The 245,795-nt window shown below is 31.6% G+C and overlaps 40 protein-coding genes, 2 long non-coding RNA genes, 1 other non-coding gene and 1 pseudogene across 57 annotated transcripts; 21 read left to right on the plus strand and 23 right to left on the minus strand.

Moving 5' to 3' along the window:
- Positions 1-18,281: 18,281 nt before the first annotated feature.
- On the minus strand, positions 18,282-20,614 carry LOC128397733 (uncharacterized). The gene is made up of 2 exons (XM_053358480.1): positions 19,134-20,614; positions 18,282-19,067 (listed from the first exon to the last, which is right to left on the minus strand). Exons 1-2 carry the CDS (start codon positions 20,315-20,317, stop codon positions 18,377-18,379), a joined length of 1,875 nt encoding a protein of 624 aa, XP_053214455.1. The 5' UTR covers positions 20,318-20,614; the 3' UTR covers positions 18,282-18,376.
- A 167-nt stretch (positions 20,615-20,781) lies between these two features.
- On the minus strand, positions 20,782-26,321 carry LOC128397859 (uncharacterized). The gene is made up of 3 exons (XM_053358623.1): positions 24,492-26,321; positions 21,908-24,426; positions 20,782-21,832 (listed from the first exon to the last, which is right to left on the minus strand). The coding sequence occupies exons 2-3, from the start codon at positions 23,389-23,391 to the stop codon at positions 21,076-21,078; spliced, it is 2,241 nt and encodes a 746-aa protein (XP_053214598.1). The 5' UTR covers positions 23,392-24,426; positions 24,492-26,321; the 3' UTR covers positions 20,782-21,075.
- Positions 26,322-26,474: 153 nt separating this feature from the next.
- LOC128397863 (DDB1- and CUL4-associated factor 10-like) lies at positions 26,475-30,923 on the minus strand. The gene is made up of 4 exons (XM_053358628.1): positions 30,769-30,923; positions 29,343-29,829; positions 28,146-28,769; positions 26,475-28,050 (listed from the first exon to the last, which is right to left on the minus strand). Exons 2-4 carry the CDS (start codon positions 29,827-29,829, stop codon positions 27,287-27,289), a joined length of 1,875 nt encoding a protein of 624 aa, XP_053214603.1. The 5' UTR covers positions 30,769-30,923; the 3' UTR covers positions 26,475-27,286.
- Positions 30,924-31,126: 203 nt separating this feature from the next.
- Positions 31,127-32,436, plus strand: LOC128397868 (uncharacterized). Its single transcript, XR_008327016.1, has 2 exons — positions 31,127-31,460; positions 31,557-32,436. It is a non-coding gene; the product is annotated as an uncharacterized LOC128397868 (long non-coding RNA).
- Positions 32,437-32,911: 475 nt separating this feature from the next.
- LOC128397862 (peroxisomal carnitine O-octanoyltransferase-like) lies at positions 32,912-37,724 on the plus strand. Of its 2 annotated transcripts, XM_053358627.1 has the most exons (8): positions 32,912-33,310; positions 34,183-34,508; positions 34,749-34,927; positions 34,996-35,120; positions 35,581-35,909; positions 35,980-36,081; positions 36,154-36,600; positions 37,015-37,724. In XM_053358627.1, exons 2-8 carry the CDS (start codon positions 34,263-34,265, stop codon positions 37,426-37,428), a joined length of 1,842 nt encoding a protein of 613 aa, XP_053214602.1. In that variant the 5' UTR covers positions 32,912-33,310; positions 34,183-34,262; the 3' UTR covers positions 37,429-37,724. The 2 variants fall into 2 exon arrangements, with proteins under 2 accessions (XP_053214602.1, XP_053214601.1); XM_053358626.1 differs by lacking the exon at positions 32,912-33,310 and having other exon boundaries at positions 33,632-34,508.
- Positions 37,624-38,854, minus strand: LOC128397867 (negative elongation factor E-like). The gene is made up of 3 exons (XM_053358633.1): positions 38,543-38,854; positions 38,384-38,459; positions 37,624-38,304 (listed from the first exon to the last, which is right to left on the minus strand). Exons 1-3 carry the CDS (start codon positions 38,621-38,623, stop codon positions 37,874-37,876), a joined length of 588 nt encoding a protein of 195 aa, XP_053214608.1. The 5' UTR covers positions 38,624-38,854; the 3' UTR covers positions 37,624-37,873.
- A 299-nt stretch (positions 38,855-39,153) lies between these two features.
- On the minus strand, positions 39,154-41,449 carry LOC128397866 (protein spaetzle-like). 3 transcript variants are annotated; one of them, XM_053358631.1, is made up of 5 exons: positions 41,049-41,449; positions 40,886-40,954; positions 40,386-40,788; positions 39,929-40,168; positions 39,154-39,431 (listed from the first exon to the last, which is right to left on the minus strand). In XM_053358631.1, exons 3-5 carry the CDS (start codon positions 40,748-40,750, stop codon positions 39,224-39,226), a joined length of 813 nt encoding a protein of 270 aa, XP_053214606.1. In that variant the 5' UTR covers positions 40,751-40,788; positions 40,886-40,954; positions 41,049-41,449; the 3' UTR covers positions 39,154-39,223. The 3 variants fall into 3 exon arrangements, with proteins under 3 accessions (XP_053214606.1, XP_053214607.1, XP_053214605.1); XM_053358632.1 differs by lacking the exon at positions 40,886-40,954; XM_053358630.1 differs by having other exon boundaries at positions 40,386-40,954.
- Positions 41,450-42,418: 969 nt separating this feature from the next.
- LOC128397864 (DNA repair protein RAD51 homolog 4-like) lies at positions 42,419-44,187 on the plus strand. Its single transcript, XM_053358629.1, has 2 exons — positions 42,419-42,623; positions 42,833-44,187. Exons 1-2 carry the CDS (start codon positions 42,480-42,482, stop codon positions 43,673-43,675), a joined length of 987 nt encoding a protein of 328 aa, XP_053214604.1. The 5' UTR covers positions 42,419-42,479; the 3' UTR covers positions 43,676-44,187.
- Positions 44,173-49,859, minus strand: LOC128397861 (polypeptide N-acetylgalactosaminyltransferase 1-like). The gene is made up of 7 exons (XM_053358625.1): positions 49,073-49,859; positions 48,205-48,373; positions 47,876-48,042; positions 47,079-47,286; positions 46,732-46,902; positions 46,355-46,472; positions 44,173-46,038 (listed from the first exon to the last, which is right to left on the minus strand). Exons 1-7 carry the CDS (start codon positions 49,539-49,541, stop codon positions 45,277-45,279), a joined length of 2,064 nt encoding a protein of 687 aa, XP_053214600.1. The 5' UTR covers positions 49,542-49,859; the 3' UTR covers positions 44,173-45,276.
- Positions 49,860-49,979: 120 nt separating this feature from the next.
- On the plus strand, positions 49,980-57,436 carry LOC128397860 (polypeptide N-acetylgalactosaminyltransferase 13-like). The gene is made up of 8 exons (XM_053358624.1): positions 49,980-50,108; positions 53,442-54,039; positions 54,432-54,600; positions 54,733-54,899; positions 55,511-55,718; positions 55,931-56,101; positions 56,180-56,297; positions 56,486-57,436. The coding sequence occupies exons 2-8, from the start codon at positions 53,571-53,573 to the stop codon at positions 57,248-57,250; spliced, it is 2,067 nt and encodes a 688-aa protein (XP_053214599.1). The 5' UTR covers positions 49,980-50,108; positions 53,442-53,570; the 3' UTR covers positions 57,251-57,436.
- Positions 57,437-61,099: 3,663 nt separating this feature from the next.
- LOC128397888 (xylosyl- and glucuronyltransferase LARGE2s-like) lies at positions 61,100-64,881 on the plus strand. Its single transcript, XM_053358663.1, has 8 exons — positions 61,100-61,407; positions 61,563-61,803; positions 61,861-61,972; positions 62,034-62,563; positions 62,662-63,014; positions 63,096-64,018; positions 64,092-64,316; positions 64,388-64,881. The coding sequence occupies exons 2-8, from the start codon at positions 61,641-61,643 to the stop codon at positions 64,485-64,487; spliced, it is 2,406 nt and encodes an 801-aa protein (XP_053214638.1). The 5' UTR covers positions 61,100-61,407; positions 61,563-61,640; the 3' UTR covers positions 64,488-64,881.
- Positions 64,882-65,170: 289 nt separating this feature from the next.
- On the plus strand, positions 65,171-68,236 carry LOC128397891 (LIM and senescent cell antigen-like-containing domain protein 1). The gene is made up of 6 exons (XM_053358665.1): positions 65,171-65,526; positions 65,710-65,871; positions 65,945-66,046; positions 66,132-66,244; positions 66,814-67,068; positions 67,158-68,236. Exons 1-6 carry the CDS (start codon positions 65,451-65,453, stop codon positions 67,443-67,445), a joined length of 996 nt encoding a protein of 331 aa, XP_053214640.1. The 5' UTR covers positions 65,171-65,450; the 3' UTR covers positions 67,446-68,236.
- A 1,096-nt stretch (positions 68,237-69,332) lies between these two features.
- Positions 69,333-70,264, plus strand: LOC128397895 (uncharacterized). Its single transcript, XM_053358670.1, has one exon. The coding sequence runs from the start codon at positions 69,511-69,513 to the stop codon at positions 70,183-70,185; it is 675 nt and encodes a 224-aa protein (XP_053214645.1). The 5' UTR covers positions 69,333-69,510; the 3' UTR covers positions 70,186-70,264.
- On the minus strand, positions 70,206-72,141 carry LOC128397893 (electron transfer flavoprotein subunit beta-like). Its single transcript, XM_053358668.1, has 3 exons — positions 71,902-72,141; positions 70,811-71,350; positions 70,206-70,726 (listed from the first exon to the last, which is right to left on the minus strand). Exons 1-3 carry the CDS (start codon positions 71,953-71,955, stop codon positions 70,556-70,558), a joined length of 765 nt encoding a protein of 254 aa, XP_053214643.1. The 5' UTR covers positions 71,956-72,141; the 3' UTR covers positions 70,206-70,555.
- Positions 72,142-72,426: 285 nt separating this feature from the next.
- LOC128397894 (prolow-density lipoprotein receptor-related protein 1-like) lies at positions 72,427-73,703 on the plus strand. The gene is made up of 2 exons (XM_053358669.1): positions 72,427-72,984; positions 73,041-73,703. Exons 1-2 carry the CDS (start codon positions 72,591-72,593, stop codon positions 73,337-73,339), a joined length of 693 nt encoding a protein of 230 aa, XP_053214644.1. The 5' UTR covers positions 72,427-72,590; the 3' UTR covers positions 73,340-73,703.
- A 59-nt stretch (positions 73,704-73,762) lies between these two features.
- On the minus strand, positions 73,763-86,062 carry LOC128397887 (nose resistant to fluoxetine protein 6-like). Its single transcript, XM_053358662.1, has 14 exons — positions 84,808-86,062; positions 80,439-80,677; positions 80,226-80,331; positions 80,049-80,136; positions 79,854-79,954; positions 79,473-79,658; positions 79,269-79,362; positions 79,116-79,208; positions 78,156-78,321; positions 77,979-78,058; positions 77,055-77,180; positions 76,015-76,132; positions 74,674-75,003; positions 73,763-74,590 (listed from the first exon to the last, which is right to left on the minus strand). The coding sequence occupies exons 1-14, from the start codon at positions 85,562-85,564 to the stop codon at positions 74,354-74,356; spliced, it is 2,721 nt and encodes a 906-aa protein (XP_053214637.1). The 5' UTR covers positions 85,565-86,062; the 3' UTR covers positions 73,763-74,353.
- Positions 80,689-85,020, plus strand: LOC128397896 (uncharacterized). Of its 5 annotated transcripts, none has more exons than XR_008327022.1 (5): positions 80,689-81,622; positions 81,763-81,869; positions 81,968-82,111; positions 82,196-83,199; positions 84,603-85,020. It is a non-coding gene; the product is annotated as an uncharacterized LOC128397896 (long non-coding RNA). The 5 variants fall into 5 exon arrangements; XR_008327025.1 differs by having other exon boundaries at positions 82,196-83,098; XR_008327023.1 differs by lacking the exon at positions 84,603-85,020 and having other exon boundaries at positions 82,196-82,746; positions 83,035-84,369.
- Positions 86,063-86,244: 182 nt separating the features above from the next.
- Positions 86,245-88,701, minus strand: LOC128397892 (RING finger protein nenya-like). The gene is made up of 7 exons (XM_053358666.1): positions 88,023-88,701; positions 87,727-87,908; positions 87,560-87,642; positions 87,379-87,483; positions 87,135-87,305; positions 86,903-87,049; positions 86,245-86,780 (listed from the first exon to the last, which is right to left on the minus strand). Exons 1-7 carry the CDS (start codon positions 88,126-88,128, stop codon positions 86,648-86,650), a joined length of 927 nt encoding a protein of 308 aa, XP_053214641.1. The 5' UTR covers positions 88,129-88,701; the 3' UTR covers positions 86,245-86,647.
- Positions 88,702-88,822: 121 nt separating this feature from the next.
- On the minus strand, positions 88,823-92,697 carry LOC128397890 (polypeptide N-acetylgalactosaminyltransferase 13-like). Its single transcript, XM_053358664.1, has 4 exons — positions 92,027-92,697; positions 91,672-91,821; positions 91,430-91,610; positions 88,823-90,794 (listed from the first exon to the last, which is right to left on the minus strand). Exons 1-4 carry the CDS (start codon positions 92,151-92,153, stop codon positions 89,312-89,314), a joined length of 1,941 nt encoding a protein of 646 aa, XP_053214639.1. The 5' UTR covers positions 92,154-92,697; the 3' UTR covers positions 88,823-89,311.
- A 1,392-nt stretch (positions 92,698-94,089) lies between these two features.
- Positions 94,090-98,364, plus strand: LOC128397837 (docking protein 5-like). 2 transcript variants are annotated; one of them, XM_053358599.1, is made up of 4 exons: positions 94,090-94,480; positions 95,179-96,041; positions 96,451-96,757; positions 96,864-98,364. In XM_053358599.1, the coding sequence occupies exons 2-4, from the start codon at positions 95,699-95,701 to the stop codon at positions 97,030-97,032; spliced, it is 819 nt and encodes a 272-aa protein (XP_053214574.1). In that variant the 5' UTR covers positions 94,090-94,480; positions 95,179-95,698; the 3' UTR covers positions 97,033-98,364. The 2 variants fall into 2 exon arrangements, with proteins under 2 accessions (XP_053214574.1, XP_053214573.1); XM_053358598.1 differs by having other exon boundaries at positions 94,090-96,041.
- Positions 98,365-98,576: 212 nt separating this feature from the next.
- On the plus strand, positions 98,577-100,883 carry LOC128397836 (basigin-like). The gene is made up of 4 exons (XM_053358597.1): positions 98,577-98,741; positions 99,151-99,247; positions 99,322-99,497; positions 99,568-100,883. The coding sequence occupies exons 1-4, from the start codon at positions 98,699-98,701 to the stop codon at positions 100,068-100,070; spliced, it is 819 nt and encodes a 272-aa protein (XP_053214572.1). The 5' UTR covers positions 98,577-98,698; the 3' UTR covers positions 100,071-100,883.
- A 575-nt stretch (positions 100,884-101,458) lies between these two features.
- On the plus strand, positions 101,459-103,190 carry LOC128397833 (NDP-glycosyltransferase YjiC-like; annotated as a pseudogene).
- Positions 103,191-103,611: 421 nt separating this feature from the next.
- Positions 103,612-105,250, plus strand: LOC128397832 (NDP-glycosyltransferase YjiC-like). Its single transcript, XM_053358595.1, has 2 exons — positions 103,612-103,788; positions 103,865-105,250. Exons 1-2 carry the CDS (start codon positions 103,760-103,762, stop codon positions 105,120-105,122), a joined length of 1,287 nt encoding a protein of 428 aa, XP_053214570.1. The 5' UTR covers positions 103,612-103,759; the 3' UTR covers positions 105,123-105,250.
- Positions 105,251-105,346: 96 nt separating this feature from the next.
- On the plus strand, positions 105,347-113,381 carry LOC128397830 (uncharacterized). 4 transcript variants are annotated; one of them, XM_053358591.1, is made up of 4 exons: positions 105,347-105,522; positions 105,871-106,120; positions 106,261-108,516; positions 112,760-113,381. In XM_053358591.1, coding segments are annotated over exons 1-4 (2,508 nt in total). In that variant the 5' UTR covers positions 105,347-105,521; the 3' UTR covers positions 112,761-113,381. The 4 variants fall into 4 exon arrangements, with proteins under 4 accessions (XP_053214566.1, XP_053214568.1, XP_053214567.1 ...); XM_053358593.1 differs by lacking the exon at positions 112,760-113,381 and adding an exon at positions 110,012-112,716; XM_053358592.1 differs by lacking the exon at positions 112,760-113,381 and adding an exon at positions 109,322-109,653.
- LOC128397834 (mothers against decapentaplegic homolog 2-like) lies at positions 113,382-117,298 on the minus strand. The gene is made up of 5 exons (XM_053358596.1): positions 117,100-117,298; positions 116,457-116,697; positions 115,955-116,226; positions 115,537-115,674; positions 113,382-114,352 (listed from the first exon to the last, which is right to left on the minus strand). Coding segments are annotated over exons 1-5 (921 nt in total). The 5' UTR covers positions 117,101-117,298; the 3' UTR covers positions 113,382-114,083.
- Positions 117,299-118,479: 1,181 nt separating this feature from the next.
- LOC128397831 (uncharacterized UDP-glucosyltransferase YojK-like) lies at positions 118,480-120,094 on the minus strand. The gene is made up of 2 exons (XM_053358594.1): positions 119,883-120,094; positions 118,480-119,807 (listed from the first exon to the last, which is right to left on the minus strand). The coding sequence occupies exons 1-2, from the start codon at positions 119,909-119,911 to the stop codon at positions 118,550-118,552; spliced, it is 1,287 nt and encodes a 428-aa protein (XP_053214569.1). The 5' UTR covers positions 119,912-120,094; the 3' UTR covers positions 118,480-118,549.
- Positions 120,095-120,694: 600 nt separating this feature from the next.
- LOC128397829 (bifunctional heparan sulfate N-deacetylase/N-sulfotransferase-like) lies at positions 120,695-125,439 on the plus strand. Its single transcript, XM_053358588.1, has 4 exons — positions 120,695-122,992; positions 123,067-123,474; positions 123,642-123,812; positions 123,904-125,439. Exons 1-4 carry the CDS (start codon positions 121,052-121,054, stop codon positions 124,231-124,233), a joined length of 2,850 nt encoding a protein of 949 aa, XP_053214563.1. The 5' UTR covers positions 120,695-121,051; the 3' UTR covers positions 124,234-125,439.
- A 3,624-nt stretch (positions 125,440-129,063) lies between these two features.
- LOC128397767 (uncharacterized) lies at positions 129,064-131,232 on the plus strand. Its single transcript, XM_053358515.1, has 2 exons — positions 129,064-130,678; positions 130,743-131,232. The coding sequence occupies exon 1, from the start codon at positions 129,482-129,484 to the stop codon at positions 130,580-130,582; it is 1,101 nt and encodes a 366-aa protein (XP_053214490.1). The 5' UTR covers positions 129,064-129,481; the 3' UTR covers positions 130,583-130,678; positions 130,743-131,232.
- Positions 131,233-142,712: 11,480 nt separating this feature from the next.
- LOC128397771 (protein trapped in endoderm-1-like) lies at positions 142,713-147,808 on the minus strand. The gene has a single exon (XM_053358521.1). The coding sequence runs from the start codon at positions 145,326-145,328 to the stop codon at positions 143,757-143,759; it is 1,572 nt and encodes a 523-aa protein (XP_053214496.1). The 5' UTR covers positions 145,329-147,808; the 3' UTR covers positions 142,713-143,756.
- A 6,528-nt stretch (positions 147,809-154,336) lies between these two features.
- Positions 154,337-154,455, minus strand: LOC128398015 (5S ribosomal RNA). The gene has a single exon (XR_008327030.1). It is a non-coding gene; the product is annotated as a 5S ribosomal RNA (ribosomal RNA).
- A 3,690-nt stretch (positions 154,456-158,145) lies between these two features.
- Positions 158,146-160,179, minus strand: LOC128397804 (uncharacterized). The gene is made up of 2 exons (XM_053358554.1): positions 159,916-160,179; positions 158,146-159,468 (listed from the first exon to the last, which is right to left on the minus strand). The coding sequence occupies exons 1-2, from the start codon at positions 160,073-160,075 to the stop codon at positions 158,198-158,200; spliced, it is 1,431 nt and encodes a 476-aa protein (XP_053214529.1). The 5' UTR covers positions 160,076-160,179; the 3' UTR covers positions 158,146-158,197.
- An 18,254-nt stretch (positions 160,180-178,433) lies between these two features.
- Positions 178,434-180,765, minus strand: LOC128397800 (uncharacterized). Its single transcript, XM_053358551.1, has 2 exons — positions 179,372-180,765; positions 178,434-178,963 (listed from the first exon to the last, which is right to left on the minus strand). The coding sequence occupies exons 1-2, from the start codon at positions 179,838-179,840 to the stop codon at positions 178,620-178,622; spliced, it is 813 nt and encodes a 270-aa protein (XP_053214526.1). The 5' UTR covers positions 179,841-180,765; the 3' UTR covers positions 178,434-178,619.
- Positions 180,766-180,913: 148 nt separating this feature from the next.
- On the minus strand, positions 180,914-181,965 carry LOC128397802 (apolipoprotein D-like). The gene is made up of 5 exons (XM_053358552.1): positions 181,747-181,965; positions 181,541-181,677; positions 181,408-181,481; positions 181,209-181,322; positions 180,914-181,117 (listed from the first exon to the last, which is right to left on the minus strand). Exons 1-5 carry the CDS (start codon positions 181,861-181,863, stop codon positions 180,978-180,980), a joined length of 582 nt encoding a protein of 193 aa, XP_053214527.1. The 5' UTR covers positions 181,864-181,965; the 3' UTR covers positions 180,914-180,977.
- Positions 181,966-182,386: 421 nt separating this feature from the next.
- Positions 182,387-183,408, plus strand: LOC128397803 (apolipoprotein D-like). Its single transcript, XM_053358553.1, has 5 exons — positions 182,387-182,635; positions 182,710-182,840; positions 182,920-182,996; positions 183,057-183,152; positions 183,215-183,408. The coding sequence occupies exons 1-5, from the start codon at positions 182,513-182,515 to the stop codon at positions 183,358-183,360; spliced, it is 573 nt and encodes a 190-aa protein (XP_053214528.1). The 5' UTR covers positions 182,387-182,512; the 3' UTR covers positions 183,361-183,408.
- Positions 183,409-185,088: 1,680 nt separating this feature from the next.
- LOC128397777 (macrolide glycosyltransferase-like) lies at positions 185,089-187,038 on the plus strand. Its single transcript, XM_053358529.1, has 2 exons — positions 185,089-185,392; positions 185,471-187,038. Exons 1-2 carry the CDS (start codon positions 185,349-185,351, stop codon positions 186,870-186,872), a joined length of 1,446 nt encoding a protein of 481 aa, XP_053214504.1. The 5' UTR covers positions 185,089-185,348; the 3' UTR covers positions 186,873-187,038.
- A 118-nt stretch (positions 187,039-187,156) lies between these two features.
- LOC128397778 (NDP-glycosyltransferase YjiC-like) lies at positions 187,157-188,931 on the plus strand. The gene is made up of 2 exons (XM_053358530.1): positions 187,157-187,377; positions 187,463-188,931. Exons 1-2 carry the CDS (start codon positions 187,340-187,342, stop codon positions 188,787-188,789), a joined length of 1,365 nt encoding a protein of 454 aa, XP_053214505.1. The 5' UTR covers positions 187,157-187,339; the 3' UTR covers positions 188,790-188,931.
- LOC128397774 (uncharacterized) lies at positions 188,818-196,108 on the minus strand. Its single transcript, XM_053358523.1, has 2 exons — positions 195,550-196,108; positions 188,818-195,232 (listed from the first exon to the last, which is right to left on the minus strand). Exon 2 carries the CDS (start codon positions 195,026-195,028, stop codon positions 189,197-189,199), a length of 5,832 nt encoding a protein of 1,943 aa, XP_053214498.1. The 5' UTR covers positions 195,029-195,232; positions 195,550-196,108; the 3' UTR covers positions 188,818-189,196.
- Positions 196,109-199,405: 3,297 nt separating this feature from the next.
- Positions 199,406-201,556, plus strand: LOC128397779 (meiosis regulator and mRNA stability factor 1-like). 2 transcript variants are annotated; one of them, XM_053358531.1, is made up of 2 exons: positions 199,406-199,546; positions 199,834-201,556. In XM_053358531.1, exon 2 carries the CDS (start codon positions 199,980-199,982, stop codon positions 201,177-201,179), a length of 1,200 nt encoding a protein of 399 aa, XP_053214506.1. In that variant the 5' UTR covers positions 199,406-199,546; positions 199,834-199,979; the 3' UTR covers positions 201,180-201,556. The 2 variants fall into 2 exon arrangements, with proteins under 2 accessions (XP_053214506.1, XP_053214507.1); XM_053358532.1 differs by having other exon boundaries at positions 199,434-199,559.
- A 4,645-nt stretch (positions 201,557-206,201) lies between these two features.
- On the minus strand, positions 206,202-212,478 carry LOC128397886 (uncharacterized). The gene is made up of 6 exons (XM_053358661.1): positions 212,473-212,478; positions 211,504-211,526; positions 211,171-211,369; positions 210,603-210,944; positions 210,125-210,239; positions 206,202-208,500 (listed from the first exon to the last, which is right to left on the minus strand). The coding sequence occupies exons 1-6, from the start codon at positions 212,476-212,478 to the stop codon at positions 208,355-208,357; spliced, it is 831 nt and encodes a 276-aa protein (XP_053214636.1). The 3' UTR covers positions 206,202-208,354.
- Positions 212,479-214,126: 1,648 nt separating this feature from the next.
- LOC128397776 (ectonucleoside triphosphate diphosphohydrolase 7-like) lies at positions 214,127-217,495 on the plus strand. 3 transcript variants are annotated; one of them, XM_053358528.1, is made up of 3 exons: positions 214,127-214,751; positions 215,232-215,378; positions 215,455-217,495. In XM_053358528.1, the coding sequence occupies exons 1-3, from the start codon at positions 214,733-214,735 to the stop codon at positions 217,272-217,274; spliced, it is 1,986 nt and encodes a 661-aa protein (XP_053214503.1). In that variant the 5' UTR covers positions 214,127-214,732; the 3' UTR covers positions 217,275-217,495. The 3 variants fall into 3 exon arrangements, with proteins under 3 accessions (XP_053214503.1, XP_053214501.1, XP_053214502.1); XM_053358526.1 differs by lacking the exon at positions 214,127-214,751 and adding an exon at positions 214,811-215,076; XM_053358527.1 differs by lacking the exon at positions 214,127-214,751 and adding an exon at positions 214,811-215,070.
- Positions 217,496-218,306: 811 nt separating this feature from the next.
- LOC128397775 (broad-complex core protein-like) lies at positions 218,307-222,169 on the minus strand. The gene is made up of 2 exons (XM_053358524.1): positions 221,963-222,169; positions 218,307-221,253 (listed from the first exon to the last, which is right to left on the minus strand). The coding sequence occupies exon 2, from the start codon at positions 221,127-221,129 to the stop codon at positions 218,940-218,942; it is 2,190 nt and encodes a 729-aa protein (XP_053214499.1). The 5' UTR covers positions 221,130-221,253; positions 221,963-222,169; the 3' UTR covers positions 218,307-218,939.
- A 3,314-nt stretch (positions 222,170-225,483) lies between these two features.
- Positions 225,484-227,668, minus strand: LOC128397780 (potential E3 ubiquitin-protein ligase ariadne-2-like). Its single transcript, XM_053358533.1, has 2 exons — positions 227,278-227,668; positions 225,484-227,185 (listed from the first exon to the last, which is right to left on the minus strand). Exons 1-2 carry the CDS (start codon positions 227,539-227,541, stop codon positions 225,932-225,934), a joined length of 1,518 nt encoding a protein of 505 aa, XP_053214508.1. The 5' UTR covers positions 227,542-227,668; the 3' UTR covers positions 225,484-225,931.
- Positions 227,669-227,917: 249 nt separating this feature from the next.
- On the minus strand, positions 227,918-229,316 carry LOC128397783 (epimerase family protein SDR39U1-like). Its single transcript, XM_053358535.1, has 3 exons — positions 229,084-229,316; positions 228,897-229,003; positions 227,918-228,816 (listed from the first exon to the last, which is right to left on the minus strand). The coding sequence occupies exons 1-3, from the start codon at positions 229,109-229,111 to the stop codon at positions 228,052-228,054; spliced, it is 900 nt and encodes a 299-aa protein (XP_053214510.1). The 5' UTR covers positions 229,112-229,316; the 3' UTR covers positions 227,918-228,051.
- A 377-nt stretch (positions 229,317-229,693) lies between these two features.
- Positions 229,694-232,273, minus strand: LOC128397782 (actin-related protein 3-like). Its single transcript, XM_053358534.1, is given in 4 exon segments — positions 229,694-230,411; positions 230,788-230,861; positions 230,864-231,788; positions 232,116-232,273. Coding segments are annotated over 3 exon segments (1,251 nt in total). The 5' UTR covers positions 231,735-231,788; positions 232,116-232,273; the 3' UTR covers positions 229,694-230,105.
- Between the last annotated feature and the right edge of the window lie 13,522 nt (positions 232,274-245,795).

Below are 245,795 nucleotides of genomic sequence, written 5' to 3' on the forward strand. Positions count from 1 at the left end.
AATTGAGTATAATCTACATTTGACGAAAGAACAAGGAAAACAAATCCTGGAGTCAAATCGAGTGCGAATGGGACAAAATCAATTATTCGATTCCAATCACCATAAAGAATATTCTCTAATACAATTCCGTTACGATTCCAATCTCGCATCATTATTGAAATCGAGGTTCGATTTGAAATGATACATGGTAATAATCGATTACGAAAACGAAATTCTGGCCATAAAAGCCTAGAGAATCGACAAAATTCCGCTGAGATTTCACCGAAATGATAATAAGCAATTAGATTGATTGTAACATTTAGGTGATAGAAAAATTAATTAGTTAATTTAATTGTTAACAATCAAATTAAGATTACGTTATTGTTTTCTTTCAAAAGTTTTCTTCAAAAATAATTGTCTTTTTTTTATCATTCAAAAATCTTTAATCCAAAAATTTGATTCATGGATTATAAGATAAGTATTAACACCAACTATCGATGAGAGTAATATACTAATTGCGAATAAACTTGCCCTTACGCAAAGTCCAAATTAAGTGCCGATAAACAAGAAGAAACCTTATCGTCTCATGTAAATGATGCTCCATATGTTACACCAGCGAAGAGAAGAAAGGAACAAAAGTTTAGTGCTTATCCAAATTCATCTACAGCAAAAATAGAAACGCCGATAGTTGACAAGACTTTTTTGCTCGTTATTTTACTTTTTATCGTTGACACTGAGAAAAAAACTCTGAATCAAACTGTTCTAATTAGTAAAAATAAAACAAAGTGATTTCATTTCTGATCCTGATATGAATCTTTTTTGTTTTTTAAAAACGTGTAACATTTAGAGTGATCGTTATAGTGATTCAATTTCTTGTTTGTGTTAACTTTGGATGAAGACTTTTCAGAAAATGGCCTCAATGGACTTTTACCTTAGCCACTTTCTTTGTTTTGAACTCTGGGTTGGTACAAACTCTTTTGCACTCCTGAAACATCGATCGTAGAGTTAGCTGGAGTAAAACTTGGCCTAATAAGAGGCAGATCTTCAATGGAAATCAAAAGCGGGTCTTTAATTACTTGGATTTTGTTTTAGGAGACTCATTTCTCATTCTTTTTGTCTGTTTGGGTGTTGCGGTGATCTCGGATTTTGGATGGTCGCTCTTGGGAACTTCCGGATCAACTGATTTGCTTTTTGTGTCAATCAATACTTTTATTTTAAGGAGCGATTTTTGAAAGATTTTCCATCAACATTTGATAATTTTCTTGACCAGATCTCCAATGGAAATAAAATGGACCTTTTATCGTTTAGCTTTTGATTGATTTCTCGTTCTTTTTGTCTGTTTGGGTGTTGCAATGGTCTTGGTTTTTGAAGGGTTTTGCTTGGGGACGTTTGAATCAATTGATTTGCTTTTTTCGCTGACCAATTCACGGGAACGCACTTTCAAAAATGGTACTGATTTAGATTTGAGATGGACTGTTGGAATTACTACTGATTTAGATTTAAGATCTAACGACGATTTATGTTTGCTCCTTATGTCAGGTAGCGAGCCTTTGGGCGGAGGATTTTTTATCTTGTCCAATGTGTCCGGAAGTTTTCTGGCCACAGTACGACGAGTATAAAATACAACGGGTGCAATCATAGAGATGATAAAGGCGATAACTAGTAATATTATCAACAGGCTGTAAGAAGATTCAGGGGGAGGAGAAGGAGGAGGAGGTGGTGGTGGTGATGAACTGATGGTAAAAGGATCACTATAAGTGATCAAGTTGTCCATGTCTAGTGTTTCAAATGGACCTTGTCGTCTAAGCATAAGAATTGATAATCGATATTGACCAGAATTCACCTGATTGCAGTTTAGGAAAATCTTTGTTTGGTTATAACTTAGAGCAGTACAGTTTTCAATAAAAGAAAATGTTAAATTGTGGACTAAAGTAATAGTCAAAGGAAAAATATGTGCATATCTTGAATGGAAACCAAGGAGATCGAAGTCCAGATTGAAGGTCGGTGCATCCGGACTGTAGCTCACTTGAATGCTTGTTGGATTGAAACATGGATTTACTATGTGATGTGTGGATCTAGAATCTCTGACACTTCGGCTGAAGATATGAGATTTCATCAGGGTAAAATCCTAAATTTTTAAGGTGGTTGATCAGTCCGGCTCCTACAATAGCCTTACAAGTAACTAAATACTTGAGGACTTGATCTTTAGCGGAATCCAAATTCTTCGCGAATTTGATATCGTCTCGAGTCAAACCATGAAACTTAGTGTCCATCATTGAAATGTTTGAATGTTTCACAAAAGTTTCGTAAACAACCTCGAGGTTGGCATCGATTATAACAATCCAACAGGCTCTATGGATAAATTTACCACCACCATCATCAAGTCGTACACAAGCGACATGAAGTCCGTAAATTTTATCCTTATCAGGCAATTCCACAGAATTTTCTTTGATTAGTTCGGCAATTTCAGGTTTCAAGACCTCAAGATTTGGCTTAGGTCGATTAATGAAAGCATCATAAAGCTTTCGCCTTTTATTAGCTCGAACTGTTTGGTTATGAAAACTTGATGATGAGCTTGGTTCCTTTTTAACCTCCTTGAGATTTGGGTTAATAACCATAATGGAAGGAAAAGTTTTCAGAATTTCCAGAATCACATCTTTGTATTCTGGCTCATACATTCGTGAGAAAGGATCAATCCTTACGAATGGAGATTCAGGGTCATTCGAACTCACAGTTGAAAGACTGAACGTTGAACGAGTTCGATTCAGTCTTGAGACTTCCATTGATTTTCTTAACCAAGCTTCAGATGAGCGAATCAAATAATCTGGTACTCGAGACCAGGTAATCGTGGGGAAACGTGTCTTGACTTCAGGTCCAGGGATACTTCCAATGATTGGCTCGAACCCAATATCCTGGATGAACTTTTCTCCCTCATAAATTGGAGCTCCAGGGTCATCAAGACGTTTCCAATTAGTCCAATGATTCAAACTCAAGTTTGTAAAACGACGTATTTTTCGTGGACCAAGAAGTGGATCTTCGGGGTGTTGGTCCCTTTGATGTAACAAACAGGCCCATAGCTCAAAATTTTGCTTCCAATGAAGCTCGTGGCTTTTATCAGCTTGAGTTGATTTAACACGTAAATGAGCAGGGACAACCGAAGCAAATGATTTCGGTTTCTTCATAACTTCTCGAGAAGTTGGGCCAATCAAAAATGATGAGTTTATTTCAGGATCGAAATCAGTATCCAATAAACCCTTTCGACAGTTTGCCTCATGTTTCAAAAATTCCAAAGGTTTCACTTGAGTGAGACAATGAGTACGGCGACACAAAAATGAAGCTTCCAAGTAAGACTCATACACTTTTTCATTGTCAAGAGTTTTGAAACAAGAATATTTATCACGAAGATAAACAGAAATAACACATTTATTGGTTACACAGAGAAAGTCTTGAGGCTTCTGAATTGGAGTGAACGAAACTTCACTAATCAGGTTTTGTAACCAATTCGCACAAAGTTGACAGTACCAAGATTCACACTCTGAACAGGCAACAGGATCTATGGAAATTTGTCCACATAGACAACAGGTAATCACTTTAACAATTTCCAATAGATTTGGGTGGTGAATATACGAAGACTTGAGTCCTCTTGGCACTTCAGAAAAATCAATCAGTTCCAAGACTGAGATTGAGGCAATAACGTTTAGTTGAAGTTTCTCTTTGATCATTTTTATGAACAATTCATTTAGTTCTTGTTTATTTTTGGCTTGAGCCAACACATTTTTCTTCGCCTCATTGAACGACTTGACTGAAAGATATTCAGGCAATTCAGCCGTTGGTAATGGTGCTGGATAAACACCATCAGGATAAAGTACAGGCGAGGGATAAACTTCAACAATTTCTTCACACTCAGGAATAGTTTCCATGTTGAGCAAGTTCACAAAGTTTAAAGACTTTTCACTCGAGTGACAATTAAAATCAAACAGTAACAACGAAGGAAAATTTTTAACTGACCTTAGTCCCTCGAATTGTCCATGTTTATATGGAAACACTTTCGAAGGTGTCACATGATCTCTAATTATCATAAAATTAAGAGGAAATAAGCTTTTCGTTGACACGTCACAATCGAAGCGTTTTTCAGCTTTAATTGTTGGCTTAAAGTCTTGAAACTTAATAGCTTTTAAAATCATAAAGTTAACAATCAATGATTCATCTAATTGTTTTCTCATTCCTCTCGTTACTCGTCTATCAATTTCTGGACAAATGATTTTATCTGTTTGATCAACGATTAACTTATCAGCAGTTAAATTTTTTCTTTGCTCTTTAGATAGAACTGTTTGATTTTCAATAAGATTCGAGTCTTGATTGTTTGAATTTTCATTATCAATATAATCAATTTTTTCATTGATAATCTCATCAGGACTCATTTCAGTTTCAGAGACTGAAACCTCTTCAACATTTTGATCAGGACTTGGCTCTGAAAGCCAATCCAAACTTTCAGAACTGAAAAACTTTTCAACAACTTTCTGAACTTTTTCAGGTAAAGGTCCATAGAAAATTTTAGTTTCACTAATATTCACAATTGAAAGTTCGAAATCTTCAGGATTTAAAACAGTCACACTTCCCTTCGAACATCCAACGACAATGAATGGTCCGCGATATCGAGGAAGTAATTTTTTACTGTCTTCAGTTTTACCATAGCGCTTTCTAATTAGAATCGCATCACCAATCAAATACCCGTGGCTCATTCCGAGAGGGCATTTAGAATTCACATAGTATTGTTGTTGAGCCATGAGGCGAGCATGAGCAATTTTTCGAGCCTCAATGACTGAGAATTCTGAAAATTCAATGTCCAGTTCATTATCGATTGGTTTCCTTGGATGTATTCCAAACATCAAAAAGAAAGGGCTGAACTTTGTTATTTTATGCCTCGAGGCATTGATGGCAAAAATCGAATCATTTAAAATTTCTTCTAAATTTGAAGCATCACCTTGAATAAGTTGTGTTCTTAATCTTTCACAGATTGTTCGGTTGTTTCTCTCTACTACACCCTGAGATTGAGGGTGATAGGCGCTTGAAATCGCATGTCGAATGTTTAGAGACTTCAAATAATCTTCAACTTCATGGCTAAGAAAGTTCGTTCCACGATCCGATTGAATCACTTTAGGTAATCCGAATATTTTGAAATATTCCTTGAGGAATCGGATTACATTCGGAGCCTTTTGATTAGGGTACATTTTAGCAAAAACGAATCTAGTCGTAGTATCCACAAGAACCAAAATTATTTTACTTTTCTGTCCTCCGAGGGACATTGGACCAGCAGCATCCAATTCCAATCTCTCAATTGGATTTACAGGAATCGGTTTCAAACAAGCATCTAAGTAAATAGTACTTGCTGGTTTTGCCAATTGACACGGTTCACACTCACGACAAAGTCTCTTTACTTCATCCAATAAATAAGGCATCCAATATTTTCTTGCCATTTCGAAGTAACTTTTTTCAGAACCAAAATGTCCTCCAAGGGATGAATTATGTTCTTCATTGAACAATTTTTTCAACAATTCCAAGTTGATTACAATCCTTGGAGCTTCTTTGATGTCAGTTGATCGTCGATACAAAATCCCATCACGAAGATGAAACTTACGATATTTTGGCGAATTAGGTTCAACAGCTAAAGCTTCAATAGCTTCTTTGCAAAAACGATCATTTCGTTGAAATGATTCAATCTCTTCACGATATTGAATCTTTGGTTTGGTGTACAAAATTATCTCTGGTTTCCTTTGAGATATAATAGTCTTTTCTAGACCCAAATTCACTAAGTTAACACCGAGTTCATACACTTGATCGATCATTTCATTTTGATTTTCAATCTCGAGATTGAAATGGAGTAAATCTTCAATATAATCCTTTTCTGGATCGATTATTTTTCGATGAGTCCACTCACTTTGTTGTCGTGAAAAACAATCTGACGGGTGTAACTTGCCTTCTTTGTAAAGGACTTTATAACTGAATCCACCGAGAATTATTGACCATCTCTGTAGTCGTGCGTTTTTGAAATTGACCCTCGGAAGTTGGCACAATGCATGGTGGTCAGTCTCCACCAAAAACTCTTTAACTTCAAGAAAGTGACGAAACTTTCGAACGGCAACCAAAACAGCCAACAACTCTTTCTCTGAGGTAGAATAAGGGACTTGATGTTTTAACAGTTTCTGCGAAAAGAAACTAATCGGTTTCCAAAATTTGACTTTATCAATTGGAACATCAGAATTTTTCTCAAATCCTTTTGGTACGGGATAGTCCAAATCTTCCTGAAGAAGTATCCCACCGACGGCTTTATCTGATGCGTCTACTGAAATTTTCTTTCGTAGATAAGGATCAAAGTGTACAAGTTCAGTTGTAGCAATTAATGATTCACGAAGAATATCCAAGTTTTTCTTATCCTCAGGAGTTAATTTAAATCTTCTCTCCTTGTTAATCAAATGGTAAAGGGGACAAGCCAATTGCGAGTAATTGAGGATATAGCGCGAAAAGTAATTAAAACATCCCAATTGACTCTGAAGTTCTTTTAAACTTTTGGGATACGGTAAATTTTTCAAGGCTTGAACCTTATCAGGATCTGGTCTTATTCCAGTTCCACTTACTATGTGACCTAATAGTAACAATTCTGTGTACCCAAATCGGCATTTTTCCATTCTAACCTTGAGGTTGTAATTTCTTAATCGTTTCAGAACCAATTCAGTATTTACCATGAGTTCTTCCCAAGTTTTTCCCAAAACTGGTACATCGTCAAAGTACCCAAGACATTGACGGTATTGTAGTCCTTCAAGCACCTTATTAACTAATCTCTGAAAGATGAAAGGTGCTCCTTTCAAACCCATAGGTAATCGCAGGTACTCGTATTTTCCATCAGGTGTACAAAAGACAGTTTTATGTCTCTCTTCAGGAGGAATTTCGATTTGATGGTACCCCTGACACAGATCGAACATATTGAAATATTCTGATCCTCTGACTGCTTCGAGGCAGTCGTCAATTCTGGGCATCGGGTAATCAGGAACTCGAGTTATATGATTAAGGCTACGAAAGTCACATACAAGTCGATAACTTTTACCATTTTTACCTTCTTTTTCAACTAATAGTGCAGGGCTACCTCCATCAGCTTCCGATTCTTGAACAATTCCAGCCTCAATTAGTGCACCAATCAAATCTAAGAAGATTTTTCTCTTCTCTGGAGAACACGGATAAGGTTTCTGTGAAGGAACAGCATGATCACCAATATCGATCTTCACTTTACACACTTCATATGGTACACATCCAAGATCATGACGATGCTTAGCGAAAACATCCTCATATCTTGAAAGAAGTTCCTTGATCTCATCTTTCTTTTCTTGATTCAAATCAGGATTAATTACTTTATCAATTTCCTTTTGAAAATCATAATCACGAGGTTCAGTTTTGAAACTGGCAACGAGGGGAACATTCAATTCTTTTTCGGTGAGAAGTTCATCTTCTTTTGGAACAATGCAAACTTTGCAAATACGTTCAACTTCCTTTGGTCTCTCGACGATGTCGTAATCAGGAGTTGTAACAGCATCTTCTGGATGATTAACAATAACCTGAGTCTCATCTTTTCTGCAACATCGTATATCAAATTCAGCACCAAACAACAATCCATTAGGTTCATAACGTACGAGAACTTCATAATTATCTCCATCAGACTCGAGTCTCATATAAAACAAATGCATGAAGATATTACTCAGCAATAAAACTGGAGCAAAATCTTTTACGAGTAAAACTCTACAAGCTCGAGCATCAGAAATTCTCGGATGTTTGATCACTAAATAAGTATACCCACAAGCTTTGAGGTACGATTCAGACACAATTCCTTGTAGAATTAGATCAGTACTGATTACATCAGCTCCCATTTTTTCAGCAAGAGCGTAATCCATCACACAAACTGCAGCTCCTGTGTCTAAGAGCACAGATCCATCGATCACAATTTGTTTGTTAAGGTTTCGAAGCCTTATCGGGACTAACGGCATATCTTCCATTTTCTTTGAATTGAGATAAGTGATCGAAGGTTTCGAAACCTCATTCAGTGAATACAGGGCAATTCAGCTAACTTGTTGGTTTTCTTTTCACTATTACTCCAAAACTACTTGGCCGATAGGGTCCACATTTCGTTTACGGAAGTTTGACCGATACTCAATTGTCATATTTCAAGGTCAAGGTCATAAAGGTTATTCATGAAAGAACGTACTTGAAGGTCATTTGAAGAACTTTTTTAAAACTAGAAATTTTTTTCAGCCTACATGTGATGTTTTATCCTTCCTTTACTTACAGGGTCTGATTCAATTTACTTTCTGTAAAAAGTTATCTAAAGTAACTGATTTTGTTTTAGCGCAATACCAACGTTGCTTTGTGATATTTTTATTTTTTGACTTCATAACCAGACTTAAAAAAATTTCTAGTTTTCAAAAAGTTCTTCAAATGACCTTCAAGTACGTTCTTTCATGAATAACCTTTATGACCTTGACCTTGAAATATGACAATTGAGTATCGGTCAAACTTCCGTAAACGAAATGTGGACCCTATCGGCCAAGTAGTTTTGGAGTAATAGTGAAAAGAAAACCAACAAGTTAGCTGAATTGCCCTGTATAACAATCGTACAGTCTTTGTGCTTTTTTCAGCATCTTTATTTTCACTTGGTTTCTTTTCTTCCTTTGAGGGAGGTTTACCTTTCCCTTTATTCGGACAGTCACGGGAATAATGGCCTTGACCAAAACATTCCCAACACTTTATTTGAGAGTTCGGTTTCCAATCTGATCTTCCATGAGATCGTCTCTCATTTCCATCTCTTCTTGCACTAGGATAACCACTATCCTTTCGGTCTCCACCTCTATTTCTAAAGTTTTGAGACTTTTCCAATTCACGATTTTTACTTTCAAAGTAATACAAGTTCAACAAGTCTAAGAAATCATTCATTGATTTGTTAGCACGTTGGTGAAACACATCACGTTTCACATAAGCAGGTATCCTTTCCAATAGGATAACAATCAAAGTTTCATCCGAAACTTTCCCCTGACTCTTGTAAATCAAATCTTTAAGATTCTCGATAAACTCAGCAGGCGGACATTTGAAATCATATTTCAAATTCATCAGCTCATGAAGAGCAGCAGATTTAGTAGCAGGTCCCATCAACTTCTCAAACAACTTCTTGAGATACTCTTGATATTCAGTTACCTCTACTCCAATCGAATCAGCAATATGCAATAAACCATGGGAAAATCCTTTTTTCAGGCAACGAAGCCTAGTGTCATCATCAACACGCTCCAGAGCTAGGCGTCTCTCGGCCCGCTTCACCCACTCGTATGGGTCTTCACCCTTCTCGAACTCCTTAATCTTTGGATCAGGGACATAAGCAGGTACGAAACTAGAATTTCTATTCCTAACCTCAGGAACAACAGGTTCAACGGGTTGCCTCTCAACAGCAGGTCTTACGATACGTTCCGAACCAAACACCTCACTAGTTTCATCACCTTTCAGCTCATCAATGATCTTCACCAACAGATTTCTTGTTCCAATACCCAGTGGTAAGCTTTGAAGCTCTTCAGGAGTAACAGCCACAAAGGACTCAACAGATCGACCAACGATCTTTATTATTTGTTGGATCTCACTTTCGCTAAATAAAGCTAATCTTAATTTTCGCAACCATTCTGGTGATTCAAATCGTCTCACTTCTTCATGAAGTAAATCCTTTACCTCTCTCTCAGAGAACTCAAAGTTTTGTAACAGAAAATTAGTCTTCACGACTTCCAATAATCGACGTGTTACTAAACTTCTAATAGGCATTGGCACGCTCCAACCCACCAATAACTCTACAGCTTCGTCCTCTGAAAGGTCTTTAATTTTTCTATCAGCCATAACTGATTCACCAAGTTGAATATCACTCACAGAATTAGCACTTCTCGAAAGATTTCTAACAGATCTTGGGTTACCTCTAATTGAATTAGAATCCAAGGTCATCACACAAACTATGAAAGTTTTAATCTAAGGTACCACAAATAAGAAATCACGTCCGGGTCACCATATGAAGGGATTAGATTTAACAATCTCTTCGTTTTATTAGCACGAAGATAAACTCTGAAGGTTTGATTGCCCTTCTCGTCAATCTCGTGTTCAAAGTGATTTCAGATTTGTAGATTATTAGATTTACCACAAGTTTTGAAACTTGATTCTTTTATTAAAAACTTTCAAATTAAACATAAATATTAATTAAACACAATCGAAAATTAAGATAAATTAGCTTGAAGCTAAAACACAAGAAAAGATCTTAACAGTTTTTGGGACTATCGTTAATCTCCAACTTAACGTAATCTAATCTCTCTTAAGATAAATGATTAATATATAAAGAAACATTGATAAGGGGAAAAAGGGGAAAATCTTCATCATCTTGAAGATGATACATCAAAGGTTATAATAGGTAGACTTGAGTCTCAATCAAATTAATAATAGTTTAAGCTTTTTCTAACTTAACGGATACAAAAGATACAAAACTTTATAAAGACAAAAATATGATTAATAGGCTTAATTTAGCCAAACGATTATTGAATCAAATTAGAAATTAATGATTAAGAAAATCAAATCAAAATTTGAGGAACCACTTTCTAAACCCTTCAATGATAGATTAGAATTAATTTAGAGTTATTTGATGTTTTTAGTAAGAGAAGAGACTAATTCAATTATTATTACCTTGAATCAGAAGAATTTGAAACACCGATTGAACATTCACCCAATGCTAGTGAATTTCCTCGTCTCCATTGACAATATCGAAGAAAATTACCAGTTTCATCATAAATTCTGGTTGTAAAACAGTCAATACACGAATTATTCAAAAATGGACACAAAATGATTGGTTCATAGTATGAATAGTGATCGAGTGTAATTATGGCTCGTGGATGAGTAAAACCGTAGTAATAAATTTGTGATATTGCTCGAAATACATTAATGATATTACGATGAGCAAACGTCCTTTCGTATGGGTGGGTAAAGACAGAGTAATTTCCATCGACAAAGTGGATTGAATATCGATATCTGGTATAATTACTGTCAGAGGAAAGAACAAGGAAAACATAACCAGGAGTCGCATCGAGAGCCAATGGAATGAAATCAATTATTCGAGTCCAGTTTTCTGTTAGAATGTCATTACCTGTAAGATAATGACCTTCAAAATCTCTTCGTAACATAGAAAATTGTCTGCTGAAGTTTTGCGGAGTTACATAACACTCTGGACCAGATTCGTTGAAAATATCAGCCTTCCAAAAAGTTGTCGTATTTTCACAATCGTTAGTTGACCTTTCAAAGTCATCGATTATCGAATTGAATGGAAACACTGCAATATGATCTCTTTGGGTGTGAGAATAAGATACTACAAGAAAAGAGAATGAAGATCCATCGCTAGTGTTAGAAAAAGAATCAACAAATCGAACTTTGTCAACAGAACCATAACGTTCATTAAATGATATCGAATACAGTCCCTTATAGTTATACCTCAGAACATCAGGCATTTCGTTAACATTAATATCTGATATCTGAGAGATAAAGTAAACTGGCCTTAAGAGATCAATTGTTAGTTGGCCGAACGAGTAAATATTTCCTCTAAACTTGAAACTCTGAAAAGTTTCAAACGAGTCAACTGTGGATTCTACGGGAGAATGATAATTTTCCAAATAAGTACTAGTGTAATTGACATGGAATCGCACAAGAGTGAATATGAGTACAGAGGTGTTATTTATATTGTATCCTGAGTTCACTCCAATTTCATACATTGAGTCATTGAAGGAAAGCAAACGCGGCATGCGAATGATCCGAACACCACGAATGTGATCGACAAGTACAAAACCATTTTGAGTCAAGTTATAATGCGCGAAATTTGAATCGAGTCTGTTCCAGCTCAACAGGTAGTGGTTGGGTCTCCGAGAATAAGCTGGATAAAAAAATGTAGAACTATCGCGTAAGCCAACTACGTTCGGTTCCGTGTTGAGAGTTTGATTCGAATAATTAGTCGTGTAAAATTTGTCATCAGCGAAAAAGAAATAAGGCTGTTCTAAATTTAATAAGAAAATTGGAATCCAAACATTTGATTCGTGGATCAGGAGATGACAATTAACACCAACTATCGATGAGAGAAATATACAAATTAAAGAAAAACTTGTCAATGAAAATAAATGAAACATTTTGTTCCAGAGACGGAAATATAAATATTCAACTTTTCATTGTTTCATTTGGATGTCTCAATTGTGTTTTGAAGCAATTGTGGAAGCACAATAAGGATAACACAAGGATTATATTCATTGGATAATTATCGAGATTTATACTCATCCTCTAATCAAAATGTTCATAATTTCTTAATGACAATTAGATAGTTTTATTTAAGGCTAAATGAATTTATTTGAACTTTTATCGGATCAATTTTCGATATTCAGAATGTAGACTAATAATAAGCTTGAATTCAAAATTTCTTTAAAAATTGTTTCAAAAACTTTCAATCGAAAGACATAATTAATGTCCATTCTATCGGACATTTCTCAAACTTTCCGAAAAAGTGACTTATTATTATTCACACGTGAATCTCTGGCCTGTAAACACGGAATTCAACGAAAGAAAGCTCGGCGTTTTAACTCTTTTCTTTAATTCGCTTGTTGAAATCTAAACAGTGAAAGTGAAAAATCTCAGAAATAAATAGAGAAAAGAAAACATGAACTGTTCGTTTTGAAGTTCGAAATGTTTCCATTCGCATGATCGATAAATATTGTTCTGTGAAGTTCAAAATTTCATAATCTCCATCTATGGGACAATTAAGTATTTATCTTTAATTACTGAATATATTTTAGAAAAAATCAAAAGATTGTTTTACTTTTGATATTTAGTTGAGATTTTAAATCAGAATTTGATTTTGATTTGATTTTTTGGGACAAAGATGATGCGGAAGAGATTTTCTTGTTTCCGGTTACTTCGGGTTTAGAATTTTTAGAAATAACTTCAAGAGACTTTGCTTTCGGTGTTAATTTCTCTTTCGATTCAACCGAACCAGCCAAAATCTCTTGGCCATTAACCACCTCCTTTTGTTTTGAATTCCAGGTTGATACCTTTTCTTGAGATCTTTTAGAAAAGATAATACAAGCTACAAGGATAACGATAATCACGATGCTTGTCACAATTAATGGTAACAAATAGTCTGATCTCTCGCTCGACGTTGATAGTAATATAGCTGAAACATCAATCGTAGCATTTGCCGAAACAATGATTGGACTAACAAGAGCCAAATCTTCAATGGAAAGCACTACCAATCGATAGGCTCCATATTTTATGTTATCACAGACAATTGTGAATGAATTGGAGATGATTGATTGTACCAAACAAGGATAAAGGTCTGTATTATTGAACAGACTAATTTGTAATTGCGATTCATCATAAAGATCACTATGATAACCTGAGATACTAAAATTAGCGATTAACTGAAGACTTGAAGGGAAATAAGTTATGACAATCACCAAGAATTGCAAACATGGGTCATCACGAAACGATGGACCTAAACTGACAATCAAAGGACTAGAAAATTTGATTAGAATCATGAGATTAGTAATTCGATTATGAAAATGAAGAGTTAATTTCTTTCAATTACCTTTCGAAATTAGTAAAACTATCGGGTCTCTGCTCAATTGAACAAACTCCTGAACCGATGTTCGATCCCAAAGACCAAGAACAATACTTGACGAATTTCTCATTTTTATCATAGACTTTAGTGGTTAAACAATCGAGACAAGAATTGTTCAGAAATGGACATAAAACAACCGGTTCGGAGTAGTGAGCTTCGTTTATTGTGATGAGTACTTTGGGAATGTCATGGAATGAGAAGTAGATCTTAGATAGATCATTATATGGAGACGCGATGTTGAATATTCGTTCGTAGGGATGAACTGAAGTTGGTTTAAACTCATCGAGATAATGAATCGAATATCGGAATTGAGTATAATCTATATTTGACGAAAGAACAAGGAAAACAAATCCTGGAGTCAAATCGAGTGCGAATGGGACAAAATCAATTATTCGATTCCAATCACCATAAAGAATATTCTCTAATACAATTCCGTTACGATTCCAATCTCGCATCATTATTGAAATCGAGGTTCGATTTGAAATGATACATGGTAATATTCGACTACGAAAACGAAATTCTGGCCATAAAAGCCTAGAGAATCGACAAAATTCCGCCGAGATTTCATCGAAATAAGTTTTAAGGTCATCAAAAGAATAGACAACAATCGAATCTTTTTCATCTCTACCTCGATAACTTATGCAAAGTAACTGTCCAAATGTCGTATCACTTTGCATGATAAGTTGAGAATCAGCAAACTGAACTTTTCCAACATCACCATAAGTTTCATGAAACTCGATGGAATAAAGTTCTTTGTAAATATATCGAGGTGTTTGATCAGAAATTCGAACATCGAAATTAACATAAAGCTGTGCGAATGTATAAACAATCGTTTCGTTGGTTAATTCCTGTGAACAAAACCAATAAGTTTTATCGGAGTCTCTAAAGCCATGAATAGTTTTCAGAGTTATAACTGAAGAGTGGATCCGATCAACATGAACGAATTGATTACTCATGATCTGAGGATATTCTTCAATGAACTTGAACCCCTGCCGATGGTCACCACGATGAGAGAAAATCACTTGTCGATATAAACTAATAGAAGCCTCATAGAGAGCGCTAATGCCCATAGTTACTAAACGGGTTCTATTTAGCAGAATTGGCCAATCATTTTGCGAATTTGGTTCTATCTGAGAAAATGAATTGAACATATTGAAAGCAATCGATTCAGTTGAATATTCGTAATACAAACGAACTGAGTCAGGAGTCTCATATCGCGTGTATGCCTTTCGAAAACGATAATTAAATTCGTCCAATCCAATTCTATCTGTGTCATTGTTCAATTCTCGAGATGAATAATTAGTCTCATAAAATCCTGAGTCCGGATGGTACATGAAATAAGGCTGTTCGAGGAAGGAATAGAAAAGTGGAATCCAAACACTTGAATCGTGTAAACCGATAAAACAATCAACACTAATTGTCGACTTATCAAATAAGTTCAGTGTTAATATGAAACAACTAAGAAAAAGATACATATTGTCACCCAATTTAAGCATTTTCTCAATCACGAAATGTCAACAATCAAATCAAATTTAACTTGATACCAATAATGATTTGTGTTAATTGAAACGTGAAAGGATAATAAGCAATTGTAACATTTAGATGATAGGAAAATTAATTAGTTAATTTAATTGTTAACAATCAAATTTGATTGTTAATTATTTCTAAAAAATTAAGATTATGTTATTGTTTTCTTTCAAAAGTTTTCTTCGAAAATAATTGTCTTTTTTTGATCTTTCAAAAATCTTTATGCTTAATTGTTATATTAATAGATCACTTTTATTTGCGTTACTTTTGCTTTATGATTTTTGATTTTGATTTGGAACTTTTTATCATCAACTTTTTCATCAACTTTGTCATCGACTTTGTTTGCGATGTATTTTTGTACATTGACAAGCCAACCTTGAGATTGACATTTTTCTGAGATGACGAACGAATCAGCTCTTTGACCTTATCCATTTTATCGGACTTTCGGTTTTTTAAACTGTCTGAAAAAAGTGACTTATTATCTACAAGCGAATCTTTGGCTTTTTTCGAGACCACACAAAATCCGATGAAAGCCACAACTGCGATTAATGTTGCGGCCACTTGGAAAAAGATCAGCTGATTGGTCAGGGCTGTAATTGGTTCTAAATCAATTCTAAATACTGGACTGAATGTCCTAAACTCAGAGGCTATCGTTTCGGCTGCAACATTCCGTCTAATCGAGATGAGCAATCGAAACTCACCACTGAAAATATCGGTACAATTGATTGATACTAATGAACGAGAAACCTGGATAATGTAACAAGGAACAGCATATAAAATGGTCGAATTGCTAACTATTTCGATTGATAGAGTAATTGAATTCGAAAGATTTTCATCATAACCATGCAAAGTGAAATCGATATAGAGAACATTTTTATCAGGTGATAAATTGAGCGAAGAAATTTGTGACACATTGAGACAAGGATTCTCGGGAAAGTTGGGAATCCTGGTAAACTAGTGAATAGAAAGGAAAAGTTTGATTTTGATTAGAACTACGATTCTTAGGTCTCGAAATTGTAAATCGAAATGTAAAAACAATCACCTTGGAAAGGTTATATTTGAACCTTCAATTGAACATATTCCCGATTGGCTTGAATCTCCTGGTGTCCAAGAACAGAATTGGACAAACTGGTCATTTTGGTCATAAATTTTGGTCGTCAAACAATCAAGACACGAGTCAGTTAGAAATGGACACAAGACAATCGGTTCAGTGTAATGATAATGATTAAGGGCAATTAGTACTCTTGGGTTTGAGTGATCGAAATAGTAAATTTTGGTTAAACTATTTGGACGAAAAGAGTATTCGAATATCCTTTCATAAGGATGAGTCAAAACTGTCTCATAATCACGAATAAAATGAATTGAATATCGATATCTGGTAAAATTTCTGTCAGAGGAAAGAACGAGAAAAATATAACCGGGAGTCGAATCGAGTGCCAATGGAACGAAATCAACGATACGAGTCCAATTTTCATTAACAATGTCTCCCAAAATGTAACTTTCAATTCTCCATTCGCTCATGAGTAATGTGAGATTACCTCGGTTGGCACGAAAACATTCTGGTTTGATTAGGTCGAAACGGGATCCAGGCCATAAATTAGCAGTTCGCTGACAAAAGTTCACCGCAAGATCACTGTAGTAATTTAAAATGGTCTGGAATGGGAACAGAATCAACTTATATTCTCCCTCGTGATTGCTTAATATTGCAAGAAATTTGGAAAATGATAGAGTACCAATTTTATCGATCAAATCAGACGAAACAAATTTGGCCTCAACAATCGTTCCATAAGTTTCATCAAAGTTGATAGAATACAATTCTTTATACTCAAAATTGAATTGGGTGTTTTCTTCATCATTGGTTGTAACATTCGGATAAGTCTCAATCTGCGAAATATAATAAACGATTCTATAGCGTCCAATCGCATTGGATTCCCGACCGATCCGGTAAACTTTTCCACCGAACATGAAGCTAAAAAGAGTTTCAAAAGAAAGCAAAAATGGTTCAATCTGATCACCAGAACTAACAGTTATAAAACGAGTATGAAAACCATTTTCTGGCACCATCCTGAAGAATAGATCAATTCCATCCGTGTAATTAGTCGTAGCGATAAATCGGGTTATCCGATTGAATGTAATCGCCTTGGGCGTTTGATGATCGGCGGGAATCCAACGAACTGAACCTCTCAACCAATATGAAGGTGGATCGATATCAAGCCTTATTAAATAGGCTCTGGAATGCAAAAGGTTAAAAATACCGAACTGATCAGAGTTACTTGAATATAAACGGCTAGAAGTTTCGTTTAAGTAGTAAGAATAACTTGGAGAAAAAGGAAACCTAAACTGTTCATTTTGAATGTACGAAAAGTTTTTATTCAACATAACCGATGAAAAAACTGTTCTGTAAAATTTATTATTTAGAAAAAAGAAATACGGTTCTGTAATATTGTTCTGAAATATTGGAATCCAGACACTTGATTCGTGAATTTTAAGGTAACAATTAATACTAATCATCGACGTTGCAAATATTATACAAATTAAAGAAAAACTTGTCAATGAAACCAAATGAAACATTTTGATCGAGAGACGAAAATACAAAAATTTAACTGATCATTGCATTAATTGGATATCTAAACTTTTGTTTGTTCTAATTGTGGAAACACAATTAGGATTATATATTTATTGGATAATTATCAACATTTATATTCGTCCTCTAATCCCAATGTTCATAACCTCTTGATATCAATTAGATGTTTATAAGTCTTATTTAAATATTAGTCTTTATTTTTGATACTTCGTTGGTTCTGGGGACAGTCTTTAAAGAAAACGATCCAATCTCCGTTTAGAACTCGAAAAAGCTGCTAATTAGTCTATTCGATATATCAATTTCTCTGCTAAACTCAAAATCTTCAATGTTTTATGGATAATCACCTATGCAATTAGTTGATTAAATCATCAACCAACTGATGTGACAGAGGAAAAAGGTAATTGTCCGTCAAGATGAAGACAAGTTTAAGTTTTCTGTTTCTTATATTTACTAATTATTCATGTAGTTTATAAAATAAATTTCTTAATGTGAGTAAGACCTCGTGCTTTTTTTGGTTAATTGTATTAATTGTTTATTGTTTCTTCCGGGTTTTAGTATAATCATCAACAACGGATCTTTTATCGTTTAGGTTTTGTTTTGATAGACTCATCTCTTATTCTTGTTTTTATCTTGGGTTTGAAATACTTGACGGGAACTTGATCAAAAGAATCGTTTTTGCTGGTGTTCAATTCAAGGGAATAAGTTGTTGTATCGGGTGATGATTTAGATCTGGAAGTTAACAATGATTTATATTTGGCCGAGAGCCAACTTTTGGCTGAAAGATTTCTTGTCTTGTCCAAAGTGTTCCACGCTTTTTTGGCCACAATAATAAATACAACGAGCGTAATCATAGAAACAATAAAGGCGGAAACTTGTAAAATTATCAACTGATCATCAGACGGGTTCGGTTTTGACGAGCTGATCGTGAAAGATTCACTATAAGTGATCAAGTTATCATCATTTCTTATATTATAAGGACCTCGTCGTCGTATCATGACGATAGATAATCGATAATGACCAGAATGTACTTGACTGCAGTTCAGGGAAATCATTGACTGGTTATACTTGATAACAGAACAATTTTCAACAACGGAATATGTTGTATTGTCGACAAGCGTAAAGGTCAAGGGGAAAATGTATGCATACGTTGAATGGAAACCAAGGAGATCGAGGTCCATACGAAAGTTCTGTGCATCGGGATCGTTGTTTATCAAAACATTAGTGACATGGAAACATGGATTTTCTGTGTGACCCGTGGGTCTAATTACTCTGTTGAAATGAATATAAATTAGAATTGAATAAACAGGTAAAAGCAGAGAATATTTTTGTTATTACCTTGAATTGGGGGAATTTTGATCAACGGTTGAACATTGACCCGATAAAAAGGATCTTCCTGGAGTCCATTGACAATATCGAAATGAATCACTATTTTGATGATAAATTCTGGTTGTAAAACAATCGATACACGAATCATTTAGAAATGGACATAGAATAATTGATTCGGTGTAAGTATACCGATTAAGTGTAATTATAACTCGTGGATGAGTAAAACCGTAGTAATAAATTTGTGATAACTGAAGATTTATTCGTGATCGTAGATTGAACGTCCTTTCATAGGTATGGGTCGAGACAGAATAATTTTCATCGACAAAGTGGATTGAATATCGATATCTTGTTGAACGATTGCCAGCGGAAAGAACGAGGAAAACATAACCAGGAGTCGCATCGAGAGCCAATGGAATGAAATCCAAAATTCGAGTCCAGTATCGCGTAATAATATTTTCAAGATAAAGTCCTACAAAATCATAACGTAGCATAGATATTTCAATTTCGGGTCTTAGACTCACGTTGAAACAATCAGGATAAGATGCATTGAAAACAAGAGCCGTCCAAAAATTTCGCGTAGTATAACAATCGTAAATTGGCCTTTGAAAGGTATCGATTATCCGATTAAATGGAATCAGAAAGATGCGAGTTTCAGCTTCATCGACAGCATGCAAAGAGATAGCAAGAAAAGAATAAGAATTTTCGTTTCTCATGAGCGAAAAAGAATTTGCAAATCGAACTTTATCAACTCGATCATAACGGCCAGAAAAATAAATCGAATGCAGTTCTTCGTATTTATAATAAGAAACTCCATTCTCGACCCGAATACGTGATACCCGAGAGATAAAGTAAACCGACATTCGATTTGTAAATGTTATTGAGCCGAACGAGTAAATATATTCTCGAAACCTGAAACTATGAATAACATGAAACGAGTGAACGGTGGGTTCGAGTGGAGAAAAAGTACCATAAACATATGTAATAGGCTCAGAAAATGTCACAAAATAAAATAACTCGACAAATCTTGTTGGAACACTCGGCAAATTGACTCCAAGTCTAAATGCAACTGCAGTCAATGAAATATTGTCAGAAATGGGAGCCCAACGATGCGAACCAGGAATCATGTGCCTCATGACTTCACCTCTTAGTTCAAAAAAAGAAGGCCTGAAGGTATTAATATATTGCACGTACATTTCATTGGCGTTCTTCAGGTGCAACAGATAATGATTCAATCTATGAGAATAAAAATAAGCTGGAGTAAAATCATTCACGCTGATTCTTTGACCAACTGCGTTAGGGTCCGTGTTGAGAACTTGACTCGAATAATTAGATGTTATAAATCTATTATCAATGAAAAAGAAATAAGGAGCTCGTAAATTGTTGTTAAAAACTGGAATCCAAACATTTGATTCGTGGATTGTAAGATGACAATTAACACTAACTATCGATGAGAGAAATATACAAATTAAGGTAAAACTTGTCAATGAAAGTAAATGAAACATTTTGATCGAGAGACGAAAATACCAACAATTAACTATTCATTGAATCAACTGGATATCTAAACTTTTGCTTGTTCTAATTGTGAAAACATAATTAGGATTATATATTCATTGGATAATTATTGACATTTATATTCGTCCTCGAATCCCAATGTTCATAATTTCTCGATTTCAATATTAAATTCAAAGTCTAAATTAAATCATTCTTTAGTTTTAGCGTTTTGATGGTTGAGGGATCAGTTTTTTTTTCGAAAACGATACATTTGGCATTTAGAGCTCGAAAAAGAATCTATTGATCTATTTATCTGCTAAATTCATCATCGAAAGGGTCAAGATTTCTTCTTGTTCATGTAAATTGTATAATTTAATTTCTAAATTTGAGTAAATTGTTGTACTTTTTGGTTAATTGTTTATTGTCTCTTCTATTGTTTTTATAATCAACCGCGAATCTTTTATCGTTTAGATTTTGTATCAAGAGACGAATTTCTTATTCTTTTTTTCTGTTTAAATGTTGAGATGGTCTTGGATATGGAATGGTCGCTCGTGGTAACTTTTGGCTCAATTGGATTGCTTTCTCTAAAGAGCGATTCACGAGAATACACCATTGGTATGAATGCTGATTTAGATTTGGAAGTTAGTGATGATTTATATCGAATTCTTTTCGCCGACAATGAACTTTTGGATGAAAGATTCTTTGTACTGTTCATTGTTTCCTTTGCTTTTTTGGTTACAATGTAAAATACAGCGAGCAAAATCACGCAAATAATAAAAGCACAAACTTGTAATATCAACAGGTTGTAAGAAGATGAAGATTCAGGAGTCGAAGGAGTCGAAGGGGTTGAAGTAATAGGTGTTGAAATGATGGCGAAAGGTTCACTATAAGTGACCAAGCTGTCATTTCTTGCTAAATAATGTGGAACTCTTCGTGCAAGCATAAAGATAGATAACCGATATTGACCAGAATGAACTTGACTGCAGTCCAGGGAAATCCTTTGCTGATCATAACTTGTAATAAAACAATTTTCAATATTAGAATATGTTGTATTGTCTACTAAAGTAAAGTGCAAGGGGAAAATAGATAAATATGCTGGATTGAAACCAAGGAGATCGAAGTCTATACGAAAGTTCTGTGCATCGGGATCGTTGTTTATCGAAACATTAGAGATATGATAACATGGATTTACTGTGTAACCCATGGGTCCAATTACTCTGTTGAAATAAAGATAAAGCAAAATTATTATTATTTGAATAACAGATAATAGAATTAACTAATTTTATTATTACCTCGAATCAGGGATCTCTCGACTACCCATTGAACATTCACCCGATGTTAGTGAGTTTCCTCGTCTCCATTGACAATAACGCAAAAACCTACTATTTTGATCGTAAATTTTAGTTGTAAAACAATCCATACATGAATTATGCAGAAATGGACATAGAACAATTGATTCGGTGTAAGTATACTGATTAAATGTAATTAAAACTCGTGGATGAGTAAAAGCGTAGTAATAAATTTGTGATATACTTAGATCCAGGATAAATTGTAGATTGAATATCCTTTCGAATGGATGTTTTATAAGAGTCCGATTTTCTCTAAGAAAGTGAACTGAATATCGAAATCTGATCAAACTTGTGTCAGAGGAAAGAACGAGGAAAACATAACCAGGAGTCGCATCGAGTGCCAATGGAACGAAATCCATCATTTGACTCCAGGTTTCCGTTAGAATATTTTCAAGAATAAAACCGTCAAAATCTTCACGTATCATAAATATTTCTGTTTCGACTCTTTGTTGGACATTATAACACTTTGGACTAGATTCGTTGAGAATATCAGCATTCCAAAAAGTTGCCGTAGAATGACAATCAATCTGTTCAAAGTTGTTGTTTATCGGTGCCAATGGAAACACTGCAACTCGACTTGTACTATTAAAGAGAGTATAAGAGACGACAATCAAGGAAGAGAACGATTCATTGACCATGGGAGACGACGAATATACAAATCGAACTTTATCAACTGAACCATAAAGTTGACGAAATGAAGTCGAATGCAGTTCTTTGTATACATAATGAGGAACTTCTCCTGCAACCCGAATGTTTGATATCCGAGAAATGAAGTAAACTTGAACATTGACTTGGTAGGAAAATGTTAGAAGGCCGAAAGAGTAAATATATTCACGAAATTTGAAACTTTGAATAATTCGAACGTGGCCAACGGCAGGTTCGATTGAAAAAAAAGTACCATTTGTGTACCTAAAAGGATAATTTTCAAATATCGCAAAATAAAATAACGTTAAAGTGTCATGACTTGTGGGAGAAAGCGTTAAATCGAGTTCAAAAATAAAACTCATCCCAAGGTGAGAGTTACGAGTTAAGGGAATCCAAGGATGAGTAAAATAAATACCATGGGATGAAAATTGGGCAAAATTAAAATGAGGATAAACGTAGACATAATTTGCGAAATACTGATCACCGTGCTTCCGGTGCAACATAAATACACCATCAGAATTATAAAAATAAGCTGAAGTAAAATTATTCACGCTACTTGGAGTACCAACGGATAATAAGTTCGTGTTGAGATCATTACTCGAGAAATTAGATGTTATAAATCCATTATCAATGTAAAAGAAAAAGGGAAATCGTAAATTGTTGTTAAAAATTGGAACCCAAACATTTGATTCGTGGATTATAAGATGACAATTAACACTAATTATCGATGAGAGAGATATGAAAATTAATGTAAAACTTGTCAATGAAATTAAATGAAACATTTTGATCGAGAGACAAAAATACAATTAACTATTCATTGAATCAACTGGATATCTAAACTTTTGCTTGTTCTAATTGTGAAAACATAATTAGGATTATATATTTATTGGATAATTATCGGCATTTATATTCGTCCTCTATATTAATTAACATCATCAATGTTAAGCAATACGATTGAAAACTTTACCAAGAGAATTAGTTAATGTTTGGAGAGAAAAGGTGATCACTTCGCCTTCGACCTTTAATTTCACCTTCATCGGAATCACATCATCTTTATCTCCACATTGACCATTATCATCATTTAAGGTAAGATTAAATTTCTTTTATCCAATCTTCATATGGAACTTTTTAAACTACAAACCCTTTAGTATAATCATCAACAACGAATCTTTGATCGTTTAGGTTTTGTTTTGAGAGACTCATCTCTTATTCTTGTTTTTAGCTTGGGAGTGAAATACTTGATGGGAACTTGATCAAAAGAATCGTTTTTGCTGGTGTTCAATTCAAGGGAATAAGTTGTTGGTATGAGTGATGATTTAGATCTGAAAGTTAAAGGTGTCTTTTTCAAAGTGTTCCACGCTTTTTTGGCCACAATAATAAATACAACGAGCGTAATCATAGAAACAATAAAGGCGGAAACTTGTAAAATTATCAACTGATCATCAGACGGGTTCGGTTTTGACGAGCTGATCGTGAAAGGTTCACTATAAGTGATCAAGTTATCATCATTTCTTATATTATAAGGACCTCGTCGTCGTATCATGACGATGGATAATCGATATTGACCAGAATGTACTTGACTGCAGTTCAGGGAAATCATTGACTGGTTATACTTGATAACAGAACAATTTCCAACAACGGAATATATTGTATTGTCGACAAGCGTAAAGGTCAAGGGGAAAATGTATGCATACGTTGAATGGAAACCAAGGAGATAGAGGTCCATACGAAAGTTCTGTGCATCGGGATCGTTGTTTATCAAAACATTAGTGACATGGAAACATGGATTTTCTGTGTGACCCGTGGGTCTAATTACTCTGTTGAAATGAATATAAATCAGAATTGAGTAAACAGGTAAAACAGAGATTATTTTTGTTATTACCTTGAATTGGGGGAATTTTGATCAACGGTTGAACATTGACCCGATGAAAAGGATCTTCCTGGATTCCAATGACAATATCGAAATGAATCACTATTTTGATGATAAATTCTAGTTGTAAAACAATCGATACACGAATCATGCAGAAATGGGCATAGAATAATTGATTCGGTGTATGTATACTGATTAAGTGTAATTATAACTCGTGGATGACTGAAAGCGTAGTAATAAATTTGTGATAACTGAAGATTTATTCGTGCCCGTAGATTGAAGATCCTCTCGTAGGACTGGGTCACGACATGATAACTTTCATCGACAAAGTGGATTGAATATCGATATCTGGTAAAGCGAATGTCCGTGGAAAGAACGAGAAAAACATAGCCAGGAGTCGCATCGAGAGCCAACGGAACGAAATCAATTATTTGAGTCCAGTATTGCGTTAGAATATTTTCAAGATAAAATCCTGTAAAATCATATCTTAGCATAGATATTTCTAGTTGGGGTCTTAGGCTCACGTTAAAACAATCAGGATAATTTCTATCGAAAATAAGAGCAGTCCAAAAAGTTCGCGTAGGATAACAATCGTAAAGTCGCCTTTGAAAGGTATCGATTATCCGATTAAATGGAATCAAAAAGATGCGAGCTTCAGTTTCATGGGCAACATACAAAGAGAGAGCAAGAAAAGAGTAAGAATTTTCGTCTCTCATGAGCGAAAAAGAATTTGCAAATCGAACTTTATCAACTCGATTATAATGTTCAGAAAAATAGATCGAACTCAGTTGTTCGTATTTATAATAAGAAACTCCATTCTCAATCCGAATACGTGATATCCGAGAGATAAAGTAAACCGGCCTTTGGTTTAAAAATGTTATTAAGCCGAACGAGTAAATATATCCACGAAACTTGAAAGTATGAATAACATGAAACGAGTCAACGGTGGGTTCGAGGGGAAAAAAAGTAACATAAATGTATGTAATAGGCTCAGAAAATGTCACAAAATAAAATAACGGAGAATTCGGCACATTGACTCCAAGTCTAAATGCAATTGCAGTCAATGAAATATCGTAAGAAATATCGTGAGAAATGGAAGTCAAACGATGCGAATTATTAATCGGGTGCCTCGTGACTTCACCACTTAGTTCAAAAATAGAAGGCCTGAAGATATATTCCACGTACAAGTCATTGCCGTTCTTCACGTGCAAAAGATAATGATTCAATCTATGAGAATAAAAATAAGCTGGAGAGAAACCATTCACGCTAATTCTTTGACCAACTGCGTAAGGGTCCGTGTTGAGAACTTGACTCGAATGACTAGATGATATAAATCTATTATCAATGAAAAAGAAAAAAGGAGCTCGTAAACTGTTGTTAAAAATTGGAACCCAAACATTTGATTCGTGGATTATAAGATGACAATTAACACTAATTATCGATGAAAGAAGTATGAAAATTAAAGAAAAATTTGGCAATGAAATTAAATGAAACATTTTGATCGAGAGACAAAAATACAATTAACTATTCATTGAATCAACTGGATATCTAAACTTTTGCTTGTTCTAATTGTGAAAACATAATTAGGATTATATATTTATTGGATAATTATCGACATTTATATTCGTCCTCGAATCCCAATGTTCATAACGTCTTAATGACAATTAAATGGTAATATTTAAGTTGTAATTAAATTAGCCTTTACTCTTGGTGATTCGTTGACTCTGTGGACAGACTTTGCAGAAAATATCTCGATTCAGATTTTTAGAACTCGAAAAAGTTAATTAACCTATTCGATTGATCAATTTCTCGGTTAAATTGAAATTCTTAAATAATCAATGGTTCATCTGGATTATTGGACTGTTCGATCTTTGATTGAATTACTTTCTCTGCCAACACATGATCGTTAATTTGATCTTCTATTTTGTTTTGTATCCGATTTGAGTAACAATCTGTTAATTTAAACACTTTAAATTAAAAGAAAATCATAATTAATTATCATTGGAAACATTTTAATTCACTTACGTGCTTTTGTTTTGTTAAATATTAATATTACAATAGTTTTTTTTTTCGTATGTTAAACATTGACAGGATTAGATTAATGTAAGAAAATTATGATACATTTAAATTACAATTTTCTTGACACCTTTGATTGTAATTCAGTTGATTGTATTAATTTGTCTTCAAATTGACTGAATCAATGAAAGGAGATTGTTGAACTTTTTGTTTTTGTTTCATCAAGGTGACATTAAATTTGAAAACAATTTGATTGTGAAAACAGTTAGACAATCAACTGTTATGATAATCTTTGTATATATAATATAATATTTATACATTTATCATGTTAATTAGAGCTAATTAATTAGCTTGATTAAACATTTTAGATACAAAGAGTTGACTGAGTTTAATGCCTGATTGGTTATGTGTATTAAATTAATTAATCGTCTTATATTTTTGTCATCGTTATTTGTTATGTTGACTTTGTTAATCTTGGAGAAAAGGTTTTAATTGCAATTAGCTTTTGCCATCGAAATGTGATTGTTTTAAACAAACAGGGAATAAATTGTCGTGTTGAAATTGCGATTGAATGTTAATTCCATTTACCATAGAGTTGTTGGAGAATTTAAATTGCAATTATAATCATAATTTCCTTTTGACAAATTTAGTTGTCGTTCATTAATTAATTACAATATAGAGATCGGGTATTTACCAATTCAATTAGTAAAGAAATTAATTGAATTATAATATGTCCATTTGTTGAATTTGTATCAAAATTTCACCTCCCGTTGATTTAACAAATTCAATTGTTACAAAGCAGGTTGATAAAAGTTGACCTTGCCCTCGAGGCATCCAGAGGCTAACATAAAGTTGTTTGGTGAAAATTTTGTTGTCACCACGAGATTTGAGTGATGTGAGATAGTCTTAAGCTCGTGTAATGGCTGAGGTATATCACTGGTCGCCGATGACATTTCACTACAATTGGAATTAAATGAGAGAAAACGGATTCCACATTCGTATGGGGAACAGATTATTCGTCCATCGGGTGAGAAGCACAATTCCTTTATGAAACCTGGTCCAACATTCAGTTCTTCACAGTAATGTGTTAATCTATCAAGATTACGATAGATTCTGGGTGGATCTTGAGTACCGGGTTCAATTTGTCGGTAACTAGCATTTGGTGCTAATATGGTTGCATGAGCTCGACGGTTTAATGTTCTTGCACTGATTATCACCACAGGACTAACGTGAAGATCGGGTACCGAGTTGGAAGAAGATGATGATGTAGAAGTTGTTGTTGTTGTTGTTGTTGTGAGAGTTATTGGTGCTGTTGAAGAGGAAGACGCTGCTGTTGATACAGAACTTGAGTCTTGGGTTGACGATAATGTTGATGACTGATTGGAGAGGCGACTATTTAATGCTTGAGCAATGTTTCTTGTACCACTGGATCCGGATTCTGTCACGTCTGAAGATAAATTGGTGGACATGATTGTGACTCGAGTACTTGGATGGCTAACAAATATACCTTGTTTAGGTACATCGATAGGAACAGTTTGATAAGGCCATTTATCACCTAATCAATATACGAAAGAAAAACAAGTTAATTAATATTTTTAAAGCAAATGTATTGATGAAAGGAAAGAATAATATTAGAAAATGAAATATTACCTTGAATGTCATGGACACAAGTCCATTCAGAGTTTTCATCCCTACTTATATTACGAGATATGATTGACCAGTTATGTGGGTGGACATCAAGTGAAAAAATAGAATGCGATTCATTCTTGGGCGGAAAATCTGAAATCAACTCAATTCTGTTACGTCGAGTAGTAAAAAGTGGATTAAACCAGGAGCCAAAGTCAAATCCACATGAATGTCGCTTTTGCATGAGCCGATAGAGATCAGATTGGAAACCAGCTAAATCTTTTTCCAATTTTTCTAATCTTAAATCATGAATAATCATAATGTATCCCTCTGAGGTGCAGATTATCATTTTTGAGCTATCATGGGTTAATCTCATTCTCATTAGGCAGGAAAGAAATAGAGGCTTTGTAAAATGGATTGGATTCCCGTTTGGATGATCAAATGATGTTGCATCATATTTGTTGATATCCCACATGTAGATACAACCATCATATCCAGAGCTAAGTAAGGTTCGAGTTCGTGTATCATATTCAACATTCTTAACCCAATACGAGTGTCCCCTCAATGTCCGTAATTTAGATGACAGATTCCTGAGATCCCATAAGGCAATAGTACAATCATCTGAACAAGTTGCGAAAAGTCGATCATCTAAAGTAAAAAAAGAGTAATAAGTAAAAAGCAATTATGAATTAGAATGGATTGAATATTGAAAGTGGAAAAGTGGAGAGAGAGAGAAACAAAAAATGAGTGAAGGTGAGCAGGAAAAACAAAATAATTCGAGAAGTGAAGTAATTTACTTCATGTTGATATAATGTGAAAATTGTTTGAGTTGAAATGTTTAATTGTGGTTTTCACTATTAAGGAAGCTTATTGGAACCAAGGTCAAGTTAGGAGGAAGGAGAAGGTGAACCAGGAGAGGAGAAGAAGAAAAAAAAGTGAGAGAGAGAAAGAGAAAGGTAGGTTGAAGAAATAGTGAAAATGCTGATAAAAGATAGAGTGAGAGAGAGAGAGAGAGAGAGAGAGAGAGAGAAGGAGAAGGAGAGAGGAAAAAAATGAAGGATGAAGAAAAAGCAGGAAAGAAACACAAGGAGAGACATAGAAAGATAAAGAGAGTAATGGAAGAGAAAAAGAAGATGGAAGGTTAAAGAGAGACAAGGAAGGAAATTAGATTCAATGTCATCGGCCATGACAGTGATTAGAAAATGATTGAGATTAAGATACCTAAAAATTTGATGTAATTGAGAGCAGCATCATGGGCATCGGGAACTGTTTTAACCAATTGGTGTGTATATGGATCGTAAGCAAGTATCGCTTTTCCCTCGGTCGCTGCTAATAATAAAGATCCATCGGGAGTGAAACTTAGGTTGAATATTCCACCATGGGAATGTGATGAGGTGGATGATGAAGATGAAGATAATGTTTCTGTGGTATCAGAGAAAGAGGATGAGGTTGATAAAGATGAGCTAGAGTTTGTTGATGAGAATGATGAAAAGGGCGATGAGTTATTAGAGAAAAGACCTCGTTTAGATCTTCTTCCAGAATCGATTGATTTTGATTCTGATCGAGATCGTTTAATTGTTGAATAAAGTCGTCGATAAAGAGTATCATTCCAGCCAAGTTGATTGTTTGGATAATTTATCTCATTTGAAGCTTGCCATAAGCACCAGAACTTATTACCATGAGACCTTTTCATTGATTCTTTTTCCATCTATTGGTGAGAGAGCGATTTTGAATATGTTGATATTATTATTATTATTATTATGTTGTTGTTGTTGTTGTTGTTGGAGTTGGTAAGGTAGAAAAAGAAAACAGAATTAGAATTTGTTGTTTAGGTGAAAGTAATCGGAATTGGTTGAATAGAAATGAATAGAACAATTAATTGTTAACAAGAGGGGAACAGACAAAAAAAACTACAATAAATTAAGGATTAGAAGAAGAAACCAAAAAGCTTAATGGAAAAGGAAAGAGAAACAAAGCTAAATGGTGTAAATGAAGATGTTATTGATGTTTTTGTTACTGTTGATGACGACGATGATGATGATGATGAGAAGGATGATAATTGTGATGATGGACAATAGGTTAACATAGAAATGGAACAAGCAAATGAAACAACAGAGAGACTACAAGAAGAGTTGATACATTGTTATTATTCTGGTTGTTATATGGAAAGAAGAAGAAGGAGATGAGTTGATGATGAGAGAGGAGAAGAAGAAGATGACGAAGAGAAAAAGTAATAAGCGAAAGAGAAGAAAAAAAAGAAACAAATTGTAGAAAAAAAAATTGGAATGAAGGTGGAACAATATTTATAATAAAATGATGATAACAACCAAACAAAAAGGGTAAACTAATTATAAGTCATTTTATCATCTTCTCTTCTTCTCTTACAAGTGAGTTGGTTAGGGAAGATGAAGATGATGATGATGATTATGATTATGGAAGAGAAGCTAGTGAAGAAAAAGAAAAAACCAAAAAGACAATCAGACACAATCACAGGGAAAAAAAGGAAAGAGAAGATGAGAGAGAAAAAAACAAACTCCAAGAGATGATGAAGAGCAAGATGATGATAATGATAGGTGATGATGAGAATGATGAAAATGATGAAAAGGGAGAGAAAGCAAATGAAAAATATAAACAAAGATTCACTCACATTCACTGGTTAGAGTAAAGTGGAAATAAACATTAGATTTCACGTTGAGCCATTTTCTTTTCACCTTCACTTTTCAGCGAATAGAAAAGATTAAATTCAAGTTGATAAAAGAAAATCTCAGTCATCACATGATGATAACGAAAGAGAATTAACGGAAATGAGTGACTAATTAACAAGAAAAAATAACAATCACTCGACAATAATTAAAATAATTTCGCTTTTAAAATTCCAACAAATTAAGAGAAAAAATTTTCTAAAAAGAATAACATCAAATCGACTCATCGAGTCGAGAACATTTTCGGCTTCAAGAGAACAGCTGAAAATCGATGCAGCTGATTTTCTGGTGGTTTCCATGGTTACGCTTAGTAAACAGTTTCTTTCATATTTTTTTCATCACAATTAATTTTGATTGTCAATTTTAATGTTAATTAATTTGACCATTTTTGTCATTTCTTTTTTTTTAATTGTTCAACTTGATCGCTTTGTCAATGTCTCTTCACTTTTGCTTGACTAAAATGTTTCCATTTAGACTCAATTGGAAATCATTTTATTTTCATTTTCAACATTTCACTTGATTTGTTTTTCTTTTGATTTTGATTGTGATAATTTAAGTAATTTTTTATTGTATTTTCTTGGATGGATCAAATTTCCTGTTTTTAATTATGTTTATTTTAATAGTATGGCAATTTCTGGTAAGTTTGATTTATTCTATTCTGTTAATTGTTGTTATTATAAGTGAGTTGCTTCAATTCAATTTATCTAATTTGTTTCTCTCTTTTTTCAATTAGTTCCTATAAATTGGTTACAATTGATTGGTTGGCTATTATTTAACACCAAGAACGATATGAAATTAAGTTAACAGCATCTCAACAAAAGAAATGATAATCAAATGAAATCCAATTGAGGATTGGGAGGAAAAAAGTTAACGGATTAACTATTGACAATACAATTTGATTAGCTGATTGGTGATTATTGTTATTTTCATAATGATTAAGTGGATTCTGTAAAACCGATTAGCTGTTATGTTCAAAATTTAATCTCCTTCCAAAAAATGAGACCAATAATTGTTACGAAACAAATGAAAACGTCCAATTGTGATCAAAGTGAATTGATTGCTTGATTTGATGTCGATTTCATTAAATCAAATGAACAATTTCCTGATAATCAAAAACTTTCCAACCAAAAGAAGTCATTTCCCATCAATTTACCAACACCATACATCGTTAATTAGTTGATCATTAAACAATAATTTCATCCGATTCAACAATTAACTCAACGTGGAAACAAAAATGGAAATTAATCCGATTGCTGAACAAAATCAAATTAATCAATGAAACAATTTACCATCTTAACCCTGTTAATATTTGCTAATCCCAATGAATCAGAATAAGAAAGCTGAACAATAAGGATCAAAAGATTAACCAACAATTAACTTCCGATCGATCCATCACCAGTAGGATATCAATCAACAATTAAGAGTTGATTAAAAATTAACTATTTGGTTAACCATTACTTGGATCTTAACACAATCAAAAGTAAACAGTTGAATCAATAGAAAGATAATTAACTGTAAACAAGTGAATTTTAATTTAATTGTAAAAGTCAATTGATTCTAATAGACTTTAAATTGTATCCTTGATTGTTAATTGATGATGATGATGATTAGAAGGTAAAATGAAAAAAAAATGATAAACAAATTAAATTAAATAATCAACAACAAGAAGATAAAAATATAAGGTTACAGTTATGATTTTAATTGTAAGAATTAAATAATTAAACTTAAAATGTCATGTAACTGGTCAAGTGAATAAATTGTTAATCAAAATGAAAACGAAAAACAATTTATCAGCAATTAAACTGATAGAAAATAAATTTGAACAATTTAATCGAGGTAAAGGTAAACGAAAGTCAAGGTATACGAATTTTTTTTAATTTCTTTCGCTATTGGTGAACGTGTTTAAGATCCTTGATTGTTGTACAATTAAATCTCGTTAATTGTGATTAAGTTAATTTTCTCTTAATCATGATAATCTAAAGTGAAAGAAGAAGATGATGAAACCGGTTTACTACTGGAAGAGAAAACCAATTGAATTGAAATTTTCATCTTCTTTTTTCTTGCCATGTCAAAGGGAATCATATGTTTGCACCATTCAGAATAATCAGAATTTTCTTCAATCAAATTTTCACCAATTTTCTTTCTCAAATGTCAATTAACTAATCCACTTGATTAAGGAAAATAATCTAATCATTTACTAAAGTGAAAACTGACCATCTATTGAGATAAAGGTTAACATTGAAATCTAAATAATTACAAGGATATTTATTGGATTATCTGATTTACCTTAAATTGTGTTAACATAAATTTGATATTTTGTTTGTTTGGTGATTTAATTAATTGTCCTTGTATATATATATAATTGACCATCAGTAAAGATATGTCATCTGTTTGATTACCTTGACATTTTCCAGAATCAAACTAATCAATCAACTTATCACATTGGCAAATCACTTACAATTTATAAATTGTATTTCCAATCTAAAGGTATGACTATTGATTGATTTTAATTTTCCTCCTCTCTCTTATTTAACAGACACTAATAATTAACTAATAAGCTACTATCTTTTTAACCAATCAACCATCGCAATTATCTTGGTAATCGGTAAATTTCAATAATGAACATTAGGTTGACAATTACGATTGAATATCTTGGGTGAAAATATTAGATTGTTAATTGTATCTCTTTTCAATTGAAAGAGGAGGAGGAAGAGAAAGTGAAAATGGCGGAATCTCCTCCTTCCTCATTGATGGTGATTAGTTTCTTGTCTCCTGGTCTCTTAATTGCGTGCTTAATGCTATTAACATGATCGCCACAATTAACAGTTGCCGAGCATTTTATTGGAAAAGATGAGAATTGAAATTAGTGAGTTTCAAGTGAGAAAACTGAATGAATATCAAGTATCCTGAAAATTTTCCCTTTTCTTTTCATTCTGAACTTTATTTTGCTTTTCTATTCATTCAGTTGTGTTTGTAATTCTGTCATGTAAATAATCATTTCTCCCTCATCCAATTCATTCATTCACTAGCTCACTTACTCACTTGCTCTCTCTCCATCTCTCTCCATCTCTTAAACACAATCAGATGATCAACTCAATTACATGAAAATCATTCTCCCGATTATCCGAATCTTAATCATCTCTATGCTTAATGGTGATCGTTTCTCATTAATCTGTTAGATTTTCATCTAATTTTCTGTAAATATTGAGGATCATTTATCGCTTTACTCTAACTAATTTCAACAATTAACTCAATTCATTGATTTGTGTTGTTTTCCTTTTCCTATTCACTTGTTGTGTGTTTCTAACCTTTTGTTTTGATTTGGTTTTGTTGTGTGTTTCTCATCATCATGTCATCAGAATCATCGTCATCGTCGTCAACATCGTCAACGAACTCGATAGTTGCTCAGATTACCGATAGACTTGCAAGTTTAGGACCAATGAGTGTTCGTGATCAACTTTATCGTTCAACTACAAACAAAACCTTTGAAAATGAAGCTGATTTACCAAGTCTACCGGTTCCTTCATTACAATCAACTCTTGACCTTTACCTGGACACAGTGAAAGCAGTGACCAATCAAGAGGAATATGAAAACACCAAGAAAATTGTTGGACAATTTATTTCCACCGATGGACCAAAGATTCAAAATTTACTCATTGAACGGTCACAAAAATCACGAAATTGGGTAATTATTTTTTATCAAAATTTCCTCTAATCATTTAAATCCAATTGATAATCAATACATTTTCCTCTCAATTAACCTACAAATAGATTATAACCTACTAAAAATCAATTGATTGTTAATTGACTCGATTTCTTTTATCCTTATATGATTATCAAAATGAAACAATAACATTATTGAGATTAGTTGATTACATTACAACTCATAATCACCTTTTGGTTAATCTTTTAATCCATTAATCAGCTTGAAGATTGGTGGCTTAATTATGCTTACCTGCAACAACGATCTCCATTGATTCCTTACTGTAACATGGCGGCTCCATACCCGATCCACGAATATTGGCCTCCCCAACGAGGAAGTCGAGTCAATCGGATATCGTTATCGTTAGCATATGAATTAGAATTTTGGAAAATGCTTCGAAGGTAATTAAGAATCAATTTATCTGATCAATGATTAGAATCGTAATTGTCTTGACATGTCATCAATTTAGTCAAATCATGAGACCAATGGTTCATCGGGGTGTCCCCTGGGCGATGGACCAATTTAAACGGCTATTCAATACCTGTCGTATTCCTGGTGAAGAGCGAGATTCCCTTAATTGTTGGTTTATCACAGGTAAATCATTTCCAAACAATTACTCTTGTAATACTTTAACCAATACAATTAGTGTGATTGAAAATTTTCTTTCCCAAAAAGTTAATTGTTGTTATAATATTTTCGTATACTGAAAACACGTTAACAAAAAATTAGTTGAAAATGATAGTTAATTGTTGTTAACTTGATTTTGATTGTTAATTTTTGTCTTGTTTCTGGTTTGGCGGGTTTCAAGTTGTTTATTTTAATCATCATCTTGAAAATGATTAACAATCAATTAATCAATTGTGATGATACTTTTACTAGTTTCCTCTTTTTATTAATTGTTCATATCAAGATGAACGTAAATTGCTCGGGAATTAAACTCAATCAAATCAGAGTCGCAATCAGTTAATCGTCAAGATAAATAATCTTTTCTTTTTATCTGATTATTATTATTATTTTTTTTTTGTTTTTTCTCCTCGAAATTCAAACTGTACAGAAGACGAAGGTCCACCAGCACCGACCAATATTATCGTTCTTTATCGTGGTTACATATTCAGTTTCGAAGCCGTTGATCCACAATTGGAAGAACCGTTGACACCTCAAGAAATTGCGTTCCAATTGTTTTACATTGAGAAATGGTGCCAATCACAAGCAACCGATGGCCCAGGAGTCGGTGCCTTGACGGTAACAGATCGAAGTCAATGGGCCAAAAATCGCGATTATCTTATCAAATTGAATACTCGAAACAAGAAAACCATCGACAGAATTGAACAATCCTTATTTGTAATAGTTTTCGATGATTCTGAGCCAACAACTCAAAGTCAGGTAATTGAATATTTTGACCAATCAACTTATTGTCACAATCAATTAATTTCCATTGTATCTTACTTTTCAGCTCTTACGTGAGGCGATGTGTGGGGACTGTAAAAATCGTTGGGCAGATAAGTCCATGTCAACGATTGTTTTCAATAACGGACTCATGGGAGCTTCTGGTGATGTAATTATCAATCAAATCAATTTAAATTGTTCTTAATTGTGTTGTTATCATTTTCTCATTTCATACAATTAGCATACTCCATTTGATGGCTTGTGTACAGCGATTTTAAGTCATTACATTATGATTTCATTGGATGAAAGTAAAGGCGTTTGGAAAGGAAGCCAAAAGTTCAGGGAAATGCCCAAAGCGGAGCGATTAGAATTCATTTTGGACGATTATTTGATTAAAGAAATTGATTGTTCAGTGTCAACATACAATCAAAATTGTTCCGATATTCAAATTTGCCACGAAACATTCAAAGGTTTCGGTAAAGCGGCTCTCAGGGACCACAAATTTCACCCTGAGGCCTTTACTCAGGTAGCACTTCAATTGGCCTATTATCGTATGCACGGTAAACCCGCACCGACCTATTGTACTGCGAGCACCCGACAATATTATCATGGACGAACCGAAACATGTCGATCATGTTTCCCTGAAAGTGTTGAATTCTGTAAATCTGTGATTGAATCAAAAAAATCGGTAAGTTAATCAGCTAATTGGAAATGAAATGAGAAACAATTTAAAATTTTCAACGAAAAAAAAACTTCAAATGATTATCGATTTAATTTTCTTAATCATCATTCAGTGTCAAGGATAAAATGATCTGAAGAAAGATAAATTAACAATTTAACTAACGTGATAATTTTCGTTTCACAAGTTAAACAATTTAATAATCGATAATCATCTCAATGTCACAAACAATCAAGTTAATCATCTTCCCTCTCGATATGATTGTTAATCAAAAACAAAAAATGTTCATCAGTGTTAAGGTTGATTGATTTAATGGTAACACTTGATGCTGATCACAACCTAATTTTAACTTTGATTTGGTACTTAAATTGTTGCTTAACTTTTGTCGATAATTACAATTAACTTTTTCTCTCTATTTACCAGCCTGGAGAATTGTATAATCAGCTAAGTGAGGCTGTCTCCAAATTCACTAAATTAATGGGCGAAGCGATGAAAGGTTTCGGCTGTGATCGTCATCTAATGGGCCTTTACCTGACCTGTTTGGAGGAGGGACTCGAACTGCCCGATCTGTTTACCGACCCGTCGTTCATTGCGTCCGGTGGGGGTGGAAATTACATCCTATCGACCTCTTGCTCGGGTTATTGGCACATTTGTGGCGGTGTCCCACCGATGCGAGATGATGGTTATGGTGCTTTCTATGGTATCGAGGACAATCAGATCACTTTTTGTATAACCGCTTACAAGAAATGCTCAGAAACTGATCCGAAAGCCTTTTTTGATAACGTTGCTAAATCGTTGATGGAAATGCAACAAATTTGTATCTCGTCTAAATTGTGATTTGATTACATCAATTAAATTTACATTCCTATTCGATTCAGATTTTCTTAATTATCTCCAAACTTGTAAGTCGATCTCTTTTCCCTCTACAATTGATTTAATTAATCTTCTCCTTTTCTTTTGTCTTTTTTTTGTCAATTCCTTTAAATTGTCAACTGAATGTTTATCAACTACCAATATCAAATTCTTTCATCATTTATCTGCACAATTGTTATGTTAATTATCTTTATATATACAATATTTGTTTGATTGACAATCAAACAGTTATCGTAACAATAAAAAACTATTTCTTTAAATTGTTGTTCATTTGTACGAGTTTTATGTCATTGTGATTGTTTCATCACTCGGAATTTTTAGTTGATTTGTATTAATGATGAGAAAACATCATTAGAGTGAAAAAAATAGTTTCTAAATTTGTCATTGATTAGGTGGATTAAGAATTGAATCATAGATCATCGTAACTGAGGATTTCTCGTTGATCAGATCCATCGGTTGGCTGTTCTCCTCTTCTATTGTAACTTGCGGCAATTACACCCCAAGAATTGGATGGACCTCCCTGTCCACCCCCTGATCCTCCTCCTGATCCACTGGAACCACCGGAAGAAGCTGATGAAGATGAATTTCCAAAGCTTGAGTTGCCTGATTTTGGAGCGATTGAAAATCCGGTACTTGGAAGAGCTTCTCTTTCTGGATCGGGTTGGAAAGGCTTAAATCCGGCTGGTTTATCGGCACCGATTCGTTTTCGAGCTAATGATTTAGATCGTTTAAAACCTTGACCTTCTCTTTCCTTATCCGGTGGTTTGGCGACTTTAATTGCTCCTGATTTGAGTAACCTCTTTGCAACCTCTTTGGCATCTTGTTTAGATGATTCAGCGGCTATAAGATGATCAATAAAATAAGAGAAAATTAATTACTATGACTAACAATCAATCTAATTTAAGTGGCAATTTCTTACCTCTTTTAAGAACAGTTTGAGCGGTTACTTCAGGTTTTTCTACTTTGGGAGTTTTATGTTGAATCAATAGCTTCTTCTGTAAATACAGATAAACTCACAAATTAATTTAATTTTACCTTCCAACTCACCGGACAATTGACTTGATTTGATTCATCTTACTTTTCGCTTTAATTTAGCGTATTTTTGTTGTAATGATTTCTCCTCATCACTAAATTGTGAAGGTATTTGAATGAAGACCATGATTTTCTACAGTTAATTTAATATATTCACAAGAAAAATTTCCACAGACAATTAAGCCGCCAGTTAACATTGAGAGCTCAAAAAAAAATGAGTCAACCAGGAAAACTATTGCTATTAATTGATTCAACCAAAGAGACTTAACAGATAGAAACTTAATTAAAGTTGAACACAAATCAATTAGAATATGAAAGGCAATGGTAATAAGTAAATTAACACACAATTAAAATAATTTGATAATTTAAAAGCAAATTGAAAAACATAACATGTTTTCTCAATCAAAATCAAAATCAAAGAGAATACAATTGTAATTCAAATTGATTTCGATTAATTAATCAACAATAGAAATAGAAAATTGTAAAATGTCAAAATTGGAAATTAAATTGATCAAAATTAACTAATTATCGGAAGATAATGAACCACAAGTGACAATTAGAAAATCAAATGTTCCAATGGTGAAAAGTAAGAGAAAAGAATGTAAACAAACATCGATACTCAAATTCTACCAATCGATATATCGAACATAAAGAAAATTTTTGGTGCAAATTGTTTTTTAATAGAATTTAAATTATTAAATATATTTAATTGATAATAGAATTTTTGTTACTGTCTAAATTTACCCCTATCGTTGTAAGGATTTTTAATGTAACACGCACAGCAAGAAGGAAATTCAAAGTATTCGGGGTAAGTCCTTTGTTCCGTCGGGTGTAAGGCCATAAGACGGGCTCGAGCGTATTTTTGTCGACATTGTGACGATAAACCAGCGGGAAGATTATCATCTTCAAGGTACGCACAAGGTTTACCGGGTCTCCTAATTGTCGAGAAGGATGATGATGATGATGATGATGATCGAGTGAAATCCAAAAATAGATGATCAAGAGGAAGGAAAAGAAAAAAGGAAATTAGTTAAACGTGATAAAAGAATCAAATTTTTGGAGGTAACAGAAAATAATCTCAATCAAATTGTTTCTCATTAAATTGATTAAATGATTTTTTGTTGTCAACAATTACGATTAATAATAGAGATGATGAAGAACTGACTATTTAAACATGTTAATAGTCACATAACTATTCAATCAATCATTTGAATGACAATTGATTTTTTTTTGTTGAGAATCAAAGTTTTGACATTTCTGATTTTATATTGACATTGAAATTAACAAATTGAGATAAATTAATAGAGAATTAATCATATTTGATTATATCAATTTTGTTTTCTTTTTTGTCTTAATGTGAACGAAGATTTTTGTTGTTGTTGTTGTGTTGATTTCTTTTGATTGACTTGTGTTGATTAAATCGGAAACTTACGAGCAAATTTCGGTTACAACTGATTGTCGGAAATTTTCATCATCGTTGACAATATAAACCCAACGTTTCGATTGGGTTTTGGCCATTTTTGGGAAGACAATTTTCCGTGGGCCACCACATATTCTTTCATCAGCTGAATCATCATCGAAATAAGATTTACGAGCATCGATTTCCTTGACTTCTCCGAAAATATCTCTAAATTCATCTAAATTAAGTCCAAAATCTGATCGTAGGTCAACTCTGTTAGTTGGATAAAAAATATGAGAGGAAAAAAAAAGGTTGATATAACAATTAGATAATTGACAAAATGACGTTTGCTAAAAAGCCATTTACACAATAGGTAAATTAACGTAATTGAAAACAATTTGATTTGTGTTTTGTTTTCACTTGTCTTGATTGTCTCCTTTCCAATTTTAAACAAGTTTTTCCACTAACAATCAAGGACATTATACTTTACCTGGGATAGTTATCAACTTGTTCACAGAAAGTATCATCAGGTTGTTTGACACACTTTGGGACACCGTTTTCATTTAGATCTGGTAGCAACACTTTTGGCCGAGCTTGAGGTTGATGGTCAAAGGCTGGAAGCGGAGATGATGTTGGAAAAACGATCGGCTTTGAACTTGAATTCATTAAGAACCTTGAATTTGTCTGGTAAACTTCTGACCGGTTGTCACTCGTAACAGTTAAATCATAAACATCAAGTCGACCACGGAAACTTTTATGAAACAATGATAGTCCAGGTTCAACGATTAACATGATAAATGTTAACAATTTAACCAAATTAACTAATGATGATGATTGTGAACATGTTGATGTCATGATGATTAGTATGGATAAGAAAACAAAAAGTGTCAATTCTATGAAACAATAAGAGAGAGAAAAAAAAATCAAAAAAGTCACTTTGATTGTGAGAAGTAAAAAAAATTACGAGTTTTTCTCAATGATTTGATTTACTTTTGGGAGTTTGTTTTTCTTTTGCTTCTCAATTTAAAATGTTAACTGTTTTGAAGATAAACAAACAACCTGAAGAAAAAAAGAAACAAATTAAAAGAAACTTTCATAATAATCAAGGACAGGGAATTAATTGTTTACCTTCTTAGCTTTTAAATCAACTAACCTGATCAAATATAATTAATAAATGAATTCCGCTGATTTATGGTTCCCTCTAGTGGTTCAATCATCCACTCGGATGGGAGCAACAGTTAATTGGATTTGGGTTATTGGGTTTAATTTGGATGGTTTAATTTATTGTAAAGGTGATTCCAGGGTAACTGGGGCTTAATTATAATCAATTATAATTAACCTTAAACGGCCAATTTATCCTTGGATATCCAATATTCAATCAAAAGTTGTATCGGCTTTTTGTTTTGTTTACTTGGTGACATCTAGTGGTTGGTTAATTTGATTGGTACATTTTTCACATTTAATTAAAAATTGTAATTAGAATCAATTGTTGATTTTTCAAGGTTTTTTTTTTCTTCTTCTTTTTCCACTTTATCCAAGGTAATTGGTAGATTAATATGATATTGGGCTGAGAATTGTATCATTATGGATAATTAGTGTTCGTATTGACCAGACAATTAGGTTTCCAATGAAAAGTTTCAAGTAAATCAATGGTTTTGATATTTTACCATGTGAAGATATTGAACAGCATTTGATTAAACTTGCAAATAAATTGATTTCCAATAATAAATCAATTAAATTTTGATGCTCTGAAGGCCATAAAGTAACAGGTAATTTATATAATTTACAAAATGAGGTTATCACTAAAGAAGATAGGAAATGTTTACCATTGGACATTGAAGTTTCCCTTGTAAACATTAAGTAAATTGTGATGAAAAATAAACCATTTGATATGACTGATTTAAAGAAAATATCATAGAAAATTGATTCAAATTGATGATGTTGAGTAATTTTCTGATTACAAGCTGATGACCAATCTTTAAATGTTTCACAAAAACAATAGACAATAAATAATTTAACTGGTAAAAATTTAGGTGGTTGACAATTGTGAATTATGTGTCGGAAGAAGGTTGTTTTAATTAATATCGCATCGAGAAGAAGTAAACAATTATCCATTTGTAGGTAGAAATCAACAGGTTGACTACAATTTAAACAATCGGCTAATTTTAAATTAAATGGATTAATACATTTCCGAGATTGTTGATTTGGTTCATCATCACCAACAGAATCACAATCATCAAGTAAATTTTTATAAACCTTAACAAGACTTGGATTTGATTGATAACCACAATTAACACAAACAACAGGTTTCCTATTGTGGGAGAAAAACATTACGATTAAAGAACAAGACAATTAAGGAAATAAAATCAAAAGAAGAACAAAATTAATACAAGTCAACAATTAGAAACACAATTTAATTCACTTGGAATCTTAAAAAAAAACATTTTCTCTAATCAGGTGAATGAAAAAAAGAAAAGAAAATAGAATTTAGTTTCAATTTCGATCACTAGATGGCGACAAACCCCGATGTTTATGTTTACATTTTTGTTTTTGTTTTCTAAATTGTTTAATTGTTGATTAGAAAATGACTTTACTCCGATTTAATCAGATTACTAATTTCACTGAAAGTGAATTGGATGCACTAATTGTTTCTGGTATCTCGACCATTCAGACATTCCTGTTTAAAGAAGCTTCATCAATATCTAAATCAACTTCAATTGATATAAAGGTTTGTCTTTATGGTTCATCAGTTTTCCCATTTTCTTACCTTTCCAATTTTCTTAATTGTATTTATATTAATTGCTTATTCTTTATTTAATATCATTCTTTTTTTTTCATTCTCTTCTCTTCTACTATTCATCTACTTCTTCCCTTAATCACTTGTTCTTTCTTTCACCTTTTCTCTCTCCCTTGTTTTCTCTTGTTCTTTAACCACAGAAAATCAAAGCCAATCAAGCTAAACTATATGAATACTATTCCACTCCAGCGGTTAATTTCTCAATTTTCTGGCAAGAATTAACTACAAAACGATGTACTTATTCAACTGGTTGTAACAAATTAGATGAGATGATTGATGGAGGTATTTACAGTGGTGAAATCACCTCAATAATGGGCGATTCATGTTCCGGTAAAACTCAATTTGTCCATCATATGGCCGTACAAATGGCGACCCAAGAAAAAGATGTCATTTATATTGACACCGATGGATCATTTTCGGCTGAACGATTAAGCCAAATGTACGATGAAACATATTCCTTGATGGACAAAGAAACTATCCTCGAAAAGATTCACGTAACACAAATTTTTGGCCTTTATAATTTGTTATCTGTTTTGGATAAATTAACGGAAGAATTGAAGAGTAAACCTGATGGATCTTATAACGAAGTTAAATTAATTATCCTCGACTCATATTCAAATCCGTTTGTAGACGTGTTAGACTATCATAGTAACAATCAACGTGGTTGGAATCATGCGAAAAAACAATCCTTGTTAAGTATCATTAGCGCTTATAATCGCGCTCTCAGGACCATTGTAATGAACCGTCCAGATATCGCCTTGATAACGACCAATCTTGACCTTAAATTTGCCGAAAGACTTTGGCATAATAACTGTGGCCTAATAGTAAACATAGAGAAAATTGATTCGGATATTAGGGAAATCTCTTGTGTTCAAAGTGAAAGAGTTAATCAATTAAATTGTTGTCGAGTTAAAATTGACAAATCAGGTTTCACTGATCATATCGAACTCAATCAACCCGATATTGGACCAAATGAAATTTGAACGTTTCAAACCAAATTGGAAAAAAGATCATTTATTTTTGCAGATTAATGCGTCGATGTAAATATATGTACAGAATTGGATAAAAAATAAGTGACATTTATGTACAAAGTTTGAGTTTTGCTCACTCTTGAAGAGGGAGAATCCCAATAATGACAAACATAAAAAAAGAGAGAGAGCGAGAGAGAAACAATCAAGGGAGTTAAGAAACATTAAAATGGAACATTAATTTTACATAAAGAAGGAAAATTAAACGAACAATTAATTGTCCAATTTATGGAGAAATTAAAACGAAAAAAGTACAAAATGAGAGAGTACAAATGTTTGTTATTGGAAAGAAAAGAAAACAAAATGTTGTAAAATAGATACAAATTGACTTTGATTGTGATTAAAGTTAATTTAGTTTCTTTTGCTATTATTGTTACACCTTGAAGTTCAAATACAATCAAACCTGAAATTGTTAATCTCAATATCTTTTTGATTAAAAGTAAATAAATCACATGAAATCAATCAAATTGTTTTACATAAAACTTTCTATTGGTTTAACTCAATCAAAATTGTGAAACTTTAATCATGTTGATCAATCAAAAATTTGATTAATTAGAAGGAACTAAAAAAGGTTTCATTTGATTGGTAATTAGGAAAACATAAACTATTCTTAGCTAATAATAATAAGTTGATTTCTAACAATTAAATTGAAAGAAAATTAATATCAAGAGATTTTCTTTTCTCTAACTATTAATGTAATTTGATCAGACATGATTAAGTTAACGAAGAGCAATTTGATTTTGAGTGAAACCATAAATATATTGATGATTATAAATGTATATCAATTAATTAATCAGGTAGATTAAGTAGCAATTTGTTAGATGAATCAAAATGGTTAATTATGAAGTTATTAATAAAAATGGAGAACCAATAATTGTTGTTGTTGTTGTGGTTGATTAGTTGAATTGTGGTGCGTTAATCTATTAAAAGGCACAATTGATTACGAATTAAATTAATGATGAAATTGAAACAATCGTTCATGCGAGATGGACAAAAAAAAACAAGAATAAGAAGACGAAGATGATGAGAGAGATGATGAGAAAGATGATGATAATTGCTGAGATTCAATGTTGGATGGTTGAAGGAATGTTGAACATTTAATTGGAATTAGTTGAATCCTTTTCTTGTGTCTTTCCAACATTTAATCTTGATCAAAATCTTAATCACAATTAGCCCGTTTGGTTACGATAATAATCAAAGGTAATTAATACTTTGATCATCGTTTAAATTACACTTGATGACTTGAAGTTACAGTTTCCTTTCTTGTATTAATAATATTATATGTAAGTAAACAATTAAATGATGTTGGTTGTTGTTATTGTTATTGTTGAAGATGAGCAAGTTAATCAGCTGCAGTTAATTATTATATTAACCACAATTTAGATAATTTTTGGAAGAGAAAACTTAATAAGTTTAATGTTTAACTTAATTGTTAAACATGATCGTGAATGGTGAGCACAATAGATTGTTGAGTTTCCATTAGGTAAACACTTTTGCATCTCGAGAAAATTAATTAATTAGAACAATTTTGTCGATTCTGTTAATCAGGTAGATTATTATTCATTGGCACCACCAAGTTCATGATGCTTTTCACCATTATTGGTATTATTGTGATCCGTTGCTTGCCATTTGAAATTTGAATTCATTACCCATTGTTGGGATTTTCGTCCATCACATTCAATTAATTGCGGTAACGTTGAGTCTTTGGCCTGATCAAATTTATCTAAACAAAGGCCAGTGTTGACGTGAACAATTGTCCGATCTTTCGTATTATAGTCCCACATTTGATTACCTCCCATTCCATGACAACGGATCAATTTAACGGGCTCTTTACCATTAGAAGCATCGAGACAATTATCATCCGACATTATTTGTTTTCTTTTGGTATAAGCGAACACTTGATTACCCCCCATCCCATGGCACTGACTCATTGCTGCGTTTTCCCCGCTCTTGCGTCCAAAAGTATCAAGACAATGATTTATGGCAACATTACGAATCTCACCCAACGAATAATAATCCAATGGCATTTGAGATTCAGGGTAAACATTTTCAAGGTACCAACGGAAACTTTTACACTTTAACCTTTCCCTCAATTCTTTACGATCACTGGTGTCACCTTTATTTACTTTTTTCGCCGCCGGGTTAATTGCGTAATAAAAATCTTTCCACTCGTCAAGCCAAACATCGGCCAACCGAGCGTTATTGTGGTTAACTATTTTTGTCGTTCCACCGGGGAAAGTATAAGGTGTCGATTTACGGAAGACATGACCAACATGGGAACAAGTTGCAATCTCCAATGTGCCCCCACACATCCAAATCTAATTGTCACACGAATGTGAATATATAAATTCATTCAATGATAATATAATTATTGTCATGGTGTTAATGATCATTATAATGACAGGGAAATGTATAGTCGGACCATCAAAAATTGTTTCATTCAGTTGATGATGAGTTGGCGTTAATGTTTCAACATGATGATGATGATGATGATTACATTTAAATTCATTAATCAAGTCCGTTAAGTGAAATGAGTCATTTTAAATAACATGTAAAAGAAAATGATAAGAAAAATTAGTAAATTGATAATATTTTGAGGTCACAATCATTAATTTGATAGAATAAAAGTTTTACCCTGAAAGATAATTCAAGATTTTCTCCACCCCATATCTCCATACCCTCATCGTATTTACCAAGATATTCAAAGTAATCACGATCAATTGAGAACAATCCTCCAGCCATAGTTGGTGTTCTGTAGATAATCAATTGTTTTAATTAAATTAAGAGAGAAAGAAACAAAAAATTAGAAATAAGAGAAGAGAATTAGCTAAACTTGTTTTTCTGTGTCATGTTGACTAAACATTATTATGAATGAGAATCGTGATAAACATTGAAAAAAAAAAGGTTAAGTATAAGTAAGAAGAAGAGAAAAAGTAGTAAATGATCAGGAGAAAAAACTAATAAGACTGAAAGTGAACAATTAAAATAATTATTTATAGTTTGATTCTTACCTTACTGGTTCACTTCGATCACCATTTCGACGATCAATCTCTCGTTGAGGTACTCGATACCATCTAAAATTAAGTCTCCAATTAAATCCACCCCAAGTCATATCAGATGCAGGAATATATTCAAAGTTATCATCACTTATCACATCAATGATTGGACAAACTACTCGACTCCTGTAATCGTAATTATAATAATAATAATAATCGTCATCAAAATAATAATTATAAATTCTAATCAGTAAATCACCTTCATATTCATCATATTAATCATACTCCTCATACTCATCATATTCATTATATTCATCCTCATCTTCATCTTCATCCTAATATCTTATTATTATTAAACTTACCGGTCCTCTCGAATTCGTGATAATAAAGGTTCTAACCATCCCTTTGAACATTCACAATGAGCATCGAGAAAAGTAATCACTTGACCTTTCACATGAGATGCCCCCAAAAGACGAGCTCTTATTAGTCCCGATCTATTCCCAGTTCGTAAAACATGAACTGGAACATTGAGAGTTGCAACATAATCCTCAAGTTTTTTACCCAAATGATCTGATATAGCAAAGAGAAATTAATTAATTAATTAATTAACCAACTGATAAATATATTCATCTTCTAATGGAATATTAAATTGACATAGAAAATTTATTAAACAAAGTAAATAATAAATTAGGATAAAAGATCAAATCTCAATGCAATTCTATCATTTCAATGATTCTTTCCTTGGTCAATCAGATTAATTTCAAAGAAAATAATAGTAAGAATAATGTCAATCTCATTCTTTCATCCAAATAATAATAGAATATTAATAACTCATGATGAAAATGATTCAACTATATTTTTCTACTTCTAATCTCTTGAGACAGTTTCAATCTCCTCTGTTAAGTTATAATCACAATAAGGATTGGTAAACTAAGAAGAAATCATTTTCTACCCAATATAAGAAATGGAATAAGAATATTCAAGGATTAAGTGGGTTAAGTATAAAGGTGATATTATGTTTATAATGAATATAAATTGCGAAACACTCGAAATCAGAGAGAGAGAGAGAGAGAGAGAGAGAGAGATTACATTTCACTAGATTTACTCAGAGAAAAGTAGATCATGTTTATGTATCAGTGGATTAATTATGTTTACTTACCACTTTCAGATGCATCATCGACCAGAATTATCTCCTCGAGAAGAGTTCGAGGTGAAGTTCGTATTATACTATGAACTGTTCTTAAAAGGGTTGACCAAGCCTCGTTATGGAAAACGATTACAATACTTGTCGTCGGTAATTCGCTTGGATAACGTTTCTTTTTACATCTACAATTAAATCATCACAATTAACAAAAATATTCATTAGTAACTAATCATCAACATTCTCACCACAATTTCAATCCAAATCACAATCATAATCACAATCATAACTATAATCATAATCATAATCATAACCACAACTGTCACTTGATTGATTTGATTACTTACAGATCCATTCGGACATCAGGAAGTGATCTATTTAAAGCAATCCTATCACTCGCCAATAAATTAAATTGATTTAGTTTAAATTTCTCATTTTTCAGAGACTCCTCTTCCTTGGGTATGCTAACGGGTTTACCTTTTTCCCCTGGCCATGAACTTGGATTATTAATTGTAACTGTAAATTATCATCACAATAGAAAGAAAAAAAAATTAGTTCAATAACTATAAAAACACATAATACAAATGTTGTACAAATGCAAATAAATCAGATCGAATTCAATTCTTGGTGTAAATTAAATATCCACAGGAAACCTTCATTTTAATAAGTATCTCAGTGGGAATCTAATCAACATCTATATTAACATCACCATTCAACAATTAAAATAAATTGTTAACACTTTCTATGGAAAGATCAATGTGATTAAACATATTTGAATTTAGTTGGATCATTGTTTATGTTTTTCTTGAGTTAATTTTTTTTTCTCTAGACTGAGAAATAAATCTTTCCAACTGGTAATTAAATTAACGTAATCCTAAAGTGATTGAGAGAAGAGAATTAATCTAATCAACTATTAATGCTACCGGATTAATCACAATAAACGGAAATACAAGATTAAAATCAATCAATAAAATCTCACATCAAATGTTTGGTATTGGGAAGTTTTTTTAGGTTATATTGTTAATCTGGTGGTGTAAAAATTTCGTAATCTTAATTGTGACGATTTAATAACAACCTTTTATAGGGAAGATTGATTTTCATCGGGTTATTAAATCTATTGATTTAAAAATGTCAAAGTTAATGGATAAAGACAATGTTTCATTAATAAGGGTCATTGGAATATGTATCAATTAATATTAATTAGATTATAATTACCTGGGGGTTTCCAGCGTCTCAATTGTTGTAATTTATATGGAGGTAGAACTGAATTATGTTCAATTAATGTTTCTAATGAATTATCACTTTCAAAATTTATTAAATCACTATTATCACTTTGAATACCAATCAGGTTTTTCATTTGTTGTTGTTGTTGTTGTTGTTCATTAGATGATGATGAGTCTCCGAGATTATTAGAGTTGTAATTAGAATTGGAATTAATTAAATTATTATTATTATTATTAACATTATCAAATAGTTTACGTTGTTTACCACCTATACAATTAGTCCCAGAATCGCCAAGACAATCCATATAATATACAAGAACACTGAATCCAATTAGAATCCAAATGAATGAAGATAAAACAATTAACCGATAATTTGACCATCTATTGAATAGACGGAATCGGATTAACATTCTGTACAAAGTTTGATGACAGGATAAATTATCACCTAATTGTAGTAACATTACTCTCAATTACAATTGTAATTAACAAATTAATTAATTCACTAAATCACTAATTCACTTGTGTATTAATTATATTATATTATTTATTATTTTCTCTTGCTGGTTGGTTGGTTACTGGAAATTGATTTGATCATGAAAATTAATTGTAACAAAAAACACACAACCCCAACAACAATGTTAATTGTTGCCGTTGATTTCAGGTGAACAATAGAGACTAATTGTTTTAGAAATTAATTCTAATCATCATTCAAATTAAGATAATCACTAATTTAATAGAAAACAATTAACATCACAATTCATTTCTATTTGTTGGCAAACTGAAGCCTCATCAAAATCATCAGCTGACATGGTGACTACTCTTTTCTCTTCTGCGCATGCGCGAAACAGCGACATCTTTAGTTTTCCATTAAAACTGATTGGAGTTTTAACTTCGACACAATTGATTTGAACAACAATTAAGTTCCAACAGTTAACTAATCATTATTTTGATTAACTAAATTAGTTTAAATTGTCTGTGAAAATGGTGATACCGATTAGCCATAAAAGTGTATTGATCAAAAATCTAAGGTAAGAAACAAGCTAAGTTTTCTATTCATTGATACTCATTGTGGTTGTGACAATTAACATTTAATTAAATTTTACAGTTTTCAGTTTGATTGTTAAGTATTTTTTGAAATTAATCATGTTTAATTTAAGTGATTAGAAAAGTTAAGAGATGAGAAATTAACCAGCAAATCCAGATTGAAAATCTAATCGAGTTTACTAATTGTTGTTATTATTACAAAATCAATGATCAACTCAATTAAGTGACAATTAATGTTGTTGGTTAATATTTAGTTGACAATTAAATCATTTCACCATTTGTTTAACAATTAAAGGTTGCCAATCAATCAATCAGTTATATAAAAATGATGTTACCATGTTATTATTATCATTTAATTATAACAATTAGACTTCCAAATGTTAAGTTACAATTTGATTTGATGAAAACAATTAAATGGTAACTCAGTTGTTTATAAAGTAACAATAATAATAACAATTAAATTAGATTGTACCCTGATGATTTAACAGAACAGCAAATTAAAATACAACAATTAACAATCGATTGTATAACTAAATCAGATCAGAAGTAAAAAAAAAAGTGATAATAAATGTTTCTAGTTGAATCCAATCAAATAAATTGTTATTAATTTGTTTTCTCAACCATTTAGTTGATCATTTGATTGTTACATTTACTTAATGATATTCATCTTAACCATTTTTCATCTTCATCCTCATCCTCATCCTCATCCCTGATCATCCTCATCATCTGTAAGGTAACCTTGTTATTATTTACTTAATTTGATTGCTGATAAACATGTTAACTTGATTATCTGCCCATAACAATTTGATAAATTGTTGGTTAACCAACAACAACAAAAGTGTATTAGTTGACATTTATCATTATTATTATTATTTCAATGGATGAGGATGTTGATTATTTGTCAATTGGTGATGATTATTTTGATTGCTAACCAAAAAGTGATGTCGAGAAAAAAAAAATTCATTTATAAAAACCAAACTGGTGACAATTATTATGGACATATGAAGATGATGATGAAGATAACAATTTAATCACAATGGTGACAACAATTTATTTTCATCATAATCATACTCATCATTTGTATGATAGTTTTTCATCATCATTTCAATTGATGTTGATAACCTTTTACCAAACAATCATAATAATAATGGTGATGATGACAACCACCAGAATTATCATCATAAAAAAAGATGATGATGATGATGATGATGATGATTATGATGATGATAGCCATTAAGACTTTGTATTATCATCAATCTAAATTGTTTATGGTTATGGTTAAATCTATTGTCAGTGAAGCTTCAAACAATCAAAGTTTACTCAATGTAACAAATAAAAAATCAACTTATCATTTTCAAATAATTATCATGATTATGATTATGATTATGATAATGGTAATGATAATTATCATCTTAATCTTCCTGCTTCTGAATTTTTTTTTTCATTTCATGTGAAAACTGATGAAGAAAATGTTATTATCAAGAGTAATCATTAATTTCCCTGAAACAAGTTACCTGAGACTTTGAATTTCAATCTTACATTTTTTTTATCTTCATCGTATTTACAACAATCAGTTAATTCAGTTTTCTCAATTTATCCTTTTGTTGTTAATTGTGTGTTCCCAGGTTCACTTTTTTTTTGATTATAATCAACTGATTGTTGTTGAATTATTCAAGATTCATCTTCATCTTGATTGTTGTTTTTGTCCTCATGTTGATTTTTGTTTTGTTGTTAATTGTTGTCCGTTGATTGTAAACAATTATGATCATAATAATAAGATTTTGTTGATAATCATTTTGATGGTGAAAATTTTTCTATTCAATTTAATTTACTCAATTTTATTTCATCTTCCGTCTTAATTATTATTCACTGATTACAATTTACTTTGTTTGATTGTTACTCTTATTTTTAGTTAATTATTAGGAAATTGGTTTATTATTAATCCAGTTGATTGTTTAATTTAACTATTTTTTACTTTCTGTCTTTACGTTGATTAGACTTTAATTGTCGTTCTCGTAATAGTTGATTGATGTTCATTTTAATTGTTTCCAATCAGATTTGTCTGTTCTCTTACTATTAATTATAATTTAATTTGTTCGGTTATTCAAATTGTTGGACTAATTGTTTCAAGTTGTTCATTTTCAATTGTCTTGATTGCTTTTTCATTCACTTATGATGATCAGTCTTAATTGTTTCCAACTAGATTAATGAAAATACAACTTTTTGTTTACATCAACATCATCAATCAAGCTTGTTGATTGTTGACCAATCCATTAATTTAGTTGATCAACAATCATATTATTTTGTCATCATGTTGTTGATTGTAAATCAAGTAGTCAAAGTCATGGTTTGATTGACAAATGAAACGTTAACTTCAAGTTAATTCAGTTAATTGGGTTAATTGAATTCAGAGAAAGTTGATTTGATTGTTATTACCCAGTTTCACTTTGATTTAATCAAGTTAATTCAGTTTGTAAGATCATCTTCAACTATCATCAACAAATAACAATATGAGAAAGTTAATCATCATTATCATCATGGTTAAAAGTAAAATTAATCAACAACAATCAACTTTAATGAATCAAATCAAACTCATAAAACAAGAGAAACAATTAAATTTTATTATCGTAATGATGATTAACCTTGATTGGTTATTGATTACTGGTTTACTTTTAATTGTTGACCAACAAAATGATTATTATCCGGATTTCCTTTGACTGTGAATAATTTTTTTTTTGATAAATTGTAACAATTAACAATTGATTAAGTTTCCTTTGCGGTGACTTCCAGGAACCGGAAAATAAATTATCATCATTTAATTATTAGCAATTAGTTAAGGCCGTTGACTGATTACGATTAAATTGTTCACACTTTCATCAAGAAACATCTTGATGATTAGTTAATTGTATCACTTGAATCAAGGTTTTCAATACAATTACCTTGGTTAGTTATTAAATAATCATAATTAATGAACTAATTTTACCAATTAAACTAGATGGTCAACCGATAATTGTTTCCAATATAATAAACAATTAATCTAGTGATTTACTGATTATGATTGTAAACACACAATTAATTTGATGATAAATTAATTACCTCTGTAGTTATAATTATAATCAAATAAAAGTAATGATAAAAAAACGACAACATTAACTGTCAACAACCAAATGATTAATGTTAATTGTTAATTTTTCTGTTGATTAAATGTTCATCATCGTTGTTAATATTAATGACAATTAATTTCTCAGACGGTTAATATCATTTGTTAACCTCAAATCACAACAATTAACTCATTTTTTCATTCATTTAATTTTCAGGATCAAATCAATTTCCAGTAACCAACCAACCAGCAAGAGAAAATAATAAATATAATATAATTAATACACAAGTGAATTAGTGATTTAGTGAATTAATTAATTTGTTAATTACAATTGTAATTGAGAGTAATGTTACTACAATTAGGTGATAATTTATCCTGTCATCAAACTTTGTACAGAATGTTAATCCGATTCCGTCTATTCAATAGATGGTCAAATTATCGGTTAATTGTTTTATCTTCATTCATTTGGATTCTAATTGGATTCAGTGTTCTTGTATATTATATGGATTGTCTTGGCGATTCTGGGACTAATTGTATAGGTGGTAAACAACGTAAACTATTTGATAATGTTAATAATAATAATAATAATTTAATTAATTCCAATTCTAATTACAACTCTAATAATCTCGGAGACTCATCATCATCTAATCAACAACAACAACAACAACAACAAATGAAAAACCTGATTGGTATTCAAAGTGATAATAGTGATTTAATAAATTTTGAAAGTGATAATTCATTAGAAACATTAATTGAACATAATTCAGTTCTACCTCCATATAAATTACAACAATTAAGAAGATGGAAATCACCAGGTAAATATTAATCTCTTCAATTTCAACTCTAAGTTAATCGTAATCAGAGTTTTATTAATGTTCAATTGTGATTAAGTTAACGGTTTCAATTGCTATTGGTTAATTCAATTGTTCGCAAATCAGGAAGGATTAAATTGTTTATTCTATTGGTTAATCAATTGATTTAATTGCTGCATTTGTTGATTATGGTAATCAAATGATTACTGGTTTCTTAATCCTCATTACCATTTGAAACACTTTCATTTTGAAATTATTTCACTCACAATAGTTAATTGTGTCAATGGAAAGTTACATCAAAAATTCAATTGTATCTGATTGATTAACTTTTTTATTTAATTTTCATTGTTTATTAACTAATTTTTTTTTCTTTCTATTGTGATGATAATTTACAGTTACAATTAATAATCCAAGTTCATGGCCAGGGGAAAAAGGTAAACCCGTTAGCATACCCAAGGAAGAGGAGTCTCTGAAAAATGAGAAATTTAAACTAAATCAATTTAATTTATTGGCGAGTGATAGGATTGCTTTAAATAGATCACTTCCTGATGTCCGAATGGATCTGTAAGTAATCAAATCAATCGAGTGACAGTTGTGATCATGATTGTGATTGTGATTTGGATTGAAATTGTGGTGAGGATGTTGATGATTGGTTACTAATGAATATTTTTGTTAATTGTGATGATTTAATTGTAGATGTAAAAAGAAACGTTATCCAAGCGAATTACCGACGACAAGTATTGTAATCGTTTTCCATAACGAGGCTTGGTCAACCCTTTTAAGAACAGTTCATAGTATAATACGAACTTCACCTCGAACTCTTCTCGAGGAGATAATTCTGGTCGATGATGCATCTGAAAGTGGTAAGTGGTCAGTTGTGTCCATTGCTCCTTCTTATCTAAAGCTTTACTGATCTTTTCTCCAGAGAGAAACGGTCAATATTTTAATGATCAAGAATCAAGTTTGACATTGATAAGAAGTAATTATTTTCCATCCTCATGTTACTTTCAAGATTGAAAATGTTGTAATAATATTTTCTCCTCCCTGGGAATTTGAATCAGAAATTCATCCATTTCTCTAGTCTCTTGTAATTTATTACATTACTTTCGGTGATTACTCAATGTCTTTGCTTTAATTTAATTACTTTTTCTGTTAATTAACTTGGATTGTATAAGATTATTTGGGTAAAAAAAACTTCAGGGTTTCATCATGAGTTATTAATATTCTATTATTATTTGGATGAAAGAATGAGATTGACATTATTCTTACTATTATTTTCTTTGAAATTAATCTGATTGACCAAGGAAAGAATCATTGAAATGATAGAATTGCATTGAGATTTGATCTTTTATCCTAATTTATTATTTACTTTGTTTAATAAATTTTCTATGTCAATTTAATATTCCATTAGAAGATGAATATATTTATCAGTTGGTTAATTAATTAATTAATTAATTTCTCTTTGCTATATCAGATCATTTGGGTAAAAAACTTGAGGATTATGTTGCAACTCTCAATGTTCCAGTTCATGTTTTACGAACTGGGAATAGATCGGGACTAATAAGAGCTCGTCTTTTGGGGGCATCTCATGTGAAAGGTCAAGTGATTACTTTTCTCGATGCTCATTGTGAATGTTCAAAGGGATGGTTAGAACCTTTATTATCACGAATTCGAGAGGACCGGTAAGTTTAATAATAATAAGATATTAGGATGAAGATGAAGATGAAGATGAAGATGAGGATGAGGATGAGGATGAATATAATGAATATGATGAGTATGATTAACATGATGAATATGATGAATATGATGAATATGAAGGTGATTTACTGATTAGAATTTATAATTATTATTTTGATGATGATTATTATTATTATTATTATAATTACGATTACAGGAGTCGAGTAGTTTGTCCAATCATTGATGTGATAAGTGATGATAACTTTGAATATATTCCTGCATCTGATATGACTTGGGGTGGATTTAATTGGAGACTTAATTTTAGATGGTATCGAGTACCTCAACGAGAGATTGATCGTCGAAATGGTGATCGAAGTGAACCAGTAAGGTAATTAGAATGATCCTAATCTTATTCTCTATTATATTGATTTTCTAATCGGTTCTATTTCTATCATTAATCAAAAAGATCACCAACTATGGCTGGAGGATTGTTCTCAATTGATCGTGATTACTTTGAATATCTTGGTAAATACGATGAAGGGATGGAGATATGGGGAGGTGAAAATCTCGAATTATCATTCAGGGTAATTAATTTAATTGTTACTCTTTTTAATTTGAAAAAAATAACAATCGATACGAACCTCATTTCTTTTTCTCCGTGTTACTTGTTTCCAATTGATCGATTGTCATCATGGTGATTGGAACATGGAAACAATTAACATTCACTATTTTCCATTGACAAAATGATTAATCATCATTCTAATCTAATTAGATTTGGATGTGCGGTGGGACACTCGAAATTGCGACCTGTTCTCATGTTGGTCATGTTTTCCGTAAATCGACACCTTATACCTTCCCTGGTGGAACTTCAAAGATCGTTAATCGTAACAACGCTCGTTTAGCTGATGTTTGGCTCGACGAGTGGAAAGATTTTTACTTCGCCATCAATGCCGCCGCTGCAAATGTGGACAAAGGTGACACCAGTGACCGTAAAGAATTGAGGGAAAGGTTAAAGTGTAAAAGTTTCCGTTGGTACCTTGAAAATGTTTACCCTGAATCTCAAATGCCATTGGATTATTATTCGTTGGGTGAGATTCGTAATGTGGCCCTTGACCATTGTCTCGATTCTTTCGGACGTAAGAGCGGGGAAAATGCGGCGATGAGTCAATGCCATGGACTGGGGGGTAATCAGGTGTTCGCTTACACCAAAAGAAAACAAATAATGTCGGATGATAATTGTCTCGATGGCTCGAGTTCCAAAGAGCCCGTTAAGTTAATTCGTTGCCATGGACTTGGAGGTAATCAAATGTGGACTTATTTTGATAACAATCAAACGATCGTTCATTCAAATACTGGCCTTTGTTTGGATACATTTGACTCTTCCATTGATCCAACTGATTCATTACAATTAGCTAATTGTTTGGGAATCAACTCACAACGATGGATTTTAACTTCCAACTTTAAATGGCAAACATTTGATCATCTCAATCAAACTAATCACAATCAAAATTTACTGATTAATTCATATTCCGGTTAAATTATTAATAATGTTATTTTTAAATGTCAAAATCTTAATCATCAAAAATACTTCTTATTACAATCAATTGTTTCTAATACGTTTTGATTGACTGCCATTAATATGATATCATTTTCTTACAATTAAATTAAACATCATTTAAATTGATTCTCGTGAAATTGGGTTAATTGTATCATTTGATTTCTATTATTGTGATCATTTTATTGTGCCTTTATCTTCAAACTAAATGTTTCTTTTGAAAATATCAAATATCATGAAAACAGAGAATTAAATTTACAATTAATGTTAATTGTTGATCATCATAAAAGTCTCTTATCCATTTAATTCACAATTAAGAGACAATTGAAAGGTATTAATACATATAAGTAATGTAAAAGTAAAAGTTTCGATATTTTTGACCATATCGATCTATCGAGTTTCCTTTAGTGGACTTAGACCTTTCTTTGGACATTTCTGGTTCCATATGCCACCTTTGTTAGTCGATGACCACTGGTCAGCTTTGAATTTACAAACAAAGGGTTAAACAATTTGAGGTCAGAAACTTATCAATAAAACGTCTTAACTTTTTTTTATTTCTAAACTTTAATTAGTGAAGCTAAATTGTTTCATCGTTTATCATTAATTAAAAGAGTTCACTAGTGATTCAATTAACCAAAATTAACATTTCGTTTTTTAATATTAATAGTAAAAGTTTTCTTTACTTTTTTCAACATCACCTTTACACCTTCTTTGTGACACTTTCTCTCTGGACTATTGGGTCAATTGAGTTACAATCAAATCAAATCGATTGACCTTTTTGAATCAGTTTCTTATCGTAATTTCATTCATTTATCATTCACTTGCTGTCACTTTGAACTCTAAAATTTGACCATTCGAGCCATGGGCACATCAATAATTGACAATTATCAACAATCAACCAAAGTTATTAATAGTATTGTCGCTGATAAAAATAATTCTTGTGCCGTTTATTGGGATGTTGATAGTGTTTATCCTCAATGTCACCAATCAGCCGATCAACTAATCACCTTAATTAGAAACAAAGTGATTAAATCTCGAGGATTAACAGAATTGGAATTTGTTTTCGTTTATAAAAGTCTCTGGTGTGGAAAAGGATTCAATTTGATTTACGATAAAATTAAATCATTTAACATCTCAATCGATTTACCTTCATCTTATCAATTAAAATCCAATGGTTCAAGAATAATTGCTTTAATTGCTCAATTCTTAGAGACCTATGGACCAGGAAGTACAATCATCTTAATTAGCTGTGATCCCATTTTCTTGGAAACTTTAATCAGATGTAAAATTGATTATAATGTGACAATTTACCTTATCCATTTAAAGGTTGATTGTAATGATTATCTGGATGCAATTGCTGATGAATTGTACTTGTTTACTGACAATCAGTTGGAGTTAATGACCAAAGCTTGTGATATTGCAGTGGTCAAGGTAACAAAACTCCCGAAAACGATTAGTCAAGTTACAATCATGGAAGATTTAATCACTATGTTTGATTGTCCTGTTGAAATTAAGAATCCAATTTTTTTTGGTTATCATGGTGATGAATTTTGTATTTGGATTCGGTTTGAAAGTAAAGAATTGGCTAAATTACAAGCGATTGCGAAGAACAACAAACTTTACTACAATTTCCGTCTAAAGGTTGAATATATTCAATATCCACCCGATTATCTGATCAATCAGTTAATCTTGGACGAATTCAACTCAGTTCGTGAGAGGACATTAGACACACTTCGACTTTTACCACCGATAATATCTTCATTTCCCCGGCCACTATTTTCACCACCATCACAATCACAACTACCGTCACAATCAACCTCACCTTCACCATTACCCTCGCAATCACAATCAAAATCAGCATCACAATCACCTTCACCATCGCCCTCGCCCTCGCCCTCGCCCTCGCCCTCGTCCTCGTCCTCGCCATCGCCTTCACCTTCACCTTCACCTTCACCATCGCCCTCGCAATCACAATCACCGCCGTCATCAGCATTAACATCAGCTGATAGCCCAGTTGAACCTCCATTACAAGAATCTGTATTAGAAAATCAAGAAGATCAACAACAATCAAAGGTAATCAATTTTCCCAAAGTAGCTGAAAATTCATGTGCAATTTTTTGGGACATTGAAAATCAACCTTGTAATTATAGACGAAGTGAACTTATCATAAATCTGATTCGTGAACAAGTGATACATCCAAGTCAGTTAAGAGAGATCGAATTCAATTGTGTTTGTAGTGATAAATTCACAATCAGTTTAGATAAATGGCGACTATTTACACCATTAGAAATTAAAGTTCATCGTGTTCCATTTGACCGAAATGCCGCTGATCTCAAGATAATTGAACTAATGAAAGAGTTCGTGAAAAAATATGGACCAGGAAGTACAATCATCTTGATTAGCAATGATTCCGATTTCGCCAAACCTTTAATCCGATGTAAAACTAAATACAATGCTTTGGTTTACTATATCCAACTCACTTACCATCCCAATATTTATCTCGACGCGATCGCCGATAAAATTTATGTGATTTCAGATGGAAATAGAGTCCAATTATTCATGAGAATCCATAATAGTAGTATCTCCGTAATCAGGGTATCAGGATCTAAGCCATTCGACAATTTTATTTTGAACGAAATGAAAACTCAATTTGAATATCATGGAGCTTTGATGTACTCGTTTTATTATGATCGATTGAAAAACGATCTATGGGTCGGGTTTCCAATTTACGAAGCCACTAAATTAGCTGCGAATCAAAATCACCAGCAATCATTTGGTGACAATATGATTCGTATTGAATATGTTTGCTTTCCACCCAAACACATAGTTGAAAATCTTCTTGGCCGAAAAATTGGTTCCTTTCGAGAAGAAACTTTGAATAGCCTTCGATTTTTAGCTCCAAGATCATTCTCATCATCTCAAGATTCATTGGCCTCGAATTTATCATTACCTATTAGACGACAATCACATGCTTACTTAATTGTCTCTGGTTTTCCGTCGGAATTTGACCTTCAACAACGGAATCAATATCTGACCCAAATCTTGAAATTACCAATTGGGGCAATTTCATGTTATCAAGATTTCGCTTGGATTAAAGTGTGTGATTTAAATGATTACCGACATTTCACTTGTTTAATAGAAGCCGCTAATTGTAATTCACAAATTCAATTGACCACTTCCGTTACCAAACAATGTCCAGGTTCAATGGTCAGTAACGAGGAAAAAGCTGACCAACAACCTGAGACAAATTGTGTTGATCAACTCGAACCAACTTCTCATGGTAATTGTGATGATTTGGAGGCTCCGTTGACTGAAAGTCGACAAAATTTAGTTGAAAGTGCAATTAACTCTCGACACGTACCATGTACCAAGATATTAATCAGTCTACTACTCGTTGGAGTATTAATCATCTTAATCATCATTGGCCTGATGATATTTTTTCATCAATCATTGACCACGAAACTGATCTGGTCAACAAAGGATTAGAACTGCTTTATAATCATTCACCACGAAATAATCTTGAAATAATCAAACACGAGGATTGATTGCAAATGGAAAATTTTAATTGTGCAATTTAATGTGCAAATATTTTCTCACTTTTATAAAAAAGTTAAATACAATTGTAATCAAATTTAATTTCAAACTTCTCGAATAAGTGAATTAAAAACATCGATTTTCTTTCTGAATTGATTGGTAATTTTGATGATCGATTTTTTTCTCTCTCTAAAATTCACTTTCTTTTCTCTGAGTCTCTCTTTTCTTCTCTGTCTTTTTTCCCATTCGAATGAAGAATCGATTTTTTTTTCAGATGATCGAAAAATCGGTCTGGTTGTTTAAATGTTGTCAAAATTATTACCGCTTTTGTTTTGACAATTTGAGAAAATTAATTGATTGTTTAATAGAATTGTGATTTAATTTATTATCTTTGGATTGATCAGTTTAAGTGTTCTATTCTACATCTTTATGATTAATTGGAAGCAAAAGTAAAAAAGCATTTCCAAGTTGAAAGAAATTGTTGTTTATCTTTTCATCTTCTTCCTGTTCCTTGAAGATGTAACATCTTCCGTTTCTATTGTTTATCTTAATTTTCAGCCGATGTGGCCTAGGATATTGAAAGAATGAGAAAACCATCCGTCAAGGTAAGAAAATTAACCAATAATTTGATTATTTCTCTTGATTTCCAACGTTAATTTCAATTCTTTCCCTTCCATCTTTCACCAAACGATCCATTGGTTTTCTCTCTAATGTAAATATTGATTGTTTTCTTTTCTTTTTTTTCTTTGTTCTCTAATAGGGAGTTAATATTCATGCAACTTATAAAACGCTGATCTCATTTATCTTCGGTGTTTATGTAAATTTGACTTAACTCAACATGATAAGTATAAGATATTCATCTGGACGTAAAGGGGCAAAGGTTAAAATCAATGGAATCAGCATAAGAGTGTGGACTTTATGTCTTCTCTTTTTCTGTGCAATTCCTGCAGGATTTATAATCTACTATCATCATTTTCTCAACAGTTTCATTCATCAAAGAGGTAAATTGATATAATCTAAAGATGAGTTAACCTGATAGAATTTTTCTTTTCTTTCAGATGTACTTCGTTCGAGCTCAAATTTCCTTGGATTCAATGACAGGGAAGCAAAACTCGCAGAGAGAGTAAGAGAAGTCGAAGAACAGAATCAACTTTTACGAAGACAATTAACGTAAATATCAAGACGAATGTTATCTAGTCTATCAATCTAATAATTTCCTATTCTGTTTTAGATTATCAAGGAATAAGCTGATAAACATTGCCCAACATGATGCTCACCAACAAAGACAATTAAGTCAACTTAAACACCAGAAACAATTGAAAGCTAAAAGTGAAAGCGTTGAAACCAATGATACTCAAATAGATTACCACAAGAAAGGATTTAATAATGATGGAAATGAGATGAGGACGGACGATGGAGGCCAGAAATGTTCACAATCATCGTCCTCCGAATCACCAATCTCAAAGTGTGAAGTGATTAATATTGTAATCGTTTGTGCTGGTTACAATTCAAGTCGCTCAGTTGTCACTCTAATCAAATCAATATTATTTTATCGTAAAAATCCTCTTCACTTTCATTTTATCGCCGATTCAACTGCAAGGCTAATTTTACAGAATCTATTCCGTACATGGGCTGTACCAGGAATCGAAGTTGATTTCTATCTAACTGATAATCTACAGAAAGATGTAACCTGGATTCCAAATAAACATTATTCTGGAATCTATGGATTAATGAAATTAGTTCTTCCCAAAGCCTTACCTGGTAAATAATTTAAATCACTAAAATCAGATGATGGATTGATCATCAGGATAATTAATCCAAATTGATTTTCTTTTGTTTCAACTCAACTTTTCTATTAGATACTCTTGACAAAGTTATAGTTCTCGATACTGATGTGACATTTGCGACCAACATTGTTGAACTATGGAGATTATTTTCACAGATGAAGGATAAACCTCTCGGTTTGGTTGAGAATCAAAGTGATTGGTATCTTGGTAAAATATGGAAAGGTCACCGGACATGGCCAGCATTGGGTCGAGGTTTTAACACCGGTGTCATCCTAATGAGCTTAAATAAATTACGAGATTTTGGTTGGTCACAAATATGGAAAATGATTGCAGAGAAAGAATTACTTTCAATGTTATCCACCTCATTAGCCGATCAAGATATTTTCAATGCTGTCATCAAACATCATCCATTTCTTGTTCATAAGGTAAATTACAATTAACTCAACATTTTGTGTTACATTTTTCCCCATTAATTTGACATTTTTACTTTCCGTCTTTTCCAATAGTTACCATGCCAGTGGAATGTTCAATTAAGTGACAATAGTTTATCCGATCGACTTTGTTACACTGAAGCTCAAGATCTCAAAGTGATTCATTGGAATTCACCTAAAAAATTAAAGGTGAAAAATAAGCATCTCGAGTTTTTCCGAAATCTTTACTTAACTTTCCTCGAGTATGACGGTAATTTACTTCGACGTGAACTGTTTGGCTGTGCCAATGTAACTGGAACATCTACTCGATCCAAAGTAATAAATAACAATAAGAATCAACTTACCATTGACTCTCTCGATGAAGATGATGCTTGTTACGAATTCAGAAGAGCCACAATTACCGAGTATCGAACTCACCTTTATTATATTGAATACGATTATGAGGCGAATCCTGAAGGAAATGATGTAACTCTTGTCGCACAATTGTCCATGGACAGATTACAAATGGTCGAATCGCTTTGTAAACATTGGGAAGGTCCGATTAGTTTATCACTTTACATGTCAGATTCTGAAGCTCATCAATTTTTCGGCTACATTATGGACTCACCGGTTCTACGTGATCGTCGTAATATTGGTTATCATATTGTTTATAAAGAGGGCGATTTCTATCCAATTAATCATCTTCGTAATATCGCTTTAGGCCAAGTAAAAACGCCTTTCGTTTTCTTGACCGATGTTGATTTCCTACCAATGTTTGGACTTTACGAGTACCTTAAACGATCGGTTTCCGCTCTTTCCCTCGAATCTAGTGATAAAAAAGCTCTAGTTGTTCCTGCCTTTGAGACGCAAAGATATCGAATTTCATTTCCTCGAACCAAAGCTGATTTACTTAATATGCTTGACCTTGGAACTTTATTCACATTTCGATATCACGTTTGGACTCAAGGACATGCATCGACTGACTATCAAAAATGGCGCACAGCTACGAGGCCTTATAAGTAATCAAATGGACGATCGGTTTAATTTGTCAACATTTTTACTAATTGTAAAAATTTATTTCTCTTTATTCAGGATATCATGGGAACAAGACTTCGAACCATATATCGTAGTTAAAAGAGATGTCGTTAAATATGATTCTCGATTTGTTGGTTTCGGTTGGAACAAAGTTTCTCATATTATGCATTTACACGCGATCGGTTATCAGTTTATCGTTTTACCGAATGCGTTTATTATTCACATGCCTCATGCTCCAAGTTTTGATATTGCCAAATTTAGATCCAGTTCGATCTATCGAAAGTAAGTTACAATTCCAAACGCCCGTTAAAGTTGATTAACTGATTGTTTTTTACGTTCTTATTATCCCTTAGGTGTCTCAATATCATGAAAAGTGAATTTGTCTCTGAATTGTCCCGTAAATTTGGTAAACAATTTGAAATAACCATTTCAAATGATTTAATGAAGCAATAAGCTATTGGTAACGATAAGAAAGCTGGATCATAATGGATCAACTAAAGTTGGATGATTAATTTAATTGTCCCGATGATGGTTCAAGTGTAAAAGAAAACAGAATTGAGTAAATTATTATAAAGTGATATGAATTGGCAAGAAAATCATCACAATCAATGAATTGTAATTAACCGATATTTATACTTTATTTGTAACTCTGTCCAATTACAATATTTCCTGTTTGCAATAATTTATTGGTAATTGTAATTAATACTAATTGTAACTTACACGAACGATGAATGATTTGATTATGTAATTGAAAATGCCTGTAAAATGTAAACATTAGATTGGGATAATTAATTGATCAACTCACATGGGTGTTGCTCTCAAATAATAGTTTCCACTAATTGTTAAATTCTTTCAACAATTAGTAAACGGAAAGCGTGAGCGTTGATTAAACTGTGTAGGCAATCAAATTGATTGCGAAAACTGGTTATCATAATCATCGATTCTGTTGTGGGTTGAATTTGATTGTTACCGAATGTTGATTAACTACAACGCTCAATTTTCGTTGATTGCGCACAAACTGTTAATTTCTAAACAAGACCATTTATGGTTCGCCGAATGATGAACATGGAAGATGAAGAAGATGATAAAGATGATGAAGAAGATGAAGAAGATGAAGACATTTAATTGGCACAAACTCTCAAAAGACATTGAAGGTTTTCTGTTCACTTGTTTTTCTTCATCTTCACTTGGGTGTTGTCATTTTTTTCCATTTGTTTTTCTCTTCTCGTTTTCTTTTTTTTTGTCGAATACAATTAGTTAATTGTAGAAAATAGTGATCCCCATCTGTGGATTAATTGTACCAACTGATTAGCTTAATTATCTGTCATCAATTGGAGTTGAATAGAAAGAATCATTTTTATATTTCCATTGGAAAAATTTTTTTCTCTTATGTTATAATTTCTACTCTATGACCCAATGTCTTCACCGAACACTATGTTTTGTAGCCGATGTGGCCTAGGATTTGAAGAGAATGAGAAAATTGTTAATTCAGGTAAGACAATTAATCTACAATTTAACTGGACATTTGATTATTTCTCTTGTCTTTGGATTCTAATTGGGTTTCCCTTGACCATATGGATTAGTCTATATTCTTATTTTGGTTCTCAGTCCTGTGAATGTTGATTTTTTTTTCTGATTTGTTGTTGATTTAATTTCGTTGATCAATTTTCTTTAGGAGGTGAAGTTTGGCATCAATCGTGCTTCGTTTGTGCCCAATGTTTCCGTCCGTTTAGTAAAGATGCCATTTTCTATGAATTTGAAGGTCGAAAATACTGTGAACATGATTTTCACGTTCTCTATGCTCCTTGTTGTGGAAAATGTGGACATTTTATCATAGGTGAGTTTCCATTTTCTTTTTTTTTCCCCGAATTCTATTCTAAAATTTTATTTGCAAATTCTATCACCTTTAGGCCGAGTAATTAAAGCTTTAAACAATAACTGGCATCCCGATTGTTTCAACTGTCAAATTTGTCAGATTCCATTAGCTGACCAAGGATTCATTAAAAACGCCGGTAAACATGATAGGCCAATTGTGCTTTGTTTTGGTTTCATTTTGTCGGTTAATTGTTGTTAATTGTGTGTTGTTAATTGTTCCAGGTCGTGCCTTGTGTCATGAATGTAATGCTCGGGAAAAAGCAGCAGCCATTGGGAAATATATTTGCCACAAATGTCATGCTATTATTGATGAAGGAGCTCCGCTTAAGTATAAGGTTGGTGTTGATACTTTGTGATAACCCGAAAGGATTTACTAAATTTACCCAACAATCAACGGATTATCTAATCATTATTATCTTCGTAAAGTGTTTGACCATCATCGCCCAAGTTTTAATTGATCCTTTTGGTAGTGATAAAAGTAACTTTTCCACTCGTTTTAATGGTTTTGCTCATTTATTTTTCTTGTTTCCACTCATCTTGGCAGGAAGTCATTGCCGCCTACATGATTTAATCCCATTCCTGATAATAGTTAAGGTTAAAAATATAAAAGGAGTCTCAGTTTATTTTGGTTCTTTTCTCATTTTTAAGTGGAACAAAAAAAAGCATCTAAATCAAATTAAATGAGTCACTAATTGTGTGAAAATCTCATCATTTCCACTCTATGAGATATTGTATTTATGAGTTAGAAAATGTTACTTTTTGATAATCATTTGATTCTTGGGATTGTTACTTGATGATCGTTGCTGATTTTTGACCTTCAATTTGTTGAATACAATTATGATTGAAATTTAGAATTGATTGTTTACTAATTTTCCATTTTCCATTTTCCATTGTTTCCTTTTAGAGTGAACCTTATCATCCATACCATTTCAATTGTTTCTCTTGTGGTGTCGAGCTTGATTCTAATGCCAGAGAGGTTAAAGGTGAACTTTACTGCTTAAGATGTCACGATAAAATGGGAATACCTATCTGTGGATCTTGTCATAGACCCATTGAAGAAAGAATCGTAACCGCCTTGGGGAAAAATTGGCACGTTGAACATTTCGTATGTGCTAAATGCGAAAAACCTTTCCTAGGTCATAGACATTACGAGAAAAAGGTAAACAAACGATCAACTTTCTACCAAATTGTATCGAATTCATTTTAATGATTAATGATTAATTTTCTTTATTTATATTCACTCTACAGGGATTGGCCTATTGTGAGACTCATTACCATCAATTGTTTGGTAATTTGTGTTTCGTTTGCAATCAAGTGATAAGCGGCGACGTGTTCACGGCTCTAAACAAGGCTTGGTGTGTTGACCATTTCAGCTGTTCCTTTTGCGATGTCAAATTAACACAGAAGAGCAAATTTTACGACGTTGACCTTAAGCCATGTTGTAAACGATGTTTCGAAAAGTTTCCCTCCGAATTAAGGAAAAGATTGAAGAAACATTATTCAGAAAAAGCCACCGGAAGTAAAAGCATTTTATAAACTCGAAACAATCGCACTTATAATAATATTAATCGATCACCGAGAACATCGCATTTCTATCATCATCTTTACTACTGCCCTGTTTGTGATCTTTGACCTGAATCCATCCATTGGAAAACCATTAGAATGGCCCAGGAATAATTAACTATTTTAACAATTTACCTTTTAAATTGTTTCACAATTTATGCAATTATTTGGTTTGCATAGAGAAAATTTTATCAACTCTTCTTTGACATGCCTTTCAATTAGTGCCAATAACATACTACACAATTGATCTGGAATTAATTAATTACTTCATCAATGGAGCTTTTAATTATACAGTCGATTATTAACTTAAATGATTTTTACAATTAATCAATTTTATCGTTATTTGGTTATCATTATTATGATTATTCCGAGGCTATTGACTTTTTCTGATTCTCTTACCTTAACTTTTGGACAATCGAGTTTAATTATCATTAAGTTTTTAAATAATCTCTTCAATCTTAATTATATCACAACGAACGGACAAAACGGAGATTAACCCAATCAAAGCTCCAATGGAAATTAATTAATACGAAAACAATCAAATTGAATCACTTTTTCGGGTCCAGATAAATTGTTGGTCATAATTAGCAGTTCGATATCTCGAATGTCCAGTTAATTTTTCTTTTCTTTCTTTCTGTTAATTATTGTTAATTAACTTTCTCAAACAAATTGTGTTCACATCTAATTGGAAACCCAACGTTATCCATAATATTTTAATTCTTGACAATTATTCTCATAAATAACATTTCCTTTTAAATCACTGAGATTTTACTGGTTAACAATTAATCATCACAATCAATTGATTAACAAAAAAAAATCGGCCAAGGTTTTTGATGAAACTTAATCTTCAAATGATTAACACACTTTAATTATCAATCAACCAGGAATTTAGTTCAAATCATAAACACTATTGGATTTAATCCAACAATTTGACTGATGATCACAATTCACAATTAACTTGATTGATACAAAATGTTACTAGAAAATTAAAAACTTTGCTTACATAATTTAGACATTTAAATGACAAGCAATTTACTATTTCTTATATTAAATTAAATTGTTAAACTCAACCAACTGATTATCTACTTTTAATGAGTAAAAGTAAACAGTTTTAAATTGTTAATTGTTTGAAGACAATTGATCAACAATTAAAACAATCAATGGCATAGGTTAGGTCGATTGGTTAATTGCTTAAGTGGAGAGACCTGAGAGAAAGGGTCAAAATTATTTAATCATCGTTGATTGTGAATTAAAATGAATCTAAATAATAGCGTGATTAACAATTAGATTGTTAAACCTTCCTTAATTGTTGAAAGGATGACTTAAGTGATTTAATCAAGACCGATATAATCATTGAATCATAATATACTTTCAACCTGATTGTTAATTGTAAAGAAACATTGAATTTAATTTTCCGGTGAAACCTTGATTATCCGTTTAATCAACAATTTAAGTCAACAAAGTTAACAAAACAATTTACCAACCATGACAATTAACTGATGATTAAAACAAAATGATTTTTCAAACCATAAACAAAACAACAACATCATCTAATTAGATGATAACAAATATAATTAACTGAGAATTAATTGTTTAACAGTAAATTGTTGCTTTAAATTTTTTTCTCATCTTAATTAATTGTTGAACAAACTTGATTACTCCTCCTTCTGTGTACCTTTGTATAAGATTGATCATTTAATGATGATAACAATTAACCAGGTTGATTGGATCAATGGATTCCCTTTGTTGAATAAATAATTAAATTAATTGTAATCAAATTGAAGGAGGGGTTAATCAAATTTTTCAAAATACTATAAGAACAGTTAAATTTTGATTAAATTGATCACTTGGGATCTGAAGTTGATCCTGAACATTAATTAACAATTTCAACAGTTAACTAACTAGTAAAAGTATTTCAATTATAAGTGAAAGTTTTAAACCTTAACTTGGATTAACAATTGACAATTTAACTCTGCCGTTGATTGATTTATAACAAATTTAACACGCGTTTGGAAGTGATTACAATTAACCATCGACCATGTTGATTACAATTTGTTTCCTTGTTTGTTTCATTTTGTCAACATTAGTTTCTTATGTTGATCCCACCGGTGGCACTTCTGATGTTTACCATAAGCAAGACGGTAACGGCGGATATGCTTTCGGGTACGATATAAATGACCCTTGGGGTGCAACCAATTTCCGTGAGGAATCAGGTCAGTTTGATGCTTGGGGCGGTGGGACAGTTATTGGTTCCTATGGATTAGCCGATGTTGACGGGCGAAAACGAGTAGTCCAATATTCAGCTGATAAAAATGGTTTCGTCGCTTTCATCAAGACCAATGAAAAGGGTACAAGTGATGAGGATGCTGCCGATGCTTATTACAATGGGGTCGACAAGAGTCACGGTAAATGGTTGTACGATTTTTCAATCAAACACGACAAGGGCTGGGGTGGGGATTCTTGGGATCCTTGGGGTAAATCCGATAAGGGTAAGAAAAAGGATGTCGGCTGGGGGGCATCAGAGCGACACGAGATTCGGCTTCCACAAAAGGGTGACCCTGGACAATTGTACGAAGATCCTGATACCAATGTTATTTATAAAGCGATTGATGATCAACATGTTGTACCTTTTGGCCGAAGGTATCAAGTTAATTCAGTTACAACAGTTAAGCCCAAAATTTTAAATTCTAATGCTGTTAATCATAAACGATAATAAGAGCTAGTCTCTGTTGATTACATTTATATAATATTATCGATATTTATTTATATAAAAACTAATTTATTTCTAATTACCTAATGGTTTCATCAATTTTTTCATTCCACGAATTAAATTGTTCACAATTAAGGTAATTAGATTCATCTATCTTTGTTGATTACATTCGATTTGAAAATAATTTCATTTGAAGTTGTTGATTCTTCGGGTTAGTAATTGTATATAAATTGTTGATTAACTGTCAAACATTTCTCTGGATTGAAGTTAATTGTTGGTAATAATTTCATCTTCTTTTGTATTATAAATTTGTTTTGAACGTTTGGTCCGAATTGAGCAGTTGATTTTTAATTCTCTTTAAATTGTCAACAAATTAGATTCGTCCAAGCTCCTTTAATTTTCCTAATAATTCATCGACATCTTTGACTTTTGACCCTGCTTCACGAACTGGAGGCTCTTCAACGGACAAAACTTCAATTCGAGGTGAAATATCGACTCCTAAATCAGCTGGTGTTTTCTTTTCAATTGGTTTCTTTTTAGCTTTCTATTAGAGGAAAATAGTTACAATTAATTGATAGATTAATAGATGAAAGATTAGATAGAAATTGCAAGATAACAATTAACTCACCATGATGTTAGGTAATGTAGCGTATCTTGGCTCATTTAGCCTTAAATCGACGCTTAGTACCGTCGGTAATTTAACTTTAATTGTCTCTAGACCTCCGTCGATTTCACGAACGACTTTTAAACTGCCATTTTCACTTTCAACTTTAGATGCAAATGTGGCCTGAGGCCAGTTTAACATGGCAGCGGTCATTTGTGCTGTTTGATTGGCATCATCGTCGATCGCTTGTTTTCCCAAAATAATGATGTCAATCTTTTCATCGGTGGCCAATTTTGCGAGGATCTTTGAGACATGAATCGGTTGAAGATTAGCATAAGAAGTGGCATCAACGTCAACATGAATCGCTCTGTCAACACCCATAGCAAGAGCAGTTCGTAAGGTTTCCTGGCTTATCTGTGGTCCACATGATACTGCGATAACCTCGGACACTAATTTGGCCTCTTTCATGCGAACTGCCTCTTCAACGGCAATTTCATCAAACGGATTTAAACTGTGCTTTACTCCATCGGTAACGACTCCAGTTTTGTCAGGTTTAACTCTGATCTGTTAAGAGATAGATAATCAAATCAAATAGATTAGATATCACTAAACTTGTTAACTAAGATAAATCGAAATGGAGTTTGTATCTTATAGATTAATTGTTGAAAGAGAAAAACAAATTAAGTCAGAAATCAAATTCAATGACAAAAGGTGCCCAAAGAGAGAGAGAGAGAGAGAGAGAGAGAGAGAGAGAGAGAGAGAGAGAGAGAGATAAAAGATAATGAAATGTAACTTTCCAAGACTCAGGTTAGAAAATATCTAAATCAGAAAAGATTAGATTAATCTCTGGACACTATTAATCATTACAAATCACTAGCAATTAACCCAATCGACCTTGAGTTTTCTGAGTTTTCTACATTTGAAAAAAATTGACAAAACAAGAAAAACATTAAACAATCAAAACCATTTTCCGAGTCATTGTTAATACAACTTGAAGGCCATAAAATAATTCAATATCTATCAACCTATAAGGACCTAAATTTCACTCAAAATCAGACAGAATTAGTATTAGCAAATTAATTAAAAGGTTAAATTGTCAACAATTAAGAACTTACCTTGACAGCATAGTCAATAACACGTTTACAACCAACAAGAATCCTTAGTGACATTATTTAAATTATAATCCAATTTACAAAGAGAGAAACAAATTAAACAGTAAAGCCAATCAACTAAAAGACTCTCCAACTAATCAATCAATTGGGAAACAGTTAACTTAATCTGAATGCGATTAGATTATCACAATTAATCACTAAAATCAAACACTTGATTAGTAGAAATCAAAAAGTTTCCTTTTTGATGTTTACTGTTGTTTATCAATAAAAGAAAAGAAGAAAATTCGAAGGCGCGAACATTTGAATTACTAAAAGAAAAGAAAAAAAATTAATTCAATTCAAATTAGAATTTTTTTCTTCTACAAGTAATTAAGAGAATATGATGAACAATCAAGTGATTATCTGGATGATTTAAATTGATTAGAAAAGGGAAATGAACATTAGACTAATCATTATTGATCTTTTAAAATGTTTCTCTCTAATCAAAGCTACCAAATTCAAGAGGAAATTAATTGTGATTAAGAATCAATTGATTATCAACTAATCACTATTCGTAATCATCACAAGATCATTTGATTACCTTTAAAGGTGAATACCAATCATTTTTTAATTGCTTAGTAAAAAAATCAAATCATCTTCTAGTCTTTCATTGATTTTCAACCTTGTGCTAATTGTTTGTTAATTTAACCATCATGAAATTTAATTTTCTGATCATCTTTATTTTCATCATCAAAAATCATGTTGATTGTGATATTAATGATACTTGTGACTCTGGGCAGTTTAAATGTTTGAATGGTCAGTGTATTGATAGTAAATTAATTTGTAACAATTGGCCTGATTGTTATGACTTTTCCGATGAGCTTAATGTGACAGGTTGTAAAAGCAAATACAGACGAGGATTAAACTTAATTGTTCAACCATTAATTGTTGTCGATGAAGGTAACAAGCTATTGAATGATAGAGCAGTCATGCCGCCCGGTTGTCCATCTGATCTCCGTTCGTGCATTGGAACCGGATGTGGACCTGATTTTGTCTATTGTGAAGTCCATCGGCTCTGTGACTGGAGGAACGGGAAATTTAATTGTAGTAAGTAAATTAATCACCTTGGTTTAATCTCGTAATTAACTCTTGTTTCACCTCAGGTAAACAATGTTCACCTGATCAGTTCAGATGCTCATCACATTACTGCATAAATCAAACAAAAGTCTGCGATGGAAGATTTAATTGTTTCAATCATATGGACGAATTTAATTGTCGCGATAGAACTTCAATTATTAATATAACTGAAATTGACGCTCGAATGGCCTCCAGGCATAAACACTTTGTCCAAATCAACACTCGTTCACAACAATCAAATACTAATAGTTTTTGGGATGAAGCTGCGATTTCAAAGTCAATCTGGAGTTTTGTTCATCAACAATTAAATATCCCAATTCCTTAAGGAAATTAATCAATTTAACTTGAAGTAATTATCAAATTATCATTTTTGTTTCTATTTGTTTATTGTGTGTAAAGTAAATCAAAAAGTTGATCATTTAATTACTAAGATGATTCTAAATAACATAATTTAGTAATTAAATGATGATCATGTATAATTTTTTTGTTTGTTTGATGAAAAGTGGTTATATTTAGTGAGAAAAAGGGAAGATTACAATTTAATTTATATTATTAATATTATATTAATTGTTGTGGTCACTTTTTCCGAGATCGGCAATTGCAGCTCGACAATTAATAGGTTTAATTACTATTATTATGTAATTAAGTTGAAATATGTAAACAAATAAAATGCCAATTGAAAAATGTAACATTAATTATCTTGAATGAATGATGAATTTCAACTTAATGAAACAGAATTTTATCAAATTAATTGATTGCAATCTAATAATTTAGGTAAAATTTGTGCGTTTTTTATATCAATCAATTGAAGTTTCCTTTTGCCATATTAAGATATAAACCTTCCGGTTAATATGGCTTCCGGTGTTGGGAAGGTGATGATGATAACGATGATGAAGATGATGATGATGATGATAATGTACATAATGAAAATCCAATCGGATAAAAACTTGAAGATAATTGTTGTTGTTTTTTTAGATATTTGGACCCAGAAAATGATTAAATTATTTCCTTAATTGGAAAAAATAATATTAATTGTTTGCTTTCACCAAAAAAAAACAACTTAACAATAAATGGATCTATTAAATAATAATAATTAATAGATTGATTAATATGATGATATTGAGACTGGTGATTATTTTGATAATTAAATGTTAATCAAAATGTTTTGTGTCCAGTTTAATCAATTGGAAGCCAATTGTTAGGAATTCGGTTAAAGTTGTGTACTAATTAAAATCCAATTAATTGAAACTTTGTTAAGCTTTTTGTGATTTATATCGAGTTCTGGATGTTAATTGTTATGAACAATCAATGATGAGAATAGGTGATTTCTCTTTTGTCTTTATACAGAATCGGATGTCACTTTCTTAGAGCTGGTCAAGTGGGGGATGTTTTTACCGACAATGGCGAAAACTGGGCCAATAGCGTTGGCACGATATTCAGATACTGTTTCCGGTCTATTTTTTGGTTTCTTGTGGAAAATGTATTTTTCCAAAGCAGCAAAGGGAAGCTCAACTGTCACATAGAGTATGTAGGCTAAGAAAAACGCCATCACTGTTCGAGCAAGGAAGATGTTAAACTATAAGTTGGAAAAAAAGAAAAAGAGATAAATAATTGTTATGAATTGTTATGAATTCTGAAATTTTTCTTTTCGTCAATTACCAATTCGTAGTGACCAAAGTAAACCCTTTCTCGAGTTCTTCCTGTATGGAAAAGCATAAGCAGAGGGTGGACAAGGTAAGCGAGGTAACTGAGGTTACTCAGTGGACCAAAGGCATTCCAAGAGAGGAGAGAGTTGATGAAACCGCCTCGTTCAGTTGAACAGGCGAAAATGAGCCACCCAAGGGCGATCGCCCAAGCTGTACGGTGGACACTCAGGTAGACAGCAGCTTCTGTGAGGCTTGGCATGGTTCCGGCAAATGCTGAATGAGGTGCGAAGATAATTAAACTCATCATTGAAAGCGATCCAATCCATGCAATGGTTTGGGTTTTCTGTAATTAAAAAAAAAGGACAATGATTAACTCTCACAATCAACATTTCAATTTTCAAAGGAAATCAAGTTAATCAAGTTGACCATTTAAGAGATTCATCTTTCCTCTTTAAAACTAAGCTTAATTTTGAATTTTGTCAATAACTTGTGATTATGACAGTTTATTGTTAATTCAATTAAAAATCAATGTTGATTCAATTCATTAATATGTTTAACTTGATGTTAAATCTTGACAGTTTAGTAAATTGTTTTGGGAAACAAAAAGATGATGAGTAACGTTGAATTGTAATTAAATCAACAATTAGTTGCCATAAGCTTGATCTATTGAATGCTTCTTAAATTGTATCAATTATTTAATCCAATTATCATCCTTAATCCTCATAGCATATTAGTAAAATTAGTGCTATCCCTTTTCAATTGGTTACAATTTATTGACCTAATTGTAAAAGATACGAAATAATCAAATTGATTAACTATAAATTGAAGGATCAATTAACCTGATCACAATTTGATTGTCAAAATAAAAGTTAGTTAACTTTTGTTATTGTTTTTGCTTCTAATCATTTAGTCACTCAACTAATCAACATCAACAATACAGTTTGGAATAGACATTTTGAACAATTTAAATTGTTGATAAACCATTTTGATTCATTAATCGTTGCTACTCAGTTGTTGGCCTGACCCGGAAGATTAGTAATGACCTTCAACTTGTAGTCATTGATAATAATTACCTCAAGTAGTTAACAATCATTAACTAACCAACTGTGATAAAGTATTTAACTAATTTTTACAATCAATTAATTTGATTATACTATTAAGATTGTAAATTAATTGTTTTATATTTTTAAAAAAGGTAAACTGAGCAACGCAATTAATTCAGTTTACTTGATTAGTTGTATTTCTTGAAAACTCATTGAACCTCAACAAATCAGTTGTGAAAAGGATTGCAAATGAAAAAAAAACGTTTATCAACAATTGAAAGTTAATTGTTACAATCTATTTAATTACTTACCGTTGAGATCATTGAATTCTTATATTTAACTAGATAATAACCTCCAACAATGCCCACTAAATAAGATCCTAGATGATTGTAAGGCATAATGTACAAAGTTAATATACGCTGAGTGTAACTGTAATTAAGAGAGATAATTAAAAGATAATTATTAGCAATTAGTGAGAAACAATGAACAATTAGAAGGATAAAAATAAGTAAATTTTCAACATAATCAAAATTCATAATTATTCAAAGATTAGAATCAAATCAATCAAATAACATGTCGATTAAATTTGATTAACCTAAATTCATTTCAATTATTCAAATTCAATGTAATTGGAAAGTTAATCTTGTTTACAATTAACTTCTCATGAAATTTTGTTCAATGAATCTGATTAATTAAAAAAAAAGACTGTAAATTGTTACTTTAAACTTAATCTTTTTTGTTAATAGATGATCATTTTTAAAGAAAAGGTAACAATTAGGCAATTGAATCAATTTTATGTTCCTTGTTCCTTATGATTAACTTGTAACTAATATAATGATAATCAAGTTAATCATTAAATATATTGTAACGTTAGGCCAAGTTAATGATTTAAACAAAAAGTAATTAACGTTGAGAAGGTAATGGTAAATAAAAAAGAGTTAATCGATTAGTGGAAAATTAAGTTAATCAAAAAATAGCTGTTAAAATATAAAAGGAAGAAAATGAGAATAATTAAATTAAATCAATTTAACTATCGAAAAATTTTTCGTAGTGTTTTCCTTCCTTATAAAATGTTACTCTATTCGCGATCAATTATATCGCCTCGAGTGTAAATTGTTAAGAATTAACTTAATTGTAACACTATTAGTTTGATTAATCCAAATTATTTGTTTTCTTCCTTTCCAGAATTTTTTTTTCGTTGTCTGTTGATTAAGGAAAAGTAAACAAATTAAGGACCACTAATTAGCATCATCGCATCAGCTAAAAACATTGATTGATTTGATTCTAACTGGGAATTGTGAACTCAATGAAGATATTTTGATTTATCAAAGTGATGATAATCAACTCTTACTCGGTGAAAACAGCGTCAGCAATTACGGTTGGCCATCTTAAATTGTTGATTATTGTGTAAATGTAAACACCAATTCCAGAAAGAATGGTAAAGAATGAGAGTAACAAAATGGTCAATTTGGGAAATCTGTAAGAGAAAAAAATAGAGAAATTAGTCAATCATTAATTAATTGTATTTCCATTCATAAAATGTTAGTGCCAATTAAACTGTCATTGACTGGGTCAATTTACTAATTGCGACCTGAACTTTAATTAGTATTTATCTATAAATAGATAATAATTATGGATTTAAATATTTCAACAGGTTAACAGTAATATTAAGTTCAAGGAGAGGTGAAAATAGGGAGTAATCATTTTAATTTAGATGCTAACAATTTACTAATTATTTGGGAGATCGGCAAAAATCACCAGCTAATTGTGAAAACAATTAGTTGTGGTTTTAATTTTTGCAACACTTTTGATTAGGTAAACTTAGTGTTGTTTACACTTTTTGACAGATAATCACAAAAAAAGGTGATAATTTTCACTTAAATTAATAATTTTTCAACAATTAAACATTTGTTGATAATTATTAAAACTGGTGAAGTTTATAAAGTTAAAGGTAAATTTGATGTGACAATATTTTGACAAATTGTTGAGCCGGAAACAGATTAACGTAATCAAAATGATGAAGTAAATGTTTGTTTAACTAAAAACAAAAAGAATTATAAAAAAAAAACAATTTGATTTTAAAAAAATTGATAAATTATGATATCGATTTGTAAACAATGAAACAATTAACTATCATTCTAAGCAAGACAATAACTTGTATTTCATCATTTGGCCTGAATCGTTTTTCTAAACATTGATAGGAAGATTAATCCACTAATCAAGGTTGATCAGGGAAAGTTTGACAATTAGATTGATTGTGATAATTTAACATTACCTGTAAAGAATATACAAAATGATGGCTGAGAATAAATGAAATTGCATATGAGCTGCAAGGAACCAGGTATGAAGAAGACACTGTGATTAAGAATGAGAAAGATAAACAATCAATTAGTAATTAATTTTTTCTCCATGATTAACAATAATGATAATCTATTAATTGTGGTAATCTAACCAATTGATCTGGTGCGAGGAAATTATTCAAGAAGAGAATGTTGGTCCACCAGTTTTTCCTGCAAAGCTGAGCCGTATTTTCAACAGCCTGAGGCCACAATGGACCGGAACCGATAAGTGGCATGATCATGACAAGTCCAATGGTAGCCAAATATGGAGGCCAAATTCTGGTAAATAAGATAATAAATATAATGATTAATATGAAGAATTATTATCAAAAAAAATCAAACAACAATAAGTTGATTCTCCAAGGGTTAGGTTAAGATATTGGGAGGGAAAAAAATTAGTATCGAAGCTTTGATTAACATGGATAATTAAAAGACACAATTAAAACAAAGGTCAAGCGGATAAATTGTGATTATCGTCGGTATTGTAACAATATACTAATTTATTATTGTTGGTGTCAATTGGTGTTAATCTGTTGATTGATTTGCTTTTTTTTGCTCTTAATACAATACTGATCAATTAGATTGTTATTGTTGTTGTTGTGTGACTTTTTCCCTCCTTTACCTTTCAACGCAATCAAATAACAATAGAAAACCTCATTCTGTATATTGATTGATGATCGTTAATGGAAAGATTAAGAATTAGATTCAGTTCCACCATCAAACAATATTCTCATGTTGATTATAACTAATATGTAAAGTTGATTAAACCAAATGAAGACAAACAGAAAAACTATCAAAACAACAAGAAACTATATTGGCTTTTCAGTTGAATGTAATTGGAGATTAAGAACAAAAATTTGTAACAATTTATTCAAAAAAAAAAGATGAAACTGTTCACATTAATTAGAATTAACCAAATTGTAGTAAACAATTTATGTCACTGATGTAATAAAGTAAAGGTCAATGAAAGATTGTTACAAATTAAACGAAAATGTCCAAAACAATTTAGATTGGAAAAGCAAATCAATTGATATTAGCAAAAGGAAAAAGAAAATAAAATTATAAACACTCACCTCCATACTTTATGGATAAAGAAATCAGTTATACTGATTTTACCTTCGGAGACAGTTAATTTCTTCCAATTAGCATAGACAACCAATAGTCCACTGGAAAGAATAACAATGAGATTAGATTAACAGAATTAAAATCAATTGTAAACAATTTACCTGATGAAGAAAAAAGTGTTAACAGAAAGAGTAAAATTAGCGATGGGCATGAATATAAAATCATCATCAATCTCTTGGATATGTTTAAGTCGACCTATTGTTGAGAAAGAAAAACATTGTTACATTAATTATCTTCTGTTCTTTCTTTTAATCAGCCGATTAGACTAATTACTGGTCGTTAATCGTCTTGGTAAATCTACTCACGGTAATGGTGGTAATGGACAAAATCGGTATAGAAATAGGTGTGGCCCATTATGATCCATAGGACGGAAAAGAATCGGATCCCATCAAGATGTCGCAAAGGTGAAGAATAAGGTTTCTTACCAGCGTCGAGAAGTTTCTTTGTGTTTCGTTTCAAGGAGAAGGCGAGAATAAAATGTTTCCATGATCCTGTTGAAGAAAAGAAAAAAAAATAAATTAAATTAAACAGAAATTAAACAGAAATTAAAATGAGATGAAATTGAAATGAGAGATTAAAAGAGAGACAAAGGATTAGAGACAAAAGAGAAAAAAGAACAAAAATTAAATTCTTTTTTAGTCTCTTTCTTTTTCCCTTTCATTTTGATGTGAATTCCTTTTTCTTACTTTCATCTCCAATAAATAATTTCTTTTCACTTTTATGTGATAGAATTAATTCTGTTATTGTTCCAATTATAACCATTATCATGATTGCCGATAAAATTGATCTGTTACATGGAGAAAGATTTACAAAGGAGATTAAAAAAAGCGTTGGATTAGTGAGTAATCATTTTCTGTTTGGATTAACAAAATTTTACTTACATTATTGTTATTTGTGTTTTATCAATTTTCCAACCTTTTTTGGTTTGACAGTAATTAACATTAACTTCCATACCTGTTGGTTCAGCGACTGTTAATTATTACAACATGATGATCAGTTGATTAGTTTAATTAATTAACATTGTTTAAACAAATGATTATCAATCTGTTTACACTTACGGTAATTGGCAAGCTCGGTGATCTCTTCTCGGTGACAAGCTGATGGTATACAAAGACCATAACGGAAGGATAAAAGACTATTACGTGACCAGAATTCCCTAAGTGCCTGTGGTGAGATTAACAAATTACAATTACCATAAATTTTTCTACAATTTAATTTACGTTCAACAATTAGCTGTTAATTGTCCAATAATCTAATGTGTGTTCTCTTACCCTATTCCAAACAACTGAGTCTTCTGGTATGTTACTTGGTCTTCTGGCTACATCAACGTTTTCCTCAAGAGCGGCTTTAATGTCCATTACACAGTATCGACCTTCAAGATAATCTCTTTCACCGGGTGCCGATGGATCATTTGATGGAACCCTCAAGTCGATACATTGCTCGAAAGAACCAAAATCAGTTAGAGTTCCTTCCAATATTCCGCTTGGAGGTTTACCGGAAGAATCCAACACTATTAATGAAAGAAAAAAGAAGGAAAATTTTTTATTAATATTCCATTTAAATTGGAGTTTTTTGATAATTTTGCTAAGTTATGTTTTCTCCATCTTTATATTTATATTGTGATATCAATTGGAATCATTCAAGTATCAGCCAACAATCAAAAATATCTTTTAAATGGTCAAAAGGAATATAAGAGAAAAACAAAATTAATGATGGAATCGTCGTATAATATCAACACCAAACAAGAGCCACAAGGAGAGAAGACGAAAGAGAAAGAAAAGAGAACAGTGTCAATAAGAAATTAGCGGAGACTCTAATTATTGGTGATGTTAATTAACAACAATCTATCTGAATGATGAGGCTCCAAGTTCTCATTTGATTAGAATTTCTTTAAGGCAAATTGTAATTCGTTTGAATATCTTGGGTTTGCTGGTTCAACGTTCGCCGTCAATGTTATTGGTGATTGGAAATGGATAATGATGATGAAAAGCATGAAGAAAATGGGAAAGAACGAGGAAAGTGAAAGTAAACTTAATCACGGAAGAATTAACCTGATGAGATTTGGTATCTTTCAATTTTGACCGGAAGTTGTTGCCCAAATCGACAAGAAAAAAAAGAACTAATTTGTTGTGAAAAGTTTTTTTTCTTTCTTCGATTTTTATATCTCAAAACTCATCATTACAATTAATTTGATTGTGAATTGATTGTTTTCCTCTACTAATATTTTATTTTCTCTTTTTTTAGTTTTCGTTCAATTTGATGTCCTCTCTCACTCCCTTTTAATAATGTAACTTTTTTTTGCTAACTCGATAATCGGGAAGTAATCAAAACGATTATCATCAACACCATCATTATCATGATCATCTTTAACCTCACTTTATAATCATGATAATCAACCAGATTAACAACTAACGACAAATTAATACAATAATAATAATCAACATCCAACTAAAAGGTAAGTGATTCAATCGGAAAATGATTAACAATTGAATTAGGCAAATCTGTCTTATGAACGTAACCCTTAATGATTAACTTAAATGTTTTTCGAATTATTTTTATCAATGAATTATGTTTATTAATGATTACCTTTATTAGTTACCAGGAAGCTGTTGTTAATTAGATAATCACAATCAAGGAATCAACCACAACTTCAATTAATCTTTAATCTTTAATCTTTAATCAATGGATCAACTTATTGAAAGGTTAGTTTTTAACTAAATTTTTCATTTCAATTTCTACGATAATTAGATGATTTTTTTTATACTGGTTAATTGTTGTCAATCAATTGTCTCCCTTGTAGCTTATTAATTATCTCAATTTTTGATGATTTGATTAATCAGGACAATACAGATAAGATGTACAGGTAACTCTTATTTCAAATAAAAACAAAAGCAAATGAAAATGGAGACAAGATGATTAAGGAAACTTGATAATCAGGAACTAGGTAAATATTAAATAATGTTAATCACAATTAACGAAAATCTTAATCGATGTTTTCTCTCAAAAATTAATTCTTGTTTCTTTTCAGTTCAAATGCTCTAAATGGATTTTGAATACAGAACGAAGTGTCGAACCATCGAATTGATACTCTACAGGATTAATTTCGAGAAATGGAAATCAGATTGGTGACAATTAATTAGATGATCAAAGTCGACAATCAGTCAAGTTAATCTGTTAAATGATAAAAAGTCCAGACGGAAGCAAATTAACCAATATAAGTCAATCAACCTTATCAGAATTTTGTTAATTTTAATTGTTGATTAATTTTACCATCAACTAAATCATCCTAAATTGAAATAATTAATATTACGATGATTATGATTGTAAAATTGATGTCGATCTTTAAAAGTTGATCAAAATTTTGATACTATTTAACCTTACAATTAACATATTGAACAATCAACTCTACTTAACATGTTATATGAAGTGAGAATGATTAATTTAATTATTATGATTGTTAACTAATAATTGTTTTCTCGTCAACAACTTGATATTGAACTCGTACAATTAACAATCATCAAGTGAAAACTGTCGACCTTCAATTGTTGTATAATATTGATTGTTATTAGTTGATTAGTGGTTAGTAAATTGATCAAAAATATAAAGGATAAAAAATTAATCATCCAAACTAATCAACTTAACTCAAGTTGATTAACGATGAAAAATTAATCAAGACAAAAGTGACAATTGATTTGCAAATGAAAAAAATACTTTCTCACTCAAATCCATCACTATTAATTGTCGATAATTAATCAAATCGTCTCATCACGTAGTTAAACTGAACAATAGTTAATTTTTTCTCTAATTATCTTAATCAACCAAATTAACTTTCAACTAATCAAATTATTTTATTGTCTTTTTTTTCAGTTATCAACCAATCGGAGGTAATAAGGATGAGGAGGCCAAAGGTCAAGCATTTACCTGTCAATAAGTTATAAATGTTTCATACTTGACATTATGGCCTAGAAGTTAATTAACTACGAAAATTAAATTGTAGTTAATCCTTTTCCATGTCTCATCTGTAATTTATGTGTAAATTTAATTTCTCATCTCACTACCAATTGTTGACTTGATTGTACACTAATTATTTAGATTACAATCAGATCTAATGTTAATACAATAATTAACGATCTATTGTACTGATTAGATCTGATTGTTAACATTTAATAATTTGCCGTTTATCTTCATCATCTTTAATCAAATCATAACAACAATTACATAATATACTGATATTATCTGTAATCACAACCCATCGTTAATTGTTTACAATTAACAATAACTTAGCATTTGATTTGTTTCTGTCAAAACAATTTTTTTTCCTATTATTATTAACTAACAAATTTACCTCCCAAAATTAACTGTTCACAATCATAATTGTTATCCATTCAGTTTAATTTGATTATAATTTAAATAATTCACAGTTTGTACTTGATGATAACTGAAAGAAGTGTTAAATTATAATAGTTAACAATAATTCATTTAGTTGATTCAATTCAGACAGGAAGTTGATTAATATATAAATATTATTGTTTATTAAATTACTTTTGGATGAATGAAGATAATTTGAAAATTGAATAATGTTAATTAACTTATGACCTCAAATTTGTTACAAAATCAAATTGAATGAGTAGTGATTGTGATTTGTAATAGTTAATCAACCCTATGGTTAATTACCATCAATGGAAATACAAAAAAAAAATTAAGTCTCTTGCTCATTCAAATTGATAATTGAACAATCAATAATAGCAATTAAGATTAATGTAATCCATTGAATGATTAACAATTAACGATTCAAGAGGCTTTTTAACAAAGTTGTTTAATCAAAAAAGGATCAAAACTGGTCAATGATTTAAGTCAAAGGATTCAATTGTATTCCTATGGGACTGTTAACAATTAAGGAAGTGAATGAAGCAAAGACAATCAAGTAACAATTAAAGTGAACTATTAACTTAATAAATTATTTGTAGTAAAATAAATCACGAAGAAAACCGGTAAACAAATCAGGTTCGAGGTCAGATTTAAGTGATGATTTACAAGAGAGAGAAAGTGAAATGAGAGAGAAAGAGCCTTAATTTGATTTGGAAATTAAGAACTGAATTCAGGATAAATCAGAAAAAAATGATGAAGATAAGAAAGAGAAAAGAAAGAGACCGGAAGAGCAAATTTCTTCCTCACAAACACGACTGACTCTCTCTCTCTCTCTCTCTCTCTCTCTTCTTTCTTTCTTTCTTTTTGTAACAGTTTACTTTATGATTCGCTAATTGTGGCCATGATTAACTGCAATATTCGCGGTTAATTATCTGATAGAAACCATCAAATGACCACCACTAACTTTTTCTCTTTCGATCTTCTCGATTCATCAACTAACATGATTTTCTTTCTCTTGTTTTTTTTTCTTAATTCTAAACTGGAATTATCTTCCGCACTAAGAGTAGGACGCTCACATTATCCATCAATTAGAAAGAGATTTAAACATTGACTTTGCAACTTTAAACTCTGGGTGACCTTAAACTCGATCGTTAAGACGGATTATGGCGATTAGGGAATGAGATTAAAAAACAAGGAGATTAGTTAACTGATCTAATCACAAGATCATGAATGGAGTAATAAAAATGCCGATAATCGTAACGGTGAACTTACTTCTGAAAGCCCAGTCTTTTCCTTGTTGAAGTCCACTGGTCAGCACCATGAAACTATTGGCACACTGAGCGGATACATTGGCCTCCATGCCGCTTTGAACTATCGTTGGTAGAGCGGCTTTTAACATTTTACCGACGGAATCTTTGAGGAAATTGAGGAGCATTTCCAGAGCTTCCGATTCGGTGGATGATTTAACTGACGGAGAGGACGAAGATGGTGCCGATAGTTGGGCTGATGACGAAGATAATGATGAGGAAGATGACGAATCGTTGTAATCGTTTTCATCGTTACCTGATTCGTTTGTTGGGTCGGAATTACCTGTGACTTGGGAACCATTGGTGGTAACGATTGAGTCTAAAGTTGATAAATCGGATGAATTAAATTCATCATCTGAATCAATTTTCCTAATTGAACCTGTTTCAATTGCGGTCATTGATGATCGACTTGCATCTTCACCTATTTCATAATCAACAGCTGATGTATCGATTATGAAACTGTCATTGGAAGGTAAATTATTACCACTATTGATTTCGGTTAAATTAACTAATCTGGTTAAATCATCGATGTTTTCATTTTTAGTCCGTTGGTCTTTTTGAGATGTTAAAAGTTGACCTGATTCATTGGACTCACTCTCATCGGTTGGACTCAATGTTTGATTATTGCTATCGGTTGATGATGAATTCAATGAATCCACTACGAGACAACAACAAAGCCCCAAGGCCAAAAGGATGGCGACATTTGTTTTAATTGGTTTCATTACACGAACACAAAAGTTACGCTGATGATGATTCGCAATTGTTGTTGGTCAAAATTTCACGAGAAAAAACTTATCGAACGTATTTATCGTTACAACGAAAAATAAACAACAAACAAAAGTTTAGACCTTAATTGCTGGTCTGATTATGTTGACGATTAAATAGATTTTCAAATCAATATGATTGTATTTTGTTAACTGTGATGATTTTAAATTGTAAAGTAAAACAAGAGGAAAAAAATGTAAGGAAAAGTCAATTGATTAGAAAATTGGAGAAATTAGAAGAAACTTTTTACCGTTAATTGTGTTTATTATTGTAAAAACTTTCGCTATTCAATCAGACCCGTTTAAGGCCTGTTTTGAACGTTCGTTAATGAGTGAATGAAAGTTAATCAAAAAGCGATTTGATAAGATGGCGACTCCTTGATTCGATTTACTCAATATTATGTCACTTTCTCTCTCATTCTCTTTCTCACTCGATTACTTTCTCTCTCTCTCTCTCTCTCTCTCTTTCTCCTCCTTTCTCCCTCTCCCTTTTTTTCGTGAATACGAATTTATAATTTGTAACCTGTCTTTTGGCTTTCTCGTTGTTTCAAGTGTGCGATGCTTGATCTTAACCTAATTGAGTGAGAGAAAGAGACTCAAATGAGCGCGTTTACATTAATCAAGTAAAAGATTGAACATAATGGAGAATATTCAATCAAATGTTATTTTCGTTTTCAGATTTGATTGTTTTCTATTAAAGTCTGTGTTTACATATCGGATTTGAGTTGATCTCACAATTCTCAATGAAAATTAATAAAGATTAGATACTTTTTTTCTCCTACTGAATATGTGGTGGTTTATGTTGAATTAGAGTTTGTCTATTGTTTCATGTAATGTAAAGAAATACGAATGTAATATAATGAATGGATAATGAAAATGATAAGCAATTTTTGGCTCAGCCAACGGAAGTGAAAAAATGAACTAATATAAATCTTGAAAATTAATCTTTTTGGTTGGGCTATAAGTATCTTCTTTTAAAGTCGCACTGGAGATTTTGGCTTTGAACATCTAGAAGATTGGTCAGTATGACGAACACTTTTACTAGAAATCGTTGTATTGTCTGTTTAAAGATTTCGCGTCGATCGAACGAGTGGTCAGAACTGTGTTTGGATAATTTCCTGATCCAACGGGAACGATTGGTTGGCTATTCAATGGGAAATGATGAGATTTAACACTTTTGATTGAAGAAGAGAAAAAAAGAAAAGAAAATTTGTAAAAAATTTCCAACAAAATTAAGATGTCAGGAAGGGATTGACAGGATTGAGATTTCAGATCACAATGAGACAATTTAATTACCTGTCGATGAAGTTATTTCCGCGCGACAAAAATTGATCAATTGTTGATTGACGAGTTGCCGGGATGGTTTGAGGATAATTCCATGGTTTTACATTCTCAATTTTGACTCGGTCTTGATCAATTCTTGGTTTGTTAACCTGAGCCAAACTGTTGAAAAATGAGAAAAAGAATCAAGTTTTTTAGTTGATTAAGTTGAAAAGTTATTTTTTTCTACTTCAGTGTGAGTACTTACTTGTGTGAGACATTGATTCCCATCTTTCTCATCTCTGAGGTGAGTCCATTTTCATTTACTTCAGGAAAATTTTTCACTTGAGGAATGAAATTTTTATTGTTCACATATTGTCGAGTTTTCTTTTCATACTCATCGACATCCAAATCGTCACTCCAATCGACATTAGCAAGACTATGTAAAGAAACAACACAAAAAGGTAAATTAGCATTGGAAAATTAGTCAAGTTATGAAATGAGAAATTTACTCTTCATCTTTTATTCCAACGTCATGAGAATCTGGTTTTCCTTTTACAGGGAATTCGTGGTAATCATCGTCAATTGGCTCCTGTTTTATGGTCGCGTACATTTGCCTGAAATTAAGGATAAATTGAAAGAAGATTTTAATCAACAGTAAAATATAAGAATAAGTCTATGTTGACAATTTACCTGGTGACATTAGTTGAACAGTTTTTCTCAAGAAATTTTCCTCGCTTCTTTAAACAGGAAACCAATCGCTTAAGACGCTCGTTCTAAATTGTGAATTTGGAAAAAATTATTGTTAATTTTGTCTGCGAATGGAAAAAGAATCAAAGTTTAGAGTGAAAACTCTTTACCTCTTTGAATAGATGTTGAATTAAATATTCACTTTGATCACTTTGGAATCGAATTACTTTGGTGAAACTCATGAGGTTCCTTTTCAAATCCTTGAACAGCATTTGCGTTGATTCGGGCATATGCTTGGTGATGTTCATTTTTGAGAACTTTCGTTTACATATCTTACAATTATCTCGGTTGCCTAATAATAAGGAGAAAAAGGAGAAAAACAAAAGAGAAGAAAAAAATTGCAGAAAACAATTAATTCGGGTAAATTAAATGAACTAAAATTAAGACAGAAAAAAGTGACACTTACCATGAGGAAGACAATTTGAACAATAAACATGGCCGCAGCTCGTTAATGAAAACATTCTGTCCTTATTGAAGAAAGTGTAACAACCATTACAAAAGATTCGGTACATTGTTGAAAATCAAAAATCAACCGAAACAAAAAACAATATATTTAAACAATCAACAATTTGACTAATTAAAGGTGAATAATTGATGATAGAAAAAAAAATCAAATTATTCCAATTGAATGACTGTCAAAACGCCAAAATTTTTCTTTTCTTTTCGTTTTTACACAAAAAGCTATTGGAGGTAAAGCTTTTTATCGCACTCCCGATGATGGAATTAAATATCTCAGGTAATTTAATTCACTTAAATTTTGATTAATTGAGAACAATTGATTCCGTTGATTGACACAAATGTTGATTTTAAACTAAATTAAGATTAGTTAATGTTGAGATTATAGATAAAACTGTCAATAAACAATTGACCAAAAAGAGAACAAAAAAAAACCTCAACCTCAACAGTGGAAATTATTTAATTAAAACTGTGATTACGTTTAACTGTCGATAATTAAACTGATTGTATATTGATTGATGGTTTGTTAATCAACCAGAATTAGAATGAAAAACGAAAATCTACAACAATTAAGGTGATTGATTTGATTAGAAAATAGATAAGAATCAAAATTGAACTAATTCAACAGAGGAACAATTAATCACTAACAGAGAGAAAGAAAAAAAGGAAGAGTTAAATTCGTCGAATGTGCTGCCATCTCTTGGTGGAAAAAGAAAATAATTTTAATTCTCTTCTCAATTAACTGATTAATTGTTTCGTTAACTTGATGTTTGAATAATTGAATAGAAAATTGATTAGTTTTAAAATTACAATTGCGAATTTTTTATCGAATAATTTACAATTAGATTTGAGTGTCATATTGTTGGTATCACAATTTTCCTTGTTAATTGATACAAAATTTTGGTGAATTTTTAATTTCTCCTTAATTGTTAATCTAATCAACTTTTTGGTGGTTCCATTGATGAATGTGACCTCTTATCATGTAGGTACAATTAAGAAAAGGCAAGTTATCTTTCACTGGGAGAATGTCAATTGTTTTAAAGTCGGTGAAAAAAAAGTACTAATCACAATTTGTATTTACAATCAGGTCGCTAATTAAGCTTTAAATAAAGTTGATTAACCAAATTTGGCAACAATTAGAGTAAAACTTTAAATGGAAAAGATTTTTTTGTCTACTCTTGATTCCAATGAGAAGAATTTGGAAAAAAATTTACTGTTTTTCTCTTTCGATCTTTTTTTTTAGGTTGATTGTTTTGACCAATCGATTGCCATCATGTCCCATTGTTGACTTTTAACGGGTGAACATTTATTCAGCGTTAATTTCCTTCGATTAATTCGATCCAGGTCAAGACAAAGGCCACTTTTAACATGAAGAATACGTTTATCATCATGTGAGAATCTCCATTTTTGTCTAGTAGATTGAGAACAGGCAAGAAGTAAAACCGACGGATCGGTGTCCGTGTTAATCGCATCCAAACAGATCGATTCGTCCGTTAAAATGGTTCCTTGTTTAGTGTAAACGAAACATTGAGGTGAATAAGTTTCGATTGCACATCGATCTAAATCAACTTGGCCAACCCCGTTACTCGACGAAGGTCCACCATCGGCATTTGGTCTCTGAAGACATTCACCAAGACCAATGTTACGAATTTTACCAAACCATCTATCATGAGTCGGGAAAAAGTGTTCAGGCCAAACGTTATCCAAAAACCATGAGAAACTTTTACAAGATAAACGTTTCTTAAGCTCTAATCGTTGGGTTAAATTGTTTAATTTATCGGGTATTTGACTTAGATCTTGATTTGATGCAGATGAACCTTCACCGTAAATTGTTTTCATCATGATTGGATTAATTTTGTAAAAGAAATTGAGATAATCAGGATCCATCCAAACATGTAAAACTCGAGCCAAATTTGTGTATAAAACACCAGTAACTCCATCGGGCCTTGGGAAGGTGTATGGTGACGATTTTCGGAATAAATGAGCGACATGGGAACAGGGAACAATTTCCATGGTTCCACCACATTGCCAAACTCTCAGGGAAAGTTCAATATTCTCACCACCCCAAATATCCATCTGATCATCATAAGAACCAATGGAGTAGAAATATGATCGATCAATGGCAAATAAGCCACCAGCCATGATGGGAGTTCGAAATGGTTGACTAGCTTCGGAAGAATCGGGTTTTTTAATTCGAGATAATTCAGCTTGACCAATGGGATACCAGCGGAAATGAAGGTTCCAATTGATTCCACCCCAATGTAGCTCAAAACTTCTTGCAAAAGCAAAAGTTTCCTCATGGATAATATCGATGACCGGACAAACGACCCGTTTAGGATCGGATGCAATTCGATCGAGAAGAGGTTCTAACCAACCAGTTGTAGCCTCGCAATGAGCATCAAGAAAAGTTAACACTTGACCGGTCGCTTTTTCCGCTCCAATCAGACGAGCTTTAATCAATCCAATTCTCTGAGTGGAACGAATGATCTTAATTGGAATTGAAGATGATAAAGTTAAATTGTTCATATAATGATCTAGTTCGATTCCAAGAAAAGTTCGAGTACTCGCATCATCGACCATAATTATCTCTTCCAAAATGGATTTCGGTGAAGTTTTAATGACCGAATGAACAGTTCGAACCAAAGTTGACCAAGCTTCGTTGTGAAAGACAATGATGATACTCGATTTACCTAAAGGTCTATCGTAAATCCTTTCTTTACAACTACAGGAGAATCAGATTTGTAGAAGAGGAGAAAAAGCAAAAATATTAAGTTAGAATTTTCTTTTTTTTCTAAATAACCTCAGGTGAGCTAAGTGGGCGTTGTGAGAAGAAGATGAAGATGATGATGGATATGAAGATATAAAGATAGAGCTTCAATGAGAGCGGTTGAGTGATCTCTCACAAGAGAGAGAGCCTACAATGAATTCTCAGGCTAATCAGCAGAACACAGGTAACCATTTTTTTCACTTCAAATTCCCTCTGAGAAATTAATCTCTCCTAAACATTTCTCCTCAAGATTAACATCATGATGTGTAAAGAAAACATAAAGTATCAAATAGAGAAGCGAGAAAAAAAAACTCGCCACAAAGTTTGATTTCTACCTTGAGGTCAATGTTACCTTAGAATCAATTGAAATGATTGTTCTCAGCAATGGTTAATCTTCCAGTGATTAACTCATCATGATATTCATTGAGTTAGTTTATCATGAAAGAGAAAACCATTTCAACCCCTCATCGTAATATCTGAATTTTTCACCTTTTTTTTCATGATATTAACGCTCAACAAACGGTGGGAATCATGAATTCTGGTGATAATTAAGGTGACAACAAAGAGAAAAGGTAATTTTTAACTATTACCTTTGTTTCCGGGGGTCAGGAAGTGACCGGTCAACTGAAATTCTGTCTGAAGCAACGATATTGAACTTGTTTATATGATACAAAATTTTCACCTTCTGTTGTTCATGTTGAGATATATAAACAGGGGATCCATGTTCACCAGCCCTTGGAATTGGATTATAATTGTTGCTATTAAGAATTTCTAAGGGAAAAAAGGTCAATTGATTAGTTTGATTATTGACTCAACAATCAATTAAATTTACCTTGCGACAGATTGGCCGATCCTAACCAAGGTAAACTTTTACCATTATATTGACCAACGATAACATGGATTCCCTTTTTATCAATGAACTCTTTTTGTAATTTAGATTCACTTAGCATAATCATAACATTAGGATCTTCATCAATTGAGTCTAAATTGAGAAAAACAAAGCAAAATGAACAATTAATTAGCAGATCGATTGATTGGATTTCCAATGGAAAAAGTTTGCTAATATCGTTAGCGAGTTAAAAGAGATTGAGAATAGATTTGTCAATAGATGGACTATTAATTGGTGGACTTTATTAGTTTTCTAGTATTGAAAGACTAGTTTAATTGTTCAATCAATTGATTCTTACCTTGATTACTTTGATTTACATGGACTAATGAATAGAGTATAGATGAAACAATAGCGATACAAATGATTACTAGAAATGGATAAAAAATTCGCCTTCTACCCAGAAGCCGTCGGAATAATCGAGTCATCGTTAAGTTGAACAATTGACGACAATTTTACGACTAATTGTGGTTAAAGAAAATACACTAATTTAGAAGTAATTAAATCTAATGACAGGGAAAATGGAAACATATGATTTAGATGAATGGACACCAATAGATGAGAGAGACATTTGTTTACTTCAATTAGAAAAACAAATCAACACTAAGAAAAGAAGATGATGATAACAATAGATGAAGAAAACGAAATTAATTTGATTGTGGTTGATATTTTATCCATCACTTGATTAGAATCAGTTAATTAGGAACATAATATTTAGAGTGAAAGAAAACATCAACAAATAACAAGAGGAAAACATGGAAAACACCAAACGGGTCAATCTTTTAATAGACACAATCAAACAATGGAAATTTATGGATAATCGTTGATTCCATTGCAATTATCTGATAGAATTAGGGACAACAATTAAGAAGAAGGAGAAGAACAATTAATAACAATTAAGAGAAGAGTAAAACGATTGAAGAGAAGAAGAGTCAAAATGAAAACATGAAGGAAAATGTTGATCTCGGTAAATTGGCGAAAACCAGTTTACCAAAAAAGAGAAAAGAATAAAAAAAAACTCTTTACCTGTGATTCTATTAACGCCATCTAATGTTTTATTCCGCCATTTCTTATGGTCACTTGCCGGTCACTAGACGATTAACACGATTGTCGAATAGCTCGTTACATTAGATTGATTTCGTTGAGTCGTTTACAATTTTCATTCTTGGTTCGTGATCAATTCAAAGTTTCCAAGTTCTTAAAACTTTTTCCTTTTCCTTTGTTGGTCATCACGATCAATGGCTTAGAGTTTGATATTCGTGAAAAACGTTACAGAAAAAAGAGTTGGATAAGTTTATTATTGTTCGGCTTTTTCGATTAGCTAAATAGAGTATTGTCACTTTAGCTGAATAGAAATGGTCAAAAAACTGGATTCTCGTCGATTCGTCATACTTGTAGGTTCATTTTTCGAAATAAATTCGAGATTATTATTTATACAAAGAAAGAGATGATATTTTTCGAAGTCGAAGCTCTTCGAACGAAATTCCAAGTCAACGGGAGAAAATTGTGAATATCGAAATTCGTGTAGATGATTCAAATCGAATTTATCTTAGATATTTTAAGACTTCGATGAATTCGTAAGTATTACAACTTTAATCGATTGACTTTTCTCTGATTAAGTTTTATTGTTTCTCTTTTTTTCTCTCTTGTCGTGATCATGTTAATTCGCGTATTGGATTAACTCGAATCTTTATTGGTTTTGGTCATCGAATTGTCTATGACCAATTGAACAATATAAGTTCGAGATATTTGATGGTCTAATGGGATTGAAAGGTAAAATCTATTACAAGAACGAAGGGAACAATTGCGAAAATTTAGAATTTTAATATTAAAATTGATTGAAAGAAAATTTCGTTTATTTGTTAGAAAAAACTGTTAAGATGAAGAGAAAAAGTTTAAGAAGTTAAAAGATGATGATGGGAGAAGAAGAAGAAGAAGATGATGATGATGAGAAAAGAAGGCCCGGAGTCTCTCTTACCTTTTCTTTCTTACTTGACCTTCTCTTTCTTTCTTTCTCTTTACCAGTTTTTTTTCTCTCTCTTCTCTTTATTGGGTAAGAAGAAAAAGATGAAGTTCGGGTGTGCACTAACTTTTCTTTTCTCCCTCATCTCATCTTCTCTCTCAACGATAGTTGCCCCTGAGGCCATTAAATTACATCAAACCATCAATAGTTGTTTCAATGGCGGACTTTAAGATGATGAAGAAGAGTAGAAAAAAATCTAAAAGAAGAAAATTCTACAACAACCTAAAGAAAGAGAAAAAATGAGCAGTAGTAAGAAAGAAGATGATCCAATGAGAGAGAGAGAGAGAGAGAGAGAGAGAGAGAGAGAGATGAAGATGAAGATGAGGTAGAAAATTGAAGCACCAGAAGAGGAAAGGAAACTATTTTAAAAACTCGGCCATTACAAAGAAGAAGTTTTTCTTTTTACCTGAAGAGTGACCACTCAGATTTTATTGAGAATTTTGTTAGAGAATAACAATCGTCACCTAATCCCGATTATCTACCAAAGGATTAAAAGGATTTTCCAAGTTCGTTGGATTTACCGAATTTGCCCAATCTTGTGATTTGTTTTTCTCTCAACTTTTTATCTCTCATCATTCTCATGGTTCTTCATCTTTTATCATCTTAACCATCATCAGCATCATCATCTTATTGTGTCTTATCTTCATCTCTTTTCTCCCTGTGTGTGAACGCAACGGTTATTTGGTTTATCTCAATTTCTACATTATCAACAAAGGAACAACATGTTGATAGGTTAACCTTGGATGACTTTTCTCTCTCTCTCTCTCTCTTTTAGTGTCTCTTTTGTTGGACGATAATGTCACTTGCGTTAGAAAATATTTCGACTTTTTGACCGCTTCTCTTGGATTTGCTTTCTCTCTCATTTTCTGTGTGTGTTCAAGACGAAAAGAGAGAAAAATAAAGAGAGAGAGAGAGAGAGAAAAAAAGAAAAAAACTATTTTTTTGTCCTCCCTGTTTTCTTCATCATCATCGTTTCAACTTCTTTCCAGATCTTCTTGTCTTCTTCATCTTCACCATCATCATCATCTCTCTCTAGTGTCTCTCTCCCTTTCTCCCTTATCGTCCCTCCTCTTTCTTCCCGTCACCCGTGATGCCTTGTCAACTATCGGGCTAACATTTTCCAACTTTGTTAGCTTAGTCCCTTGACTCCACCCAAACTTTTTCTTTCTTTTTTTCTTTTTCATCTCATCCTTACCTCTCTCTCTCTCTCTTTTTCTGTGTTGTGATTAACCACATTGCAATCAACTTCTTTAGGTTTAATAATAATTACATGTCATTAATATCTCATTATATTGTTTACTTCTTATCCCTTTTCAATTTCATCTTTTTCCATCAATTTGTATCATCAACGTTTTTTTTTCTTCATCTTTTTTTTTCTTCGCCTTCAAATTAACCTCATCTCTCTCTCTTACCTTTGGATGTTAAAACAGTGAAAGATAAACAGAAAGCCAACACCAAAGAAAATGAGAATAATCTTTTCTCCTCAATGTCAACGATCATCATCACAATTTAATTTCATCTTATTACCAGAAGAAAACAATTATCTCCCAATGGTAATCATGGACTGTGATTAATTCAACAACATTTCAAATCAAATCAACAAACAAAACAAAACAAAACAAAACAAACCTCATCTCTCTCCATCTTCATCTTCATCATCATCATCTCTCAAATCAGAGTAACAAAACAAGATCAACAACAATCTACCAATTGGATAGTGTTATTATTATTTAATCATCATCTCTAATAATACAATTTCTGTGCCTTCAAATTACTTTGATTAAAATCGTTTTCTCATTAATCTCTTTGTGAAACCTTCACAACAACAACAACAACAACATTTTCCTCCATCATCAATACTGTTCACCTTTTTGTTTATTATTTTGTTTCTCATGTTTTCTGGTTAATTTGTTTTTCTTTTCTTGCTTCCATTTTTTTAATTGTTAACCAATGAACTTACCACCACCTCGATCATTACAATCAACTCGACTGCCATTAACTGCCATGGCCACAGATACAAGTGATATAATCAAACAAGGATACCTCAAGTTAAAGTCTAAAACTGTTGGTGTTTGGCAGAAACGTTGGATTATCTTGAGACGAGCTTCAAGCAAAGGTCCTTGTCGAATTGATAAATTTCTTGATGAAAAATCAGCTCGAACCAATTGCTCATGTAAAACAATCATATTAACCAATGTATCAAATGTTTCTCGTCTCTCAATAACCCACCGGAAGCATTCATTTGCTATTAGTTTCAATCCAATTAATTGTAAATTGTTTGCTTGTGAATCAGGTTGGTTTTTCTATCAATAATAATTATTCCGTTTCTCTAAATGTTATTAGTTTTCCTTCATCATCATCATCATCATCTTGACCATTCAACTTTATAATGATGTTAACCTCCGGCTCTTCAAACACTTGATTACCTTTCTACCAACCTCATCATCTTTTTATCTTCTTCATGTTCGCATCTTTTTTTAATCGGTTGATGATTGTTGATAATGATGATGATGATGATGATGATGAAGATAATATCGTTTGATAATATAACAATATTATTACAACAAAATGATCATCAATTGATTAGTTTTTACGATTTTCTTTCTCTCTCTCTCTCTCTCACCTTCTTAAATTAGATTAATGTTATCGGTGAATTGAAATGATTATCTTATTAATTGTTGTTTATCTTTCTCTTTATTAAGATCTTGAAGCTGATACTTGGGTTAAATTGTTAACACAGGAATGTTTAGTGCCACAACCGGGATTAGCGACCGGTGAACCCGATATTCTGAGTCCTGGAATACAAAAAGAGCTACAAGAACAGTTTCATGTTTATCTTATGCCAACACCCAAATTAGATGCTTTCGGTGAATGTTTACTTCAAGTAACCCATGAACATATTTATCTATGGGATGTGATCAATTCAAAGATTAAATTAGCTGCTTGGCCATTAACGGCACTTCGTCGATATGGAAGTGATCCAACTAAATTTACTTTCGAAGCTGGAAGGTAATATGATCTCAATTGATTCTCAATCAATATTTTCCCTCTATTTGTTAATATTCTATTCTAATTTGATTGTTAATTGTTCACTTTTACTGGTATATATTTATAGACATTGTGCCACTGGTGAAGGAATGTTCGTCTTTCATACCCTCGAGGGTGAAAAAATTTACCGTAAAGTCCATCAAGCAACTCTTGCAATCGCCGAAGCTCATTACAAGACAAGTCGATCAACGAAAGAATGTTCAACTTCAAGCCGATTCGTCCAACATTGCCTTTAGAAGAATTCATATTATTATTATTATTATCGTTCTTATATAAAATGTTCGGAAAACAAAGAGGAAAAAGAAGATGAAATTTGAACATTTTGTACATAAGAGAAGACGAAAGATGATTTTTATCAATCAATTTTTCTCCCCTGAAAGTTTTTTACTTCTCAAGAAGAATTGGATTGATACAATTGGAATCATTTAGATTAACGATCAGATGAAGAACTTTTTTTCTTTGGATTTCAACGATTAAACATTTTCTCTTCAATTCGAGAATAATAATGATACAGTAAATGGACAAAGTAAATGGTCAAGAAGGAGGAGAAGGAGAGTCAGAGATAATGAAGAGAACAATATTTTCTCCGAGTAAATGAATTGGATTTGGGCGAACCATTTAAAAGTCTTTTGCCTTATAATCTAATCGTTGATTATCATCATTATGGAAAGAATAATAATAATAATAGTAGAAAAGAGCAGAAAAGAATCAAGGAGCAATTAAAGAAGGAGAATAAATTATATTCATACCAATGACCATCATCATCAACATTTTTCTTCCATCATCATCATTATCGTTGTTTCTCTTTCCATTAACATAATTGTCATCATCATGATCCATGGTAGAGAATCAACAATCTTCCTCTCTTCCCACTCCCTCAATTTAAATGTAATGATTGTTACATTTGATTCCATCTCTTCATCATGATCATCATCTAATCTTCTGATTGCCATTTCCTTTTTTTTTCTTAAATTCTATCCTGCTCTTCATCATCAACTAATCACCAAATTGATGAGTCAATTTTCATCCTCATCCTGAGATTATTTAATCTCTTGAACATTTAAACTCCATCATAATTTAAACTAAATCATAGATACAAACGGAGACCATTAACTTAATTATCCATCGACAGATCAAACTGAAACTCTAATGATAAAATGATCAATTGTCAACTTTTTCTATCTTATTGACAATTATCTTCTCTTTCTCTATCAATTTCTCCATCATCCTCATCATCCTCATCTTCACTCTTTGTTATGTGCACACAACAATCTGTTCAAAACTTTAAACGAAATCCCTTCGATCGTAACAATCGAACCGCCATCACGACAACTACACTTTCGATGTAGTAAAAGTTTTTAGATACTTTTTTTCGTCTTCTTACCTCATTGACCTGGAAGAGAAGTTTAAATCTTCCAAATTGAATATTATGTAATAATATTATTTTCCTGCCCCACCAATTAAATGAACAATCAATTCTGTAAAAACAAAAACAATCAAATTGGTCACAACAATTGAATTTACAAATAAATCAATGGGAACAAATTTTCTTACCACAATTAAGACAATTATTTGTTTCTCAATTTCGGTTCAAAAAGATTGAGCCGAGAGAAGAGGTCAAGTCCATTCCAACTACGACTAGATGATGACAAGTTTGGAGGAAAAAAGAAAATCTAAAAAAATGAGAGAAAGTGAACCGACTGAGCCATAGAAAAATTCTCAAAGGCTTAGCCGGAATTTTCGACTCGCTCACTAATTCGGCTAACTGGGAACTCTATTCATTTGTTTCTCTCTTTCAACTCTCATCGGTTAATTTGTTTTTCTTTAATTTTTTGTTTACAATTAAATTTCTCCAATTAAATCGCAATAAATTCACAAGTTAAAGCCTTAAACTAAATTAACATGTTAAAGTTATTACCATACCTCTTGTTTATCCATATTGCAGGTAAGTTAATCTCTTATTTACTAATCCCAATTATCCTATTCCTTTGTTGAAATTGTATTTCTATTTCATTTCTGTTCATCTAATTATCCTTGTAAGGTTACTGTCGACCTTATTATCTATACTAATCTCTTGTAATTTGGATCAGATTCAAGAAATGATTTATTCGAGGGGCAATTAAACCCTATAACCATTATCACTGCTAATTGTGTCCCATTTAAAGAAAATACAATTTCAATCAAATGGATTTACATTTTTCATCTTACACTTTTTTCTGTTGGTGTTTCTATGGGTTAAAATTGAGGTTATCAATTATCATCAATAACCTATTTACAAATTGAATCTTTTTATTTACATGATTTACATGATCTCATTGAATTTTACTCTTTCCTTTTTTTTTTCATTCATTCAGAATCTGTAACTATGCAAAGATTAGCTCCACTTATTGATCTCGAAATTGGTGGTTCTGTGCAATTAGATTGTGAACTTCGTGGAAATGAAATAAGATGGTAACTTTTTCTTAATCATGGATTACAATTAGCTGTTATTAATCAATGGGGTTTTTTTTCTTTATCTTAATCAGGTACAAATTAGTCGAACTTGATAAACCTCAGCTAATACGAGGTGATGAATACAATAGATACAAATTATCTGCCAATAATCGTACCCTGACTATTGAAGATCCGAGGAAAAATTCTGACGAAGGGGATTACTCTTGTTCAACAAGCTCTACAAACACTCAGAGTTTCAGAGTTAGAGGTAAGTTAATCTGTCAACAATAATCTAATCCCAGTTAAATTGATAAAATTAATTTTACGTTCTCTTCTAGGAAAACCTGAATTCGCAACGTTCAAAGCCGCTGATCATATCAAAGACATGGACTCATTCAATGTCATTCAAGATGATGATTTGCATCTAGTTTGTGAAGTTTTACTTCGAGCAGCATTTAAAGACGACGAAATTAACTTTGCTTGGTATCGTAAATTTCCTAATGGAGATGAAGAAATGTTAACAAATCTAAATATTACCAATGGTGAAGATTCAAGTGTATCATATGTAAGCAGAAAGTCAATCATTTCTTTGGAGGATCTTAAATTTACCGATCGAGCTCAATACATTTGCGAAGCATCGAATGGTCAAATTAAAGCAAACAGTACAGTTAATGTACGAGTAAAGGATAAATTAGCCGCTTTATGGCCATTCCTGGGAATTGTGGCCGAAGTTGTTATTCTATGTTCAGTCATTTGTATCTACGAAAAGAGAAGGGGAAAAGCTGAGTTCGAGGAAGCTGTTGGTAAAAGTGTACTCAAAAGTCCTGCGCATTCAAAATGACGATAATATTGTTAACTTGGATTACCATTAATCAAAAGAAAAGGATCAACAAGATCAACTCATCTTATCTTATGCTTACCTTTAAATTAGATTATGACCTTAAACACAGTGATCAAAATTTTACGCTTTTACTTTAAATGGACATTGGAAAGGGGGACACACAAACAACTACGAAACTACAACAACTAAGGCGATGAGAAAAAAAAGTTATCAAAATTATTGGAAATGAGAATCAATTTCCAATGAGTTACGTCTGATGGATATGTATAAATGGTCAATTGTTATCAAATTGTCGACATAATTGATGGTCAGGTTAATGAAGATAATATATCGAAGTTGATGATCGTTTAAATGATCAAAGTCTCTATTTCTCAAATGTTTTTTTTTTCTAAAAGAAAAATATTCTTTACCATCTATTGATTAGTAAAAAAAAAGTAATTAACACCGAGAAATTTGACAATATCGAACGAGAAAAACATGATTAGTTTAATTTTAATTGTTATTATACTTTTATCCTTTTAATTCACCGATTCAACTCTTTCTGGTTCCTCTTTCTCACTGCCTATCTTGATAATCTGAATCTCTTGGAATCCATGATTCTTAATTGTTGCCATTTATCGTTCTATAAATACATGAATATCATAAATATCAGTTGTAACAACTTGTAACTCACAGAATTCAATATGTAATAACTATTTTCCTGCCCCTGCAACCATTAAATGAACAACTCAACAGGAATTCATGTGTAATATTGGTAAGAACAATTCTATTTAAAATAAACTAAAATCGAACCTCGATTAACAATTAATAATATATTCCTCTCGTTGATTGAACAATTGATTAGATTGCCACCATTATCACAGTAACAACTTTATTATCGTGCAATATAAATGACTAATTAAGTTATCTTAAGCTACAGATCATAAGAAATATAATTATCTCTGACAATTAAGAGGACTAGTTGATTAATCAAGAAGTAATAATAGTCTTCCCTTGGAAAGATTAATTGTTGTTAATCAATTTCTCTCATTTTAGAATTTCGTTTCTTTCATTTAACTAAATTAACTTTAATTCTTGTTTTTAATTACTTTCCATTTTCCATCGATCTGATTGACTTTGATTGATTTTCTTTTTCTTCGCTAATCTAATATTATAATACTCTTCTTGATTATTTCACCAGAGAAAAGTTATCACAATCAACTGATTGTTGTTCTTAAACTTTCGATGAGAACTGTAAAGTACCTGATGGTTTTTTCTTGAGTAGTATTATAATTATCTCTTATAGTATAATTATCTCTTGAGCAATAGTTAATCAGATGATTGAACTTATGGTACGATTTGAAGGCGTTTTCATCTTGGTAATCATTGGAAGAGTAAACTAATAACTGTCGAATTGTAAATTGCCAGAGAAATTAAGATGAATAAAATGTTCTCTTGGAAAAATTCAGTGACAATAACGTTAATTGTCTTGAATTATCCTTGTTAATATTAGACTTTTACTTGTCAGTGAGAAATAAAATTCATTGATATTTATCACCATGAAGATTTTTTTCCTTCCAATGGATGCGTGAGTATTATAACTTTGATGAATTGAATTTTTCGCACTGAATTTGACCGAATCTCTTTTTTTTCAAGTCATGGTCACGTTAATTCGTGTATTGGATTAGCTCGAATGCTTCAAGATTTTGGTCATCAAATTGTTTTGGTGTTCCTAAGCGATGGTCTCCATCAATCGAGAAATACAAATTCGATATCGAAATACTTGATGACCCATCGGTACCTGAAGATCAAGATCTTCAAGAAAAGTGGGGATCGTTCATAGGAGAGCACGCTGATTCGCTTAGTAAGGGACCAAAAGATCAATTAAGTGCATTTATTAAGCCTGTTACTCGAGCTTTTATCGAGTGTGTAAAGATAATCGATGATCAGCTGGCCAGTGTTTTCGAGAAATCAAATCCTGACCTAATCATATTGGACTTTATGGTTACAGTCCCTGCTGTAGTTAAATCGGGCCGACCTTGGATGTTACTATTCTCGTGTAATCCTCTTCGACTTTACGAAGGTCCAAAGACACCGATGGCTGGATTAGGTCTAAGTGTGGACACTGATCCCTCTGTGACCATGCAAATGCAAATGCTTATGATGAATGCTATGAAAGAGGTTAAGTCTGATTTCGATAAATGGTTAATTTCAAAGGAGGTTGAGCCCGATCTATTTACCATATTGAGATTATCACCTTTTCTTAACTTGTATTCATTTCCATCGGATCTTGATTATTTCGAGTTTGGTTCAGTTCCTGATAAATGTTTTCGTCTTGATCATATGGTTCGTAAAGTTGAGGAAGGTCCACTTGGATTCGATGAATCGTTTTTCGATCGACCAGGAAAGAAAGTTTTTCTTTCATTAGGATCAATGGGATCGGTTGATGTTCAATTAATGAAAAGACTTGTATCCATTTGTAGTAAAAGTAAACATCAATTCATCATCTCGAAAGGACTTTATCATGATAAATATGAATTAGCTGAGAATATGGTTGGTGGAAAATATGTCAACCAAATGGCAATTTTACCCAAAGTAGATTTAGTTATTCACCATGGAGGAAACAATTCTTTTGTTGAGACGATCTACTTTGGTAAACCTTGTATTGTATTGCCTTTATTCAACGATCAACATGATAATGGACGAAGAGTCGAAGATCTAAAGATTGGAAGGTCATTCAGACCTCATTGGGTCACAGAAGAAGAGCTCTTAACTGCAATAGATGAATTGATTGAAGATAAACAATTAGCCGAAAAACTATCGAAAATCGGGGAAAAAGTTCGCAACTCGAAGAGTATCAACGATTTGAACAAGAAAATTGAAGAAATTGTTTCATCAAATAAACCACAATAACTCCTAGACAACAACAAAACAATCGACTTTTCTAGTGCAACTTTTGATTATGAATATGCATCAACTAGACTCTATTGATCATCTTGTGGCTATCAACAAATCATGAATCGATTGTCTTCTCTCTCAATGTTAACTTTTAAACTGTTATTTATCTATGAAATTCAGGAAGTTTGCTTCGGAATGAAAAATAAAATGCCCGAAAATTTGATTATTAGTTTCATTTAAGAACGATTTTTGCCTCAGATCAAATTCGTTATCACATCACAGAACCCAAAAACTTTAAATGAACTTATTTTTTATGCTGCTGAATTGGCAGATAAAGTTCTTGCTCTAGAGTCTTATTCTTGCTGTCGGATGGCGACAGCTAAGAGATGATTTCGAAAAGCTATCATGACTCCTTTATGAGGAACTGTACAGGGTGATAAGTTCGTGTGAAAGTAAAAGGGACGAGGTCCAGAGCAGTTTGATACAATTTCGATGTTAGTGAAATTCGTTTCGACCCTCGTTCCCTCGCATATCTTTTCTTATATTAGTTTAGCAGCGTTTAAATCGTTGCGCCAATAGTGCTTCACGACACTTGAGTGTTGCATTAAGTATAATTATCTTATGATTATTTAACTTTGATTATTAAACGATAGTAAATCATCCGATTGATTAGACAGTTGAGAAGTGTTTGTTTTGAAAAGTAAATCAAATTAGCAGAGAGATGATTTTGAGTAAAGACTGTACTTGCAAAATTCATTAATAACTTAAGATCATTGATTATTTTAATTAATAATATAATCTGATTTGAGATCATGAAAGTTTTTTTCCTTCCAATGGACGGGTGAGTATTGCAATTCTGATGAATTGAATTTCTCTAATTAATCTTGATTGATTTTCTTTTCTGTTTTTTTTTCAAGTCATGGTCACGTTAATTCGTGTATTGGATTAGCTCGAATGCTTCAAGATTTTGGTCATCAAATTGTCTTTGGTGTTCCTAAGCGATGGTCTCCATCAATCGAGAAATATAAATTCGATATCGAAATACTTGATGACCCATCGGTACCTGAAGATCAAGATCTTCAAGAAAAGTGGGGATCGTTCATGGGACAACATGCTGATGCTTTTGGCAAAGAACCGAAAGATCAATTAAAAACACTGATCGAACCTGCTACTCGAGCTTTTATCGAGTATGTAATGATAATCGATGATCAGCTGGCCAGTGTCTTCGAGAAATCAAATCCTGACCTAATCATCTTGGACTTTTATGTAACAGTTCCTGCAGTAATTAAATCCGGTCGACCTTGGCTGCTATTATCGTCGTGTAATCCTCTTCGACTTTATGAAGGTCCAAATATACCAATTGCTCGATTAGGACTTAGTCCCGACACTGACCCTGGTTTGAACACAGAGATGAAAATACTTATGATGGATGTGATGAAAGATACAAAGTCCGATTTCGATAAATGGTTAATTTCAAAGGAAGTTAAGCCCGATCCGTTTAAAATGGTCAGATTATCACCTTATCTTAATTTGTATTCATTTCCATCGGATCTTGATTATTTCGAGTTTGGTTCAGTTCCTGATAAATGTTTTCGTCTTGATCATATGGTTCGTAAAGTTGAGGAAGGTCCACTTGGATTCGATGAATCGTTTTTCGATCGACCAGGAAAGAAAGTTTTTCTTTCATTGGGATCAATGGGATCGGTTGATGTTCAATTGATGAAAAGACTTGTATCCATTTGTAGTAAAAGTAAACATCAATTCATCATCTCGAAAGGACTTTATCATGATAAATATGAATTAGCTGAGAATATGGTTGGTGGAAAATATGTCAACCAAATGGCAATTTTACCCAAAGTAGATTTAGTTATTCACCATGGAGGAAACAATTCTTTCGTTGAGACGATCTACTTTGGTAAACCTTGTATTGTATTACCTTTGTTTGGAGATCAACATGATAATGGACGAAGAGTCGAGGATCTAAAGATTGGAAGGTCATTCAGACCTCATTGGGTCACAGAAGAAGAGCTTTTAACTGCAATAGATGAATTGATTGAAGATAAACAATTAGCCGAAAAACTATCGAAAATCGGGGAAAAAGTTCGCAACTCGAAGAGTATCAACGATTTGAACAAGAAAATTGAAGAAATTGTTTCATCAAATAAACAACAATAACCATAATAGCCAATTCTCTTCTATGATTCCTCAGTTAAATTAATTAAAATTCACATGTACCACAATTATTTTATCATATTTTCTTTGTAAACCATAAAAATAATAAAAATTTTCTGATCTATTAAAACGATTCACGACTTGGAACTTTAGTGGATTTGAAAGAAGCGCCATTCGAATCTCTCCCCTAGCCAAATGATTTCATTCATAAGGAGACAGAAAATGTTTAGTAACAAACTAATTCAAGTTCCAGATTTTTGTTTATATTAATTTACCTTTACAATTACGATTGTTTTAATCGTTGTATTTTTTGAATAATTTAATGATTGACACTCGTAATTGAGTCTAATTTGGGTTCTCATTCTGGTTCATCAATTTACTTTATCATCAAATTAGAAAACAAGTAAGTGTCTCTTTCTCTCTCATCTCGTTACAATGATTCTCTTTTTCTGATTTTTTTCTTCCGAAAAATTTATTTTCTATTCCTTTTGATGTTTTCTTTTAATTTAATTAAACAATTAACTATCTCTCTCATTTCTTTCACCTTTGGTTGATTTTTTTGTGAAAAAAGAAAACAACTGACAAATTTATCGGTGACTTATTAACTTGTTCATGTTACTCCTTTTTGTTATCTTATATTTTCTATTCTCAAAACAACAAATATACTCAATGTTGTTTTCTTTTCTATACTGAACAATTTTCTCTTTTCTAATTTATTGGCATACTTTTTTTTATCTTTTCTTTCAATCAGTGAGTGGGACATCATATTCTGAGGAGCACATGATTGGTATCGATGATAAAGATGATCCATATGATTTAAGCCTGACTTTGGAAGACACAGAAGATGATTTCAATATTGAAGATATTACTGAAGATCAAGTGAAAGAGTTATTAGCTGATGAAGAAAATAGATTCTTATTGGATGAAGATGAACCAACTGAATCAACCAGTTCTCAGATAAACATTATTGATAGACGTGTCAATAATAATGACAAATCTAGGTAATAATTATAGATTTATGATCTTAACCATGTTATTCAATTGAATTCTTAATGTGTCTCTTTGAATGTGGTTCTTTTCACTTTCCATACTTAAAAATTGTGTACTAATCGTTTGTTGTTAATTTTTTTTCTTTTTCCAGTGTTAAGGGTAAAACTAATGACTCAAAGTCGTACCGAAATACTGGTAATTTAATTACGATTGACTGTGATGATGAAGACGACGAAGAGGAAAGTGAACTTGATGATCGAAGGCATTCAAAGTTTAAAAGTGAAAGAGTAATTAGAAATGTGGATAAAAAATTGGAGGAAAAAGATATTCCAGAAACATTGGAAGCCGTTGTTTTGGATTCAAAGGATCCATCTAATGGTACCAATAAACAACCAGTGAGAGGAAATGTTGCTAATAATAATAATTATCATTCTCAAAGAGGAAAGGGTAGAAATTTTATGGTTCCAAATGCTCGACCTTTCATTGGAAATAATAGTATATCGTCCATGGGACTTTTACCGACTCCTCTTCAATCGTTTAATAGAATCCATGTTAATCCCAATTTCAAGCATCTTGCGGCACAAGGTCAACGTTTAGGTAATCCAATGGAGGCAAACAATTTCCGACATATTCGGCCTCGTGGTGGTGGTGGAGGAGGAGGGTTACATCCACCTAGACTTATGGGGTTACCAAGACAATTTGGTCCTCGTCATGTTTCAACTTTTGAGGATATGCATTCATCGGGATTTCATGTTAATCAAATGATGTCCAATGATCAGATTGAAGCTCTCATAGCTTCCCAATCTTTAGATTATGAAGTAGAAGATCAGCCTTCAAATCATCGATTTATACCAAATAATCACAATAATCCTCGACCTCCACTTTTTAACGAACCTTTTGTCGATAACTGGTCACCTAACCAAAGTGGTATTCCAAATCATGGACCTTGGATGCAACATCCTAATCGAGCATCATCTTCGATGGGAAATTTTCAACGTATTCCTGGTATTTTTAATTCCGAATCTAATCTCAGAGCTCCTTTATTAGGCTCTTTTCAACGTGGAATGCAAATGAATAACTCATTATTTGGTAATCCACCGAGGCATCCACATAACATGCACAATCGTCTACCGCATTTAACTTTCTTCAATCAACCTAATTTTCCATTCATCCGACAACCTATGGATATTCCTAGAGGACGAGCGCCTCCTCGACTTGAATCAACACCCCATCCTGTCCCTCATAATGTTCAAAGGCATCAAATACAAATGCCTCTCAGATATCCCATGAACGCACCAATTGGAGTTAGCCAGGGTCAAAAACGGCCCCAATCTAATACTCGATTATCAACTCATCAAGATAGTAAAAGACAGAACAACCTTAATCCGGTTGCTTCCACTTCAACCCACAAACAAAACCTTGGACACTCTTCAAGAAACACCAACCAGTTTAAAGGACCAGATTCGACTTCATCACCACAATCGATTAATAAAGTTACCTCTTCACCTGGTCAACGAGCTCCTCGACCTTCAACATCCAATGTTAACCTTAAAAACATTCGTCCCATTAAAACGGTTCCCTCAAATACACCGTCAACTATACCATCAACAGCGACCATGACGGAAGCAAGAAAAGCGGCCCTTCTCAAAATGAAAGCAGCTCGTCGACTTTTACAAAAAGAAAATATGAAAGCACGAAATGCAACAAGTTCAGTTAAACAAGTTGAGGTTGTCGATTTAATCACTTCTACAACACCAGATCAACAATCGGAAGACACAAATGAGCAAAACAAAGATGAACACCAACCAATGGCTTTAGATTTAGATATTGATGATGAATATAAAAAGAAACTCGAAGAACAGAAAAGACTTCGTGAAGAAATAATTCGAAAAAAGGAAGAAAGAAGGAAACAAATGGTAGCCGATAAAATGAGGCAAACATCAACCACAACGTCGACAACAATTTCATCATCTACACCAACATCAACACAATCAACGAATTCAACCCTAACAACCGGCCAACAACTTCGACGGACAACATTAGCAACTACTTTAATTGAACGAGCATCTCCTTCTCGTGATATCCAAACAATGAATGAAAAAAGGTTGACACAATCACCTTTAAAAAGGAAAACGGAAGAATCAGTTACAACAATCGAAACCAAATCACAATTACCTTCAGATGTTAGAAAAGTGGAAATCAAAGGATTAGCTCAAACCACAACGAAAGCCACTCTAACGAAACTGTGCACCTCCGTGGGTCCAATTGAAAATTGTGTCATCGATGTTACAAATGCAGAGAAAAAGGCAATTGTCACCTTCAAATCATCTCAACATGCACGGCAATTTCAATCACGATACCAGAGACATTTAGTAGATCTTTGTGTCATTCAGGTTTCTCTCTTATGGTAATCATACTAGTCTCTTATTCATTTTTTTTTTCTTTCTAAAATCATTTCTAGTCAATTTATTCTCGACTATTATGCCCGAAGCAATTTATCCCCAAATGTCCCACTTCCCTAATTGTGGGACAACTTTCCATTACTACCTCTTACACCACCTACAACAAATACTATTATTATCCTTATCATCTCTCTCACACACACACCTCTTTCTCTATTTACCTCGATTCTTAAATTTAGATCATCTTCTTTTACCTCTAAAATCTCATACAGTATCTTGCACAAAAAGTGACAGTAAATAAGATCAATATTATGAGTCGAAGACTGAACTTGGAACTTTAATTTAACTGATCGGCGATTTTTTTCACATTTTTGGTCACATTTCGAAGCATGAAACTAACTTGTTGTCTTTTCTGAGCGAACGATGACATGATTGAACTGATTGAAAGCTAATTACTACTGAAAATGGGTTAATTTTCTCTGATTTTTTGATATATATTCAATTTCTATGGTATTTTATCTTATCTCTAAAAATTCCAAATCATTTCCGTTAATAATTGACCGGAAATCCCAATGCAAAGTTAGCAAAGTTTACTGTCACTTTTTGTGCAAGATACTGTACATATAAGAAATGAAGATAAATCAATGTGTCAAACACAATCTTCATCTTTATCCTTCTCTTATTCACTCATCATATCTCTCTTTCTACCTGTCTTCCATTCATAACTATTGTTATTACTGATTTTCTATTACCTGACTGTGATATTTTTATAATCCTCTTTCTTTTTCTATCTTTTTCTATCTTTATAAGACAAAAGTATCATGGAGGTGATATCAAGTTGTAAATATTTACTATCAGGACAAGACTCCAATGTGAAAAAAAAAGATGAATTCTCACTCGATTATTTTTTCATCTTCACTTTACACTCAAGTGCCAATCAACTTAACGTTATTTATTTTCATAATCTTAATTTTTTTTTTCCTACAGTTTCTATATTAACTATAATTATCTACTAACTAATCAAATTAATCACAGTCTAGTCACATAAATATATCTTGTAAATTTATCGCAATAGACTAAATGTAAACACACACACTATCCTAATAGCGAAGAGAAAATTTTTTTACTTCTTTTCTCATTAATTAGCTAATTTTGATTCTTGTTCATTAACAGTTATCTTAATTTACCTTTCACATTGGAGTTTGTAACCTTATGGTAAAAAACAAAAGATTAACCTTTTCCTTTTTATCATCTTCATCTTACTCTTCATCCTCTTTAGAAGTTAATAATCTCTCTTTTATTTTTTGGCAAAAAAACATTCGATTTTATTATTAGGCCTTTCTCTCTCTCTCTCTCTCTCTCTCTCTCTCTCTCTCCGATCATCATCTTCCTCTTCATCCGTATCTTCCTGCCTTCTCTGGGATCATCTTCCAATTTCATCTGATGCTGAAAAAACTCATAAATCTTTTTCAATGTTTTTATTTTTTATTTTTCTTTCAGACATTTATCTCATTTCATCTTCTTTTTTGTCTGTCTTCCTCATCTTTTATCATCATCACCACCTTCATCTCTCCATCTCTCCATCTCTCCATCTCTCCATCTCTCCATCTCTCTCTCTCTCTTTCTAGTACAAATTGGACAATATGAGATAATTGTTTATTCAATTTAGTGTTCAGTTCAATTTTATGTGATCTGCTTGATTGTTATCAATTGACTTGAAACAATTTGCTTGATTGTATCAATTTTAAATTAGTTCATCTAATTTTGTGCCCTTATAGATTTTAATCTCATTGATCTCATTTAAATCGTAATTTTGATTGTTATATTTGTTTTCTAATTACAATTAGATTTACTAATTACCAATACTTGAAATTATAATTACACTAATTGTAATCATAATATCAATTACTTGTTGCTTAGTAATTTAATTCATGGCCATTAGATTTGCTCGATTATCAGGTTACTTTGTTATTTATTTATATTACAATTAAGGTTGTTGATCTTGAAATTGTCGTTATTACCCATTAACTTATTATTTATTATGATTAATACTTAATCATCAATATTATTTTTTCTTACTATTACTATAATTATCACTATTTTGTTACTTTATTTTATCATTAACCAAGAAATCAAGTTAATTATTTTCCCATTGACGTTAAATCTAATTTCTAACTCGTAAAAGTTGATTCAAGCAATCAATATTGCCTCAATTTACCTGTTTAACTATAAACATTGTTTTCATATATTCACACTTTGAAAACACAACAATTAAAAAATTTTCTCTCTATTCTAATCAATAGATTAATTAATTAACTTGATCAGCATAAAATGAGGTGAATTAACAGTTAGCTACTTGAACAACAATAATCTGTAAGATCAACTCATTGGTTAATCGTCAATATTTGATAGATTATGTTTAACTTTATTAATCCATTTGCTTTTCTCACAATAGTTTAATTTATATTAATATTTAACTTTTGATTGTTTCCTCCTCTTCCTCCATCACCCTGATCAAATTACCGTAACTTTAAGTAATTTATTTTTTTTCATCTGTTAGTTAAACTGAATCAATATGAATGATAATTGTGAATCAACAATTAATTGCTGATCAACAAAGTAAGCACATTTACCATTGATGTTAATCTCGATCTCTGGCCAGACTAAGTAAACATGTTGAGTAACAATTATCAAAATCCTCAATCAAAAGTAAAGTGAAAATGTGTTAGTTTTCATCTGTCTCTCTACCTCATCATCCTCATCCTCATCCTCATCTTCATCTTCATCCTCATCATCTTTCATCTTTCCAGACAAAACAAGGTAAAGACAAAGATCAATTCAAAAATCTAACACTTGAATGTTATGTTAGCATCAATGATGAACAATCTCTTCATCTCTCTCTCTCTCTCTCCCTAATGGTATTAATGATGATGAAGAGGAGGATTTATGGATGAGGATGAGAATCCATCATCCCTTTTACCTGTAAATACAAATTCTGATAAGCAGATATAATACCTTAACTATGCCTGAAGAAAAAAACTTTTTTTTTTGACAGAAAAAAAGAAACAAAAACTTTTTTTCCAACCTTAATTGTTGTTAATCATTTCTTTTGATTACCAATCAATTCAAGTTTGCCTTTTCTTTACAATTTAATCAACGTCCTTGAGAATTTAATTGTAAATCCTAGTGCGTAAACCTATTTACCTTTAAATAATTAACATGAATCACTAATCACTTTACATTTAGACTCTCATATTAATATCATCATCAACATCATTTTGTACTTTGAATATTATATTTTTTAATTTCTATTAATTAATCACAATCAATTAATCATAATTAATTGAATTTTTACCCACTGGTCATCTATTTGTCCTTCACATTATCATTTAACTAATCATGTTAATTAAGTTGATTAACTTGATTTAAATAATTTCCCTTAATGTGTCTTTGTCCAGTTTAAACTTTTAATTAACTTTGATTTGAAACAAAAAACAATTTTCTCACAATTTAAAATCAATTTTAATTCATCTTCTCAATCAACTTGATTTTGTTGCCTTTAAATAGAAACAATTAATTAATTGTGTCTTGCTATTTTTATCATCTTACTATTATCATTACAACCATAATCAATATAATTGTTATTCTAGTAATTAGTTAATCACCAAGCAATCAAAAGCTCAACAGTTTGTTTTCCTATTAATAGTAAACAAACAAACAATAAGATGATAAAAATAATTAGCACAACTTTTATAATCAACAATTAACTGATTACTCATAATTTACCCCGTTCATTACAATTTTCAATCAATCAATGAATTTATATCTTTCTGTAAATTGTAAACAATTTGTATTCTTGTTAAATTGTAAATGAAAAAAAAAAGATATTTAAAATTACGGTAAATTGTTATCATGTCACTTCCGCCTTGCCACCCACTCATGCATCAACCCCTGACCTCTCCCAGTGTCCAGTTATTGTCCAGTTATGAAAAGAAACAAAATGATATTGTCATTAATCATCATAATGATTAACTGTTAATTACAATTATCTAAACTCCTATCAACTCATTCCCTTGATTTGTTTATGTTATTTCAATTTAAATCTCAATTGATTGAATATGTGATATCAAATTTGCTTTTTAATTACGATTAACCTTTTCTACCTCTTCACCTCAACAATCAATCAATTAACTGTTACTTTTCAATTGTCACCTTAATTTTATTATTATTATATTCATTTTATTCCAGAAAACTTCAATTTCAGGGAAATTAAATCAACAATTATTTTTTCAAAGCTGATAATCAACTTGGAGTTTATCAGCTTTTGAGAAACAAGAGTTTTGTTAATTGCTGGTATCAAAACTAATTAATCAAGCGAAATATTATTTAATTGTAATCAACATCATCTTAATCAACAAAGATATCAATGGATTATCATTATCATAATCTGTTCATCATTAACATCTTTCCATCACCTTAATCATTGTAATTGGAATCAACTGAAACTGGATTAACTTCAACTCTTCACTCTTGTGTTTAATTAACCAGCTCTGAAATTTAATTAATCATTAAGTCAACTCTTTTTTTTTGTCAATTCTCTCCTTTTATTTTAAATTGTATTATCATCACCATTACAAACTTGTCATCATCGTAATAATTATTGTATTAAAAGACCATCAATCATCCTCTCTCTAACAATTAACATGATTGTCAACAAATTGTCGGCGAAAATATTTACAAATCTGCTAATCAATGAATCAAAATGAACAACAATAATATTTAGAATAACAAAAAAAAAACTTATTCATGATCAAAGTTGTAAAAAAAACAGAAATAAAATTGTCATGAAATTATTGATAATCAGTTGGAATTAATTTTATGTTCATTTTATTTTTAACTGTGGTTTGTTTTTTGTTGTTTTTAATTAGTTTTTAACGATTGGTATATATATAAGTGTGTGTTGGTGTATATATATAACATCGATGGGACAAAAAATGAATTAACTAAATTAATCAATGATGAGAACCATAGGTTGATGGATTGAAGAGAAATGGATTTACCATCATTTGTTTCACAATTGGTATTTTTTGATTGGGCTGTCATTCCACTTGCGTCAAAGTATATATTCAATATTATGTATACTCGATATTAATTTTTGTGTAGTTGTTGTTTCATGTGTGTTTGTGTAATTTTTGTAAGAGAGAAGGAGGGAGAGAGAGAGAGGAAGGAAGAAGGAGAGAGAGAGAGAGAGGGGAGTATGTGAGAGAGAAACCAAATATTATCATCGAAGGAGAAGATGCAAAGAAAAAATAGACAAATTAGATAAGATGAAGGGATTGAAGACATAACAGAGATGTAATAGAACGAAAGGGGAGAGAGGGTGAAATAGAATAAAAGTGAATGTGAGTGAGATTAGAAAAGAGAGAAAAAGGGAGAAAGAAAGTAAAACATAGAGTAGTAGATTGATGCGAAAAGTAGAGAGCAAGGAGTGGGAGAAAGAGGTAGAAGAAGAAGAAGAAGAAGAAAAAATATTAAGGGAGATGAAAGAGAGAAAAGGAAAGAAAGTAAATGCTCAAGACATTGAACTGCATGGAACTCGAGGTGCACCCATTTGCATTAGAACTCGGTCCAACCATTGTAATGGTCCATTTAAATGTAATTCTATCCAACAGGGTGTACAGGTCACTGTTTGCCGTCTATACTCTGCACCCCAGCCTTTAACAAAACTTATACGAATGGTACACATCCTGGTGAGTGCGAAAACAGCCTCGAAACCTTGGGTTGCCGATTGAGAGACTAAATCAGCAAAATCTGAGTTTTTGAAAATTTTTAAATTGCAACCTGAATGAAATGGATAAAAATCAAAAAGATGAATAAGTTGAGATAAAATGATAACAGTTTGAGAGCATCAGAATGTGTAAATGACATGAGTATGTGGTATGAAATTCAGAGATTAATTATTATTTGCCAAACTTTGGAGAAAATTTTTCTTCTCTTTTAATGAAATAGAAGAGGACATGCTTCTTTCTTCTTCTTCTTCTTCTTCTTCTCTTCTCTTCCTTTATCATCATCATCTCTGGGATGCATTGACATTGATGCTTGTTGCTGTGCCTATCATCATAAATCCCTTTCACACTCCTCACTCAAATTTCTCTCTCTCTCTCTCCTCTCCTCTCCTCTTCCCTTATGCTTCATGCCTCTCATCAAATAATTATTGTTCTCATTCAATAGAACGAAAAACAAGTAAAAATCTAACAGACAGGCAATAATCACACGAAAGTTAATTTTATATTGAGAAGGAGCCTCATATATGTACGTCAATGAGATGAAAACAAAAAAAAACAACAAAAACAAAAAACATACACATTCACACTCACACACATTCAAAAACGCCAACAATGATTCAATTATCAAATGCCAAAGATGTAGACAGAATAATAAAATTGAAAAGAAGAGGCTAAAATGCTTGGTATGATTTATCGAAGAGAGAGAGAGAGAGAAAGATAGAGAGAGAGAGAGAGTGAGAAATTATTAAAGGAATTAATTGAGAAGAAGAAAAAGTTCCAGAAAACACTGAAACAATGTATAAGAAATTGCAAATCCTACGTAGGCTCATAATTATCATCCTTTTTTCTTTGCTTCTCAACAATCAAAGTCGTCATCGGGTGTTATTAGTAAAAATACTATCATCATTAAGATTATGACGAAAGAAAATGTTTTATCTAAATATCAATGAACTGATCAGATGAATTGGAAATAATATTATTTGTAAGAAAAAGAAAGAGGAAGATAATAGTGTAGGAAGAAAAAAAAAGCCGGTAAAATAGTAAAAACTAATTCTAATAAACTAATAAAAGTAAAAGTTGTTTTTTTGTTTCAATTTTATAGTATTTAAGATAATATCAATGTTAATCACCCCCTTTAGAGAGAGAGAGAGAGAGAGAGAGAGAGAGAGAGATTAAGGTTGTAATCCTTTCATGAGAAATTTATGATGACAAATGCAATTAGTTAATTGATAAACTTACGAGGAGGTATTTTGCAAACCGTAGCCGGATGCCAGCCGTACATACGATTGCAATCGGGACTTTGGACGAAAATGCTGCATTCACTCAAACACTCGGCATAAACGTCACCTCCAATATAATACAATCTGACGCCCCGGCCTGTAATTAGAGAGCAATAATAGGAAGAGAAGAAAAAAAAAGAAATTACAATAACAATAAGAGAGAGAGAGAGAGAAAAGAGAAACAAAATAGTAATCAGAATAAAAGGGATGATGACAGTGATGACAGTAAATGTCAGAACGTGAATCAATATAAGATAACCCTTTTACGCACACATATATGTATATGTATAAAATAATATATTAGATAGATATAAATGTTGGTAAAGTTGATAGAGTTTTAAGAGGAAAGAGTTATTTTGTCTCTTTCTACTACTTACCAATATGTCTTCGAGTTTGCTCAACTAAAGCAGTTCGATTAACATTTGAAAGTAGACCTAAACAAAATCTCTCCGAACTTGATGGATCAGTAAATCCATCTACCGTTAACGAGGGTTGAGATGCGTGAAATGTTTCGCCAACCCTATTCTTCAATTCATAATATGCAACTGAACACCAAAATTCGGGCTCAGGGTATGCTGTTGGTCGAATATCAATCAATGGACTTGGAGGACCAATCTCTGTATTGATGTCATTGGATTTACCTTTACCACTTTAATGATTGGTTTATATTCACAGATAGAGAAAGAGAGAGAGAATGAGAGAGAATGAGAGAGAGAGAGAGAAAACACAGTTAATGAAACATGAAGAATGCTAAAAGAAACCAGACACTACTGATTATACAAAAAGAACATGTAAACATTTCCAGTGCAAATGAACGGAAAGTTAAGAATAAGTTACTATGTATCAATGAAAAGGGTTAGATTTAAATGTCAATTATACCTAATTTTGTCGTTGACACGTCTGTCAATTATGTTTATCTGGGAGCTTGTTGATTCGATTGGTTCATCTTCTAACAAAAATCTATTACCATCAGTTAGTATATCTTTGACTTGATCTTTCGAAATATCTTCAATATTGTAATCATCTTCAGTGTCTTCCAAAGTCAGGCTTAAATCATATGGGTCATCTTTATTATCATCGGTGTCAATAATGTGATCATCATTATAAAGAGCTCCACTCACTGTAAATAAAAAAAAGAGATAAACATTTATTAGAATTGAATTACAACTAATGAACGAAACTGGATGTGGATTAATTGAACAAAAGCTAAAGGAAAAGAGTAACAACAGTATAGAAAAGCAAATGAAGAAAACAACATTAGAATATATTTTGTTGTTCTGAGAATAGAAAATGATAACAAAAAGGAGTAACATGGAGAAATTAATAAGTCACCGATGAATTTGTCAGTTATTTTCTTTTTACCGCAAGAAAATCAATCAAAGGCGAAAGAAAGACGAGAGAAAGTTAATTAGATTAAAAGAAAACATCAACAGGATTAGAAAATAAATTATTCGGAAGAGAATAAAATTATGAGAGAAAAAGAAAATCATTGTAACGAGATGAGAGAGAAAGAGACACTTACTTTTTTTTCTAATTTGATGATAAAGTAAATTGATGAACCAGAATGAGAACCCAAATTAGATTCAATTACGAGTGTCAATCATTAAACTACACAAAAAAAATACCAACGATTAAAACAATCGTAATTGTAAAGGTAAATTAATCTAAACAAAAATCAGAGGAACAAAATTAATTCACTTTAACTGAATGAGAGAGAATCAAAAATAATAATAAATCTAGAGACCGTCGCTTAGCCGAAAAAGTAAATCAGTCGACCGAAAATCGGCTCAGAATAGAATTTGAATTTCTCTTTCTTTCTCTCTTTCGAATTTAATTCTCTTTCTCTTTTTTTTGCTTTCTCTTACATCAACTTTATCGATTTAAATGTTAGTCGCTGAGATAAAGATGCGACTATCAGCTGATTATTCGGCTAACGATGATTATTAATCAGCCCCTTTTGGCTAAGAAAAGACAGAGAAAATCTAAGAGACAAATGCCGACAGAGAATTGGATGAGAAAAGAAAGACACTTTTGTAGTGACATCTATCGGCGTAAATGTTGAACTTTCTTCAAAACAGATCTTTATGTTTTCCCCCAATAGATGGCGTGAATGAAACGAAATGAAAAGTTACAAGTTTATTGTAATATTTGGTTACGAATTATAAAAATGAATTCGAGATCAAATTGCGATCACAAACTGACAGCGAGCGAAGAGGAAAATAGTAGGGGATGTGAGACGATATGTGGTGTCTAACTGAGGCTAAATACTGAAAGACAAAAGAAAAATTATTCGAAAAAAAGTTCGAGTAAACTTTGATGAACCATTTTTCTTTGAGTAAAAGTTATCGTTGATTCCCTCTAATAGATTTCAAACTTTCATCACTTTCAAATAAGTTTTAACACTTAATTCCAAAATTACGTGTACTCATGTCAATCATTTAACCAGCTACTCGCCTCGAAATAAGTCGAGAGAGCTCACGACTAACTGGGCTGATCCCCTTTTGAGTGCTGACCTTTTGGTGTGTGAAAGTTTTTCGTTCAATGTGAATGTGCAACAACAATACGATTTTGTTGACTTTGGTTGATCGAAATTGGATGAAAAATTTTACCAAATTGAATTCAACTTAAAAGATCTATGGCCTGATACTCAGCGAAAACTCAGGCTGGTGTCGTGAAAGTGCTCATAGACCTTTGGATTGTTCACGAGAATTTAAAGTTACTATTTTTAGTTTTATAAAGAAATGGGAAATTCCGTAAAGACTATTTTCAGAATTTTACCTTAATAAAGATATAAATCACATGGAAAATCATTAATAAATTAATTTGTTGCAATTAGTGAGATTCTCAGGAAAGAGATCGACACAAACTAAACGAACGAAGGTTGAGTCACGTGAGGGAAAAGTTGATTGTTGCAATTTAGATTTTATTGAGTTACATTATCAGTGAGAATTTGCTTTACAATTTAAATGGAATTATTGTTGATCATTTGATGAAACAATTTCTTCAATTTTCTTGTTCAAATCGTTGATACTCTTTGAGTTGCGAACTTTTTCCCCGATTTTCGATAGTTTTTCGGCTAATTGTTTATCTTCAATCAATTCATCTATTGCAGTTAAAAGCTCTTCTTCTGTGACCCAATGAGGTCTGAATGACCTTCCAATCTTTAGATCCTCGACTCTTCGTCCATTATCATGTTGATCTCCAAACAAAGGTAATACAATACAAGGTTTACCAAAGTAGATCGTCTCAACAAAAGAATTGTTTCCTCCATGGTGAATAACTAAATCTACTTTGGGTAAAATTGCCATTTGGTTGACATATTTTCCACCAACCATATTCTCAGCTAGTTCATATTTATCATGATAAAGTCCTTTCGAAATGATGAATTGATGTTTACTTTTACTACAAATGGATACAAGTCTTTTCATCAATTGAACATCAACCGATCCCATTGATCCTAATGAAAGAAACACTTTCTTTCCTGGTCGATCGAAAAACGATTCATCGAATCCAAGTGGACCTTCCTCAACTTTACGAACCATATGATCAAGACGAAAACATTTATCAGGAACTGAACCAAACTCGAAATAATCAAGATCAGATGGAAATGAATACAAATTAAGAAAAGGTGATAATCTCATTATGGTAAATAGATCAGGCTCAACCTCTTTTGAAATTAACCATTTATCGAAATCAGACTTGACCTCTTTCATCACATCCATCATAAGCATTTGCATTTGCATGGTCACAGAGGGATCAGTGTCCACACTTAGACCTAATCCAGCCATCGGTGTCTTTGGACCTTCGTAAAGTCGAAGAGGATTACACGAGAATAGTAACATCCAAGGTCGGCCCGATTTAACTACCGCAGGAACTGTTACATAAAAGTCCAAGATGATTAGGTCAGGATTTGATTTCTCGAAAACACTGGCCAGCTGATCATCGATTATCTTTACATACTCGATAAAAGCTCGAGTAGCAGGTTCGATCAGTGCTTTTAATTGATCTTTCGGTTCTTTGCCAAAAGCATCAGCATGTTGTCCCATGAACGATCCCCACTTTTCTTGAAGATCTTGATCTTCAGGTACCGATGGGTCATCAAGTATTTCGATATCGAATTTGTATTTCTCGATTGATGGAGACCATCGCTTAGGAACACCAAAGACAATTTGATGACCAAAATCTTGAAGCATTCGAGCTAATCCAATACACGAATTAACGTGACCATGACTAGAAGAAAAAAAACAGAAAAGAAAATCAAGATTAATTAGAGAAAATTGAATGGATCAAATTTATAACACTTACGCGTCCATTGGAAGGAAAAAAATCTTCATGTTGATTAATTAGATTTAATTGTTACCAGAAACAAACACAAGTCTAAACAAAACTAATACTAATTAATCCAAGACAATTAACTTTACTGTCACAAATATCGAGGGTGAATGTTACTAAATGTACTCAAACGAAGGTTACAATTAACTTCATCTCTCTGATTTTCTAGTCATTTGTTTACCTTTCCAATAATTATCCAAATGAAAACGCCTCTAGATCGTCCCATCAGTTCAATTGACTGATTTGCTATCGCTTAATTGTCAGAGATAATTATATTTAATACCACTTAAGAAAAACCCATCAACTGTTTATGCAGATCTTCAAATAAGACTTAATTTGATTGTTGTTTTCCTTCACGTTTACCTTGATCAATATAAAAGTTAAATCAATTACATTCAAATCTAGTAAATTGTTTCACAATCAACTATCAACAATTACTTTTCTCCATTGAAATGCTCACCTGATTCGTTCAACATCACATCAAAGTTGACAATTACAATCCGTCAACTATTTAACTTGTCAATCAGTAATGATTAACATCAACTGATTAAAATCGTTAATACAATCAAATTATTTTAGATTTCCAGTCAATTAGAACTCTAATTGTTTTTCTAAAGGTATCAATACCTTTACAACCTATTAGATTTGATTATATTAAATCGTACATCGTACATCGAGTAGAAAAGTCTAATTTCATAGGAAAAAGTCTAATTTAATTAGATTTAAATCTCAATTGTAATTAAATCGTTGGGGTTTTCAGTTGTATGTCCATTGACCGCCAGGCGGCGCTTCCGTCGAAAAAAAAATTTGCTTTTGTTTTGAAAACAAAAAGTAAACAAAATGATTTGATTTAATTGTTTTAATTATCATATTAATGTTTCATTAACAATTACCGGTGAGGCATTTCGACGGTGTGAATGTTAATTAGTGACCTGTAACTTAGCGGCTTCTTTGTTTTGTCTGGAGAACGGAGAAAATAATGGATTTGAATCTATTTTGGTGAAGCTTTTCAATTGTATTTCTTTCACTCTCATTTTCAGTTATGTTGTTGTTTCTTTGGTTAATTTGATTTTTATTTCTCTTTTTCTTCTTCCTTTCAATTAATTGTTACCTTTATTTTATCATTCTGGGTAATCTAATTAATGACTTTCTTGACAAGTCCATTGATTCATCCAGCAAGTACCCTTGGAGCTTCTGTAAGGCGTAAATTACCTTTAAGACGATCATGGATTCAAAAGACAATCTTCATCCGCCATGGATTTTTCATCTTCATTTCATTTACTCTCCTTATTATTCTTATTCTCAGTTATTATCTATCTTTTGGTAAATCTTCCTACAATTTAATTCGTTTTCCACCACAAGTTACCTTCCGGTGCCATTCCAACAATTATGGATCACAAAGAAAATCTTCTATATCTCAACTGTTATCACCATCATCTTTATCCTCCTCATCATCATCTCTCACATCTCAATCTCCATTCAATGATATTTATAATCATCATATGAAACTTCATCTTGACTCTAAGGTTTTACTATTTGTGGAAAGTCAATATTCTCATCTTGGTAAATTGCTGATTGAAACACTCGAGGCGACTCGAATTAAATTTAAATTCGAAACTCTTGGTAAAAGTTTACCAGTTTTAACGAATCTTGATAAGGGTAAATTCGCTGTGATCATTTTTGAGAATATCGAGAAATATTTCCACATGAACAAATGGAATCGTGAATTATTGGATAAATATTGTCGTGAATATGGAGTTGGAATAGTTGGTTTCATGCCGATGAAAGAGGAAACAATTATCAATCTGGAGATTCCCGGTTTTCCATTGATGGTTGATTACAATGTTCTGGTTCGAGACTACAAAGTTGATGAAGAATCGCCTTTATTAAGGATAACCAAACCTGGTTATCTTCATTTAGGTCCAATGTTAACTCACAAATATAATGTTTTCCATTCAAATCATTCCAGTTATCAACCGGTAACCAAAGCATATCTTTATCAACCCGATCTCAATGAGACTTTGCAAAGTGACCAAACAAAATATTTAGTCACCTCTCAAGAGGAATCGATGACCACTGAAAGTGAAGAGAAAGACATTTTCTCGATTCTCGGTGAGACAGTTTCTACTGTTCTTCAAGATAATGGTCATTATGATGGAATTCAAAGAGTCATCTTTTCTTCTGGTTTCGATGATTGGATTAACCGTCTTCTCTTTATCGATTCATTATCTTACTTATCCCATGGAAAACTTTCCCGTCCACTTGAACGTTACATTCTAATCGATATTGACGATATATTTGTTGGTGAAGTTGGAACAAGAATGAAACCGGAAGATGTTCAAGCTCTAATAGAAGCACAATCAAGATTAAGATCAATAATTCCTGGTTTTCGATTCAACCTTGGATTCTCTGGGAAATATTATCATCGAGGTAATCCAGAGGAAGATGAAGGTGATGATATGATAATAGCAAATGCTCATGAATTCTGGTGGTTTTGTCACATGTGGGGACATTCACAGCCTCATTTAACGGAAAACATCACAGCTCTTGAGATACGAATGAGAATGAACAAAGATTTCGCTCGAGAAAATAATATTCCAATTGATTCCGGCTATTCGGTTGCTCCCCATCACTCTGGTGTTTATCCAGTCCACGAACCCTTGTACGAAGCTTGGAAAAGAGTTTGGAATGTTCGAGCTACTTCAACCGAGGAATATCCTCATCTAAGACCCGCTCAATTGAGACGAGGGTTCATTCACCGTGGTATCATGGTACTACCTCGACAAACCTGTGGTCTTTATACTCACACAATTTTCATCGATAAATATCCAGGGGGACGAGTAAAATTGGACAATTCCATATTCGGTGGTGAACTATTTTACCTTTTCATTTACAATCCAATTAACGTATTCATGACCCATATGTCCAATTACGGTAATGATCGTCTTGCATTGTACACATTTGAATCTGTCATTAATTTTGTTAAATGTTGGACGAATATACAATTAACTACAATCCCACCCGTTGATATGGCCAATAAATATTTCCAAATGCATCCAGGAGAATCTGATCCCATTTGGATGGTAAGTTAATAGTATTGATTACATTGAGAAAAACAATAATTAACTGTAATAATATCTCATTCTCATATTTTCAGAATCCATGTAAAGATAAGCGTCACTTTTCACTTTGGTCTTCTAACAAATCGTGCTCCCAATTACCCGATTTCCTAATCATTGGACCTCAGAAAACGGGCACTACCGCTTTGTACACCTTCCTAACGATGCATCCCTCCATTAAAAGTAGTAACCCAAGTCCGGAAACATTTGAAGAGGTTCAATTTTTCAATGGGAAAAACTATTACAAAGGATTAGATTGGTATATGAATTTTTATCCACCTCCATCCATTGAAAATTCAACCACCACCAAATTATATCTTTTCGAGAAGAGTGCAACCTATTTCGATGGTGATCTGGTACCAATGAGAGTTCATTCACTTTTACCTGATGCCAAAATTGTCACCATATTAATCAGTCCAGTTAGACGAGCATATTCATGGTATCAGGTAAGAATTAAATCAACTAATCTCCATTGAATATTCAGTTAATACCTTTGCAGAAATTTTTATCCTTCAAATTATCAATTATTAATCTCGATTCTCTCTTTTCTCTTTTCTTTTATCATATTATCATTTCTATTCTCATTACCATTAACCACGATATTTACATCTAGCATGCTCGTTCTCATCATGATCCAACTGCTCTTAATTATTCATTTTATGAAGTAATCACTGCAGATGAAAAAGCTCCCAAACATTTACGTGATCTTAGAAATCGATGTCTTAATCCAGGTTGCTATGCGACTCACCTCGAAAAATGGATCAATTTTTACTCTCCTCGAAAGGTAACTATAATGAAACTTTTGATTATCTACACTTTAAATTATTTCTGATAGAATCTAATTGTTGACTAATCTTTGTTTTACTCTCTTATAGTTATTTATAATAGACGGAGAAGAGTTAAAATTAGATCCAATTTCCGTTATTGGTCGTCTTCAGAATTTCCTTGAAATTGAACCATTTTTCGATTACAAAGATCATCTTCGATTCGATCCTAAGAAAGGTTACTTTTGTCAGGTAATCAACAATAACGAGACTAAGTGCCTTGGTCGGGGTAAAGGACGAATCTACCCGCCGATGGACATTAAATCGGAAAAATTTTTACGATCTTATTATCTTCCTCATAATGTTGCTCTGTCCAAACTCTTGAATCGTATCCATCAGAATTTACCTCAATGGTTGGAAGATGAGTTAACAACTAGTTGAACAATTTAATTAATAGACTAATTGTTTCAATCTAATTGCCTATCAATGTAAAACATTTAATCATAATAATTTACGAGCATATCTTTTAACAGTAGAAATAAGTGATTTCCATCGACATAAACAACGAATTAGCAATATACAGAAACATTTCAGAAGATAATCAACCATAACTACTCAATTTGCTGTTAATTGTGATGATATTTAGAGGATTAACAATCGCAATGAGGAAAAAAAAGACAATCTAATTGGCAAAAGTTCTGATCGTTTATCATGAATCAGACCAATTTGTTCAATTGGCAAATCGAATCTTTTTTTTTAATTTCTACTAATGTTTATCTTCATTCATATCAAACAAAAAGCAATCAACTTATCAACCAAGAGGAGAAGAAGAGAAAATTTTAACAACGATTAACTAACCAAGTTAATTAGCCTTTAGCAATAAATTGCTTCTTCGTCTTTTTGTATTTCATCAAATCAATCAAATTGTTCAATCATTGTAAACATAATCACTTGCCATGTGCCACAATTACATTAACTAAATGATTAACTTGCAATCAGAAGCAATCGTCACCAATTTTAGACCTACAATTGTTATCCAAAGCAAATAACTGAATCAAGGAATCAATCATAATCATGAGCAGCTAAAAGTTAATCAATTTGTTTAATCAACAATAATATCTCATTTGTTTCAATTTGACTTGAAATTATCAACACTCAAATTAATCACAATTAACAAATGTAAAAATATCATCAAACTTAAACAGTCCAAATCCAAACTGCTACCATAACTTTCTAATTTTGTGTTCAATCCTTAATTGTGAATTGAGTTACTCGCCTGATTTGATAGTCTCTATTTAAATCACAACAATTAACAAATTAATAATGATAAATAATCTTGTCCAAATTTTGTCAATTTAAAAAGTCCAATTGTCCAACAATTTAATCTCCGGGACTTTATTAATAATAACAAATAAAAATAACAATCATTTGAAATCATCAAATGAGTAACAATTTACTTTGATCATCAAACAATCAAACAAAACAACAAATGCAAACAATTAAGGTAATAAAATTATTAATTGAGCAAATTAACATGTCTATTCAAATAGAAAGCGTTAATTGCTTTCTATTGGGAATCAATTCACCTCCAGATAATTATCACAATATCAACAAACATTATCATGATTAATAAATTATTAATAACAATGTTTAATATCATCTCAAGTTATTGTAATTTAATAATAGGAAATGTTAATAATAGTAAATTGTTGCAGTTGCTCAAAGGGAAATAATTAACTAGCAAACTTTGCTGAAGATGATAATTTGTTTCCTTTGTGTATATTATATGATATTAATCATGATTAATAACATTTAACAATCAAATCAACGGTTTATTTATTCAAGTATAATTTATATGAAACTTGAAAGTGAATTAATAACTTGAGATATTGATTAAATTAAGTACAATTTGGTGAATATATTTTTACCGTTAAAGAGTTGAAGGTGAAACAAGTTAATTGAAATTGTTAATTGTTACAATTTAGACTAGTTTAAATTATCTATTCACCAATGGATATAACAAAATTAACGATTGGAAAAAAGTTTTTTTCTCTTACAAAGTTCATCGTAACGGTTAATCTTGAAAATTGTCAAGACGATTAAATCTATAGACATGATTGATTATTTCTAATCATTATTATCTTTTCATGACAATCAGAGTAAGAAACTATTAAGTTTCATCATAAATCTAATCATGATGGAACTTTTTTTTTCTCCTCCACTAATTTAAATCTATTGGTAGACATTAGTAAGAGTTTTGGGAAGGTGGAGAAGGAAAAAAAAATAGAATCGAGGACAATTGATAATCACTCGAAAAAGGTTAACGATAATGAAGAGTAGAAAATGAATCAAGTATATAAATATGAGAATAATAATATCATGGTAATAATAGGGAAGTGAATTTGAATTTTGTCGACACATGAAATTGATTGTAAGTAGAGAAAAAGAAACAAATTGATATAATATTAATAGTAATAGTAATTTCTAAGAAATCATTTAAATATCGTAATAGTAATGATGATAAACATCATCATCATCACTTGGGAAGATGAAATGATGCAGGAGGAGTTGAGGAAAATAAAAGAAAAGGATAAAAAAAGATGAAGAAAATCAATAAAATCACTCCAATCATGTTTACCAATAATCTTCTGTGTTTATGCATATTAAACATGATCATATTAACGATGTAATAACTTAAGGGATCATCATAATCATCACAATTCATTTGATTAACCTCTTGAGATGAACTTTAGTAAGATCGTGAAACTCAAGATAAACATTGGATATTATTAAAAAAAGAGTGGATAATAATGATTACTATTATATAATAATCGTAAATTGTGATCTTCATATTAATATCTGAATTAATACCATGGTTTATATTGGTATCAATAGAGATCAACAGAGTTGAAATAACAACAATCAACTCCTTATAATATAAGTGAATTGTGTGTGTTGATAAGAGAGTAAAGTTGATTAATGAAAAGACAATAATCAATCATTATCGATCAATGGATCATTGAGTTTAAGCAAAACAAATAGAGTGAATTGAGTTTGTATGAATTCACTGTTATTATGGAATAAACATTTTCACTGATTAGTGAATGAAGGGAAAAAGAAACCAATCAAGAAGAATGATGATCAATCCAATGAGATTGTAGTTCGATAATGAATGAATCCTTATATTACATGATGAAGGAGAAAAAATTAGAAAATTAAAGAAAAAAAATTAACCAAATCAATCACAATTAAAGTTATTCAATTTGAAATAATAGAAAACAAAATGTCAACATAAAAAGATTCACTAATTGGGAAGTAAGTATTATATTAATTAGGAAAAATATTCTCTCGATTTTTTTTTCTGTTTTCATCTCGCTCATTCTGGGTCACCGTATTTACCATAATCATCTTAATCATATTGATCATTAACTTGTCATTTTCTAATCAAGCAAGATTGATCTTCCTTTTGTCTTCCCATTGCATTTTCCTCATCACCGATTTTCAACTTTCTATCAATACTTTTTTTTCTTGCTTGTTAACTCAACATGTTACATATTTTGTACCTATCAGAGTGATGATGATGATGTTCATCTCGATCATCTTTAATTCATTGATTAGAATCTAAAATAAAGTCACTTATTTAATTCTCTTCCTTTTTCATCATTGATTATCTCTGGAACAACGAGTTTTTAAAACGTTAAACTTTTCGATTCCACGATGATAACCCTTTACCCTTGACTTTAACCCTTTGGCTGAGGATCTTTTTGTCTTAATACTCTTAGACTTTTAGGATCAGTACGAGGAAGATTCATCAGAATACCCATGGCAAAATCTACTCATTTGTGACGAAGGCCACATAATTAAAACCCGGAATATCGATTCTCAGTATATTTTTAACTCTCAATCGAAGTAAAGGATATTTAACCATTTCATTTTCCGATAGATCACTTTCAAGATATTCGGTCATAATCCATAGCTAAAGAACTATTAGTTAAACAACTAAGTAATGGCCAAAATTTTTTCAAGCTTACATTTCGCTTGATTGTTAAAAAACTTTAGATTTTTGATAAATAAATTTAGTATAATTAGAGAGGTTAGATAATAAGCTTTAACATGATACATAAATGATCATTTTATGATGATTAGTTTAATTACAATTAAAAAGATCAAATTCAAATTTTATTTAAATTTAATTAAAAGATCATTTAGCATTGATTTTCCATAAAGAGCCAATTTCCATGTAAAAATCTCCATAGACAATGTCTCTTCAATGGTAAATGATTCGAATTCGTAAAATCTGCAGCAATTTGGGCATTGTTCGATGTTTGTGTTGTTACCAACTGGATAAACGCTTCTGCCAATCTAAATTCGCCAATCTTTTTCCTCTAGAACAAAGCTTTTGCATTGCTGTTATCGGTCATTTGTCCTTCAAATGACCTCTAGATAGTTTTATCGTGAAATGACCTCAATGACCTTGAAACTGTGGTGAAAACTTCTGGACTCCACATCTCGTGCGAAGTTTTTACGATATCACAGCTTTAACTTACATAGAATGTATCAGGGAGAATGGATTGAACCCTAACCTAACCTAACCTAAATCCACCTAGGACTTCAAACCAGCAAACCTGAAGAGGAAACGGAACCGGAAATATTTTACAGTTCTTTATTTTAAATATAAATAAAGTTGAATATATACCTGTATAGTAAATAATATTTAGATTTAAATTAAATTACGCAATTTAATTAATAAAATATCGTACATGTAATTACATAGGCCATAAAAGGTTCTCTTTCGTCTTTGTACAAATTTCCCTGTTAATCGATTCTCTTGGTTACATCTCGTTACCAAATCTAAATCAAATTGATGTAGACAAATATTGTGGTGATTAAGATGATAATCTCGGTGATAGCGATGGTGATGATGATATATCAATGCTGGTTGAATTACTTCGAAAGGAAAAAAAAGAAACAAAAATGTTATCATGTTAATAGATTCATAGAAGTTGATTGTTGCATAGTTACAGCCTTAACATTCGTCCTTTTCAAGTGTAACTGTTGTTGTAAAAATCAGATTATTTTAACATTTGTAGACACAATTAATCAATAAATTATCATCAATTATCATTAATTATCTAATAATTTAATTAATTCTCACAAAACAAAAGAGAAAAGAATAGAACAATTAATTTCTGCGTCTTAACTATTCATAATCAAATTCTTATTACGACAAAATTTCGAAGATTTCGAAATGATTAAATGAATATGACGATAGCCAACAAGATTAGAGCATTTAATTTGCATAAAATAGACAAGAAGTAAAATGTATTCATTATAGAATTAAGTTTAGACAATTATTCTCTATTGGAAAATCTAAGAAAATCAACTCAAAATTTCAGTTCCCTTGGCTAAATCTCTTGAACCATTAGGGCTTATTAGGGGCTATCAATCAATCTCATTGATACAATTGAATCATCAAAAACATTAAGAGTTCCCTGGGATCATTAACTTAATTACCTTGAATGACAAATCAATGATCAATAATCAATTTGTATTAAAATTTAGCAACAATAAGAAATCAAATATTGTCATAATAAATCATGATTTAATGTTTTATCAAAGTTTAATTCCTCGATTTCTTTATCATTCACATTACATCTAAGACTCATGAAATTATTCCTATTCCATTATCATGAATTTCAATTATTTGAGAAGATTGAAATGTTACCTGGTGACCTTTTACCTTTACATCAAATCTTTTTTCAATCCACCAGAAAATGTGACTGATGAGACAATCAAATTGCTCGATCAACTTGACTGGTTTTCATTTGTATTTCTTAGTTCTCGACGAGGATTCTCACAGAAACTTGACCAACCGATTTCATTTAGAACTCAATTTGCTCACAATTTATTTCGAATTACTTATTGTATCGTTTTATTGAGAATCGTTAGCTTAATATTCATCAAAAATCATTTCTATCGGATGATTGCTGGCGATCTGAATATTGAAAATCACGATTATGTTTTGTTTTTCTTGGCACTTTGGTTGGCAATCTTACTTGTTTTACGCGAATACGTACTTCACCTCGAAGAGAGAGGAGTTTTTATCGTACTTAAGAAATACATTCGCATGCAGATCAATGGATTTTCAGCTGATACTTTGAACTCTAGTGAATCGCGAGTTAGAACATACAAAGTTCGATTCTATTTTGTATTAAGAATTTACTTTGTTTTCATAATAGTCGCACTCACGGTCATCCCTGCGATTATTGTTATGGTTCGAATCACTGATCCAGCAACGTTTTCGACTCTCTCTTGGATTATTTCATCTTTCTTTTGGGGTACGATGGAAATACTATCAATATGTACAGTTGCATGTGCATTATCAACGAACGGGATAAGTTTGATAATCATCATTTTAACTAATTACTTTCAACTATCAAGCTTAAATAGATTGTGTTCATCGTGTGCTAAACATGGGGGACATTTAAATCGCGATTTCATGATGAAAACTTTAACTCATCGAGCGATCAAATTTTCTAACGAGTTTATCGAGCTTAATAATGACCTTAAATATTGCACTTTGTTGTTTATGATTTTTTGCTCATTTCTTGCGGATTTATTCATGATTTTAAGTTTAATCATTCCAGTGATTTCAGATTCGTTCTCATATTACCTGACAACCAGTGGAGTGATTACGATAATCAATGTAGCTGTGATAATGTTTTTAGCTGCTGATTTTCATTCAATGGTAAACTCAATAAATAACCAAAGGACAAATGATATTCAATAACTGAATTTTGATTGTCTAATTTAGGCCCAAAATCTTCATTTCGCTTTGACCAAACTTTTGATTCGTTCAAAAACTCGTATTGGAACGAGTTTCAAGGTAAGAAGATTCAGTTAATTAAGATTCATTTTGTTTACTTATTATTATCCATTGAATTAATTAGACGATGGTGCTACTTGATCGTCTCATGTACCCTGATATTTGTGTTGTTGTTGGTGATTGGTTCATATTTGAAAAACAAACCACAATTTTTGTGAGTAAATCAAAAGTTAATTTTCGCTTAACAATTAACTCACATGAGATTACGTTTTAACTCGTTTCAGTTTATCCTCGAAAACATAAGTATTGTTATGCTTCTCACTGTAAATCTCAATTCAGTTATGAGATATTAACGATCTGTATCTGTATTTAAGCTAATTTATATATAAAGTTATGTGTTTGGTTTTTATTTATCTCATGAAATGTCGCACGAAAAATATTCAGGCCCAGTGATGAAGATATCGACTTTTGGCTGCTCTTTCGCAATTCAATCTCAATCGCGATGGAATCAATAATAAATTAAGAAAATCATTGATTCTACAAAATTCGTGAATAAAATGAAAAAAAATAAAAATTTCACGATTGATAAATAATAAATAAATTTTATTTGGTCGTAAAAGTGTACACAGGGATCATCCGATTATCATATGCTATTATACCGATCGCCATTGTACTCACACGAATCAAAGATCTTTCAGCATTATCATCCTGGTGCTCATTAATTGTAACTCTTTTTTAGTGTTTGATGGAGATTATAACGGTAATTATCATTTGTGTGGATTATTGTTATCTGTCGTTTATTTAGAGATTAATTATCTCAAAGTACTACTTTCTCTTTACGTACATGTTTGAGCACGTGTAATACACGTGCTCAAACGTTCCGGCCTTTTGAGAAGGCCCTTTTCTATTTGAGCGCCAACAAAAAGTCAGCTGATTTGAAGAATTTTTTTCTTTTCTTTTTGTCAACTAATCTCTGCTTTTGACACAATATCCCAGGTCTTTAATTGCTATTTTCTCTTTCTCTCCAACTAATTGGGATAATTAATTTTTCGAATTAATATTTTATGTCTCACTGAATATTTTCCATTAAGAATTAATCTTCTTCACCTTCTACATGTCAGGTTCTCTTTTTCTTTTTCGTTTGTTTTTGTTTTTTTTCGTTGATGATTATTGGTCATGGTTTTGTCTTCCATTTGGCCGGAAGTTTTTTTTGTTTCTATCGTCATATTGATTTTATTTCATCATGAATATAATTCAATTCGTTGTGTGAATGTATCTCTCCCTCCCTCTCTCTAAATGGTAGGTAAATAATCAATTTCATGCTTCTATTTTTAGATTGAAAATAACAAACGATTACCTGATGTTTACAATTCGTTGTCAACACTTAGATTGATATTGTTTTAATCCTCAATTTTTTTCATTATTTGTATACAAATGATTGAGTAGAATAGGAACAAATTCCAATTACCAATAGACAAACTAATTGAGTTTCACCTCATTAAAGTTGAAAATTTTAAGAGAGAAATTAATTACCTGATAAATGTCATTAATATCATTGAAAAGAGCTCATGGAAATTGAAATGTGAGTTGATATATGAGTTTAGAAGCAAATTGTTGATCTATTTGAATAGTTGCAAAAATTGTTGATTATGATCAGCTAATCATTATGCCGATACCTTTAACTTTCATTGTAGGAATATTACCTTTAAGACCTTACCTGTTTGCCAATGACGATGGCCGATTGGACGGCATTTCCGCTCCTTATATTATGGCTCAATATTATTTCTTGTCTCAAAAATTCAATCTTACTTTTTTATCCATTAGTGGTAATGATTCACATTCTTGTGACGAAAGTGGATCTTGTACTGGTTCTCTATTCTATCTACAGTCAGGTCGAACCGATTCCACTTTGCTGATAACACAAGATCAATTTCCGACATTGCCTGTTAACATAACCCTTGGATCGGTCGCAATTGAAGATAATTGTTATCTAGTTAATACTCCCGACGTTAAGTTCGCTATTCGATCTGATGATTTTCTCGATCTCGATGAGCGGTTCGACTTACCAGTATTTGTCCTAACGACCATGTTTTGTTTGGGACTAATATTGATTACGATTGTGACCAATCGCTACTTACGTTATTTGTCCAATCGAGTTACAGTTTGGGATCTGTTTGGAATCTCATTTAACTCGGACTTTTTACCGCTACTCAATGTCACATCTCTACACGGACTAAACTTCTCATTGTTTGCATTTTTCATGGCGAGTTTATTTATGGCCTCACTACAAACGGGACTAATAAGGTCGACACTCTTCAAGATATTTTACTCTATAATTTGAAACCGACAACACTGAGCTCTCTTTATTGCCGATATACGATTGAAAAGTCAAAAGCGGAATCTTTATCTAAAATCAAATCAAAGTTAGAAATTCTGGAATCGACTGATCCATATTCTGTATTCAAAGTCATTCGTGATAGTCGAAGAGTTTTAATTGCGACGAAATATAATGCTTTTCGATTAAAAGGTGGAATGTGTCATTATCAAAGCTCAAAAAGTTCTACACACATTTCGAAGACTTCAATTTCTAAATTACTTTTCATGTTTGTTGTTGGAAAGTCTACTGAATCCGAAACACGAGAAATCGCTATATCAAATGCTAATCGTGCTTTCGAAGCGTCAAATTATATCAATCATTTTACCGGTAGAATCGACTTCAAATGTTTGGGTCTTGATAGTTACTACAGTGAATGTAGTCAATTCGAATTTAAGGACGAAGATATTATTCTAAATCCATTAAAATTAGAATATTTTTCGCGAACTTCAATATTATCATATTTCGGTGTTCTTATTGCATCAATTGTGTTCATGGTCGAACTCATATTCCCGCCCGAGTAAATCAACAAATGAGACTGATAAAAAGTCAAATGGAACTCCATAAACTTGGAGCAATTAGCTAATCACTTACAAAATTTAGATTATTTGCAACAATTATCTTACAATTATAACATAATGAATTTGATTGTGATCCTCAATTCCACTTTCCAACTGAAATGATTACCTTGATTGTTGATATAATATTCGAGTAAATAAATTTAGTTTCGTGACAAACTGTTAACAATTTACTAAATTTTTTGTGCTGTTATTGAACAATAAACTGATAATGATGATTTATATTTAAACTATTGATGATTCAGTTGATGACAATAATACAAAGTTACCAATTAATTTAGATTTTCAGTTAAACTTAATATCCATTGATCACGAAACCATGTCTATGGTAAATTTGTACTTTTTTTTTGTATCTTTACGAGTTGCGAATTTAAATTTACTGAGTTAATTAAATAATCAATTAAATTTACAAACAAAATTTAAAATCAATCAATAAATATAACGATTAACTTTTCAAACTTCTCATTTGTAAGTTGGGATCGTTTTCACTCTGGACAATTAAGTTAGTGATTAATGTTAACGAGTCAATAGCATCCAACATTTGATGAGTTCTGTTGTTGACAATTTCGTTTCAATTGATTGAATGATTTAAATCTTAATCGAGTTTCGACTCATCAACTTTTTTCATTTCAATTTTCGTGTGTTTATCAATTAAGTTCAGAAAACTTTTCTATTCGAAATAAATGTGATCAGTTCTGAACATACTACAGGTTCGACTTTTCGATTCCTGTTTGATGGCGAAATTTGAATGAAATGTAACATTTGACATTCACGACATTTATATGGTTAAAATCAAATCGAAAAGCCAAAAGTTACTATCGAGACTCAACCAGTTGAATTTTCACCAAACCAATGAAACTATTGATATCATTACTTTGATTCGCTGATTGTCCATTAATAAGATTGATAGTAGTATTAAATTATGACTGTCAACAAGAACGAAAAATTCAAATTACACTAATTGAGTTTCATTTCATTAAGTTTTCCAAAATTCAGGGTAAATCATTAGTCGTAAGTTGAATCAATATCAATGAAATTTGATGATAGAAAAAAAAAGTTAATGGAAATTCGAGTAAACATTTCAAATCAAATTGTAATTGTTACTCTTTTTTATATTTCGATTTACTTTTGATACTTGAAAAGTTGATTGAAGGTCTTGAAAAATTTGGCAACAATTATGCAATCGAAATTTACTGATCCTAATATTGGACCATGAAGTTGCTTGGTGTACCTTTCATCGTTGGCTCGATAACTCGTGAGCCTTATTTGGCTGTGGACGGAGATGGTCGATTGAGTGGTGCTTCTGCTCCTTATATTTTGGCCCAATACTATTTCTTGTCTCGAAAATTTAATCTTACTTTTCTCTCCGTCAGCCATGAGGAATCTAATTCTTGCGACGATAACGGTTATTGTACTGGCTCTTTATTAGACCTACAATCAGGTCGAATCGATTCCGTGAGGTTGATAACATTAGACCAATTTCCAACTTTACCAGTGAACATAACTCTTGGGTCGTTAGCTTATGAGGATAATTGTCATCTGATAAATAATCCCGACATAAATGTCGCTATTCGATCTGATGATTTTCTCGATTTCGAAGAGCGGTTCGACTTACCAGTCTTGGTTCTAATGATCTCATTTTGTTTGGGACTAATATTAATTACGATTGTAACCAATCGCTACTTACGTTATTTGTCCAATCGAGTTACAGTTTGGGATCTGTTTGGAATCTCATTCAACTCGGACTTTTTACCTTTACTCAATGTCACATCTCTACACGGACTAAACTTCTCGATGTTTGCATTTTTCATGACAAGTTTATTCATGGCCTCACTACAAACGGGACTAATAAGATCGACAATCTACAAAAGGGTCGACACTCTTCAAGATATTTTACTCTATAATTTGACACCGACGGCATTCAGTACACTTTACTGTCGATATACGATTGAAAAGTCAAAGGTTGAATCTTTATCAAAGATCAAGGCAAAGTTAGAGATCATGGAAAAAACCGATCCAGCCTCAGTCTTTGAAGTTCTTGGTGACAATCAAAAAGTTTTGATTGCGTCAAAAAAGACCGGATTTCGAGTGAAAGGTGGAATGTGCAATTTCCAAGGTTCAAGTTCGAAAAGCTGGACTCATGTTTCGAAGACTTCAATTTCTAAATTACTTTTCTTTTTTGTGGTTGGCTCATCTACTGAATCGAAAATACGAAAAGTTGCTATTAAAAATGCTAATCGAGCTTTCGAATCGTCAAATTTTGATAACTATATTGTTCAAAAAATCGACTTCAACTGTTACAGCTTCGCCAATTACTACAGTCCGTGCATTCAGTCAACAATCAGTGACGAAAAAGTTATTCTAAATCCATTGAAATTAGAATATTTCGATTCAACTTTAATCGCGTCATTTTCCATGTCACTAACGGGATTTATTGTATTTCTATTTGAGGCTTTATTTCCACCTATTAATATTCCTAAGCGAAAGAAATGAACTCAATTCCACCAATGTATCCGAACGATAATTCGAGGTTTTTTTTAATGATTTAGTAAAGAATTGATTTTTCTATCGATGTTAAATGATTCGAGGCAAATGACTTGTCAATGTGATGTTGGTTCGAGTTCTGGTCCATTAGTGTTCGAATCCCATTGATATCTAAATAAGTCTAAATTTGACTTCGACTCACAATCTACATAAAGTTTGATCAACATTCACACCTACCTTTGTATTAATAACATAAAAATGATCTAAAGTTCTTGAGTCTTGGCTAAGATGCGGTGATTTGATATTCATTTGCATAAAGTATGAATTTACCCCTGAGGTTCGGTGTCACTTCTCATGAACAACATTTATCTGTAGACGAAAATGGTCAATTGGCCGGTACTTTTGTAGCTTTTTTTGTGGCTAAATATTACTTTTTATTTCGACAGTTCAACGTAACTCTTGTTAATTTAGGTAAAAATGATGCTAATTCTTGTTTCGATGATGGTAATTGTTCTGGCTCATTGTCTTACATACAATCAGGTAAAGTTGATTTTATCGAATTAATTACACAAGAACAATTCCCGACATTCCCCGTAAATATGAGCCTTACAACGACTTTTTTGGAACATAGATGTCACCTGATAAATAATCCCGATATTAATGTCGCTATTCGATCTGATGATTTTCTTGATCCCGACGAGCGGTTCGACTTACCAGTTTTTGTCCTAGCGATCTCATTTTGTTTGGGACTAATATTAATTACGATTGTAACCAATTGCTACTTACGTTATTTGTCCAATCGAGTTACAGTTTGGGATCTGTTTGGAATCTCATTCAACTCGGACTTTTTACCTTTACTCAATGTCACATCTCTACACGGACTAAACTTCTCGATATTTGCATTTTTTATGACAAGTTTATTCATGGCCTCTCTACAAACGGGACTTATAAGGTTCACGACATATAACAAAATCGAGTCGCTGCAAGACATTTTGACTTACAATCTGACGCCTGTCACTTTGCCTGCACTTTTCTGTAAGTACCTAATCGAAAAGTCAAAAGTCCCGATAATGAGTAAGATTCGAGCAAAACTGGACCTTGGAATCGAAGGCTTTAACCCCATATCGGTAATTCAAGCCATCGACGATAAGAATCATGTCTTTATCCTGGCGAAAGATTCTTGTAATCGCTTAAAAGGTGCTATTTGCAAGATCGAAGGTTCAAAGAAAAGTGAAACATACATTTCACGAAAATCAGTGTTTAAGTTACACTTTCTATTCGCCTTGAGTATATCAACTCCGATTGAATTACGTAAAGCTATCACCAAGTATGCATTTCGAGCTTTCGAATCTTCAAATCTTGATAATTATGTAGTCCGACGAATCGACTTCAAGTGTTTCAACCTCGATAATTTCTATGGGGAGTGTATTCAATCAGAGATCAATCAAGAAAACATTATTCTCAATCCATTGAAAGGTAAATATTTTGATGGAGTTTTAGTTTTATCATATTTCCTATCAATAATTGCATCGATTGTATTTCTACTTGAGGCCATGTTCCCGTTCATGTCCAACTATGAAAATTAAATCAATAAAAGCAAACTTATTACATGATCGAGTTCATCAGTTTATTCATTAATATTATTTAGAAATTTTTAACGACATTAAGATTTCGAGGTCACTTTATGATTTATTTTGATATTTTTATGAAATTAATGAGGAGAAACAAATTAATTCTCAACAATAAACATCAATAAATCAACAATTTATACTTTAGTTGTAATAATTGAGTTTCGACTCATTAATTTTCGTAACTCTTGAGACATTTAATTATCTACAAGTGAAATATGATCAATAATAAGGTTCAGTTAAATTTCGAGTTAAATTTTGAGATATTAACTGAGACGATCTCGAATATTAAATATTCGAAATCGGTATTTTTTTCTTTTTTTTGCCTCAAAAAGAATAGAAGATGAAATTACCTTTGAATTTCGGTGTGACCTCTCGTGCCCCATATCTTTATGTCGAGTCGAATGGCCAGTTATCTGGTATTCTTAAGCCCTATCTTTTTACTCAGTTTTATTTCTTATTCCGTAAGTTCAATGTAACTTTCATTTCTTTGGGCAGATCTCGTTCCAGCTCTTGTAATGACGACGGTCTTTGTACCGGGTCACTTGCAAATCTACAAACGGGTACAGTTGATTTCGTTGATCAAATATCGAAAGGTCAATTTGCAACCTTACCAGTGAACATTACCCTTGGTCCAGTAATAATGGAAGACAAGTGTCACCTGATAAACACTCCCGATATTAAAGTTGCCATTCGATCTGAACATTTCCTTGATCCCGATGAACGAATCGATTATCCCGTTGCAACTACTACAGTTCTATTCTGTTTGGGATTAATTTTAATCCTAATTTCCGCTAATCGTTACTTGATTGATACACCTAATCGACTGACAGTTTGGAACCTATTTGGAATTGCATTTAATTCCGACTTTATACCCTTAATCAATTCCACCTCTTTGTATGGTCTTAATTTCTCGCTGTTTTGGTTTATCATATCCACTCTATTCATCACATCGCTACAAACGGGTCTGATCAGATCAAGCGATTTTGAACCCATTGAAACACTTCAAGAAATTCTGATCCACAAGTATATTCCAACAACTTTTGGTACCTTACATTGTCGATATTCAATTGAACAGTCAAATGCTACATTTCTTAAAAAGATTCGTGCGAAACTGGATGTCATTGAAAGGCTAAGTCCAGGATCGATCATCAAAGCTCTTTCCGATAACCATAGAGTTATAATCGCATCTAAACATACTGGCCTTCTATTGAAAGGATTACTATGTACAGTATCTGATTCGGAGGTAATTTATATTTCGCAGGCTTCAATGTTTCATTTACTTTTCTTATTTGCGACCGGTTCGTCAACCAAACTCGAAATAAGCGAAACGGCAGCTAAACTTGCATATCGAGCATTTGAATCATCAAATTACGATAATCATGTAACTCGACGGATCGACTTTGAATGTCTTGGATTCACAAGTTACTACAGTCAATGTATTCAATCAGAGATTAATGTTGAAAATATTATCATAACTCCATTGACATTTGAATATTTTGATGAATTGTTGATTGTCGTCTTTTTATTTGCAATCCTAGCATCAATTGTATTTCTACTTGAGGCCATTTTCCCACCAAAATATATTGAATATTGACAAAGAAAAGAAAATTCAATTTTCTAAAATGATAAGTTCTGAACAATTATCCAGACTTTAGATGGATTTTGTTTAAATTTTCCGAATCCTAATCACGATAATCACAATATAGTTCAAAATTTTATTCTATTACGAAATTGGTAATTTATTATTTTCTTTTTCTGTTCTAATGTGGATTAGTTTGGATTAAAGATTTCTCGTCGATTGTTATCATCCGTCCAGTCGAGTTACAATTTGATCGAATCGATGACGAAATAAGTTGTGACAAAATCTTTGAATTAGACAATTTGATAAATTGAACGATCAGTTTTCAATCGAAAAAGTCAAAGGTTCGAATAGACTTTAAATAGGATTGGAAATTATACTTAATGATTACAGGAAAAGTTAATTTCCACCAATCGAGCCATTAAAAGTTCTCATAACGTGTTGATCTTTTTAAAAAATTCTTTCGAACATTAGAACTTGATATTTACACGTTCGAAGATTGTAAACAAAGAACTGTTATTAAAAAAGTTTTTCTCTATTTTCCCTCGGGGGATATTCTCACCGGTGAAGAAAATCAAACAAAAATCAGCAAGAAAATATCGATAAATACATTAACTAGATTGATGATGAATCTTATTTTGGAATAAAAAATTCCTAAACTAACTTTAATTTCCGATTGCCTCTTGATACAAGTGCATTTAAGTTAATCATCATTCTCATTTATCCACCTTAATCATAATTGTTACCATCAAAACCATTACCAACACTAGAAAATAATCAATTTGCCTCCGGGGAAAATATCATCAAATTGGAGGAAGAAAATTCATCTTCAAAAATGAGTTTTCTATTGGATCGATAATAATAAAAATGAAAGTTTGAAAATTAATCGATTTTATTTTACTTGATTAACTTTCGACAATCAATTAACAACCTTTTTCCTGTTTCATTTTAAATTGTAAACAATTAATTACAATCAATCAAAGGTTTTCCAAGCTTCCTTCAAGTTAAACTGAATGTTGATGTTGATCATTAACAATTTATTAATTGTTGAAATATTTGGACATTTATTTTTTAATATCCCATTAAACTCACAATTAACTTGATTATTTGAATGAGTGATAATCAAGATAATGGATTGAAATCAAAATGATTAAGAAAATGCAAAAAGTTAATTAAATTATAAGTTGAAAGTCAGGTAACATCATTGAAGCATGTGAATAATTTACATTGAAACTATTAAATTATTAATGAAACAAGTAAATTAATCAACAAACAAACTGAATAATTAACTAGTCTGTTTGGTTAAAACTTACGATTTAACATTGATCATGATTAAGACAATTAATAAATAGGATGATCACCGTTGATAGGGAAACAAGAATAGAGATGAAAAAAAAAGGTTATATTGTCATTGAATTTCGAGTGTGTAAAAAATAAAGTAATCAACTAATTCAGTTGTAATTCATGGTAACAATTTATCACCAATAATCATTTTCCTCACCAAAATGTTCAATAAGTGAAAAGTTACCAACCTTTTGACAAGAAGAAGAAGAAGAAGAAAAAAACATGAACATGAACATGAACATGAATTCAGTTGGAATCAGAATGAATCAAGAGATGGAAAAATAATATCATGTTCTTCCTGTTGGATGAGGTTATTTCTTATATTAGATAATAAGTAAGATGATTCTCAAGGTAAAAGAATCATGAGAATCCATGAACCCAGAACTGATTAATCTGACATCAACTGGAAAAACTTAATGGGTACTCATAACATGGAGGAAAAACAGATTCACCGAGTAAATAAATCATCTTATTGTGATTCTGGTTCTCATTCTGATCATGAATTGAATTTAAGATTGAATTACATGAGAATAGCATTAAAATGATGACAATAGATTGAAATTATTTCTTATTTAAACAAATTATATTCCAATTGATTGGTTGGTTGTTGCTGACAATTTACTGATTGTCTTCATTGTACATGATCAATTTACTCTCTATTCTGTATTTAAACATTCAATTATTAAGGATAATTGATTGGTGATTGAAAATTATTCATCGACTTGATTGATTAAACTTTCAATTGATTGTTGATTGATTGAGTTTAGTGTATTCATCAGTTAGGTTGATCAGTTGATTATTGATTGTTTATTGTTGTTGCTTGTTAATATTTACCAATAAATTATTACCTTAACCTTTAATTAGTTTCATGATATATTCTTGCCAATTTAAATTAGACAGTTAAATTGTCACGTTAAATGGTTTTCATAGACTATGTTTAATCATTGGATTAGATTATCGATCTTAGTAATCATTAAATTGTTATGTGTTTACCGATATAATTTTCAATATTTTCGTTTCAAATCAAATTATATATTTAATATCATAATGATTGTCATTAATAATCAATAATGATGATTATCATTTGGAGGCAAAAAATTAACTTGAAATTTATCATCGATTCGTAATTTGATTTGTTGATTATCTTTAATGATCATTATTGACTTTCTCAACGATTTTCTTGCAAATTCAGCTGATTAACTTGATCCGATTGAATTATCATTAGGTGATTATGATCATGTTTCTGATTAACAGAACAAAATTAAGCTTGAATCAGCTAATTATCATTCCAATCAAATCCAATCAATGATAAACCAATTTTCGTTTATTTGTATTAATCAAATTATTATCTGTTGATTCCATTGACAATAAATATCACAATTTAGGTTAACAATTAATTACAATTCAATGGACTGATTTCCCCCCCTGATTATTGGATTAATTGTTATTTAGGGACAACAAAAAACTGTCCGATAATCCAAATTAACTAATTGTAATCATTTAGTTTTATCAAAGGGCAAAGAGATACATTAATTAACATGTACAATGAGTTAATTTAATCCATTTAAATGGACAATTAGATTGTATATTCTAAAAAACTAAGTTAATTAAATTGTAAAAGTTTCGCTCTCAATTTACTTAATCATTTAAATTGATTGTTTCTCTTCATTTGTTACTTGAATCTTTGGAGAGAGAGAGAGAGAGAGAGAGAGAGAGAGACAATTAAGTTAATAAAGATTTATATTGGTATGGAAATAGAAAATAAATCAAAGTTAAATTGTTGGAATAATTGTTAATATTAATTGATATTAATACTTTTAGGTAATATTATGTTAATGGAGTAAAAGTGAAACATTTAATGAGAAAAGGATATAACATATAATACGTTAAGTGTTGACAGTAGAAAAGAAAGACAATTGATAGAAGAGTAAATTAAATTATACAGAGAATATGTTGATTAGTATGGAGAGAATATTATATTATATTATATTATTATTATTATATTATTGTAATAATAGTTTTTCGATCTGGAATAAAATAATAGACAGAGAAAATTGGACGAAAAAGAAGAAGAAGAAAAATAAAGCAAACAATGTAAACTCGATACTCGAGGTTCCACCTAAAATAATGGCTCCTTTTACTTTAGTATTCATATATTATTGTTATCATAATATTATCATAGTACTTATCATCTTACAATGTTTAATATTATTCTATGAATATGGTCCACAATTAATTAGCAGGTTAATCAATGAAGTTAATCAATGGAGAGGATAATTGAAGTTGATGAAAATTGTTTCCAAGTAACAATGTAAATGTAATGTAAACAAAGGTGATGATGAGCAAATGGAGATTGGTTTTGGTTGATCATCTCGTTTAACTTTAATCCTTTTCTCATTTTTAATTGTTTACCTTTTTTTCCCCTTTAATTGTGTCAGGTAAATATGGTAATTGACGATTAACAGAATAAAATTTAATGATGGTTAATATAAAATAGAAAATGGAAAAAGTTATAATCATCACAAAGAAGGAATTAAATTGTGACAGTTTTTCTTGTTGTTGGAGGACAGAAAAAATCAGGTAAACAAAGTTGTGACTCTTTGGTATTTAATATAACACTAAATTTGTTGGTTCCTTGAGGCTTTAAAATTCTGGGCCAATTCTGGAGGAAATTAATTGCTAGGATTTAGTTAATTAGTGTTTAATTAACAACAACAGGAGAAATATTATAACAACAGTCAAGGAGAAACAAAAATAATCCATTAAATTGGTTAACAAGGAACAGAAAATAAAATGGAATCCAAGTTAATTGATTGAGAGAATTTTGGTTGAAAGGAAATAATTATATTCTAATTATGAGAATGATTTAGTAAATTGTCACAATTTAATAATAGAAAACAAAATGAAAACAATTAAGAGGAGAGGAAAAATTTTTTTACGGAGAAAAATAAATTTACTTTAAAAAGGGTCAAGTTGGTCAAAGAGTTTCAATGTCATCTAATGGATAATTTTGATCTAATCAAGAGTTCGGACCAATCACTTTTTTTCATTTGTTTTCTTATTGAGTTTTAATTAGTTTAGTTTTTTTCTTTTTCTTTTTTGGCTTATAAATAATTTAATGGTCAAGTTATTAGTTAGTGTTATTAATTTAAAGATCACCCGTTGTCCTGTAAGCTCTGGCCGATTGGAATGATCTGGCAAAAGGTCCACTGGTACAAGAGGAACCACCGATTGAATGACCGAACCCACTACCACCTCCGCCACCACTTCCACTTCCATGGCCTCCAAATGAGAAACCACCTCCTGAATGATGGCCAAGTGAACTACCACCTCCCATTGATCCTCCACCTCCACTTGAAGTTAATCTTGTTGAAAAGCTTGTTGATCCACCACCAACAGCAGATCCACCTGATGAACCGCCTTCTCGCCTTTGTGAGCACATGTTAAGACCTGGAATTATATGAACTCTCAGTCCCATTGGATCGTAACTTGGACCACGACGAGGACCACACCCTTTCCGTGCCCAATTTACATGAGATTTACAGCAACAATAATAGAAGAGTTTGAAAAAAGCTTCAGCAAAGTCACGATTTGTTGCTGCGTAAAGAAAACTGTAAACACATGAATGGCTTAAGGCCAAATACCAGGTTGAATTGAGCCATTCCTGAGCCACTGGTGAGTAAATATTAACAATTGAGGTGATAATCAATGGTGTCCACATGCAAAATGATGATATATAAACGCAAATGTTTGATTTGAGCAAACTTTCATCAGTTAACATGTAAGCCCAAGGATCTTCCGTTGGATTGATTTCTAACTGTGAACGTAACCATTTGGTGATGAAAAAACACCGAGTAAAACACAACAAAGTGACCAACGTTGGAAATATAAAAAGACAAATGGACACAATAAGATGATAAGTTGGATCAATGGTTGAATAGGAAATACGATCACCGGAACAAACTGAAGGTCCAAAAGAGTTGACATGTTGAGTTAATGGTAACGCAAGGCCGAAAAGCCAGATTATAATCACAATTAACACTATTCGCAATTTGGTACAACACTTTTCATATGAAAGAACGGCGGTTAATCCTTTCAAATTTTCCACCGACATGAACATGAAGGAAATTATTGAGATCGTTAAAGTTGAAAGGGTGACCAACCATTGAAAGTGACAAATGGATGGGTCATCGGGTATATTGGCCATAATTGCGACACAAGAAGCAGGAATGACCAAAATGGTGACCAACAGATGACTCAATGATAAGCTTACCAGGTAAACGTTACCTCGAACCTGGAAAGTGTCAATGACAACAATTGCCGAGATGACGAAAATACCTCCCATTGAGCCTAAAGTGGACACAAGGGAAAGTCCAATCAATTGAAATAGTCCATCCCAATTGGCATTATCGTCCGGTAAAACTGGTCCACTTCCATAGGGATTACGTGTTTTCGGATTAATGTCAAAACTGTTTAATGAAGATGCTAAATGTGAATAATGATTATTGGACAGATTTTGTATTGATGATGATGAAGATGGAGAAAGGGAGTTGTAAGTTATATTATTTGTTTCACTTGAGTTGATTGATGAAGATGTTATTGTTTGGTTAACGATTGACCACAACTGATCTTGAGTATCAGCGGATGGATTACCAATGGGATTTCCGGAAATTCCGGTGGACAGGTTGACCAGGGCAGTTGTAAGTCGATGTGATAACATTTTACCCTCACCTCGAACTTAGATTTCTCTTAGTACAATTTGGATCTTTTTCTTGTTTTCCTCCCTCTCTCTCCCTCTTTCTTTCTCTCTCTCTCTTTAAGCAAATCAAAATTTCTTTTTTACTCAGAATCGACTTGCGATTCAATATTCGTAGTGATCTTTTCGATTGGAGATATTGCTTCGTTTCAAGCGATAGCTGAGCAGGGAGTTGGTAAGTTACGATGATTAAGATTAGGGTTAAGAGAAAGAGAGAGAGAGGGAGAAATGTAGTGAGAGAGAGAGAAACTTATCTTCGAAAAGATTTGTTCTAATATCTTATAAGACTTTTTCGAAACTACTGACAGAGAAAAAGTTCCCTGAAGACCTGAGCCTTTGTGTGTCCTTCTAACCTCTTTCTTCTCACTTGTTCACTATCTTACCCTCTTCCTTTTCTCTCTCTCTCTCTCACTCTTTCTCCCTCCCTCAATTGTTGTCTTCTTTTCTTCTTCTTCCTTTTTACTCCCTTCTCTTTTTTGCCTTTTCAAGTTAATCTTTTCTTCTCTCTCTTTCGTGATCGTTTTTTTACCTTTGTTTGTCTTCTTCGTCTTCTTCTCCCACTACTAAAGCTAATACTTGTTTCTGATGAGATGAAACTTCTTTCTCTTGAAACCATACGATAAAATTTATTATTCTGGAGGGACTTATTTTCCTGGTAAATTGGAAGATGATAATGATTGAAACAACAAGGAGTTAACAGGGAGTTAAATTTAAAGGTAACGAGCCCTTTGTTTCTGACATTTTCATGGTAAACAAATTAATTCTGATTTAATTCTCATTCCAGGTTAATATATATTCAATAAGAGTTATAATGTAACATTAACACTGGAACAACAATCAGAGGAGATAAACAGGAAGCCAGGAAATGGTGATGGGAGTGAATCAAAGGGATTGACCAGAAGCTCAATGATCTGTAATCACTTATGTTTTTATGACAAGGATGAGGAAAAAGAAATAAAGTAAACGCCTTCCAAAAGGAGATAATGATGATGACCAAGGAAGAAGAAGAAGAAGAAGATGGAATGACAAAGAAGATGACAAAATAAGATGAGGAATTATTGTGAGAACGGACAGAAAATTGATTGGGATTTAGTGGAAATACAGGAAGAGAGGAAAGAAAATCTCACTCTTTTCTCCACCTTCGACTTTAAGTCTAATATTCTATTGATTTATTTCAATTTTGGATCAGATCGTCAAAGAAACTGCATCAAAATGACATTTAAGTTATCGTAGTTGATGAAGATGGAGATAAAAAAAAATGATGACAAAACAAAGACACAAAAGGATAACTTGGATATTAGATGATAGATGAGATGAAAGTGGTTTCGAGTAAAATATCAATAATAATAGTTGAACCCATCAAAGTTTCTGAGATAAATGTTGAAAGAAATTGATTGTTTTCAGCTATTAATCATAAATTGTTATCATTTTTTACCTTCCATCAGCAGATTAAATTTAATTCAGTTTGTTTTCATCAGCTATTGTTCAATGTGATTCTTTTTATTTCTCCCAAGGAAAAAGTAATCAGATTGATTTTTCTTCTGAATCTTCAGATTCTTATTGTTTCCTTTTCTTATTGTTTATATTGATTTGAGATTACGATTTAATATTATCACAATTAAGGCTTAATTATTGTTAAATTGTTGTTTGTTATACTGTTTGGCTGTTGAAAGGCTGATGGTTGAAAGATATCAAGACGGATTGTTGATCAGATGATTTTTATTTTTACGATTTACTATGATTATTATTATTGTTATATTATCGTAATAATAACTCACCGTCACCTTATTGACTTAATTTTGTGATGATTAATATTCACAATTAACTGGATTTAGAGATGTAAACAATTGATGATAAACAATATAATGTTATTATCACAATTGATTAAAAGTTTCACAAGCAATTGCAAACAGATGATTATGTTTATCTTGATTGTTGATGTTGTCTAAATGATTCAGTTTTATGCTTTAAATATTGAATGAAAGTAATTTATTTCACACTGATTGTTGTATCTTGATGAAGATAAACACTCCATGATAATTTAATCATGATGATGTTGATAATGATGAAGATGTTGATAAGAATAGCAAGAAAAAACCATCAAATGTAAATCCAACAAGTTGATTTTCTGTTAAACTGTTGATTGTTGAAGATGCTCAGTGTTAATGGATAATCACAATTAACTTGACACAGATAAATATTTATATTGATAAAATAGATTGTTGTTGTTAATTGTTTGATATTATTGTCACTGTTAATTAATGTCTGCCAAGGAAATTATTATTCTAATGATGTTGATGAAAAAGTCACTCATTTGTTGATGTTGTTTCTAGGAGTTGGTGTTTATATGTTTACTATGTTGATCCAACTAGATGATTATTGTTACTCCATCAACACTGAACAATTAACGATTCTCATTCTCATTTCAACTGAGTAAAAGATGGTGACTACGCTTTAATTTTCTTATAATCTTCATCTCACTCATCATCCTCATCATCATCTCTCTCTCTCATTGTTTAGTCAATTTTTTCTCTCACTTTTCCTTTCCTTTTCTGTCTTCATTTGTCTTCTTTTTTTTCTCCTCCTTCTTTTCGTCATCATCATTTTCCTCTTCTTGTCTTCCACCTCCTCCTACACACACATACTCTCTCTCTCTCTCTCTTCCTTTCAATCTCTCTCGTTAACCTAATATTTTATCGACTCCCTTTTTCTACCTCCCTGTTATGTCATATCTTCTTGTTTCTCCATTATCATCATCTTCTTCATCTTCTTCGTCTTCCTTATCTTCTCTACCTTCCCTTTCTCTTCCTCCCTCTAGGTATTTATGGAAACCTGAATTGAGTTTCATAACATTTGGCTCGCTGTTCATGTGCTGTGTTATCTCACTGATTCTCATTTCTATGGTAATTCAATCTCTTCGCGGATTAGAAATAGAATCAATTGAGTAATTTCATGATGAAAGACATGAATTACTCTCGAATCATCATCCTTATCATCATTCATTATCATCATTTTCTCTCATTTTCTCTATTTTTTAATCGACGACCTGTTAGAAGTCAATCTTGAAGCGCATGAGTTTGTTTTGCATCTAATGGAATCAACTTGTTTATCTTAACTTATATCTTTTAATAACATTTCCAAATGATTCTGTCAATTTAATCTGCTTCATGGCTCCATCTTCAGATTTCAGATAATAGTTGAATCGTTGATGATTTGGAAACACATTAAATTGACACAATCAAATGAAACAATCAGAATAAATATCCAGTAATGATTTTTATTGTAATGTCCAGGTCATGATTAGAAATCAATCATTTCTGCTTCATTATTTCAATCACATAACTGATAATGTTTCTCATCTATTTTTGGATTTGGATTACGAACACAACCAGGAAGAATTAACATCGACAGTCAATTCTTATTGTTAATTATCAGACCCTTTTACTACTCTCATGACGATGATTATGCTACACCAAAGTTAATTATTCTAATCTAGGATCTGATTGCTGTTTTGATAAACATAATAATCAAGTTGACAATCGATTCCTTGGTCTTATTGCTTCAATTGGAATATCAATCAATCCATTTAGAGATTGGTGAACTTTGTTAACTATTAATATTATCGAGGAAAATTCATTAATCAGAGAAAACGGTTTACTTTTCATGGACTTTGATTAAATCATTTGCATGAGCAATTAAGAGTAAGTTTCATCAATTAACTGGTTCATATCATATTTGATAGTAAACTAAGTCTCCCTCTTTGAAATGATTTACTAATTTAATCCACATGAATTCTGATTTTCATCAATATCGTGAACATAAAGTCTCATGTAGTAAGAACTTTTTTCATGTCATTTTCTTAATTATCTACTTACTCTTGATTGGAATTGTCTATGTTTTCATCATCACGAACCGGAAGATTAGTTCATCATGAACGATTAATCAATTGAATTGTTTCCTCATTTTCGTCTGCACGATTTCTCGTAATATTCAATCAAAAATTCAAATTCTATGCAAATCTTTATGTCGATTAGTTTAATTGTTTGTTTTTCAAGGTTAAATTTTAAAAAATCTTGGTTAAAATCACTATGATGAAAATAATTATGAGAATGAAGCAAATAAACTTGAAAAAGCAACAACAGCAGCAATTATCATGACGCGAATGAGTCTCAACAGGCTTAACAGTCGGTCTCATGAAATAATACGTTGGCTCGACGAAAATTGTGTCTTGTGATTGTGGTGCTAATTTCACGGGTCGTTGGGGTGGTTTTCTTGTTACAGTTGGCACAGTTGTTACAGTTGTTTGTTCCGGTAGTTCTTTGCTAATGGTCGCCGACAATTTAAGTCCATTGTGATTAGAATTGTTGATTTTATCGGTGAAATGTTTCGCCTGGTAAGCGTGATGAACTTCCAATGAGACATAATCTCCAGCCGACGAAAATGATCTGTATGATTTACCAAGTATTGCGCTCAAATGATGACGACGTTGTAATTGGGAGTAACTATTAGGAAACCCGGTGAAAATTAAGTAAGCGATTGATTTTGATTTAAACGGTAATGATAAGGTCGAAATGATTGAGGAGCGTCGAGCCAATGAAAATGAATTCGGGGTTAGAACTTTAAGTACATCTAATGTCTCTTGTCGAACTGTACTAACATTGTGTTTCTTCAGTTTATTCATGATAAAACTTGGAGGATATTGAACATATCTAACATCCAGAGGTAATTTGTGATACGGTTGATTCGATTTGTCACGAGCAACGTGTTTAGCTAATTCTTTGCTGGGAAATCCAATCCAAACGCCGATTCCAGGACACTTAGGGTCATTTTCATCCAGATAGATACAATCCTTAATTGCTCCTTGATGTTCAAACATTGACTTTAAATCACTTTCAATTGTTGATACATAATTGACTTCGGGTGATAAGGTTACTTTGATTACGGCAAAGTCACAAGATTCAGTTACTAATCGTAAGTGTCCATCATTAAGCAAGTAAAGCTCATCAGCACTTACATCGAGTAAATCACTTCGTTGATTCTTACAATGAATTAGATAAATTTTAATTTTATAATGGATCCGGAATCGGAGTAGAGCTTTAACAAAATCTGTATCACCACTAATCAAGATTATATTACAACCAAATCCATGAAGTTTAACAAATTGTCTGATGTATTGAATTAACCTTAAATCAGCAGCATTTTTATGATCATTAACATAATAGATCTTAACTCCCGAAGATTTAATTTGACGCTCGATGGGTTCGGTCACTCTACCACGTACATAAGCACAGATAAATTCAATCTCTTTTAATCCTTTCTGCCGAATCAATTTGTCTCTAATCAATTTGATAAACTGATCAGCTGATTGACCACATTGGACACTAACATTTTCAATATCCCAATAAACACCACAATTAATGTTGATACTTGATGAAATGTTGATTACAGTTGATTGTTGTTTAAATTTAGATCGAGCTCGAGAACGAGATCGAGAACGAGATCGAGATCTAGATGATCTTGTCATGGTTGTTAAACTTAATTGAATGATCACAAAATTTACAAATTTAATTAGCTTTTGGGCAAAAATAAGTTAACTGTTATTTGAGTCATCAATTAAATTCAATTGTCAAGTCAAATGGGTTCAAATAGTGTTATTTTTAAGGCGGTAAATTGAAGTGTCGTACTTTATGTTATTAATTTTGTTTATTTAAGTGTTGATCTAATTATAATTAATGAAATCTATGAAATGGCTACTTGAGGTAACGTCAACATGTAATTAGATGCATACTGCTGAGACTGCAGAATATGATTGATACATTAACCATTAAATATATTGTTGAGTTGATTACGATTGTGAGGGTTGTGGTTAAACCAAGGTGGGTGTTTGCAAGCCACAATCAAAGCTCGGTAACGGCAACTCTGATTCTTTAATTAAAATGATTGTTTTCTAATCGTTGGTTAGAAACACTTGACAGTTGCCCATAAAGTTGCCAATTCATGGGTAAAACAATGAGACCCAATTGATTTACTTTTAATGCAATCTAAAAGTAAATCTTATTGTTTTACCCATGAATTGGCATTTAGCAATCAATTGGTATTGTTCATTTCATGAAGAACAAGTTTTCCTGAGTAAATAAGTTAACTGTTTTTTAATCATCAAATGAGATAATTTTGTGCCGGCAAATTTAAATATCGCAAACTTTTGATATTAACTTCGGGTTGAATGTTATTGTAATCATAATCAGTTGAGTTTTAGAAATTTCACTTCAAAATTTACAAAATTTGTTTCCATTTTATTGATAATTTGGCAATATTAACATTCAATTTTCATTCGAGAGAAAATTCTGGAAACAATTCGGTAGCTATCAGGTTATCTCCTTGAGTTGATTACGATTGCGGGCGTTTTGGTTTCGTCAAAGTAGGAGTTTAACTATTAGATGCCCGTTTTAGTTCAGTGCAATGTCACTTCGATTCTTTAATTAGAAAGATTGTTAAAAAGGTTTAATTCTTTTCTAATCATTGCATAGAAACAATTGAATCATTAAAGTAAACAATTAATTTTCTGTATCAATGATTAACCTGTAAATAATCTGAGCAAACGCCCATCAACAATTGATAATAAAATATCATTAATTAATTTGATTCCATAATAAAAAGTCATTATAACTTTTTAAGAGTCAATTTATTGAAAATTTAATTCAGCTATGATTTGGAATCAGGCCGAGAAATGATTTTATAATGAAAAGCGAATAAAATGATCTAATTAATCAATATGCATTCTAACTCTATTAAAAAATCGCTCATGAATTATTAATATTCTGAATGAAAGAAATTGTATTTAGAACTATTTCAGATATGTTAATTATAAAATCTTTAATGTTTTTTTGCCTCTCTCTTCAACATTGTTATCGTTCATACTATTTCCGTCTAATTAGTAGACACCTCTTAGAATATCCCATAAAGTCTTATTCATAATTTCAGACCTTTCTTCAGGCATTTTACTGAGGATGGAAAACAAAGTTGCCCTTGATTTTGTTTGGACAGTTGATCTGTTAAAGGTTTCAATGATCTTAATAACCTCGTGATCATCGTCATCTCTGCGGAAAGCAACTGAATTGTTGTCGTGCCAAATTAGTCGAACTGAAATGTTCCATTGACTTTTAAAATAATTCTCCATTAGATCGAAATCAAAGCGGCCTGGAATACCAGAGACCAACACACACCTTATCATTTTACCTTTCTTAAAAGATAATATTGAATTCTTTGCCACTTTCCACGATTGTTCATATTCATAATTAATAGCCGTGCGAATAATGTCCATTTTTCTCTTTCGAACTGATTCTTCCACATCGAGCTCTAATAATCTTTTAACTACATCTTCTGGTGGGTCTTTATATATATACTTAATCACGATCGATACATTAAAAAGTCCAAGATTATTTTTTGTTTTCACGACTAATCGAGCCATCTCTACGCATTCAAAGTTAATCCAATAGCAATTTCTATCACAATCAAAGTAAATCGCTTCTCTTGATCCTCCGATGTGACCAAAAGTTTCACCCAAAGTAGCTCTAACCACATTCTCATCTAAATTATTAGGTATTCCGGTGATCTTAACAGCGACTACGTTCACACGATCAGTTATCGATACCAATCCGTCGGATGTGGTCATGAAGGTTTCATCAGCAATCGCGTCAAGTAAACAGGAAAATGAATCTTCCCTACGAACCGTATAAACAGTTATTTTATGGTCATTTTTGTGTTTAAATAGTCGCTTGATGAAATCACCATCACCAGTAATTAACACGATGACACTTTTATCTTTGTAAATTGAAACGAATTCATCAATCAACTCAATCAATTTAAGATCCGCTGCATCATCACCTTTTTTAACAAATTTAACACGTTCAATATGAATTGAGTTCTTGACCAGAACAGAAGTTTGTCTTTCACCAATGTCTTTAGCAAAAATACAATTAAATTTCACTTCATTTAGCTTTTTAGAGTTAATCAAATCACTTCTAACGAAATCTATTAGTTTTTGTACTTTTGCTGGACTTTTACTATATTTGGTATCTTTAATACCTTTAACATTTTCAATATCCCAAAAAATAGCAGTTGGTTTTTCAACACAGGATTCATCCAACTCACAAATAGACATTATTTTTGAAACAAATAATAACTCATTAATACAAAAGTAACAAATTTCATCAAATATATGATTACTGACTAATTATTGATAATATTTCTGAATCGGTGTTTTTTTTATCATAATCAACAGGAGTCTCTACTGCAAACACCCATTCTTTACATTTTTCTGTAATGCATGAGTTTATTGAGTCTAAAATTACCTTTCAATCAGAGCTATTAAATCCTCACAACTAATCTAAAAAAAAGGTTGGAGTGGCAAATTTAAATCGCGTAATTCTTGTTACGAGCGCTGATCCAATAGATTGATTCAATGAAATGACTGAAATATAACATAAAAGAAGCAAAATTTATTCTTCACTTGCAAAACAAGGAAATCCAAACATTCTACGATTGTACGAACGATAGTTATAAATATGAGTACAAATATAAGATAGAAACTAAAATCACACAAAATTCAGGTCACTGATGTGCCGTCAATTACACGGCAGTTGTATTAAAGAGTAGCGAAAATTGTTTCTAGTTAGTTGCAATAAATATTTACATACGCGAAATAACTGGCACTCAGAGAGTCCGTGACACAAATAAATTGTATTCTTGTTCTCGGCGATGTTTCAATGGTTTTTGATTATAACGTTAATTTTATTCGTTTCGAATTTGTTTTCTCTTGATAACGCCCAATAAGATTAAAATAGTTGGATACGAGTTTTCAGTCTAAGCAACTTTCGACAATCAATGAAATTATTTATTTGGTCCTTACGACTAACAGGATAGAAACATGAATATATAATAATATTTATGAGTAGAAAAATGAAATCAAAAAGTGTCTACAACACCGGGGGTTCCCAAGTGGTCTGCCTCCCAAGTACTAACCCGGCCCGAAGCTGCTTAACTTCGGAGATCGGACGGGATCCAGTGCTTTCAGCTTGGTATGGTCGTAGACAAAAGGTCAGTTGATAAAACTCATTATAAAGCTGAGTTTGGTTAGGTTTCCGATCCGACAAATTTAATGGTGAAAATAACCCTTCTACTTGTGTCATTCTTTATCCATTCATTAATATATTTTGAAGACTTTACGATAAAATTTTAATTATGATCCATATGATGACAATTATTATAAAAATTACTATGAGAATTAAACAGATCAACTTGAAAATACGACGACGCGAGCAAGTGTCTTTATCAAAATGAGTTTCCATGATATCGTCCGATAATTGTATCTCAAAAACACCTCCTTGTATAGTAATATTAGGTTGTACAATAATATCAGCTCGTTTTGGAAGCTCTTTGCTTATAGATGTTGACAATTTAAGTTTATTGTCGTTCTTGATTTTATCAATGAAACGTTTAGCATGGCTCAGTTTAGAGACTTTCAATGCGACAAAATCTCTGTTCGACCTGAATGAATGTGAGAAAATAGATTTCTTAGCAAGTTTCCTGAACAAGTGAAGACGACGTTGGAAGTTTGTATAATTATTAGGAAACCCAGTAATGATTAAGTAAGCAGATTTCTGCGCTTTGAAAGGTAACGATAAGGTCGAGGTGACTGAGAAGCTTCGAGGCAATGAAAATGAATTCGGAATTAAAACTCGAAGTAAGCTCCATGTTTCAGTGCGAATTGTACTAACATTGTACTTCTTAAATTCATTAATGATATGACTGGGAGGGTATTGAACATATTTTACATCCAAAGGGTGATTGTGATAAGATTTATTCATTTTGGCATTAGCGACCAGTTTAGCTGATTCCTTGCTCGAGAAGCCAATCCAAATGCACTTTGTGTCGTTTTCATCGAGGTAGATACAATCCTTAATTGCTCCTTGATGTTCAAACATTGACTTTAAATCACTTTCAATTGTTGATACATAATTAACCTCGGGTGATAGGGTTACTTTGATTACGGCAAAGTCACAAGATTCAGTTACTAATCGTAAGTGTCCATCATTAAGCAAGTAAAGCTCATCAGCAATTACATCAAGAAAATCGTTATTGTGATTTTCACAATGGATTAAGTAAATTTTAGCTCCATACTTAATTTTACAACGAATTAAAGTTTTAACAAAATCTGAATCACCACTAATCAAGATGATGTTACACCCATCTCCATAAGATTTAATAAATTGCCTGATAGATTGAACCAAACAATAATCAGCAGCGTTAGGGGCATTTTCTACTGCTCTAATAGTAACTCCTGAAGATTTAATTTGATCCTCAATGGTTTCGGTCACTCTACCACGTACATATGTACAGATAAATTCCCTCTCTTTTAATCCTTTCGGCCGAATCAATTTGTCTCTAATCAATTTGATAAACTGATCAGCTGATTGACCACTTTGGACACTCACATTTTCAATGTCCCAATAAACACCACAATTAATGTTGATACTTGATGAAACATTGATTACAGTTGATTCAAATAGGATGAGACTTGTCATAGTAAATTTGTATAATTTATTTATTCACGCTATTCTAATTATAATTAATGGAAATTTCGTTCATTTAGTGAATTCAATTCTCATTTGATTGTGAATCTTGGAAAAAACAACCAATGCGATAACTATCAGATTATTTTAGCAAGTTGGTTACGCCAAAGTAGGTGTTTACTTAGGTACCCATTGATGATTCAGTGCAATTCCATTTCGATTCTTTAATTGGAAATATTGTTAAAAAGATTTTAATTATTTTCTTATACTTTGACAGAAACAATTAACCATTTCCCATAAAGTTACCAATGATATTTGACCGAATGCAAATTAGTGATTGTCTTTTATGTAGCTGTTAAAGTCACGAAGCTACTCTTTTTCTCAAGACTTTATCTGGAATACCCTGTACAATGAGACTTATCAAGACAAATATTGAGTATCGATTATCTAATCAACCACTGGTTGATTGATTTACCAGAAGATAATTTGAGCAACCCAATTATCAGCTAATAACAACTGATTATAAACAATAATATCATTTATACTGATACATTTATTATTGCATTAACTGTTGCAGATAAACAAATATTGAGAGAAATATTGATGTAGAAATTTTATCATTTGAAAATTCAGTTCAATTAATTTGTTATTGCTTCAGTCAATAAGCAACTCCGATAGAAATTTTTTCTCGATTATATAATAATCATAATCTTCGTGGCTCCTAATATTTTGTTCTTATCGCATTTGATAAGATTTGGATAATTTCTGCGAAAAAACTTTCATCTAATTGAATTGGAATCTTTTCCGGGATAGAAAATAATGTGGCTTTAAATTTAATCTCAGGGTGAATGTTTGATCGATTGAATGTCTCAATGATTTTTATCATTTCGTCGTCATCGTCGATTATATCGAAAGCAACTGAATCGTTATTTTGCCACATTATTCTAACTGATATACCCAAATATTTTTTGAAACAATTCTCGATCCCCGATCTTTCAAAACGATAACGAATACCAGAGACCAATACACAAGGCTTCATATTATCACATTTAAATGAAAATATTGGAATCTTTTCGACTCTCCATCCTTTTATATCACGTTCATGATCAATCGCCGACCGAATAATGTTCATCTTTCTGTTTCGAACTGATTTTTCCGCATCAAGTTCTGATAGTCTTTTAATTACATCTTCAGGTGGATTTTTATCATACTCAATCACGATCTTACCATTAAAAAGCTTAAGATTATTTTTGGTCTTCACGACTAATCGAGCCATCTCTTCACACTCAAAGTTAATCCAGTAGCAATTTCTATCACAATCAAAGTAAATCGCTTCTCTTGATCCTCCGACGTAACCAAAAGTTTCACCCAAAGTAGCTCTAACCATATTCTCATCTAAGTTATCAGGTATTCCGGTGATCTTAACAGCGACTACGTTCACACGATCAGTTATCGATACCAATCCATTTGGTGTAATCCTGTAAGTTTCATCAGCAATCGCGTCAAGTAAACAGGAAAATGAATCTTCCCTATGAACAGTATAAACTGTTATTTTATGTTCATCTTTATGTTTAACTAATCGTTTGATGAAATCGCCATCACCAGTAATTATCACGATGACACTTTTATCTTTGTAAATTGAAACGAACTCATCAATAAACTCAATCAATTTAAGATCCGCTGCATCACCACCTTTTTCAACACGTTCAATATCAATTGAGTTATCGACCAGAACGAAATTTTTTTCATCACCAATTGTACCTTTAGCAAAAACACAAGTAAACTTCACTTCACTCAACTGTTTAAAGTTAATTAAATCACGTCGAATGGAATCTATGAGTCTTTGTACTCCTTTTGGACCTTTAGCGTCGATATTTTCAATATCCCAGAAAATGGCAGTTGGTTTTTCGGCAAAAGGTTTTACCAATAAATCACTTTCCATGGTGATATTAGAAATAAATTACTTGTAAAAAACAATTGAAATGTAATCAACTCATACACAGCAATAATCTTTGAGACAGTTATCAATAACTTACTGATAGTTGCTCACTAATTCAATGATGAGTATTATCATGATTTACGGAAACTTTCATAAATCCAATTATCACATTATCTCTACTGTAGTCACAACCTTTCGTTGGATATCGGTAAAGTTTTTCTTAGTCAATTAAAACTTCAAAAACCAAATTCTATGCAAATCTTTATGTCGATTAATTAATAACGTTTATCATTAGTTTAATTGTTTGTTTTTAAGGTTAAATTTTAAAAAATCTTAATCAAAAGTCTTATGATGAAAATAATTAGGAGAATGAAGCAAATTAACTTGAAATAATGACAACAGTGGCAATTATCATGATCTAAATGAGTCGCAACAGGCTCAACGGTCGGTCTCCTGAAATAATACGTTGGCTCGGTGACAATTGTGTCTCGTGATTTTGGTGCTGATTTCACTGGTCGTTGAGGTGGTTTTCTTGTCACAGTTGTTGCAGTTGTTATAGTTGTTTGTTTCGGTAGTTCTTTGCTAATAGTCACCGACAATTTAAGTCCATTGTGATTAGAGTTGTTGATTTTATCGGTGAAATGCTTCGCCTGGTAAGCGTGATGAACTTCTAATGAGACATAATCTCCAGCCGACGAAAATGATCTGTATGATTTACCAAGTATTGCACTCAAGTGATGACGACGTTGTAATTGAGAGTAGCTATTAGGGAACCCGGTGACAATTAAGTAAGCGATTGATTTTGATTTAAAAGGTAATGATAAGGTCGAGATGATTGAGGAGCTTCGAGCCAATGAAAATGAATTCGGGGTTAGAATTCGAAGTATATTAAATGTCTCCTCTCGAACTGTACTAACATTATATTTCTGCAGTTTATTAATAATAAAACTCGGAGGATATTGAACATATCTAACATCCAAAGGGTGATTGTGATAAGGTTGATTCGATTTGTCATGAGCAACGTTTTTAGCTAATTCTTTGCTGGGAAATCCAATCCAAACGCCGATTCCAGGGCACTTAGGGTCATTTTCATCCAGATAGATACAATCCTTAATTGCTCCTTGATGTTCAAACATTGACTTTAAATCACTTTCAATTGTTGACACATAATTAACTTCGGGTGATAAGGTTACTTTGATTACGGCAAAGTCACAAGATCCAGTTACTAATCGTAAGTGTCCATCGTTGATTAAGTAAAGCTCATCAGCAATTACATCAAGTAAATCACTTCGTTGATTCTTACAATGAATTAGATAAATTTTGATTTTATAATGGATCTGGAATCGGACCAGAGTTTTAACAAAATCTGTATCACCACTAATCAAGATGATGTTACAACCAAATCCATGAAGTTTAACAAATCGTCTGATGTATTGAATTAACCTTAAATCAGCAGCATTTGGATGATCATTAACATAATCAATTGTAACTCCCAAAGATTTAATTTGACCCTCAATGGTTTCGGTCACTCTACCACGTACATAAGCACAGATAAATTCAATCTCTTTTAATCCTTTCGGCCGAATCACTTTGTCTCTAATCAAGGACCGTGGTAAAAGACAAAAAGACGAAAAGAAGCAAAAAAAGGCAAAAAAGAGCAAAAAAGGGCCAAAATTCTCCACAATCAAGTAGAATTGAAGTGAAAGGGCCTCAGGACATTTTATTCTGAATTTTTGACGAAATATTGACAATAATAACACTTAAACAAAACAATAATCACCAAAATCTCAAAATAATTCAATTTTTCTGATTTTTGATGCGCGAAGTTTGAACGTCAATTTATGAATACTTTTTTATTCAATTTCAACTAAAAATCTAATTTTTTATCGATAATTTGACCACATATACTGACCTGAGTTCATCTTTAAATCGTAAAAATTAAATATAAGTAAAAAGAATTGAATTTAAAAAGTGTTTTTGTCTTTTAGCTCTTTTTTGCTTCTTTTTGCCTTTTTGCCTTTTTTTGCCTTTTACTACGGTCCTCTAATCAATTTGATAAACTGATCAGCTGATTGACCACATTGGACACTCACATTTTCAATATCCCAATAAACACCACAATTAATGTTGATACTTGATGAAATGTTGATTAAAGTTGATTGTTGATCGAGTGGAGATCTAAATCCCGATGATCTTGTCATGGTTGTTAAACTTAATTAAAACTAATTGAACGATCACAAAATTTAACTTTTAATTAGTTTTCGGACAAAAATAAGTTAACTGTCATTTGAGTCAATCAATCAAATTCAAATGTTTTTAAAAAGTGTTATTTTTAAGGCGGTCAATTTAAATATCTTACTTTTTGTTATTATTAGGGCGGTTAAACATGGCCGCGTTTCAATGGATTGTGGTCACTTCGGAAACTTAATTTCCATTGCAAACGAATCAGCTCACTTACTAGAAAATGAAGTTTGAACAAAATCCAATATGGCGGTCAATTTTGAGACCAAAAAAGTCAATTATTACCCTTTTTCTTAATGGAAATTTACCATGGAAACCATCTTGGATCATCTTCCATTAATCAAGACTTTGAAATGGCTACTTGAGGTAATGTTAACATGTAATTATATTACTGAGGCTGCAGAATATGATTGATACATTAACCATTAAATATCTTGTTGTGGTTATCCCAAGATGGGTGTTTGCAAACCACAATTACAGTGCGATACCGGCAACTCTGATTCTTTAATTAAAATGATTGTTGAAAGGAGTTTAATTGTTTTCTAATCGTTGGTTAGAAACACTTGACAATTCCCTATAGCGTCGCCCATTGATCTACTTTTAGATTGCATTAAAAGTAAATCAATTGGGTCTCATTATTTTACCCATGAATTGGCATTTAGTTAGAAATTGGTATTGTTCATTTCATGAAGAACAAGTTTTGCTGAGTAAATGTTTTTTCAATCATCAATAGAATTGAATTTACCAAATCCAAGTGAAAAGTCAAAAGCGATAATTTTGTGCCGCCAAATTTATCTATCGCAAACTTTTATTAACTTTGAGTTGAATGTTATTGTAATCATAATCAGTTGATTTTATGAAGTTTCTCTTCGAAATTTAGAGAATTTTAATTTAGGCAATGTTAACATTAAACGGTTAATTTTTAGTCGAGAGAAAATTCTGGGAAGAACAATCAATTCGATAACTACCAGATTATCTCATTGAGTTGATTATGATTGCAGAGGTTTTAGTTATGCAAAAGTAGGTATTTACCTAGATACCAATTGATAATTCAGTGCAATTTCACTGCGATCCTTTAATTAGCAAGATTGTTAAAAGGGGTTCAACTCTTTTCTAATTATTGAATAGAAACAATTAACCATTGTCCATAAAGCTACCAACTCTTTGATATAACAATGATAGTTACTCACTTGAGTTCGTCGTTTCCGTCTTCACTTCATTCATCTATTTATAAATGAAGTTTTGGTTTATCTCGAACCTTAATAGTATGTACTTTCTTGAGTGGGATTTGTTGAATGAACTGAAATTTACTTTCAAGCTGAATGCAAAATTTTAAAGAAAAAAAGCAAATTTCAGATGATCAAAATAATTTTACTAACCATTTGGTGGAATTATCGTTAATGTAATTACATAACTGAACAATCCAATTGTTAACAGATATTAATCAGGAAAAGATATTTCATTTTAATTTTGTGGTTTAAATTTGATGAGAAAAACTTCAAATAGAAATAAGATAATTGCAAGAATACAAAGTGATAGGTAAAGATACATTAGATCAGTGAAATTAGAAAAAGTGATTGGACTGTATGACCCTTCAGGTTGAGCACCTAATTCCTCATAACGCCAACACATTGGAAAGAGAATTCTCTCTCTTCTTGCAGCGTCTTGAGTTTCGAACATTTTTTCAAAACCAACGGTCCAAAGCTTTTGTTCAAAACCAGAATAAGAAGCTCTGATAATCTTTCGTTTCTTGTTACCATCGATATTTTTATGGAAAAATAATGCAGCTAATCTTTCAAAATATCGACCCGAACCAACATGATATAAAAAATTACTTTTTTGATTTTTCGGGAGATTATAAGTAATAATAAAATGCAGTTTACAATAAAATCTCAACAGATTCACAACGTTAACGTCTTTTTGAAAGGACGAAACAATTGACTTATTGAACGTTTCATAGGTATATTCATCGAGTGCTTGAAAGCTTATGGGATATAGTGGGGCTTTTAAGCCAACAGATTCGTTTACAAAGCGATAACAACTCTCTTTGTGTGCTGAACAATTAATGTCTTTTCGAGAAGTTAAATCAGACCACGTATTCAATGGTGCTGGACGTGAAGCTATCGAATACTGTGTAGTAAACGATGCAGAAAATAAATGTAATATGTAATGAACTGAGAAAGAGAAGGTTAGAAATATGAATAAGCCAAATTTACCTTTGATGTTTGCCAAAAGAAACTTTATGATCGAAGGTCGATAAATGGTAGACTCATCACTTCCGATATCTGATCGAGCAAAATATATTATCAAAGCGAACACCGTTAAAAGGGTGGTGAAGATGCAAACGGAATAATCGACTATCTCAAGTGAAGATAATATTCCTTTGTTAATTACATCAGTTGACGAGTTTGGGTATATATTCCAAAAGATACAACTGACTCCTCCAACTATTGGCCCGACGGATACATTGACTTCTGTGCCATCCAGAAAAGATAAAGATCCATCCGGAAAAATCATATCCACTTTACCTGATTTGAGGAGCGAAATATCATCGTGCTCATCATCTGAGTTAACAAATAGCTTGGGAATATTATCTATATGTAGTATATTTTTGACGATAAATTCCTGAAGGTTGGGCGAAAACGTTGATAGAACTTTCAAAATACTTTGAGAATTATTCATTACGTATCACAATAAGAAAAAATCAACTAAAATTTCATATCAAGAATTTTAACTAAGTACGTCGAGTATAAAAAAACAACCGATTTTAAGTTTATCATCTAAATCGATATTCCGAATCGACCAGCTATTAATCTTTATGACTTTTTGGTGCCAATATAATAATATAACCATCAAATCTTGACGCTTCCTTTATATTAATAGAAAATGAAACAAAGTTATTAAATTAAGAGTTTAGTAAAAAGATTCAATATGAAAATGACATCAAGAATAGATTAGAATAGTAAAGCCAATAGACACAAAACACGAAATGACTTTTTCTTCAATAACCATTATTATCCACTAAGAATAATCAAATTATTTAATTTTTTTGATAGAATATTAGTTGGAATTGGTTGTGAAAAATTGATCGACTTGGAACTATCGATCTCCAATCGAGCTTAAATTTCTCATAGACATTGAAAATTCAAAGATAATAAGTCCAGATAATTGGTAGGGTATTGAACATTTTATACGCGTGTAGTGCATAATCGTGTACTAAATAAAATTTTAAGGGGAAATTGAAATGGTCGGCTTTTCGTACTTGAGGTCAGTTTATACATCGTACATTAGAATATAAAAATTTTCATGTTAATTGTTCAATGTTAATTGTCGTGTTAAGAAAAGATGGAAAGTGAAACCGTTTAGCAGTTGATTGTTTTGATGTTTTTCGAGTAAATTGATTAGTGATCAACTTTGAGCACAACCTTCATTATTTGAACTCGAACCGGCAACTCGACTTGAGTTCATTGAGCTTCGCGGAAAATCGTCATCTGAGTCCGTCGAATTGGCGACTTTTTGTTTATCCATAATTAAAGTTCCGTGTAACGTTTTGATTAGTTTTTGTTTACTTACAGTGTTTCCCGATTGAAGAAACCAAACTTTCAAATGAAGAAACCAAAATGATTTTTATTGATATTTAATTGTGATTAATTAATTAATTTCGATTCAAAATTGAATTTAAATCAAATCTACAATCACAATTAATGTGAAACTCAATTTTTAGACCGATTTTCGACAAAAATTAATTAATGAAAAATGAAGGTCCAAAATCTCAACCAATTGGTATACGAGTAAAAGCATTGGGGTTTCTTCAAATGAAAAAAAGGTTTACTCATTTGAAAGTTTGGTTTCTTCAATCGGGAAACACTGTAATTTTGCGCAAACAATTAAATTGATTACTTCAGGCGGAGGTTTCTCGATACTTGTACTGATCTCAAATGGAAAGAAATTGTAAATGTAAAGTCCTTCAAGATTAAGCGCGAATCTGGCATCGGAAATCTCATCAAATAAAGACCAAATTTTACCGTTTGAAATGATCGCATATGAACATCGATAATAAGCTAGATCATTTCGAACTACTGATACCTTGGGCGGAAAATTAATGGAACAAGTTATTTTAGGAAGATTTTACTTTAATTCCAGGAAAAAGCGCTCAGAACTTTGAGCACAGGCCAAACTCGAACTTGAACTCAAGTTGCAGTTGAAGATCCATTCGAGTCTTGACTCGGCGCTAAAGCTGAATAAACAGCGCTTATATGATTCGACCAAAGTATTTATACGAAACAGATTCGGTGAACTTAATCGAACCATCATCTCCATAGATCTCATCAAGTGAATCTCGTTTCATGAGAAACACGATCAACAATTTCCTTGATTCTCTCACTTAAACGATCATTATAACGAATAAGATGTATTTAGTTCTCCGATTTATTTTAACCGTTCTCAATGTATTCGCAAGACTATCGAGCCAATAAGATTATCGTAGATCCATAAGGTTGACTATTGAAACTTTCGATTCGCTGTCGCATCAGTGAGTCCAAATTCACCTCTGGTCCAACATCTTGGAATCGAGCACCTTGTGATATGAGTTGATCAATATTCCTCTTTGATAGATTATAAGAACCGATAACATGAAAATCTTTGATACAAAGATCATATTTATCGATTATATTTGATCGTATTCAGTGAAAACAGAATCAGCTGATGATCCCTCGGAACGAAAACATTTTGAATATCCCAAAGAGACCACAAGGATTGGACATAATTAACGACCAGAATAAGACACAATCAAAGGCAAACAATTAACTACCTGATGAGAAAATACTAACAGTAAATTACCCAAGCAGCTCTGGTGTTAGTTTATTCAATGGAAGAGGGAAAATTAAACAATTAATCATCTTCTCAAAGCCAATCAATTAACACCGAAAAAAAAAATTTCTCGATCTTCAATCAATTATCTTAATTTTCTGTTCGTATCATTATGAAATCTAATTTTCCATTTCATTCACAATAAAATCTCAATTTACAAACGCAAGTTAGTCATCAGGTTGTACTATAATTAATTAATAAAATAATGTTTCCATTTTAATTTAGGCAATGTTAACGTTGAACTTTTATTAACTTTTTAAAGTTCAACGGCTATTTTTAATCGAGAGAAAATTCTGGAAATAACAATCAATTCGATAACTATCAGATTATCTCATTGAGTTGATTATGATTGTGGAGGTTTTGGTTATGCCAAAGTAGGTGTTTACTTAGATACCCATTGATAATTCAGTGCAATTTCACTTCAACTCTTTAATTAGCAAGATTGTTAAAAGGGGTAAAATTCATTTCTGCTCATTGAATAAAAACAATTAACTATTGTCCATAAAGTTACCAACTCATTGATATAACAATGAAACCCAATGATAGTTACTCACTTGAGTTGGTCCTTTCCGTTTTCATTTCATTCATCTATTTATAAATGAAGTTTTGGTTCATCTCGAATCTTGATAGTTACTGAGGATTCGTGATTGAATGTGAGCAAACCAACAATCTGATGTCTATCCATTGTATAGCAATTGGTTCAATTTGGTTACTACGTATCTTAGGTCTGAAATCTCTGGAATTATTCTGAACAAACTGGCCTTTAATTCAATTGTTTCATCATCTTCCGATCTATTGATATCCTCAATAATTCGAGCGGTCGATTGAAGTGTATATGGTCGGTAAAAAGCGATAACATCTTCGTTCTGCCAAAAAATTTCGATCTCAATTTGGAAATGTTTCTTGATAAATTTACTATTTTGTCTTTTGCTATTTCCCGATTTTAAACCGATAACGAGGATACAAGGAAGCATTGAGATCCATTTTAAACAGCTAATTGGACTGTTCGATGGCCACCATGAACTCGTGCGTTCACGTTCTAATGAGACTTCGATGATAAACAATTTCTTTAGAAATGTACTATGGAAATTGAGATCAAATAGTTTTTCAATCACATAATCTGGAGGCTCTCGAACATGCTGTGCAATTATCGAATGTCCAAAAAATTTGTTTCTCACATCAACTGCTAATTTGGCCATATCTTCACACTCGAAGTTTACCCAACAACAGGAATGAGAAAGGTCCAAGAAAATGGCGTCTTTTAGACCTCCGATAAAACAGAAAAGTTCTTGTATGATTCTCAACTTTTCTTCTTGAATGATACTCTTATTGCTTATCAAAGGTCCAGTTAATTTAACCGCAACTATGTCCAAACGTTCAACTATTGATCTCAGTCCATTATCGGTAATCAGAAAAGTTTCATCAGCAACTGCATCCAGCAAATGGGAATATGAATGATCAAGATGAACTGTAATTATATCAATGTCATAGTCTCTTTTTAATTGGTCTAAACATTTTATGTAATCTGAATCACCACTAATTAGTACAACTGTTGATTTTTTATTGAAAACATCAACAAAATCATTGATTAAATCAATAATCTTCAAATCAGCTGAGTTCAAGCCTTTAGGAACTTTTTTCACCTTCACTTTATTATGAGCAAGTTCAAAAATTGTATCTTCACTTAAATTTTTAGCAAATACACAAGTAAATTGTATTTCATTTAATTTTTTGGGAGCAATTATTTCACAACGAATTGAATTAACTAAATTGTTCACATTATTTGTTGGTATGTTTTCAATATCCCAGAAAATCGCAGTGGGTTTTAAGACACAAAATTCACTCATAAACATGATGAAAGTTGAGAATCGTTGGAAACAATTAAATCATTAAGGTAAACCATTGGTTTTTCAAAATAACGATTTAATCAACGATTACCTAGAAATAATCTGAGCAAACGCCCATCAAAAATTGATAATAAAAATAATATCAATTAATTTGATTCCATAAGAGAAATTTTTATAATATTGTATTATATTCTCAAGAAATTTTATTCATTACAATTAAGTACCTTTACTCGATCACACTTTTATTTTTAGGTCGGATTTTCGTGCAAAACTTTCTGATCTACCTAATACATTGATCATTGAATAACAAATCGTCTGATGTATTGAATTAACCTTAAATCAAATCAAATTATTTTATTCATTTAATTTTCCACCTTAACTGTAACAATATTTTCATTCAATTAATTCAATTCAGAGCTGACGAAAATGTATCAATGAATAACTATTAACGTGATAGCTATCAGATTATCTTATCTGCTTTCTCGCTTAAGATTTATTGAATAAACTAAAATTATCTTTCAAGCTGAATACAAAATTTAAAAAGAAATGGAAAAAGAGAATTGATCAATTGATTGGAAGTGATAGAAACTCAATGAGAAAGGTGTTTTTTATACCTGTCACATACAACTATTATCTATTCAAATAATTAATTGCTAAGCAACTAATTCTCATTGGAAAATTCAGATAAAGCGGTAATCCAAGATGGCGTCCAATTTTGGCGCTATTTTATATAAAATAGGTCAAATTTTCGTATATCTCGATTTAAATCTGAAAAATAGCAAAAATTTCTGTTTGAAATTTGAAATTTTTTCTTCTGTGCTATTATCAACTCCATGAAAGTCTCATGTAAAAAAATCTGATTCCAATCTCAATCGAATGAAATTTTATAACAATTTTAATCGAAAGGGGGAAGAGTTTTAATCAGATTGAAATCATGCTTTTTGTTGAACCCATGTTAAATTTCCGTAAAGAGAAAGGGTAAAAATTGACCTTTTTAGTCTCAAAATTTATCACCATATTGGATTTTGTCCAAACTTCATTTTCGTGATAAGTAAGTGAGCTGATTCGTTTGCAATAGAAATTATTAATAAGTTACTGAAGTGACCGCAATCGATTGAGACCCGGTCATGTTTGAAAGCCCTATTACCACAGTACGTAGATCAAGATCAGGTAGGTCAAGATTATGTTTAGGATAAGTTGAAAGTCCAGAATGGCTACAGTTTCAACTGAATTAACTCTTTGATTTCTGATTTATTCTTTTCTAAAAATAATTCTTCAGTCACTTCAATTGGTAATTTAGACTTTATTTTGTTAAAGCTGTTATTATCGATTAAATCAATTGATTAGTTGGCATAAATTAACATTTAAATCACCTATGAGAATTAGTCACAAACAAACAGACACAATGTTACCTTTATTTTTGATTAATTTGCATTTGGTTTATACATAAAATTCATTTGAATAAATGGTTTATCGTTTATTAGTATCTCTTACACGAGTTTTAATGACACGAGTACTGTAATTAATAAGTGATTGGACTAAATGACCCATCAGCTCTGATAATCATACGTTTCTTATCACTGTTAGGATCTAGAAGATTCTAATGTAACGTCAACCCTAAGTACATCGTTAGAATCAATTAGTTGATTCCCCTCTTTGTCGTCAAGGTGAATTTACCTATGTCACCTTGACAAAGGTAACCTTTTGTATATAAAGTCTGTGTAGACAATGTACAAAAAACTCACTTAACAAGTTCACTCTCTGTATCAAAGTTAACCCTCACCCTTTATATTACCTTTGTACCGTTTGCTACCATTTATACACATCTATTAATAATAAAGTTACTTTCTAATTTTAAAGTAATAAGTAATAGTTTTAATTATTTAGTAAGATCCGTTCTAAACTGAAACAGTCACCATCGATATTTTTATGGAAAAATAATGCACCTAGTCTTTCAAAATAATGACCCGAACCAACATGATATAAAAAATTACTTTTTTGAGCGGGTTAGAAATATGAATAAGCCAAATTTACCTTTGATGTTTGCCAATAATATCATGCCACTTACAATAAAATTTAAATATAGCTATAACGTTAACGCCTTTTTGAAAGGATGAAACAATTGACTTATTAACCGTTTCATAGATATATTCATCGAGTGCTTGAAAGCTTATGGGATAGAATGGGTTTTTCAAGCTCAAAGATTCTTTCTCAGAAGTTAAATCAGACCACGTATTCAATGGTGCTGGACGTGAAGCTATCGAATACTGTTTAGTAAACGATGCAGAAAATGAATGTAATATGTAATGAACTAAGAAAGAGCATGTTAGAAATACTAATAACCCAAATTTACCTTTGATATTTGCGAAGAGATACTTTATGATAGAAGGTGGATAAAGAGTAGAAACATCACTTCCGATATCTGATCGATCAAAATAAACTAGACAGGTAACATAATCGTTTCTCTCCGGTGTAATTCAGTTGCAAACAATTAAACAAAAGGATTCTAAAATTTGATATTTTTATGCTCCTTCTGTATTGTAACGACTAGTTTGAACGAAATTCGCAGTTATGAAGACTAAATTTGTTTATGATAATACTGTTTGAGATTGTTTGGTATAAATTAACAAGTTAATCATCTGTGAGAATTAGTCACAAACAAATAGACACAATGTTTTTAGTACCTTTATTTTTGATTAATTTACATTTTGTTTACATTTGAAACTCATTTGTATAAATAGTGTATCGTTTATAAGTATCTCTCACTTGAGTTATAATGACACGAGTACTGTAATTAGATAATTAACCCGTTCGAGGGTTAAATGAAATTAATCACGGAAAGATATTGTATATACTCTCAACTTATCCTAAACAGAAACTTGGATCTCAACAATATTATCATAAATAAACCAAGTTTTCATAGTTGCGAGTTTCGTTCAAACTAGTCGTTACACTACAGAAGGAGCATAAAAATGACAGTTTTTAGGATCCTTTGTTTTAATTGTTTGCAACTAAATCAAACCGAAGAGAAAGGATTAAGTTACCTGTCTAGTTAGTTTTGGCGAAAATTAGATCAAAAATTAAGTTACAACGGTTTGGTTGCATGCTCGAGACTTGGTTTGGAACAAACTACTGAGTGACAATCAATTAAAGTTGATTTAGTAATAATCTGAGCGAATCGAAGATTTCATTTCGAAAAATCGAAATTTGCTGGAACGTTAATCTTGGTCCGATTTTCACCAAATTTTGGTCTCTTTCTTTCAGTCTTTGGTCTATCTTTCTTACGATCTCTTTCTTTTAGTCTCTTTCTCTTTTTTCATCCTTTCCTCTCTTTCTCTCAGTTGCTCTCTCCTTTTTGTGTCTTTTCTCTTTCTTTCTTGCAGTTTTTTCTCTTTCTCTCAGTCTCTTTTTCCAGCATACACGAGCTCAGGTGTCACTGTCGCTACAGTTTACCTAGTATAATAATGACTTATTTAATGACGCAAAAACAATGTATGAGTTGTTGCTTAGCAATTAATGTTAATTATTTGAATAGACAATAGTTGTATGTGATAGGTATAAAAAGGAACCGTTCTCATTGAGTTTTTATCACTTTCAATCAATTGATCAATTCATCAACAAGTTCTCAAAAACTTTATTATTTTTCGTGTTCAAGTAAACCTTTTCATTCATCATGAATTTCAATATCTTCCAAGTCATCATGGTTCTCGTTGCCTTAATCGGAGCTTTTTCGGTCGGTGTTCAGAGTTCCTTTATTTCTGGTCCTTCAAGAACAGTGCGAAGTGCTGTCTATCGTAATGATAAATCCGCTACATTATCTAAAAGGGTTGCTGGCGAAGACCGCATCCTTGGTTAAACGAAACAGTCCGAAATTTACAACCACAAAATTCAACCAACACAACTACTATTCTGACTTCCTCGATGAGGAAGATGATATACATGGGTTTCATTCTTAATGTCTTTGTAATGTGACTACTGAAGAAATGAACAATAAAATTACCTTAATTAACTGAAATTCGTTTTTTTTTATTTTATGTTAAATTCTGTATTAAGATTGAAAGTAATTCAAGTTCATTCAACAAATCCTACGCGAAAAAAGTAAATAAGATAATCTGATAGCTATTACATTGATAGTTATTCACCTGTGAAAATTAGTCACAAACAAATAGACACAATGTTATTAGTACCTTTATTTTTGATTTATTTTTGTGACATTTTTTTACATTTGAAACTCATTTGTATAAATAGTGTATCGTTTATAAGTATCTCAAATCTTTCTCGGGTGTTCATGACGAGAATACTCATACATCTGGACCACATTCAGATTTTCAATATCCCAATAAACACCACAATCGATGTTGCTATTTGCTGAAATGTTTTTTTAAAACAAATCGGAATGGAGTGTATTTATAATAATAGTTGAACTGAATTCATCTTATTGATTTTATTTTCCACCATAACAATGGCAATATTTTCATACAATTAATTCAATTCAAATCTGACAGAAAACCTTGTGAACAACTATCAATGTGATAGCTATCAGATTATCTTATCTATTATTAATAGTTTATTGTATTGTATGAAAATATTGCCACAGTTAAGGTGGAAAATGAAATGAATAAAATAATTTGATTTTATTTAAGGTTAATTCAATACATCAGACGGTTTTTTAAATCTCACGGATTTGGTTGTAACATAATCTTTGTTTCTCAACATCGTTTGCATCTTCACCGCCCTGTTAACAGTTCTCGCTTTGATAATATATTTTGCTCGATCAGATATCGGAAGTGCTGATTCTACCCATAGAGAGTTGTTATCTGTTTGTATTAATAAACAAATCTATGAGCTTAGAAACCCTACTCTATTCCATAAACCTTCTGACATTCAGCAAATAAGGTATGAGTGGTAATGTTTGGCAGTAAATTTTTCAAATCGAAATTGCGACAAAAAGACTTGACCTGTGGCACCAAAATTAGGTTATTCTAACGAAAATTTAACGGGCATTATTTTGGTACTAAATTAAAGTTAATTGAAAATCAGTTGTTTTTCAAAATGGTTCCTAATAGAGGTCACGTCCAAGCTCTCATAATAATTTTTCCTAGTCGCCATCCTGAATTAAGTTTATATCAATAAGCCGATAGACTGCAAAGTTCTGAGACACCTCTGAGGTCAGTCTATAGAGTTGTGCCAAAAGTCAGGAATGAAAAAATTTCATTTATTACCCTGATTGCGGCCAAAAACTGACGAAAACGACGGCGCAAAATTTAAACCAATTTACACGACTAGCCGATTGGACTGATTCGCAACGGGAATTGGCCACTAAATTTAATATTTGTGTCACTTACTAGTCGAGAGCTTATATCTTATTAATCTTTACCTATGACTTTGCATTCTTGCAATTATCTTGTTTCAATTTGAGGATTTTTTCTCAAATTTAAATCACAAAATTAATATTAAATATCTTTCCGTGATTAATCTCTGTTAACCTTTGAACGGGTTAATTATCTAATTACAGTACTCGTGTCATTATAACTCAAGTAAGAGATAATTATAAACGATACACTATTTATTCAAATGAATTTTATGTATTAACCAAATGCAAATTAAACAAAAATAAAGGTAACCTTTTGTATATTTGTTTGTGACTAATTCTCACAGGTGATTAAATTGTTATTTTATACCAATTAATCAATAGATTTAATCGACAATAACAACTTTAACGAAAATAAAGTCTAAATTACCAATTGAAGACTTATTTTTGAAAAAGAATAAGGCAGAAATAAAACTAAAATTCAGTAGCTTTTCAGTTCGGAACTGTAGCTATTCTGGACTCTCAACTTATCCTAAACAGAAACTTGAATCTCAACAATATTATCATAAATAAACCAAGTTTTCATAGTTGCGAGTTTCGTTCAAACTAGTCGTTACACTACAGAAGGAGCATAAAAATGACAGTTCTTAGAATCCTTTGGTTTAATTGTTTTCAACTAAATTACACCGAAGAGAAAGGATTAAGTTACCTGTCTAGTTAGTTTTGGCGACAATTAGATCAAAAATTAAGTTATAACGGTTTGGTTGCATGCTCGAGACTTGGTTTGGAACAAACTATCGAAAAATTTGAAAATCAAAATTCTCTGGAACGTTAATTTTGATCTCTTTCTTTCAGTCTTTGCTTTTATCAAAGTTGATATTGTTGATTAAATCTATTGATTAATTGGTATAAATTAACAATTTAATCACCTGTGAGAATTAGTAACAAACAAATAGACACAATGTTTTTAGTACCTTCATTTTTGATTAATTTACATTTTGTTTACATTTGAAACTCATTTGAATAAATAGTGTATCGTTTATAATCATCTCTTACTTGAGTTATAATGACACGAGTACTGTAATTAGATAATTAACCCGTTCAAAGGTTAACAGAGATTAATCAAGGAAAGATATTTAATATTAATTTTGTGACCCAATCAACAGAAGAAATTTAAATCGATTTAAATTTGATGAGAAAAATTTCGAATAGAAATAAGATAATTGCAAGAATACAAAGTGATAGGTAAAGATACATTAGATCAGTGAAATTAGAATAAGTGATTGGACTAAATGACCCTTCAGGTTGAGCACCTAATTCCTCATAACGCCAACACATTGGAAAGAGAATTCTCTCAATTTTCGGAGTATCATGAGTTTGGAGCATCTTTTAAAACCCACGGTCCAAAGCTTTTGTTCAAAACCAGAATAAGAAGCTCTGATAATCATACGTTTCTTGTCACCATCGATATTTTTATGGTAAAATAATGAAGCTAATCTTTCAAAATATTGACTCGAACCAACATGATATAAAAAATTACTTTTTTGATTTTTAGGGAGATTATAAGTCATAATATAGTGCTGTTTACAATAAAATCTCAGCATAGCTATAACGTTAACGTCTTTTTGAAAGGATGAAACAATGGACTTATTAAACGTTTCATAGATATATTTATCGAACGCCATAAGGCTCACAGGATAGAATGGGTTTTTTAAGCCGATTGATTCATTTACAAAGCGATAACAACTCTCTTTGTGTGCTGAACAATTGATTTCTTTCCGAGAAGTTAAATCAGACCACGTATTCAATGGTGCTGGACGTGAAGCTATCGAATACTGTGTAGTAAACGATGTGGAAAATAAATGTAATATGTAATGAACTGAGAAAGAGCAGGTTAGAAATATGAATAACCCAAATTTACCTTTGATGTTTGCCAAGAGATACTTTATGATCGAAGGTGGATAAAGGGTAGAAACATCACTTCCGATATCTGATTGAACAAAATATATTATCAAAGCGAGAACTGTTAACAGGGTGATGAAGATGCAAACTGAATAGTTGATTATCTCAAGTGAAGATAATATTCCTTTGTTAATTACATCAGTTGACGAGTTTGGGTATATGTTTAAAAAGACACAACTGACACCTCCGACTACCGGTCCGACTGATATATTGATTTCTGTGCCATCCAGAAAAGATAAAGATCCATCCGGAAAAATCATATCCACTTTACCTGATTTGAGGAGCGAAATATCATCGTACTCACCATCTGAGTTGTTAACAAATAGTTTGGGAACATTATTTATATGTAGTATATTTTTGACGATAAAATCTTGAAAGTGAGGTGGAAAAGTTGATAGAACTTTCAAAATATTTTGAGAATTATTCATTTCGTATCACAATAAGAAAATATCATCAGAAATTCATAACATCAAGAATTTTAACTGAGTGCGTCGAGTAGAAAACAACAACTGATCAAATAATTTTGACGATTTTAAGTTTATCATCTAAACCGATATTCCGAATTGTCCAGCTATTATTTTTTATGATTTTTTGGCGCCAAAGTAATGATATAATCATTAAATTTTGACGATTTCTTTATATTTGTATAAAATGAAACAAAGTTATTAAATTAACAGTTTTTAAAAAGATTCAATATTAAAATTACATCAAAAAAAGATTAGAATAGTAAAGCCAATAGACATAAAACACGAAATGACTTTTTCTTCAATAACCATTATTATCCACTAAGAATAATCAAATTATTTAATTTTTTTGATAGAATATTAGGTGAAATCGATTGTGAAGAATTGATCGACTTTGGAACGATGTCCTGCAGAACTTAAATTTCTGATAGAAATTGAAGATTCAAAGATATCAATAATAAGTACAGACAAATTTGATGGATTAATACAAGTTTCCTCACGAACGGGATGAATTTCTTTAACAATGAACTTTCCAATAACATAATTGGGTGAATAACTAACATATCCAACTTATTGCACTTAAACATTACTTATGATTTCGCAGCTAAGTTATTAGGTATTCCAAGGATCTTAAAAGCGGTTAAGTTCACACGATCAGCTATTGATACCAATCCATTTGGTGTAATCATGTGAGTTTCATCAGCAATTGCGTCAAGTAAACAGGAAAATGAATCTTCCCTATGACTCCCTAATTAACACGAAGACACTTTGATCTTTGAAAATTGAAACGAATTCATCAATAAACTCAATCAATTTGAGATCCGAGGTGTCACCGCCTTTTCAAAACTTTATATATCAATTGAGTTATCGACCAGAACGAAATTTTTTTCATCACCAATTGTACCTTCAGCAAAAACAAAAGTAAACTTCACTTCATTCAACTTTTCAACAAACTCATGCATAGCAACAATCTTTGAAACTGCTATCAATAACTTATTGATTACTCACCTGTGAGAATTAGTCACAAACAAACAGACACAATGTTACCTTTATTTTTGATTAATTTGAATTTGGTTTATACAAAAAATTCATTTGAATAAATGCTGTATCGTTTATTAATATCTCTTACACGAGTTTCAATGACACGAGTACTGTAATTATATAATTGATCTGTTCAAGGGTTAACAGAGATTAATCACGGAAAGATATTTAATATTAATTTTGTGATTTAAATTTGATGAGAAAAACTTCGAATTGAAACAAGATCTCTTTATACATGTATTAGGTTGACTAAGAATTAGTGCCGGTTTTTTGATTATCGAATCTTTAATTGTAATTATCTCATTGATTATAAAGGATTTTAATTTGATTGTTTCGACTAAATAATTAATTAGACTATCAACAATGATTAGCGCGATAATTAAAAGTTTCTAAATCAGTTAATTAATTATCTTAATTGTTGACCATTTTCGACGTAAATCGAACATTTTTTATAATTTGGCCTTAAAATCGACCTGACTGACCTAAAGTGACGCAAAATATTAGGTAACCACTAAAGTTTTTTCCCTTTTTTGATTCTTAATGTTTGCAGATTGATAATTAGAAAATTAGACTTTTGTTGATTATGAAATTAAGTCTATTTTAAAGCTTAAATTCTAAGCTTTCGAATGATACTAATTTTATCAATTTTAAAAAAATAAAAAAATTATCATTAAAAATTTAAGAATAGGCCATTTCTCTGGTTTTTGGCGCTTCACTCGCCAGGTCACTTTTTTAGGCTTCGAAATGACCTGAAAATTTTTTTGATAAAATAAAATTATTATTTAATTATTGAACTTATTTGATTCGAAATTTGGTGAATTTTGATAATCAAATAGAGGAGAAATTATTACCTGAACAAAAAATGATTTAACATTAAATCTCCATAGAGAAGCATTTTGCACATTTTTCATAAAAACCGGTAAATTTTACCATTGCGTAGCATTGGCGAAAATTGGTGTTAATTTGATTCTAAATGGCAATTTTCCTCTTTTTGATTATTAAAATTCACCAAATTTTGAATGAAATAAGTTTAATAATCAAATGATTTAATTTAATCAAAAAATTTTCAGGTCATTTTGAAGCCTAAAAGTGACCTAGGAGTGAAGCGCCAAAACCAGAGAAATGGCTCATTTTAAATTTTAATGATAATTTTTATTTTTTTAAAATTGATAAAATTCTTGTCATTCGAAAGCCTAGAATCTAAGCATTAAAATGGACTTAATTTCATAATTAACAAAAATCTTATTTTCTAATGATCAATCTGCAAACATTAAGAATAAAAAACGGGAAAAAATTTTAGTGGTTATCATACATGAAATAATAATGAAATTTTATCATCTAACCAATGCGGAAGTTAATTTTCATTAAAAAATTTTGAGAAAGAAATTGCAAGGCCGTTTCCGGAATGGGTCGGAAAATCAGAAAATGGCCTGAAATTCCGTTAAAATAGAAGTAATCTTCACTAATATTTATCATAAAGGTAGCATTTAAGAGTGAATATTTTGTCCAGGTTAATATTATATTCTGAAAGATCATGATGAGAGAATTCCCAATATACATGCTCTTTGATTTTTATTCTATGACCTTTGCTTGACGCTGTAAAATGGCTTTGAACTTTTTGTCAGTTTTTCGCGATTAACTTCAGTTTTAACGCAAACTATTGAACTCAGTTTTTTATTCTCTATCTAAAAAAGTCTTCAAAATTTATTTTCATCGATAGACAAAAATCAGCCTTAAATGCAGGTTCTCGTGGGTATCTCTTGATTATCTTATCATTGATAAATTGTTTTTATCACTCTTTCTGCGCAAATAATTTAAACCATTGTCAAACTCATTTTCTCCGACTGTATAATGTTGCTACTAATCAATTAGAGTTATTATTACATGAATATATTCCTTTTTATGATGTTCTAAGCTGTGATGATTGTTGAAAAGTTAATCCTTTTCTTTTAAGCCCTGGGCGAATATGTGATCTATTTAATGTTTCATTGATTTTGATCATCTCATGGTCTTCATGCACTTTATGCGATGCAACAGACCGATCGTTCTGCCAAATCAGCTCAACTGAAATATTGAACTGAGTTTTGAAATGATCTATCCCACCAGTACCAGAGACCACTACACAACGAGCCATATGACGACTTTTAAACGATAATATTGATTTGCTTGCATCACTATACGATTTGTAGTATTCGTCTTCGATTGCCATAGGAATAATGTTCATTTTTCTCTTTCGAACTGATTTTCCACATCAAGTTCTAATAATATTTTGCTTACATATTCAGGCGGATTTTTATCATACTCACTCACGATCGATACATTAAAAAGTCCAAGATTATTTTTGGTTTCCACGACTAATCGAGCCATCTCTACGCATTCAAAGTTAATCCAACAGCAATGCTATCACAATCAAAGTAAATCGCTTCTCTTGATCCTCCAATGTAACCAAAAGTTTCACCAAAAGTAGCTCTAACCATATTCTCATGTAAGTTATCAGGTATTCCGGTGATCTTAACAGCGACTACGTTCACACGACAAGTTATCGATACCAATCCATTTGGTGTAATCCTGTAAGTTTCATCAGCAATCGCGTCAAGTAAACAGGAAAATGAATCTTCCCTATGACTCCCTCCCCCTATCAACACGATGACACTTTGATCTTTGAAAATTGAAACGAATTCATCAATAAACTCAATCAATTTGAGATCCGATACCTCTAACAAAAACAGAAGTAAACTTCACTTCATTCAACTTTTCAACCAACTCATGCATAGCAACAATCTTTGAAACTGCTATCAATAACTTATTGATTACTCACCTGTGAGAATTAGTCACAAACAAATAGACACAATGTTACCTTTATTTTTGATTAATTTGCATTTGGTTTATACATAAAATTCATTTGAATAAATGCTGTTTCGTTTATAATTATCTCTCACACGAGTACTGTAATTACATAATTAAACAACCCAATGGTTAACAGAGATTAATCACGGAAAGATATTTAATATTAATTTTGTGATTTAAATTTGATGAGAAAAACTTCGAGTAGAAATAAGATAATTGCAAGAAAAGAAAGTGATAGGTATAGATACATTAGATCAGTGAAATTAGAATAAGTGATTGGACTGTATGACCCTTCAGGTTGAGCACCTAATTCCTCATAACGCCAACACATTGGAAAGAGAAGTCTTTCAATTTTTGCATCGTCTCGAGTTTCGAGCATTTTTTCAGAACCGACGGTCCAAAGCTTTTGTTCAAGACCAGAATAAGAAGCTCTGATAATCCTACGTTTCTTGTCACCATCGATATTTTTATGGTAAAATAATGCAGCTAATCTTTCAAAATATTGACCTGAACCAATATGATATAAAAAATTACTTTTTTGATTTTTAGGGAGATTATAATTAATCATGTTATGCACTTTACAATAATATTTCAGCAGATATACAACGTTAACGTCTTTTTGAAAGAATGAAACAATTGACTTATTAAACGTTTCATAGATATATGTTTTGAATGCCATAAGGCTCACAGGATAGAATGGGTTTTTTAAGCCCATGGATTCGTTTACAAACCGATAACAACTCTCTTTGTGTGCTGAACAATTGATTTCTTTTCGAGAAGTTAAATCAGACCACGTATTCAATGGTGCTGGACGTGAAGCTATCGAATACTGTGTAGTAAACGATGCAGAAAATAAATGTAATATGTAATGAACTGAGAAAGAGCAGGTTAGAAATATGAATAACCCAAATTTACCTTTGATGTTTGCCAAGAGATACTTTATGATCGAAGGTGGATAAAGGGTAGAAACATCACTTCCGATATCTGATTGAACAAAATATATTATCAAAGCGAGAACTGTTAACAGGACAGCGAAGATGAAAACGGAATGGTTAACTATCTCAAGTGAAGATAATATTCCTTTGTTAATTACATCAGTTGACGAGTTTGGGTAGATATTCCAAAAGACACAACTGACACCTCCAACTACTGGCCCGACTGATATATTGACCTCTGTACCATCCAGAAAAGATAAAGATCCATCCGGAAAAATCATATCCACTTTACCTGATTTGAGGAGCGAAATATCATCGTACTCACCATCTGAGTTGTTAACAAATAGTCTGGGAACATTATTTATATGTAGTATATTTTTGACGATAAAATCCTGAAAGTGGGGCTGATAAGTTGATAGAACTTTCAAAATATTTTGAGAATTATTCATTATGTATCACAAAAAGAAAATATCAACAGAAATTCATAACATCAAGAATTTTAACTGAGTACGTCGAGTAGAAAACAGCAACCGATCTAATAATTATTAAAATTTTGAGTTTATAATCTGAATCGATATTCCGAATTGACCAGCTATTTATCTTTTCTGACTTTTCGGTGCCAATATAATAATAATCATTAATCTTTACGCTTCCTTTAATAGAAAATGAAACAAAGTTATTCAATTAAGAGTTTAGTAAAAAGATTCAATATGATGAAAATTACATCAAAAATAGATTAGAATAGTAAAGCCAAGAGACACAAAGCATGAAATGACTTTTTCTACAATAACCATTATTATCCACTAAGAATAATCAAATTATTTAATTTTTTTGATAGAATATTAGTTGGAATTGATTGTGAAAAATTGATCGACTTTAGAACGATCGATCTCCAATAGAACTTAAATTTCTCATAGAAATTGAAAATTCAAAGATAATAAGTAAAGAAAAAATTGATGGATTAATACAAGTTTCCTCGCGAACGGAATGAATCTATTATTAACAATGATATTTAACAATGAACTTTCCAACAACATGACCGGGTGGATTACTAACAGATTCCACTTAGAGTGTATTTGCACTAAAACGTTACTTATGATTTCGACTCGAAGCTAATTCTTTACTTTCAAATCGAATCCAGGTACAGAATTCATCATATTGATAACTAACGTTAGATGAAGGTAGATTGATTGAGATGCTAAATGATTTAATTTTATCGTGATTTAATTCAAATTGAGTCCTTTTACACACCAGAGATAATAGTTTGTAACTAAGAACTAATTCTATTAATCCTCGATATTTAATCACTTTGTTTCTATTAAGGTGATTAGTTAATCGGCTAGTTGGTGAAATTGGTCAAAATGCAGAGTCAAAGTAACAGCAAGTCAATATAGATGAAAATTATGATAGAAAACTGATTTAAAATGGTTAACACTTATAACAATCAACTTGATTTAGTTGCTATTCGATTCACCTACATGTCCAGAGAGCAAATCTCAAAAGAAGGTGTCATCTTGAACAGTCGAGTGTAAATTCAGTAACAATTTAATTTTTGTATTTTTTACAATTTAAGTAATTTTTTATCGCTAATAATTAGCTGGACAATTAACGGTACTTGGGAAGATTAATTTACTTTTACCAACTCCACCTGAAGTCAAGGTTTTAATCAATTGAGCTTGAAGAGCATGATCGATTGTTGGAGTTCGAGAAAGGATCCAAGCAACACCTAAGCCATTACAATTAGAATTAGTTTTAGTACCTAACAATTTACTAAGTTTCACACACAATTAGTGTTCTTTCAACAATTGTATACTCACGAACTCTGACCAAAAGGAAAGGGAACCAATAGCCCAATGGAGGGAAAAGGCCACAGCCAAGGACAACGGCGTAATTATCGTAATCGGTATCAAGAATGTTGAAACCATAGGGATCTTTTCAAACGATTGAAGTGAATCACAATTAATTGAATTATCAAAATAGTCTAAGGTCAACTTGTCATATTATCAAAATACTTACATTCTCCATACTCTAAGAGGAAATTATCATCCCAAGTTTCAAGATTTCCAATGTAAACGTATTCCAATTTACCACTTGAAAGAAAATTAAATTAATCAACGAAAAATTTAATAACAATCAAGTTTAAACTTACGTTTTATCGTAACCAGTTTGGGTCACTGGATGTCCAGATAAATAGGAGGTTTGAGATGAGATGTTGAAAGTTACACATGTTTCGCCAGCGACGACACCGTTTTCAACTCTTGCGATTTCGTACCATTTACCATAAAACTGTGGACATTTAGATTAATTAATCGACCAAATTTGGATGATTTAATCAAGTAAGAAAAAAATTCTAACCTTATCCATTTGAAATTGAGCTGGACTCTGGTCAAGTGGACATGTACCAATATCGTAGATTTGACATGAGGCCAAACCAACAAGTGAGATGAAAGCGATCACAATTTTGCAAATCATTTTGATTTTCTGTTTAACTGTAACAATCAACTAGGCTTACAATTAAATAAGTTACTCAGATTTGACTGTTTGTTAAAGTGTAACAATTTATAATTGAAATAGAGATTGAAAAGTTAATCAACTGAATTGACAATTTATCAATCATTGATCATGTGGTGATTACTGAGTCCGACATCAGTTCAATTCAAGTCATTTATATTAATTGTTAAGTTATTAAAACAATTAAATCAATCAACGAGATTAAGTTTCATATGAGTGTTGGTAGAAATTAATTGTTGGAAATGATTATCATTGATTAACAAAGCAAATTAATAAAACAAAGTAATAAGATAATCAATTGATTATCAATGATTCCCAACTGAATAATTACAATTTTCAAAGCTGGTTAATCAATCTGATCACTTGACAATTAACTTGATTATCAGGCTCAAAATATAAATCTACCATTGTGATTACTTTTCATCACAATTATAAGACAATGTAAATGATTAATTTAATTGTGATTAACTGGTAATAAACTAACTTCGTACTCGTTTTAATCAAACCTTTGATTATTGAGGCAAAAAACCCAATCATAAATAGTAATTAAAACATCAAATAATATTTGTTGAAACAATCAAGTTGATTTAACTACAATTTAGAAATTAAAATGATTGGTAAAACTTTAATTGCTCTGTTGATTGTTACCATAATTGGTTCAGTCCACTCAGATATCCTTTTATCTGGACCATGTCCATCAGTTCCGGTTCCTGATGACTTTTCATGGGATAAGGTAAGAAACTATATAAGATTAGTTAATTGTTTCATCTAACTAATCATCTATGTATTGTATTAAAATTGTAATAGATTCAAGGATCTTGGTACGTAATTAAATCAACCACAGACTCTAAAGGTGAATACGACTACTGTCCAGTTGATAAATATCGAGTATTGGACAATAATACAATTACTTATACAAATCAATTTAGTTTAGAAGGGTAAGTGATTAGTTAATTGTGAATGAAAGTGACATAATTAATTGTTCCCTATTATTATTTGAATTGGATAATTGGATAGTTACTTACGTGGTCAAGGTGGACCTGGTTTAGTTGACCCTTCACAAAAAAATAAGATTTCAATCAGATTCAGACCAAGTGAGTTTTCATTTAGATAATTATTAAATATAATTAACTAATTGTTGTCAAATTCTGTAGAGGCTTCAAGTTTTGATCGTTACATTGCCGCCACTGATTACAAGACTTATATTGCTGTTTTTGGCTGTAAACCAAAGGGATCTAAACAACATGAAGGTAAATTGTCACAATTAAATTTGAGTATTCACAGACTAATCTAATTGTTGATTTAATTATAGTATATGGACGAATCTTATCCAAAGAGCTAAATGCTCCAGCCGAATCTAAATTAGCCGCTTATTTGGCCCTTCAAAATTTGGGAATTCCAGCTACAACTCTGATAAATGCTGACCAAGACTGTGAATTTAATCCTTCGATATTGTGAAAAAATATGTTATCGTGATTACAATAAACTGATTTTCAATACTCATAATTTCAAGTGATTTTTTGTCTAAAGTTTCGATTGTCTTGATATTTACCAATCGAAAGGTGATTTATTGGATTAATGGTGAAAAAAGTCCATCAGATTTTCCATTCGGTTGAACCGTTGTAACATTTGACGAAACGATCATAGAAACTTCAAAACTTGGCATAAACATTTTCAATCAACCATTTAGATTGTTAGGGTTATTATTGATCTGCAATTTATTAGATTAATTCAGTTTTATCGAGTCATTAAAAACTAATAACATTCTCATTTCGTTCCGCAAAACTTTTTGTTGCTTTCGAATAGTTCGAGACATGAACGGAGAGAAAGAAAGAAAGAAAAGAGACAGAAAGAAATTGATTCAACATTCGACATTCTTCTCTCTTTTCTCTCATTTTCTTACTCACGCACTTCATATAAGCTCCTGAGCACTTTCACTGATCCATTTTATTCGTTCATCAGAAAATCTGATAAACTGATTCTCAGATCACATTCGCACTATTCTTGCGCGTTGTAGTATTTTCGCTCAATTTTTCGATACTAAAATGATTGAAAATCAAATGGAGATATGGTCATATGGATTTTGTCAATATTCATTATCTAATGATCAAAGGACCTGATCCATTTCTGCCCCCAACTCAGATTTTCGATTTAATTTGTACATTTAATTTGTAAGTAAGCTCAACACAGTCGATAGACATTTGGCTGCTCTACAGTTTATCGCAAAAATAACCGCTGATTTTGACATACTTTTTGCAGCTCAAAAAATTGGCGAAAACTAAGGTTATTTTTGTTAACCTTTTTAACCGGAATTATATCGGGAAAGCTTTCAAATATCATGTACGCGAAAAATTTTGATTCTATCTTTTATCATCAGGCTGTAAAAGGCCTTTTCCCGCTCCGTCAATAGTTTTATTTGAATATCTCGAAAACGCAGTTCGATAGGTAAACTTTTTATTTCGATTTACGGTAGAGAATTTAAATGTCTATCGAATGTGTTTAGTTTCAGTTTTCCGTTTTCATTAATAAACGAAAAGGTCACTTTTTAAGGTCTATTTCCGTTTAAGCGGCTACAACCAAAAGATTTAAGATTTAAAAAGTAGATATTAATAAAGATCATAAAATTGTCTATTGAATGGTGTTATTAAATTTTTTCTATGTATGATAGTTTGGCCACAAAATCACTTCAAAGTTTCCGTCGAAAAACCCGTTTTACGCGAAAAGTATAAGTCCTAGAGATCTTTATTTGAAACAAAAGGTCAATAATTTGTGACGTGTCTAAAAAACTCATTTCCAAAACTATTCATGAGGGGGCAAAATCCCTATGGAAGATGATCATGTCCTTTATCTTCATTTTCAGGTAAAATTGAGCTACATTATGAGCTCCCATTTTCTTCAATTGCTATTCTTTAGAATCCTCGTAGTTTTGGCTCAACCTTTTTCTGAAAATTTCGTTTATCTTCAATGTAGATGACATTTGAAAAGATTAAAATCTTAATCTGTGATTAACAATCAATTTAATCCAATTGGGTTTGGAAGTAATGGAAATTAGATTAATAAGTTTATGCGCACTGATTTAATCAATGCAAACTTAATGAGTGGATGTTTGATTAACATGATAACTTATAACAATAAGAATTAAATTGTTCGGGTACTTTGGACATTGATAAAAGCTAATTAACAAAAGTCTTCATTCAACTGCCTAAATTTTTTCCTTGATTGTCTTTTCACTCTCTCTTCCTCTCTTTAATCAGTTAATTGTTAGTTCCATCCATACATTGTCAATGTGATTTTAATCAATTAAATACCATAAAACATTGACAATTTATCTCATTTTGATTATTCATCACTATTCAGAAAAAACAACTAATAATTGTTTAAGTTTCGTCTTCAAATAATTAGTTAATAATATTCATTTAAGTGATTAATTTTCAAAGTTAATTGTGATGGCTGAGAAGAAATTAAAAATCCTTTGCTCGGCAATGGACAGGTAAGTGTTTTTGATTCCCAATCAATGGATTTAATTAGATTAACTAACAATTAACTGACATGAAATTACTTCAATTAGCCAAGGGCATGTGAACGCAATCCTTGGGATGGCAAAGATTTTGGAGTCGAGAGGTCATCAAGTTATAATGACCCTTGCCCCTGGATGGGAATCTTTGATTAAGAAACATAACTTTGAATTCATCCCTCTTGATTTAAAGGAAACTACAGCAATTAATAAATCATCAACAACTAATGGTGATAAAGTTGATGATTGTAAAGGTGATGAATCAAAAGAAAGCAAAGTTAATGGTGATGAGAAAGCAAAATCAACCGATGAAGCACCGAATGCAAAATTAATTGGAATAATTAACGATGGATTAAAGCAATTGAGATTATCTCCCATGGATTCAGTTCGTAATCCAGATCCAGGAGCGGTTGATCGGTTCATTGATTGGTACTCTAAACAATTTGCGTTCGACGAAGCACTTAAACAAGTAATGAATCAAATTAAACCCGACATGATAGTTTTGGACTTTATGATGAGACTTCCATGTTTAGAGGAATCGACGATTCCATGGGCACAATTGTGGTCATGTAACCCAATCATGTTGTACCATGGACACTGTCCACCAGCAACCACAGGATTTGCAACTGACAGTCCTCGTGAACTTTGGGACGAGTTCAAAAAACTCCAAGATGCCAACAATAAGCCGATCATTGATCACATCAACTCCTGGTTCATAAGTAAAGGTTCAAAACCTTACGGACCAGATGAGCCGATTCCGATCGGAGCTTCACCTTATATGAACATTTACACTTATCCCGGTTTTCTTGACTATAACGATATCGCCCCTCGACCCGCCAAATGGTTCAGAATGGACGCTTCGATCAGGGAACCAGACGATTCCACTCCCTTTGTGATACCAGAGAAATTAATCAACAAACAAGGTAAATTAATCTACTTTTCCCTTGGTTCAATGGGCTCAGTTGATTTGGAGTTAATGAGACGAGTGATTAGTGTATTAGCTAAATCACCTCATCGATTTATCATCTCCAAAGGTCCTTATCATGATCAAATTGATTTACCAGATAATTGTTGGGGTGAAAAGTATGTTAATCAAATTGCGATTTTACCTCATTGTGATCTGGTTATCACCCACGGCGGGAACAACACCCTCACCGAGAGTCTTTACTTTGGTAAACCGATAATTGTGATGCCATTATTTTTCGATCAACTTGACAATGCTCAAAGAATCAAGGAGAAAGGTGTTGGCCTGCGAATCGACACTTACCACTTCGAGGAGTCTGAACTTCTTGAGGCTATCGAAAAGCTTTTAGTTGATCAACCGTTGAAAACTAAATTAGCGTTAATTGCTGCCACTTTAAAAGCTTCAACCACAACTGAAACTGTCTGTCAGTTGATTGAAAAAACTGTAGCCACCGGTAAATCACCATTCGGTGATGATCAGTTTGATAATTAATCCAATACCAGATTGTACATCAATTTGATTATCAGTGAAAATTATTTTCCATTACAAGATTGTAACAATTAAATTGTCATTGAACTAATTAACTGGTTCAAACTGAACCTCAACTGTGATTCTGTGATTAAATTAAATCTAATCGTTAACTACTGATCACAATTTACTCACCTGATATTGATTTTATAATAAATTGATTATTTACAATTGTATCTTAATTATATTAAAATAATACAAAGTTAATTTTGAGAATTAGGAAAATATCAATCAAAATCTATTGTTTAATTGTTATCATTATATTGATAACAATTGTTGGTTCTTAACATTGAACTTTGATATCTAATTGAAGTGCAATTTATATGTTAATAGATCACAATTAAGTTGATATTTGAGTATAAAAAGCCAAAAGACAAAATTAAAGTTAATTGTTGTTAGAAAAGTGATTGAAAACTAAATTAAATCAAATCATGGGAAAGTTAAAGATCCTATTGTTTGCTATGGACGGGTAAGTTTAATTGTTTCTAATTGTGATCATCTCATTGAGTTTGATTTTCTTTGATTTTCTTTCCTTTAATTGTGACAATTAAAAGTCAGGGTCATGTTAATGCGATTCTTGGATTAGCTGGAATCTTATCAAAAGCTGGACATGAGATAGTCATCACTTTATCCAAAGGTTGGGAGCCATTGATTAGTTCAAAAGGATTTCAATTTGTACCTTTGGACATGGAACCTGTTGGTGGTCAAGCACCGGAAGAGGAAACAGCGGAAAAGGGCCAAGATGGGAAGGAAAAGAAATCACATTCGGTGAAAACTTTTTTATTCATTGAGAAAATGCTGAAATCTTTTCGACATGATCCAATCGAGGCTTTGGAAAACTTTGAAAGTGAAAACAAGCAAATTTATCTCGATTGGTCAGACACAATGTTGGCCTTTGATCAACCCCTTGAGCGAGTAATTAACGATCTTAAACCTGATATAATTATCGTTGATTTTCTCATTAGACTTTCGTGCTTATTGAAAGGATCAATTCCTTGGGTGTCCCTATGGTCGTGTAGCCCAGTAGCACTTTACAGAGGATTCTGTCCACCTGAAGGGACAGGATTCGCACTGGACAGTCCACGAGAGCTATGGAATAAGTTTTACTCGTTATTCGCCGAAAAACTTAAACCAATTCGCGACAAAGTGAACAACAAATTAATCGAAGCAGGAGTTGAACCTTACACCGAATATGAGTCGCTCTATTTGTTCAAATCTCCGTATCTTAATGTCTATGTTTATCCCGAATCTCTTGATTACACCGATATCGCTCCACGTCCAGATAAGTGTTTCCGTATGGACGCTGTAATCCGAGAACCCGATGATGCGACTCCTTTTACGTTACCCGATAATCTGGTTGATAAACCGGGTGCCTTGATTTACTTTTCCCTTGGTTCAATGGGTTCAGTTGATTTGGAGTTAATGAGACGAGTGATTAGTGTATTAGCTAAATCACCTCATCGATTTATCATCTCCAAAGGTCCTTATCATGATCAAATTGATTTACCAGATAATTGTTGGGGTGAAAAGTATGTTAATCAGATTGCGATCTTACCTCATTGTGATCTGGTTATCACCCACGGCGGGAACAACACCCTCACCGAGAGTCTTTACTTTGGTAAGCCGCTAATTGTGATGCCACTTTTTTATGATCAACTTGATAATGCTCAGCGAATCGTTGATAAACAATTAGGAGTCCGTTTAGATACCTACAGATTCACTGATGATCAATTGTTAACTGCAATTGAAAAACTGGTTCATGATGAAAAATTGTATTCAGAATTGGAAAAAATTTCCTTCGCAATCAAAAATACAAAATCAAGGGAACAAATTGTTGAATTAATTGAACAAACAGCAATTACTAAGAAAAGTCCAGAGTAATTAAATTATTACCATGATTCTGATCAAGTTTATACAAAAATTTATCACAATCTTTAATCACAATTGATTTTGATTCTATTGCTTTTGTCTCTTCACAATTTATTATCAAATTTATCATAAAAATAAACATCGTTTTAATTTATGTTATTGTATCAATACCTAATCAACATTATCTTTTCAACAATTAGCTGATTAGCCTGTTAATAGTTACGATGAATAAGTTTCATATTGGTTAAGTTAATTATGATAACATATTATATACCAAAAAATAGTTGAAAATTTAACTGAAAATTACGCTTTCTCACAATTAAATCAGCGATAATTAGTCTGGATTAAATTCTCGCTATCCTAACATTTAATCAGGAAATTGAAAGACAATTAATCAAAAGGTGGATTAAAACAACGAATTAACTTAGAGAACAGTTTGCTGGTTTACTTTTTTTGGTTGACTTTTTGGCGAAACTCGAATCATTCAATCCACCGTTCGAGGTGTTTGGCTCAGTTGAATCATTGTTCACGGGTCTGGATTGACCTCCAGGCGGTTGATAATATGAATAGTTTGTAGTAGATGAAGTTGGCAAATAAGTTTGATAGCTGAATGATGTTGGTGATGGTCTTGGTCGTGCTTGTGGTTGTGGTTGATTGTTTGGAACGTAAGAAGGTGATAATGGGTGAGATGCTGTTGATGACTTTTCGGAGTAAATTGATGAAAGTTGAGCGGATGATAAAGTTAAGTCGCTGGTCTTCAAAGCCGATAAAAGGTTCAATGGAGGTTTATAAACGAATCGTGTTAAAAACGTGTAATTATGACCAAAAGGGTCCGTGTAATTGGAGCCATCGATTTCCACTTGAGCGCTGTTACGTTTCTCTGAATTAGCGAAACCTGAGCAAATACAATCAGGCAATTTGGTGACAAATAAACATCCATGTTTCACCAATTTACTTTTAATAACATCAACAGCTTCTTTGGTCATTACCGCTACTGGATAAGCCGTTACAATTAGATATGAAGTCGATGAGCTTTGTAGTATTGTTGATATTATGTTTGCTTGGTTATTGGTTGAATCATTTGAATCATTTGAATCATTTGATTTTGCACTTGAGGTAATTGTACTTTTTGGTGTAATAGTTGTGGTGGTTGCGGTGGGGGAAAATGGTACATCACTTGGCGATGGATTAGATGAATTCGTAGGCTTAATTGATAATGAGCCAGTTTCAATTCTAGAGGTTGATGAGGACGATGATGATGTAGATGGTGAAGGCTTCGGATATTTTGGAGACTCCGATGACATGAATGTGAACGGGACAATTTCGCTCGGAGTTGGACTTTTTCCATTCGCAAAAACAAGAACGGGAGAGTTGAAAGGTTTGACTCGCTCCGTTGATAGTTTTGGCGATTTTTTTATCTCGATCATATTAATTTCTGGTGTTTTTGAAGTGGAAACCGATGGAGCAAAAGTATAAGCTGGTTGTACTTTTAATGTTGCAATTTGAATTTCTTTTGGCTGATTAGTTGTTTTTTGCTCAATTTTTGTTGGTATTGTTGTTGTTGAACTTGTGGGTTCATTTGTACTGTTTGGTTTAATTTCACCTCGAATTATTTTCCAAAAATCTCGAGGTAGTTTTTTATCAATTGTAACTGTTAGATTATCATTGAGACAATTTTGCTCTTTGAAAGCAACAATTGCTGCTTCAGCTTGTTCATGATTACCAATACCAATCCATAGAGAGTCTTCAAAATGGCGGATGAAGTAAACATAAAACGGTTGAAGTGCTGCTAACACTGTGTTATTCAAAGATCGACTATCTTTTTTTGCGACTGGTGAGATGATAATATAAGTTATATGTCTCTTTGGAGGGACGGGTGGTGTCCGAGGAACACTGTAGTAGTATTTTTGCTTAACTGACCAACAGGCAGGGACATCGTAACTAATGGTGCCATTGAACTGGAAATGATCTTCAAAGAGTTTTGTCTCGATGAATTTTTTAGCTCTTTCAGCTTCCTCCAAGGTATTGTAATGAAAATGGACAACTGAATTGTCCAGACAAGCTGCTCTCGGTGGTATATCGATAAAGTCAACTAAAGTTTGGACAATTTGTTTTTTCCACATCAATCGACTTCTTGGTAGCTGGAAAATATCACCAACGGCTAAGAAAACTCCTTGACCACCATTTAGAAAAGGGGAAACCTTATTATCCATGTAAGTGGTTGTTGGGTAAAATGGATAACCACCATCCCCATCACTTGAACATGGTTGTTGATAAGGATATCGATCAGTATTCAAGTGGTCACTAAGCACCGAATTAGAGTCAGTGTCACTTTCAATACTCATCGAAGTTGTGATAAAACCAACTGACGGAGCCAAGTCACTTTTATCACTACATTGAGATGAATAACTGGAGAGTGCATTTCGCTTTTCAAACCATTGACGTGATAAACTTAATGCATCTCCAAGTAAATCAGAAGTTCCAATCGATTCCAGTAAATTTATCGGAATGAAAAGTGTTGCAGTCGATTGCATCTGATCTGATTTAGATATAAATGCATTAAGTGTCTTTTTAGCGTTCTCGCAGGTCCTTGTACTTGGGAATCCAGCCCAAATGGTTCCCTCGAAAAACTTGACAAATATACATTTATATTGATTGGATATTGACTTGACTATATCTAATAGGCTTCGAGCTGATGAATTGTCACCAATTTGATTAGATGATTTAAGATAACTTAGTCCTAAATGGCGATTAAAACACCAAGGACTATCAGGGTGGTAGCTCGAAATTGTAGCCAATAACTTTTTGGAAGGCGAGATCGATTTTTTCATTCTGAATGATTTGCAAAAATTTGCATCTTCGTTTATCATCTTGATTGCCTTTCGACAATGATGATCTTTCTCAAAATATAACCAAAAATCACCCTCTTCCATGATCACCTTGTAGATTTGATTGTCTATCGTTTTGGCGACAATATTATACATCAATGACCAGTAAGTTGCCATCTCTGCATTCGTTGTACCATTTAAACAGATAAATTGATTACGAATGTTAGCAAATTGAATCTCTTTCGGGGTCAGTACCCTAGATGCTTTTATTGTGATTGATCTGACGTTAGGTCGGCCATTACTATTCGCAGTAGATGTTGACTCACTAGACGATTTTCCTCGACCACGACGTCTTCTCACTCTTCGAGGTGATCGAGAAACATTATCACTCGATGACAGAGTAGCTACTTTAGGAGCAGTAGTTTGATTATCAAATTGTGCTCCTCCAGTTGAACGAGCAGATTTCGCTTCTGGTGTTGATGGAGTTGATATTGTCGATGTTGTTGATAGTGATGATGTGGATGATGAGATTGTGATTGTTGAGTTTAATATTGCTGTTTGTTGTTTATTGATAGACACCCAAAGTTGGGCTAATTTAAGCGCCTCGCCAACTAGATCTTGGATTTGGATGCCTTGTAACAAAGGGATTGGAGCTTGTTTGGTGTGGGTAAGGTCAACTCTAATCTTCCAAGTATTACTCTTATGAACTGATACAATGGCTCTGTCACAAGTTCGTCCACTTGGAAAACCAGCCCAAATAGCGTTATCTTGATCGGCCTTAACGAAAATACATGAACTCGAAGTTGCTAGAATTTTCTTAGTATCTTTTACCATGTTCTCGATAGTTGTTAAATTAGCGATTGGGTCCAACGATACAAGCTTGAAATACTGTAATCGTAACTCAGCAGTGATACAATAAGGATTACAGGGGGAATATGAAGAAACTCGAGTGGATGTATTTGCATGCTTTTTTGGTGCTGTCGATGAATGAATTAAAGGTAAAAGATTAAGTTGACCCGAGTTCAGTTTGACGAGCACATTTTCCCGGTCCGTTTCATTATCAAATTGACACCAGAATATCTGATTAAAAAAAATGACCTTTTTCAAGCCCATTGTCTTCAGTTTGCTTACAACGTTGATGAATAAAGACCAAGGAGTTGGAAAAGCAGCATTCGTAGAGCCCATCAGACAGATAAAAGTATCGATAAGTTCAGTTGGTGATGAAACAATTTCTACTTCATCCTTTGCTCCTTGAGCAAAACAAAGTTGCCCCTGAATTTCAGCTTCTAGTTCTTCATATTTCTCTCCTTGCAATTCCCAAAGTGTACTTGGTGTTTTAACTTCACTCTCTTCAAATGAAGAGTCGATAATATCAATAGTAGATGATTCAATTGCGATTGACTCCATTTGACCTTCCAACGTTTCTAAATCAGGATCAATATTGTTATCTATTGGTTTAGCCAGAATTTCGGCAAGTTGTTTAGCATCTCCGACAAGATCTTCCAGTGAGATCGATTGTAACAATTCAAGTGGCGAAGAATTAGTCCATGTTAATTTAACGCTCGAATTGATTTGTTGATGAGCTCCAATCAAAGATTCGGCATCCAGGCAACACATCCCATCAGGAAATGCGGCCCAAATCGACTCTCCCTTTGTTTTGATAAAAATACAATTGAGCTTATGATCAACTTGAGTTTCATTTACAATCTCTCTGATTATCTTTTCCATTTCATCAGTCATCACATCATTAGCATCAACTCTAAGGAAATACAAGTCAAAATCTGAAGTGAAACACCAAGGATTAGATTCGCAATAAGAAGACGCCAATTCTGATAGGTTGAGTTTCGGTGAACAATTTGAATCGACTTTGATGGATGGCCAATCTTTAATTAACTCTGAGTTTATCAAATTTAGAGCTTGTGAATGGTCAGTTGCATTTGTAAACCAAAGCCAAACAAGTTGATCTTCAATGAAAAGTTTTTTAGGATGATGATCTCGAGTTTCAAGTAAAATTTTATAAGTTAGCGACCATTTTGTTTGGAACGTTGATTCAGAATATCCCGATAAACAGATAAAGTGATTTTGTTGAGCTCGACCAGAACTAAAATCTTGATCAAAACCTTGTAGAACTGCTCTGGTGTCATCTGAACTTTGAATATCGGTTGAATTATTTAAGCTTGAACTTTGTTCACCTTCAGATTTCAAGGTTATTTTTGTTGTTGATTGTGATTCTGAATGAGATGATGACAGTGATGAGGTTGATTGTTGTTGCTGTGGTGGCGTAATTGGTGAAGATGGAGGATCTGATGGCAGAATCAACTCCTGTCTCACTGATGAGCTAAGTAGATCAAGCGGTGGGCTGGTTATAGCGGCGAGTATCGGTTTACCAAGTAATAGAGATGATTTAAGCTTAACTAGTGCTTCTTGTGCTTGATTAGTGCTTGGAAAAGCGATCCAAATTGACGATTGGTGAAATTTAACATATTTACTTTCATATGGAATAGTTAATTTTGCAAAATGATGAGTTAATTCAACTTCTGATAGTAAATCAGTTAACTGAGAGACTTTGATAAATGTCAACATTTGACTATCAGGTAATTCTTGACGTTCAGGATTCACTTTTTTAACTGTTTGCTTTGGTTGGATTACAATAGGAACAGGGGTGCAGGTATTTTTCACCTTGTTTACAATTTCGGTGGGTGGATTTGATAAAATTTCTGCTTTCAAAAAAGTTCCATGATATCGAGATGTATTGAACCGTTTAACAGCTAAAAGTGCCAATTCCAAACTTGGAAATCCAATGATTACTGTATCGTCATGATCAATGGCACTTTTATCAATGCTACCATAGGGTTGGGTTAAACCATTAAGATCAGATTTAATTAAATTGATCGGTCGAGTTTTAGGAAATCGGCTGAATGAGACAAAAGCCTGAGGTGATCCAAGAGATTGTACCGGTTGTAATTGACCTTTGGACAATACGAATGTATAATTGGCAGTTTGCTCGAGTTTAATTGAGAAAGAATTTTCCAAACGAATCAAGAAAATTGAGATATTATGAAGTTTCTTGAGATCGATAAGTGTACCAACATAATCACCATCGCCGCTTAATAAAATTATTGCACATCCTTTTCTCCCTTGATTTTCAACAAATTTCCTCATCAAGTCCAATATTTTAATATCAGCTGAATCTTTAGTATAATCGTAGGCTTGGATTATGTTGACATCTTTGTTGGTCAACGGATTACCGACATGAGCAGGTAATTTGGTCACATCACAGACACAGTAGAAGTAAATCTCACGTAAATTGTAAAGGTTAATTATGGATGAACGAATAAGGGAAACAACCGAAGCAGCTGATTGACCCTTTGGAACACCAATATTTTGAATATCCCAAAAAACGGCACACGGAGTCTTCGCCATATTGGTAAACAATTTAAGGATCAATAGCACTGATTGCAATTGAATAAAGAAACAAAGAGATGATCAAGAATAGAAAGAAGGGAAAAAAAGGAGAGGGAGAAATTTATCAGGTAGAAAATTAATTAATTAACGATAACCATATTTTCCAACAGCGGATGTTATGGTTTCCAACAACAACGGGTAATATTTTCAATGGAGAATCAACTAGATAAGAATAGGAGAGAAAAAGAAAACAAAGATAAACAATCAATTAATCATATAAAAATACACTCGATGATTGTGATGAACCAGAAAGAGATAAATACAACAGTTATCAACTTGAAGTCATCAAAACGATGACCAAATGAGAAACAACAATTAAAATTAACCATTGGCAGAGAGAGACAATTAGTAGCCATTGGCAAGAAGAGAAACATGTTTGGGCCTGAAAAAGAAAACTGAAAATGGGCGCCAACCCAAACCCTTTCTGGTTTAGAATTTTTCCTTTCAAGAGAATAGAATTTCCATTTGTTTATAATTACCTTGGTTGTTATGTGATTAATTGTTCACCATCTAATTGTGATTTAGATTGTTGATTGGGTTAAATTTGTCTTGGAGATGAAGAAAATCGGTAAAGTGAAGGATAAACATTAACACTGTTAAGAAAATGAAATGAACAAGTTAACAACATCCACGTGTTGATATAAATTTGAAGAGTAATTAAAACACAAACAAAGAAGGCGAGAATCAATTGTTTTAACCATTAGAAATGGACAAATTTGTTGACTCATCGTCACTGATTAGCTATTAAATTGAGTCCAGAGTAATTAAATTAGTAACAATTGTTAACAAAGCAGGAAAACAAAAACAATAGATTCAATTGTTAACCCATTTGGTTTTACTCTAAATCTAAAGAATCCAAATTGGGTTGTTTTTTTTTATATTCTAACAAAAGATATTGTTGCCCTCTCAAATGGTAGACAAATTATATTCTCTCAACAATTAAAGTAAACAGATTAATTAGAAGATTAACCAAATCACTTAATCACCAAATCGGATAAAAAGTACTTGAAATTTGTTGGAATCACAAAACAAACTGATCAACATTTTCACCGATCATCAACATTGTTCACTTTTCGCTTCTCAGTGCCATCTATTAGTTTCCGTTCAATTGACCTTACGAACTTTAATTAATCTCTAATTACAATTAGGTTTCCATTTACAATCTAAACTGATCAATGAACTTATAGTACAACCTGATGATTAACTTGCGCTTTTAAATTGAGATTTTATTGTGAATGAATTGGGAAATTAGATCTCATAATGATACGAACAGAAAATTAAGATAATTGATTGAAGATCGAGAAATTTTTTTTTCGGTGTTAATTGATTGGCTCTGAGAAGATGATTAATTGTTTAATTTTCCCTCTTCCATTGAATAAACTAACACCAGAGCTGCTTGGGTAATTTACTGTTAGTATTTTCTCATCAGGTAGTTAATTGTTTGCCTTTGATTGTGTCTTATTCTGATCGTTAATTATGTCCAATCCTTGTGGTCTCTTTTGGGATATTCAAAATGTTTTCGTTCCGAGGGGATCATCAGCTGATTCTGTTTTCACTCGAATACGATCAAATATAATCGATAAATATGATCTTTGTATCAAAGATTTTCATGTTATCGGTTCTTATAATCTATCAAAGAGGAATATTGATCAGCTCATATCACAAGGTGCTCGATTCCAAGATGTTGGATCAGAGGTGAATTTGGACTCACTGATGCGACAGCGAATCGAAAGTTTTGCCAATAGTCAACCTTATGGATCTACGATAATCTTATTGGCTCGTGATAGTCTTGCGAATACATTGAGAACGGTTAAAATAAATCGGAGAACTAAAATATATCTTATTCGTTATAATGATCGTTTAAGTGAGAGAATCAAGGAAATTGCTGATCATGTTTTCCTCATGAAACGAGATTCACTTGATGAGATCTATGGAGATGATGGTGGTTCGATTAAGTTCACCGAATTCGTTTCGGGTATAAATACTTTGGTCGAATCATATAAGCAAGTTAAGGCTGTTTATTCAGCTTTAGCGCCGAGTCAAGACTCGAATGGATCTTCAACTGCAACTTCGAGTTCAAGTTCGAGTTTGGCCTGTGCTCAAAGTTCTGAGCGCTTTTTCCCTGGAATTCAAAGTAAAATCTTCCTAAAAATAACTTGTTCCATTAATTTTCCGCCCAAGGTAATCAGTGAAGTTCGAAATGATCTAGCTTATTATCGATGTTCATATGCGATCATTTCAAACGGTAAAATTTGGTCTTTATTTGATGAGATTTCCGATGCCAGATTCGCGCTTAATCTTGAAGGACTTTACATTTACAATTTCTTTCCATTTGAGATTAGTACAAGTATCGAGAAACCTCCGCCTGAAGTGATCAATTTAATTGTTTGCGCAAAATTAAGTAAACAAAAACTAATCAAAACTTTACACGGAACCTTGATTATGGACAAACAAAAAGTCACCAGTTCAACGGACTTAGATGACGATTTTCCCCGAAGCTCAATGAACTCAAGTCGAGTTGCCGGTTCGAGTTCAAATAATGAAGGTTGTGCTCAAAGTTGATCACTAATCAATTTACTCGAAAAACATCAAAACAATCAACTGTCACTGCTAAACGGTTTCACTTTGCATCTTTTCTTAACCCGACAATTAACATGAAAATTTTATATTCTAATGTACGATGTATAAACTGACCTCAAGTACGAAAAAACGACCATTTCAATTTCCCTCTTTTCTATTTCATCTCCTAATTGACAAACACCAGTTGCAAAATGAACGCGTTGATATTGATTAGTTTCTTATTTCGCTCAAAATCTGATCTAATTTTCATCATTTGTAGTTGATGAACAACAATTAACTAGAATTAAACTGTGACCTTTTCGCTCAGTAATCAACAATAACCTCCGATTAAAACTACAATTGAAACATGTCAACTCCTTGTGGTATCTTTTGGGATTATGGTAACATTGAAATACCAAGAAAATCATCAGCTGATATTGTTGGACATCTGATTCAATCGGAAATTATCGAAGAATATGATTTGATAAGGAGAGATTTCTATGTTGTCGGTGATAAACGTACAATTAAGGAGGAAACAATTAATAAATTGCGAGCAATCGGTGCTATTTATGAGAACGCAATAGGAAAAGATGCCGCCGATGAAAAAATAGTTACTCGAATGATGAATTTCATTGACCGTTTTGACCATAAATGTACAATCATCTTAATCACGGGCGATAATGACTTCGAAAAGGCCTTACGACAGACCTTACCAAGTAGCCCTCTCAAAATTTACTTCATTCGATTAGAGTACAGTTTCGGAGAGAAACTCGAGAAAATTGCTGATCGTATTTTCTTATTGAAATCTAATTCCTTGGAATTGGTTTATTCAAAACCTCGAATAGTTGATCAAGTCCAGAGTGGATTCGAGTTACAACCTCTTTCATTAGAATTCCAGAAAAAATACTTTGTCATGATAGAAAGTGACCGATACTTTTCACCGAAGTTAATTGATGAAATTCGTGCTGATCTAATCGTTTACGGAGGCTCATTCGCAGTTCTTGATGGGGATGATATTTGGTGTGCATTTGATGGAATTTCCGCTGCCAGATCAGCTCTTAATCTCTCTGGAACTTACAATTTCCAATCTAGACAATTTACTATTAGTTCGAGTCTGAAACCATCGCCGCCGAAACAAGTAATCAATTTAATGATATGTGCGGAACTAAGTTATAACCGTTTGATTTCAGGTCAAGTAAACGAAGAACTTAAAATGCCTCAATACAAAGTGAATCCATATTCAAGTGATCGTCGAACATCAGGAAATCAAAGAATCGAACATGCAATTGATTGGAACGAGATGGTTAACGATTTGTCCGAAACTTATAGTAACGTTCAATCAGTTTACTCGACCTTAATGTCCCCCAACACTGGAACCAACCCTAGGCCATCAAACTCGAGATCCAATGATGAAGGTTGTCGACCAAGTTAATCAGTGAATTATCATAAAATTCACTTCCCTCAACCAAACAATCAAATTTTATCCATCAACTTAATTGTAAATCTTATAGATTGTCAATCAAAATTAACTAAAAATCTCAAAAAGCAACTTTAGTTGATTAGTTTTCACTCCGTTTCCACCGATGACAATATTTACTCTTTCATCCTAATCACTACTTCTTAGACTACAGATCACAATTAATTATGTAAAAGAACAATTGAAACTCTTTTCGAAAAACTAAAGGTCGATAACAAAAATAACTTTTCGTTTAAATTTCGAATAAAATTTTTTAGAATTTACACTTTGCGCATGCGCCGATTTTGCGCAAATTGATTATTTTTGTTATTCCAAATTCTCGTTTGGGTTAATGTTTATCATTCACTTTCTTTACCAATTTTTGTTTATGTGTTTCTCTTGGCAATTAATCAATTAAATCAACAATCGAAATAATAACTTGATGATGCTAATTGGCTAAGGTAATTATAAAATGTAAATTCTATTCTGTTTGGTAAAAAATTCTAAGCCAGAAAGGGTTTAGGTTGGCGTTTATTTTCAATTTCTCTTTAGGCCTAAACATGAATGTTTTCTTCCCAATGGCTACTATATTTTTCTCTCTTTTTTTCTAATGGTTAATTTTAATTGTTGTTTCTCATCTGGTCATCATTTTGAGGCCTTTAAGTTGATTACTGTGTTTATCTCCTTCTAGTTAGATACAATCATCGAGTGTTTTCTTTTTCTTTTTTTCTCTCTTATTCTTATCTAGTTGATTGTCTATTGATTACCCGTTAATGGAAACACCGCTGCTGCGAAAAAAATGGTTTTCGTTAATTAGTTTATCAATTTCTCCCTCTCTTTTTTTTCTTCTATTCTATTTCTCTCTGTTTATTTAATTGTAATCATTTTACTAATATGGCGAAGACTCCGTGTGCCGTTTTTTGGGATATTCAAAATATTGGTGTTCCAAAGGGTCAATCAGCTGCTTCAATTGTTTCCCTGATTCGTTCATCGATAATTAATTTGTATGAACTTCGTGAAATTTACTTCTATTGTGTCTGTGATGTGACCAAATTGCCTGCATATGTGGGGAATCCTTTAACCAATGAAGATGTCAATGTTGTTCAAACGTATGATTATACTAAAGATTCAGCTGATATCAAAATATTGGACTTGATGAGGAAATTTGTTCAAAATCAAAGACAAGAATGTGCAGTTATCTTATTAAGTGGGGACGGAGATTATGCTACAACACTTAGCGAACTGAAGAAGCTTTACAATATAACAGTTTTCTTGATCCACTTGAAAAATTCTTTCTCAGCGAAACTTATAGAAACTGCTAATTATACATTTGTTCTCAATAAGGAAGGTCTAATTTATCCAGTCAAATCTTGTGGAAGACCCAAATGTTTGGTCGCTTTCAGTCGATATCCAATGACTCGGGCAATACGATTGATTAAATTGGATCTCAATAAGATGACCAAATCTTATGGAAGTATTGACAAAAGTGCCATCGAGCATGAGGATGAAATTATCATTGGATTTCCAAGTTACGAGTTGGCTCATCAAGCGGTTTTACGATTAAACTCAATTCGATATCATGGAACATTTTTAAAGGCTCAATTAGTGGTAAATCCAATTACCGAGATTACGATCAAAATGCGAAGTACGTGTTCTTCTAGATTAAAAAGATCAAAGTCATGTGAAAGGCCAAAGTCATTTCGAAGAGTAAACTCAGGTCGAAAAGAATCACCTGATAGTCAATTTCGTTCTGGAAGATTGAAAGAAACACCAGATTTTATTCCTCTTGTTTCAGCTCGTTCGGTTCCCGATAATTCAAGAAACTCAAGAACATCCAACAATCCATTCAGATTAAATTTCAAAACATCAAACACTGGAAACTCAAATTCTAATGGGTCAAGGTGGGTCAGTTGCTACAGTCAAACTACTTCGATTAAATCGCCCATTCTGATTGATCTCACAGGGGGCAAATTCCTTACTAATCCAAATCCTAATCCAAATCCAAATCCAAATCTTAATCCTAATCCTAATCCTAATCAACCATCATCATCTTCAACCACTGAGAACATTCCAGTAGTTGATTTAACCGATTAACAGATTTAACCATTAATTGCTCTCATAGTATATCTGTGATCTTTTGTTACATTAATTGTTCTCTCTCAGCAAGCAAAAAATTGAGAGAACAACAATTTTCATCTTCCCATTTTGCATTTCGTCAGAAAATTACACATTCATAATTTTCTTAAAGAAAAAAGAGAAAACATTTTTTATATAAAAAGAAATACGAATATTTATCCAAAAGAATTAAATATTAAATTGAATGTTCATGTTATTAAATGAGATTATATATTTAAATTAGAACGATAACTCACAAACTGAATTTAAATCGAAATTGTAAATTGATCACCGATTCTGATGATATAAAATATTACCAAAGAAAAACGAACAATTAAAATCATCTATTACCCGAATTGGATCAATCCTTTTTCTTGTTTAATTGTTACAATCTCTCAATTGAAACAATTAGGTTTCTCCTGAATGGGAACAGAAAAATGATACAAATTGTTAATGAGAAAAAGAAACAATTTGATTGTTGTTGGCAACGAGATTTCCATTTGTTTTGGTTACCCAACTAAACTAATTAACAGGTAAATTGAAACAAAAGATATTCCAATGATTAACAATTAAGTTTTTTTTTTCATTAGCTGATGGATAACATTTGATGAGAATATGAAATTCCCAATGAAATGTAAACAATCAATACCAATCAGGTTTATTTTAATAAAGACAAATATGGAATTAATTTAATACTAATTTTTAAATTCTTTAATGATGTAATTTAAATCCTAACAATTAACCCTTTTCAGTTTCTCCCTTTTGTATTGATACAATTTGGATAATCGTGAATGAGTTTACATGAGAAAGGAAACAATCAGAGTTGATTTGATTTTTCATCGATTATCATCATTGAAAACATAGTTTAAGAAGTTACTTGTAAAACAATTAAATAAATTCACACAATTAAATTTAATTCTAATGATAAGTTTGGCTTTTTTTTTCAAAAATTTTGTCACTTTTGATGATACAAAAGCACTGGCCCTTAGGGATGAAAAGGCCATCCAATTTGATACTATTTCACTTAGAATTTAATTAATAATTATAGATAACAAGTTCGATATGATAAATTTAATTTGAACAACAATTAAAAAGAAAACAATTTAAACAAAAACAATTAAACTAACAAATTAACGAAACTTTTTTGAAGTGAAAACCATCCGGAAAAAGAGTATTCATCTAAGAGATTCAGTTGATAGAAGAACTCATCATCTAATATCATCTATTTAATATTTATGATGAGCTAATAGTAAATATCGAAGATAAACACCCAAAGCAATTAAATTAAATTCGGATAATTAAATCAACAAGGAAGAGAAAATACTAAGAGAGTAACTTCGTAACTTCTCATCAGGTGGAGCCACAATCGAACTTCTTGTTTTTTCTTTTCTTTTTGAAATCTATTCATTCACAGAGAGTCTCAGTTTTTGTTGCTTATTTAATGCTGAAACCTGCAATTCTTATTGTATTTTAATTCCACAAGAAATAATCTTCTATTTAATTGTGTCCACTGGAAACTCTATCTAGTTGTCAACCCTTTTGGTACAATTAACAATCGCCAAACAGTGTCAACCCTTTTTTACACGTATCTTTTTTTCCCTCAGTGTCACTTTCTCATCTTTATCATTTATTGATCCGAAAAGACAAGCTACAAGGTAGGTAAACATTGCAATCGTTTTTTTTGATTATTTCATCTTTTTGCTTTAATTTGTCCAATCAATTGATTGAATTAAATGTCTGTGATTATCTAGTTAATGGTAATCTCTTTCAGTAAGGCCTGTAATGTTGTCATTTTTCTGTTGGAAGACAATTCTAATCTCAATTCCAGAGAAAGACTTACACATGTATCAGTTACTTTCCTTTTCCTATGCATGGGCCAATAAACCAAATTTTGGCTTTTTTTCAACTGATTCTTAATGATTATTTTTTTGTTCTTTCTATTTTCTTTCTCTCTTTCTCTTGTTTCCTCTCCACCCATTTCCTTCTCCTTCCATTTTCTTCTTCCCTTCTTATCCTATCCCATTTCATTTCTCCTTCTCTCTTTTTTGTGTATTTCTTTGTTTTTTGGCAAACCCTATCTCCAGACAGTCAGGATAAATGCAAGGCGACTCTGAACACCATTTAGCTCACATTTACTCGACTCGATCACCGAAGAGTAATCGACTAAGCCCAACTTTCGAGGACTTCATCCAAACCGGACGGACTGGACGTCGAAATGCACTTCCCAACATTCTATCAGAAGCTGCTAATAAGATTGCTTCATGTAATCTGAACACAGAATTTGAAAAGTTAACCTGCACTGGCAACTGAATTTAACCATTTCTCCATCTTCTCTTGTTAATCTTATTCTTATTCTTTTTTCGGAATCCATGTTAACCACTCGGATTTTATTTATTACTACCAATCAACATGGAGATAGAAAAAGAAAAAGAAAAAAAAAGTAAGAGAAAGAGAAAGAAAATCCAGCAAAGAAAGAAAAGTATCACAAAACCATGACTGATCTCTTCAACCATTCGGAGAATCATCATAATCACCAACGATTTTTTTCCTTCTCTCTCATTTTTTTTCTAAATCAAGTAATCTCATTCTCTGATTGTATTTGATATACATATTATTGTAATCGTTCAACGATTTACTGTCCCTCTTTTTCATTTCTTTTTACAATAATTACTTAAAAATCAAAGCAAGAAAACAAACTACTACCAAAACAAACACCAACCCTAACACTTAACCCAAACACACACCCAAAAATCCCCATGTAGATAACACATCAACAAGATTTGCTATTCAAAAGAAAACAAAATCATGAATCAAAATTATACAACAAAAACCTCGAGGAAAAAAAAATCCAAACAATCAACAAAATTAAGCAAAACAAATCAATTGATTATGATGAAAAAAAAATTGACTTATTAACTGTTCTTTAAAAAAGAAACCAATTCATTTTGTATTCATTTTTCATTCTGCGTGTCAACAAACAATTTTAATTACTCTTGTTTGTAAACCAAATCAAATGTATCAACAATTAAAAAGATAGTCACTTTAATTAGCGAAAAAAAACCAAAAACGTCTCAAGTTGATTTAAATGGAAAACGAGAAAATGTTGAATTCTAATTGTTAATTGATATACGAGTGAATTTCGATTATTATTAGAAGGCAATTGGAATGGAGAAAATGATTACCTGTTAATAAGATGATTGATTAATTGTGACGGAGAAAAGAATTGAAAAAAATATCGAATATCGAATATGAGAAACAAGTTAGAACTTTATGTTAGAGGTTATTGCTCTTCGAACTTAATAACTGTTACTTTCTTTGTTTAGCCTTAGATTTTTAGCTTTTCCTCTTCCTCGTCTTCCTATTTCTTTCACGCCACTTCCTCTTCGTGTCTACCACCATGATGATTATCATCATCATCACCTCGACTTTAAGTGTCGGTACAACAAAGGTAATAATCCAAACATTACATGGGAAGAGGTTAATGTAACCATTGGAAAAACAATTCTGATTGTAGGACAATCAAGATAATCAATCATGTTAAATGCTGGACCTTTTACTTATCCATTTTATTATCGTATTTTCAGTTTCCACCTTCCCAGTAATTCCCAGTAAATTTCACGCAATCTCATCATCAAGCCTCATGAATAAACTTGCAAATATCATGGAAAGGCAAAGGGAAGAGAAAAAAATGGGAGAACTTTTTTTTCTCTTCCTTTTTCCTCCTTCTCTTCCTCCTCCTCTCTCTTCCTCTCATCATCATCTTCATCTTCATATTCTCTGGTAACAATTTACTTTCTCCCTTTGTTTACATTGGATCACTTTTTTTTTCATCTTCATCTTTTTCCAACTTCAAGTTGTCAACATCAAAGTGAATGGACTTGGATAGTTATCATTTTGTCAACACCAAAGTAACACAATATACTAATCGTATCAATAAGAAATGATTAGTAAATTGTTGAAACATATTATCATCTCTAATAATAAATATCCATTCAAGATGAATATTATATTTTCAGCTTCTTTATCATCGGTATATTAATATACTAATATTGATGTTTAGTAATATGATCACATTGTTGATCTGGTGTCGAGGTGTTGGTGATGAGGATGAAGATGATGATGATGATGATGATTGGAGGAAGATCAGAAATGATGAAGACCCAGTTCGATTGGGTTGACTTTTGGCAAATGTAAGCTGAGAAATGATGATCACTGAAATTACAGTTATAATATATTAGAGCCTTTGAAAAGTAATCTAACATTAATAATCGTAACAATTAGTGGAAAGTAAAAAGTTAATCATGATTAATGTGAAACAATTTTCTTGTAATAATAAATATAATTGGGGTTCTTTGGTTAAATTGCAACAATTTAATATCGTTGGTAAATTCCTTGTTCATCTGAGAATTGGTTGATTAATAAATTGATTAGTTTTCTTTTTCTTTGTCATCATCATTAAGATTAATTCACACCAATCAATTGATTTTTTTTCCAAGGATAATCCAGACTATTAATCCATTACTTAGATTTGATTGTTGGTGTTGTTATTATTTTTATCCTAAGATATTAATATAAATTTATCCTCCACAATTAAGAGGATACAATTAAGAAGATAGCAAAACATAATTTAGGTTAAAATGATTGTAAATAAGTTTGGAAATAAACAGAAAGAGAAACACAATTAGTGACAATTAGTGACAATTAGTGATGAATAATTAAAATAAAAAACGACCAAATTAACATGGAAATGAAAAGACAATTGTAACAATCAAGGAAATTGGTTAAACTTTCAAGGTAAACACACAAAGTTTACTGTAAAATATAAACAAAAAGGTTAATTAAATTGTTGTTGATTAAATTAAATTGTATTTCTGTTGATTTTGCAAAGTTTGGTTACACTGAGGTGGGTTAATGGCTGGGGTGGGCTGGGTGATTTAATTGCTACGGTTTTAATCATATTGTTGTGTGCGTATTACAAGCAATTGTATTCACAACCAGAGGAACAATAATAATCATATTTAATTGTAATTAAAAGTGAATTAATTAACTGTAACATGTCTTTGTATTTATAATATTTTGTTTTCTTTTTTCATAGTTGGTTCAATTGTTGATATGCTACAACGAGTTACAATTAATATCTCATTGTCAAACAAAGTGAAACAATTAACAGAATTGTAGTATTACAATTACAATTAAAAGATTAAAATCTCTCAATGTAATTAAATCATCACAATTGTGTAATCATCAATTTCGGGCGTGTATATATGTTAGGATAGAATCAAAATTAGATTGAAACAATTAGTTGATTATTTTTTCTTCCTCTTCTCCTTTTTATAAATAATCAATTCTAAGAGTTGATTAAGGTGAGTAAGAAATAGCTAATTAACAATTAATTACTCACTGATTGGCACAATTAACCCGATGTCATTTGATTCTTGTTGCATCTTTTTTTCCCCTTCACTTTAACAGTAATATTAATTTCTTGATTGATTAGTTAATTGTAGATTATTATTACTTTATAATTATTAGTTAGTAGTTATTATTATTATTGCTGTAATATTGACATCGGATTGAAGTTGATGATGAAACAACCACAATAGTGATTAAGTTAATTGTTTCAAACTATCTGACAATTTGGACAATTATTATTTTCCCTTGTTAGTTAATTCGTATTAGATGATTAAAAAAATTTCTCCATTTAGTTTTAACTAATAATAATATTTAAAAGATTGACACATAATTATGGCAAAGGAGGGAGACATTGGAAAATTATGATTAGTAGCAATTAGTAAATTAGTTGGGTGTTGATGATTCCAATTGTTTTTGTTTTTGATGGCGAAACAAAAAAGTTTTGACTACAAATATATAACAATATATGTAAATATATATGAAGATGATTAAGATGAGAAAAAAATGGTCCATTGATTAAAATTAAATGATGATCTTGGCTTAATTGTTTATCAATATAACATCATTATCATCACTTTTATCAATCCCAATCACAATTCAATTGACAATAATTAAGGCAAAGGGATAAGGGAAGTGGTCAGTTAGGTTGTCTTGGTCAGTGGACAAGGAGGAAGAGGAGGAGGAGGATGGTCACAATTAAAAAAACACCGATCACTGAATAAAAACCTTGGCTTTTAAGATGATTAATGATCAATGTTGATGATTAAGATGATAATTAGTTGATAATAATAACAATAATAGATTTACTCGATTAGGGAGATGACCATTACCATGTAGTGTCCATCTTTAGTTTTGGTTCCATTTTTTGGTTTACTTAATTTTCCTACGTTGATTTCTTGATGTCTTTGTTTATCCAAATCAATGGAAGACGATCTCACATGATTAACTTGATATCTTTCACTGATTCAGTTGAATAATAATTTACATTGATTATTAATGATTGATAATTAATACGGTAAAATGATTGGCTTTATCTGGATTTGTTATTCAGATCAAGTTGATTACCAACTTAATCGGCTTTTGGTCATTTCTTTGCTTATCCTGAGGATCAGCTGATTCAGAGAGAGAGAGAGAGAGAGAGAGAGAGAGAGAGAGAGAGAGAGAGAGAGATGATAAAAAAGTTGGAAACGTTAGACGACAATTAAGACGAGAATAAGATAATTGAATGAAAAAAGAAGATGAATTCTGGATGATAATCATGATGATGATAAAAAATATTTCGCCAAGAAAAATCCAATAGATAAAATTATCGATTAGAACTTTTTTTCCAGTTCCATGATGATTATTGTACTTGTTGATCATCTTCTCACTTCCATATCCCTCTGACACACACCATGAAAATCATATTTCATGGGATTATGATGATGATGAGAAATTGTAGGAGGAGAGAGAGAGAGAGAGAGATACTTTTTGTCGATTGATGATTATGGTCCTTGAAGAAATGATTGTTGTCTCTTGGTGATGTTGATAGAGTTTCTTATATATAATATTAAATGGAGGATAAGCTGAAGATAATACGATGAAATGTGAAAATAAAAACGTTCTGATTGTTGAAACGTTTCGAGAAAATGAGAGAGAAAAAGATGAACATTGATGAGGATGAAGATGGAATCATTTTTCTGTTGATAACTTTTTGTTGGAATTGTTGATTTTTTTGGCTTAATGGGATTTCCTAAGAAAAGGGATTAACTAGGATTCTCCTTGAATGAATGCATCGAATCGTGTTTAGTTTTACATAGACAAGCTCGAGCTATTAAACGTCTGAAAATCTGTCGAAATCTCTCAAACCATGGGATTGATGTCGCTCTCGAGATTCGGTGATGTGAAAGCTCTGAAATTAATAGAAAAATACAAAAGTCAATTAGTTAAACAATAGAGTTAATTGTTTGTAATGTTGGAGAGGAAAAACTTTCTCCTCATCTCAATCAACCATCTCATACATGTTATATTGTCCTCTCATCGTAATTCAACTTAAATTGTGCTAAATTGTTGCAAATGGGTAGACATTAACAACGAGCACAATTTAACTCGTATGGATTTGCTTTGAACAGCAATTAAAATTAACTTCTCATGGTTTGATTGAAACAAAAAGTTATCAAAATTAATCAATACAATAAAAAAAAAGGCTGAAAAATCAAAATCTCAATTCTAGTTGATTGTTTTTAAATTGTTTCATCAATTTTATATTGGAAAAAATAAATAAATAATCAACTAGTTTTCCAGGGTGAATTGTTTATATATAATTCAATTATTTTACGTGATTTTTATTACAATTAAACGAATGAATTAAAAATTATCATCATGGGAAATTCAGACAATCAACTAAATATTACTCTTGTTTATCATTATCAACAACTATTGATTATTGTTATTAAATTGTTCAACAGTTTCAATATTAATCATTACGTTTATTATCATAATCATCAATTAGAAAGTGAATTAAATGAAATGAAAGTTATTTTTAGTTGAAGTGGATTAACTTTCAAAAGGGATAAATTGTAACGGTGAATAATTTAATTGCTGGTAATATATTATTACATCTTAATCACTCTGATAAGAGGCTTTTTCCTGTTCTAATGATAAGCCATCATCCTCATCATCTTTATCATCATCTTAGTGATTAGTATCTATTGGGTTACTAATCAAATAGTAGCAATTTAAATCTAATATGTTGATACAGATTAACTACTCAGATGAACTTGACCTAATCAGGGAAACATCGTAATTGAATATCAATTATTATTATCATTGCAATTACGATTCGATTGATAAAAGGAAAAGTAATAAATCTCAATAAGTCTTAATTAGTGAGTTGATTATTAGTTGATTGTGATGTGAGAATGGGAAAAAAGCAACTAAGGTAAGTTCGGGATGGAAATAGTTTCACTCATGCTGAGTGAAGGTTATTCTTTTGGAATAACAATTGAGAATTGATGAGAAGAAGAGAAAAATGAATTGAAGAAGAAAAAAAACAAAATGTCAGAATAGAACTGAATTTATATTCAATGGAAATTGTTAAGTTGATTGTAATCAATAATAAAGATATCGCGTTCATAACGATTCATAATAAGATTCAGCATGAAGTAAGCAACAGAAAAGAGAGACTTATGTCTTTATATTAAGAGAAAATCAAAGTAATCAAATATAATTAATAAATCACAAGAAAACGATTCATTTGTTTACCTTGTTTGGGTAGAAAAAAAAACAAATTAAGAAAAAAATGTCGTCACAATCAACTAATTGTAAAGATAATAATAATCTTGATACTCATTGGGTGTATCATATGTAAGGTAAATATTGGAGATAAATTGATGTTGATGTTTTTTTTTGTAATAGTTTGTTAATCAAAATGTAATAGTTGATCTGATCGGATTACATTTGAATAACAATTTGATTCCTGTTGGAATTAATTGCTGGAGAGATAATCAATGATTTATCGGAAATTAATCACTTACCTGAACGTAAAGAAATGTGAGTCGGCTCTCTCTCAGAGGCCAATATAGTTGCTTTCGAAATGATATCCTTGACATATTCCAATGCAAATTCATGAATCTCTTCCATGTGAGTCTCCTGCAGGGGAAAACGATAACATTGAGGTGATCATGTAGGAGGAAGATGGCGAAAAATTAATAATAATAATCGGAGAGAGTTTCAATGCGATATAAGGTAATTAAAGATTCAGTGGTAATCATAAACTCTGCTATAATTTATATACATAAAATCTAACCCATGATAGTAATTTTAATGAGAGAGAAGGTAAAACAAACATTAAAATCGTTCAGGGAAACTCTGAATTTACTGAGTTTTTTTTTCATTCATTCTCATGTAATAGAATTTGGTTTCTCTCCCTCTCTTTCCTTTCTTTCTGATTGATGATATGTTCTTGTTTTTATATTTTGCCTTCAAGGAAAATGATTATAAAAAACAACTCACATCAATTTGTTGATTCTCGGGTTGATCGCTGGTTCCAAAGCCATTAGTTGATTCACCGCGATTCTTGATTCTATCAACTTTTCCATTGCTTATAATTACATCGGGTTCTCTTGTTGGGTTATCATTTTTTTCTTCTTCTTCTTTTGTGATTATTTGACTGTTTTCTTCTTCTTTATCTTCTTTATCTTCATGATCTTCTTGCTTTTCATCTTCTTCAGATTCATTCTCTTCTCTGATTGTTTGGTCTCTTCTTCTCGCTTCTTCGACCCAGGGAAATAGCTCTTCTTCCGGTGAGGGACTTCGCGGTCCTATCAAATCAATTTGAATGGATGGAGTCTGATTCTAAATACATGTAATAAACAAGAAAAAAAAGAGAGAAAAGTAAGAGAGATGAGATGAGAATTGTAAATGATGTGAGAAGATACAGAAAAATAGGTAAATCAATGGGAGAATGATGAAAGAGGGAGGGAAAGTGAGACAATATGAGAAACCATAAGGGATAAGTAAAAGATGTCGATATAAACCAGAAAAAAGGTTCATGTTGTTCATGATAAATGTTGTGGTTTACCTTTAATTTACCAGGTTTATTGTCATTGTTTCTTGAATTACATTGATTTAATCGGTTAACAGCTTCTTCTGATGCTAATTTAATTATATCATCAACAAAAGTCGCCGCTAACTGACGGCAGGCATCAATTGTTACATCACTAGAATCACTATCAACACCATTTATATGGTAAGATTGATTGATATTATTATAAGAATCACTGTTATTGGATGAGAGGGAGAGAGTGAAGGTAATAATCATTATAACCATGAGATTAATTAGAAATAAACAAAGGTAAAGAGAGAGAGAGAGAGAGAGAGAGAGAGAGAGAGAAATGAAAATAGGTGAATTTACCTGATTAAATCCAGTTTGAATATCTTACAATGTAAGGAATAGAAAACAAGAAAGAGATAATAAAACCAAAGAGATTTAGATTTAGAAATTTAGATTAGATGAAAACGTTATCCTCCTTTGGAAAAAGGTGATGATAGTAAAATGGATAATGATGGTGATGATGAGGATGTAAATGGAAACACAAGTTGAAGATATAAATCCAATATAAAGATGAGGAGAAGATGGAAAATGTATTCAATGTTTGGAACCAGAAAATAACCAGAAAATGGCGAGAAAAAGACGAAAATAATAATAATATAAACGGTTAACAGGGAGAATTGAATGGAAGAGAAAAAAGGTTAACCCAATAAAAGGTAAAAACCTTAAGAGTCAAGAATGGAATAGAAAAAAAATAGAAGAGAAAATGGAAATGAGAGAGACTGAAAGGGAGAAAAAAGGTAATTGTGATTAAAGAAATTGCAAGTTAATCATTTAACTATTCGGGTAATTGTTGTAAATTTAATAATAAGAATAACAAGTAATATAAATGATAACTTGATGAGAGAGAGATGAAGATGAGGATGAAGAAGACAAATGGTTCTAACAGGTTAGTGTTATGCTGAAAGAAAACACGATTTGCCAGGCTCACTATTTTTTTCTCCTTCTCTCTCTCTCTCTTTTTATCTTCCTCTCACTCACTACACTCTCACTGAGATCAAGTGATGAGGATGATGATGATAATGGTGATGTTGATGTTTCCTTAACTTGAAATGATTTCGGATGATAAGTAATGACAATCAAGATTAAGGGTTAAGGTGATGAAAAACAAAAGCTCATAGAAAACAATGTAAATCAAAATTCACCTTAAATTGTACCTAAATTGTTAATTGTTTTTCGTAATTGTTTCTGGTTCATTTTTTTTTTCATTTTCTCTGTTATTTTGGTTATGAATTTAATTATGATTTTCTTTTTCTCTTCTAGTAAATTTACCTCCATGTTAATTGTGATCATCGAGAATCTGGTTAACACCAACTGTTGATTGTTTATCTTTTTTTCTGATTATCTTTTATGTTGATTCAGAATCAGAACTTTATCTCATTGATCATCATGTTTTCCATGGTTTAGACTTGGAATATTTAATCCATTGTAATGGTTTGAAAATGACAAGTTCAATAATTGAATTTAAATCAGTTTACAATTTAAGTTGTTCTCGATTCTTAAAAGATTAAATTGTTTACCTTTTCAACGCATAATCACAATTTCCAAGTATTTTATTAATAAGTTATTACCTTTTTTCCTTGATTGTTGTTTGGTGAACAATCAATAATCAATTGATTCGGTTGATTTGGTTGTTCACTTTTCCAATGTAATTTAATCAGAGAAAATTTTAATTGTTTCAATTGACATTTTTGTCCAATTCCAGTGGCAGGTAATGTTAAATTGTCACTTTCGAGTTGATTTACTAATTGTTACTTTTAGTTTTACTGTTGACAAGGTTAATTTGTTATCAACAGAATCACAATTTGTTTGATGATTTGAAAATTAATTTAATTGTTTCCTTTTTCATGTTATGGTTAAGGTTTAATTTGATTTGATTCCTTTGATTCCTCAGTATGGATTCACTTTTAATTAACTTTAATTTGTTTCCTTCTCTCCTTTTAGATTAACTGATTTAGTTTGACTTTGGATAAAACCATAGATGTGATTTGGTTAACAGTTAACAATTAACATTTCTATTGATTAAATCTTTTTGAAAATTGATTACAATTAAGTTGATCTGATTGACCGGAAATTAGGTTAACAGTATTTTACTTGATTAATTGATGATAATGATAACGGAAGTTTAAATTAGTTCCCAATGTGATTTATATTATATCATAACTAAATTATGATCATTATCAGCATCTTTAATTATAGTTAATTGTGTAAAAATCATTGAATTAATCACGTATCCAAATTGATTAACTTAATCATCTTAATTTCACTAATTGTTGCTGTTGTTGGTTTATGTTGATGATGGTGATGATGATGTTGATTGTATTTAACCAAATTATAATGACTTATCCCAATTTATTATTATTACTAATTGTTTACTAAACAATTAGTACCGTTAATTGTTAACATTGAGAATTGTTGTTCAAACAATTAAAGGGAACACAAATTCAATGGTTAATCAATTCACCATGTAAATGGATTTACTTTTTTGATCTTTACTAACCTTCAAATGTTTATCAACCAAAATAACTGTAAACACTTTAAACGACAATCAATTTAAACCATTGATCCAATGAACAATTAATCTAATTGATTAAAGATGAAAATGAATGAGGAACAAAAAACAATTATTTCCATGTAACTTATTAACCATAAAAGGGTTAATAGAAATAAAGTAAAAAATCAAATTAATTCAATTATCAGACGAAAAATCAAACTACAATTAAACTCAGGAAAAAAGGAGAAAAAAAAACTCAGATGAACAATTAAATTAAACCTTGATAACTGTAAAGTGAAAGTAATTAACTCGATGAAATTGTAACTTAATTTAATTGAATTTTTGACAATCGAAAAAAGAATTTGCTCTCAAGCGCCATCTATGAAATTCGAAAGCAACTAAAATGAATCATCTGGTTTTCTATTCAATCAATTGACTCAATTGAGTGTTGACATCAATACCTAAAGACGATGGATCTGTGATTAAAACGTTAATTAATTCACTTCCATGGAATTGATTTGATTAGATTAACCAGTGTAACCTTATCTAAACCAGTGATTAATCCCGTTTCCATTGAGTTAAAGTGTTTTAAACATCGTTTTATTGCCTGGTTGTTGTTTTAATTTTTTCTTCTTCAATTTCTATTCTTGTTATGTTACCTTAATAATGAATCTTTTTGTTTCCAACAATTGAATTGGATTAATTTCTTAATTATTTATTGTGTATTAATCTAATCATTTATATGTTTAATTTATTGTTTCTTAATTTAAGTGAATCAACTATTGACCATTGATATGATCTTAAAAGAAACACCCAATTGTATTTGGATTGATTTGGTTGCTCTTCACTTGTTTCTCTATTATTATTAGTCTTTGGTGTTTCTCTTGTAAAAAGAAAAAGATAATTGTGATAATCCTTTTCCTTCATCTATCATCATCTCTATCATATTCTACAATTATAACTCTAATCTAATCTTCTTGAATCAAGTTTATCTGATTAGAGTTATAATTTGATAGAAATAGACGCTAAATTATAACCATGTCTTCATCACAATTTGGTGAGTTTCATTTATCCAAATCTCTATATTACATTTCCTGTAAACGGTCATTACTATTATTGTATTTCTATTCTCAATTTTAATCAAATTGAAAAGATTCATTAACCAAAGGCCTAACTACTAATTATCGTTTTGAAGGTGAATTTTATTGAAACAAATATCCTGCCACATGTAGTATTATGCTTATGATTGACATTAGAATACCAAGTTAATTATTACGTCAATTGTGTTATCATCATCATTTTGATTTTCTATCTCTCTCTCATGTTGATTCTATTATTGAATAAAACAAAAGCCTCAGGCAAATATCAAGTAAGAGGTAAAGGTAATCAAAGTATTGATCATTAGCAGTATAATGACTGAGTCATATCATGAGATTGAATTAACTGGAGATCGTTAAAATATGATTAACTTGTCGATTTGATAGTTTGACTAATTGATTCTATTAACTAATTGTTTCTTTTTCTTTTCTTTTCTCAGTCAATTGGAGATACAACTACTTGCGCCTATTTCAACGCCTTTTTTTCACTGGAAAAATTAGATTCATTCTAATTCTTATATTTGTAGGATTTATTTTAATCTATTTGGTTAAAGCTTTACAAAATGACGAAACATCAATACATATGAGTAAGAACATGAACCAAGTCCATTGGATAAAATTGACCAGTTTTTGTAATTCGATTTCAATTTGTTTTTCTAATAGATGTAAATAGCTTTGAATTTGAAGATTTGGCCTCTTCATTGTCAGAGAATCACAATTATGCAGTATTAATTGACGCTGGATCGAGTGGTAGTCGCGTTCATTTGTACACTTGGCCTCCCAATTCGGCTGATAATCGACGATTGTTAAAGATAAAAATGATGAAAGATAAACTTGGAAAGGATTTGTATAAAAAGATCACACCAGGATTATCCTCTTTATCCGCCAATCCTCAAGATGCATATAATTATATTTATCCTCTCCTTGAGTTTGCCAATAATAATATTCCCTCATTTAAACACCGAGAGACACCGTTGTACATATTTGCCACCGCGGGGATGAGATTATTACCTAAAGAATCACAGGATGCCATTTTAACCAATCTTCGAGATCGAATTAAATTAAATTCAACCTTCTCCTTTAGTCCATCTAATGTTCAAGTGATCACTGGTAAAGAAGAGGGAATCTATTCATGGATTTCAGTTAATTATCTTCTTGGACGTTTCGATCATTCCATTATTTCCGGAGAAACCAAGTCACTTGTAGCAATAAATCTTGGTAATGGGATAACAACACGTCCTCGAACTGTTAGTATGCTTGAAATGGGTGGTGCATCTGTTCAAATTGCTTTCGAAATTACGTCCAAATATGAATTAGAGGAGATTCGCCGTCGTCGAGGTGTTAAAAGTCAAGATGATATGAAAGATGTAATTGCTCAATTTAACCTTGGATGTTATTCCCATGATAGTGACCACAGTTACCTTTTATATGTGACCACTTACCTTGGATTAGGTGCCAATGTCGCAAAAGATTCATATTTAACCTTCATATTAGACCAACAGCTCAAATTTAACAAAGAGACGCCAGTTAACTTTAATAGTAAAAGTTCAATTAATTCAACAAATCAAAGTAACAATTATCTCCCGTCATCAGCGTCATCAGCAGTTCTACCACCTTCAGCAATCGGATTAAATAAACTACCAACACCAGCACCATCAATAATCACCCTTAAAGATCCTTGTCTATGCAAAAATTGTCCCTACACTCGTACGGTGATCAGTCTAAATGGTTCACAATATAATTTAAGTCTAATTGGTACTGGTGATTTTGAACATTGCGAGGCAAACCTGCGAAACCTGATGACACCTAAATACGAGGTTAATTCAGTTTGTCGAGATAAAAACACTACCTGTCCATTGAAACAATTAACAGAAACACGAGTTGACTTCACGGATACAGAGTTTTTCGGCTTCTCTGAATTCTGGTACTCAATGGAAGATGTCCTCAAGATTGGTGGAAAATACAATTACTTTAATTTTAAAAAAGCGGCCTCCGAATATTGTTCAACCGATTATGTTACACTTAAAGATCGTTTCACCAAAAATCTTTACCCAAACGCTGATCCATCTCGATTAGCCGATCAATGTTTCAAGACCGCTTGGATTAGCACTTTACTTCACAATGGCTTCCGAATGCCGAAAACTTTTAAAAACTTTCAATCAGCTTTGTCAATTAAAAACAATCAAGTTCAGTGGACTTTAGGTGCTCTACTTTACCGTATCGGTGTAATGTCACCAACCAATGCGAAAGAGATTCAATCACAATCAGCTGTTGTTCCTGATTTGTCAACCTTTCACAATTTAGTGTTCCTATTTTGTATGGCCCTTGTCCTGGCTATTATTGTGATCTATTTGAAGCATCTTAATTACATGATTAACACTTCAGGTAAATTAACCCGATCAAGTGATATGTTAATTAAAACTGATTTACTCCGTAAGGTAAGATCTTCGGATACAATTGTCTTGATTGATCGTAATGAATGATAATTACAAACTTTCATTTACTCATTAATCAATAAATGTCAACCAAACGATGTTAATCAATAACTATCACATCAACAAGAAAAAAGAAACAAATTGTTATAATAAATTGTTCACAATCAACAACACAATTAACAATAACAACCCTCAAAAAAAAACAGTAAAAACTTGAAATGATAATAAAAAAATAAAATAATCTAATTGTTATTTATCGTTATTAACAATTGTCTCTATTGTTTTGATTTTTTTTTCTTAATCACCGTTAAGTTGATTACTTAATTGTGTTAGTTAACTTATTGGTTGACCAACTAATCTAATTGATTCAAGTGATTAAATCTAATTCCGTGTTGTCAATTTTTCACTTTGAATAATTTTTTTTTGCTTTTTAATTGAATTTGAACAATTAATTTACATTTTAAATTGTTGTTTCTACATAATTATAAACTTAATCAAGATGATTATGATTTTTATATTAATCATAATTATTACAATCAATTAATGATTAGTTTGGTTAACGTGCCTAATTACAATTATTGATGATTGAAAAAAAAGATCTCAATTATTTCAATCAACAATTTGATTTAACAAACATAAAGAAAAAAGTTGGAAGAAAGACAATTAAGGAAAAGATTGATAATCGATCAGTAATTAGTTACAGAAATTAATTCCTTTCTCTCACAATTAGTTAATCAACTTTTCTTTTCGTATTCAAGTTGATTAACTTTTTTTTTCTCGATCATATAAACAAAGATTATGATTAATATTGAACATTGAAAATGGTAAAGAATTAGTAAAATCTAAATCATAATGGTAACAATTAAGGGAAGAGAAGTGTGTTATTAATAATAATAGTGATTAATTGTTATCATCATGATTTAGATTTGATTGTGAAGTGAAAGTTGTAAGTTTTTTTTTTATCATATTAACACAATTAACTTTATATTTACATGTTACTATAAAAACTTTTTTTCAAATATCATTTAACCCTTGAGCTTTAAATCAGTAATTAGTGATTAATTTAATTGCTCAATATGATTATGAATTAATTAGAGTTTTAATTAGTAACAGGGAGAAAAAAAGAGGAAGATTGGAATTATCTTCAGTAATCTAATTATAGCAAAAAAGTTGGAGAACTGAAACTTTTCAAGGATTAGTTGTAATTCCAGTTAAATTGTTGGTTGATGATTAAAGGTGAAAAAGTTTGATGGAATCATTTACAAATTGTAATCAATGCCCAGGGAAACAAAAGTTAATCAATGTCTCTAATTGTTAATTTTCGCCAATAACTTATATCCAAAGATGCTAAAGTCTATTTAACTGGTAATCAAATTTAAATTAATCATCGTAATTGTTTCAAGATCCATTCGGCCATAAATATTAATCAGAATAACAAGCAAATAAATAACGGGAATCTTGGTGAAACTTTTCAATTGTATTTAGAGGCGAAACCCACCGACAATTAAACACTTAATCAAACCATTAAACGATAAATAGTAATTGTTTGATTAAGTTGTTGATGGTGTTCATCATCTATATAAACCTTGATAAGGTAACAATAAATTGTCACTTTTAAGTGTAAATAGGTTAATCAGTTGTGTGAACAGAGAGTAATTCAATTGGAACTGTTATCACTTTTCATTTTTACTGGAATTGTTTCAGATTAAATGTTCACACATTCGTATCGCCAGAAGGTTGTTGTTGGTGCTGTTGTTGGGAACTGATTAAGTTAATAGTTGATGTGGTTGGTATTGGAGATATTGAAGCGGTGGTGTACAAGGAAGAGGCAGAGGTATTTGCGGTTGAGGTACTGGGTGGATTATCGGAGGAGTCGGATGTTGTTTTAACTCTTTTAGGCCTTAAATTGCGAGTGACTGTTGCCGATGATGAGGTTGTTGCTTGTGATTGGGAAGTTGGGGTTAGATCACGTTTGCAAGTTTCCATGTCCAGTTGGGAACTTTCGACTTGTTTTCGCTTTGGTTTGGGAGTTGGTGCGAATTCAAGTTCAAATTCATTGGTTAAGTCTCGAATTGAATTGGGGTTCGTTGTTGTCGGTTGATATTCTAGTGAACCTGTTCCATCCCATTCCAAAATTTCATGTTGTTTCTCTGGATTTTGTTCTTGAATTTTCCGTGCAAAAGGATTGGGCATGTGAGATATTGTTATCGGTTTATTGAGCTGTGCGTTTGATTGTGTATCTTTGTTATTCTCGAGTGTAGTTTCATCACTTTTCGCTTTAACGGCCTGTTTGGGTCGTTCTTCTTTTCGAACTCGTTTATTTGTTGCATTCTGAAGCATCTTTGCTTGACTTTCGAACCAAGCTTTCCAATCGACTTTACTAGATCGCGATTTAGCTGAAAGTCTTGTTGAGGCAACGGCTACTTTTAGTTTCGCTGCTCGAGTCTTCCAACGAGCTGAATTGGCTAATCTAACCGATCTGGTAGATCGATCTGTTGAGCTTGTAGTTTGAGTTTTAACAGGTTCAGGCTTTTTAACTTGTTTTTGTTTTCCAAGATCAGTTGGGGATTTAATTGTGTGCGCAGTGCGTTTGGTTCTTGCGGAGGTTCCACTTTGGTTTGATGGTGAAGGTGAAACAGTTCGAGAAAGAGGAGTCGAAGTATCTTTTTTATCACAACCAGATTCTTCCAATTGTTTGGTTCGACGAGATCGAGTGGTAACAGAAGATATAGATTGAACATCGTCATCTCTTCTTAGATTCATTGAAAGTCGCTCTTTGTTACAAACAAATTGTTTCATGTAATCATCAGTTTCAGTGGAAGGATAAACTTCAGGTAAAAGATTTCCTTTCGTCTTTTTTGCTGGTTCTAAGGGTTTTTTAAATTCGGGGGTTTTGTTTGATATGTTGGTCAATTTCTGACCACTGGCCAATTCTTTACAACAGTTATTCTCATTTTTTGTCTGGTCACCATTGGTACTATTTTTACCTTTTGAAATGGGCTCACAAATGGATGATGATGATCTCCGTTCGCTCATAGTTTCTTTCACCGTAAGTCCACGAAGGTCGAGACTTTTTTTCGGTGAATTTTGAATTGTTCGGCTTATACTTGGTTCATGCATCTTCATAAGTGATTCTCTTAATTGAGCACGAGACATGTACCTTGCCTCGCGTTTTTTATTCTCATCAGCTAATGTGATGGGGTTTTTACTTGATGTTAGATTTTCTTGAGAACCATTACCTTTGCGTCCTCCAGTAACTCCACTGTTCCTCTCTGATGGTTCATTTGGACAACGGCTTCGAGTACCTCGAACAGAAGAGTTTGTAATCTCGGTTTTCTTATCACAAGATGTTCTAGAATTTGTACCGCTTTCTTTTCGAAGGAGAGGCGAATTATTCTGGAAATTATGAGAATTTGTTTTTCCAGTTGATCCGGTTGTACTTTTCTTCTCAAAAGACGAATCGATGCTACTATCAGTTGAGTCGATAGATTTATTTGAACTTTGTGAAGCTTTATGATTTACTGGATTAGGGTCGATTTTGTTTAATCCTGAAATATCTAAAGTTTCCGCACTTTTAACAAGAGATTCCAATTGATCGCCATGGATTCTAACTTCACCGGAATAGACAAACTCAATGATTGCCACAAGATCGGCCATCTTCATGTCTTTCACAACGATAACTGGATTATTTTGACTTTTCAACATGGGATTTTGAAAGATTGTTTGGAAATAATTTGAAACAGAAGAGAGGATTAATCTATGTGCATGGATAAGTTGACCTTCGCAGACAAGAGTAACATCAGTCAAGTGACCATCTTCAAATAGATTCCTCATAACATTAAGCATCTTGGCCTCATGATCAATGCGAGTTAATAACAAGTGTGAAGTACTTGTTGCAGCCATCCTTAAGTGTGATGATTAATTAATTCTCTCCAATAAAAGAAAATAAAAGTAGAAAGATAATTTATCGACAATAGAAATACCAATGTTTAAAGTAACAGGAGCCAAATGATTCAAGTGTGAAGCACTAAAACACAATCACAAGGTAATTAGGTGAAGATGAGGTTGATAATTAACATGAAATAATAAGGATGGTGACAAATCAAGAGGAAGTTCAAACACCAGCAGGAAAAGAAAGGTAATTAAAACAAAGAGTAATCATAAAAAGCGGTGTGAAGGTGCATCAAATGAGCGGGATTCAGGAAAGATGTGAGATGATCAGGTGACAAGATGACAATCAATCCAATTCAGTGGAAACAATTAACAATCCAAATATGTCGATGAGAAGGATTAGATGATCAGACAAGATAAGATTCGAAAGGTGTGAAAATGGATCCAAGCGAATCAAGAGAAAGACCCATGTCAACCATGAGAATTTGTTTAAAGGTAAGAAGATGATGATGATGAATAGACCAGAATAATTAGTAGAATAGAATTTGAGAAAGAAAAGAAAATAAGATTAGAATGACAATTATGAGTAATCAAATCAAATTGTATCAGCAGGATATCAATTAATAGACAAAGATAATAGTATAACCACAATTGCGAAGATAAGAAATAGTAAAAGTAAGAGAAAAAGAAAGAAAGAAAAAGAAAAAGAAAAAGAAAAAGAAAAAGAAAGAGAAAGAGAAAAACACACACAAAAGAATAGAATGAAAAAAAGAAAGGAAAAAGAAAGGAAAACAATTAAGGGTAAGAGAAGAAGATTTTAGTGGTAGAGATAAATAGTATCTTACCTTTTGTTTTACCAATTTGGAGTAAATAGTTTTGGAGAGAAACAATTAGTTAGTTAATTGTAACAATCTAACAACTTCGGACAATCAATTTGAAGAGAATAATTTAATTCATAGAACAGAAATTAAAGAAGATTAAGATTAAAAGATGAACAAGTTTTCTAATAATGGAGAATCAAAACAGAGAAAATCACAACAAAAAAGAGAGAAAGATGAAAGTAGACAGAGAAAAGAAAATCCTCTTTCTTTTATTTTCTTTCATATTCTCTGTCTAATTTACCTACGACTGCGCTTTCTTCCAATGTAGACAGAGACGGAGAAAGAGAAATTTATATGAAATAAACACTCTGTTCATCTAATTACAGAGTTTATCTAATCCGTAGCATCGTAATTTTGATAACTTTCAATTTGTTATTCTAATTGTTTGATAATCATTTTAATTTGAATTTTATTCTTTTTTCTTCTCGCTGATTATTAACTAATTACATTCGTCATCTTAATTGTTGCTGTTGATTTGATCTCTTCAAGGTTTTTCCGATTTTGGAAAAGTTTTCATTTTTCTTTGTTCGAGTAATTAAATTTTACTTTCTAATTGTTGTTGTTGTTGTTTCTTATGATTGATTGTTAATCAAATCTTTAGGTTAATTAGTTTGAATTTGTTTCGTTTAACTAGTTCACTTGTAGATTAACTAATAACCATTTCGTTTACTTTACCAAACTCAAAGTCTTTTCATCCCTTGTACTTGTCAGTCTTTGAGTTGATATTTAGTAACTTATGGAACAGTTTTCATTATCTGATTGATTCTCATTTGAAACAATTATCACTCATCAACTAATCAAAATCAGATCCTCTATTTCTATTGTTTAACTAATTTCGTATCAACCATGATAGAAATTTAGTCTAATTAAATGTTAAACAATTAACTCCGTTCGTTGAATGCACTTAACAAGAATTAGTATTTCCTCTCAAGTATCAAACTGATTTCCAATTCTTCCAATGGTCAGTACAATCAAAATATTCTAATTGTTTAAAATTTAGTTTTGTCTTTAATTAGTAATTCGAATTGTTATAATCTATTCACAATTGTATTTTCATATTAAAATCAATTTGGTTACATAAATTCAATCCAGTCGATCCAATTGATTTAAAAAACAATTGTATAAATTACAATTTGATTGAATAAACGTAAATTGTTAAATCATATGTTACCTGATGTTTAATCATCAAGGACGAGAACCAAAAAGGCCTCAAAAAATAATTTTTTTCGGAAAAGTTTTATAAGCTAATAATAAGTGAGGAACAAAGTAAAACTATCAGATTTTGTCTCTTGGACGGCGATCGAACTTTACCTCGAAAGCTCATGTACGATGTTTGTAAAGCAGTAACTGCATTATAACGGTTTGCAAACGGAATTTGATACTTATACCATATTCTATAAGAAAAATATGAATACGAACTTGGTTTTTCAATATTAATTGACTAACATGGACTTTTTGACAGGCCACATTTACGAAACTAAATTTCTCGTGAATTGAGTATCTAAACAGGCTAAAAACTATTTTTAAAGAATAGTTTATTATGCTGAGCGACGATTTCAAGCTATTTGACCTTAATTTCACAAAAATAAGTTCGAGCTTAATAAACTTTCTGTTTGACAATTGTTTCCGGCCAATTAGCACTTTAATCAATTTCTTTCTCTGTACTTTGCTCATTCAATGGCGAAGTATTTACAATGTTGCTTTTTTGTTTAGCTTTAATTGAAAGATGATTTCATCTCATTGTGAGCACGTTAATTATCATTGTTTAATTAACTATTCACAATTTACGAAGAGCCCAGAAAAACTCATCTTCTCCTTCAAAATAATCAGGTAAATTTTTTGGACGATCAGCGACAATTTCATTTATGCGTTTCTTATGTGTTACCTTAAATGTTTGGCATAAGGCCATAAGGGCAAGGCATAATGTTTTTTGGGATGCCGTTGATAGTTTAGTCATTAAAAATGATAACAACATGATCATCATCACCGGTTTTCAGGAGGTGCCGAAATCTGAAATGATCTAATTTGGACGTGACCTGTTTAAAAAAATGGATGTTGATGATCCAAGAAACTCATTTGTTTATCGATATATTGGAACGGAACTTATCACTCTTGTTACAGAGGGATAAAGCCAATTTACTAGATTCCCGAAGTCATATACAGGTTAATATCGTGACCTTTTCTAAGGAGTGTAATGACTGTGTCACCGCCATAATAAATTTGCATCGAAGTCCTGAAGGTGACACTGAGGATGCGAAGCTATTTCTTTCGTGTTTGGCTTCTATTTGTTCAAGAACGATAATAATCGTAACCAGTTGACGCGATCGTCCTCCTCGGAGATTTCAATCTTCGCAATATTTGGGATGGGAAACCTTATAAAAAAGTAGGGAGAGAGAAATGGGAATTAGTTCTCCTATCGTTGCTGTTAATACATTATCAACATAAACCTAATTCGAGCGCACCAACTCGAGAATCCGCTTGTATCGACTTTGTTTGTACAACACCAAATCTCCGGTTGGAGAATCAGATTCAATTGCTGGAAACCGAAAGTGACCACGAAGCTTCAGGTCCCATATACGTAAAACGGGCGAATCGGACATCGAAGGAAGAAGAGAAAAAGACCTGTAACTCTGTGTATCCTTTTGATACTTTGAAAATATTGATGAAAACCATAATCACCAACAAAACATACAAAGAATTGGCTGTTAAGCATTTAAATAGGAAATGAGCCTTTTTTGTCGCCATAATTAATTTAATTTTCATTTCATTTCAATTTTCATTTTTATGATTTACATTACATTTTCATTTTTTATTAAGAAATTCTTTAACTTGTTTTCATATACAAAATGTAAATGGCAAGTGGATGAAAGTAATGGTCCACAATTATAATTAAAAGTTTCAATTAATCCCTCAATTCCTTGTTGATCAAACACTTTATATGCACCACATTTTTTTTTACTTTACTCAAATTGTATCAGCAGGATATCAATTAATAGACAAAGATATTAGTATCTTACCTTTTGTTTTACCAATTTGGAGTAAATAGTTTTGGAGAGAAACAATTAGTTAGTTAATTGTAACAATCTAACAACTTCGGACAATCAATTTGAAGAGAATAATTTAATTCATAGAACAGAAATTAAAGAAGATTAAGATTAAAAGATGAACAAGTTTTCTAATAATGGAGAATCAAAACAGAGAAAATCACAACAAAAAAAGAGAAAAGAAAATCCTCTTTCTTGAGATTTTGGAAAAGTTTTCATTTTTCTTTGTTCGAGTAATTAAATTTTACTTTCTAATTGTTGTTGTGTCTTATGATTGATTGTTAATCAAATCTTTAGGTTAATTAGTTTGAATTTGTTTCGTTTAATCAAAGTGAATTTCATATGTTCAAAAACTTTGGAAATTGAAAAAATTCTGATGATTAGCAATTTTTTACCTTCGATCAACAGTTTGATTAAAATTCATCTTTTATATTATCATAATTAGGCATATTTAAATTTAGGTTTATTATTATCTGATTTGGAAAAAGTTAATGGATTAATCAGATCGTCAATTAGTTTGATGATTTACCACCAATGGTAAATTATTGATGCTTTGAATTGTGAATCAATCAAGCGACATGATGGTTGATCAAATTGTACGATTTTTTTTGAGAGAGAAAGAGATGCAATCGTTAAATATTATATATGGTGAATTTGATGATACAATTAAGTAATTAAAGAAAAGAAAATAATCTTTTGTTGTTTGATATAAATGCTCGGAGAGTGGACAAGAGAGAGAGAGAGAGAGAGAGAGTGGACAACGATAAGATAATTGTTAAGGCATTGAGAGTAACCATTTGATTATGAGAGGATGTGATCTATTGGATTATCAATAAAATATAATTTAAAATGAGAACAATAATAAATTAATATCAAGATGAATCGAGTTTTAATCGGCGAGAAAATCTTTAAGTAAAGTTGCTCTTCTCTTCTCGGTGATGTCCATTTGATTTTCTAAATCTCCTCGGTCAGTTGTTTCCGCTCTTTCCAATTTCCATGAGAGATTTTCAATCTCCGCTTCTAATTGGGCTTGTTGGTACTCGAACAATTGTTTCCTTGGTCCGGTTTCCATAAAGTAGGCATAAGGATAAGTATATTGTAGAGTGTAACGGCACTTGGCTAATAAAGAAGCGGCGTCTAGAAGGTATTGCCAATCGATCCAAGTTCCCTTGTTGGACATTACCTCCCGTTGGATTCGATCTTTGATCTTGGTCAATGCTTGTTCTTCCAATCGTAAACTTCTCGCATGATTGTCCCATCTTTCGTAATAGAAGAGATACTTTTTAAGAGCTTCTCGAGCTTGGACATTTGCCGATTCACTGGCAGTCGATGGATTCTCTTTGTACCTTGAGCATTCATAATATTCACTTCCATGAGCTTTCCAATCACCTAAACACATCCAACAGAAATCATGTTTACAGGTAACACATTGCATGTGATTACAACCGCCATTCTTTTCAATACATATACTACAATTGGGACAATCTTTGGTGTTCGCGGAAATATAATTGGCAGTTTCCGAATCATCGGCACATTTGGTTAACCATTTTTTGATCACAGAACATTCGGTTGGAGCATGATAATCGCAACCACATTTATAACAGAAGCTCGTTTTACATTGTACACAAATGACCCTTTTCGATTTGTTTTCTTGCGCTCGAATTATTATATTACAGTTAAGGCCAGGGCAGAAACGAAGCTCCGGATGAGAGGTTACATATTCGGTGAAAGCAAATTTCTTATACTTTTCTCGGAGACAATTTTTTCTTATACATTCAAGGGCAAATTCCTCGGGAATCAATTCATGACATTTCGAGGCCATACATTGAATACTAATCGATGAACCAAGAGCAACCTGAGTCTCTATATGACAAGTCCAACATTCACGGCAATAAAGATGACAACATGAAAGTCCAGTAAATGTTGTCGTTGATTGTGGTCGTAGACAAATTGCACAAGTAATAAAATCCGATGATAATGAATCTTGAGTCCATTCAACTTCATCATATGAATTATCACCATTATTTGTATAGAAACTTGAATCAATCTGATCAGATGAACCACCAGATGAACCATTCATCTCACCATTGGTCATTTTCTCCTTGATTTTATCAATATCCCATTTAAATTGATACAAAAGAACCTAAAAGTATAAACAAAATAGAAGACACAAATTATAAAATAGAAGCAAAGAAACCAAAGAAAAAAATAATAAAAGAATCAACTTTTTCTCACCTTTGCTTTAGAAGAATTGATTTTCAATGATTGACAGAGAAACTCAACAGTGTTAGTCCATAGTTTGTCAACTTCTTGGACAGGTAAACATTCATATTCAAAGAATTCAGGGTCATTAAGCTTAGCATCACCCTGAAGAAAATCTAATTCATTTTCTAATTCACTCATTCGGTAGTAATCATCATAATCACAAGCGTAATCGTCTTCATCACAATCATCTTCATCGTAAGTATCCATACCATCATCTGAGTCACTTTCTGTCATATGGATGATCAATAAATCACAGGAAAATACCAAATCACTTTTCTCTAATCTCCTTCCTTTAATTCAACAATTAAACAAAAATTGACAGTTGAAACATCTCAAAATCAAAACAAACCTTTAAAAAGATACAAATATCGATATTTTCCCGATATTCGCTTGGATCTGATATCGAATAGAATCCCAATCAGATCTTGGATTTTAATTGTCGAGTTGTAAGAGTTTAATTATTTCAATTAGTATCTTACAGATTGGAAATTTTTTTCCTCTCTTACTTTGATTAGTTTTCTTGTCTTTCATTCCTGCTGATTTTGTTTTAACAATTAAACAATCAAATTTTGATTGGATAGAAAAGATTCAATTTGTACCAAACGAAAAGTTTTCAATTGTTACGATTAATTAATCGTTAAAATAAGTTAATATTGTTAAACTAATAGTCAGCTACATATTTGAATTTGTAGAGTCTACTAATCGTTTTAAAAGATAACAATTAAATTTGATTTACATGAGAAACTATTTGACAATATTTTTACAAGCGGAAATTATATCAGGAAATTGGTAAGAAAATCCAAGTTTTTCAACTCTTTTTGGTGACACTTTCTGACCTTGGGTCATCATCGATGCCCTTTCTTTACCGAAGATAAGTTCAACCACTTTCTCAGGTAAAGGCATAAAGGAAGGACGAAACATGGCTGATCCTAAGGCTTTGGAAAACTGTTTGTTCGTGACGATTTGAGGAGCGACGCCATTTAAAATTCCGGTAACGTTTTCATTGTTCACCGAAAAGAGAAACAAATTAACTAAATCATCAATATGAATCCATGGAAAATACTGATTTCCAGATCCAATTGGACCACCAAATCCAAGGAAAAAAGGCAAATAAAGCCGTTGAATTATTCCTCCGTCTCGAGCTAAGACAACACCCGATCTTATGATAACCCGACGTGTCGATTTAGATGGCGACAAATTACCAGCATTTTCCCAATCGATACACAATTTAGAGAAAAAATCAGCTGATTTTGGTTTACTATCCTCATTATATTCAATTGATTGACTAGGAGGATAAAAACCAACACCAGAAATTGTGATGAAAACTTTTGGTGGTTTCGCCGATTTATCAATGGCCTCAGCTAGAATTCGGGTAGTCTGAACTCGACTCGAAACAACATTCTGTCTAAACCCTGGAGTCCAACGTCTCATTGGATCAAGAACATTTTGTCCAGCGACATTGACCACTACATCGGTTTCATGAGGAAATCCTTTTTGTTGAATATCATTCTGAAAGAAATGAAATTGAATGAATGAAAAAATTGGAAATTGAGTCTGTCAAACAATTTAGAATTAGAATCAATCATTACCCATGATAGTCGATTGTCACCCGGCATTCGAGAGATGACAATCACTTTAGAGGCACAATTACGAAATGCATCAGCTAAATGAGTTCCAACTAATCCAGTTCCACCTCCTGAACAATCAAATTAAAGAAGAAAAAAATAAAAATCAGTAAATAAACAACAGAAGAAAAATAAATAACATTAGTCTTACCGATGAGAACAGTTGATAATTTAGACATTTTCAATTAGATTTAAGCTTCTAATCAACTGGACAATCAACTAATTGTTAGAAAAGATAATTGTCACAATTAAAGAAATTTATAAACTGCTAACGAAGAGAAAACAGATGATTAACCCAAACAGAGTTTTTAACATTGAGAAGAAGAAGGAAAAGAAAAAGACAGAGAAGAGAAAATCCTCTTTCTTTTTCAACCTTCTCTTCTTTTATCTTCTCTGTCTAATTTTTCAATGACTGATCTTTCTTTCAATGTAGACAGAGAAAGAGAAAGAGAAATTTCAATGAAACGAACTCTCTGTTCATCTAATTACAAATAGAATTCAGTTGAATTATCGAATTCGTATAAATCTCGACATCGTCGTGGAAATTGTTCTAAGGTAAAAGAAATTTGAAGTTCGAGTCCGATAAGTTGAACGAAATTTTTTCCTCTACAATTAATTTGATTGTTCACTAATTGTAAAAGTTTTTTTTTCTATTTAAATCGTGGTAACAATTTATGATTAGATTTCCGATTCGACCGAAACTTTGAAGATCATTTTCTCCTCTTTTGATTCAAATGTTTTCGAGTTGAGAACCAGAGCAATTAACTTAAAATTAGAAAGAAGATTAAACAGCTTTTAATTAACTTTCTCCTTTTTTTACCCAATTAGTGGTAATGATTGATTGTTGAGACAATTTAGTTAACGTTAATTAATAAAAAAACTTTTTAAACCAAAGGGAAAAATTACAAATGGAAGTTTTTAACTTTGTTGATTGTTTCTAGTTTTGTTTTTCACCGTTGATCCGAATAACCCAACAATTAAGATTCGCAGATTTAATTGATTGGCGAGGCAATTTTGCTTGTAATCAACTAATTATAGTGTTTTCCAAGGTGTGAGAGCAAAAGATGAGAGAATGATAGAGAAAATTAGAAGAGCAAACGAAATTTGATGCGAATTAAATCATCAGGTAATTATTGAAATTTCTTTTTTCACGAGAGTTAATAAATTGTTCATTTAAATGAGAGCACCGAAAACTGGATTGTGTCGACAAATACTAGGACCATATTCTTCGTATTTTTGTTTCGTGTGCGAAGTTGTATAAAATTCATTCGTCGAAGCTAAAATCGATCCACCGAACCAAACAGCGTAACGTTGCATCGAATGGGAAACAACTTTGACCGTCATTTGACTTGGAGTGATTGTTCCTGATGATAATTGTGTACTTAATTTCTGTCTAGCATTGCATTGCCGTTTAATATCACGTTCTAAACGTTTATCGAAATCTTTGAACATAGTTGATCCACCAGAAAGAACGATATTCTGAAATGTAATTGGAAAATGAAACAAAATTAGTTCAAATTATTCATTAGATGTTAAACACGTTATCAATGTTGATTAATTCATTTAAAAAGGGATTAGTTTAAGAGGATTAAAGGTTATTATGTTGTAAATTGTAATACTAGATGATAATTTAAGGGTGGATACAGAATTATCATCAAGCGGATATCCTGAGTAATTCAATAATTACTAATACTAATGGTAATTCCTAATTTGGAAGTGAGATGAAAACAAATTATTTTGATGAGAAAAGTAAACTAATTGTTATGAGTTAATCCTGATATTGATTATCAAGATTATCTCTCTTCCTCTTATCATATTTATGTGTAGAGATTTGATTAAGATTTTGTTTCATTACCTTATAAAGAGGTCGACGAACATCAATTGGACAGTTTTGTATACAAGTGTCAACAATGTCAGAAATTGATGTTGAAAATCAGGATTAGCGATCTCAGGATTGAAAAATATCTCAGGTCCAAGGAAACGTTCAAATCCAACATCAACATCAAAATTTGATTTGGTTATATGATTAACACCAGAATATTTTTTAACACATTTAGATGGGTTCTTGTCAAATTTGTCAAACTCTTTAGCAATATCTGGACAAATGTAGCAGAATTTTTCCTTAATTGCTTTTGCAGTTTCCAATGATTGTTCGGGTGGAATGTTAAATTCACGTTCACGTAGAAGACTTTGGATAAAATAAGTAATATCACGACCTGCAATGGGAATATGTTTGATACAACTACCGATAACATAGCCATCGGCAACAGGGATAACATGGGTCACACCATCACCCGAATCAACCACAATTCCGGTTAAACTTTGAACTCCATTGGTTGCCGACCAAGAGGCCACCAGAGCGAGAACAGCTTGAACGGCAATGTATAAACCAGGTACATTAAAAGATTCAAACATAATCTCAGCAGTGTATTCACGGTTCTCTGGTGTATTCAAGGGCGGTTCCGTTAGTAGGAAATAATGATCCTCTGGTTCAGCTCGAAGATATTTGAAAATACATTGTTCCCAGAAGCGTTCCATCAAGTCCCAATCTTCAACGATACCATGACGGATTGGGTATTTAATTGAATAACCATTTAGATCAATACAATCATCGCCAATGAAAAAATCTAAATCATCAATTCCTCTTGCTAACCGACGAGAAGCTTGATCACCAACTTTAGATGTTTCCTTTATTGCTATGGACGATGGGATAATATACTGAGGTCCAGTATTACCAGCATAGCCTAATTTAGTGTAACCAGTACCATTGTCGATAACAATTGCAGGTAAATGATTAGTCATGATGATCACCAACTTGACACAGAAAATGAATCCAACACTGTGACAAACAAAAAACTATTCAAAGAGAAGATTAAATGGAAAGAGAGAGAAAAGGAGAAAGAGAGAAAACTGTGAATGAAAAAGGGGTGAGGCAAAGGAATAGAAGACACACACACACAGGTGAGAGAAAGAAAAAGAGAATAAAATAAAAAGAAAAATTAAACAGAACAAAAAAACTCTGAAGATATTTGATTCTTAGGAATTAAACAAACACACAAAGAGGAAGAAAGAAAAAAAGAAAAGATTTAGATGAGAAAAGAAAACAGAAGAGAAACAGTTAACACACTTGATCTCCATTCTAATTGGAATCAATTCTTTCAACCAAAAGACTTGAACACTTACCTTTTAGAGTATTGCCTTAACCACCGAACAATAATAATAACTAATTAGTAGAAACTAGAAAATGATTCCATTAATCAGTAAATCTGATTAATTGAAAAACAACAAGATTGATCAACCCAACTGAAAACTCAGTTAACTCAAAGATTAAGCCGGTGAACCAATAAAACGTTTGCGCGCGAATTTCAACCCAATCGAGTTTCTTACGACAAAATAACAACAACAATCAATAAATTGCAATCAATTAGATTTGGAGACAATCAAGTCAACTTAATTTGTTCTCGAATCTCAAAGGAAATTAGAAATCATGTCCATTTTCATCAACGATTTTCATGGTCAATCGTAAATGTGAAAGAGAAAGTGTCAAATTGATCGACGAAATTTAATTGAATTCATAGTTTGAATTGTTTTTCTTCAAGTTTGAAAGGCTTATGTCTCCTCTTGATTTTAATTGTATGCAATTAATTGGTTAGTTTCATTTCTAAATTGAAATTGTATGTGTAATAAGTTTAATTGTTGATTGATAGATTTAAAAATAGCTCGAGATTTGATTTTGTTTTATTGAATCAATGATTCGATTTCCATCAAGGTGGTTTCGGAGGATAAGTAATTCTTAGTGCTAATTGACTGATATAAAGGAAATCAACTTAATTTAGTTTAATTCTCCTTTAATTAAGAAAAATTGAAGAGCTTAAAAAATTCCGAATTGAATTCAAATTAAATCACAATGAAAATGTTTTGTTCCACTGACACTAGATGGCGAAACTCATTCGTAACTAAAGAAAACTTTAAAGCAATTAAATCAATTTTAATCACAATCAGAATCAAAGTATTTGCACAAATAGTGTAGGTTATAAATCACCATAGAAAGATAATTGTCAATCCAATTAGATTCCCTGGTAAATTACCCATTAAATTGTGTATAGAAAGAAAACTAAGATTGGAAAAGGAAAAAAAAATTATTAGTTAGAAATCAGTGATTGAAACAATTAAGCAAACTAATGGTTAACCATTAACCTAATTAACGTAACTTACATAAGCCATTAGAAGCAGTTTAAACAATTAAGTAATAATATACACAAGAGATGACAATCAAAGGGGACATTTAAAGTGAAACAAGAAAGTGAAACTATTAATCAAATCGTGAAAGTGAAACAAAAAAAAATGGTCAATATATAAATTGTAACAATCAAACTTTAATGGAAATCATGTTAACATGAATTAGCTTTCAACTGATGATTAAAACTGATGATAAAAAAAAACCTAATGTCCATAGGCGTCCATTGAATGTGTATATAAGTTGAATATAAGGTCAACTCCCGCTGATGATCAGAGGATCGGACGAGAATTGATTTAGATGAAATTATCAGAATCAATATTATCTCACCTTGATCAACATATTGATACAATATGATGATAAACTTGATGATGATGATGATGATGATGATTATAGAGAGTGTATAGGATGAGAGGAGGAAGAGGGTGGAGGTGGTGGAGGAGGATGAAAATGATGAGGAGGCAAATGTAATGATACATTTAACTTGATTGAAAACAAGGCCCTTAGTTGGAGGCCAAATTAAATGGATTGGAATCAATTCAATTCAGTTTTAACTTAATTTCCGGGTAACTTCATCTTAATTTAATTTCTAGTAGTTAAGTTTTGTTTCTGTTATTATTGATCATCATCATTTGATTAGTGTAACAATCAAACTTGCAACCATTCAATTGATTGTATTACAAGTTGTTTAAATATGATAAACTTTCAGATATCAAACAATTTACTAATCAAAATGTTCAACTTGTTGTTGTTTATTATGATTAACTTTGATTGTCGTGGTTAAATGATAATACAACTAATAATAATGTTATTATTATTTAATTGTATCGATTTCATTATTATTATTAGCCTGATTGTTGTTAAAGTTAATCAATAAGTAACCTTGTAGTTGACAATTAAAGTTTTATTTTGTATAATCAAATCAAATTGATTGTTTTATAATTTCTGTTGATTTGTTATGTTATCATGATTAACTTTTGTATTTGATTTCTGGATCAATATTAATTGTTGATCATATATAACATTACTTATCACCAATCATGGTTATTTTAATTGTGTAAAGTTAATCATTACAACAATACAAGAAAACAAAAAGGTAATTGTAACAATCAACATGGTGAAAAGTTTCAATAGATGACTGATTATTTTGTAAGATTTGATTCTTTAACAAAACAATTAACAAACCACAAATACATAATAACAACAATCAGTAACCACAATAGGAATTAAAAAAATTATCAATTCTCTTGATTGTTTGTAAATTGTTTTCATTAGAAAAAAGTTTCTTATTGTTGGACACGATAGATTAACCATCCATGAAACTTTTCTTCTAAATTCGAATTCTATTTTTTTTCTTCTTATTCTATTATCATCATTTTGTCTTCTCTCTCATCATAATAAGGAAATCATCGATCATCCTTTCTCATCCCTTATCATCATCTTAAAGAAGAAGAAAAAAATCTTCTCATCATCATCATGAATCTTGTCATCTTTTGTCTGAAGCAAAAAAGTGTCTTCCATTTACTTTCCAATGTCTTTTTCATCATTTCTCTTTCTTTTCTTCATTTATCATCATCATCATCATCATCATCATCTTGATCATCATTTTCTGATGATAATGATTGTATCTTAAAAATGATGATAACCGTTAATCTTACTAATGATAACAATGAATGAAATCAATTCCCAATTGAAAGAAAAGTGAAAAAAAATCTCAACCATTGTTGATGAATGATGATGACGATGATGATGATGTCTTCCATATCATCTGATTGTTTTCATCATCATTATCACCTTACCTTAATTGTGTTGAGCTAAATTGATTGTCTCTAATTATTATTGTCCACTAATTGTTTTTTTTCAAAGTCCAATCTCTGGGGACGATTTAAACTCGATAACCTTAGAGTTGGTAAACAGGTCATTTAAAATCAGTTTACCTTTACAGATACTTTTTCATTATCATCATCCTCATCCTCATCCTCATCATCCTCATCATCTTTGACAGCTGATTGATTGAATCAATTCTTGGATACAAAAAAAATCATCATTATTGAACCAACACTTAATACAAGTAGCAACTTAACAGTTACTATTATCATCATCATAATTATCATAATAATTTAAGTTAATCATGATTCTTGCTTGATCATCATTTTTAATTGCATTTGTCAGTTTTTGACAACAATTTATATCATAAACACACATCATTAACCTCATTGATTATTTACAATCAAAATCTTTAATTACAATTAACAATCTAATGTATCATGAAAAGTTTTGGGGAAAAAAGTTTCCACTGAACAAAATTATCTAACTAACCCATGAAAGTTTAAAATTGTAACCAGTTTAATTGTTAACAATTAGCAATAACTGATTGGCAATTATTGTGTTTCTTATTAATTTAAGATGATTTGATCAACAATTATAAATACTACAATAACTAGTTTTTGATTAATACACAATTATGATTAGTGATGATTAAAAAATAAAACCAAACCCAAGTGAAAACTTTTAATCAGAATGATTAGTTTTCCATGATTTTTTGATTAACTTTGATTGTGAGTCTCTCTCAAGGTTAATTTAGTTTCAACCATTTTCGTTGATTATTTACAATTTAAGATACAATTTGCAAATCTTAATCATCAGGGGGTAACCAAATCAAGTTGACTGATAGCGGAAATGAGATTTAAAAACAAATCATAATCAAAACTTAAATTGCAATTGTAATTGACTTTTTTATCAATGTAAATCGAATCACAATTTAATTGTAATCAATATATTTCGTTTCAATTTCAATAAAATTAAAATTGTTATCTTTATATCATAATTATAAAAGTTAAACTAATCGTTTGAAAAATTAGTTAATTGTTTGGTAAGTTGGAAACACAATATAAGGTTGAGAATCACAATGAAAAGGTAAACAATTAACTGATTAACGGTTTTACAAGGTTATCATCGGACTGATTGTTAACAATAACAATATAATATTAGTTTTAATGGTTAATTATCAAGGAGACAAACACTCACACTGGTTGATTCACAAACCAACCCGGTGGGCCACAATAAACCACCCACTACGGTTGAAGACACCTTAGTATCTGTATATAAGATGATAATAAAATGCTGAGGAAAAAAAGTTGATGATGAAGATAAAGATGAGGGATGAGGATGAGGATGAGGATGAATATGAAGATGAAAAATGATCAATGATGTTTCATGGGGAGTTAAAGGGGCGGATCGTCATTGATTTGATTTTTTTGCGATTCTCATGCAAAAACTTGTTAATCTTAATTTGCAATAACAAATAAACAGAATCAAGAATTAAAAAAGTTATGACAGATTAAAAGATTATGAATGGATGATTAAGAAAAAGGATGATGATGATAATCAGTAAATTGTTTCATGTAATCATTTTTTTCTCTCTCTCTCTCTTCTCTTCATGATCGATTGGTTTTTCTTGTAGCAGAGTGAGATCACAAATCTTAGCATCTCTCTCTCTCTCTCACTCTCTCATTCTCGATATTCAGTTTCTCTCTCTCTGTCTCCCACCCACTGCGGGGAAATACAAGAAAACAGATGAAGATGAAAAAGGTAATCAGGTAACTAATTCATATACAAATATATTACTGATAGATTGAGGGTGGAGGAGAGAGAGAGAGATGAAGATGAAGATGATGATAAACAACAAAGTTGGGGTGGATTAATTATCTTCATGATAGAGGCAATAGTTAACTTATTGTTTGTTTATTTGTTTTGTTTGTGAAAAAAAAATTGACAGAAAAAAAATCAGGGAAGAATATATAGAAAAAGGAAGATGAAGATGGAGATGGAGATGGAGATGAAGACGAAGATGATAACGAAGATGATTATGATGATGATGATGAAGGAGTAAAATTTGACTTTACCCTCGGGAGGAGGTTGATTAAGATTGACTGGTTTACTTGTTGTTGTTATTGAGCAAGAGGAGGTTTAGGTGAGTAGCTTGTAAGGTAAATGGTGGAGGAGGAGGAGGTGATCATGAAGGTGGAGAGAGGGATAGATGATGATGAAGATCATCATCATTTTTATATCATCTCTTTATCATCATCATCATAATGATAAGTTAGAAAACTTTTTGTAAACAATAACAGTTACCAATGTTTTCGTTGGCTTTTGTTTACAGGTAAGTTTACCTTTCCAAATGATACCTTTTTTTTCAACCTTATCATTTGTTGTTGTTTTTTATTTCACTTTACCTTTCAACCCCTCCCACCTTTGAACCTACAGGGTGTTAGTTTGCTAGGTAATTGTAATTGTTGAGGTTAATCATTATCATTAAATTAACAACAATCAAAACTTTTGACAGGTAAAAGTTTTAAAATACAAAAACTGAAACATAAACAAATCAAAGTGTTACTTGATTACTGAATTTATTATTAAATTGATATTAAGCTAATTAGCTGATTGATTGATTGTTTGGATTCAATTGTTAACTACTGTTTTCTTAATGGCTAATCAGGTAAAGTTTTCAGAACTTTTTGAGTTTCGAGAGTTCGAAAAGTTTTTTTTCTTTAACTTCTCTTGGGTTTTGATGTTAACCTTTGATTGTTATTAATATATTTTGAAATGAGAGCCAGTTAATTGGTCTGGTTAAGTTGGTTAGTTGAAGCTAATCAACAACAATTAAACAGTTGATGGTGATTGTTGCTTCTGACTGTCAATCTTAATCAATTGGGTGATTAATGAACTAACCAGGTAAGTTGAAAGAGAGAGAAAGGAAAACAATAGAAAGGGGGAAATTTGAACCTTACAATCAAAGGAAAAAGGTAAGTGGGTGGGAATGGGAGTGAGTCTAGTGGAGGATAAACAGTAGAGTGAGTGAGAGAGAGAGAGAGAGAGAGAGAGAGAGAGAGAGAGAGAGTAACAGAGGGTGGGGTGGGCAGACCTCCCAAAGTCCAAGAAAACAATATGAGTCTCAAAGTGGGAAAACATTAAAATCTCAAATGAATTATGATCATCATGATTACTACAATTTATGGACGAATCAAGATCAGAATCAGAAAAACGTAAAAACGGAAATGGATAAGATAAAAATTTTGTGTTTTTTTTTGTTCGAACAAAAAAAAAATTCTCTTCTCTTTAGTTTCTAATCACCAACAATTAACTATATCATTAGATCTTAGATTTTTTTACGATTCTGTATTACCCTCAACTCTATCCCAGCCGATCTCCTCCTCATCCTCCCACCGCCATCATCTTCCTGGGCGTGATATCAATCACTATTATCCTTAAACTTGATTATTGTTATTATGATTAACCGATTCCCAGAATTTTCATCTTGATTGTGATTCTCTTTAATCATGATAATCAGTTAATCACTTTGTTTGTGATCTATCACTTGCTTGGTATGAGAACGTGAATCCAATGTAATAATATATTTACTTAATCATTTTCATCAAACAATCAACTTTTTCCTTCTCGATCATTATCATTAAATGATTAGTTAAATTGTCATTTCTTATGGTTGGTCAATTGTTTTCCTTATCTTAACCTTTAATCAATCAAATTAAATTAACCACAGACTGGTTAATGGTTAATCATCAATCAAATTTAGTCTTGATTAAAAAAAACCACATAAACAATTTACATAATTTTGTTATTATCGTGATTTATTGATTGTTGTGTTAATTGTTGTTACTGTTGATGATGATTTGACTTTTTTATTATTATTTCTTGATTGTGATACAATGTTGAGATGATAACAATTTACTGATTGTGATTAACTCTATATCAAGTCTATATTAAATTGTTTATCTTTACTTGTGTGTCTGTTGTTTATAATATTAATGGTTTCATATTAAATTGATTATGATTTATTGATTTTGATTAAGGTTTGGTATTTACTTGTTGATTCATATTATCATTTAAATTGTAAATCATTTTTTATCATTTACAATTTTTAATAACAATTTAAAATCATTTATCATTGAAAATGTTGCTTACAATTGTACTAGAATCACAAAACTTATCATTCAAATCATGTAACTTACAATTTAAAAATCTAGAGGAATAATTTTTCAACAATTTAAACTGAATTAAGGAGATTGTATATTGAAAGATGGGAAAATGTAATATTAAGATGATTGCGACAATTAATTGTGAAGAGATACAAATTTATTAGGAGAGGAAAAAAAATAGATGAAGGTAACAACAATCAATAGTTAATTGCAATTATAAATGATATTATTTAATGATGGCTGATACTTATGGTTAATCATTTGCTATGGGAGTATTGAACATCAATATTTAAGCAACAATTAACTAACAATCAAAGGCTATTGATGTTGATTATAATGAAGGAATCGGTCAAGGAAATGAATTGAAATTGAAATTGAATGTGGGTACAATGAAAAGTAAATGATAATAACCAGCATCCGATGATGAAGAAGATGATAAAAAAATGCTAGAATCATCTTCCCACTCCCAACCACCCACCTCATCCTTATTATTATCATCATGTCTTTTGGATTTCCTGTCAAACACAGATTCAACATCCTCATCATCATCATCATCCTGCAGGATGATGATAACATAGCAACAGTAACTAACGATTTCCAGATCATCATCAAGTTTATCATTTGTTTATCAGGAATAAATTTCATTGAGTGTTTATACTTAGCACAACAAATCATATTGTAACTTACTCATGATGATGAAGATGAAGATGATGAGGTATATTCATAGGAATGTTTAAAAATGAAGCAAATGTAAGATGATGATGATGATGAAGATGATGAAGATGAAGATGCAATTTACAAAGAAAAAAACAGAGAGAGAAAATTTTTTTCTTCATCTTCTTTGAACATTTTTCATTGGATTAACTCAGTTTGACTCCATTTATACATTCACATAGTGAATACAACCTGACAATCAATTGAAAATTAACTTTAATTGTAAAACGTTAACTTTAGACACACTAGTTGATCGTTACCTTTTATTTTGTGGTTGCTATTAGGAAGAAGATAAAAGATGATGATGAAGAAGATGATGAAGAAGATGATGAAGATGATGATGATGATTTCCTTTGAATAATATTAATGACAATTGATATAAAGGTAACATACTAACCCTATTGTGTTGATAATAATCAGCCCTTGAAAACGTGAAAATTTCATCACAATGTAACCTTTTTATTTTCGTCATGTTGATTGTTTATCACTTACAATTTAAATTGTTCCCTTTTATTAGTCCAATTTGATTGTTGTTGACTGTTATTGGTTCTTCTGGTTGTTTAACTTGATTGCAATTAAAACTGATTTATATCCTCATCTTATCATATTAATCTCATTCTCATTTGACCATTTGATTTATTGTGGTTAACTAATCACATTGAGATTTATATTTTATTTGATTAACTGATTTTCCTTTTTCATTCAATAACTTTTACTAGATTTTGATTGTTGCTTCCTGTAATTTGAACTGTTGTTGATTGTTGACAATCAATTGTCTCCATGTTTGAATAACTGTAACTGTTTAACTTGTTATTTGATTAGCTACTGGTTGATATTTGTTTATTTTGATTGTTGTTCGGGTTGATTAATTTAAATCAACAATTCTTAAATAGTTGTTTAATCTGTTTGCCTAACAGATTAACTTTTTGATTGTTAGGATTAGATTAACTGATTTCAATATGTTTAGTGTAAATCTTATTAGTTATTGTATCAGGTTATTGAGTTATCATTGATATGAATCAGGTTGATTAAATCAATAAATTGCTACAATCTTTTATATAACCATATTAACATGTCAACAGTAATGATAATTTAATCAACATGAAAGTAACAATTTAATAACAATTGACATTCATTATTAACTGGGAGTGAAAACTGGGAGTTAATATCATCAACAATATGATAATTGTATTGATAATTTTTCATCAGGGAATTGAATTAGATCAAGTAAATTGTTGACAATTTAGGTTGCAATTTTTTTTTAAAAACACTAATCAATCCAATCAATCAAAAATCAATATTAAATTTGAAATTAACTTTTCTCTCTATTAATTTGTATTGTTAACAAGTCAATGTGAGTCTTAATTAAATTTGAAACAATCAATCAAATTGATTCTGATATGGTTTGATTAAGTCAATAGGTTAATTCATTGATTGTTTGCCCCTTGGAAATACAATAATCACAACTAAATTAACTTTCATTCATATTAAACATAAAATTGTCAAACTAAATCAATTGATTGTTTACCAACCCAAACAATTGGTAAAAAAAAAACTAAACCTTAATCTCACTGATTAACTTAATTCGGTTTAGGGTTCAAACAATCAATAAATTGGAGTAAAAATTTTCATCTTTTCCTCCTCATCTTCTCACCCTTATCATCCTTATCATCATCAACATCATCTTTCATCATTAACTTATCATCCAATAACAATAAACAACAATAATCAAATCAAATGATTCATGTAAATGGCAACAATTTAATATGATAAAAGTCACTATTGTCTTGATATGATTGATGACAATTTATTTTTCAATTTTAATTCAATTTAATTTTAACAACAACAATTTACCAACATCAATTGATGATAAAAGGTGATGATAACAAAGATATTGATGATAATCAACAGACTCACAATTAGTTGATTAACAATGAGAGAGATTAAATTTTCCAACTTGTTTATAATTCATTTTGTTAATCCAGTTACAATGTTATCATTTGTTGACCATTGTTGTTAATTATAATGAAGTGATGAAAGGTTGATCAGTAGAGAAGATAATTAAAGTTAAATTAAATTAAATTGTTTACATTTAATTGTTACACTTACCAGTCAATCATCACTTACATCAATCAGTTGATTTTGATGAATTAACTATTATTATCAAATTGAGTTCCCATTGAGGTTTTCAGAGTTTTAAATGTTTCTGTTAAATTGTTATGATAACAATCAATTAATTGTTTACACAATAGCCAGAAAAAAAGAGACTCATTAATTGTTGAAACGATGGAAACAATTAAATTAATTCTAATCAGAGTTAATTGTTTGAATTTTAAAGAGAAAAGAAAATTAATTTTCAGGATAAACAGAAAGAAAACTTTTCTCTTTTGTTTCTTATTTATATTAATTATTTGACTTTTTAATTGTTAACCATTTAATCAGTGGAGTATAATTTATGATTCCAATTTCTTTAATTGTTATAGTTAATTGCTGACATTAACAACTTTATTTATAATCAACAACTAAATAGAAACACGAGAAAGAAAATCGTTAAAAATTTATTACAAGTTCGACGTCAGAACTTTTTTATTTTTCTTACTCTTGACCAGAACTTTTTCCCCGAAGCTTTTACATGGATCGTGTTTTTCATCACTTATCATCATCATCATCCTCATCATCATCATCATCTTTTATCATCTTAAGCCCACCCAAGTAATGATACACAATGTCATCATCATCAGTTGATTAGCTTGAAGATGAGGATGATAAGCATGATGATGAATAATGAGTAAGCGTTAATATCAACAGCTCTTGATTATTACAGGTTATATTTTTATCATCATCATCATCATCGGCTGATTGGGATGATCAATGAACGATCAAGATGATGATGATGATGATGATGATGCGTGAGAGACGATGAGAGAGACAATTTAGTTTTTTATCATCCAATAATATGATAATCATATTATAACATCAACACATACAATTGAAAATTTCAATTTCAATTTCAATGGTTTTTTTTTCAAACAATTTATTATCACAATTAACATGATTTAACAACGTTCATTGGACTTAGCAAGCAATCAAGTATTATCATCAAGCAATTAACTAACTCATTTGAAAACCCCTTAGGGTTAAAACAACAACAGCAACAATTAAATTAAACAACAATCATAAACATACAGAAAAAAAAAGATCAAGACAAATGTTCAAGTGATTAGTTTTAATTGTTGATTTTCCTAAATTGTAATCACAATTTACAATCCATTTCTTATTCACCTTGTTGTATTGTAACAATTAACTATTGTACTTTGATTACATTATCATATAAGAATCAACAATCAATTGAAAATTAAAATTAAATTCAACTGATTTTGATCACAATCATTGGAAACAATTAAAAACTGAAAGTTACAACAAAAATTTATCCCTTGCCCTTGATTAACTTTGTTTACAATCAATATGAGATTAATTAACTATGATCAGGACAACAATTAACCTACAATTAACCTTTGTATATTTGCTGTTATCATCAACCATTAATATTGAATAATTAAGAGTAACAATTAACAATTAGACTCAGATGAATGACTTTTTTTTTAATTTAACTTTTGTATTGGTCTTTTAATGTTATATTTTCACTTTCGTTTTCAATTAACAACAACAATCAATTTTAACTATTAACTGGATCTCCTATTAACAAATTGTTTCTAATCACGATAAGTGACATTAATCACTCCCCAAGTAAATTGTCATTGTTATTAATTTAATTGTTAAAACCATGATATGATAACAATTAATATCGATTATTAAAAGTAATATTAATAAATAAAAACGGGAATGAAACATTTTCCTTGCTTCATTTAATATTAATTGTTACCAGTTAATCAAAAATACTAATCACAATTAGAGATGAAACCAAAAAAAAAAAGTTTTTTAATCAATTTAAATTGTCAAATTAAAGTCAAACTTAATTGTAATAGTTAACCCTTGACTTTTTTTTTGGTTAATTGTTCTGATGGTTAATTGCTAAAACTTTCAATTATACAAACCAAGTGAATTACGATGTAATTAATTGTTGATTAACTTGATAACAATTAAGGTCAATTACCTAAATTGTGGTCAGTTTAACATTGAAATAAGTTGTATGTTTATTGTATCATGAACAATGAACAATTATGATTAGTTAATGATTAAGATGATGATATTAGACATCATGCTGAGGATGATAATGATAATGATGATAAAAGGAAACGGAAACTGTAAATTAATTGTCATCAATAATGATTTTGATATTAGATTAAAAAATGAGGATTAGATTTGAGCTTTTTTTTTGTTTCTTTCATATTATCAACAATTTAATTACAATGATAATGATATGATTATAATGATAAATGATTTATAAATGAGCTCGAAAAAGTTTTCAACAGTAAGAAGCAAAAAAAGTTGATCAAATTTAAGGTTTTCTTGATTGTTGTTAGTTAATTCATGAGAAACATAATCCAATTAAAATCAAATTAAAATGATTGAAATCAAAGTTTTATAATCTCATGAGATTATGATTGATAATATTAATCAACTGATTGTTGTATCCATGTCATCATAGTGATTATCATATACTAGGCAAAAGGGTTAAATGTATTTAGTTAATTTAATTAAAATGATGAACAATTAAAAGTTGCATTGTGGTTGTGATGACAAGGAAAACAATCAGAAAATGATTTAATTTGCTTTGAACAATTTGATTGATTATCTTTTCTGGGATTATGTAGATGGTTGATCAAGATGATTAAGATTGTATAATCTGGAGGAAAAGGATTGTAGTTAATGATTAAAATTGATTGTTGTGGTTATAGAATCATTTCCATTTCCGTTTTCTATTGAAAACTAATTGTGTGTTGAAAAGTTTACCAACTAAATCAAGTCACGAATCTTTAATCATGAAACTTAATCAGCTTAATTACGATCCAAAATACTGATAATGTTCATTTTTCCTCAATCTCAAAGTGAATTAAGAAATAAAAAAGTTAATTAAACTGATTCGGTTAATGATCAGATAAGAATCCAATTCAATTACTAACAATCAACTCGAAACTTACTGAAAATCAATCCCGTGATTAATTGTAATTAAAGTAAACTTATTGTTAACATTTTTGATTGAATGAATTGAATCACAAACTAAATGAATCAAATTAAATTGAAATTGAAATTATGATCAAATCAATTGGAAACAATTAAATAATCTAATCAGATTAGACAGAACAACAAAAAAGCAAATGAATAATTAAAAAGTTTGATGGAAAATCTAATCAAATTATAAACAACAGGCAGAGTTTCAATTAGTTTGGAAACAATTAAAATCGACAACTAAAAACAACAACAATTAACTGGTTTAATTTTCCATCGATATAATTTGTTGCTCAGTGATTGAACTCTCAATGTCTCACACAATCAAATTGTAAGAGTTTTCATCATCTTCATTTTCCACCCCAACATAATCATCCTCATCCTCATCCTCATCTTCATGATAATCAGAAACACAGAAAAATACTCAACAGGAGTGAAGATGATCACAGTGAGGAGCCTTTAGCCCTTTAAGATGAACATGAGAATTGAATCAACAAAGAAAAATTTTCATTCTTACATTTCTTCATCATCTCTCCATCTCCATCCTCATCCTCATCCCCATCTTCATCTTCATCTTCATCTTTATCAATATTCATAATGAACTTTTCATTCATTACCAATATTCAGATTCCTTTTCAACCTTGTTATATATCATTGGAATCGTAAAAGAAAACAAAGCAAAAACCTCATCATCACTAATAATTATCATCTACATCATCGTTGTCATCATCTTAATCATCTTCATCTTGATCTTCTTGAAATTAAACTTTTTTGTTATTCTTCATT

This window comes from Panonychus citri, unplaced genomic scaffold (assembly GCF_014898815.1).
Source record: "Panonychus citri isolate SS breed McGregor unplaced genomic scaffold, ASM1489881v1 Contig00040, whole genome shotgun sequence".
Taxonomy (NCBI): domain Eukaryota; kingdom Metazoa; phylum Arthropoda; class Arachnida; order Trombidiformes; family Tetranychidae; genus Panonychus; species Panonychus citri.

Bases quoted from the DNA above. Each gene is read 5' to 3' on its own strand.
- LOC128397895 (XM_053358670.1), top strand. From the start codon at position 69,511: ATGTTGATTACAATTTGTTTCCTTGTTTGTTTCATTTTGTCAACATTA.
- LOC128397779 (XM_053358531.1), top strand. From the start codon at position 199,980: ATGGCGAAGACTCCGTGTGCCGTTTTTTGGGATATTCAAAATATTGGT.
- LOC128397774 (XM_053358523.1), bottom strand. From the start codon at position 195,028: ATGGCGAAGACTCCGTGTGCCGTTTTTTGGGATATTCAAAATATTGGT.
- LOC128397832 (XM_053358595.1), top strand. From the start codon at position 103,760: ATGAAAGTTTTTTTCCTTCCAATGGACGG. The intron at 103,789-103,864 runs GTGAGTATTGCA...TTTTTTTTCAAG, and splicing joins TTTTTCCTTCCAATGGACGG to TCATGGTCACGTTAATTCGT.
- LOC128397767 (XM_053358515.1), top strand. From the start codon at position 129,482: ATGAATTTCAATTATTTGAGAAGATTGAAATGTTACCTGGTGACCTTT.
- LOC128397892 (XM_053358666.1), bottom strand. From the start codon at position 88,128: ATGTACCGAATCTTTTGTAATGGTTGTTACACTTTCTTCAATAAGGAC. The intron at 87,484-87,559 runs GTAAATTGTCAA...CCTTAATTTCAG, and splicing joins TGTTCAACTAATGTCACCAG to GCAAATGTACGCGACCATAA. The intron at 86,781-86,902 runs GTAATTAAATTG...TTCAATCAAAAG, and splicing joins GGAAATAACTTCATCGACAG to TGTTAAATCTCATCATTTCC.
- LOC128397894 (XM_053358669.1), top strand. From the start codon at position 72,591: ATGAAATTTAATTTTCTGATCATCTTTATTTTCATCATCAAAAATCAT. The intron at 72,985-73,040 runs GTAAGTAAATTA...GTTTCACCTCAG, and splicing joins GAACGGGAAATTTAATTGTA to GTAAACAATGTTCACCTGAT.
- LOC128397775 (XM_053358524.1), bottom strand. From the start codon at position 221,129: ATGGCTGCAACAAGTACTTCACACTTGTTATTAACTCGCATTGATCAT.
- LOC128397834 (XM_053358596.1), bottom strand. The intron at 116,227-116,456 runs GTATAATTGACA...CAATCATTAAAG, and splicing joins CGTGTCAACGACAAAATTAG to TGGTAAAGGTAAATCCAATG. The intron at 115,675-115,954 runs GTAAGTAGTAGA...CTCTAATTACAG, and splicing joins GCAAACTCGAAGACATATTG to GCCGGGGCGTCAGATTGTAT.
- LOC128397829 (XM_053358588.1), top strand. From the start codon at position 121,052: ATGACTTTCTTGACAAGTCCATTGATTCATCCAGCAAGTACCCTTGGA. The intron at 123,475-123,641 runs GTAAGAATTAAA...ATTTACATCTAG, and splicing joins GAGCATATTCATGGTATCAG to CATGCTCGTTCTCATCATGA. The intron at 123,813-123,903 runs GTAACTATAATG...ACTCTCTTATAG, and splicing joins ATTTTTACTCTCCTCGAAAG to TTATTTATAATAGACGGAGA.
- LOC128397733 (XM_053358480.1), bottom strand. From the start codon at position 20,317: ATGTACGTGCAATATATTAATACCTTCAGGCCTTCTTTTTTTGAACTA. The intron at 19,068-19,133 runs GTAATAACAAAA...TCATTTCAACAG, and splicing joins CAAAATTCCCCCAATTCAAG to AGTAATTAGACCCACGGGTC.
- LOC128397778 (XM_053358530.1), top strand. From the start codon at position 187,340: ATGGGAAAGTTAAAGATCCTATTGTTTGCTATGGACGG. The intron at 187,378-187,462 runs GTAAGTTTAATT...GACAATTAAAAG, and splicing joins CTATTGTTTGCTATGGACGG to TCAGGGTCATGTTAATGCGA.
- LOC128397800 (XM_053358551.1), bottom strand. From the start codon at position 179,840: ATGAATAATTCTCAAAATATTTTGAAAGTTCTATCAACTTATCAGCCC. The intron at 178,964-179,371 runs GTAAATTTGGGT...ATATTGGTTCAG, and splicing joins TCTCTTGGCAAACATCAAAG to GTCAATATTTTGAAAGATTA.
- LOC128397893 (XM_053358668.1), bottom strand. From the start codon at position 71,955: ATGTCACTAAGGATTCTTGTTGGTTGTAAACGTGTTATTGACTATGCT. The intron at 71,351-71,901 runs GTAAGTTCTTAA...ATCTCTTAACAG, and splicing joins TTATTGACTATGCTGTCAAG to ATCAGAGTTAAACCTGACAA. The intron at 70,727-70,810 runs GTGAGTTAATTG...TTCCTCTAATAG, and splicing joins CTACATTACCTAACATCATG to AAAGCTAAAAAGAAACCAAT.
- LOC128397836 (XM_053358597.1), top strand. From the start codon at position 98,699: ATGTTAAAGTTATTACCATACCTCTTGTTTATCCATATTGCAG. The intron at 98,742-99,150 runs GTAAGTTAATCT...TCATTCATTCAG, and splicing joins CTTGTTTATCCATATTGCAG to AATCTGTAACTATGCAAAGA. The intron at 99,498-99,567 runs GTAAGTTAATCT...GTTCTCTTCTAG, and splicing joins TCAGAGTTTCAGAGTTAGAG to GAAAACCTGAATTCGCAACG.
- LOC128397887 (XM_053358662.1), bottom strand. From the start codon at position 85,564: ATGAAACCAATTAAAACAAATGTCGCCATCCTTTTGGCCTTGGGGCTT. The intron at 80,332-80,438 runs GTAAGAGAACAC...ATCTCACCACAG, and splicing joins ACTCAGTTGTTTGGAATAGG to GCACTTAGGGAATTCTGGTC. The intron at 79,363-79,472 runs GTGAGTAGATTT...TCTCAACAATAG, and splicing joins TGTCCATTACCACCATTACC to GTCGACTTAAACATATCCAA.
- LOC128397867 (XM_053358633.1), bottom strand. From the start codon at position 38,623: ATGGTCTTCATTCAAATACCTTCACAATTTAGTGATGAGGAGAAATCA. The intron at 38,460-38,542 runs GTAAGATGAATC...CTGTATTTACAG, and splicing joins ACGCTAAATTAAAGCGAAAA to AAGAAGCTATTGATTCAACA. The intron at 38,305-38,383 runs GTAAGAAATTGC...ATCATCTTATAG, and splicing joins TCAAACTGTTCTTAAAAGAG to CCGCTGAATCATCTAAACAA.
- LOC128397783 (XM_053358535.1), bottom strand. From the start codon at position 229,111: ATGTCTAAATTATCAACTGTTCTCATCG. The intron at 229,004-229,083 runs GTAAGACTAATG...TTGATTGTTCAG, and splicing joins ATTATCAACTGTTCTCATCG to GAGGTGGAACTGGATTAGTT. The intron at 228,817-228,896 runs GTAATGATTGAT...CATTTCTTTCAG, and splicing joins GTGACAATCGACTATCATGG to AATGATATTCAACAAAAAGG.
- LOC128397804 (XM_053358554.1), bottom strand. From the start codon at position 160,075: ATGACAAGATCATCGGGATTTAGATCTCCACTCGATCAACAATCAACT. The intron at 159,469-159,915 runs GACCGTAGTAAA...CCTTGATTAGAG, and splicing joins GTTTATCAAATTGATTAGAG to ACAAAGTGATTCGGCCGAAA.
- LOC128397861 (XM_053358625.1), bottom strand. From the start codon at position 49,541: ATGTTACTACAATTAGGTGATAATTTATCCTGTCATCAAACTTTGTAC. The intron at 48,374-49,072 runs GTAATTATAATC...GATAATTTACAG, and splicing joins GAGACGCTGGAAACCCCCAG to TTACAATTAATAATCCAAGT. The intron at 48,043-48,204 runs GTAAGTAATCAA...ATTTAATTGTAG, and splicing joins CCTGATGTCCGAATGGATCT to ATGTAAAAAGAAACGTTATC.
- LOC128397859 (XM_053358623.1), bottom strand. From the start codon at position 23,391: ATGTTTCATTTAATTTCATTGACAAGTTTTACATTAATTTTCATATCT. The intron at 21,833-21,907 runs GTAATAATAAAA...TTATTTCAACAG, and splicing joins CGAGAGATCCCTGATTCGAG to AGTAATTGGACCCATGGGTT.
- LOC128397777 (XM_053358529.1), top strand. From the start codon at position 185,349: ATGGCTGAGAAGAAATTAAAAATCCTTTGCTCGGCAATGGACAG. The intron at 185,393-185,470 runs GTAAGTGTTTTT...TACTTCAATTAG, and splicing joins CTTTGCTCGGCAATGGACAG to CCAAGGGCATGTGAACGCAA.
- LOC128397890 (XM_053358664.1), bottom strand. From the start codon at position 92,153: ATGACTCGATTATTCCGACGGCTTCTGGGTAGAAGGCGAATTTTTTAT. The intron at 91,822-92,026 runs GTAAGAATCAAT...TTCTCAATTTAG, and splicing joins TGTAAATCAAAGTAATCAAG to ACTCAATTGATGAAGATCCT. The intron at 91,611-91,671 runs GTAAATTTAATT...TTTTTCCCTTAG, and splicing joins ATCGGCCAATCTGTCGCAAG to AAATTCTTAATAGCAACAAT.
- LOC128397802 (XM_053358552.1), bottom strand. From the start codon at position 181,863: ATGATTTGCAAAATTGTGATCGCTTTCATCTCACTTGTTGGTTTGGCC. The intron at 181,482-181,540 runs GTAAGTTTAAAC...TTTTCTTTCAAG, and splicing joins CAAACTGGTTACGATAAAAC to TGGTAAATTGGAATACGTTT. The intron at 181,118-181,208 runs GTGAGTATACAA...GTAATGGCTTAG, and splicing joins TTTCCTTTTGGTCAGAGTTC to GTGTTGCTTGGATCCTTTCT.
- LOC128397803 (XM_053358553.1), top strand. From the start codon at position 182,513: ATGATTGGTAAAACTTTAATTGCTCTGTTGATTGTTACCATAATTGGT. The intron at 182,636-182,709 runs GTAAGAAACTAT...AAATTGTAATAG, and splicing joins ATGACTTTTCATGGGATAAG to ATTCAAGGATCTTGGTACGT. The intron at 183,153-183,214 runs GTAAATTGTCAC...ATTTAATTATAG, and splicing joins GGGATCTAAACAACATGAAG to TATATGGACGAATCTTATCC.
- LOC128397864 (XM_053358629.1), top strand. From the start codon at position 42,480: ATGACTTTACTCCGATTTAATCAGATTACTAATTTCACTGAAAGTGAA. The intron at 42,624-42,832 runs GTTTGTCTTTAT...CTTTAACCACAG, and splicing joins CAACTTCAATTGATATAAAG to AAAATCAAAGCCAATCAAGC.
- LOC128397837 (XM_053358598.1), top strand. From the start codon at position 95,699: ATGAACTTACCACCACCTCGATCATTACAATCAACTCGACTGCCATTA. The intron at 96,042-96,450 runs GTTGGTTTTTCT...CTCTTTATTAAG, and splicing joins ATTGTTTGCTTGTGAATCAG to ATCTTGAAGCTGATACTTGG. The intron at 96,758-96,863 runs GTAATATGATCT...ATATATTTATAG, and splicing joins TTTACTTTCGAAGCTGGAAG to ACATTGTGCCACTGGTGAAG.
- LOC128397860 (XM_053358624.1), top strand. From the start codon at position 53,571: ATGTTACTACAATTAGGTGATAATTTATCCTGTCATCAAACTTTGTAC. The intron at 54,601-54,732 runs GTAAGTAATCAA...ATTTAATTGTAG, and splicing joins CCTGATGTCCGAATGGATCT to ATGTAAAAAGAAACGTTATC. The intron at 54,900-55,510 runs GTAAGTGGTCAG...TTGCTATATCAG, and splicing joins CGATGATGCATCTGAAAGTG to ATCATTTGGGTAAAAAACTT.
- LOC128397830 (XM_053358590.1), top strand. The intron at 106,121-106,260 runs GTAATAATTATA...TTCTTTTTCCAG, and splicing joins AATAATAATGACAAATCTAG to TGTTAAGGGTAAAACTAATG.
- LOC128397776 (XM_053358526.1), top strand. From the start codon at position 215,016: ATGTTGATTCTATTATTGAATAAAACAAAAGCCTCAGGCAAATATCAA. The intron at 215,077-215,231 runs GTAATCAAAGTA...TTCTTTTCTCAG, and splicing joins ATATCAAGTAAGAGGTAAAG to TCAATTGGAGATACAACTAC. The intron at 215,379-215,454 runs GTAAGAACATGA...TTTTTCTAATAG, and splicing joins CGAAACATCAATACATATGA to ATGTAAATAGCTTTGAATTT.
- LOC128397771 (XM_053358521.1), bottom strand. From the start codon at position 145,328: ATGTTATCACATCGACTTACAACTGCCCTGGTCAACCTGTCCACCGGA.
- LOC128397886 (XM_053358661.1), bottom strand. The intron at 211,370-211,503 runs GTAAATTCACCT...ATCCAATAACAG, and splicing joins TTCAAACTGGATTTAATCAG to TGATTCTTATAATAATATCA. The intron at 210,240-210,602 runs GTGAGTTGTTTT...TTTCCCCTGCAG, and splicing joins CCGAGAATCAACAAATTGAT to GAGACTCACATGGAAGAGAT.
- LOC128397862 (XM_053358626.1), top strand. From the start codon at position 34,173: ATGTCATCAGAATCATCGTCATCGTCGTCAACATCGTCAACGAACTCG. The intron at 34,928-34,995 runs GTAATTAAGAAT...TCATCAATTTAG, and splicing joins TTTTGGAAAATGCTTCGAAG to TCAAATCATGAGACCAATGG. The intron at 35,910-35,979 runs GTAATTGAATAT...CTTACTTTTCAG, and splicing joins AGCCAACAACTCAAAGTCAG to CTCTTACGTGAGGCGATGTG.
- LOC128397888 (XM_053358663.1), top strand. From the start codon at position 61,641: ATGATAAGTATAAGATATTCATCTGGACGTAAAGGGGCAAAGGTTAAA. The intron at 61,973-62,033 runs GTAAATATCAAG...ATTCTGTTTTAG, and splicing joins CTTTTACGAAGACAATTAAC to ATTATCAAGGAATAAGCTGA. The intron at 63,015-63,095 runs GTAAATTACAAT...CTTTTCCAATAG, and splicing joins ATCCATTTCTTGTTCATAAG to TTACCATGCCAGTGGAATGT.
- LOC128397891 (XM_053358665.1), top strand. From the start codon at position 65,451: ATGTCTTCACCGAACACTATGTTTTGTAGCCGATGTGGCCTAGGATTT. The intron at 65,872-65,944 runs GTGAGTTTCCAT...TATCACCTTTAG, and splicing joins ATGTGGACATTTTATCATAG to GCCGAGTAATTAAAGCTTTA. The intron at 66,245-66,813 runs GTTGGTGTTGAT...GTTTCCTTTTAG, and splicing joins GAGCTCCGCTTAAGTATAAG to AGTGAACCTTATCATCCATA.
- LOC128397831 (XM_053358594.1), bottom strand. From the start codon at position 119,911: ATGAAGATTTTTTTCCTTCCAATGGACGC. The intron at 119,808-119,882 runs GTAAGTGTTATA...TTTTTCTTCTAG, and splicing joins TTTTTCCTTCCAATGGACGC to TCATGGTCACGTTAATTCGT.
- LOC128397866 (XM_053358632.1), bottom strand. From the start codon at position 40,750: ATGACATCAACATGTTCACAATCATCATCATTAGTTAATTTGGTTAAA. The intron at 40,169-40,385 runs GTAAAGTATAAT...TCCAACTAACAG, and splicing joins CAAGTTGATAACTATCCCAG to AGTTGACCTACGATCAGATT. The intron at 39,432-39,928 runs GTAAGTTTCCGA...CTCGACAATTAG, and splicing joins GTTGTAACCGAAATTTGCTC to GAGACCCGGTAAACCTTGTG.
- LOC128397780 (XM_053358533.1), bottom strand. From the start codon at position 227,541: ATGACAGAAAGTGACTCAGATGATGGTATGGATACTTACGATGAAGAT. The intron at 227,186-227,277 runs GTGAGAAAAAGT...TTATACTTTTAG, and splicing joins TCAATTCTTCTAAAGCAAAG to GTTCTTTTGTATCAATTTAA.
- LOC128397863 (XM_053358628.1), bottom strand. From the start codon at position 29,829: ATGGAAAAAGAATCAATGAAAAGGTCTCATGGTAATAAGTTCTGGTGC. The intron at 28,770-29,342 runs GTATCTTAATCT...TTTTTACTTTAG, and splicing joins CAATTACATCAAATTTTTAG to ATGATCGACTTTTCGCAACT. The intron at 28,051-28,145 runs GTAATATTTCAT...TATATTGATTAG, and splicing joins TTGTGTCCATGACATTCAAG to GTGATAAATGGCCTTATCAA.